General features: G+C 50.9%; 2 protein-coding genes across 2 annotated transcripts; one reads left to right on the forward strand and one right to left on the reverse strand.

Annotated features, from left to right (window-relative positions):
- The first annotated feature begins 1333 nt into the window (after positions 1-1333).
- Positions 1334-36751, forward strand: LOC140404432 (uncharacterized). The gene is made up of 7 exons (XM_072492964.1): positions 1334-1475; positions 14701-14894; positions 17807-17896; positions 18469-18634; positions 20361-20582; positions 28841-29587; positions 33498-36751. Exons 2-7 carry the CDS (start codon positions 14740-14742, stop codon positions 33540-33542), a joined length of 1425 nt encoding a protein of 474 aa, XP_072349065.1. The 5' UTR covers positions 1334-1475; positions 14701-14739; the 3' UTR covers positions 33543-36751.
- A 28344-nt stretch (positions 36752-65095) lies between these two features.
- Positions 65096-215793, reverse strand: cib2 (calcium and integrin binding family member 2). The gene is made up of 6 exons (XM_072492965.1): positions 214961-215793; positions 192183-192217; positions 95101-95212; positions 72334-72481; positions 69054-69249; positions 65096-67317 (listed from the first exon to the last, which is right to left on the reverse strand). The coding sequence occupies exons 1-6, from the start codon at positions 215009-215011 to the stop codon at positions 67296-67298; spliced, it is 564 nt and encodes a 187-aa protein (XP_072349066.1). The 5' UTR covers positions 215012-215793; the 3' UTR covers positions 65096-67295.
- Between the last annotated feature and the right edge of the window lie 15559 nt (positions 215794-231352).

Raw genomic sequence — 231352 nt, forward strand, 5'->3', positions numbered from 1 at the left:
TGGCCTCTTTCTGTGCTGTACCTCAATGGCGGTGAGGACATGCTGCAAGAATGTAGCCCACAGAGGACAGGGGAGTTAGAGGCTAAGTCCAAATTTCATTCAAAGTGCTCCGGTCAATAGAACAAAGCAGCCCCAAGATGCAGAAATTAAAATGTCTGAGTCGGGGGAACTTCAAATAAAAATGAGTTTGAAATATAATCCTGCAGCTTGATTGTGGAAGTTAGACTTACTGAAAATCCCAGGTGTCCAACAGACCCCAGTGACTGAGGTCATTTTGTCTACTGGAGGCGGGGGGCATCTGCTGGGGTTTACAAGTCTGCTGGTCAGCTGGGGCCTGTTGGGGTTTAGAGTCTGCTGGTCAGCTGGGGCCTCTTGGGGTTTATGAGTCTGCTGGTCAGCTGGGGCCTGTTGGGGTTTAGAGTCTGCTGGTCAGCTGGGGCCTGTTGGGGTTTAGAGTCTGCTGGTCAGCTGGGGTCTGTTGGGGTTTAGAGTCTGCTGGTCAGCTGGGGTCTGTTGGGGTTTAGAGTCTGCTGGTCAGCTGGGGTCTGTTGAGGTTTAGAGTCTGCTGGTCAGCTGGGGTCTGTTGGGGTTTAGAGTCTGCTGGTCAGCTGGGGTCTGTTGGGGTTTAGAGTCTCTGGTCAGCTGGGGTCTGTTGGGATTTATGAGCTTGCTGGTCAGCTGGGGTCTGTTGGGGTTTAGAGTCTGCTGGTCAGGTGGGGTCTGTTGGGGTTTACGAGCTTGCTGATCAGCTGGGGCCTATTGGGATTTACTAGTCTGCTGAGCAGCTGAGGTCTATTGGGGTTTACTGATCTGCTGGTCAGCTGGGGTCTATTGGGTATTGGATAGGTACGTGGATTACGGTAGAATGCTGGGGTGTAGATTGATTTGTTCTTAATCTAGGACAAAAGTTCGGCACAACATCGTGGGCCGAAGGGCCTGTTCTGTGCTGCATTTTCTATGTTCTATGTTTACTGGTCTGCTGGTCAGCTGGGGCCTGCTGGTCAGTTGGACACTGAATTCTGTTCAGAGCCTGCCTGACAGTGACCTTGAAGACATGAGGGCCGGGAAATAAAATGATTGGTGTTAAAGATCAGCAACTTGGCAGAGACGGAAGCGATTGGAACATGACTGAAGACTTTGCCAAAATAAAATCGGGATGGAAGCGTTGCTTGCTGTCAGGCTCAAGAGGGACTGAAAGTTGTTCATCAGCAGGGAGAGGTTATAGAAGAGGATGGATGATTGCACTCAGTGACGATGAACTAATTGTGTCCCTTCCCCCCCCCCCCCTCCCCCCCCCCCCCCCCCCCCCCCCCCCCTGGCCTCCCCCAGACAATGTGTGGTACAGTCGACCTTTATTCCAGTCTTCGCCTCTGAGCTTCACGTTACCCCGTCACTCGGTGTCTCAGGCCAAAAGGATTCATAACTTCTCCAAGGCTAAAGGGATCTGGCCTTATCTCACGCTGCCGCAGTTTAAGGTCAGTACCTCACAAGATCGCACAGCTCACTGAAGGCTCGGCCTTGTGGCCTACCCGAAGGCTCCGTGCCGTCCCCACGCAAAGATAGTCGTCCTAGAGCTCACGGTTTCGCGTTTCTTGAACTTTCGGGAGGAGGTCGGCGGTTATGATCGGCAAGGGAGCAACTGTTGAGGTTCGGCAGCTCAGCGGGAGGCCAATCAGTCTGCTGTGAGTGTGCCAGCCCCTTTGCTAGAGCAACCCAAAATTATTTGCAGTGCGTCGCCCTCGACCTGCTTCGCAATGTAGATTTTATTTCCCCTCGAAAGATGCATCGGACCCTCGCTTGACCACCCCCTGTAAGGTGCAGGGACTTTCCTCTTGCCCCCCTTTTCCCCCACTCTCCCACCGTGGCTCCCTAACCAAAGGAAGCAACCTTTCCCTTCCCACTCCAGCCAATTTTCAAAGCTTCCTTTTCAATCTCCTCGTGGCCTTCTCTGTTTCCAGTGACCATTCCTCTTGATTGTACCTCTGGAGAAGACCTCTGTTAAATTGGAGGGGTTCTGTGAGTGCAAACAGGGAGCCGACATCAGCTGCCACTTTGGCGGAGAGGGTGGACTAGTAATTGAGGAGCCCAGACTGATACCCCTGGGAGACGGGTTCGAAACCCACCACGGCAGATGGTGAAATTTGAATCCGATAAAGATCTGGAATTAAAAACCTAACGATGACCACGAAACGGTGGTCGATTGACGTAAAAACCCACCAGGTCCACCGGTGTCCTTCAGGGAAGGAAATCTGCCGCCCTTACCCGGTCTGGCCTACCTGCGACTCCAGGCCCACAGCAATGCTGGGTGACTCTATGAACTGCCCCCCTGAGCTGCATCAGCAAGCCACTCAATTCGAGGGCAATTAGGAAATGGGGGGAATAAAATGTTGGCCTTGCCGATGGCTCCCACAATCCCATGAGCAACTTTTTGAAAAGGCCTCATATTCAGGCAGTCGAAACTTTGCAGTGTGCTCAATACCTTTGTGCCTTCCTCGTTCACTCTCTCTAACTCTTGCTTGTGGGTGAGTGATTGCTTAGTCAAATATTAACGCTGACATTTACCTGATAAAATACAAAAGGCCTGTGGAAAAAGCAGCAGTAAAGGTCACTGTGCCTTAGCCGCTTCTGTGGATATTTAAATCATCAGCACTGTGCGTGCTCCAGCTATTTTAGTATCGTGGTTTTGTTATTGCTTCGGCTGCTATTTTCCGTCTACCTTTCAATACCAATGGAAGGGGGAAAGGCCATTCAGCCCCTCGAGTCTATTCCACCATTCAGCTGGATAATGGTTGACCTCCTTCTTCCCTCCATCCACCCACCTCGGGTTCCACCTTGAAGCAAAGGCCTGTCCAACTCGGTGTTGAAATTTTCACCTGTTCCCCGGCCTCAGTAGCTTTTCTGGGGAAAGTTTTCCACATTTCCAACACCCTTTGTCTTCCCTTTTTAGTCGTTGAAGGGATGTGGGCGTCGCTGGCTAGGCCAGTGCTTATTGCCCATCCCTAATTGCCCTCGAGAAGGCGGTGGTGAGCTGTTCCTGGACCACAGTAGGCCCATTGGTGTGGGTACACCCACAGTGCTGTTAGGGATGGGGTTCCAGCATTATGACTCAGCTATAGTGAAGGAACGGCTGATATATTTCCAATTCAGGATGGCGAGGGGCTTGGAGGGGAGGTGATGTTCCCAGGTATCTGCTACCCTTGCCCCCCTAGATGGTAGCGATCTTAGCTTTGGAAGGTGCAAAAGAATCTTGGTGCATCTTGTAGATAGTACACACGGCTGCCACTGTGCGTCAGTGGTGGAGGGAGTGAATCTTTGCGGATGGTGTGCCTGTACTGAGGGAGTGCCACATTGTCAGAGAGTCAATATTGAGAGAGTGCGGCACTGTCAGAGGGTCAGTACTGAGGGAGTGCTGCACTGTCAGAGGGTCAGTACTGAGGGAGTGCCGTACTGTCAGAGGGTCAGTACTGAGGGAGTGCGGCACTGTCAGAGGGTCAGTACTGAGGGAGTGCTGCACTGTCAGAGGGTCAGTACTGAGGGACTGCTGCACTGTCAGAGGGTCAGTTCTGAGGGAGCGCTGCACTGTCAGAGGGTCAGTTCTGAGGGAGTGCTGCACTGTCAGAGGGTCAGTACTGAGGGAGTGCCGCACTGTCAGAGGGTCAGTTCTGAGGGACTGCTGCACTGTCAGAGGGTCAGTACTGAGGGAGTGCCGCACTGTCAGAGGGTCAGTTATGAGGGAGTGCTGCACAGTTAGAGGGTCTAACCCGTGGAAGGTAAGAGGGAGGTCCCCCTCCAACTTGCATGAAACGGACTCGAAGCGCAACGGCCACAAAAGTGGCACTGAAGCAACGGGAAAAACCGAGGAAAAAAGAAAAAATGGCGGCGGCCAGAGACAAAGGGGAGCGGCAGGAGCTGGAGCAGCAGGAAGGACTGGGGAAGAAAGATAGAATGGCGGCGGCCAGAGACAAAGTGGAGCTGCAGGAGTTTATTAGGCACTGCTTTGAGGAGCATCGCGAGGAGATACGTAAGGAAATGCTGGCGCCTATGCTTTCGGCAATCGAAGGACTAGGGATCACCCAGAAGGCCCACGAGGTTCAGATCCAGGAGATACAAAAAAGAGTTGGTCAGAACGAGGATGAGATCTCGGGCCTGGTGGCGAGAGTGGAGCAGAGCGAGGCGCTTACACAGGAGGTGGGCGGGAAGACTCGAAGACCCGGAGAACAGGTCGAGGAGAAAGAATCTGCGGACCCTGGGTCTCCCTGAAGGAGCGGAGGGGGCCGATGCCGGGGCATACGCGAGCACGATGCTCGGGGCGATGATGGGCAAGGAGGCCCCTTCGAGGCCGCTGAAGTTGGACGGGGCACACCGGGTGCTGGCGAGGAGGCCCCGGGCAAATGAGCCGCCAAGAGCGATGGTGGTGATGTTCCACCGGTTCATGGACAGAGAGTGGGTCCTGAAATGGGCCAAGAAGGAGCGGAGCAGCAAGTGGGACAATGCAGAGATCCGAATATACCCGGACTGGAGCACGGAGGTTGCAAAGCGGAGAGCGGGTTTCAACCGGGCCGAAGCGGTGTTGCACCGGAAAGAAGTGAAATTCGGAATTCTGCAGCCTGCCCGACTGTGGGTCACATTCAAGGGCCAACACGACTACTTCGAAACGCCTGAAGAGGCGTGGACATTTATACAAACTGAAAAGTTGGACTCTAACTGAGTGTTTGTGAGGGTGGGGGGGATATTTGAGGTTTGATGTGTGATGGTTGTTGTATATAGGGGGTCAATCACAATCACGCGCAGGAAATGTTACAAAGGCTGGGGGAGAGAGACAAGGCCGCGATAGGAGCTGCGCCAGAGGGGGCGGAGCGGGCTTTGGAAAGCGCGGGGTTTGGTTTTTCCCGCGCGCGGGAAGAAAGGTGGGAGGGGGAACTCCCACACGGGGAGGTCAATGGGGTAGCGGGGGTAGCCGGGGTCAGCAGGTGTCAGCTGACTTACGGGAGTGACATGGGGGGAACAGAAAAGCTCGACAGGGGTCTAGCGGGGGGGAGGGAAGGGGGGGGGGGGGAAGGTTGCTGCTGCACTGGCCGAAAGGGAATGGGATATAGAAGAGGTGGTCGGGACGGGGGTCCCCCGTCTGGGGGACTGGAGGGTGAGGGAGGCATGGACACGGGACTGAGGGGGGGGGTGGGGGGGGGGGGGGGGGGGGCGGGTGAGAGCCCCTCCAATCCGGCTGATAACGTGGAACGTGAGGGGGCTGAATGGGCCGGTGAAGAGGGCTCGAGTGTTCACGCACTTAAAGGGACTGAAGGCGGATGTGGTCATGCTCCAAGAGACTCACCTGAAGGTGGCGGAACAGGTCAGGTTAAGAAAGGGATGGGTAGGACCGGTATTCCCTCAGGACTGGACGCGAAGAATAGAGGGGTGGCAATATTAGTGGGAAAGCAGGTGTCATTTGAGGCCAAGACTATTGAGGTGGACAATGGAGGACGATATGTAATGGTGAGCGGTAGGCTGCAGGGGACGTGGGTGGTGTTGGTAAACGTATACGCCCCGAACTGGGATGATGCAGGATTCATGAAGCGCATGTTGGGGCGCATTCCGGACCTGGAGAAAGGACACCTGATAATGGGAGGGGACTTCAATACAGTGTTGGACCCAGCACTGGACCGCTCCAAATCAAGGACTGGAAAGAGGCCGGCGGCGGCCAAGGTACTTAGGGGGTTTATGGATCAGATGGAGGGAGTGGACCCATGGCGGTTTGCAAGGCCGCAGGCTAGGGAATTTTCTTTCTTTTCCCATGTACACAAAGCCTACTCCCGGATAGATTTTTTTGTTCTGGGCAGGGCGCTCATCCCGAGGGTGGAGGGGACGGAGTATTCGGCCATAGCCGTTTCGGACCATGCCTCGCACTGGGTGGACCTGGAGCTGGGAGAGGAGAGGGACCAACGCCCACTGTGGCGGCTAGATGTGGGACTGCTGGCGGACGAGGGGGTGTGTGGGAAGGTGAGGGGGTGTATCGAAAGGTACTTGGAGGCCAACGACAATGGGGAGGTGCGAGTAGGGGTGGTATAGGAGGCGTTGAAGGCGGTGGTCAGGGGAGAGCTAATCTCCATTAGGGCTCATAGGGAGAAGACAGAGGGCATGGAAAGGGAGAGGTTAGTGGGAGAGATTGAGTGGACAGGAGATACACAGAGGCCCCGGAGGAAAGATCACTTGGGGAAAGACGACGGCTCCAGACGGAGTTTGACCTGTTGACCACAGGGAAGGCGGAGACACAGTGGAGGAAAGCGCAGGGGGCGACCTATGAGTATGGGGATGAGGCTAGTCGGATGCTGGCACACCAGCTCCGTAAAAGGATGGCAGCGAGGGAAATAGGGGGAGTCAAAGATGGAAGGGGAGCCACGGTTCAGAGTGCGACGAAAATAAACGAGGTATTTAAGGCCTTCTATGAAGAGCTGTACAGATCCCAGCCCCCAGCGGGGGAAGAGGGTGTGAGACGATTCCTAGACCAGTTGAGATTCCTGAGGGTGGAGGAGCAAGAAGTGGCTGGTCTGGGGGCACCAATTGGGTTGGAGGAGCTGAGCAAGGGTTTGGGGAGCATGCAGGCGGGGAAGGCCCCGGGGCCGGATGGGTTCCCGGTGGAGTTCTACAAGAAGTACGTAGACCTGTTGGCCCCGCTATATAGCGAGGACCTTTAACGAGGCAAGAGAGGAGGGGACCCTACCTCCGACAATGTCGGAAGCGACAATTTCGTTGATACTAAAGTGGGACAAGGACCCACTGCGATGTGGATTGTATTGGCCGATCTCGCTCCTTAATGTGGATGCAAAGTTGCTGGCAAATGTGCTGGCCACGAGGATCGAGGACTGTGTCCCGGGGGTGAGTCATGAGGACCAGACAGGATTTGTAAAGGGTAGGCAGCTAAACACCAATGTGCGGCGGCTCTTAAACGTGATAATGATGCCATCGGTGGAGGGAGAAGTGGAGATAGTGGCAGCTATGGACGCGGAGAAGGCCTTTGACCGAGTAGAGTGGGAATACCTCTGGGAGGTGCTGCGTAGGTTTGGGTTCGGGGGAGGGTTTATTAGTTGGGTTAAGCTCCTTTACAGAGCCCCGGTGGCGAGTGTAGTGATGAACCGGCGGAGGTCAGAGTACTTTCGGCTGTACCGAGGGACGAGGCAGGGGTGCCCCCTGTCCCCCCTGTTGTTCGCATTGGCGATCGAACCATTGGCCATGTCATTGAGGGAGTCTAACAAATGGAGGGGGGTGGTCCGAGGGGGAGAAGAGCATCGGGTGTCGCTATATGCGGATGACCTGTTGCTGTACGTGGCGGATCCAATGGAGGGGATGGTGGAGGTCATGCAGACTCTAAGGGAGCTTGGGGAGTTTTTGGGCTATAAGCTCAATGTAGGGAAGAGTGAGCTCTTTGTATTACAGGTGGGGGACCAAGAAAGAGGGATAGGGGACCTACCGCTGAGGAGGACGGAGGGGAGCTTTCGGTATCTGGGGGATCCAGATAGCCAGGAGCTGGGGGGCCCTACATAAACTGAATCTGACGAGGTTGGTGGAGCAAATGGAGGAGGATTTTAAAAGATGGGACATGTTACCGCTCTCGCTGGCGGGTAGAGTGCAATCGGTCAAAATGGTGGTCCTTCCGAGGTTTTTGTTTGTGTTTCAGTGCCTTCCCATCGTGATCACTAAGGCCTTTTTTAAGTGAGTAGCCAGGAGTATTATGGGGTTTGTGTGGATGAATAAGACCCCGAGGGTAAGGAGAGGGTTCCTGGAACGCAGTAGGGACCGAGGAGGGTTGGCGCTGCCAAACCTGGGGAGCTACTACTGGGCAGCAAATGTGTCGATGATCCGCAAGTGGGTTATGGAGGGAGAGGGGGGCGGCATGGAAGAGGATGGAGATGGCGTCCTGCAACGGAACGAGCCTGGGGGCGTTGGTGACGGCACCCGCTGCTGCTCTCCGCCGACAAAGTATACCACGAGCCCAGTGGTGGCAGCAACGCTAAGGATCTGGGGCCAGTGGAGACGGCACAGGGGTGCAATGGGAGCATCGGTGTGGTCCCCGATCAGGGGTAACCACCGGTTTGTCCCGGGGAAGATGGACGGGGGGTTCCAGAGCTGGCATCGGGCGGGGATTGGAAGAATGGGGGACCTGTTCATTGATGGAACGTTTGCGAGCCTAGGGGCACTGGAGGAGAAGTTTGAGTTACCCCCGGGAAATGCCTTTAGACATATGCAGGTGAGGGCTTTTGTAAGGGCTACAGGTGAGGGAATTCCTGTTGCTCCCGGTACAAGAAATTCAAGACCGGGTGATCTCGGGGGTATGGGTCGGGGAGGGCAAGGTGTCGGAAATACACCAGGAGATGAAAGAAGAGGGGGAGGCGCTGGTAGAAGAATTGAAGGGTAAATGGGAGGAGGAGCTGGGGGAGGAGATCGAGGAAGGTCTGTGGGCGGATGCCCTAGGTAGGGTTAATTCCTCCTCCTCGTGTGCCAGGCTCAGCCTGATACAATTTAAGGTGGTTTACAGAGCTGACCTGACGGGGGCGAGGTTGAGCAGGTTCTTTGGGGTAGAGGACAGATGTGGAAGGTGCTCAGGGAGCCCGGCGAACCATGTCCATATGTTTTGGTCATGCCCGGCACTGGAGGGGTTCTGGAGAGGAGTGGCGGGAACAATATCTCAGGTGGTGAAAGTCCGGGTCAAGCCAAGCTGGGGGCTAGCACTATTCGGAGTAGTGGACGAACCGGGAGTGCAGGAGGCGAAAGAGGCCGGCATTCTGGCCTTTGCGTCCCTAGTAGCCCGGCGAAGGATCTTGCTAATGTGGAAGGAGGCGAACCAGCGTGGAGGCCTGGATAAATGACATGGCTGGGTTCATAAAGTTGGAGAGGATTAAGTTCGCCTTGAGAGGGTCTGCGCAGGGGTTCTCCAGGCGGTGGCAACCGTTCCTAGACTATCTCGCGGAGCGTTAGAGGAAGGTCGGTCAGCAGCAGCAGCAACCTGGGGGGGAGGGGAGGGCGGGAGTCCGGGGAGGGGGGGAGGGGGAGGGGGAGCTGCCTGGGGGGGTGGATGAGCAAGAGATAACATGAAGAGTCGGGGAAACTGGCACGTACGGGAGAGAGCCAGTGTACAAAGCTGTGTAAATATACTATTTTGCCATGTATATATCTTGCTCCGCACGATTTCTTATTTCTTTTTTTTGTTACGGGGGGGGGTTATTGTTTGTAAGGGAGAAAAATTGTGTTAAAAACTTTAATAAATATATATCTTTTTAAAATAAAAAAAATTCCCCTCACCCAACATCATTGACACAGGTGATCTGATTACGTGACAGTTTATGGGATCTGCTGTGTGAAATAGCCTCCTTGTTTCCGAGGTGGAGTGGTGGTGGTGGGGCAATAGCTGAATGAGGACCTTTTAACCTCTTGACAATATTTGAATCTGTCTTCTGTCAGGGTTACAGTGAAAGGAAAAAAAACCCTCTCTCTTCTCCAGATGATGTCAGTCCCTGCTCATGGGCCCCGACTCATTTGAATAATTGTTGCTCTCGAGAAAGGAAACTCACCGGAGGGGATACATATTTTTCCGACTTGTTTTTTGGGTGACGTACTCGCGTGGAGTGCAGACTCATTACTCAGCAAGAGGTCACTTCCTGGAGCAGACTATTGCCCTTGACCCTCTTATTGGCAGAAAACGAGGGAAAAATATGTTAAACAGTTATCAGAGAATTTACAGTGCAGAAGGAGGCCATTCGGCCCATCGAGTCTGCACCGGCTCTTGGAAAGAGCACCCTACCCAAGGTCAACACCTCCACCCTATCCCCATAACCCAGTAACCCCACCCAACACTAAGGGCAATTTTGGACACTAAGGGGCATGGCCAACCCACCTAACCTGCACATCTTTGGACTGTGGGAGGAAACCGGAGCACCCGGAGGAAACCCACGCACACACGGGGAAGATGTGCAGACTCCGCACAGACAGTGACCCAAGCCGGAATCGAACCTGGGACCCTGGTGCTGTGAAGCAACAGTGCTAGCCACTGTGCTACCGTGCTGCCCTAATGATGCAAAATACCCAAAGGGGGTACAGGCCTCTTGGTGCTGGATGAGACACCTGTTTTAGCCCATGTCAGGTAGCACAAAGTGTGAATTTCCTCCCTTGGACCCTAATTCTAACAGCTTAGCCACCTCCAGTCGCACTGTTAGCGAACCCAAGCTGACAAATGAGGAAAATAATTTTTAAAAAATAAACTCAGAGTACCCAAGTCTTTTTTTTTTCCAATGAAGGGGGAATTTAGCGCGGCCAATCCACCCCACCCTGCATATCTTTGGGTTGTGGGGGGGCGAGACCCACGCAGATACGGGGAGAATGTGCAAACTCTGCGCGGACAGTGACCCAAGGCCGGGATCGAACCCTGGCCCTCAGCGCAGTGAGGCGGCAGTGCTAACCACTGCGCCACCGTGCCGCCCTCCATGGCAATCTATAATGCCAACTGAGGTGATGATTGTTTCCAAGGAGCTAACATGTGCTCCCCTCTTTCAAGGGGCACGACGATAAACCATAAGTTATAGATCATTCAAAGACTGCAGCGTAATGGCGGACACCTCATACTCTGTTTCCGGGGAGACCCGGGCGCGGGGAGCAGCTGGGGCAGGGACCGAGCAGGTGGGACAGCTGGTCACTTGGTTCCCCCGCGCGGCCTAGATTCATGGACGGCTGGACCCAGGAGTCGAGCCACCCGGAGGTTCACACTCTGAACACACAGAGTCGTTCAGGCGGCAGAGAGTGCGGGCAGACATGAATCTGAATTGAAGAAACCTATTGGAAGGGACCTCCCCTTGCAATGCTCTCCAAGGCAGACCCTCAATGGGGCAGCCCTCACTAATCGTTGTACAGCAGCTGCCTTTACTAATTGTCTCAAGCCCCTTAACGACACAGCTCCAATATATAATTGCAAGCATTGGTACAAATTGACCGGCACCACGAGAGCACTGGATCACTGCAAAACCCCAACGAAGGCAGCAGCTTGTATTGCTGTCGGTGCATGTTGGTGAGGAGATAGTTTAGCACCATTGGCAGAATACCAGCCTTTGACTGCACCCACTGGCATTTGAACACATTGCATGTGACAATAATGCTCTTCCAGCTCAGTCTGGACAAATTGTGCATCGTGAGACACTGCGCTTTCGATACATTGGAGAGCAACTGAGTAACGTGTCAATCTTTCCCCTCATACCGTTCCACGGTTTTTGCAAATGATTGTGAAAGTGCCTGAAGGTGCAAAGCAGGAGGGGATTTAATTAGGAGGGGCTGGTTTAGCACAGGGCTAAATCGCTGGCTTTGAAAGCAGACCAAGCAGCACGGTTCAATTCCCGTACCAGCCTCCCCGAACAGGCGCCGGAATGTGGTGACTAGGGGCTTTCCACAGTAACTTAATTTGAAGCCTGCTTGTGACAATAAGCGATTTTCATTTCATTAATTATTCGCAAAAGCCTTTCCGGAAAATTTGTCAGGGTCAAATGGGGTCCCGCCCCCACGCTGTGTGGGGAACAGTCACCCGGCAGTGATTTTTCCTGAATTGGCTCATTAGCGGCTAAAGGCTGGCTTTTCCTCCTCCCTTACCTGTGGCTGCGGCAGATGGGGGCTCTCATCCAGGTAGGAGCCTGTTACCTCTCCCCCCCCCCCCCCCCCCCCTCTCTCTCTCTCTCCCTCCACTACTGGCTGGCTCCAGGCCCTAGGCCTCAGGCTCCATCTGTCGCCCGAGGCCTGTTGCTGGACTTGTAATTTAGGGCTGGAACCTTCCAGTGGAAATTAACAGCAAAATAAAACAGCGCAAAAGAAGTTTAGTGTTGATGAAGAAATTAAGGTTTCTCAACCTCAAAGGGTTTAAAGTCACCAGTAGGTCAGTGCAGTGCAATGAGACATGTCCTATAGCTTCTCTCCCTCATTCTCCTTGGAGTCTATAGACTTAGTTCCACAAGACCATAAGACATAGGAGCAGAATTAGGCCACTCGGCCCATCGAGTCTGCTCCGCCATTCACTCATCGCTGATATTTTTCTCATCCCCATTCTCCTGCCTTCTCCCCATAACCCCTGATCCCCTTATTAATTGTTCAGTCTCATAGCTCCCCTCTCACACCCAGTTTCCCAGTTGTCCCCTGGTTATACTATTTTTAATCAAACTAATAATCAATAAATTAAATTAAAAGATGAGGGGGGGGGGATGACAGCTCCTGGTGGGGGGCTGTGACTAAACCAAAACCGCCCTCCAGCCCCCGCGGCGTCCATTGGTCACCGACGTTGAATAGAGGGCGTGTTCACCATCCCATTAAGGAAACCGAGTGGGTTCTCGAAGCAGGAGGGCCAATAGGCGGCCCTCCAGCCCCCAGGATCTGCATTCCTTTGCAGGTAAGGGAGAGAGAGAACTTCGGGGGGGGGGGGGGGGGGGGGGGGGGGGGGGGGTGGAGGCCCGGAATTTCCAAAAAGCCTGGCTCCTGAGGTCTGAACCCAGGACAGCTCAGCGGCCTCCTAGAATCCCTACGGTGCAGAAAGAGGCTATTCGGCCCATTGACTCTGCACCGACCCTCTGAAGGAGCACTCCACACAGGCCATCATAAATAGCACAAATCTGGCTCAACGAAACTCACAACACAGAAGGAGGCCATTCACTCCATCATACCCATGCAGGCCCTTAGTCCTACACCTCTATTTTATAGGGTTGCCAACCCCCCCCAGGATTGGCCTGCAGTCTCCAGGAATTGAAGATCAATCTCCAGTGACACTGCTATGTGCGATCCCTGGAGATAAATCATCGGGATATCAAAAACGATTAGGGGTGGAATTCCCCCCCCCCCTCCACGTCGGGTGGGAGAATCGTCGGGCCGCACGAGTCCCGCCACGCCGTCCCGACACCCGCATGCGATTCTCCCCCCCCCCCCCACCCCAAACCAGCGCGGCGAGAATCACGCCTGGCCACTCGGAGAATCGCCGCTCGCCTTTGCGATTCTCCGGCCCGGACGAGCCGAGCGGCCGCCCCAACGCGACACGTTCCGACCGGCGCCGTCCACACCTGGTCGCTGCCGGCGGGAACTGCGCGGGAACGCTGGGGGGGTGGCCTGCGGGGGGAGGAGAGGGGGGGTTCCTGCACTGGAGGGGGGGGTGGGGCCTCCGATGGGGTCTGGCCCGCGATCGGTGCCCACTAAAGGAGGACCTCTAAAGGAGGACATCCTTTCCTCCGCCGCCCCGCAAGATCCATCCGCCATCTTCTTGCGGGGGCGGCCTCCGGGAGGACGGCAACCGCGCATGCGCGGGTGACGTCATTTACGTGACGCCGGCCACGTCATTGACACGGCGCCGCTTTTTACGCGGCACCAAGGCCCAGCGCGCGTGAAATACGCGACGCGCTCCTCGGGGGGCGGGAGAATAGGGGGTTGCGAGCGGGCTCCGACGCCGGAGTGAAACACCCCGGTTTCACTCCGCCGTCGGGTCTTTGTCTCCTTTTCGGAGAATCGCGCCCTAGGGCCGGAACTCTCCAGCCGATGGGATTCCCTCTTCCCGCCAGCAGAGGGCCTCTGCCCCTTTCCCAGCGGTGTGGGGTGGATTTAATGGGCAAGAGTCCTTTTGCTTTCCAGTTGGTGTAGGAAGGCCATTCGTCAGGAGGGATGATGTGTTGGCCGATTAGTGGCTGGAGGGTGGGGGCAAATCATGTGACGAATCCTCCAGGAATACATTTAATCACAGTTGGCAACTCAGTTGGTTTCTGTCCAATAACCCCTGTCTATTCTTCACCCTCATGGACCTGCTCAATTCCCTTTGAAAGATGCTTAATTACAGACGGTGGAGCAGTGGTATTGCCGCCGGATTAGTAACCCAGAGACCCAGGGTCCTGCTCTGGGGGCCCAGGTTCGAATCCCCTGAGAGTAGATGCTGAAATTAGCTTAAAATCAAACTCCAGAGTTAAAGTGGAAGATTGACCTTGAAACCATTGTTGGAAAAACCCATCGGGTTCGCTAATTCCCTTCAGGGATGGAAATCTGCCGTCCTTACCTGGTCTCCAGAACCCACAGCAATGCGTTTGACTGAAATGGCCCTAGAAATCCATTCAGTGGCAACTAGGGAGGGAATGAAATGAAATGAAATGAAAATCGCTTATTGTCACAAGTAGGCTTCAAATGAAGTTACTGTGAAAAGCCCCTAGTCGCCACATTCCGGCGCCTGTTCGGGGAGGCTGTTCATGGCGCTCCGATGGGGTCTGGCCCGCGATCGGGGCCCACCAATCGGCGGGCCGGTCTCTTCCCCCTGCGACGGCGTTCACGACGGCGCAGACGCTCTGTCCCATGATCGGTGAATCGCCCCCCCTTTCTTCCCAGCCCCCTGTTCCTGCTCGCGTGAAGCCGATCACGGCTCTAACTTTTCCACTACCACATCCATGTAGATGGTCCTTTTTGTTTTATGACTTTATGATGACTCTTGTAATGCAGAATGCAGCTGGGTTGAACAAAGATGTTATAGGATACAGCCATTGGCCCCGACCCAAGTCAGTGAGAGATAGGAGCGCATTTGAATTTCTAATCGGATATTCAAATATAGATATTGCTGTGATGTGACATGCGGAACAAGGGCAAAACATGCAAATACACCCAGGCAAAATAAGGAATCGGCCTCCCATGCTGGCTTGACAAGGATGTGATCACATTTTGCAGGGCCGCACGTTTGGAAGGACGGGGAAGCCACAACGGTTAATGAGCTCCTCCCATAAGTCGCAGGTTGGCTCGGGCACCATGGCGGTGGGGATGCTGAAGGAGATGGCCCTGAGGTGGTTCACGGAGACCCAGGCTGCACTCATCCTGCAGAACGGCAGGTTACCCGAATGGTTCCACGGTTTCGTCACCAGGAAGTAAGTGCTCCGGGGCTCCGGGAGTCGGTGTCGCACCTTAGGCAGTGCACAGCAAGAGGCAAAACTACACACAGTGCCTGAGGTTTCAGAACAACTGCTGTTAGTGTTTGAGTTATTATTACAAACCGCTAGTTTGCTCCTTATGCTAGGTCTGTAATCTATTGACTACATTGTTTCTCCCAGGGCTGCAATCCTCAATTGCACTGTTATTCCCAGGGCTGTAATCCTCAATTGCACTGTTATTCCCAGGGCTGTAATCCTCAATTACACTGTTATTCCCAGGGCTGTAATCCTCAATTACACTGTTATTCCCAGGACTGTAATCCTAAATTACACTGTTATTCCCAGGACTGTAATCCTAAATTACACTGTTATTCCTGGGGCTGTAATCCTCAATTACACTGTTATTCCCAGGACTGTAATCCTAAATTACACTGTTATTCCCAGGGCTGTAATCCTCAATTACACTGTTATTCCCAGGGCTGTAATCCTCAATTACACTGTTATTCCTGGGGCTGTAATCCTCAATTACACTGTTATTCCCAGGACTGTAATCCTCAATTACACTGTTATTCCTGGGGCTGTAATCCTCAATTACACTGTTATTCCCAGGGCTGTAATCCTAAATTACACTGTTATTCCTGGGGCTGCATTCCTCAATTACACTGTTATTCCCAGGGCTGTAATCCTAAATTACACTGTTATTCCCAGGACTGTAATCCTCAATTACACTGTTATTCCCAGGACTGTAATCCTCAATTACACTGTTATTCCCAGGGCTGTAATCCTAAATTACACTGTTATTCACAAAACTGTAATCCTCAATTACACTGTTATTCCTGGGGCTGTAATCCTCAATTACACTGTTATTCCTGGGGCTGTAATCCTCAATTACACTGTTATTCCCAGGACTGTAATCCTAAATTACACTGTTATTCCTGGGGCTGTAATCCTCAATTACACTGTTATTCCCAGGGCTGTAATCCTAAATTACACTGTTATTCCTGGGGCTGTAATCCTCAATTACACTGTTATTCCTGGGGCTGTAATCCTCAATTACACTGTTATTCCCAGGGCTGTAATCCTAAATTACACTGTTATTCCTGGGGCTGTAATCCTCAATTACACTGTTATTCCCAGGGCTGTAATCCTCAATTACACTGTTATTCCCGGGATAGTAATACAGCAATTACACTATTACTCCAGGGACTCTAATCCAGCAATTACACTGTTATTCCCAGGACTGTAATCCAGCAATTACACTGTTATCCTTGGGACTGTAATCCTCAATTACAGTTACTCCAGAGACTATAATCTATTGATTACGCCGTTATTCCAGGGATTGTAACCTATCCGTTACATTATTATTCCAGGTAGTGTATCCATGAATTACACTGTAAATGGGCCACCCACTTTCTACTTCACTGTATTCACGGGAATCAGGGACCAGACATAAAAAACACAGAACTAACAAAAAAAAAAACAATTTTAACCCAGCTGGGCCTCTTGTGACCTCATGTGATTGGCTGCAATACAGGGTTTATGTTTATCTGTCTCGGATTGAGGAGGGTTAAATCAGGGGAATAACGAACAATTACAGCTATTCAACACAACTGACTAATATTGTCCACAATGTCACGGTCAGGGGGAGTTCTCAGTCTGTGTCCCTCAGTCTGTGTTCTCGTTATTCCCAGTCTGTGTTTCCCTTATTCCCAGTCTATGTTCCCTTTATTCCCAGTCTGTGTTCCCCACATTCCCAGTCTGTGTCCCTCAGTCTGTGTTCTCATTATTCCCAGTCTGTGTTCCCCATATTCCCAGTCTGTGTTTCCCTTATTCCCAGTCTATGTTCCCTTTATTCCCAGTCTGTGTTCCCCACATTCCCAGTCTGTGTCCCTCAGTCTGTGTTTCCCTTATTTCCAGTCTATGTTCCCTTGATTCCCAGTCTGTGTCCCTCAGTCTGTGTTCCCGGTCTGTGTTCCCCATATTCCCAGTCTATGCCCCTCAGTCTGCGTTTCCCTTATTCCCAGTCTATGTTCCCTATATTCCCAGTCTGAGTCCCTCAGTCTGTGTTCCCAGTCTTTGTTCCCCATATTCCCAGTCTATGTTTCGTTTATTCCCAGTCTGTGTCCCTCAGTTTGTGTTCCCGGTCTGTGTTCCCCATATTCCCAGTCTGAGCTCCCTATATTCCCAATCAAGGTCCCCCAGTCTGTGTTCCCGGTCTGTGTTCCCCATATTCCCAATCTGTGTTCCCCATATTCTCAGTCTGTGTCCATCAATCTATGTTCCCAGTCTGTGTTCCCCATATTCCCAGTCTGTGTTCCCCATATTCCCAGTCTGTGTTCTCCACGTTCCCAGTCTGTGTTCCCCATATTCCCAGTCTGTGTTCCTCATATTCCCAATCTGTGTTCCCCATATTTCCAGTCTGTGTTCCCCTTAGTCTCTCAGTCTGTGTTCCCCATATTCCCAGTCTGTGTTCTCCATATTCCCAGTCTGTGTTCTCCATATTCCCAGTCTGTGTTCCCCACATTACCAGTCTGTGTTACCCATATTCCCAGTCTGTGTTCTCCATATTCCCAGTCTGTGTTCTCCATATTCCCAGTCTGTGTTCCCTATATTCCCAATGTAGGTCTCCCAGTCTGTGTCCCCCAGACTGTGTTTGTGGTCTGTGTTCCCGGCCTAGAGCCTGTTTTGTGATCAAGGCAGCAGCGTTGTGGTCCCAGGTATGTGGTGGTCCCAGAATCCTCAATCTGCGCCCTAAACTGTCTCCCCCTGGTCAACAGACAACAGCGGCTGAGAGAGAAGCGCGTTCTCTCAGTAATAACGTGCCGCAGTATACCCCACGGCTAACAAAAGATCTCGCGTGTGGCAGCGGCTGTCGTATTAATCATTGCTGCCTTTCTGTGTTTCACCAGAGAAGCAGAGAGCGTCCTGAGGGATCGAGATATTGGGCACTTCCTCATCCGCCTGAGTGACAGAGCAATTGGCTACATCTTATCATACAAGTATGTACATCTTGATGGGAGCCGGAGTGGGCAATAGATAAGATTCAGTATTGTGTTTAGAACAATTGCCTTCCGAGCTGTGAGTGTGCAACTCTTCCAGGATTCTCCCTATCACCAGGCAAAGATTTGCATTTATACAGCGCCTTTCATGATCTCAGGGTGTTCTAATGAAGTGCATTTGACGCGCAGTCACAATGCAAGAAACACAGCACAGAAAGATCCCACAAACAGCAATGTGGAAATGAGCGGATTATCTGTTTTCTGTGATGTTGGTTGAGGGATAGATATTAGCTGGGGGGGGGGGGGAGAGAGAGAGAGAGAGAGAGATGGGGACCTCGGTTTGACGTCCCACTCCAGAGGTGGCACCTCTGGCGGTGTCGCGGTCCCTCTGTGTTTCGCTGGGAGTGTCGGCCTCTAGGTTACTGTGACCCAGCGCCAATCTGTGCTTGTCACCTTGTGGGGTGTTGGCCCAGCGGGGGAATGGCCGCGGACTGGGTTATTAGTGACGTATCTGGGTGTTACGTGAATGAGTGAGCCACATGGATCTAACCTGCTGATTGGTTTATCTCCAGGGGAGCTGATCGGTGCCGCCATTTTGTCATTCAGCAATTGAAGAATGGACGGTATATGATTGACGGGAGCATCCACACTCACAAGAGCCTTACTGCCCTGATTGCCTACTACATGACCGAGGTTATCCAGCCATTCGGCGAGGTCCTCACAGAGTCCTGCAGTCAGGTAAGGCATTGTCAATTCGTGGACAAACTTCATCTTCAAGATGGTGCCGGGGGTGGGAGGGGGGGTCTTCATCAATCTCGCTCTCCTTTCTTAACCTTTCACTTATTCTAGACAGAAAGAGAGAAAACAGGAGCAGAAGGAGGCCATTCGGCCCTTCGAGGCTGCTCCGCTAAACATTATATAATCATGGTTGACCGTCCAACTCAGTACCCTGTTCCCGCCTTCATAGAATTCATAGAATTTACAGTGCAGAAGGAGGCCATTCGGCCCATCGAGTCTGCACCAGCTCTTGGAAAGAGCATCCTACCCAAAGTCAACACCTCTACCCTATCTCAGTAACCCCACCCAACACTAAGGACAATTTTGGACACTAAGGGCAATTTATCATGGCCAATCCACCTAACCTGCACATCTTTGGACTGTGGGAGGAAACCGGAGCACCCGGAGGAAACCCACGCACACACGGGGAGAACGTGCAGACTCCGCACAGACAGTGACCCAAGCCAGAATCGAACCTGGGACCTTGGAGCTGTGAAGCAATTGTGCTATCCACAAGGCTACCGTGCTCCCTTCCCTCCATGTCCTTTTGACCCAAGGTGCAGGAACCAAGATTGGTTTAGCTCAGTGGGCTGGGCAGCTGGTTTGTGATGCGGAGCGAGGCCAGCAGCGTGGGTTCAATTCCCCGTACCGGCTGAGGTTATTCGTGAAGGCCCCGCCTTCTCAACCTCGCCCCTCGCCTGAGGTGTGGTGATCCCTCAGGTTAAGCCACCACCTGTCAGCTCTCCCCCCTCAAATGGGACAGCAGCCTATGGTCACCTGGGACTACAGCGACTGTACTTTATCAGTCCGCAGTGTGTGATCAGACCTGCGAAATACACCTGATGACGCTCCAGCGTTTGAATCTAGAAAGTGTAATTATTTCGAACCTCTGCTAACCACACAAGACGTAACAGCCAACACAAGTACAAAATTATGAGGGGCATAGACAGAGTGGAGGCTTTTCCCCAGGGTAGAGGGGCCAATTACTGGGGGGGGGGGCATAGGTTTAAGGTGCGAGGGGCAAGGTTTAGAGTAGAAGTACGAGGCAAGTTTTTTACACAGAGGGTAGTGGGTGCCTGGAACTCGCTGCCGGAGGAGGTGGTGGAAGCAGGGACGATAGTGACATTTAAGGGGCATCTTGACAAATACATGAATAGGATGGGAATAGAGGGATACGGACCCAGGAAGTGTAGAAGATTGTAGTTGGGACGGGCAGCATGGTCGGCACAGGCTTGGAGAGCCGAAGGGCCTGTTCCTGTGCTGTACATTTCTTTGTTCTTTGTCCTTTTAAGGGAACGGACAGGATAATTTTACTCAACATGTCTAGATATAAGCCGGTTATCAAACTGTCACCGACACCCAACCATGGCTGCGGACTTAGCGAGTGACGTGTGCTGCGGATGAGATCTCAGTCTCACGTGTGTGTAAAACAGAGGCTGAGGGTCCAACTCCCGCAATTCCTATGCACAATGCCAGCACTGTGTGCGTGTGCGTGTGCGCGTGTGCGTGTGGTGCCTGCACAGTAACTGGAGGGGGTAACAGCAAGCTGAGGCAAGGAGAAGGGGCTCATTTTCAACAATGGCTTCATGATCGTAACTGGACTTTTATTTCCAAATGTTTTTAATTAATGACCTGCTTCTGTTCTGTAAATTCAACATTAACCGCCTCCCATTTTTGGGCCTCCCAGGATGAGAGGAGCAGCCTGTACGACCACATTAGCTTCAACCTTCCACACAACCCGTGCTCAGAGGAGGCAGAGAGCAAAGAGCCTGCGGCCCGGAGGCCAGGAGGTCACCCCCAATCTGAGGAGGTGCCCCGCAGACCCCCCGCCATTCCTCCGAAGAAGAACAGGATCCTCACCGCCAGGCGAATGAACTCATCTTTGGAAAGCATGTCCTCGAACAGCGAGGTGAGTGTCTCGATAAAGGGGCAGTATGGGGATCACCAGAGGAGGTGCACATCCACTGCAACAATAATCTGCATTTGTATAGCGCCCTTAACACAGCCTTAAGGTGTTTGGTTGTGGCATGGTTAGCACTGCTGCATCACAGCGGCAGGAACCCAGGTTCGATTCCGGCATTGGGTGACTGTCTGTGTGGAGTTTGCACGTTCTCCCCGTGTCTGCGTGGGTTTCCTCCGGGTGCTCCGGTTTCCTCCCACAGCCCAAAGGTGTCCAGGTTAGGTGGATTGGCCATGCTAAATTGTCCTTGGTGTCCAAGGATGTCCAGGTTAGGTGGATTGGCCATGCTGAATTGTCCCTTAGTGTCCAAGGGTGTCCAGGTTAGGTGGATTGGCCGTGCTGAATTGTCCCTTAGTGTCCAAGGGTGTCCAGGTTAGGTGGATTGGCCAGGCTAAAGGTTAGGTGGTGTTTATGGGGATAGGGCAATGTGGGCCTAGGTAGGGTGCTCTTTCGGAGGGTGGGTACCGACTCAATGGGCCGAATGGTCTCCTTGTGCACTGTAGGGATTCTATCTAGAAGTGGTGTCAAGTAAAATATGACACTGGGGCTGCAGAAGGAGATACGAGGGCATTTGGCCAAAAACTTGGTCAGTGTTAGAGGAGGGGAGCGAGGCAGAGAGGGCTAGGGAGGGTATTCAAGGGCTTGGTTTCCAGTCAACTGACGGTATAGCTGCCAATGGTGGAGCGTTAAAATTGGGGATGTTCAAGAAAGTAGAGAAGAGCACAGAGCGCTCATCGGGCTGAAGGAGATTCCAGGCACAGGGAGGAGGGCGGGATTTGGAAGTAGGGATAAGAATTGTGAAATCAAGGTATTGCTTAACTGCGAGCCAACACAGGTGAGCGAGCACGGGGGGGGGGGGGGGGGGGGTGGTAGGGTAACGGGACAAGGCAGCGGGCCACCTCAAGTTCACAAGAGACAGGAGGTTGGTCAAGAAAGGCAAGGATTAAAGTGCTTTGGAGACGTCACCCCCTCAGCCATTTCAAATGTCCGAGGCAGAGAGATTATTTGGGGAATGGAAGCAGATTCCAGCTGCTTCGAGGAATAGTCGAGACGGCTTTGTATCTGCAGCACCTGCCCCCCACCTGCCCCACCTCGCACCCCCGGCCCTACCCTGCCCACCGGACCAGGTACCGATCGTGCTGTCCAGTCATGAGTGCGGGTCGACCCGCGCAGCCAGCTGCCTGCTGCCGACTAGTCAGTTGTGTTTGGTTAAACGATGATAGGCACTCCCTGTCAATCGGGTTCAGAGTGACATTGGCCGAGACCGGGGAAGTGGTTTGACTGCAATGAGGCCGGGGCGGCACGGTGGCGCAATGGTTAGCACTGCTGCCAGACGCGCCGAGTTCCCAGGTTCAATCCCGGCCCCGGGTCACTGTCCGTGTGGAGTTTGCACATTCTCCCCGTGTCTGCGTGGGCCTCAATCCCACAGCCCATAGATGTGCAGGGTAGATGGATTGGCCACGCTAACTTGCCCCTTAATTGGGTAAAAAAGAATTGGGTACTTTAAATTTATTTTAAAAGATAGCAATGAGGTTTGTCAGCCTGCACAGAGCAAGATCTCACCGAGCGGAAAGATGTGTCATTCGAGAGGATAACAACCAACTGATGGGAGTAGAGATTTGCTGATATTTTCAGCAGTATTAGCTTCCTGTGTTTACCAGACACTGATTTAGATAGATCAGCAAATCTAAAAGAAACACAGCAAACTGAGCTGGGTACCCTGCGAGTGAATTTAATGTGAAGATATTTATTAGGCGTTAGCCGCCTAAGATCGATTTACTAACGCGCTCATTAATGCCAAGCTCCCCAGTGCCGTACTCCCAGTCTGTACTGACGACCAACACGGGGTCACAGACCCGCGTGAGATACAGAAAGCTCAAACTCACTGCCCACGAGGGTGGTGGAAGCTGAAATGACAACGGATTTTGAAAGGACACTTGAGGCAAATAGAGTTAGTAGTCTTTGGGCGGGGTGGGGGGACGACTGAGTGCATTGTTCAATGGGAAGCTAGCATAGGCTTGACGGGCTGAATGGCCTCCTTCTGTGCCTCCTTCTGGGCTGTATGGTAGCACAGTGGTTAGCACAGTTGCTTCACAGGTCCAGGGTCCCAGGTTCGATTCCCGGCTTGGGTCACTGTCTGTGCGGAGTCTGCACGTTCTCCCCGTGTCTGCGTGGGTTTCCTCCGGGTGCTCCGGTTTCCTCCCACAGTCCAAAGATGTGCAGGGTAGGTGGATTGGCCACGCTAAATTGTCCTTGGTGTCCAAAAAGGTTAGGTGGGGTTACTGGGTTACGGGGATAGGGTGGAGGCGTGGGCTTAAGTAGGGTGCTCTTTCCAAGGGCCAGTGCAGACTCGATGGGCCGAATGCCTCCTTCTGCAGTGTAAAGTCTATGATCTATGATAATGACTTTGTGAAGGAAGAGCTTGCATTTGTTTTTTTTTAAATTTAGAGTACCCAATTCATTTCCCCCCCTCCAATAAAGTGGAAATTTAGCGTGGCCAATCCACCTATCCTGCATATCTTTTTGGGCTGTGGGGGTGAGACCCACGCAGACACGGGGAGAATGTGCAAACTCCACACGGACAGTGACCCGGGGCCGGGATCAAATCCGGGTCCTCGGTGCTGTGAGGCAGCAGTGCTAACCACTGTTGTCTCCCTACGAGCTTGCAATTCGAAACGAATCTCCCACCGCCTCTGGGCATTTTGCTCGGCCACACAAGCGCAAGTTGTTGTTGTAACCCGGCAGCCAATTTCTGAGCAGCGAGGCGGCATCTGCGGCGGCCGCGCTAACGGCCAGGTTTCGGTGAGGCGGGTTGAGTGATGAATATTGGCCACGGACGTCAGGGAGATCTCAGGCCTGCCCTTCTTCAAACTGGGCCCTGGGATCTTCTGTGTCCAACCTGAGAGGGCAGACAAGGCCTCAGTCTAATGTCTCACCCGAAGGACGTGCGCCTCCAACCGCACGGCACTCCCTCTGCACCGCGCTGGAGCGTCAACCTGGACTTTTGCGTTCAACTCTCTGGAGAGGGTGGTGAAAGCACAACCTTCTAACTCAGAGATGAGAAGGGTGTCCAGTGGGCCAAGGCTGGCACCCAATGCCCAATAAGACACTGATGTATTATGTCCAAACTAACATTTAGACTGTCCAGTGACTGAAAAAGAAAACTTTCTCGCTGAAGTAACATAAGGCAGAGAAAACTCATAACCTTTTTGACCTCAGCTGACAGTGGGCGGATAATCCCTCCTGCCCAGGTTTAAGGCCCACTCCAGAGATTTGAGTGTATAATCCAGGGCGGCTCTCTTGGTGGAGCATTGAGGGAGTGCTGCACTGACGGAGATGGCGTTTGCTCTCTCAGGTAATACAATAGATCCCTTGGTACGACTGGGAGAAGAGTAGGGGCGTCGTCTCGAGAGAGAGAGAGAGAGACAGACGACCGGTTTCTTGACTTAACACCTCATCAAACAGACGGCACCTCTGACAGTGCAGCATTCCCTCAATACTCCACTGGGGGCATCAGCCTGGAACTTACTGCTCCAATGCCTGGCGTGGGGCTTACCTTCTGATTCCAGCTGTCCAACAAATGTTTCACCGATGCTGACTGACCTGCTGGGTTTTTCCAGCATTTCCTGTCCGTATTTCAGAGTTCCGACCCCCACAGTAATTTGTTTTTGTATTTTGAGTTACCCCCGGGTGTCTTAAAACATTTACCCTTCAATCAACATCACAAGAAACGATGACCTGATTGTTACCTCATTGCTGTTCGTGCGAGATTTCTGGCACAAAATGGCCGTCACGTTTCCATTTATTACACCAGCTGGAGGTACTTCAGACAGTGCCCTCATTGGCTGCGAAACGTTTTGATAGGCGCTGAAAGATGCTGCAGAAAAGCGAGTCTTTCTTTAGAAATGGTTATTGAGTCGGGGCGGGAGGGCGCCGTTGGGGGGAGATACGGCTACGTGGGAACCGGGTGAGGAGCTGGATTGAAAAAGGAGATGGCTAGTCGACAAGGGGGGTGGGTAAAGAGCCCCCCAACCCGGCTGATCACGTGGAATGTGAGAGGGCTGAACGGGCCGATAAAGAGGGCACGGGTACTCGCACACCTAAAGAAACTTAAGGCAGATGTGGTTATGCTGCAGGAGACGCATCTGAAACTGATAGACCAGGTCAGACTACGCAAAGGATGGGTGGGGCAGGTGTTTCATTTGGGGCTAGACGCAAAAAACAGGGGGGTGGCTATACTAGTGGGGAAGCGGGTAATGTTTGAGGCAAAGACCATAGTGGCGGATAGTGGGGGCAGATACGTGATGGTGAGTGGCAAATTGCAAGGGGAGGCGGTGGTCTTAGTGAACGTATATGCCCCGAACTGGGATGACGCCAACTTTATGAGGCGTATGTTAGGACGTATCCCGGACCTAGAGGTGGGGAAGTTGGTAATGGGTGGAGATTTTAACACGGTGCTGGACCCAGGGCTGGACAGATCGAGGTCCAGGACCGGAAGGAGGCCGGCTGCAGCTAGGGTGCTTAAGGACTTTATGGAGCAGATGGGAGGAGTAGACCCCTGGAGATTTAGTAGACCTAGGAGTAAGGAGTTTTCGTTTTTCTCCTATGTCCACAAAGTTTATTCACGGATAGACTTTTTTGTTTTGGGAAGGGCACTGATCCCAAAGGTGACGGGGACGGAGTACACGGCTATAGCCATTTCGGATCATGCTCCACATTGGGTGGACCTGGAGATAGGGGAGGAAAAAGAACAGCGTCCACCCTGGAGAATGGACATGGGATTATTGGCAGATGAGGGGGTGTGTTTAAGGGTGAGGGGGTGTATTGAAAGGTACTTGGAACTCAATGATAATGGGGAGGTTCAGGTGGGAGTGGTCTGGGAGGCGCTGAAGGCAGTGGTTAGAGGGGAGCTGATATCTATTAGGGCACATAAAGGAAAGCAGGAGGGTAGGGAAAGGGAGCGGTTGTTGAAAGAACTTCTGAGGGTGGACAGACAATATGTGGAGGCACCGGAGGAGGGACTGTACAGGGAAAGGCAAAGGCTACATGTAGAATTTGACTTGTTGACTACGGGTAATGCAGAGGCACAATGGAGGAAGGCACAGGGTGTACAGTACGAATATGGGGAGAAGGCGAGCAGGTTGCTGGCCCACCAATTGAGAAAAAGGGGAGCAGAGAGGGAGATAGGGGGGGTGAGAGATGAGGAGGGAGAGATGGAGCGGGGAGCGGAGAGAGTGAATGGAGTGTTCAAGGCATTTTATGAAAGATTATATGAAGCTCAGCCCCCGGATGGGAAGGAGAGAATGATGTGCTTTCTGGATCAGCTGGAATTTCCTAAGGTGGAGGAGCAGGAGAGGGCGGGACTGGGAGCACAGATTGAGACGGCGGAAGTAGTGAAAGGGATTGGGAGCATGCACGCGGGGAAGGCCCTGGGACCAGACGGATTCCCAGTTGAATTCTATAGGAAATATATGGACTTGCTGGCCCCGCTACTGATGCGAACCTTTAATGAGGCGAGGGAAAGGGGGCAGCTGCCCCCGACTATGTCAGAGGCAACGATATCGCTCCTCCTAAAGAAGGAAAAAGACCCGCTGCAATGCGGGTCCTATAGGCCTATTTCCCTCCTGAATGTGGACGCTAAGATTCTGGCCAAGGTAATGGCAACGAGGATAGAGGATTGTGTCCCGGGGGTGGTTCATGAGGACCAAACTGGGTTTGTGAAGGGGAGACAGCTGAATACGAATATACGGAGGCTGCTAGGGGTAATGATGATGCCCCCACCAGAGGGGGAAGCTGAGATAGTGGTGGCGATGGATGTCGAGAAAGCATTTGATAGAGTGGAGTGGGATTATTTGTGGGAGGTGCTGAGGAGATTTGGCTTTGGAGATGGGTATATCAGATGGGTACAGTTGCTGTATAGGGCCCCGATGGTGAGCGTGGTCACGAATGGACGGGGGTCTGATTATTTTCGGCTCCATAGAGGGACGAGGCAGGGATGTCCTCTGTCCCCGTTATTGTTTGCACTGGCGATTGAGCCCCTGGCCATAGCATTGAGGGGTTCCAGGAAGTGGAGGGGAGTACTCAGGGGAGGAGAAGAACACCGGGTATCTCTGTATGCGGATGATTTGTTGCTATATGTGGCGGACCCGGCGGAGGGGATGCCAGAGTTAATGCGGATACTTGGGGAGTTTGGGGATTTTTCAGGGTATAAATTGAACATGGGGAAAAGTGAGTTGTTTGTGGTGCATCCAGGGGAGCAGAGCAGAGAAATAGAAGATTTACCGTTGAGGAAGGTAACAAGGGACTTTGGGGTATTTGGGGATCCAGATAGCCAAGAATTGGGGTACATTACATAGGCTTAATTTAACGCGGTTGGTGGAACAGATGGAGGAGGACTTTAAGAGATGGGACATGGTATCCCTGTCACTGGCAGGGAGGATGCAGGCGGTTAAAATGGTGGTCCTCCCGAGATTCCTTTTTGTGTTTCAGTGCCTCCCGGTGGTGGTCACGAAGGCTTTTTTCAAAAGAATCGAGAAGAGTATTATGAGATTTGTGTGGGCCGGGAATACCCCGAGAATGAGGAGGGGATTTTTGCAGCGTAGTAGGGACAGGGGGGGTTGGCACTACCGAGCCTAAGTGAGTACTACTGGGCCGCCAATATTTCAATGGTGTGTAAGTGGATGGGAGAAGAGGAGGGAGCGGCGTGGAAGAGATTGGAGAGAGCGTCCTGCAGTGGGACTAGCCTACAAGCTATGGTGACGGCGCCGCTGCCGTTCTCACTGAAGAAATACACCACAAGCCCGGTGGTGGTGGCTACACTGAAAATTTGGGGGCAGTGGAGACGGCATAGGGGAAAGACGGGAGCCTCGGTGCGGTCCCCGATAAGAAATAACCATAGGTTTGTTCCGGGGAGAATGGATGGGGGATTTGGAGCATGGCAAAGAGCAGGGGTAGCACAATTGAGAGATCTGTTCGTAGATGGGACGTTTGCGAGTCTGGGAGCGCTGACGGAAAAATATGGGTTGCCCCAAGGGAATGCATTTCGGTATATGCAACTGAGGGCTTTTGCGAGGCAACAGGTGAGGGAATTCCCGCAGCTCCCGACGCAGGAGGTGCAGGATAGAGTGATCTCAGAGACATGGGTGGGGGATGGTAAGGTGTTGGACATATATAGGGAAATGAGGGACGAGGGGGAGATCATGGTAGATGAGCTGAAAGGGAAATGGGAAGAAGAGCTGGGGGAGGAGATTGAGGAGGGGCTGTGGGCTGATGCCCTACGTAGGGTAAACTCATCGTCCTCGTGTGCCAGGCTAAGCCTGATACAATTTAAGGTGTTACACAGGGCGCATATGACTGGAGCACGGCTCAGTAAATTTTTTGGAGTAGAGGATAGGTGTGCGAGATGCTCGAGAGGCCCAGCGAATCACACCGACATGTTCTGGTCATGCCCGGCACTACAGGGGTTTTGGGTGGGGGTGGCAAAGGTGCTTTCGAAGGTGGTGGGGGTCCAGGTCGAACCAAGCTGGGGGTTGGCTATATTCGGGGTTGCAGAAGAGCCGGGAGTGCAGGAGGCGAGAGAGGCTGATGTTTTGGCCTTTGCGTCCCTAGTAGCCCGGCGCAGGATATTGTTAATGTGGAAGGAAGCCAAACCCCCGGGTGTGGAGACCTGGATAAACGACATGGCAGGGTTTATAAAGTTAGAACGGATTAAGTTTGTATTAAGGGGTTCGGCTCAAGGGTTCACCAGGCGGTGGCAACCGTTCGTCGACTACCTCACAGAAAGATAGAGGGAATGGAAAAGAAGAAGACAACAGCAGCAACCCAGGGGGGGGGGGGGGGGGGGGGTAGGGGGAGGGGGGGAGGAATCGGACGGACTCTCAGGGATGTTATTGTATATGTATAGGCATTTGTTTTAGGTAATGTATATTGGACTGTTGGATTGTATCTTTGGAGAGTATTTATTCTTGACCAGGCAGTTGCCATTTAGTTTGGTTTTTGTTTCTGTTCATATATTATTTATTTATTTGTTTAAAACTGGCCACTGTTATTTATATTGCTTTATTGTTGTTTAAAAGAAACACTACGTACTGTTATGTTTGGCCAAAAAATCTTGAATAAAATATATTTAAAAAAAAAAGAAATGTTTATTGAGCCTGAAAGATAATTCCCAGTCAATCTGATGAAAAAAATGTTGGTTTGCCTTGAAGGGATTGGACATTGCGCCGCCGTTGCCAGTCAGGACAAGCCTGGTCTTTGAGGAGGAGAGCCAGGAGGGGGTGATATACGGACGAGTTCATAAATTCAAATCCAACAAGAAGCCACTGCCCGCCGCTTCGGGCGAAGATTGCAGGATCAAGGACAGCTCGAAAAATCCGTTTCACAGCGCCGAAGCGAACGGCAGGAAATCGCAGCCTGCGGGGCAACCGCCTTACCCCTCGGTGGAGACAAACGGCGGCATATATTCCCTGGCCATGGAGCCCCAGCCGATATACAGCGATGTATTTGAGCCGACCCACTGGCCGTCGGATGTTGTGTACACCGAGGTGGACTTGAAGCAGCGGAAGATGGGCACGGTGCCCACCGGGAGCGGGAACAATTATGCCACGATCGCTGTTCCCACCGAACAGTCATGCCAGCCAGTGGAGGGGAAGCATTTGAATTTGGCCACCCCACCCTCGACGCCACCCCGACTCTCGCCCAATTTGAACCACAGGGTGAAATCCTCCTCGCCCACTCACTCTTCGCAGAAGCGCGAGGCGAGCCGCAAACTCTCGCCCACCCTTCGACCCCTTCCTCAACCGGCTGACTTCAACGAGCGCACGCAGATAAAAGACTCATCTTACGAGGCGACCCTGGGCGTGAGGGGCTCGGCGGAATGTCCCGAGAACACTTACGAGCAGATTCCCGAGGAGTTCTCAAAACGGAACCAAGCAAAGCCAGTGACTGGGGAAAAGGTAAAGGTCATTCCCAGGTCACCCACCATTTCCTTCCACCTCCTGACCCCGCATAATGGGTTTCAACCCCCTTGGCTGCATTGGTACCGTTAGAAAAAAAAAGAGGGCGAGTAGCTCAAGCGAAACGTAAGAAAATCGTAGCTTACCAAGAGCGGGTTAGAATTGGACAATCATAGAATGTCTGCAGCCCAAGAGGAGACCATTCAGTCCATTGTGTCTGTGCTGGCCCTCTCTCTGAAAGAGCAATTCTCCCTGCGCCAGTCCCCTGACTGTTCTCCGTAGCCCTGAAAATATTTTATTTTCCGATAATAACCCACTTCCCCCTTGAAAGCCTCGATTGAACCTGCTCCCACCACACTCTCAGGGAGTGCGTTCCCGATCCTAACCACTCGCTGCGTGAAAAGGTTTCTTCTCCTGTCGCATTTGCTTCTTTTACCAAGTACCTTAAATCTGTGTCCTCTGAATCTCGATCCTTCCACCAATGGGGACAGCTTCTCCGCACGTCTACTTTGTCCAGACCCCTCATGGTTTTGAATATCTTCATCAGATCTCCTCTAAAGTCTCTCTTCTCTGAGGAAAACAGTCCCAACTGTTTTAGAGGGTCTGGTTTAGCACAGTGGGCTAAACAGCTGACTTGTAAATCAAAACAAGGCCAGCAGCGCGGGTTCAATTCCCGTACCAGCCTCCCTGAACAGGCGCCGGAATGTGGCGACTCAGGGCTTCTCACAGTAACTTCATTGAAGCCTACTTGTGACAATAAGCGACTACTATTATTTCATAGAATTTACAGTGCAGAAGGAGGTCATTCGGCCCATTGACTCTGCACCGGCTCTTGGAAAGAGCACCCCACCCAAGGTCAACACCTCCATCCAACACTAAGGGCAATTTTGGACACTAAGGGCAATTTATCATGGCCAATCCACCTAACTTGCACATCTTTGGACTGTGGGAGGGAACCGGAGCACCCGGAGGAAACCCACACACACACGGGGAGGATGTGCAGACTCCGCACAGACAGTGACCCAAGCCGGAATCGAACCTGGGACCCAGGAGCTGTGAAGCAATTGTGCTATCCACAATGCTACCGTGCTGCCCTTATTACTACTACTATTATTACTACTACGATTATTATTATTACTTCTCCAATCTACCTATAAAACTGAATTTCTTCATCCCTGGAACCATTCTCATGAATCTTTTCTCCACTCTTTCTAACACCTTCGCACCTTTCCCAGTACTGGACACTATCCTCCAGTTAAGTCTGGACCAGTGTTTTATACAATTTTAACTTCCTTGCTCTTGTCCTTTATGCCCCATTACTGAAGCTTAGGAAACGGTATGCTTTATTAATCTCGCTCTCAACCTACCAACTTCAATTATTTATGCACACATACTCCCGGTCCGTCTGCTCCTACACCTCCTTTAAACTTTACCCTTTAGTTTATATTGTCTCTCCATGTTCTTCCGACCAAAATGGATCACTTCATCCTTCTCTGCATTGGAATTTCATCTGCCACTTGTCCGCCCATTCCACCAACCTGCCCAAGTCCTTTTGAAGTTCTACACTAACCTCCTCGCACTTCGCAGTTTTCCCAAACTTCATATCATCCGCCGGTTTTGAACTTGTGCCCCATACACCAAGGTTAAGGTCATTATGGATATCCAGAACTCCACTATGAACCTTCCTGCCACTCTCCCGAATCTGTATCCACGCTGCTTCTGTCCTTTTTATTCCACGAGCCTTTGCTCACATGTCTGTCGTGTGGCACTATATCAAGCGCCTTTTGGAAGTCTATGTACAACACATCAACAGCATTGCCCCACCAACCCGCTTCAAAAAGCTAAATTTGTCTTTCCTTAAGAAGTCCATACTGGCTGTCCTTAATTAACACGACATTTGTCAAAGAGCATGTTATTTTTAGCCCAAATTATCGCTTCTAAAAGCTCCCCCCACTGCTGAGGTTAAACTAACTGGCCTGTAGTTGCTGGGCGTAACTTTACATCCTGTTTTTGAACAAGGGTGTAATGTTTGCAATTCTCCAGTCCTCTGGAACCGAGTCTAAGGAAAAAGGGAAAATTATATGGGCAGTATCCCTGTAACTTTTACCCTCGCATCCCTCAGTATCCTTGGCTGTATCTCATCCAACACTGGTCCCTTATCAACTTTAAATACCGACAACCCTATCCAATATTAATTTTAAATCCTTCAAGTGTCTGAAATACCTCCTCCTTCACTGTGATTTGGGCAGCATCTTCTTCCTTGGTAAAGACAGATGCAAAGTATTCATTTAATACTTCAGCCATGTCCCCTGCTTCCATGTGTAAACTCCCGTTTCGCTCCCTAATTGCCCACTCCTCCTTTTACCCCTTTTTTACTATTTCTGTGCCATTGGAAAACTTTGGGATTTGCTTTTATGTTAGCTACAAGTCTCTTCTCATACCCTTTCTTTGCTTCTCCTATTTGCTTTTTCACTTCCCCCCTGAACTTTCTATATTCTGCCTGGTCCAAAGTTGTATTTTGCACCTGTCATGCGCACAATTTAACTTCTTCGTCACCTTAACTTCCATCTCTTTCCGCATCCAGGAAGCTCTGGGTCTGTTTACCCCACCGTTCCCCTTTGTGGGAATATACCATGACTGTGCCCAAACTATCTCATCATTAAAGGCAACCTATTGGTCAGTTACAGTTTTGCCGGCTAATCTTTGATTTCAGTTGACCTGGGCTAGATCTGTTCTTACCCCATTGACGTTGGCTTTCCCCCAGTTAATTATTCTTACCCCGGATTGTTCTTTGCCTTTTGCCAACCTAAACCTTATGATGCAATGATCACTGTTTCCTAAATATTCTCCGACTGTCACTTGATCCACCTCATTCCCAAGAACCAGGTCTAGTAGTGTCTCCTTTCTGGCTGGACTGGAAACATACTGCTGTAGAGAATTCTCCTGAACACTACCACTCCATTGTAACTACTTACTCTGAAATTCTTACACCTGTCTGTAATTCCCTTACAGATTTGTTCCTCCACATCTTTCCCATTGGTTGGTAGCCTATAGGCTCCATTGATGTATGTAATTTCCCCTTTTTTCTGTCCCTTAGCTCTACTAAATAGATTCTGCCCTTGACAACTCTGCAATATCCTCTCTCTCTCTCTCTCTTTCCAGCATTGCAATGCTCTCTTTAATCAATACTGCCATACATCCCCTTTCCTTCCTTTTCCATCTTTCTCGAACAACTTGAATCTAGGAACATTTAATGCGCAGCCCCACACTTTGTCGAGCCAGATCTCACTGGTAGCCACATGACAATCTGCATCTGCAACTCACCAAACGTAATTGCCACACTCCGCAGATTCACAACCCCTTGGGCCTGTACTTGAAGTGCTTTAACCTATAGGACTACAGAACTGAAAGTGCTATTAGGCTGGTTAGCTGTAGATTGGCTGGAACGAGGAGAAACCTGCACCCCCCACCCCCCCAACGCACACATCCTCTACAAGATGAGATCCATTCCTTCCCTTCCCTCCTCTAAAGCACCAGGTGTGCTTGGGCAGCACGGTGGCACAGTCATTAGCACTGCTGCCTCACACACAGCACCAGGGACCCGGGTTCGATTCCGACCTCGGCTGACTGTGTGGAGTTTGCGCATTCTCCCCGTATTAAATTGGCCGTGCTAAATTGTCCCCCTTAGTGTCCAAAGGTTGGGTGGGTTGTGGAGGGGACTGGGCCTAGGTGGGGTGGTCTTTCGAAGGGTCGATGCAGACCCGATGGGCCGAATGGCCTCCTTCTGCCCTGTAGGGATTCTGCGATTCGATGAGCGTTCTTCATACGTTAAAGGTGCTAAATAAATGCAATTTGTTGAATGGTTTACGCAGGGCAATTTCACACAAAATTCTCTGACTCCTCCCCTTAGGATGAAACCCGTAAAAAATGGTTCTCGGATTGGAAATACAAGTGATGGAAGGAAACAGCTCTGATATTCGGATACTGAGGGAACAATTGTAGCGCTGGCGAATGAGGTGCCTGGGAGCTTTTGAGATCCGTCGCACTTAACCCTTCGTAGCCTCGCTGTCTGCTCTCTTAACTACAACACTATGTTGAAAATGGGCACAGTGTTCTATTACAGTCCAACAGGGACAATAGCCCTGGTTCCAGTCTGTCGTTTCACACATCCAGAATGCTAATATTTAAAACCTTTGTAAATATCGTAATGAGCTGTAATTAATTCAATGTACAATAGTGTGGTAAAACGGTTTGGTTCTTGATTATAATAGATCTTCTGCAACAGTGCATTAAGCTGATACTCTCTCTCAACCTTTCCGTGCCTGACAGTACACAGGTCAGACTTTCATCTCTTTCTATAGCAAATTATTTCTGGAACAAGCAGCTTACATCGTGAGGGGCGTTGCACCACATCAAGCATAGCCACACTCACACACAGGCAAACTAAGGGCAATTAACACGGCCAATCCACCTAACCTACATATGTTTGGACTGTGGGAGGAAACCGGAGCACCCGGAGGAAACCCACGCACACACGGGGAGAACGTGCAAACTCCACACAGAGATCGGAATTGAACCCGGTCCCCGGGCGCTGTGAGGCAGCAGTGCTAACCACTGTGCCACCGTACAGCGCAAGTTCGTGTTGCTAATGATAAACGGTTGATTGGCGGGGCTGTTTAGCACAGGGCTAAATCGCTGGCTTTGAAAGCAGACCAAGGCAGGCCAGCAGCACGGTTCAATTCCCGTAACAGCCTCCCCGAACAGGCGCCGGAATGTGGCGACTAGGGGCTTTTCACAGTAACTTCATTGAAGCCTACTTGTGACAATAAGCGATTTTCATTTAATTTCATTTCAATTTGACTTTGCGCGATTCTGGCAAACGGGTAATTCGACATCTTTACTCCCCTCCACTTTCAAAAATGGGGCAAGATGCAAAACAGGGTTTGAACACGCCATCTGTCAGCTCGGTATCTGTCTGATCCCTATCAACCTATTGGCTTGCTATCTGTCAACATGTTATCTCCCACCTTGCTATCTGTCAAATCTGTATCACTTGTTTTTAATCCCCGTTTAAAAGCCTCTCTCTGCTTTTTTCTGATGTTCACCCGACCATCCACCATCTGCCCTGCGAGTTTTTCCGCTTGCTTGCACGAGAGCAAACCTGGGGCTGAATCCCTTTGTGAGGAGCGGCCCCAGGGAGAGAGCCCTCGCTCTGTGCTGAGGGACTCTGGTGTTTACTTTCCGCTGCGCTCTCAGTAATCCCCGCAAAGATCAGAAACCTGGAAGAGTGGGCTGAACAAATTTCCGCCAGTACTGATGGACTCAGCTTCACTTTGCACCACATCCGTGAGACATTAACCTTTGCCAAACAGAGCCATTTCCATTTTATCTTTCAACGTGAGATACCCAAGTGGCTGGCTGTCCGATAACCTCCCAAGTCATGAGATTCTTGCTGGAGATTAGAATGATTTCACAGAAGCTGGCTCTTTTGACATGTACCAACATTTCTATGCCTTCGTGCATTTAACCATTTGAAAATGTTACATTTTCTAATCCCTCCATTTAGTTTTTTATGGAATGTGAATAAATGATTGCTGGCCAAACCCTAAAGGGATGGAAACTGTGGAGAAATAATTTCACGCCAATAGTATTGAACCCCAGTCTCCTAGTTACGGAGCTCATGAAATGTCGGGGTGTATTCTGATCCTGTTGGCTGGGAGAGGGACAGACTATGTTGTTTACAATTCATTTTCCGGGATCTGGGAATCGCTGGCTGGGCCAGCATTTATTGCCCATCCCTAACTGCCCTCCATTCCAGAGGGCATTTAAGAGTCGACCACATTGCTGTGGGTCTGTAGTCACAGGTAGGCCAGACCGGGTAAGGACGGCAGATTTCCTTCCCTAAAGGACATTAGTGAACCAGATGGGGTTTTTATGACAGTCGACAATGGGTTCATGGTCATCATTAGACTTTTAATTCCAGATTTCTTTTAATGCAAAATCCTGCCCAATGTTATGTGGGGATCATAGGCCATAGAATTTACAGTGGGCCATTTGGCCCATTGAGTCTGTACCGGCTCTTGGAAAGAGCAGCCTACTCAAGCTCACACCTCTACACTATCCCAGTAACCCAGTAACACCACCTAACCTTTTGGACACTAAGGGGCAATTTAGCATGGCCTATCCACCTAACCTGCACATCTTTGGACTGCGGGAGGAAACCGGAGCACCCGGAGGAAACCCACGCAGACACGGGGAGAACGTGTAGGAAACCCACGCAGGCACGGGGAGAACGTGCAGACTCCGCACAGACAGTCACCCAAACCCGGAATTGAACCCGGGATCCTGGAGCTGCAAGGCGGCGGTGCTAACCACTGTGCCATTGTGCCGCCAACCAGTCACATTGCTGCAAATATTGACTTACTGTCCATCTTTGCCCTGTCAGAGATGCTCATGGGCCTCCACCCCGGGGTGATGTGGTCTGTTGTACTAGTGTTACTCCCCTGATGGTGCTAGGTGTGGGGGTTGGGAGTGGAAGTTGGAGTCGATAGAGAAAATTGACTGCTTGCAAGACCAGCAATAAGCATAAGTGTGAAATGTATAATCATTTTTTGGTTTCCTTATCTGTAACAATTTAAAAATGTTGCATTTTCCAATTCCTCCTGTATGGCCTAGTTTCAATTTTAAGGTCAGGGCCCCCAGTTTCTCTCTATCTACCCGACCAGACCCGTTAATCATCTTAAACCGCTCCAATTAGATCGCCCCTTGATCTTCTACGCTCGCGTCTAGTCCGTGCAACCTCCCTTCGTAACTTGACCCCATTTAACATTCTGGAAATCCGCCCTCACTTGGAAAGTAGGTTGATCACATCACCCAACATGAGCGACACTTTATGCTGCCAACACTCCCAGGAACGTCTGCCGACGCTGGGCGGAAGGTCCTTCTGTACAGTCCTGTAAACCTAAACACGACATAAGTCTGAGATTCTGCAGTTTTCTAATATCTTCATTTGTATATTTTACTCTGTACCGTTTTTAAATTATATCGTTGAACTAGTCGCATCCAGATCGTTTTATAACGTGCTTCGCATCACCCAGCAACTTGTCCTTTTTTAAAAAATTATTACAATTTTTGAAGACACTTAAATTAAGTTTTCTGTTTGTTTGCTGCAATAAAGTTATAAATTGTTCTACACTTTGCTTGTCCAACATTTGTAACATCGCCATCGCTAACTGTGTGACCTAAAAGTGTGAAATAGCCTCAACAAGCACTGACAACCACAGAAACCAACTCAGCAGATTTTTATTTGATTGCATCTTTCTTACAGTCATCAGCTCTGCCCAAGGTCGTGGTGCAAAGGGTTGATGCGCGATCAGTTACAATCAAAGACAAATTGGTATCATAACTGAAGGCTTTAATCGACTAGAACTGTTCCCCAGCAGCTTTGGTACAGAAATGAGGGCTGCTGGGACGGCACCGGTTCTTATACCCTGCCTGTCAGGGCGGAGCTACGTACCAAACAGCCAATGGTAAACTCCTAGGTTTAACCAATGGTCTTCAGCCTCTCGGACTGTAATACCTGATAATACCACAAGTGTCAAGCAAAATGATTGAGGATTGGATTGAGGGTCAGTGTGAGGATAGGTGTCGTCGGGGCCAGGGTCAGTATGAGGATCAGGGCCAATCGGGATGATGGCTAAAGGTAGGAATTAAGGTCGGGGGTCAAGGTGCCGGTTGAGGGGCAGTGAAAATTAGGGTTGGACGAAGGTCAGGACAAGGGTTCGGGATTGGTGCAAGGGTTTGAGTGAGGGGCTGGTTTGGGAAGGGGTATAAAGCTAAAGGGCACATTCTGAGAATTGACAGCACTCTGCACCATAGTTTTAGTCTGTCAGATATTAAGGGTGGCGTGGTGGCACTGCCTCACAGCGCCAGGGACCCAGGTTCAATTGCGGCCGTGGGTCACTCAGTGTGGAGTTTGGACTTTCTCCCCGTGTCTGCGTGGGTTTCCTCCCACAGTCCAAAGACGCGCAGGTTAGGTGGATTGACTCCACCCAGACAGTCACCCAAGGCCAGAATCGAACCCGAGTCCCTGGAGCTGTGAGGCAGCAGTGCTAACCACTGTATCGCTGATTAGAATATTGTTGGATCTCTCGAGCTTTATCTTGCTGATGGACAAAAATTTGGCAGATGGAGTAGAATGTGGGAAACTGTGAGGTTGTCCACTTTGGCAAGGAGACGAGAAGCGTAGCGTATTATTTAAATGGAGAGTCTGCAGTATGCTGGAAATACAGAGGGATCTGGGTGTCCTTGTCCATTGACAGCGGCAGGACCGGAAGATCCTGCCGTCAGCCAATGGGAGGCCGCCTCCGCCACCACAAAACACACCCCACCCTCCGCCATTTCCACCTCCTCCAATGCGATGCCACCACCAAATACCTCTTCCCCTCCCCTTTCAGCATTCTGAAGGGACTGTTCCTCCCCGGGAGAGTTTGCTCTACATGGTGGGGGGGGGGGGGGGGAGACTAAACGTGCACTGGGTGATTGTTATAACCTGCCTACTTACCATTGGCTGGGGACTAATGACAATCCCACAATCCTGTGGGAGTATGAGCTTCCCCAATGAGGGGGGCGGAGAAACCATTAGTAAACTCCAAGTATAAATAAAGCTGGCCAGTTTAGGAACCAGCAGGAAGGAGTGTGCAGCAAGGGAAGTTGCTGCTGCTGCTGTTATATATAGATATGTTATTGTGAATAAATGTTATTACTTTGTATCCTTAAAACTCGTGCTGGATTCTTCGTGGCCCTCACAAAAGTGATAGTTTTGTGGAACAGCTCAGTCCAATCCAGAAGCATGACCCTGAACTACCGGTGGCTTCTCATTTTAATTCTCCGCCTTTGCTCTCACGCTGACATCTCTGTCCTCGGCCTGCTGCACTGTTCCAGTGTAGCTCAAGCAAACCTTGAGGAACAGCGCCTCATCTTTGGGCAGAGTGATGGGGGAGCGCAGTTTGCACGCACAGGTACTCACTGCGCACTGCGCATGGGCAACGTTTGAATATTGCAAATACAGGAAAACTGGCTGTCCCGGTCTCAAACACCCTGGACATGGGACAGCCAGCCCAATCATGGGATAATCCATGAAATCCGGGAAGGTTGGGAACCCTACTTTTTGATTGGGCCCTTTATGGCCGTTCAGATTCAACATTGAATTCAACAATTTTAGAAGATCTCAGTCCAATCTTGCGGACAGAGTTGCTGGCAATGATTCTATTTCCATTTCCGCCTCTTCTTGGTCCGCCTTTTGTTTCTTCACCTATCTCATCACCATTCCTTTTTGCCTTGCACCATCACCCCTTTTATTGCTTAATCTCTCCTACTTTCCGCCCTATCACAAACCCTCCCTGTTGTTCTTTTTCTCCCTCCCTTCCATTTCCATCGACCCCGCGCTTGCTGCAAACCTGTCACACCCATAACCTTTCCCAGCTCTGAAGAGAGCCGGGAATGTTAAACTCTGTTTTCCTCTCTGCCGGTAATAATAGTCATCTTGAATAGCGTCACAAGTAGGCTTACATTAACACGGCAGTGAAGTTACTGAGAAAATACCGTCGGACGTAATGGGCGCGGTCTAACGGTCGCACCGCGCCCGACTGGGGGCACGATGCGGTCGGTAAAGCTCGTGAGAGGTAACGGGACCTTGCGATGCGTTACAATCACGCCCACATTTAAAGGAAGATTGTGAACCAGGATTAGAATGGGTGGAGATTAGGATTGGCATTCAAAAATGGCGTCCCGATCTCTTCCTGCACTGACGAGCAGAATTCCTCAGTGCGGGAAATTAAGGTAAACGTGGTCTCGATGGCTTATTCCCCGAAAGACGAATAGAGTCCTGTTTAATAGTGGGGTTGATCTCGGCGCTCCAAGCGTCGGGAAACACCTCTCTAAACGCGTTCGACGCGGGACTCTGTTTGTTGTCTGTTTAACGACCAACAGCGAGTGTTTAATTCCCGTATGGTTGAGGTTATGGGCGGCACGGTAGCACAGTGGCTAGCACTGTGGCTTCACAGCACCAGGGTCCCAGGTTCGATTCCCGGCTTGGGTCACTGTCTGTGCGGAGTCCGCACGTCCTCCCCGTGTCTGCGTGGGTTTCCTCCGGTTTCCTCCCACAAGTCCCGAAAGACGTGCTGTCAGGTGAATTGGACATTCTGAATTCTCCCTCCGTGTACCCGAACAGGCGGCGGAATGTGTCAACAAGGGGCTTTTCACAGTAACTTCATTGCAGTGTTAATTATTAAATCGCGCCCAATATTTCCAGCATTTTCTGCCTGTGTTTAGGAGACAAAGGGAAAGGTTGACTGCGGAATACGGGGTTAACGGTAGAGTTCTTGGCAATGTGGAGGAGCAGAGAGATCTTGGGGTCTATGTTAATACATCTTTGAAAGTTGCCACTCAAGTGGATAGAGCTGTGAAGAAGGCCGATGGTGTGCTGGCGTTCATTAACAGAGGGATTGAATTTAAGAGCCGTGAGGTGATGATGAGCTGGACAAAACTTTGGTAAGGCCACATTTGGAGTACTGTGTACAGTTCTGGTCGCCTCATTTTAGGAAGGATGTGGAAGCTTTGGAAAAGGTGCAAAGGAGATTTACCAGGATGTTGCCTGGAATGGAGAGTAGGTCTTAGGAGGAAAGGTTGAGGGTGCGAGGCCTTTTCTCATTAGAACGGAGAAGGATGAGGGGCGACTTGATAGAGGTTTATAAGATGATCAGGGGAAAAGATAGAGTAGACAGTCAGAGACTTTTTCCCCGGGTGAAACAAACCATTACAAGGGGACATAAATTCAAGGTGAATGGTGGAAGATATAGGGGGATTGTCAGAGGTAGGTTCTTTACCCAGAGAGTAGTGGGGGCATGGAATGCACTGCCTGTGGAAGTAGTTGAGTCGGAAACATTAGGGACCTTCAAGCAGCTATTGGATAGGTACATGGATTACGGTAAAATGATATAGTGTAGATTTATTTGTTCTTAAGGCAGCACGGTAGCATTGTGGATAGCACAATTGCTTCACGGCTCCAGGGTCCCAGGTTCGATTCCGGCTTGGGTCACTGTCTGTGCGGAGTCTGCACATCCTCCCCATGTGTGCGTGGGTTTCCTCCGGGTGCTCTGGTTTCCTCCCACAGTCCAAAAATGTGCAGGTTAGGTGGATTGGCCATGATAAATTGCCCTTAGTGTCCAAAATTGCCCTTAGTGTTGGGTGGAGGTGTTGACTTTGGGTAGGGTGCTCTTTCCAAGAGCCGGTGCAGACTCAATGGGCCGAATGGCCTCCTTCTGCACTGTAAATTCAATGATAATCTATGATTAATCTAGGACAAAGGTTCGGCTCAACATCGTGGGTTGAAGGGCCTGTTCTGTGCTGTATTTTTTTATGTTCTATGTTCTATGTTGAGCTCGTTCAGCCAAACATGAGGTCATTGTAAACTGAGAGTGTGTTTTTACAAGCACAGCAAGTGGCTTTGACCTTTATTGCTTCGCCCCTTTATCAATGACCTTGGCTTCCGTTCCGTGTAGGTTCGGAAGGTTCAAATTGCCTCACCCGTGTAATCTTGTCTGTTATCAAGTGACTCAAATATGATAAACTGACATTAACGACAGATGTAGTTCAGAGCTTGAAATACTGCCAGCCTGGATGAGATATTGCAGAAGCCAGTTTGCAAAATGATGTTTGGTTGAGACAGAGTGTTGCCCTTTAAGAAAGATCTGTAAACAGCATTTAAAATAAAACTTGTATTAATTAGCACCATTCGTAACATAAGGACACCCCAATACTTTATTGCCGATAAAGTATTTTCGAAATGTAGTCAGCCACATGCTGAATAAAGTGTATATATTTCATTGACGTGCCAGGACACAACTATGGACTACCTCAACCCTCGGTAACATTTTGTTTCACATTTGCCATCATTCTATTTTTTTTTTAAGATATATTTTATTCAAGATTTTTTGGCCAAACATAACAGCACATAGCGTTTCCTTTACACATCAATAAAACAATATAAATAACAATGGCCAGTTTTAAACAAATAAATAAATAATATTTGAACAAAATCAAAAACAAAACTAAATGGCAACTGCCTTGTCCACGATAAATACTCTCCAAAAATACAATCCAACAATCCAATATACAATTACATATACCAAACACCTATGCATATACAATAACATCCCTGAGAGTCCTTCTGATTCCTCCCCCCCCCCCCCCCCCCACCCACCCCGGGTTGCTGCTGCTGTCTTCTTCTTTTCCATTCCCTCTATCTTTCTGTGAGGTATTCGACGAACGGTTGCCACCGCCTAGTGAACCCTTGAGCCGACCCCCTTAGAACGAACTTAATCCGTTCCAACTTTATAAACCCTGCCATGTCATTTATCCAGGTCTCCACACCCGGGGGCTTGGCTTCCTTCCACATTAACAATATCCTGCGCCGGGCTACTAGGGACGCAAAGGCCAAAACATCAGCCTCTTTCGCCTCCTGTACTCCCGGCTCTTCTGCAACCCCAAATATAGCCAGCCCCCAGCTTGGTTCGACCTGGACCCCCACCACCTTCGAAAGCACCTTTGCCACCCCCACCCAAAACCCCTGTAGTGCCGGGCATGACCAGAACATGTCGGTGTGATTCGCTGGGTTTCTCGAGCATCTCGCACACCTATCCTCTACTCCAAAAAATTTACTGAGCCGTGCTCCAGTCGTATGCGCCCTGTGTAACACCTTAAATTGTATCAGGCTTAGCCTGGCACACGAGGGCGATGAGTTTACCCTACTTAGGGCATCAGCCCACAGCCCCTCCTCAATCTCCTCCCCCCGCTCTTCTTCCCATTTCCCTTCCAGCTCATCTACCATGATCTCCCCCTCGTCCCTCATTTCCCTATATATGTCTGACACCTTACCGTCCCCCACCCATGTCTCTGAGATCACTCTATCCTGCACCTCCTGCATCGGGAGCTGCGGGAATTCCCTCACCTGTTGCCTCGCAAAAGCCCTCAGTTGCATATACCGAAATGCATTTCCTTGGGGCAACCCATATTTTTTCGTCAGCGCTCCCAGACTCGCAAACGTCCCAGCTACGAACAGATCTCTCAATTGTGCTACCTCTGCTCTTTGCCATGCTCCAAATCCCCCATCTATTCTCCCCGGAACAAACCTATGGTTATTTCTTATCGGGGACCGCACCGAGGCTCCCGTCCTTCCCCTATGTCGTCTCCACTGCCCCCAAATTTTCAGTGTAGCCACCACCACCGGGCTTGTGGTGTATTTCTTCGGTGAGAACGGCAACGGCGCCGTCACCATAGCTTGTAGGCTAGTCCCACTGCAGGACGCTCTCTCCAATCTCTTCCACGCCGCTCCCTCCCCTTCTCCCATCCACTTACACACCATTGAGATATTGGCGGCCCAGTAGTACTCACTTAGGCTCGGAAGTGCCAGCCCCCCCCTATCCCTACTAGGCTGCAAAAATCCCCTCCTCACTCTCGGGGTCTTCCCGGCCCACACAAAACTCATAATACTCTTCTCAATTCTTTTAAAATAAGCCTTCGTGACCACCACTGGGAGGCACTGAAACACAAAAAGGAATCTCGGGAGGACCACCATTTTAACTGCTTGCACCCTCCCTGCCAGTGACAGGGACACCATGTCCCATCTCTTAAAGTCCTCCTCCATCTGCTCCACCAACCACGTTAAATTTAGCCTATGCAATGTGCCCCAATTCTTCGCTATCTCGATCCCCAAGTACCGAAAGTCCCTTGTTACCTTCCTCAACGGTAAGTCCTCTATTTCTCTGCTCTGCTCCCCTGGATGCACCACAAACAACTCACTTTTCCCCATGTTCAATTTATACCCTGAAAAAACTCCAAACTCCCCAAGTATCCACATTATCTCTGGCATCCCCTCCGCCGGGTCCGCCACATATAGCAACAAATCATCCACATACAGAGATACCCGGTGTTCTTCTCCTCCCCTGAGTACTCCCCTCCACTTCCTGGAACCCCTCAATGCTATTGCCAGGGGCTCAATCGCCAGTGCAAACAATAATGGGGACAGAGGACATCCCTGCCTCGTCCCTCGATGGAGCCGAAAATATTCAGACCCCCGTCCATTCGTGATTACGCTCGCCATCGGGGCCCTATACAGCAGCTGTACCCATCTGATATACCCATCTCCAAAGCCGAATCTCCTCAGCCCTCCCACAAATAATCCCACTCCACTCTATCAAATGCTTTCTCGGCATCCATCGCCACCACTATCTCCGCTTCCCCCTCTGGTGGGGGCATCATCATTACCCCTAGCAGCCTCCGTATATTCGTATTCAGCTGTCTCCCCTTCACAAACCCAGTTTGGTCCTCATGGACCACCCCCGGGACACAATCCTCTATCCTCGTTGCCATTACTTTGGCCAGAATCTTAGCGTCCACGTTCAGGAGGGAAATAGGCCTATCGGACCCGCATTGCAGCGTGTCTTTTTCCTTCTTTAGGAGGAGCGATATCGTTGCCTCTGACATAGTCGGGGGCAGCTGCCCCCTTTCCCTCGCCTCATTAAAGGTTCTCATCAGTAGCGGGGCCAGCAAGTCCACATATTTCCTATAAAATTCAACTGGGAATCCGTCTGGTCTTCCCCGCCTGCATGCTCCTAATTCCTTTCACTACTTCCTCCGTTTCAATCTGTGCTCCCAGTCCCACCCTCTCCTGCTCCTCCACCTTAGGAAATTCCAGCTGGTCCAGGAAACACATCATTCTCTCCTTCCCATCAGGGGGCTGAGCTTCATATAATCTTTCATAGAATGCCTTGAACACTCCATTCACTCTCTCCGCTCCCCGCTCCATCTCTCCCTCCTCATCTCTCACTCCCCCTATCTCCCTCGCTGCTCCCCTTTTCCTCAGTTGGTGGGCCAGCAACCTGCTCGCCTTCTTCCCATATTCGTACTGTACATCTTGTGCCTTCCTCCATTGTGCCTCTGCATTGCCCGTAGTCAGCAAATCAAATTCTACATGTAGCCTTTGCCTTTCCCTGTATAGTCCCTCCTCCGGTGCCTCCGCATATTGCCTGTCCACCCTCAGAAGTTCTTTCAGCAACCGCTCCCGTTCCCTACCCTCCTGCTTTCCTTTATGTGCCCTGATTGATATCAGCTCCCCTCTAACCATTGCCTTCAGCGCCTCCCAGACCACTCCCATCTGGACCTCCCCATTATCATTGAGTTCCAAGTACCTTTCAATACACCCCCTCACCCTTAAGCACACCCCCTCGTCCGCCAATAGTCCCATGTCCATTCTCCAGGGTGGACGTTGTTCTTTTTCCTCCCCTATCTCCAAGTCCACCCAATGTGGAGCGTGGTCCGAAATAGCTATAGCCGTATACTCCGTCCCCGTCACCTTCGGGATCAGCGCCCTTCCCAAAACAAAAAAGCCTATCCGTGAATAAACTTTGTGGACATAGGAGAAAAACGAAAACTCCTTACTCCTAGGTCTACTAAATCTCCAGGGGTCTACTCCCATCTGCTCCATAAAGTCCTTAAGCACCCTAGCTGCTGCCGGCCTCCTTCCGGTCCTGGACCTCGATCTGTCCAGCCCTGGTTCCAGCACCGTGTTAAAATCTCCACCCATTACCAGCTTCCCCGCCTCTAGGTCCGGGATACGTCCTAGCATGCGCCTCATAAAGTTGGCATCATCCCAGTTCGGGGCATATACGTTCACTAAGACCACCGCCTCCCCCTGTAATTTGCCACTCACCATCACGTATCTGCCCCCACTATCCGCCACTATGGTCTTTGCCTCAAACATTACCCGCTTCCCCACTAGTATAGCCACCCCCCTGTTTTTCGCATCTAGCCCCGAATGAAACACCTGCCCCACCCATCCTTTGCGTAGTCTAACCTGGTCTATCAGTTTCAAATGCGTCTCCTGTAGCATAACCACATCTGCCTTAAGTTTCTTTAGGTGTGCGAGTACCCGTGCCCTCTTTATCGGCCCATTCAGCCCTCTCACATTCCACGTGATCAGCCGGGTTGGGGGGCTCTTTACCCCCCCCCTTGTCGACTAGCCACCCCCTTTTTTTAACCAGCTCCTCACCCGGTTCCCACGTAGCTGTGTCCCCCCCAGGTGGCGCCCCCCCGCCCCGCCCACCCCACCCTATACCAGCTCCCCCTTCTCCCCAGCAGCAGCAACCCAGTTACCCCCCCCGCCCCCCCCCCGCTAGATCCCCCACTAGCGTAATTGCACCCCCCATGTTGCTCCCAGAAGTCAGCAAACTCTGGCCGACCTCGGCTTCCCCCGTGACCTCGGCTCGCACTGTGCGACGCCCCCTCCTTCCTGCTTCCCTGTTCCCGCCATAATTATCATAGCGTGGGAACAAAGCCCGCGCTTCCCTTTTGGCCCCGCCCCCAATGGCCGATGCCCCCAGCTCCTCCACCTCCCTCCCTCCCTACCCCACAACAAGGGGAAGAGAGAAAAGTTACCGGGTCGCAGGATTAACAACTTAAAAATCATCTCTCCTCTCCCCCCATTTTCCCCCCTCTTCGCCCCCCATATTCGCCCCACCACTTTGTCTCAAACGTTCTTTTTTTATATATAACCCACTTATTCCAATTTCTCTTCGACAATAAATGTCCATGCCTCATCCGCCGTTTCAAAGTAGTGGTGTTTCCCTTGATGTGTGACCCACAGTCTTGCCGGCTGCAGCATTCCAAATTTGACCTTCCTTTTATGAAGCACCGCCTTGGCCCGATTGAAGCTCGCCCTCCTTCTCGCCACCTCCGCACTCCAATCCTGATATACGCGGATCACCGCGTTCTCCCACCTACTGCTCCGAGTTTTCTTTGCCCATCTGAGGACCATCTCTCTGTCCTTATATCGGAGAAATCTCACCACTATGGCTCTGGGAATTTCTCCAGCCCTCGGTCTTCGCGCCATAACCCGATAGGCTCCCTCCACCTCCAACGGATCCGTCGGGGCCTCCGATCCCATTAACGAGTGCAGCATCGTGCTCACATATGCCCCGACGTCCGCCCCCTCTGCACCCTCGGGAAGACCAAGAATCCTTAAATTCTTCCTCCTCACATTATTCTCCAGCACCTCCAGCCTTTCCACACACCTTTTGTGTTGTGCCTCGTGCATCTCCGTCTTCACCACCAGGCCCTGTATATCGTCCTCGTTCTCGGCAGCCTTTGCCTTCACGACCCGAAGCTCCTGCTCCTGGGTCTTTTGCGCATCCTTTAGCCCTTCAATCGCCTGTAATATCGGGGCCAACAGCTCCTTCTTCATCTCCTTTTTAAGCTCTTCCACGCAGCGCTTCAAGAACTCGTGTTGTTCAGGGCCCCATATTAAACTGCCACCTTCCGACGCCATCTTGGTTTTTGCTTGCCTTCCTTGCCGCTGCTCTAAAGGATCCACCGCAATCCGGCCACTTTCCTCTCCTTTTTCCATCCGTGTCCAGGGGGGATTCCCTTCTGGTTTACCGCACAGTGCTTTTAGCCGTTAAAATTGCCGTTGGGGCTCCTATTAAGAGCCCAAAATTCCGTTCCACCGGGAGCTGCCGAAACGTGCGACTTAGCTGGTCATCGCCGCACCCGGAAGTCATTTGCCATCATTCTAGATAGACAGAGAGAATATACAGTGCAGAAGGAGGCCATTCGGCCCATCGAGTCTGCACCGACACACTTAAGCCCTCACTTCCACCCTATCCCGTAACCCAATAACCCCTCCTAAACTTTTTGGTCACTAAGGGCAATTTAGCATGGCCAATCCACCTAACCTGCACGTCTTTGGACTTTGGGAGGAAACCGGAGTACCCGGAGGAAACCCACGCAGACACGGGGAGAACGTGCAGACTCCGCACAGACAGTGACCCAGCGGGAAACAAACCTGGGACCCTGGCGTGAAGCCACAGTGCTATCCACTTGTGCTACCGTGCTGCCCACGAAGACTAAAGATGCTGTGTGAGAAGCCCGAGTCCAGATCGCCTCATTGCTCGGAGCAAACTTCACATTTTCCTCGAATAATTTCTTGTGGATGGAGCTCTTGCTCTGGAGGGAGTTCAGCGAAGGTTTACCAGGCTGATTCCTGGGATGGCGGGACTGTCATATGAGGAGAGACTAAAGCGGTTAGCATTATATTCATTGGAGTTCAGAAGAGTGAGAGGGGATCTCACCGAAACAAATAAAATTCTAACAGGATTAGACAGAGTAGATTCAGGAAGAATGTTCTAGCCTAGTTTGAGGATAAGGCCTTTTAGGACTGAGGTGAGGAGAAATGTCTTCACCCAGAGAGCGGTGAATCTGTGGAATTCACGACCAGGGAAAGTAGTTGAGGCCAAAACGTGGTGTAATTTCAAGAAGGAATTAGATACAGCTCTTGGAGCTAAAGGGGTCAAGGGATATGGGGGGAAGGCGGGATCAGGGTATTGAACTTGTATGTCGGCCATGACCACAATGAATGGCGGAGCAGGCTCGAAGGACCGAATGGCCTCCTCCTTCTTCTGTTTTCTTTGTATGTTTCTATGAATGGAAGAAGGCCTTTCGGCCCCTCGAGCCTGCTCCGCCACTGAACTAGATCTTGGCTTAGATCTCCCGCACCACCGTAGCCAGCACAAATGTCACCCTCTTATTAAATAGGGTCGCAACCCCTCTCGACTTGGTCAAATCCTGAAAGGAATGTCTGACCCACCCACCCCTTCCCCAACCTTACCTGGTCCTTAACCGGCAAGTGTGTCTCCTGAAGAAACATCACCCCTGCCTTCAAACTTTTCAAATGCGCAAACACCCTAGAACGCTTCACCGGCCCATTCTACCCCCACACATTCCAAGTCACTATCCTCACTGGGGGTTTCTGGACCCCCCCCCCCCCCCACCCACCCACCCACCCTTAAATTCGCCATCACCAAACCATCATTGCCCCCATTTTCTTTTGAGTCAACTCAAAATGGCCGCTCTCTCCTCTCTGTCCTGCCTTCGCCCAACAAACTATCCGCCCCACCCACGTTACCAGCACCCTGCCCCCGCATCCCTCCGCAAACCACTCCCCTGAACAATCCCACCACAACCCCCTCCCCCGGCTATCCATCCAAGCCCCACCCCACATTCCCTGGGGAATATCTGCAGTGACGTCCTGGGACTGAGCTGATTGGCATCCAACAACCACGTCCACTTTCCTTTGTGTTAGGCATGACCCCAATTCCCACGGACTCATGCTTTGCTCAAGCCCCTCGGTCAAATGTTGCCTTGATGTCAAGGGCAGCCACTCTCACCTCACCTCAGTTCATGAGCTGAATATGGTAGCCATCACAAAAGGAGAAAGTGCTAGAGAAACTAAGAGGTCTAAAAATAAAAAATTGATAAATCTCCGGGCCCAGATGGGCTACATCCTAGAGTTCTAAAGGAGATAGCTGAAGAAATAGTGGAGGCGTTAGTTATGATCTTTCAAAAGTCACTGGAGTCAGGGAAAGTCCCAGAGGATTGGAAAATCACTGTTGTAACCCCACTGTTCAAGAAGGGAACAAGGAAAAAGATGGAAAATTATAGGCCAATTAGCCAAACCTCGGTTGTTGGCAAGATTCTAGAATCCATCGTTAAGGATGAGATTTCTAAATTCTTAGAAGTGCAGGGTCGGATTAGGACAAGTCAGCATGGATTTAGTAAGGGGAGGTCGTGCCTGACAAACCTGTTAGAGTTCTTTGAAGAGATAACAAATAGGTTAGACCAAGGAGAGCCAATGGATGTTATCTATCTTGACTTCCAAAAGGCCTTTGATAAGGTGCCTCACGGGAGACTGCTGAGTAAAATAAGGGCCCATGGTATTCGAGGCAAGGTACTAACATGGATTGACGATTGGCTGTCAGGCAGAAGGCAGAGAGTTGGGATAAAAGGTTCTTTTCGGAATGGCAACCGGTGACAAGTGGTGTCCCGCAGGGTTCAGTGTTGGGGCCACAGCTGTTCTCTTTATATATTAACGATCTAGATGACGGGACTGGGGGCATTCTGGCTAAGTTTGCCGATGATACAAAGATTGGTGGAGGGGCAGGTAGTATGGAGGAGGTGGGAGGCTGCAGAAAGATTTAGACATGAAAAGATGAAAGATGAAAATCGCTTATTGTCACAAGTAGGCTTCCAATGAAGTTACTGTGAAAAGCCCCTAGTCGCCACATTCCGGCGCCTGTTCGGGGAGGCTGTTACGTGAATCGAACCGTGCTGCTGGCCTGCCTTGGTCTGCTTTTAAAGCCAGCGATTTAGCCCTGTGCTAAACAGCCCCTGGAGTATGGAGGAGGTGGGGAGGCTGCAGAAAGATTTAGACAGTTTAGGAGAGTGGTCCAAGAAATGGCTGATGAAATTCAAAGTGGGCAAGTGCGAGGTCTTGCACTTTGGAAAAAAGAATAGAGGCATGGACTATTTTCTAAACGGTGACAAAATTCAAAATGCTGAAGTGCAAAGGGACTTGGGAGTCCTAGTCCGGGATTCTCTAAAGGTAAACTTGCAGGTTGAGTCCATAATTAAGAAAGCAAATGCAATGTTGTCATTTATCTCAAGAGGCTTGGAATATAAAAGCAGGGATGTACTTCTGAAGCTTTATAAAGCATTAGTTAGGCCCCATTTAGAATACTGTGCGCAATTTTGGGCCCCACACCTCAGGAAGGACATACTGGCACTGGAGCGGGTCCAGCGAAGATTCACACGGATGATCCCAGGAATGGTAGGCCTAACATACGATGAACGTCTGAGGATCCTGGGATTATATTCACTGGAGTTTAGGAGGTTGAGGGGAGATCTAATAGAAACTTACAAGATAATGAATGGCTTAGATAGGGTGGACGTAGGGAAGTTGTTTCCATTAGCAGGGGAGACTAGGACCCGGGGGCACAGCCTTAGAATAAAAGGGAGTCACTTTAGAACAGAGATGAGGAGAAATTTCTTCAGCCAGAGAGTGGTGGGTCTGTGGAATTCATTGCCACAGAGGGCGGTGGAAGCCGGGACGTTGAGTGTCTTTGAGACAGAAGTTGATAAATTCTTGATTTCTCGAGGAATTAAGGGCTATGGAGAGAGAGCGGGTAAATGGAGTTGAAATCAGCCATGATTGAATGGTGGAGTGGACTCGATGGGCCGAATGGCCTTACTTCCGCTTCTATGTCTTATGGTCTTATGAGCTCACATGACAAACTGCTCGGCATGTTATTAATGGCTGTCATGAGCCCTCTCCGAACCTGCGGCCGTAGGGACTTCATTCCTACCACTCCGATGTTATTATTGTAGGTGGGGGAAGAGGACAGAGAGCTCCGTTCGTTGTACTTGCCAAATGTCTTCTTTCATCCTTCCCTTTGAGCTCTAGGGCACAATGTCATGGGAATTGGCAAAGCTAATCTGGTGTCTACAAGCTTCAGTCTTCACAGGGAAAGGCCGATGTGACGCGAGCGGTACAGTGCTTAGCACTGCTGCCTCACAGCACCAGGGACTTGGGTCCAATTCCGGCCTTGGGTCACTGTCTGGCTAGCACTGTGGCTTCACAGCGTGAGGGTCCCAGGTCCGATTTCCCGGCTTGGGTCGCTGTCTGTGCGCAGTCTGCACGCTCTCCCCGTGTCCGCGTGGGTTTCCTCCGGGTGCTCCGGTTTCCTCCCACAGTCCAAAGATGTGCAGGTTCGGTGGATTGGCCATGCTAAATTGCCCTTAGTGTCCAAAAGGTTAGACTGGATGACTGGGGAAGTGGGCCTAGGTCAGGTGCACTTTCGGAGGATTGGTGAAGACTCGATGGGCTGAATGGCCTCCTTCTGCTCTGTAGGGATTCTATGATATGCTAATAGATGAAGGTGAAGCAGAGTGGGAGGAGCTTTGTGTGGATTGGATTTTACAGGGTGCCACGCTCCGTGCCCTCCTGTCTGTAAAGTCAGCCCCCCACCCCCCATGAGAAAGACAGCTGCCCTGCAGCCCGTCCATGCTTGTTGAGGCGTTAATTGGCTCAGGGCCGGACTTCTGGCCCCCTGCCTGAGGAGGAAGTTCCAATCAATTTGATTGGCTGGCAGCTCTGTCGTCTCAGCAGCGCTCTGTTCAAGTTGTGGCCACCACTGGGAGTACAGCTCGTCCTCAAAGAGGGGGAGGTAATGGAGGCCGGAATGAAAGTCAAGCCAGGTTATTGGCGGGGGCTGGCTGGCTGGCCCCGGTGAAGTGGGGGAAGGGTGGGGCATGAAGGTGGGGGAGTTGGGCTTGAGGGGCTAAGGAAGAGGGTTAAAGGAGGGAGTGTAAAATCCAGCCTCAAGACCAGTTGGGCCAAATTACATTTTTCTGTAAAATTCCATGCATTCAATGTATAAAATTGATGTCTTGCATAAAATAGGGGCAGAATGTTTGAAACAAGTCCTAGGCCAATTATCTTCTTTCCATTCTTGCGTCACTGAAGCCTTCACTTAAACTGCCCCCTCGCAAGGTCACGCAGTGAGTAATTTTAAAAGGTTAGACCTGAAAGTGACATATTAATTTTAATTTGTACCTCAATGCACAAAATCATCGGGTGAATTCTGTGAAACTTTTCAACTCTTTTCACAACGGAGTGCTGCCCGATCAGGGGAGACTGTCAACTCAGCAGTCAGGCCTAGCAACAGGCCTTGTGATTTGGCTGGCAGCCTTGAAGGCAACTGAAACACAGATCTGGCGCCTCATTGATACTTTCAAATTTGAGGTAGATTCTTCTTTGGGCTGGCCTAAGGGTGTGAAGGCATGAGCCAAGGCGGGTCAATGGAGCTGAGGTTCCTATCGGCCGCGGTCTGATCGAATGATGGCGGAACAGGCCCGAGGTCCCACCCGCTTGTTCCCTGTGTCCCTACTTTCTGCTTTTACCCGTGCCGGACGGTAAAATTGGGACGTCAGGGGTTAACTCCGTTGGGCCTAGTTGCTTTTCAATGAGGACTCACATAAGCAAAGAAACCTTAAATCGATCGGCTACAAACACAGATTAGACTGCACGCTTGGTTGGAGAAAGCAATTCCTGAAGAATTCTGGGTAGTACATCAAACATCTATCCAGGAGAACGGTGTAATGAGAATCAATGTTAGTCCAACTTCCTTTATAACCCTTGCCATATAAATAGAGTGAATAAGGCTATTGTGTTGGATTTCATATCAGCTGGGGTTCAATATGCAGAATGCAATTAAATAAAATTGCAGATTCAGCTTGACTTCTCATTCTCCTGTAGCCACAAAGCCCGAATGTACAATAAACAATGTAACAAAATGATGTCCCCTTTTTAACGTCCAAAAGAAAATCAGGCTTAAGAAATGGTCACGCATCACACCGCATTTCATATAGATGAAAGAATCATAGAATATACAGTGCAGGAGGAGGCCATTCGGCCCATCGAGTCTGCACCGGCCCTTGGAAAGAGCACCCTACCTAAGCCCACACCTCTCCCCTGTCCCCGTAACCCCACCTAACCTTTTTGGACACTCAGGGGCAATTTAGCACGGCCAATCCACCTAACCTGCACGTCTTTGGGCTGCGGGAGGAAACCGGAGCACCCGGAGGAAACCCACGCAGACACGGGGGAGAACGTGCAGACTCCGCACAGACAGTGACCCAGCGGAAAATCGAACCTGGGACCCTGGCGCTGAGAAGGAACTGTGCTAACCAACTGTACTACCGTGCTGTCTTAACTGTAGAAATATTCACCTCCAATGTTAGAGCTCATAGGGACATAGGAACAGGAGGAGGCCATTCAGCCCCTCGAGCCTGCCTCCGCCATTAAATGAGATGATGGCTGATCTGTGACCTAACTATATACCTGCCTTTCGCCCATATGCCTTAATATCTTTGCTTAACAAAAATCTACCTATCTCGGATTTGAAACTAATAACTGATCTAACTTTAACTGCTGTTTGTGGGTGAGAGTTCCAAACCTCTACCACCCTTTGAATGAAGAAGTTCTTCCCAACATCTCTCCTGAACGGTCTGGCCCTAATGTTTAGACTACGCCCCCTAGTTTTCGAATCTCCAACCAGTGGAAATAGTTTATCTTTATCTACCCTGGGCAGAATTCTCCCCCCCCCCCTCCCCCCCCCCCCCCCACGCTGGGTGGGAGAATCGCTGGGTGTGCCGCGCGTGTCCCGCCACACCGCCCCGACACCCGCACGCGATTCTCCCCCCCCCCCCAAACCGGCGAGAATCACGGCTGGCCGCTGGGAGAATCGCCGTTTGCAACGGGCGAGCGGCTATTCTCCGGCCCGGATGGGCCGAGCGGCCTGCCCAACACGACGGGTTCCCGCCGGCGCCGTCCACACCTGGTCGCTGCCGGCGGGAACAGTGCGGGAACGCTGGGGAGGGGTGGCCTGTGGGTGGGTGCGGGGGGTTCCTGCACCGGGGGGGGGGGGGGGCCTCAAATGGGGTCTGACCCGCGATCGGTGCCCACCGATCATCGGGCCAGCCTCTCTGAAGGAGGACCTGCTATCCTCCGCCGCTCCGTGAGATCCATCCAACATCTTCTTGCGGGGCGGACCCGGGGAGGACGGCAACCGCGCATGCGCGGGTGGCGTCATTTACGCGGCGCCAAGGCCCGGTGCGCGTAAATGACGCGACGCCGCTCCTAGCCCTCCGGGGGCGGGAGAATAGGGGGCTGGGAGCGGGCTCCGACGCCGGAGTGAAACACTCCGGTTTTCACTCTGGCATCGGCACTTAGACTCCCGATGGGAGAATTGCGCCCCCTGTCTTTCCCTGTTAATATCTTGAATACTTCCATCAGATCATCCGTTAACCTTCTCAACTCTAGCGAAAACAGGTCTAATTTGTGTTATCTCTCCTCGTAACTTGACCCCCGTAGTCCAGGTATCATTTTTGTAAACCTATGTTGCACTCCCTCTCAAGCCAAAATATCCTTCCACAGGTGTGGTGCCCAGAACTGCTGACTGTGACTCCAAGTGGGATCTAACCAGGGTTTTGTAAACCTGCAGCGTAACCCTGGTGTCTTTATATTCCAATCATAGAATCCCTACAGTGCAGAAGGAGGGCATTCGGCGCATCGAGTCTGAGCCGACCCTTCGAAAGAGCAATCCCCGCTCTAGCCCTGTTTCCCCACTGAACCTTTGGGCGCTAAGGATAATTGTTTTTGGTGGTAATGGAATGCTGGCCTTTGTGTACAGTGGTTACCGCTGCTGCCTCACAGCGCCAGGGTCCCAGGTTCGATTCCCGGCTTGGGTAACTGTCTGTGTGGAGTCTGCACGTTCGCCCCCGTGTCTGCGTGGGTTTCCTCCGGGTGCTCCGGTTTCCTCCTATTGTCCAAAGACGTGGGGGTTGGGTGGATCGGCCATGCTAAATTGCCCCTTAGTGCCCAAAAAGGTTTTGGTGGGGGTCACTGGGTTACGGGGATAGGGTCGGGGCAGTGGGCCAAGGTAGGATGCTCTTTCCAAGGGCCGGTGCAAACTTGATGGGCCGAATGGCCTCCTTCTGCACGGTAGAGGTTCTGTGATTCTACGATTCATCTTCCTAACAACAGGGTTTTTCAGCTCCTTTACGGGCTTCACATTTCAGATGCAGAGTTGAATGTTGAAAATGATTCTTTGAAGCCGAACGCTTTCTACTTGTCCCCCAGAGGCTGATAGTTGTGGAGAATCCCAGCTGCTTGCACGTTGTGTCAGGACAAAGCATATTTTCGGCCGGCGGTGGCTGGTGAGTGAGCACAGTATTGACAGGGAGGAAAGGAAGATGTGCGGCACTGAACCGCTGTGACACCAGAGGTGCTGAGGCTGTGACGAATTCGATGGCAGGACCTCATTATTTACTTTCCTCTCCCATTTCCCACACAACTGGCAGGTTTGTTCTACGCTGGATGCGCAGACGGACGAAACAGAGAATCCCTCCAATGCAGGAGGAGGCCATAGAGCTCATCGAGTCTGCACCAACCTTCCGAAAGAACACTCTATCCCAACCCACTCCCCGACCCTATCCCCGTAACCCCAGGCATCGATCACGGCCGAACCCACCTGACCTGCACATCTTGGGCCTCAGGGATGGGCCCCGGGTAATCAGGAGGGAGGGGGTGAGGCATTGTGGGTTGGGTGGGGAGGGGGCGATTGTGACAGAGGCTGAATGCTTCCTGGAGGGACGCTGGGGGTTGGCTGAGCACTCCTTCTCCCTCCTGACTGGTGGCGCAGTGGTTAGCACCGTTGCTTCACAGCGTCAGGGTACCAGGTTCGATTCCAGGCTTGGGTCACTGTCTGTGCGGAGTCTGAACGTTTTCCCCGTGTCTGCGTGGGTTTCCTCCGGGCGCTCCGGTTTCCTCCCACAAATCCCGAAAGACGTGCTTGTTAGGTGAATTGGACATTCTGAATTCTCTCTCCATGTACCCGAACAGGTGCCGGAATGTGGCGACTAGGGGCTTTTCACAGTAACTTCATTGCAGTGTTAATGTAAGCCTACTTGTGACAATAAAAAAGATTATTATTATGATAAGGTGTGCTGGAAAAGGCAGTTACCTCATGGAACCCGGTGTTCCTGCCTCCTCTTCCCCGTCAGGTTTTTCAAATCCCGGAGAATGACCTTCTCCTGTCAGTCTTGGGGGTTTAATGTCAAGGCCAAAGGTATCGGACTGTCTGCAGAGAGCTGTTAATGTTGAGTTTTTGCTGCAAATTTATATAAGCAGGTAACTAAGTACAACCTTCTCCAAGTGGGGCAGGATTAGGCCCTCATTGGATAGATTAATTAAACCAGTTCACGCTGGGTTTCTGGGAGGAATTGGGAGAGTCTGTGACTGGTGCGGCCGCATTTGGAGTATTGCGTGCAATTCTGGTCGCCGCATTATAGGAAGGATGTGGAAGCATTGGAAAGGGTGCAGAGGAGATTTACCTGAATGTTGCCTGGTATGGAGGGAAGATCTTATGAGGGAAGGCTGAGGGACTTGAGGCTGTTTTCGTTAGAGAGAAGAAGGTTAAGAGGTGACTTAATTGAGGCATACAAGATGATCAGAGGATTGGATAGGGTGGACAGTGAGAGCCTTTTTCCTCGGATGGTGATGTCTAGCACGAGGGGACATAGCTTCAAATTGAGGGGAGATATAGGACAGATGTCAGAGGTAGGTTCTTCACTCAGGGAGTAGTAAGGGCATGGAATGCCCTGCCTGCAACAGTAGTGGACTCGCCAACACTAAGGACATTCAAATGGTCATTGGATAGACATATGGACGATAAGGGAATAGTGTAGATGGGCTTTAGAGCGGTTTCACAGGTCGGCGCAACATCGAGGGCCGAAGGGCCTGTACTGCGCTGTTATGTTCTATGTTCTACTTTGCGGACTTGGAAATAAACCCATTTTGAGATGCAGGTTAGTTTCAGACTCAATCTTCCCCAACATGACATTGTTGGAATTAACAAGAGTGGGCACCACAAACATTGTGACACTGCGACAACCCTTCACCCACAAGCCAACTAGGAGTTATTCGGTATTCTGGAGCCTGAACCCTACTCAACTCTCCAATCAAATACGTGATGGAATAGGCCCTATTTGTAATGAGGTGCCCTCCCTGGTGGGCACTCTAATGCACGAGGTGCCACTGGTATCCTGGGCATCCTCCTCAAAATGCCACTGGCGCCCAGCACGGCAAACATAACAGGCTCCACAAAGTGGCACTGGGCCATTTCCCAGTCAGTGCGGCATCATCGAATCAGTGCAGAAGGAGGCCATTCGGCCCATCGAATCTGCACCGACCCTCCGACAGAGCACCCTGCCCAGGCCCACTGCCCCGCCCTATCCCCATAACCCCACCTAACCTGCACATCTTTGGACACCAAGGGGCAATTTAGCACGACCAATCCACCTAACCTGCACATCTTTGGACTGTGGGAGGAAAACGGAGCACCCGGAGGAAACCCACGCAGACACTGGGGGAAAGTGCAAACTCCACACAGACAGTGACCCGTGACTGGAATCGAACCCGGGTCCCTGGCGCTGTGAGGCAGTAGTGCTAACCATTGTGCGACCCGCCTCATTACCTTAGTTAACCTGCCTCAGGACTCATCAGCAATGTTTAGCAGGAACAAGAGGAAGCCATTGTACCCCTCAAATCTGTTCTGCAATTCAGTGAAGTCTGATTTGCACTGTAACTCTTTTGTTCCAGATCCCTCATTGGGCAAAAAACCTAATCACAGCTCTGAACTGTTCAATTTGAGCCCGAGCATCGCCAACATTTCAGTTGGGGGCGGGGGTCGCAAGGGGCTCCAGATTTCCAAATCCCTTTGCATGAAGAAGTGCTCCCTCACATCACCCCTGAACTAACTTTCAGGCTCTTCTTGTCAACCCCTGCCCCCTCCACTAGGGGGAATAGTTTCTTTATCTCCCCTGTCGAATCCTTTGAATCAACTTAAAATTCTCAACGCTACCACCCTTTAACCTTCTGTACTTCATAAAATATGAAAACGCAATAAAAAAACTGTACTTGAGGGAATGCAGACTTGGTCCGTGCAGCCTTTCCTCGTAACTTAACCCTTTAAACCCCCATATGGTTCTGGTGAACCCCCCCCCCTCCACGCCCCCAAGTCAGTTTGTCCTTCTTATGGTGCGGTGACCTGGGGTGGGATTCTATCTTCCCACCGATTGTCACTGGGATTTCCTATTGTAACCGCCCCACACCGCCGCGAATCCCGCTGGCAGAGCAGTGCTGCCAATGGGAAAATTGATTCGCAACAACCGGAGGACTGAATGAGATGTTGCCTGCCCAGATGGGGAGGGAATAACCAGAGCTTTTCAGACAAATTCGTATCTGCTGCTGCTGAAGGCAACTTAAAAGCTCCAATGCAAACTCCAGCCGTCCCTGGCAGCTTGGGGAACAGTGCTTTTATTTTATCATCGAGGTCCAATTGAACTCCGACAATGATCGTCCCCAACGACACTCCGTCTGGGCCGCTGGTGATAGTTAATCTGTTCCAAACACAGACAAGGAAATGTTCCCATTAAAACCACGGAATTGAAAACTCCTCCATAAATCTTTCACTTAATGGATTTCACAATTCGCTGGCACGCCCTGTTCTATGTTTAGTGACTTCTGCGATTCGCCCATCCAAGGAGCCTGTTTATCTGTGAGGTTCTGTGTTCGCCAGAGGCCAGGGTCACAAAATGTGTGCCTGAGGTTAGATTTCTTCCTGCATCGTTCAGCTCAAACCTATCGCCGTTATAACTCTCTGGGAGTGTCAGCTGATAATCCACGCCACAAGAGCAACCAGACGCCGGACACCAAGAGTATATGGCCTTGATGAGATCAAGACCATAGCTAGCAGGAACAGAGGTAGACCATTCGGCCCTTCAAGTCTGCTCCACCATTCAATGAGATTGTGACAGGTCTGATGTGATAATCCATTTCCTACAACCTTTTCCCAATTAAGAGGCAATTTAGCGTGGCCAATCCACCTACCCTGCACATCGTTGGCTTGTGGGGGGTGAGACCCCCGCAGACACAGGAAGAATGTGCAAACTCCATACGGACTGCGACCCGGGGCCGGGATCGAACCAGGACCCCCGGCGCCGTGGGGCAGCAGTGCTAACCACTGCGCCACCGTGCATCCCTTGAGTGATAATCCTCAACTCCACTTTCCTGCCTTATCCCCATAACCCTGATTCCTTTACTGATTAAAAATCTCTCTGTCTCAGCCTTGAACATGATTAATGACCCGGCCTCTACAGCTCTCTGTGGTAAAGAATTCCTCAGATTCACTCCCCTCTGAGAGAAGAAATTTCTCCTCATCTCTGTCTTAAATGGGCGACCCCTTACTCTGAGATTACGTCCTCTGGTCCTCCCACAAGGGGAAACAGCCTCTCAGTAACTACCCTGTCAAGCCCCCTGAGAATTCTATGAGAGCGAACCAGCAGTCACGCCCTGCCCAAAAAGCAGCTCGCCGTGGCACAGCATGGCCATTGAAAGCCGGGAGACCCCGCTCCCAGGATCTACCCAGCTCGCAACGCCTCGTACGATTCAACGCAACCTCGTCAGACGTTGCGATGTGAATCCTGCCCACAATGGATTTTCAGCAAATCGGCACATTAGAGCAAGGCCGCAATCCTCACTCTAATGTGCAGATTCCCGAGGTACCAGAGGCTTTGGGATTCATCCCCTTTGCCTTGGAGACCTTGGGCGAATGCTGTTCAGCACTGGTCCCCAGAAACATGGACCAGGCAGATCAGCACTCATGGGGGTCTCCCAGGGGACACGGCTGCATATTGCTTTCGGGCTGGGCGGAAGGTTGGAGATTGGGACGCCATTTCAAAATGGCATCTCTTGCTACAATGGGGCGTTCCGGCGAGCGATTAACCTTCTCCGCACTGCCTCCAATGCCAGTATATCAGTATATCCATTGACTCCGTCTACACCTCCCGCTGCCTGGGGAAAGCGGGCAGGATAATCAAAGATCCCTCCCACCCGGCTTACTCACTTCCAACTTCTTCCATCGGGCAGGAGATACAGAAGTCTGAGAACACGCACGAACAGACTCAAAAACAGCTTCTTCCCCACTGTCACCAGACTCCTAAATGACCCTCTTATGGACTGACTTCACTAACACTACACCCTGTATGCTTCATCCGGTGCCATATATGTTGTGTTGCCCTATTATGTATTTTCTTTTCTTCCCATGTACTTAATGATCTGTTGAGCTGCTCGCAGAAAAATACTTTTCACTGTACCTCGGTACACGTGACAATAAACAAATCCAATCCAATATCACTCCTTAGATAAGGAGACCAAAACTGTTCACAGTATTCCAGGTGTGGTCTAACTGGTGCCTTGTTTTAGCAGGACCTCACTGATTTTACACACCATTCCCTTTCAAATAAAGGCCAACATTCCACTTGGCTTCCCTGTTATTATCAAGTCGCATTCACCCATTTCCCCTGCGCTCCCTGTGACTTACATCGGTCCCTGGTCAAGATTTAGCGGAGTCTCGCGAGACATCATGATCTGAATCTCACTCTCACTGGGCGTGGTCCAGATCAGCAGATTTTAATGATCCATTTGGCTCATTTAAAAATATGGGGCGAGATTCTCCGATCCCCCGCCGGGTCGGAGAATCGCCGGGGGCTGGCGTGAATCCCGCCCCTGCCGGTTGCCGAATTCTCCACCACCGGATATTCGGCGGGGGCGGGAATCGCGCCGGTCGGCGGGCCCCCCCCCCCCCCCCGCTCGATTCTCCGGCCCGGATGGGCCGAAGTCCCGCCGCTAAAATGCCTGTCCCGCTGGCGTAAATTAAACCACCTACCTTACCGGCGGGACAAGGCGACGCGGTCGGGCTCCGGGGCCCTGGGGGGGGCGCGGGGCGATCTGGCCCCGGGGGGTGCCCCCACGGTGGCCTGGCCCGCGATCGGGGCCCACCGATCCGCGGGCGGGCATGTGCCGTGGGGGCACTCTTTCCCTTCCGCCTCTGCCACGGTCTCCACCATGGCGGAGGCGGAAGAGACTCCCTCCACTGCGCATGCGCGGGAATGCTGTCAGCGGCCGCTAACGCTCCCGCGCATGCGCCGCCCGGAGATGTCATTTCCACGCCAGCAGGCGGGGCACCAAAGGCCTTTTCCGCCAGCTGGCGGGGCGGAAATCCGTCCGGCACCGACCTAGCCCCTCAATGTTGGGGCTCGGCCCCCAAAGATGCGGAGCATTCCGCACCTTTGGGGCGGCGCGATGCCCGTCTGATTTGCGCCGTTTTGGGCACCAGTCGGCGGACATCGCGCCGTTTCCGGAGAATTTCGCCCATGTTTGCGGGATTCTCCCAGCTGGGCCTGGGCGGTCTCGCCAGGGTGCCGTTTAGTACTGGTTTCCACAAACGTGGATCAGTCGTAATGGCACCTGGGGGGAGGGGTCTCCCAGGCCATTAAAGACCCCGTGTAGTCAGGACAGGGCAGGGCGGCACCCTGGTATTGCAACCCTGGCGCCCGAGCAGTAACACCTGAGCACCCTGGAAGTGCCACCTGGCAGTGCCAGGAATCAGGCCCCAGGGGGGACCTTACCAGGTGGAGAGGGGGCCTTCCTGAGGTTTGTGGGGGGTGTCGTCAAAAACAGGGGGGGGTTGAAAGGTGGGGGTAAAGATCGGGGAAGCCAGGCAAGATGGCACCCCAATCGGCGAGGAGCCTTTAACCAGCAGGAAATGACGAGGGACGCCCAGCCGGAATCGCAACGTGCAGTCTCGGTGGAGAGGAATTCAGAGGCCCCCCCAAAAAAGTGCTGTTGAATAGCGGATGCTTCTTAACGCTGCAACCACCAAGAAACACCCCGCGAAACCCACCCACCCAAAACCGCACATAGATGTTTCCCAGTTAAATCGCGGCCACTAATTCGGAAGAGGTATTCCCAGGTAAACCACATCAGCATTTTGCCTCGGGAAGTGTAACTGATTTCATTTTGGGACGGAACTGAAAGTGGCTCTGTTTCTATTCCTTACATGGTAACGTTGAATCGTCATGTTGTGCCACAGTGATGTTCCTCGCCTATTCCGTTCCTGCCTCACCTTGAGAATTTTAGAAGGTCCATCGACGTGTGATTGAATATCATTCATTCTGAAAATGTGGAAATGGAATTTGTCGCTGCTACTGCCAGGTTAGACTGGGACATGTGCGTAATTATCTGAACCAAACGCTTATCCTTTCAGACTTAAATCATTTCCGACTGAAGAGAAAATGTTTCAATGCTCGGTTTAATTCGCCTGTTGAATGGAATACATCCAGCCTCACGTAAGACACCCGATGGTTTGACAAAGTCATCACTTTGTGGGGAGCCCCTGATGTATCCCGTCGTAATAGGGTGCGCCCACCTGAACCCACAGCTACGATTTCATAGTGGGATGGATAAAGGAAGGTTAGCCTTTCCTGTGGCCTCCTCAGGACTTACCAAAGCGCCTGGCAGACGTGGGACATCCTGCCGGAATCACAACGTGGGAAATGTGGCAGGCACAGCAAGATCCCACATGGGGCCCCGTGATCAAATTGGATGGTGGAGCAGGCTCAGTGGGGCCTACCTCGGTTCCTATTTCCCACTAAAAGCCACGCGATGATGGCCGGGCATTCTGCTTTTTTTTGATTAAGTGGCACAGAATCCCTACAGCCCAGAAGGAGGCCATTCGACCCATTGAGTCTGCACCGACCCCCTGACAGAGCACTCCACCCAAGCTCATTCCCCCCCCCCCCCCCCCCCCCGCCCTAGCCCAATAACCCCTTAACCCAACCTGCACATCTTTTGGACACTAAGGGGCAATTTAGCGTGGCCAATCCATCTAACCTGCCCATCCTTTTAATGCAGAAGGAAAGCGGAGCTCCCGGAGGAAACCCACGCAGACACGGGGAGAATGTGCAAACTCCACACAGTCATCCAAGGCCAGAGTTGAACTCGGCTCCTTAGCGCTGTGAGGCAGCAGTGCTAACCACTGTGCCACCGTGCTGCCGTGGGAAAAGATATCATCCCAGGACCAGGAAGGGCAAACCCCCCTGCCTTTCTTGGAAACAGAGCTACTAGCTCTTTTCATATCTACCTGATAGGGCAGGACCGTGCCCCGGTTTAATGTCTTTCGGCCCATTATTGCCGGCACTGGGGTGAACTCTTGAATCAAGAGTCACATTCTCATCTTCAACGGCTTATTGTTAAATGACGTCCTGATCTCCGAGGGTCCTGAGCAATCCCCGACCACCCCCAGCCCAAACACACTATAGTAGGGTGCCCGGCACCCCCAGCCCAATCATGTGTGCTCAGAAAATGCCAACCTGGCAGTGCCCATGCCACCTGGGCAGTGCTAGTCTGGCACCCAGGTGGCATTGCCAGGGTGCAAGGCCTGCCACAAATTACACTTTGAAACTTTGAGTGCCTGGAACGAGGGTGGTGAGTGCCTGGAACGAGGGTGGTGAGTGCCTGGTACCCGGTGCCAGGGGAGGTTGTGGAAGCAGAGACATTAACGGTGTTCAAAAGGCATCTCAACAAGTACATGGAAAGGATGGGTATAGGATGGGTATCATTCCTACGAAACTCATCTCCAAACTCCGTGGCCTTGGCCTCGGCTCCTCCCTCTGCGACTGGATCCTGTACTTCCTAACCCACAGGCCACAATCAGTAAAGATAGGCAACAACACCTCCTCCATGATCATCCTCAACACCGGTGCCCCACAAGGCTGTGTCCTCAGCCCCCGACTATACTCCTTATACACCTATGACTGTGTGGCCAAATTCCCCACCAACTTGATCTTCAAATTTGCTGATGACACCACTGTAGTGGGTCGGATTTCAAACAATGACGAGACAGAGTGCAGGAATGAGATAGAGAATCTGGTGAACTGGTACGACGACAATAATCTCTCCCTCAATGTCAACAAAACGAAGGAGATTGTCATCGACTTCAGGAAGCGTAGTGGAGAACATGCCCCTGTCTACATCAATGGGAACGAAGTAGAAAGGGTCGAGAGCTTCAAGTTTTTAGGTGCACAGATCACCAACAGCCTGTCCTGGTCCCCCCATGCCGACACTATAGTTAAGAAAGCCCACCAACGACTCTACTTTCTCAGAAGACTAAGGAAATTTGGCATGTCAGCTACGACCCTCACCAACTTCTACAGATGCAGCATAGAAAGCATTCTTTCTGGTTGTATCACAGCTTGGTATGGAGCCTGCTCTGCCCAAGACCGCAGGAAACTACAAAAGGTCGTGAATGTAACCCAGTCCATCACGCAAACCAGCCTCCCATCCGTTGGCGCTGTCTACAATTCCCGCTGCCTCAGAAAGGCAGCCAGCATAATTAAGGACCTCACGCACCCCGGACATACTCTATTCCACCTTCTTCCATCAGGAAAAAGATACCAAAGTTTGAGGTCACATACCAACCGACTCAAGAACAGTTTCTTCCCTACTGCCATCAGACTTTTGAATGGACCTACCTCGTATTAAGTTGATACTTTCTCTACACCTTGCTATAACTGTAACATTATATTCTGCAGTCTCTCCTTCCTTCCCTATGTACGGTATGCATTGTTTGTCCAGCATGCAAGAAACATAACTTTTCACTGTATACTAATACATGTGACAATAATAAATCAAATCAAATCAAATCAAAAGAGGGATACGGCACTAGGAAGTGCTGAGGGTTTTGGCCAAGGGTGGTATCATGACCGGTACAGGCTTGGAGGGCCGAAGGGCCTGTTCCTGTGCTGTATTGTTCTTTGTTCTTTGACACCTTTCCATTAAATCGCACCCATAATGTACGAATGTTTCAATGTAATTCCCACTGCAATTCAGCTTTTGCGGGTGAAAATATGTTTCTTGAATAAAATACCTTTATTATTTATATATTTTATGATTATATCTTTAAGATATTATTCTAATTTTGATGAAATGCTGTGTTCTCAGCCTGTCCACTTTGGCTCCACATTTGTTCAATTGGAGATATTCTCCTCGCAGTTCCGTGTGGTCAAACCTTGCCTTGCTGTGGAGTGTGTGGTGCACGGGTGAGGGAGGCAGAGGGGTGGGTAACACTGACCAAGAGTATGCTCGAAGCCGCCCAGTTTGCTTCCAGTTATTTATTAAGACAACAAGCAACAGAAAGGCCATATATTCAAAATATATCCCGAGGTTTCCAACAAGGCCTGACGCTGGGAACGGAGATATCGGTGGGCATCGATCGCTCACATCTGGTCGCAGTCAACAAAAGCGACAGAAGGAAAATTTAAAAAGTCTTTAAAGAGGAAAGCACTAGAAGATAAATTGGGGAGATGTATCCCAGCAGTTTAATGACAGAGCCCTTTCACTGACTGTATCACAGTCACATGATTGTCATTATGCATCAATAATGAGACACTGGAATATAAAGATGGCGGGGGCGGGGGGTTGCAGCAAGGAGTGGGGGAGGGGGGGGGGCCGTGAGGGTTGGTGAAGAAGGTTACATTCATGCAGTTTTATGATCAAGATTGCATAGCTGTTCAAGAAATGGTCTTTGTTTTCTCCTCGGTACTGGCGCTGTGCTCTGCCTGATTGTTAGCGAAAAGCCATCCAACTGCAGCATTGCAAAATGCAAGGAGTAGAAAAACAGACCCTGTCACAATAACAATGTGTGTGTCCCCCTGCCTCCCCCCCCCTCGCGAGAGTCATACATGTGTGTATGTGTGTGTATGAGTGTGTGCGTGTGTTTGTGAGAATATGTGTGCCTGCGTGTTTGTAGGTGGGCGTGTGCTGTCTGTCTGAGTCTGTGTGTAACTGTGTGTGTTTGTGTGCGTGTATATGTGTGTATATGAGTGTTTGTATTTGTGTGTGTGCGTATGTGCATGTCTGTATGTGTGTGTGTGAGTGTTTGTGTGTTTGTATGAGTTTTTGTGTGATTGTGTGTCTGAGTGTGTGTGTGTACATGAGTGTGCGTGTTTGTGAGTAGGTGTGTTTGTGTACATGAGTGTGCGTGTTTGTGAGTAGGTGTGTGTGTCTGAGTGTGTGTGTTTGTGAGTGTGTGTGTGTGTACATGAGTGTGTGTGTTTGTGAGTAGGTGTGTGTGTCTGAGTGTGTGTGTGTATATGAGTTTGCATGTTTATGAGTGTGTGTGTGTACATGAGTGTGTGTGTTTGTGAGTGTGTGTGTGTGTACATGAGTGTGTGTGTTTGTGAGTAGGTGTGTGTGTCTGAGTGTGTGTGTGTATATGAGTTTGCATGTTTATGAGTGTGTGTGTGTACATGAGTGTGTGTGTTTGTGAGTGTGTGTGTGGGTACATGAGTGTGTGTGTTTGTGAGTAGGTGTGTGTGTCTGAGTGTGTGTGTGTATATGAGTTTGCATGTTTATGAGTGTGTGTGTGTGTACATGAGTGTGTGCGTTTGTGAGTATGTGTGTTTGTGTACATGAGTGTGTGTGTTTGTGAGTGTGTGTGTACATGAGTGTGCGTGTTTGTGAGCATGTGTGGGTGTCTGATTGTGTGTGTGTATATGACTCTGCGTGTTTATGAATATGTGTGTGTGTGTGTACATGAGTGTGCGTGTCTGTGAGTAGGTGTGTGTGTGTCATCAGGTATTTTTTCACAAGTAAAAGGGACAGGGAAGGCGAGTGGGAAAGGGATAAAGGATTGAAGTTTTCACACGCCAATCCTTGCATACCTGCACAGAGCAGTCACCAACACCAGCCAGAATGTCTTTCAGGTAGGATGGGGGGGGGAATTTCCTTATCAGCCCGTTCACCATTCAATAAACAACCGTGAATGAACAGTAATACTTTAGACATCTGCAGCAAGCAAATACAAAACTGAAGAAATAGAAATGTTTCCTTGCAACCCCGATAAAGCATCACTGCCTGTACTGATAGAAAATACTGACGTTAAAGAGTTTTTAGCCCTAGGGGTTTTTCCTGTGCTTCCTATAGTGCGGACGTTTGCCCCTTCACTTTCCATCTTGGCCTCCAGTAGAAAGTCCTAGAATAAACTTCTGAAACATAAGAAAATGTCAGGAGATTGCCAGATGCTCTGGAATGTCCATGGTCCCGGGAAAGTTCCCGGTTACAGAGGCCTCAGAATGTCAAATCGAGCAGCCGAGAGAGAGAGAGCAGGGAGCACTCAATTTACCGGCAACCCAGCCAGTCTCCCTTTCTCAGTCCGGCAGACATGGAGGAGAGTTCCACAGGCTCCGTGTCTTCAGCTGAAGGGGCTCCATGTCCCATCAAAGGGTCCCGAGAGGTTATGGCATCAGAGGGCAGCCAGTCGCGATCTCCTGTGTACCCATCACATTGCCCGTCCCGTCAGATCCGAATGTGGAAGGTGCTGGAGAAGCAGAAGAGATAGGAAATGCAACTGAGCAAAGAGTTGACATTTTAAATAATGATTGTCCCCCGATAAATAAACTCCACACCCTTCACCCACCCCACCCCAACACGCAACCAAAACGGGACCGTCCTGATTGGTAAGTGAATTTTACAACTTTGGGTCTCAATTGTCAGATGTTCTGGAAGGTCAAAGGTCCTGGAGTCACATGTAGGCCAGACCACGTAACGACGGCAGATTTCCTTCCCTAAAGGACGTTAGTGAACCTGGTGTGTTTTTGTGACAATCAATGATAGTTTGATGGTCACCATTACTGTCTATTCCAGATTTGAATTGAATTCAAACTCTACCCAGCTGCCGTGGTGGGATTTGAACCCATGTCTCCATGTGCTAGGGCCCAGGCCTCTGGTTTACCAGTCCAGTGACTCGGAGAAGTGAATCTTGATCTTGACGGTGGTGACCTAGTGGTGCAATAAGGCAGACCTTTGTCTGTTTCCATAGCTAGTTATTCCTGGAACAGGTCTCTAGTCTCGTTTGAGAGGGAGCCACTCCTCATCAAGCGAGGCTGACCAGGAGTCTCTCCCGCTCTTACCGCCAGCCATTGGTGTGTTTGGAAGGATTTGCAACTTGATAATTGTGTGGCTGCGTAACGAACACACCTTCCGTAACCATCAAGTCCTGGAGCAGGACTCGAACCCGGAGCTTCTGAGAAGCTACCCACTGCCCCACAAGACGGCCAGAGAAGTGAATGTTACCCACTAAACCATCGTTGACACATGCTCTCTTAGGGTCAGGTCATTCCTTGGCAAATGTTATTTACCACTTACCTGCCCAAGCCTGGATATTGCCCAGATCTTGCTGATATGGGCATAAACTGCTTTAGTATCCAAGGAATTGCGAATGGTGATGAACATTGTGCAATCATCAGCGAACATCCCCATTTCTGACCTTACGATGGAGGGAGGTCCGTTGATGAAGCAGCTGAAGATGTTTGGGCCTAGGACGCTACCCTGAGGAACTCCTGAAGAGATGTCCTGGGGCTGAGATATTCGCCCCCAACAACTACAACCAAACATCCTTTGTGCCAGGAATGACTCGAACCAGTAGACAGATCTGCCCCAGATTCCCAGCAAATTCGCTCATGCCCCTTACTGGCAGACTCGGGTCAAATGTTGCCTTTAGGCAAAGAGTCTTTGACCTTTAACCTAGGGGTCTAAGCAGGGGTCATAATGGACTGAGTTGGCAATGCAACTCTAAATATCTTCCCCTTTTGAACTGGAGCAATTGAAATAGTAAATAATCTTTATCTGAATTTATGAATGGGCCGATGTATATTTAAGAAAGAAGCAATGTGCCTTGATGAAAGGGACAATTATTAATTTATGAACGATTCAATATATATTTACAGATGTGTCAACTGATGTTATGAATGGATCAATGTATATTACTGAAAGGATCGATCATACATTATGAATGGGTCACCACATTATCCATGAATGGGATATTCGCCATCATTCTGTGGAAATGATAGCTGGGCGCTATTGGACCGAGTCAGTTGGCAGTGATTTTAAACTTCAACGGGGACATTTCTGGATTTTTGCATGTTTGAGATTGGTCTGATCACTCTTTAGGAGTAGATCGTGAGCCACTAATTCTATTCCTGTTCACTCATTTACTTCACTCCTCACATCTCTGCCAGGGAGCACTGACAGGCACACATCTCCGTTCTAACCTACCTGAGGAAGTCAGGTGCTCGGCCGATCATATTCTCGAAATCCGGATAGTTAAGCTTCCCGTCACCATCCAAGTCAGCCTCCTCGATTACTTTCTCACACACCAGGGTTACCTCTTCAGGGGCGAGCTCCTCCCGGGTCAACTTATTGAGGGTCTTCTCCAGGTCGGACTTGCAGATGAAGTTGTCCGTGTTGAAGTCTGTTGAAGATAAACGAAGTACTTTGCGAAACGTATACAAAACCACTATAGGGAAAGAGCAGCCTGTCCACTGAGCCCGCACCCTGCTCACAATGGCCAGTAGATCATGACTAGACACTTTTCAACTTGCCCCGCTCATCACAGGCAGGCAAATGCCTGGCAGAGGCAAAATACCCTGGAGAGCTCCTGTCCGATTCCCTCTCGCCTACTTTAACTGTTAATCCACTTTGTCCCAGACATGATTGTGATCTCCTCCTCAGTCCAAAAACAGTCCACCTCCCTTTTAAAGACCCGACTATTGTAGCCAACATGACGGAATTCATTTGGAAATAAAAAATAACACTCTTGCTGGTTCTAGCTCATTTCTAGAATTAAACCCTGGGCGCCGTTGAGCCTAGTTGGCTTAGACCTAGTATGTGAATCGGATTATTGCCAACAGCATCGGGTTCAATCCCCGTTCCGGCTGAGACAGACTTGGGGCCTACCTCTGACTGCCCACCTGTGGAGGAATATAATATTCAGTGGAGAAGAGAAGTCAGACTTTGCTCAAAGGGAGTATATATTTTTGTTGATAAATTTAGAGTACCCAATTTTTTGTTTCCAATTGAGGGGCAATTTAGCGTGGCCAATCCACCTACCCTGCACATCTTTGGGCTGTGGGGGGTGCGGCCCACGCAGACACGGGGAGAATGTGCAAAATCCCACACGGAGAGTGACCCAGAGCCGGGATCGAACCTGGGACCTCGGCGCCGTGAGGCAGCAGAGCTAACCACTGCGCCACCGTTCAGCCCCTAACTCAAAGGGAGTATAAAGGGAGATGGCTGGGGCACTGGGGTGCTAAGTATAAGTCAGATTCGGTACAGTCTATCATCGAGGAAAAAGGATTAATGTCCAGTTTCATCCTTCTGGATTAGGGGTTTGTTTTATGATACATTCAGGGTAGTGGGGTTGAACATTTTGGACGGAGATAAGAAGAAATATCTTCATTTATGAGAGTTTGGAAATTCTCTGTCCGAGAGAACCGTGGATCAACACATTGAAGTTTTTGAGAACGGAGGGAATCCAGAAACCTGGGGCGGAATTCTCCATTTTAGCGGCAGTGTTGATGCTGTCGTAAACGCCGGAGCACTTTACGACAGCGTCATCTGGCCGCTAGGAGCAGCGATTCCCCCAACCCACAGGGGGCCAGCACGGCACTGGAGCGCTTCGCGCAGCTCCAGATGCCAATACAGGCCCCAGCGCAGCCGGCGCAAGTCGGCGCATGTGCGCCACGGCCGGCGCGGGTCCACTGATGCGCGTGGGTTGCCATCTCCGCGCCGGCCCCCACGCAACATGGCGGAGACCTACAGGGACCCGGCGCAGAGGAACATAGGCGCCCCCCCGGAATGAGCTCACCCGCTGATCGGTAGCCCCCCGTTCACGGGCCTGGCCACCGTGGAGGCCCCCCCACCAGGACTGCCCCCGCAGCCAGAAAGCCGAGGTCCCGCCGGGTAGGATGACACACGAACGATGGCGGCGGGACTCAGCGGAACTCGGCGGGCACTCAGCCCGTCGGGCGCGGGGAATCACCGGCGCGATTGCCGCTGATTCTCCGGTCGCCGGGAAAGTGGAATCGTGTAAACCTTCATCGAAGAGGGAGCGTGCGATTCATGCTTCATTCTGACGCTCAGCAACTTCACCATGTCCATTCGTGCTCTCCGTTGCTTTAGCAAAGCACATAATTAGCCAAACACATTTTCTCTTCAACAAATCCCCCACTTGCTTTCATTTATCATCTCGTATTCCACCGGTCAATTAATTTTGTCCCGTTTTGCTGCCTTTTAACGTTTCCCCAGCACCGACATTAGTTTATTTTATTCACATTTTACCATTTGCCATGGTGGGATTTGAACCCAGGACCCCTGTATTACTAATCCAGTGACAATACCACCATACCACCGCCTCCTCCTTCCGACATTAGTTTATAATTGACGGTTTTACCCCTTGATGTTTTTTTGAACTGAGGCGTAACATTTTGCAATCCTCCAGCTCTCTGCTTCCACTGAGGAGAATTAAAGATGAGAGTGGACACTGTCTTATTTTATGTCAATAGAACGCCAATGTGCCAGCTTAACCAGCTACTCATAGAATCATAGAATTTACAGTGCAGAAGGAGGCCATTCGGCCCATCGAGTCTGCACCAGCTCTTGGAGAGAGCACCCTACCCAAGGTCAACACCTCCACCCTATGCCCATAACCCAGTAACCCCACCCAACACTAAGGGCAATTTTGGACACTAAGGGCAATTTATCATGGCCAATCCACCTAACCTGCACATCTTTGGACTGTGGGAGGAAACCGGAGCACCCGGAGGAAACCCACGCACACACGGGGAGGATGTGCAGACTCCGCACAGACAGTGACCCAAGCCGGAATCGAACCTGGGACCCTGGAGCTGTGAAGCAATTGCGCTATCCACAATGCTACCGTGCTGCCCTAGTCAATGGCATTTTGACAGCAGGGCTCTGGTTAGATCCCGGAAGATAGCCCGTGGGGTGAGTTTAAAACTTCACTTTGCCAAGCTAAGGGCAGCAGGGGTCCTCCACCCCAGGCCTCAAGAAGGAAGTGTAGGCCTTCCCTCCCTGGACCCCTTCCCCAACTACCCGCTTCCCAAAATGCTGACTGCAACATCCCCCCACCCCGTTGGGCTCAACCTACCACCAACCCTCCGGACATTTTGGTCACACATTCAGCCCGTCCTGTGCAATAAAAGTGACAGGGCTTCCTGCCAGACTCTCGCTATCCCGATTCTCACCCCGAGAGTTCAAATGACTTCTTGTAGAAATGCAAGGTAGATCCCCCCCCTCAGACTCACTTCAATAATAACGCAGAGGTTATTTTGTTAAAACCGCAGGATTAAAAAGCGAATATTACCAAATATGTGACTATTCTAAGTGTATTTCTAAAAGAGGATTGGTTATGATGTGAAACTTGTTTTCTGGAGTTGTGTTTCTGATGTCCCTGTTTTGGTTCCTGTGCCTGTCCTGTTCTGCTTTGAAGGAAGTCACAATCGGTTCAATAAATAAAGGAAGTGGTTTCCCATACCATAGATTTTAAAGGCATAAATGGCCTTCAGCTCCCGGGGAGCCATCTCACTGAGCACGGAGAACATATCCACAAAGTCATTGAAGCTCAGATTGCCAGCCCCATCCTCGGAAAAGGTCTTCACAATTTGCTCTCTGAACGGATTCTCCTGTGAAAACAAACGTGCCGGGTTTTAGTAGGAGTGAAAGCTTTCGGGGTTCTCTCCCTCATTCCGGTACTCCCGATCGGAATTTATTCTGATCGGATTTCACCTTCCTGCACCATTCCGCCATTAACCCTTTGTGCCCCTCCCCCCTCGGCGGCTGTGGGAATCATAACCTGGAAGCTGACGTTGTTCTGATGTGAAATGTGAAGACTGGTTGAAAATATTCATGAAGGAACAGATTGGGGAGCTCAATCGGAGGCCGGGATAAATTCTTTATGACGGCAATAAAACGGAGAGCTGTAAGTTCAAGGAGAGCGACATTAGATAAAAGGACGGTCACTTTTACAGCAAGCAATTAAAAAGTTATCTTCAAATTGTCCGAACAGTTTTTACTTGGTACCATGTTTGCGCACTGCACTGGGTGATGGCTTGCTTGAGGATTGGACCTTTTCCACGCGGGCACTGCCGGGTGTAGCAATCTCTGCAAGGGAGGAAGATTGCTAGGCTGTGTTATTGGTGTCTGCATACACCACACTGTCAGTGCAGTGTCCATCCCGAGCCATTACATTAGATCATTTGCTCGTCAGCCAGGAAGGCAAATGCAATGTTAGCATTCATGTTGAGAGGGCTGGAATATAAGAGCAGGGAGGTACTTCTGAGGCCGTATCAGGCCCCATTTGGAGTATTGTGAACAGTTTTGGGTCCAGTATCTAAGGAAGGATGTGCTGGCCTTGGAAAGGATCCAGAGTGTGGTGATATGCATCACTGTAGGTACACAAGGGGTTAATGTAGATACACTAGGACTGAGTAAACACTAGAGGGAGCACCAGAGACATCATGACACACAGACATTCAACCAATAGGTCAGTAAGATAAGACACGACCAATGGGCAGTCAAGACACCAGAGGTGACACTACCACAAGGGGGCTACCCATATAAAAGGACAGGGCACACATGCTTTTTCTCTTTCCATAGATGACACTCAGAGAGACAGGAGCAGATCAGGAAGCATCACACTCACCACATGGCTTAGAGCAGACTGGTTAGTTAGACTGAGTTACTATAGCAAGATCAGCAGGAGAGTCGGAGAATTGTTAACTGTTCAATAAACGTGTTAAAGCTATCTCCAAGTCTGAACCTTCCTTTGTCAGAGTGCACATCAAGGAAGCAGCTTCTGCTACATGAAGAAGCAGAACACAACACAGAGGAGGTTGACAAGAATGATCCCTGGAATGAAGAGCTTGTCGTAGGAGGAATGATTGAGGACTTGGGGTCTGTACTCTTGGAGTTTAGAAGGATGAGGGGGGACTTTATTGAAACTTACAGGATACTGCGAGGCCTGGATAGAGGGGACGTGGAGAGGATGTTTCCACTTGTAGGAAAAACTAGAACCCAAGGGCAGAGCCTCAGACTGAAGGGGCGATCCTTTAAAACAGAGATGAGGAGGAATTTCTTCAGCCAGAGGGTGGTGAATCTGTGGAACTCTTTGCCGCAGAAGGCTGTGGAGGCCAAATCACTAAGTGTCTTTAAGACAGAGATAGATAGGTTCTTCATTAATGAGGGGATCGGGGGTTATGGGGAGAGGGCAGGAGAATGGGTATGAGAAACACATCAGCCATGATTGAATGGCGGAGCAGACGTGATGGGCTGAATGGCCTAATTCTGCTCCTATATCTTATGGTATTATGGTCAGGTCTTTAACGATGAAACATACATACCTGTTAGCTATCCACAAGCAATAAATAATATTCCAGTCATAGATCATAGAATTTACAGTGCAGAAGGAGGCCATTCGGCCCATCGAGTCTACACCAGCTCCTGGAAAGAGCACCCTACCCAAGGTCAACACCTCCACCCTATCCCCACAACCCAGCAACCCCACCCAACACTAAGGGCAATTTTGGACACTAAGGGCAATTTATCACGGCCAATCCACCTCATACAGAGCTTGGACTCTCCAGGAATGGAAATGCATTTGGTACGAATGTATTTTCCTTCGCACAGAATCCAATTATTTCAAAATCAATGGGTGGAATTTACTAACCAAAAAGAAAATGCTGGAAAATCTCAGCAGGTTTGGCAGCATCTGTAGGGAGAGAAAAGAGCTAACGTTTCGAGTCCGATGACTCTTTGTCAAAGATAACAGACAGAGAAAGTGGGAAATATTTATAGTGTGGAGTGAGAATGAAAGATGAGTCATAGCCACAGAAACCCAGGGAAACCGGGTGCTAACGGCCACAGAAACCAAGGGGACAGAGTGCTAATGGCAGCCCCCAGAGAGAACAAAAGATGTGAAAGGTCAAACAGCAGAGAAACTGACATCAGAGGGTGAACTCTGACAGATGTAGATGTGGGAAGAGGGGAAGGGGGAAGCAAAGTGGAGAAAGGGTAAGGAAAGGTGGATAAGATGGAGGGCGTTTAATATATATTAAGAAAGACAAAAAAGAAAGAAATGGCAAGAGACAGTTGAAATGAAATGGGATGAAAACAAATGGGTCGAGGTGGGGTAGAGCTGATCATCTGAAGTTGTTGAATTCGATGTTGAGACCGGAAGGCTGTGGCATGCCTAACCGGAAGATGAGATGTTGTTCCTCCAGTTTGCGCGGAAATTGCTGCCCTCCCTGAGGTGAATTTGTTGACAGGGGCTGAAGGCGGAGGTGTCGCACCATTTTCCCACTTCTACTGCGGTTAAATCTAGAGCAGGAAGGCTTCCTGCCCCACCGCCTACTAAGTGGTCAGTTAATCCCAGCGTAAGGTCCTCATCCTACATCCGCAGGTAGGAAAATCGCCACAACCTGTCCTCACTCACCTGCGGCCTGGATTTCTGGGCAAACCTAGGCCTCTCCCTGGGCGCATTGCAAACAGCTGCCACCCCTCCCGCTGGCACTGCCTGCAGTTGGAAGGTACCGGCCTCTGGTTGGTCTGCAGTTCTAAGCGGCTAGGATTTCTGCCCCAGGGCCCTGTTGGCACCTAATACAGGGGCCCTTCCTCAAAGGAGGTGAAATGGTGCACTCTCGTCACCTCGTGCCTGCAGCAAATTCTGCCCAATATGCTAAAAGAAGACTCTAATGCTGTCTCAAACTCAGGGGAGGCTTTAGGGCTGGCTGCAGGTCATTGGTTTCTGGTCCCTTCCTGGTGAAGATAATGTCCACATGATCCATTTTCGCTAATCAGTCCATATATTCAAGATGTGTTTGATTTAACATTGGGGCTTTTCCACCTGCCCTCTCCCTGTCCATGAATGGTTCAGTCCAGCATGACTTCACAATCACACGGATTCAGAATTGAAGGAACCGGGAGCCCTGGTAAAATGGGCCAATAAGGATTGGGGAGATGAGAGGAGATGGGGTATTGTTTGGGATGATTGGAGTCATACCTGGCACACAGGGAGAGAGTTGTTGATTTTGAGGTTAGTCAGGGTCGTGTTCCGGGCCCAATCATCTTCAGCTGCTTCATCAATGACATTCCTTCCATCATAAGGTCAGTAGTGGGGATGTTCGCTGATGACTGCACCATGTTCAGCTCCATTCGCGATTCCTGAGATTCTGAAGCAGCCCATAAGCAGCAAACCTGGGCAACGTTTGGGCATTTGCTTCAATAGTGGCAAGGAACATTCACCCCACACAAGTGCCAGGCGATAACCATCTCTACCAAGAGAGAATTTAACCATCTCCCCATGACATTAAATGGCATTACCATCACTTAATCCGCCACTATCAACATCCTGGGGATTACCATTGACCAGAATCTGAACTAGGCTAACCATATAACTATTGTGGCTACAAGAGCAGGTCAGAGATTGGGAATTCTGCGGAGAGGAACTCACCTCCTGACTCCCCAAAGCCTGTTCACCAGGCACAAGCCAGGAGTGTGATGGAATACCCTCCACTTGCCTGGATGAGTGGGCAGCACGGTAGCACCGTGGTTAGCACAGTTGCTTCACAGCTCCAGGGTCCCAGGTTCGATTCCCGGCTTGGGTCACTGTCTGAATGGAGTCTGCACATTCTCCCCGTGTCTGCGTGGGTTTCCTCCGGGTGCTCCGGTTTCCTCCCACAGTCCAAAGATGGGCAGGTTAGGTGGATTGCCCATGGTAAAATTGCCCTTCAGTTAGGTGGGGTTACTGGTTTACAGGGATCGGGTGGGGGTGTGGGCTTAAGTGGGACGCTCTTTCCAAGGGCTGGTGCAGACTCGATGGGCCGAACGGCCTCCTTCTGCACTGTAAATTCTATGAGTGCATCTTTTTTTTAATATAAATAATTTTTAATCAAATTTTCACAAAATATCAACAACAAAATACAGAAAGAAAAGAACAACACCCCCCCCCCCCATATACATAAATAATAAATTAACAGCCTTCATCAACACAAAGGCAAAAATAATAATAATAATAATCGCTTATTGTCACAAGTCGGCTTCAATGAAGTTACTGTGAAAAGCCCCTAGTTGCCACATTCCGGCACCTGTTCGGGGAGGGTGGTACGGGAATTGAACCCGCGCTACTGGCCTTGTTCTGCATTACAAGCCAGCTGTTTAGCTCAATGTGCTATACCAGCCCTAAATACACACCCTCTCCGGAAAAACGAACCGACCCCCCCGGGTTGCTGCCGCTGCTGACCATCTTCTAACGTTCTGCCAGGAAGTCTAGGAACGGTTGCCACCGCCTGAAGAACCCTTGTACCGATCCCCTGAAGGCGAATTTCACCCTCTCCAATTTAATAAACCCAGCCATATCGTTGATCCAGGACTCCTCGCTTGGGGGCCTCGCATCCTTCCACTGAAGAAGAATCCTTCGCCGGGCTACGATGGACGCAAAGGCCAGAATACCGGCCTCTTTCGCCTCCTGGACTCCCGGCTCTTCTGCCGCCCCAAATATTGCGAGCCCCCAGCCCGGCTTGACCCTGGAACCTACCACCCCCGACACCGTCCTCGCTAAGCCCTTCCAAAAGTCCTCCAGCGCTGGGCAGGCCCAGAACATGTGGGTGTGATTTGCTGGGCTCCCTGAGCACCTAACACACCTGTCCTCGCCCCCAAAGAACTGGCTTATCCTTGCCCCGGTCATGTGAGCCCTATGCAGCCCATGAAGTTGTATGAGGCTGAGCCTCGCGCAAGAGGAGGAAGAGTTCGCCCTCCCCAGGGCATCCACCCACATCCCCTCGTCAATCTCCTCACCCAACTCCTCCTCCCACTTACCCTTTAGCTCCTCCACCGAGGCCTCCTCCTCCTCCTGCATCACCTGATACGTTGCCGAGATCCTTCCCTCTCCAACCCACACCCCCGACAGCACCCTGTCCTGGACCCTGCGTGGCGGCAACAGTGGGAACTCCACTACCTGCCGCCGAACAAACGCCCTTACCTGCATATATCAGTAGGTGTTCCCCGGGGGGAGCCCAAATTTAGAAGACAGGGGGTGGTGGTGGATGGAAGATTTTCAGACTGGAGACCAGTTACCAGCGGTGTACCACAGGGATCAGTGCTGGGTCCTCTGCTATTTGTGATTTTTATCAATGACTTGGAGGAGGGGGCTGAAGGGTGGGTCAGTAAATTTGCAATTGACACCAAGATTGGTGGAGTAGTGGATGAGGTGGAGGGCTGTTGTAGGCAAAGAGACATTGATAGGATGCAGAGCTGGGCCGAAAAATGGCAGATGGAGTTTAACCCTGGTAAGTGCGAGGTGATTCATTTTGGTGGAAAAAATTTGAATGCGGATTCCAGGGTCAATGGCAGGGTTCTGAGGAATGTGGAGGAACAGAGAGATCTTAGGGTTCATGTCCACAGATCTCTAAAGGTTGCCACTCAAGTGGATAGAGCCGTGAAGAAGGCTTATAGTGTGTTAGCGTTTATTAACAGGAGGCTTGAGTTTAAGAGCCGTGGGGTTATGCTGCAACTGTACATGACCCTGGTGAGACCACATTTGGAGTATTGTGTGCAGTTCTGGTCACCTCATTATAGGAAGGATGTGGAAGCATTGGAAAGGGTGCAAAGGAGATTTACCAGGATGCTGCCTGGTTTGCAGGATAGGTCTTATGAGGAAAGGTTGAGGGAGCTAGGGCTTTTTTCTTTGGAGCCGAGGAGGCTGAGAGACGACTTAAGAGGTTTATAAGATAATGAGGGGGATAGACAGAGTGGACGTTCAGAGACTATTTCCTCGGGTGGATGTAGCTGTTACAAGGGGGCATAACTATAAGGTTCAGGGTGGGAGATATAGGAGGGATGTCCGAGGTAGGTTCTTTACTCAGAGAGTGGTTAGGGTGTGGAATGGACTGCCTGCTGTGATAGTGAAGTCGGACACTTCAGGAACTTTCAAGCGGTTATTGGATAGGCACATGGAGCCCACCAGAATGACAGGGAGTGGGATAGCTTGATCTTGGTTTCGGACAAGGCTCGGCACAACATTGAGGGCCGAAGGGCCTGCTCTGTGCTGTACTGTTCTATGTTCTCCTCCAGCTTGCCCAGGCTCGCGAACTTCCTGTCCACAAACAGGTCCCCCATCCTTCTAATACCTGCCCTGTGCCAGCTCAGAAACACTCCGTCCATCCTCCCCGGGACAAACCGGTGGTTCCCCCGAATCGGGGTCCACACCGAGGCCCCCACCTCCCCTCTGTGATGTCTCCATTGCCCCCAGATTTTGAGGGTAGCCGCCACCACCGGGCTTGTGGTATACCTCGTTGGAGGAAGCGGCAGCGGCGCCGTCACCAGTGCCTCCAGGCTCTTGCCCACACAGGACACCATCTCCAGCCTCTTCCATGCCGCCTCATCCCCCTCCTTCACCCACTTACGCACCATCGCCATGTTGGCGGCCCAATAATACCCACAGAGGTTAGGCAGCGCCAACCCCCCCCCCCCCCCCCATCCCTGCACCGCTCCAGGAACACCCTTCTCACCCTCGGGGTCTTCTGCGCTCACACAAACCCCATAACGCTCCTGTTAACCCGCCTGAAGAAGGCCTTAGGGATCAGGATGGGGAGGCATTGGAACAGGAACAAAAACCTCGGGAGCACCGTCATTTTAACTGACTGCACCCTACCCGCCAGGGAGAGTGGCAGCATGAAACTCCTCCTCCATCTGCTCCACCAGCCTCGTGAAGTTAAGCTTATGTAGGGCCCCCCAGCTCCTAGCCACCTGGACCCCCAGGTACCTGTAGCTCCTCTCCGCCCTTTTTAGCGGGAGCTCACCAATCCCCCTCTCCTGGTCCCCCAGGTGCACTACGAACAACTCGCTCTTCCCCATATTAAGCCTGTACCCGGAGAAATCTCCAAACTCCCTAAGGATCCTCATCACCTCCGGCATTTTCCCACCGGGTCCGCCACATATAGCAGCAAATCATCCGCATAGAGCGGATGCTCCTCCCCACCCCGCACCAGCCCCCTCCAGTTCCTCGACTCCCTCAACGCCATGGCCAGGGGCTCAATCGCCAATGCAAAGAGCAGGGGGGACAGAGGACACCCCTGCCTTGTCCCCCGGTGTAGCCAGAAATACTCTGACCTCCTTCTGTTCGTGGCCACACTCGCCACCGGGGCCTCATGTAGCAGCCTCACCCACCTGACGAACCCCTCCCCGAACCCGAACCTTTTCAACACCTCCCACAGGTACCCCCATTCCACCCTATCAAAGGCCTTCTCCGCATCCATCGCTGCCACTATCTCCCCCTCCCCCTCCCTCGCCGGCATCATTATAACATTCAAGAGCCTCCGTACATTGGTATTCAACTGCCTCCCTTTCACAAACCCCGTCTGATCCTCGTGTATGACCTGTGGCACACAGTCCTCTATCCTCATGGCCAAAATCTTTGCCAGCAACTTTGCATCTACATTTAAGAGCGAGATCGGCCTATATGACCCACACTGTAGGGGATCCTTGTCCCGCTTCAGGATCAGGGAAATCAGCGCTCTAGACATCGTCGGGGGCAGAGCCCCCCCTTCCCTTGCCTCGTTGAAGGTCCTTACCAACAGCGGGCCCAGCAGGTCCGCATACTTCTTGTAAAATTCAACCGGGAACCCATCCGGCCCCGGTGCCTTCCCCGCCTGCATGTTCCCTATCTCTTTGACCAACTCCTCCAACCCAACCGGCGCCCCCAACCCCGCCACCTGCTCCTCCTTCACCCTCGGAAACCCCAGCTGGTTCAGGAAGCGACCCATCCCTCCCTCCTCCAGTGGGGGCTCAGACCGGTACAGTTCCTCGTAGAAGTCCCTGAAGACCCCATTGATACCCACCGCACTTTGCACCATTCCCTCCTCCATCCCTAACTCCCCTGATCTCCCTAGCTGCCTCTCGCTTCCGAAGCTGGTGCGCCAGCATTCGGCTCGCCTTTTCTCCGTATTCATATACCGCCCCCTGCGCCTTCCTCCACTGCGCCTCCGTCTTCCTGGTGGTCAACAAATCGAACTCAGCCTGGAGGCTACTCCGCTCCCTAAGCAATCCCTCCTCCAGGACCTCCGCGTCCCTCCTATCCACCCTCACCATCTCCCCCACCAACCTCTCCCTCTCTCTCCTCTCCCCCCTCTCCTTGTGTGCCCTAATGGAGATCAGCTCTCCTCTGACCACCGCCTTCAGTGCCTCCCAGACCACCCCTACTTGCACCTCCCCATTGTCATTAGCCTCCAGGTACCTCTCTATACACCCCCGGACCCGCCCGCTCACCTCCTCGTCTGCCAGCAACCCCACCTCTAGGCGCCACAGCGGGCGCTGGTCCCTCTCCTCCCCCAACTCGAGGTCCACCCAGTGCGGAGCATGATCAGAAATGGCTATCGCCGAGTACTCCGTATCCTCCACCCTCGGAATCAGCGCCCTGCTCATGACAAAAAACTCAATCCGGGAGTAGGCCTTGTGGACATGGGAGAAGAATGAGAATTGCCTGGCCCCCGGCCTCGCAAACCTCCATGGATCCACCCCTCCCATCTGGTCAATGAACCCCCTCAGCACCTTGGCCGTCGCCGGCCTCCTGCCCGTCCTAGACCGAGAGCGATCCAGTGCCGGGTCCAGCACTGTGTTGAAATCCCCCCCATTATCAGGCCCCCTGTCTCCAGGTCCGGAATCCGGCCCAGCATACGCCGCATGAACCCCGCATCGTCCCAATCCGGGGCATATACACTGACCAACACCACCCGCTCCCCCTGCAGCTTGCCGTTTACCATCACATACCTACCGCCATTGTCTGCCACAATGTTCGACGCCTCGAACGACAGTCTCTTCCCCACCAAGATCACCACCCCCTGATTTTTGGCATCCAAACCCGAATGAAACACCTGCCCTACCCACCCCTTTCTCAACCTTACCTGATCCGCCACCCTCAGGTGCGTCTCCTGAAGCATGGCCACATCCGCCTTCAGCCCCTTCAGGTGCGCAAACACCCGGGCCCGCTTGACCGGCCCATTCAGTCCCCTTACATTCCAGGTTATCAGCCGGATCGGGGGCTACTCACCCCTCTCCCCCGCTGACTAGCCATAGCCCTTCCTAGGCCAGCCACGTGCCCGCGCCCCCCGCACGGCCCGTTCCCCACAGTGGCAGACCCCCGCCCCGACCTCCTCTACCAACTCCAGCTCCCCCTTGGCCATTCCAGCAGCAACCCGGTCCCCCCCCCCACCCCAGCTAGGTCCCCCCCTAGCTGCATTGTACCCCCCATTGCACTCCCGTAAGTCAGCTGACCCCTGCTGATCCCGGCCACTCCCGCCGCTCCATCGACCCCCCCACCCAGTGTGGAACTTCCCTTCCCCCCCCCCGCTGTCCACCGGCGGGATCTCATCCATTCCACTCCCAGCGCGGGAGAAAAAGCCCGCGCTTCCCAGCTCCGACCCCGCCCCTTCAGCCCTAAACGCGGAAAAAGCCCGTGCTTTCCACTCGCTTGGCCCCGCCTCCCCTGGCGCAGCACCCTTTCCATGCCCGGTCCCACTACCCCCAACTCAGGCCTGTTCCCCCCCCCCCCCCCCACGGGACCCCATCTCCCCTACCGACCATCAACCCCCCAAGCAGTTTACCTACCCCCCACCATGAGCCCGCCCGGCGGACCTAATTAAAACAATGCCCAATCAACCCCCAAAAAACAAAGTACCTGCCCTCGAAACCCAACCCAACAATCCCCAACCATCCCTCCACCGCGACCCCTCATCCCTGACCCTTAGTCTGAGTCCAGTTTTTCGGCCTGAACAAAGGCCCACGCCTCCTCCGGGGACTCGAAATAGTGGTGTCGATCCTTATAGGTGACCCACAGACGCGCCGGCTGCAGCTTACCGAACTTCACCCCCTTCCTGTGCAGCACTGCCTTCGCCCGGTTGTAACCGGCCCTCTTCTTCGCCACCTCCGCGCACCAATCCTGTTGATCCAGACCTCCGCGTTCTCCCACCTGCTGCTCCGCTCCTTCTTGGCCCACCTTAACACACACTCTCGATCAGCAAACCGGTGGGACCGCATCAGCACCGCCCGCGGCGGCTCGCTGCGCTTGGGCCTCCTCGCCAGCACTCGGTGGGCCCCCTCCAGCTCCAAGGGCCCCTGAAAAACCCCCGCTCCCATCAGCGAAATCAGCATGGTGACCACATAGGCCCCCACGTCCGATCCGTCCAGCCCCTCCAGGAGACCCAGGATCCGCAGGCTTTTCCGCCTCGACCGGTTCTCCATCTCCTCGAACCTCGCCTGCCATTTCTTGTGGAGCGCCTCGTGCACCTCCACCTTCACCGCCAGGCCCAGGATCTCGCCCTCGTTCTCTGAGACCTTCCGCCGGACCTCCCGGATCGCCGCCCCTTGGGCCGTCTGGGTCTCCAGCAGCTTATCGATTGAAGCCTTCATCGGCTCCAGCAGCTCTGCTTTCAGTTCCTTAAAACTGCGCTGGAGAAGCTCCTGCTGCTCTTGCGCCCACTGCCTCCACGCTGCCTGGTCTCCGCCCGCCGCCATCTTGGTCCTCCTCCCTCGCACCTTTATTTGCTTCAATGCCACTTTTTAAATCGCCCCATTCCTGGTCCAATCCATACACTATCAGGGGAACATTGCTGTCCCCTTCCCACACCGGGAAACGTCGAACATGCGCCGTTACGGGCCCTAAAAAGGGCCCAAAATTCTGTTTTTAGCGGGAGCTGCCGAACGTGCGACTTAGCTCCGCATAGCCGCAACCGGAAGTCCATGAGTGCATCTCCAACTATACTCAAGAAGCTCGACACCATCCAGGACAAAACAGCCCGTCTGATCAACATCCCATCCAGAATTTGAATCATTCACTCCCTCCACAAGCGACACACAGTGGCAGCCGTGTGGACCGACTACAAAATGCACTGCAGCAACTCACCAACACTCCTTCGGCAGCACATTCCAAACCTGTGATGTCTACCAGCTAGAAGAACAAGGGCAGCAGATACATGGGACTACCACCACCTGGAAGTTCCCCTCCAAGTCATACACCATCCTGACTTGGAAAGGTACCATCGTTCCATCACTGTCTCGGGATCAAACTCCTAGAACGCCCTCCTTAACAGCACTGTGGGAGTTACCTACGTCACAAAGACTGCAGCGGTTCAAGAAGGCAGCTCACCACCCCCTTCTCAAGGGCAATTAAGGATGTGCTACTGGCCTACACAGCATTGCTTGCAGCTCATGGTTGAATTTAAAAAATAGACATTTTTAAAATGTAGGGTGTGCAACCAAGACGTTTTGGATGGTTTAGTCCAGGCCTGAGCATATAATGCTCTATAATACAGGTGGCCCAAAAGGATTAGGTATATAGATTGTCAGATTATATAGACTGTTAGATTGTGATAAAAATCCAATTGGTTTCAGTAATGTCATACAGGGAAGGAAATCTGCCATTCTTTCGGGTCTGGCCTACATACACCTCCAGTCTTGCACCAACGCGGTTGCCCATTAACCTCACTCTCGCAGGCCCTTTATCCAGGTCAGATGGTTAATGGGAAATCAGCAGTGCCCTTGTCCACATACCGAAAATTAAGTAACGTTTCAAAAAAAAAAGAAACGCTTCAGGGCCCCCCCTTTTGGATTCCTCACACCTTGTTTGGAATTATCACAGTTAATAGTCAATTGTTTCATTATCCAGGGCTTGGGAATGACCTATTGATAATGAATGTCGCCAACTTGGGTGGTATGATGGTTAGCACTGCTGCCTCACAGCGCCAGGGACCCGGATTCAATTCCAGCCTTGGCTCACTGCCTGTGCGGAGTCTGCACGTCCTCCCCGTGTCCGCGTGGGTTTCCTCCGGGTGCTCCGGTTTCCTCCCACAGTCCAAAGATGTGCGGGTTAGGTGGATTGGCCGTGCTAAATTGTCCCTCAGTGTCCCAGGACGTGCGAGTTAGGTTATGGGGTTACGGGGATGACGGGGGAGTGGACATGGGGAGATTGCTCATTCGAAGGGTCGGCGCAGACTCGATGGGCTGAATGGCCTCCTTATGCACTGTAGGGATTCTATGACTCCAGATCAATCAGATTATTGCCAATGCTGGCAAGTTATCAGAATGGTGAGAGGCTGTTTTCTCAACACCCGCTTAAAAGAAACAACAGTGCCTCTTTGCAGTGAGCTGAATTAACAATGTGACTCTGTTTGATGCTTCGAGGGTAATTGGTTTGCTTAATGGATAGTTTGTGCCTGTTTGCTTGAACTCAGCTGGTCTAATAAACAGCTCACTTATTCCCTGTCTGCCAGTTCATTATCATATTCAGATTGCAACATCTTTATCTAATGTCTTTGCACGGGCCAATATATTTCTTGATGTTGCGCTTGCTTTGACTCAATGTTGTCACATCAATAAGTCATTTGCTTTATGAGCCAAATAGATCAAGACGCCAGAGGTTCCAGCCTGGCTCATCCCGAAAGAGTCTCTGTCGTCTTGTGTGAGCAAAATGCTTATTATTTTTCTTTTGCGGGGAAGATTTGGCGCTTTTCTTTTACGGTTAGTTTTCACCAGTTCTTCACTTGTACCCCACCCTTGAGCGGTCAGGAGGAGTGAGCGATTTGTCATCAGGTCTCCTAAACCAGACATGAACCCCCCCCCCCCCCCCCCCACAAAGCTCCGAAATTGTTCAGCCTTGACTTGCCTTTTCCCAGCAGGCACTGCTACCTCAGCATGGGAGCCAGGTAGAGCACAGAAGGAGGCCATTCTTCCCCCTGTGCCTGTGCTGTTCCTTTGAAAGAACTTATCTGATTGTTCCCACTCTTCCCTGCTCTTTCCTCAGAATCCCATAACTTGTTTTTCCTTTTCAAGCATTTATCAGGTTCCCTGTTGGTTCCGCTTCCCTTTCAGGCTGTGCATTCCAGCTCGTTACATTGAAAAGAAAACGTCTACATTTTTCTCTGGCTCTTTTGACGGCAATCTGAATGTTTGGGCCTTCTGCCTATTTACCCATCTGCCAATGGAAACAGCATCTCCTCATAGAACCGATCAATTGTTCACAATTTCGCACACCTACATTAAATCTCCTCGTAACCTTCTCTACGGCACTGCCGCACAGTGGTTAGCACTGATGCCCCACCGTTCCAGGGACCCCGTGTTCAATCCGGCTTGGGTCACTGTCTGTGCGGAGTCTGCGCGCTCTCCCCGTGTCTGCGTGAGTTTCCTCCGGGTGCTCCGGTTTCTTCCCACAGTCCAAAGATGTGTGGGTTAGGTGAATTGGCCATGATAAATTGCCCCTTAGTGTCCAGGGATATGCAGGTTAGGTGGGGCTGTGGACATAGGGCGGGGGAGAGCGCTTAGGTAGGGTGCTCCTTTGTTGGGTCGGTGCAGACTCGATGGGCCGAATGGCCTCCTTCTACACTGTAGGGATTCTACTCTGATGAGAACAATCTGGGCTTCTCCAGGCTCTCCATATTAAAGTCCCTCATCCTTGGTACCTCACACCCTTTAAGGCCTTGACATCCTTTCTAAAGTACGGCCAACAGAAACTCAATACTTCAGCTGAGGCCATTAGCAATGATTTATAAAGGTTTGGCATAACTTTCTCGCTTTTTTATTCTCAATCTCTATTCTTAAACCCAGTGTTTTGAAAAAGCCTTTGCAACTTGTCCTACCACCTTGTAATACTTGTGCACATACAGCCCTAGGTTTGTCTGCAATTGTGCCATTTAATTTATATTGTTCCTCCCTGTTCTTATTTTCTCATTGGAGGGACTTCTATGAGGTGACGGTGTCCTGCTGCTGGCAGCTGAGGGCCAGTGAGAAACCCATGTTGCTATCATCTCTCATGAAGGCCTGTGGGCTATGAGCCAATCAGGCACTTAACTGGCCACCAGGGGGCTTTCTTTGGGATCAGGGTGTTATGCCTCACTTGTACAGGGCATTGGTGAGACCACGGATGTGCTTCAATGGGCTCAAGGTAAAGTCTGCTGAATGGTGCCTTTAGTGGGGTGCTTCTCGACGCCGCAGCCCCGCCATTCAATGTTTTGCTGGGTTTTTTTTGCCTCGGGAGATTCTCTCCACCGAGACCGCAATTAGGGGGCTTTCCCGCTGGTGAACTTTGCAGTTCAGCGTGCCATTTTTTTCCTCTCCTTTTTAAAAATAAATTTAGAGTACCCAATTATTTATTTTTTTCCAATTAAGGGGCAACTTAGCGTGACCAGTCCACCTGCCCTGCACATCTTTGGGTTGTGGGGGTGAAACCCACGCAGACACGGGGAGAATGTGCAAACTCCACACGGACCCAGAGCCAGGATTCGAACCCGGGTCCTCGGCGCTGCAGTCCCAGTGCCGCCCTATCAGGGTGCCATTTTGACCCGATCTTTCTCCCGCACTTTGAAGCGCACCCAGTTTCTGTGACACCCCTCACCACCACCCCCCCCCTTCCAACCTTGGAGAGGCAACCGGGAAGCTCTCCTCCCCCTCCCCTACGTCCCACTCCCCTCCCCCCTGTACCTGGAAAGGCCCTTGGCAGTGTTAACCTGGCATCCTGACACCCTGGCAGTGCCACCCGGGCAGCCTGGCAGTGCCACCCGGGCAGCCTGGCAGGGTGGCACTGCTAGGGTGACCCGGTGTCACTGCTAGGGTGTCAGGCTGGCAGCGCCAAGGTGACTGGGTGCCGGGGGAGCGCCAGGGTGTCACCCTGCTCTGTCCCTGACCACCCACCGGGGGGGGGGGGGGGGTCTCCAATGGCCCAGGAGACCACCACAGGTGCCATTACGACGAGTCGCCGTTTGTGTGGGCCAGTACAAAACGGAGCGACGTCTCCCAGACACGACAGGTAGGTCCTGGGCATTGGGCGAATCCGTACGATCTGGATCTTGGCCAGCGGGGGCTGCACCTAGATCCACTTAGATGGGGCCTTGGCCTAAGATCTCAAGTGAAAGACGCCACATTTAACAGTGCAGCACTCCCTCAGTACTCTACTGGAGTGTGAGCAGTTTGGATTATTTTCTCCACTTTCTGGAGTGGGCCTTGAACCCACAACTGTCTGACGGAAGGTTTGAGAGTCAAGCAAAGAGTTAAGTTTCAATGGAGCACAATCAGGTTCATCATGATGGTTCATAAAGTTGCTCTCAGTATGGTGTCCCATTGGGGACCTGGGAGCTGGGTGTGTTTATTCCTGGGTTCCTGCCTCAGTAACCTTGTTAATGATGCACAAATCAATGAAAATATCTTTCAACCGTCTGCCTTCTAAAGTGGGTCATTTTTCAGGTTGGCAAGCTGTAATTAGTGGGGGGGGGGGGCACACAATCAGTACTGCCCGGTCTATTTACAGCCTATATCAACGGGATGGATGAAGGGAGCAAATGTATGGTCACTAAATTTGCCTTTGACACCAAGGCAGGTGGGAGAGTACGCCTGTAGGCAGACCAATCTGTACACAGCAAGATCCCATGATAGCACTAGCCAGGTCACCTGCTGGTTGAAGGAGAGATGTTGGTTAGGGCATGGGGTAGAGGCCGGGGCACGTCGGGGGAGAAAGAGACAGAGAGACATAGAGAGATATATAGAAAGAGCGACAGAGAGAAAAAGACAGAGAGAGAGAGAGAGAGAGAGACATGCTGTCCATGAATGCCCAAGAGCAGTGTCAGGTACCGACTCCACCTTTGCAGCCAGGAGCAGCTATCGATCAGACTATTAAGAAAGCTAGTGGGGAGGCAGCACTGCTGCCTCACGGCGCCGAGGTCCCAGGTTCGATCCCGGCTCTGGGTCACTGTCCGTGTGGAGTTTGCACATTCTCCCCGTGTTTGCGAGGGTTTCGCCCCCACAACCCAAAGATGTGCAGGGTAGGTGGATTGGCCACGCTAAATTGCCCCTTAATTGGAAAAAATGAATTGGGTACTCTAAATTTAAAATAAAAAGGATAGCTAGCGAAATGTTATCATGTATTGCGAGGGGGGCGGAATACAAAAGTGCGTGCGGGGGGGGGGGGGGGGCGGCGGGGGGGGGGGGGGGGCGGTGATAGGCTTCAGTTGGGTAGGACTCAAGTGAGACTGCATTTTGAGTATGGTGAGAATAGAAAAGCAGCACGTTATTTATATGGAGCGAGATTGCAGAACGTGACGGTACAGAGGGATCTGGCTGTCCTGGTCCATGAATCACACAAAGTTAGTACACAGGTACAGCAAGTGATTGCACGGAACGTTGCCGATTATTGCGAGGGGAACAGAATGTAAAAGGGGTGAGGTTTTACTGCAGCTGTACAGGGCCCGGGTGAGATCACATCCTGAGTATTGTGCACACTACTCAGGTCTCCTTCTGTGAAAAATAATAAAATTGCTCTGGAAGCAGTTCAGAGAATGTTTAGTCGACTCATTCCTGGGATAAAGGGCTTATCTTAAGGTTAAACAGGTTGGATCTATGCCCATTTGAGTTTAGAAGATTGAGAGGTGATCTTAATGAAACATACAAGATTCTGAGGGGATTTGATAGGGTGAATACTGGGAGGATTGTGGGGAGACTCGGACCAGGGGACACAGTTTAATACCATAGATAGATTTTTGATAGATAAGAGAGTCAAGGGTTATGGGGACAGAGAGGGAAGCAGAGTTAGAATCCCTACAGTGCAGAAGGAGGTCATTCGGCCCATCGAGTCTGCACCGATCCAACGAAAGAGCACCCTACCTAGGTCCACCCGCCCTAGCCCTGTAACCCCACCTAACCTGCGCATCCCTGGACACTAAGGGGTAATTTAGCACGGCCAATCCACCTAACCTGCACAGTTTTTGACTGTGGGAGGAAACCGGAGCACCCGGGGGAAACCCACGCAGCCACGGGGGAGAAGGTGCAGACTCCGCACAGACAGTCACCCGAGGCCGGAATCGAACCCGGGTCCCTGGCCCAGTGAGGCAGCAGTGCTAACCACTGTGCTGCAATCAGATCAGCTCTGATCTTATCGAATGGCAGGGCTGACTCAAGGGGCCGAATGGCCTCCTCGTCCCCATGGAAAAGAGTTCAACCTTGTGCAGAGGCTGTCCCCAATTCAAAAGGAAATCAGAATCCGCGTGACCCTGAATTATTCATTGCCCCGGGACATCTTTTTAGTTGAGATATTCAGCGTTGGAAAAGTATGTTTCAGTAACGGCCTCTTTCTAGAAATCTCTAACTCCAGGTCAGGATCAGCCTGCTGCTGCAATTCAAGGCCTCCTGGTATTGTTGAGCTGTGCTTAGATTGAATTCCTCAGGTCAAACCAACCCCCTTTCCCCCGGCGCTTGGTGCTCACCGTGAGCTCACACCCCGGACCGGCAGCAGCATGGGCAGTGCCAGCTGCCGCTGTGGGTACAGTTAGGGTTTGCCGTGCCCGGGGGGGCAGGGGGGAAAGGTCCCAGGAGCCACATCGCAATAGCAGCTCGACGTCCTGTCATCAGCAGCTCCATTCAGGAAGAAGGGGTATTTCTGAAATGGCTTTACCCCGTCGTATCTCAAAGCCCTTGACAGCCAATCGAGCACTTTGAAGTGCGGTCGCTGTTGTCGTGTGGGGAAACCTGTCAGCAGCCGATTTGTGCACAGCAAGAGCCCACTGACAGCTCACCTGCTGGTTGAAGGAAAGATGTTGGTCAGGACGTGTGGAGGAGGTGCTGATCCCACCTTTGTCTTTAAGCCAGAGATCGGTCGGTTCTTGATTAATAAGGGATCAGGGGTTATGGGGAGAAGGCAGGAGAATGGGGATGAGAAAAATATCAGCGATGAGTGAATGGCGGAGCAGACTCGATGGGCCGAGTGGCCTAATTCTGCTCCTATGTCTTATGGTCTTATGGTCTTTGCAGCCAGGAGCAGTTGACGATCCGACTATTAGGAAAACAGTTGGAATGTTACCATTTATTGAGGGGGAACAAATACAAAATTGTGGGGGTAGGACAGGTGGTACAGGACTCAAGTGACACCTCATTTGTAGTACGTTGAACAGTATTGGTCATCTTATTGAAGGAAGGCTGTGTAGCGCACAAAGACTCACGAGAGACGAATAGAGATGAAGTCGATGAGGCTTTATTAAGCGTGACTTGTTCCCCGCAGTTCAGTAACAGACTGGCCTGCGGGGGAGAACTCCTGGTTCTTATACTCCGCCTTCAGGGCGGAGCTAGAGGTCAACAGCCAACCAGGACCCGGGATCTGTCAGCCAATGACATCACGGCTTCACAGTCCCACATGACCCCTAATGCATACTACCACAGGCTGTAAATACGTTGGAAGCATTTCAGAGAAGGTTTACCAGACTAGTATCTGGATTGGTTGGACAGGCTGGGCTTGTATCTGCTGGAGTTCAGAGGAATGAGAGGCGACTTGATTGAATCGTATAAGATTCTTAGGGGGGGGGAGTCTTGACAGCGCAGATGTGGAGAGGGTGTTTCCTCCTGTGGGAGATTCTCGAACTAGGGCGTCACTGTTTAAAAATAAGGGCTCGCCCATTGAAAACAGAGATTAAGGGGGCGACTATATCCCAAAATTTCTAAGTTAATTAGTTTCTCATGGGGCAGCATGGTGGCGCAGTGGTTAGCACTGGGACTGCAGCGCTGAGGACCAGGGTTCGAATCCCGGCCCTGGGTCACTGTCCTTGTGAAGTTTGCACATTCTCCCCGTGTCTGCGGGGTTTCACCCCCACAACCCAAAGATGTGCAGGGTAGGTGGATTGGCCACACTAAATTGCCCTTTAATTGGAAAAAATGAATTGGGTACTCTAAATTAATATTAAAAAAAAAAATAGTTTCTCACCAGTTTAGCCAACACATAGGGCGCGATTCTCCGGCTGCTTTGCACTCAAGCGAGAGCACAACGCGGCCGCAGAATGCCGGGAGTGGCCTGCAGCGAGCCTCCTAACAGCCTTACGCGATCCACTAAACTCCCGCAAGATGTCAGAATCGGAATCCCACTCCAAATGGACGGGACCGAATGACGCTCGCGGAAGTAGGTCGTAAACCTACTTACGGCCTACCTGCCCTGGATCCACTGTTCTCCTTCAATTCTCCGGCCTCCCCAAGGAGGCTGCAGCCGGGCGCTGATCAGTGCGGTCCACACAAACGTGGACCAGGCAGAACATCCCCAGGAGGGGTCTCCCGGCCCATCGGAAACCCCTGGGTGGTCAGGGTAAGTGCAGGGTGGCTACCTGGCTCTCCCCCTGGAATGCAGGCACCTTGGGCGGGATTCTCTCAGTCTGGGGCCAGTCCGGAGAATCGCCGCGAATCACGCAGAACAGAGAATTGGCGCAGCGTCGGTCGGGTGCCGCTCTATGGGCCCCCCCCTGGCGATTCCCGGCCTGCAATGGGCTGAGCGGCTGTACCAAAAAACCCAGTCCCGCCGGCGCCGTTCTAACATGGTGTTACCCAGCGGGACCTCAGCGTGGAAGATTCTGGGGGTGGCCTGTGGGGGGGGGGGGGGAGGGCGGTCCGACCCCGGGGGGGGGGGGGCTCCGCTGTGGTATGGCCTGTGATCAGGGCCCACCGATCGGCGGGCCAGCCTCTCAGGCTGGGGGCCTCCATTCTTCCGCACCGGCCCCTGTAGCCCGACGCAATGTTCCGTCGGGACCGGCGAGAAGAAGGAAGCCACTGCGCATGTGCGCGTCAGCGCCGGTGTCACTGCGCATGCGCGGATCCCGCGGCGCCCAGTTGACGCCGGGATCGGGAATTGCTGATCCTGAGGCCATGTTGATGCCGTCGGGAAACACGGCAATGGGCCGCCCCAGGATCAGAGGATCCTGCCCCATGTCACTGCCCAGCTGGCATCTTGGCATTGCCACCCTGGCACTGCTAAGGTGCCCAGGTGGCACTGCCAAGCCAGCAGGAGCACAGCCTGGGTGCCAGGCTTGCAGTGCAAGGGTTCCCAAGTGACAGGATGCCACTGCCAAGGATCAAGGGGTAGAGGGGGACCATGTCCATGAAATGAGGGTGGAGGGGGGGGGGGGGGGGTTGAAGGGTGGGGGAGTGCAGGGCAGGTAAGTAGGGGCCTCTGGGAGGTTGGGTGGGTGATGGGTGGGGGTCCTAGAAGGGAGGTGGTTTTGTAAGGGGGTTTGGGGGGGGACCTGAAGAGGTGGTCTCCCAGAGGCCCCATAGCAGGCTGCCCTCACTTGGGGTGTGTGGGGTAGTGTCCTTATGTGTGGGGGGTGACATTGCCCATGGGTGCAGGTGTGTGGGTATGAATAATGTGTGGACATACGTATAAGACCATAAGAAACAGTCGGAGGCCTTTCAGCTCCTCGAGCCTACTCCACCATTTAATAATATCTGGGCTGATCTAACATTCAGCAAGTCCACTTTCCTGCCTTCTCTCCGTAACCCTTAATTCCCCAGCCTTGAAAATGCTCAAGGACTCACCCTCCACAGCTTCCTGGGGTAAAGAATTCCAAAGATTCGGGCAGCCCAGTGGTGCGGTGGTTAGCACTGTTGCCTCACCGCGCCGGGGTCCCAGGTTCGATCCCGGCTCTGGGTCACTGTCCGTGTGGAGTTTGCACATTCTCCCCGTGTCTGCGAGGGTTTCGCCCCCACAACCCAAAGATGTGCAGGGTAGGTGGATTGGCCGTGCTAAATTGCCCCTTAATTGGAAAAGAAGAATTGGGTACTCTGAATTTTTTTTTTTAAACCCACCCAATAAATTTACACCCTGGTAAAACTTGCTCACAGAATGCACAGGTTTATGGGTGTCTATTTCTTTTGGGGTGTTTAGATTCAGGTTATATTTCGAGGCCAGGTCCGATGAGATATAATTCCTATTGGCAGTAACGCTAAAATATTATGCTAATGGTTAAATTTGAAATGTTTTACACCAGGCTGATAATTGGTTTCCTCGTCAGAAGACACTTTACTGTTTCAATAAATGTTCACCTGCCACTTTGCAGCTAAAACCTGCCAGGAAGTGACTCTCCGTAAGATGAGTCGGAATTATCTAATTGTACTTAATTCATGAGTTCTTTTTTTCACTGTGTTCTGGGCATCTCTGATAAGGCTGTCATTTACTGCCCACCCCCAGTTTTAATCTTCATTGGTTCTTGGGATCTAGGCCAGCATTTGTTGCCCTTGAGAAGGTGGTGGTGAGCTGCCTTCTTGAGCCGCTGCTGTCCATGTGATGTAGGTACACCCACAGTGCTATTAGGGAGGGATATATTTCCAAGTCAAGACGGTGTGGGACTTGCAGGCGGTGGTATTCCCCGAGAGGTCATGGGCGGGATTCTCCACTCCCGCGCCGAAGTGGCCGCGCCGTCGTGAACGCCGTCGAGGTTCACGACGGCGCGAAACGGCCCCGATCCCGACCGATTCAGGCCCTGACAATGGGCCAGTATCGGGGCCGCGTCATCTACACGCCTTGTCGCCCGCGTAAAGGCGGCGCCGCATAGATGACGTGGCCGGCGCCGCATAACTGGCGTCACCCGCGCATGCGTGGTTGCCGTCCTCTCTAGGTCCGCCCCGCAAGAAGATGGCGGACCATCAGTGAGGGGTGTAGGAGGTGGGATCAGGTGCAATTAAGATCGGGGGGGTTGGCTCTCATTGGGCACACCCCCCCCCCCCAACCCCCTCACGCTCCACCCACCTCCCTCACCCGCAGGGGCGCCACTGATAAACACAGCAGGGATTAGCAAGCGGCCTTCACGAGGCAGGTGTGACTTTGTGAGAATCCCTGAGCCACAATCTCCTGGTGGGCTCGAGGACCATGACTTTCAAGTGGCTCAGCGGCGAGCAGAATGAACCAGGAGGCGAGTTCCTCGGAGCCAGCCATTCCCGTCACCGAATAAAATGGGGGTCAGCTTCCCCGTCGGCGGGAATCGGGCTCCGTCACAATTCCGTGAGGCACCTAGCTTTGCTCCGGCGGGCTCATTTCAATCCCAGCCATTATTCCGTATCTCGGTGTGCCTATTCTTCATTCCCAATAACATACTCAAAGCTCCCAAGTCCCCACCCAGTGGCGGCACAACCCATTATTCTCAACGTATCACTCGACAGCGGACTGTCAACCATCCAGTTTGTTACGGAATGATTAACAGAGGCTCCTCCCGGAGTCATGAAAATAACTGTTTGTCTCCTACAATTCCTACCTTGTTAAATAATAAAGAACAACACTGACATTAGCTGCGTGGCTAAGGTGATATTACCCTCTTCAATGATAGAAGCATCCCAGATTTATGGAGGATGTGTTCGACAGTGAGTGGAGCTGTTCACGAGGATGTCTCACCACCCCCCCCCCCCAACCCCCACCCGCCCCCTCTCCACACCCCAACCCCCACCCTCACCCCCACCCCCACCGATCCAGTACCTTTAGTTCTGGCATGTTTGTTATCAGTTGTATTGGAATTTTGACATCTGGCTCTTTGGTGTAATCCATTGGCACTATGTGTGGGGCCATCTCGTGGTATCTACCATGCAACCTGCAGAGAGACCAGAGATAACCTTAAAGAACCTTGACATCGTCCATGCTCATTACTGACTTGGCACGCCCCGAGGCTTTGCCAGCTTTACAATCACAGTACATCTGCTCCGCACTTTGTAATTATGCCTGGAATCGCTGAAGCTGGGACAATTTGGCAGCGCCTACAGTTTTATCCTGCTTAAACGACCCGGGTGGACAGGAGTCGAGGAAGTAAAATCCACGCCTTGAGAGGGTTTTTTTTTAATAGCCTTCCTGCGTTTGTACATACTCGTGCTGACTTGCATTGCCATGCAAGACAGCACATTAGAGTGCAGGAGGAGGCCCATCGACTATGCATCGACCCTTCGAAAGACCACCCCACCTAGGCCCAAACCCCCGCCCTATCCTAGTAACCTTTGGACACTAAGGGGCAATTTTATCATGGCCAATCCACCTAACCTCAAATGAAAAATGAAAATCACTTATTGTCACAAGTAGGCTTCAAATGAAGTTACTGTGAAAAGCCCCTAGCCGCCACATTCCGGCGCCTGTTCGGGGAGGCTGGTACGGGAATTGAACCCGCGCTGCTGGCCTTGGTCTGCTTTACAAGCCAGCTATTTAGCCCACTGTGCTAAACCAGCCCCTGAACCTGCACATCTTTGGACTGTGGGAGGAAACCGGAGCACCCGGAGGAAACCGACCCAGACACGGGGAGAACGTGCAAACTCCGCACACACAGCCACCAGACGTTGGAATCGAACCCGGGTCCCTGGTGCTGTGATGCAGCGGTGCTAACCACTGGGCCACCGTGCCATCTCTTCTGAGCTGTCATTTCAATTCAATCCAATCCCCTCCTCACTCGGAGAGGGTTTGACCGCCTTTCAGCTGGACCCACCCACACCCACGTTCGTGAATCTGATTCTGGGTGAGCCATTGGAAAGGGCAGTGCGCCCCTGAAGTACCCCAGGGCTATTTGTCTGATCTCCCAACGCAGGACTGCTCCCTAGGTGGGGCACTGTTGGGCAGTACCGACCTCATTGCACGAGTCAACGAGTGAAGGAGAGCTGGGTTGAAGAGGGGCAGGATCGGGGGAGGGAAGCTGCTTATTTACACGGATTTAGTTATTCAGACGCACCATGGGGGAGGTGACAGGTCGGAGCGGAGATGACTGCATTAAAAAAGAACAAAGCACTTAACGAGAAACAGTAACATCGACTTTATTGGATAAAAATAAATGAGGCCCGATGGATTGAAAGAAAATCAATTGAGAATAAAATCCGCAGAGATACATGGGAACCGAGGGAAGAACAAATGTTACACAGGAGATTGGTAACGTGTTGGGGACCCACTGCCTACGAGGGTGGCGAAAGCAGAGATGACCCACGGTTTGAAAAGGAGAATTGGGTGGAAACTGGAGGGAAGTATACTTGCAGGGTGATGGGGATCGTGTGGGGAATGGGACTGAGGGGAGGCAGCATGGACAGAATGGGTCAAATGGCCTCTTTCTGTGTCATACACAACTCTACCAACTCTGTCGTTTTAGAAGAGGGAATACAAAGCTAATTTTTCTCGTGTGTCTGTGCTGAAAGCCTTCGCTATTAAGGCCCCAACTTAGGTTTTAAGGCCAGGGTTATGATCGCACTTTCTCAGATGGGATCTAGATCGCAATAAAGTCATATTCTATTGTGTCTTTCAATCTCAGGTAGAATCATAGCATAATTTCAGCACACAGGGAGGCCATTCTTCCCATCGTGTCCATGCTAGCCCGCTGAAGCCTCCACTACACACACCAACAGACATCTTTACCTTTACCTTCCCATTTTAATCTTTGGCCAGGTGCTCAGCTGGTTTGCAGTGGAATTTGGAACCACAGGAACCACATTGGATGTAATGTCCAGCGGTGACCTTCCCTGCTCCCGTTTCCAGGGAGTAGCATCCTTCCATACAGCTCTCACCTGGCCACAACCACCTTCAATCCATCGTCCTTTGTTTAACCTACCATTTCTCAACTTAGAATTGTGACAAAACCATCCTAACTATTACTAACCAATAGTTTTACAGTGGCAAGGTGGTGGATTTTTGCAGTTGAGAATTACAGGGAGCATGTTGATGTCTTATCAATGACATTGTTCAGGTTTGTTTATGTCAATCACATTGTTAAGGTTAAGAGAAACAGGTGATGGGTATTAATTGTCTTTGCTGACAAACATAAATAGGGGACACTGGATTGGGTGGGAGGAGAGTCAATAGATTCTCTCAATAAAATAAATCTCTATGTCTTGGTTTTGGCTACATTGAAGGGACTCAATTCTTCGAGGATACCCGATGGCAAAAGGAGGCCCAGTAAAGGAGCCTGAGAAAGGAATACTAGCGGTCTAGAGTCCAAATACAGATCCTATTTGCCGGAAACACCTACCAAGTGTGTGGTCGAAGATACGGTTCTGGGATCGTGCTCATTAGCCGTGCAAGAACCCACAGAACCTGTGACCAGTAACATGGAGTTTGTCAGGTAGACAATCATACTCGTTAGTGTTGTAGATGCCTGATCAGCTCTCAACAGTGCCTAAGAGACTGAACCAGAGCCATAACCTTTTAAAGTTTTAAGACGGTGCAGAAGATCGTTCATTCCAGAAGTCATAATATAAGAAATAGGGCGTGGTTATTTTATAAACAAACTTTATTAGAACAAAAGAAAATAAAACAATATTTAAGCTTTTAACCTTAAACCCTAATAATAGCAGATTACATGCAGTTTCTGAATCTTAACACACTAGTTCTCATTAAACAGCACTATAACAGAACATGCAGCTCTCATGCCACTTTTATGGTAAGAGGTCTTACAACACCAGGTTAAAGTCCAACAGGTTTGTTTCGATGTCACTATTTTGTACAGTGGCTACCTACTGGCGTCAATATGGTTCAGTGAGTATCAGTCTCCCTCAGGGTCAGAAGGTCATTGTTTGGTGGGCAGCATGGTAGCATAGTGGTTAGCACTATGGCTTCACAGCGCTAGGGTCCCAGGTTCGATTCCCGGCTTGAGTCAGAGTCTGTGCGGAGTCTGCACGTTCTCCCCGTGTCTGCGTGGGTTTCCTCCGGGTGCTCCGGTTTCCTCCCACAAGTCCCGAAAGATGTGCTATTAGGTAATTTGGACATTCTGAATTCTCCCTCTGTGTACCCGAACAGGCGCCGGAATGTGGCGACTAGGGGCTTTTCAACTTCATTGCAGTGTTAATGTAAACCGACTTGTGACAATAAAGATTATTATTATTATTATTAAACAGTCCAGAATTTGCAAAGGAGTGGCTCTTTAGCTGGCATACAAACAGGTTTCCTGTTTAATTAAGGATGATTAAGGGGGCAGCACGGTAGCATTGTGGATAGCACAATTGCTTCACAGCTCCAGGGTCCCAGGTTCGATTCCGGCTTGGGTCGCTGTCTGTGCGGAGTCTGCACATCCTCCCCGTGTGTGCGTGGGTTTCCTCCGGGTGCTCCGGTTTCCTCCCACAGTCCAAAGATGTGCAGGTTAGGTGGATTGGCCATGATCAATTGCCCTTAGTGTCCAAAACAAAATTGCCCTTAGTGTTGGGTGGGGTTACTGGGTTATGGGGATAGGGTGGAGGTGTGGACCTTGGGTAGGGTGCTCATTCCAAGAGCCGGTGCAGACTCGATGGGCCGAATGGCCTCCTTCTGCACTGTAAATTCTGTGATAAATTCTGTGATTGGATGGGCTTTCACAGAATATAGAACATACAGTGCCATTCGGCCCATCGAGTCTGCACCGACCCACTTAAGCCCTCACTTCCACCCTATCCCCGTAACCCAATAACCCCTCCTAACCTTTTTGGTCACTAAGGGCAATTTATCATGGCCAATCCACCTAACCTGCACGTCTTTGGACTGTGGGAGAAAACCGGAGCACCAGGAGGAAACCCACGCACACACGGGGAGAACGTACAGACTCCGCACAGAGTCTTTCAAAGCCAAAGAACCCATCAGAGATCTCCCAGCTTGTCATGAACAGTAAGGTGATGGAAAGAGTCACCAACAGTCCAATCACACGGCATTTGCTTTAGCAATAACTTGTTCACTGACTCTCAGTCTGGGTTCCGCCAGGGTCAGTCAGCTCCTGACCTCATTACAGCCTTGTTTCAAACATGGACAAGGGAGTTGAACTCCAGAGGTCAGGTGAGAGTGACTGCCTTTGACATCAATGCAGTGTTTGATCAAGTATGGCATCAAGGAACTCTATCAAAACTGGATTCAATGGGAATCGGAGGAAATCTCTCCGCTGGTTGGAGTCATACCCGGCACAAAGGAAGATAGTTGTGGTTGTTGGAGGTCAATCATCTCAGTTCCAGGACATCACTGCAGGCGCTCCTCAGGATAGTGTCCTAGGCCCAACCACCTTTAGCTGCTTCATCAAAGACCTTCCGTCCATCGTAAGGCCAGAAGTAGGAATGATCACTGATGTTTGCACAACCTTCAGCACCATTCATGACTCCTCAGATACTGAAGTAGTCTATGTCCAAATGCAACAAGACCTGGACAATATCCAGCCTTGGGCTGACAAATGCCAGGCAATGGCCATCTCCAACAAGAGAGGATCTAACCATGGTTCCGTGACATTCAATGGCATTACCATCGCTGAATCCCCCACTATCAACATCCTAGGGGTTACCATTGACCAGAAACTCTGGTCAAGACCCTGTTGCAAACATCAAATATTCGCCCAGAGTGGAGGGACACAATATATATTGTGCAATTGAATAATAGCCTCCCTCTGCAGCACTCTGCTGGTAACCTGGAGAATGCAGTAATTCTGTCAAAGTGTGGTGGTGGGGCAGCACGGTAGCACAGTGGTTATCACAGTTGCTTCACAGCTCCAGGGTCCCAGGTTCGATTCCCGGCTTGGGTCACTGTCTGTGCGGAGTCTGCACGTTCTCCCCGTGACTGCGTGGGTTTCCTCCAGGCGTTCCGGTTTCCTCCCACCGTCCAAAGATGTGCAGATTAGGTGGATTGGCCATGATAAATTGCCCTTAGTGTCCAAAATAAAGGTTAGGTGGGGTTGCTGGGTTACGGGGATGGGGTGGCAGCATGGGCCTAGGTAGGGTGCTCTTTCCAAGAGCTAGTGCAGACTCGATGGGCCGAATGGCCTCCTTCTGCACTGTCAATTCGATGTTAAAAAAAAACAAGACAAAAAAAAGGATGGTGGTGGATGCTGGGACGATGCGGGTACAAAAGGGCTCACGTGGCGGTCTCTCAATCCTCTGAGAGAAAGTTATTTTCCTTATCTCTGTCTTAGATGGGCGGCCCAATATTTATAAACGGCGACCCCTGGTACTAGACCTGTTGTTGTAGGCCTGAGGCCTAGTCTCACGCGTCAGGCTGGACGGACCTGGGTGCCACTTATAGACCCTCAGGCATACGAGCCCAAACTCGCCGTGAGCGGGCCATCCCCAGGGATTATCTTTGACTGAATTCCCGATAATCCGGAGGTTTGAAGCAGCACGCTCATCCTTCATTTGCCCTGGATGGGCCGGCACAGTTTGGGATGTGGGGGTCCCCTTGACATCGGCCTCGCCGTGTCACAGCTGCCAATGAATAGCTAAGCTGCCGGGGATAGCGATTATTTACGCCGCCTTGCAGACTGCCCTGGATTCGGTGCCTGAATGCTAAACGCCAAACATCAATATCAGCTCAACCTTCCAAGCCCTTTTCATAAAGGTTCTGGCAGTGATCAGCTTCAGAACGAAACGTCGGCCTTGTGGGCACCTGCGAAAATCTGCTGGAATCAGCCACTCATTCCAATGAGCCGCAGTGATTACTTTTTAACTCTTCCCTATCTCGTTGCATGCGGCTGGCTCCACGGGGCCGTTCAGATGACTAATTTGTAAAGGAATGAATTGCCACCAGCTGAATCACAGCTTTGTATCGGTTCAGGTTAAAATGAATCCTCCCTCAGCCCCGTCTAGGTGCTCCCTTAGAGGATAGACGGGGGTTTTTGATAGTACAGATGCAACTGTTTCCACTTGTAGGGGAGACCAGAACTTGGGTCCTTAAATACAAGACAGTCACTGATAAATCCACTGAGGAATTCAGGAGGAACCTCTTTACCCACAGAGTGGGGAGAATGTGGAACTCTCTTAACCAAACGCATCGCCCCTGCCCTATCCCTGTAATGCCATCTAATGTTTGGACACTAAGGGGCAATTTATCACGGCCAATACACCTAATCTGCACGTCTTTGGACTGTGGGAGGAAACCGGAGCACCCGGAGGAAACCCACGCAGACACGGGGAGAACGTGCAGACTCCGCACAGACAGTGACCCAAGGCCGGACTTGAACCTGGGTCCCTGGCTCTGTGAGGCAGCAGTGCTAGCCACTGTGCCGCCATTCCACTCTTTATTAAGTCAAAAATAGGAATTAAATGAGGACCAGAAAATCCCGCCCATTGTGTTTATGTCTTCACAATAGGCAGGGTCCAGACCATATCAGTTATCCTTGATCTCAACCCCCTCCCGGAAAAGTGTCCATTGTTAACTATGCTCCCAATCCTGTTGCCAGCTTTTAATAATAACCTTTATTGTCACCAGTAGGCATACATTAACACGGGAATGAAGTTACTGTGAAAAGCCCCTAGTCGCCACATTCCGGCGCCTGTTCGGGAACACAGAGGGAGAATTCAGAATGTCCAAATTACCTAATAGCACATCTTTCGGGACTTGTGGGAGGAAACCGGAGCACCTGGAGGAAACGCACGCAGACACGGGGAGAACATGCAGACTCCGCACAGACAGTGACCCAAGCCGGGAATCGAACCTGGGACCCTGGGAGCTGTGAAGCGACAGTGCTACCCACAGTGCCACCGTTCTAAGACTCAGGCCAAAAAGGTTTCCATTCTCAAGCCTGCGAACAAATGCTACAATCTCCATTGAATGCAAGCCTCAATAAATCGCAAGAGGCGGGCCACATCTAAATCCTGCTGGAGGTTTTGTGTCCCTCCCCTTGGGGTGGGAAAAGCAGGCAACCCTAAGCTGTTACCGTAGCAACATGAATCATGTCTGACTAATGAAACAAGAGAGTGGAAGTGTGCAATGTTATTAGAGAGCAGAGCACGTTCTTTGGACTGTTATATATATATTACCAGCTAATGTTTTCTTCATTTTGGCATAATTTGAATAGAATTTACATAATCTTTTACAGAACAAGCAATTTGGACTAACTGCCCTAAGGGCTGGTTTGCATGTTCCGCATGCACCTCCCCCCACTCCTCTATCTCACCCCATCCTCACGTCCTATCAAATTTTTTCTCCCTCAAGCTTCCCCTTAAATGTCTCTGTATTATTCACAATTTTAAATAATCTATGTGGTAGAGAGCTCCACATGCTAATCCCTTATTGAGTTAAAGAAGGGCTGGATTTGACACTCCCAGTGTTGGTCGGTTTGAAGTTGGGGGAGGGGGGAAGGTGGTGGGGTGTGTAAAATTCAGCGGGTGGCATTTCCTGTCTGACATTTTATGGGGTGAGGAGGGGTGGCGGCGCCGCTTTCGCGTTGCTCCGACCCCTCCAAAGCAGCGTACTCACAGAGTACGCCGCGCCAGGTATCGATGGCCTCAGGACATCGCCTGAGGCCCGCCCCCCCATGCTCCGCCCCCGACTGGACGAGTTCCCGACGGCGCGGGACACGTGTGGTCTCATCCGTCGGGAACCCGGCGTGGAGGCTGCGGATTCAGTGCAGCGCCAACACAGTCGGGGAAGGGCCGATCCGCGGGCAGGGGGGTGTGGGGGGACATTATTCTGGGCTGGGGACACTGTGGGGGGGGGGGTGGGGGGTGGTGGTCCGGGGCCGCGAGCTGGCCGAAGGGGGGGGGGGACTGTTTCATGGGCCGGATCCACCAGCGGCCACCGCCATGACAGCACGGTGCGGACGCTGCAGGCCGCCACTCTGCACGTGCGCGGCCACGACAATTCTCCAGGCCACATTGGCAGCTGGAGCCGGGTGCTCTACGCAAAACGCCACCACTCCCACGCCAGCGTGGGGCCATAGCCCCAGGATTGGAGAATCCAGCCCCACGTGGCAGCTTTAGCTGTGAAGGCCGGTGTTCCTGACAAGGGCGGCGGAGGAATCTCCTTTGGCTGTCCCCTGAGGCACTTTTCCCACCCCTCGCCTCCGTAAGAACCCCCCCCAACATTTTATTCCTACCCCCAACCGCTTGACCATCCGCCCTGTTGTACCCTCAATAATGACGCTTAGAGAGTAAACGGTAAAGAGGGCTTTAATAAGCTAAGAACTAGCCTGGTGCCGAGATGGGTGCTAACTGATTGCTGCCCACAAGGCGGCCCCTTATATACGACTCCCAGATGGGCGGAGTCAGAGGCGGAGTCCCCCAGGGTTCCAAGCCTGGTCTTAAAGGGAACATCACCTTACATGATGATAAGGGTACAGTAATACAGTAACCGTTCATCACATTCACCCCCTGTTTTAAAAAAAGACCGGCGGGGGTGAAGTGCCATCATAAGTCCATTCGTTTTGGCGGCCTGATCGTCCTCATCGACCTCCTCAGCTCGGGCGGTGGTGCGGCGGTCCCGGGCCTCTTAGTTGGGGGTACGTTCAGGAGCACGGTGGTCGGAGCCTTGGTCCGGGTCGGGGTAGGGGATTGGGGTGCAGGGGGAATAGTTGGGGCTGGGGATAGCGGTGCCGGCACTGGCGGGGTGTGTAGAGGGGTTGGCGCTAGGGGCGCGCGCAGTAGGTGCCCACCAATGGGGAGTGGGGCCGGGAGGGGGGTGTTGTAGTGGATGCCAGATCCTGCAGGGGAGCCACGAGGGAACCAGCGGGTGCCAGATCGCGGAGGGAAACTGTATCTTGCTTGCCGTCAGGGTACTCGACGTAGGCGTAACTGGGGTTTGCGTGTAGTAATCGGACCCTCTCGACCAGGGGGTCCGTTCTATAGCTCCTCGTGTGCCTCCGGAGAAGAACAGGTCTAGGAGCCATCAGCCAAGGTGGAAGCGAGACCCCAGAGGTAGACTTCCTGGGGAAGATAAACAAGCGGTTGTGAGGGGTCTCATTCGTGGCCGTGCAGAGGAGCGACCTAATGGAGTGTTGGGCGTCGGGTAGGACCTCCTGCCAGCCGGTAGTTGGGAGACTTCTCAACCGTAGGGCCAGAAGGACAGCCTTCCAAACTGTCGCGTTCTCCCTCTCCACCTGCCCGTTTCCCTGCGGGTTATAACTGATTGTTCTGCTCGAGGCGATGCCTTTGCTGAGCAGATACTGACGCAGTTCATCGCTCATGAACGATGTACCCCGGTCGCTGTGGATATAAGCGGGGAAATCAACCAGGGTGAAGATGCTGTGCAGTGCCTTTATCACGGTGGCGGAGGTCATGTCGGGGCAGGGGATGGCGAATGGGAAGCTGGAGAACTCATCGATAACGGTGCGGAAATAGGCATTGTGAAATAAGGAGCTGGTCATTGACTTCAGGAAGCAAAGTATCGTACACACCCCTGTCAGCATCAACGGGGCCGAGGTGGACATGGTTATCAGCTTCACATTCCTAGGTGTGCACATCAACAACAATCTGTCCTGGTCCACCCACGTTGACGCTACGACCAAGAAAGCACAACAGCGCCTATACTTCCTCAGAAAACTAAGGAACTTCGGCATGTCCACATTGACGCCTATCAATTTTTACAGATGCACCATAGAAAGCATCCTATCAGGCTGCATCACAGCCTGGTACGGCAACTGCTCGGCCCAAGACCGCAAGAAACTGCAGAGAGTCGTGAACACCGCCCAGTCCGTCACATGAACCTGCCTCCCATCCATTGACTCCGTCTACACCTCCCGCTGCCTGGGGAAAGCGGGCAGCATAATCAAAGACTCCTCCCACCCGGCTTACTCACTCTTCCAACTTCTTCCATCGGGCAGGAGATACCGAAGTCTGGGAACACGCACTAACAGGTTCAAAAATAGCTTCTTCCCCGCTGTTACCAGACTCCTGAACGACCCTCTTTTGGACTGAACTGATCTCTCCACACATCTTCTTCACTGAGTAGTACCACACTCCGTATGCTTCACCCGATCTCTGTCTCTATGTATTTACATTGTGTATTTATGTATGTCCTATGTTTTTCATGTATGGAACGATCTGACTGGACTCTACGTAGATCAACACTGTACCTTGGTACTCGTGACAATAAATCAAATAAATCAAATGTGGGTGTCTGGCTGGGCCAGCATTTATTGCCCATCCCTAATTACCGTGAACTGAGGCTTGTTAGGCCATTTTCAGAAGGGCAGTTAATAGTTAACCACATTGCTGCGGATCTGGAGTCACATGCAGGCCAGACCAGGTAAGGACGGCAGATTTCCTCCCTCAAGGGGCATTAGTGAACCAGATGGGTTTTTCTGACAATCGACAATGGGTCCATGGACTTTTAATTCCAGACATTTTACATCTGCCATGGTGGGATTCGAACCTGGGTCCCCAGAGGATTACCCTGGGTTTCTGTCTCACTCGTCCAGTGACAATGCCGCTGCGCCAATGCCTCATGAGTGAGATGTTAAACCGAGGCCCCTTTTCCCACTCGGACGGGTGGCACGATTAAAAACAAAATAGAGGGAAGGTATCTCCAGTCCTGACTGATAGCCATCCCTCAACCGGCATTGCGAAAACAAACCGTACGGATTTTGGGATCTTGCTGTGCACAGGTTGGCAGCAGAATTGCCAACGTTGTGTAGAATATACAGACAGAATCCGCATGACCAGTTTATGCCAGTGCCCATGTTCTCTTGAGCCTCCACTCCTTCTTCATCTAAATCTATCAATGTAACTCTCAGCTCCCTTCCCCCATCATATGATTGTGCAACTTCCCTTCCACGCAACGATATTATTCACCCCAACCCACTCCCTGTGGCAGCGAGCTCCACATTCTCACTTCTCTTTGGGTGAAGCGGTATTTCTGAATTCCCGATTGGATTTCTCGGTGACGGCCTCTACTGATGCTCCTCCCCCAACACGAGCAAACAAGGCTCTCTGGGTTGGTTTGATGCTGTAGGGTCATGGCCCTGAGGTCAGGATCAAAATCCGGATCCTGATCCCCCGGCGTGCTGGTAATAGTCATTCTAAATAATCTTCCAAAGAAAGGTCAGTTGGTAGCCGGAGGATGCGCTCGCTGTCCGTTTAAGGCCCAGTTAGGGAGAAAGAGGGCGCCTGGAGGTGAAGGTGCCTCTCAGCACCAACAGAACTTGGGTGACCTGTGGAGCACCATGGTGTAGGGGAGGGCCCACAGGATGGTCTGTAGAGCAATACAGTGTAGGGGCCCTCACAGGAAGGCCTTTCAAGCAACATGGCTTAGAGGGCTTAACAGGGTGACCTGTGGAGTACCGTGGTGTTGGGAAAGGCCTCACAGGATAGTCTGGAGAGCACCATGGTGTAGAGGGCCTCACAAGTCGGCCTGTGGAGCACCGTGTTGTAGAAAGCCTCACAGGATGGTTTGTGGAGCACCATGATGTAGGGGCGGGCTTCATGGGGCGGTCTATAGAGCACCATGTTATAAGGACGCCCTCTCAGGGCGGCCTGCGGCCATGTGAGTATGGCGACAACAGGGGGTTTGGTCTCTAATTTGATTTGGGATGCTGGCTCTCCACCTCAGATCATCGGCCTTAACAGACCCTTTAATGATGTTAACAAGATACTCCCCCCCACACAGCTTACAGGCGTGTCACTGCCATCCTGTCCAACCAGCTTTCAGAAACATAGCCCTGAGGCAGGTAGACAGCAGCAAGCCTGCTGGCCAACAGTGAGATATTCACTGTAATATCTGTGATCCACACACAAAACAATGGAACTTCCACAGCACCCAGAAACGTAAACACTCACAAAACATCCCCATAAAAGACGATCGCAATAACTTCCTTCTTTTTTGGTGGAATATGCCTTTAAGAGAAAGCAGCATGTTATCACTTTAAGGGAAGTGTGCCATGTGGTATTAAGGGAGAGCAGCATATTTCCTGTTGAGTTCGGCGATGATTTGCTTCCAATGTGTTTTGATGGGTTCTGGGGTGGCTGATCGATCCAATGCGGCATCGCCAGACTCAGCCATATGTGGGGCAGGTGTTTGGTGGGTGGAGTAGATGGGTCATTGGGAGATTTGTGCGCTCCCTCCGACGTCTCAACTTCACCTCTGAGTCCCCGACAAAGCGCCTCGATGTTTTTTGGTGGCTTCCCGAATGAACCTTCTCCATTTCGGTCGTTGACAAGCCAGGGACGCCCATGGGTCAGAGGGATGTTTGGTCTCTCCACGGACGTTCTGAGGACATCCCTCAAGAAAAAAAGATAAGACGGCCTTCCACCTCAGCAAAAAACTCCAGAATTCCAAACTCCAAAAGCAGGGAGGTTATGCCTCAGTTGCACACTAGCGAGACCCAGTCTGGAGTACAGTGTACAGAATTGGCCATCTTATTTAAGGAAAGTGGAAATGCATTAGAAGCAGTTCAGAGAGGGTTTACTTCTTCAAAGTCGGGGGCGCGACCCGCGGGTGTCGGGAGGGTCGGGGAGCCGTTGTCCGCGGCGCTCCCGATCGCGCAAATCCCCCGCGCAGCAGCCGGCTTTTCATAACGCTGCAAGCGGCCGCGAACATGTTGAAAAAAAATTTGGCCGCATTGCGCATGCGCGCTTGATGATGGGCGCGCGCCGATAATCGGGCTCGCATGCGCAGTGCGGCTGCTATTTTTTAAAACGGTTGCAGCTTTTTGTTTTACAAGTTCTGTAGTGGTTTTTATTCATTTATTCGTTTATTTTATTCATTTAATTTTTATTTTTTTCATTTATTTTACTCATTTTATTTATTTATTTATTTACAAGTTGGGGGGGGGGGTTTATTTGATAAAATTTTACAGGAAAAAAATGCAGAACTTTGGACAGATGGAGACTCCGTACTTTCCGACACCAGAAGGCTTCACCTTCATCCATTGGAGGAGCGTGTACGAGGGCCAAAGGGACCCAAAACCATTTCCTCCATTTTTGTCAGCAGCAAACAAGGTAAGAGAAAATGGTGGGTCGCGCAGGTCAGCCGGCGTGGGTGGCGAAGGTCGGCCGGGTTGGGTCCCGAAGGTTGGCCGGTTGGTAAAAATGGGTCCCCGGAAAAAAAGTTTGAAGAACACTGTGGTGATATACATCACTGTAAGTACACAAAGGGTTAATGTACATACACTACACCTAGCTAGACACTAGAGGGAGCACCAGAGACATGACACACAGACAGTCAACCAATAGGTCAGTAAGATAGGACACGACCAATGGGCATTCACGATGCACATAGAGGTGACATTACCACAGGAGGGCATTACACCAACCCATATAAAAGGACACATCACACATGCTCAGTCTCTTTCCAGTGGAGACTCTCAGTGAGTACAGACACAGGGTTGATGGAACATCACACCCACCACATGGATTGGAGCAGACTGGTTAGTTAGTCTGAGTAGCCATAGAAGGATTAACAGTAGCGTTGAATCCAAGTAGGAGAATTGTTAATAGTTTAATAAATGTGTTAAAGCTATCTCCAAGTCTGAACCTTCCTTTGTCAGAGTGCACATCAAGGAAGCAGCTTATGCTACGTCAAGAGCATAACAAAACATGGTACCAGTGAGTGACTGTTAAATCCATATAGTTACAACTCAGCAAACAGTGACTACCAGCAATAGCAACCAGGCAAGATGATGTTCGAGATTCCGGTCCCACAGCAGCTCCGGTACCAAGGCAATCTCAGTGAAAACTGGTGTTTGTTCAGACAGAGATTCGAGACCTACCTGGTAGCGTCCGACCTAGATGGCGTGGCGGATGCAGAGAAAATAAAACCTCCACTTACCATCGCGGGTCCAGAAGCAGCTGAAATCTTCCAAACCTTCAAATACTCAAAGGGGCAAAACAAGAGCGATTTCCAGGCAGTCCTGGACAAATTACAAGAATTCTGCGAGGAACATACAAGAAGAAAAGGTAAAAGAGGCGCCAAAACTCACCACGGGGTAGGCTTGCAGCAACGAACGGCAGTTTTGAATTGCAGCCATCTTGGAAAATGTGCTGCACCTGCGCAGTTGCGCGAAGAGCGCACAGAACGGGAAGGTCCGTATGCGCGTGCGTGAGAAGCCTCGCATGTGCAATTGATAACAAGGCCCAAGTAACGGAACAGTGATCTGCGCATGCGCAACCACTTCCTACGCACTACGTCACACGCTTCATGACGCCAGAGGCCCCGGACCACGCCCACTTAAAGGGGAAATGTCCCAAAACACGGAAAAAAAAATTTAAAGCCTCAAAACCAGATTCTTTCACCTGGAACGACAGCACAGTGCCTGAAATTCGACCAGTAGCTGAATGTAACCTCCGCAGAACCCTGCAACAAGCAGTTAGCACCGCCCAAAGAGATGATACAGTCCTTGAAGACTATGACTCAGACCTTGAATTCTTCTTTGGACATCGCGAGCCCAATGCCATCTCCGACACAGAATGTGATGATATGGTATTGGAAGACAATGACTCAGACGAAGCTTTCACCTTGGGAGGCTACCCCAGTACGAAATCCGAACCGCAACTAGACGTGTTGCACATTGACGACCCCGACGACGAGTTCTTCGGACTGGGGAATCTTCAGCCCAGCATATACGACATCCCGACTCGTGAGTGCAGGATGACGCTGCGGCCTGACACCAAGAGACAGAGAGCGGTACAAGCCCACAGAGAGCGGCCTGTTGCCACACAGAGAGTGGTCCACGCACCACGAAGGGTCTCCGACTCCACACAGAGAGTGGTCCACGCACCACAAAGGGTCCCAGCATCCACACAGAAAGCGATGAAAGACTCCACAGCGGGCTCGTTGACACACTCCATGATAGAAGCGATGCAAGACTCCACAGCGCAGTCCTTGCATGAACAAGAAGTGGCTCGAGTGACACAAGCCTCCACAGAGAGCTCGTGGACAGACTCCACAATAGAAGCAACGCAAGACTCCAGAGCGCAGTCCTTGCATGAACAAGAAGTGATGACAGTTTCCACAGAGAGACCAATGCACGATTCCACACAAGGAACGCTGCAAGACTCCACAGAGGGAGTGACACAAGCCTCCACAGCAAGCTCGTGGACAGCCTCCACGATAGAAGCATTGCAAGACTCCAAAGCGCAGTCCTTGCATGAACAAGACCATGAGGGTCTAGCAACCTCCTCTGAGCAACCAGCAGCAGACAATGCAAGTCTGCCACACTCAAGTGAACAACAGAAAGACTATGACAGTCTGCCATGCTCAATTGTACAGCAAGCAGACTATGACAGTCCACCCAGATTATTTGAGCCACCAGAAGAAGACTCTGACGGTCTACCCAGCTCAAGTGAACGACAAGAAGACACTGAGGCTCTACCCACTGTATGTGAGACAAGTGACGATGGCATCCCACTTCCCATACCAGCTGTGCAACGTGACAGACCTCTGCTAGAATGTACAGAGGCACTCGACAATCACAGTGAGACTACTGGTGACTCCGGTGACACCACATTACTTCAAACCTCATTCGCTCGAGCCTCTTCACAAGCAAATGCATTCCTGAAAGTTTTGACTCCGGACGGGGAGCATCGCGAAACTTCAGAAGATTCAAGTGAACCTGAAATGACTCCGGACGGGGAGCATCAAGAAATCTCAGCTGACTCAAGTGAACCTGCAATGACTCCGGACGGGGAGCATCAAGAAACCAAAGCTGATTCAGGTGAACCAGACCAGACTCCAGACGGGGAGCATCGACAAGCCAAAGCTGATTCAAGTAAGCCGGACATGACTCCAGACGGGGAGCGCTGCAAACTCAGTGACAGCACGCTCAAGGAGACAGCAGATACCACAAAGCACGCTAACACGAGTAACTGTGTGAAGTACTCGTATTATCCACAGAGTGTGGTCCTTGAGCGCAGCAAACACAGCAACAAAACCAACCAACACAACAACATCAAAGACAATAACAAGAAGCGCACCAAAGGCAACAGCGTCGACAACAAGCACGACAAACACAACGCCACTGGAATTACGACTGGTACGACATGGTACAACTCTGCAAATGAGGGACACTGTTACTGCTCAGCTCAGTACAATGACATACCGTGGCAGGACGATGCATCTTACCAATTCACGTTTGCTGCACTACCAACAGGCAACCTGGCTTTCAGGACAGATGCCATTAAGAATTACCACCACAAGTATCGAAAGAAAAAAAAAAACAGTCCACATCCAACAACGAAGTGATTTGACCACTTCTTGGTTCCGTAAGCACAGGGATGCTGACGGCGTTTACAAAGCAATGCCACCATCAACATCACCAACTCACCAATCAAACAAGAAAGCCACTTGACCATAATAATTAATGAACTTTGGACTCATGCATATGATATGAAGGGGCAGCACGGTAGCTTTGTGGATTGCTTCACAGCTCCAGGGTCCCAGGTTCGATTTCGGCTTGGGTCACTGTCTGTGCGGAGTCTGCACATCCTCCCCGTGTGTGCGTGGGTTTCCTCCGGGTGCTCCGGTTTCCTCCCACAGTCCAAAGATGTGCAGGTTAGGTGGATTGGCCGTGATAAATTGCCCTTAGTGTCCAAAATTGCCCTTAGTGTTAGGTGGGGATACTGGGTTATGGGGCTAGGGTGGAGGTGTTGACCTTGGGTAAGGTTCTCTTTCCAAGAGCCGGTGCAGACTCGATGGGCCGAATGGCCTCCTTCTGCACTGTAAATTCTATGTAAATTCTATGATTTGGACTTATTGTTTAATGATCTCTGTTATCATAACTTGTACAGAGCATCACTAATCTACCTAGTTTGTTCAATTTTCTTTAACACTGTACAGAAAATATGTAACACGAAAAAAGGGGGGATGTGGTGATATACATCACTGTAAGTACACAAAGGGTTAATGTACATACACTACACCTAGCTAGACACTAGAGGGAGCACCAGAGACATGACACACAGACAGTCAACCAATAGGTCAGTAAGATAGGACACGACCAGTGGGCATTCACGATACACATAGAGGTGACACTACCACAGGAGGGCATTACACCAACCCATATAAAAGGACACATCACACATGCTCAGTCTCTTTCCAGTGGAGACTCTCAGTGAGTACAGACACAGGGTTGATGGAACATCACTCCCACCACGTGGATTGTAGCAGACTGGTTCATCAGTCTGAGTAGCTATAGAAGGATTAACAGGAGAGTCGAATCCAAGTAGGAGAATTGTTAATAGTTTAATAAACGTGTTAAAGCTATCTCCAAGTCTGAACCTTCCTTTGTCAGAGTGTACAACAAGGAAGCAGCTTATGCTACGACAAGAGCATAACAAAACAAACACTGTACTAGATTAATCGCTACAATGGGACGGTAGCTCTATGAGGAAAGGTTGGACGGGATAAGCTTGAATCCGCTGGAGTTTAGAAGAGTGAGAGGCGACTCGATAGAAACATCCAAGATCCTGAGGGGTATTGACAGAGCCAATGTGGAGAGGATGTTTTGTCTTGCGGGAGAAACTAGAACGAGGGAGTCATTTTTAAAAATAGGGGATCTTCCATTTTAAACGGAGATGAGGCGAAATTTATTCACTCAGAGGGTCACGAATCTTTCGACCTTTTCCTGAATAGGCAGTAGAAGCAGAGTCTATGAGTCAGAAGTGGATAGATTCGGGGTAAGCAAGGGGGTGATAGATTATCGGGGGAGGCGAATGCAGATTTGAGGTTACTATCGGGTCAGCCATGATCTTTTTTTTTAATAAACATTTTGTTGAGGTATTTTTTGGTATTATAACAACAACACAATAAACAATGTACATGAAACTATAAACATAGTGCAAAAGCCGTCTCCCTTCCTTACAGGTCCCACCTTTATTAACCCCCTACTCTAAGCTAAACTAACCCCTCCCTTCTGCTGACGATTAATTTCCGCGAAGAAGTCGATGAACGGTTGCCACCTCCGGGCGAACCCTAACAGTGACCCTGCCAAGGCGAACTTGATTTTCTCCAAACAGAGAAAGCTAGCCATGTCCGATAGCCAGGCCTCCGACTTCGGGGGCTGAGAGTCCCTCCAAGATAATAGTATCTGTCTCCGGGCTACCAGGGAAGCAAAGGCCAGAACGTCTGCCTCTTTCTCCTCCTGGATTCCCGGATCTTCCGACACCCCGAAAATCACCACCTCTGGACTCAGCGCCACCCTTGTTTTTAACGGCGTGGACATGACATCAGCAACCACTGCCAAAATCCCCTCAGCTTTGGACATGCCCAGAACGTGTGGACGTGGTTCGCTGGTCCCCCACACATTTTGCGCACCTGTCTTTCACCCCAAAGAATCTGCACATCCGGGCCACTGTCATGTGATGAACAACCTTGAATTGTATCAGGCTGAACCTGGCACATGTTGTGGATGCGTTGACTCTACTCAACGTGTCCGCCCATAGACCATCCTCTATCTCTCCTCCCAGCTCCTCCTCCCACTTGCGCTTCAGCTCCTCGGTCTACATCTCCTCTGACCCTAGAAGTTCTTTGTAAATGTCAGAGAAGCTCCCTTCTCCTACCTACCCTCTGGAAACTACCCTGTCCTGAATCCCCCTTAGCGGTAGGAGAGGGAAGGTTGACACCTGTTTACGTAGGAAGTCCTGCACCTGCAGATACCTGAATTTGTTTCCCCTCGCCAACCCAAACTTCTCCTCCAGCGCCCTCATACTCGGAAAGCTCCCCTCTATAAACATATCCCCCATCCTCTCAATCCCTGCTCTCCACCTATATCCGGAACCCCCCATCCATACTTCCCGGGGCAAACCGGTGATTATTACAGATTGGGGACCAGACCGATGCTCCCTCTGCTCCCACATGTCTCCTCCATTGCCCCCAGACTCTCAGGGCCGCCACCACCACGGGGCTGGTGGAGTACCATGCCAGCGGGAAGGGCAGAGGCGCAGTTACCAATGCCCCAGACTGATGCCCTTGCATGAAGCCGCCTCCATATGCTCCCATGCCGACCCCTCCCCCACCACCCACTTCCTGATCATGGCTATATTCGCCGCCCAGTAATAGTTACTAAAATTTGGCAGCGCCAGCCGGCCCTCCCCCCGACTCCGCTCAAGCATTACTTTCCTTACCCGCGGGGTCTTGCCCGCCCAAACGGAGCCAGAGATCACTTTGTTGACCCGTTTAAAAAAGGACCGCGGAATAAAGATGGGGAGACATTAAAATACAAACAGGAATCTCGGGAGGGCCGTCATCTTCACCGTCTGCACCCTCCCAGCTAATGACAATGGGAGCGCGTCCCATCTCCGAAAATCATCCTTCATTTGGTCTACTAGTCGGGCCAGATTTAATTTATGCAGCCGGTCCCATTCCCAAACCACTTAAATGCCTAGGTACCTAAAGCTTCCCCCTACTAATCTAAACGGCAGCTCCCCCAATAGCCTCTCCTGTCCTCTCGCCTGGACCGCAAACATCTCACTTTTCCCCATATTTAGCTTATACCCTGAAAACCGGCCAAATTCCCCTATAATCCTCATGATTTCTTCCATCCCCTCTATTGGGTCCGATACACATAGAAGCAGGTCGTCTGCATAGAGCGAGACTCTGTGCCCCCCCTCCCCCCGACCAGCCCCTTCCAGCCCTTTGAGGCTCTCAGAGCAATTGCCAACGGCTCTATAGCCAGCGCGAACAACAGTGGGGAGAGGGGCCATCCCTGTTTCGTACCCCGGTGCAGTCTACTCGCCCGTACACTTGCCACAGGAGCCTGATACAGCAACCTGACCCAGTCAGTAAAGACCCACCCAAATCTGAACCATCCCAGTATCTCCCACAGATAATCCCATTCTACCCGATCAAAAGCCTTTTCTGCATCCATTGCGATCACTACCGCCACCTCCCTACCTTTCAGGGGCATCATGATCACATTTAACAGCCTTCTTACATTGGCCACCAACTGCCTATCCTTAACAAATCCCGTTTGGTCCTCCCCAATAATGTCCAGAACACAATCCTCAATCCTGGAGGACAGAATTTTGGCCAGCGGTTTGGTGTCCGCATTCAACAGGACCCACACAGCTCCGGGTTCGTGTCCCGCTTCAGAATCAGCGTAATCGTGGCCTGTGACATCGTCAGGGGGAGCACCCCTCTTTCCCTTGCATCATTGAACATCCTCATCAACACCGGCCCCAATATCCCAGAGAACATTTTATAAAATTCCACTGGGTACCCGTCTGGCCCCGGGGCTTTACCCGCCTGCATGGTCTTCAGACCCTCTGTGGTGAACCACTGTAAGAGGAGAAGTAAGGTAGGACCTGCACTACAGGTTCGCCGGTAGCTCCTGCCGGCTGGCTCCGCCCACGGAGAACGGTATAAACATGCATGACCTCCAGTGCCCTGCCATTTCGCCAGCTGCAGCAGGAGGCCACACATCTGACTGTAATAAAGCCACAGTTGTTCCCAACTTTAGTCTTCGTGCAATTGATCGTGCATCAATTTATTACAGTCAGATTTTCCACAGAATGGATATCGGAATTAAGTCCGATCGCCTGCAGCTAGATCCGCACTCACCAGAAAAGACTTTACTCACTGGCTAGCATGTTTTGAGGCCTACATCAAGGCTGCGGACCCCGAGCCAACGGAGGCTCAGAAGATAAACGTTCTGTACTCCAGACTGAGCTCCAGCGTGTTCCCGTTGATCCAAGACTTCACGAATTACACAAAAGCAATGGAACTCCTTAAGGAACACTACGCGCAGAAGGTGAACACGCTCTTCGCCAGGCATGTACTCGCCACCCGCTCGCAACTACCTGGTGAGTCCATCGAAGACTTCTGGCGGGCCCTAATTCCACTCGTCCGGGACTGTGACTGTCAGGCCGACGACCTCCTCAGCCGGGGTCCTGCCTTCCCAATACACCTGCGCCGCACGCCAATCCGCGCACCCCAGGGTCCCCGCTGCTACTTCTGTGGTCAGCAGAAGCACCCCCGCCAACACTGCCCGGCCCGCACTGCAATTTGTAAAGCCTGCAGTAAAAAGGGCCTCTTCGCGGCTGTGTGCCAAGCCCGCGCAGCCGCTGCAATTGCGCCCGCTATCGCCCCCTCCCCCATGCCAGACGCACAATGGGAGCCGCCATCTTCTCCTCCAGGGTCCATGTGCGACCAATGGGCGCTGCCATCTTGTCCCCTTCGGCCATGTGCGCCCCATGGGTGCCGCCATCTTGTCCCGACCCCGCAATGTGCGCACCATGGGCGCCGCCATCTTGTCCCCCACAGGGTCTCAGGACATCCCGACATTGGAACCGCACCCACTCGCCACCCGAAGCATCCGATGGCTACCCGCAGCTCGCTTCGATGACGCTGGACCAATCTCGCCCGCACAACCTGGCCACCGCGTCGACGACAGTTAAAATCAACGGCCACGCAACCTCGTGCCTGCTGGACTCCGGGAGCACCGAAAGCTTCGTTCACCCAGACACGGTAAGGCGCTGCTCCCTCGCGGTCCACCCTGCCAATCAAAGGATCTCCCTAGCATCCGGGATCCCACTCCGTCCTGATCCGAGGTTTTTGTACAGTCACCCTCACGGTCCAGGGCGTAGAATTTAGTAACTTCCGCCTCTATGTCCTTCCTAATCTCTGCGCTGCACTCCTGTTGGGCCTGGACTTCCAGTGCAACCTCCAGAGCCTCACCCTCAAATTCGGCGGGCCCTTACCCCCCCCCCCCCTTTACCGTTTGCGGCCTTACGACCCTCAAGGTCGATCCCCCCTCCCTTTTTGCCAATCTAACTGCGGATTGCAAGCCCGTTGCCACGAGGAGCAGACGGTACAGCACCCAGGACAAGACCTTCATCAGGTCCGAAGTCCAGCGGCTGCTTAAGGAGGGTATTATCGAGGCCAGCAACAGCCCCTGGAGAGCCCAAGTGGTAGTCTTAAAACTGGGGAGAAACACAGGATGGTCGTGGACTACAGCCAGACCATCAATCGGTACACGCAGCTCGACGCGTACCCCCTCCAACGCATATCTGATATGGTCAATCAGATTGCACAGTACCGGGTCTTCTCAACAATTGACCAGAAATCCGCCCACCACCAGCTCCCCATCCGGAAGTCGGACCGGCCATACACGGCCTTCGAGGCGGACGGTCGCCTCTACCACTTCCTTAGGGTCCCTTTCGGTGTCACAAATGAGGTCTCGGTCTTCCAAAGAGAGATGGACCGAATGGTCGACCAGTACGGTTTGCGGGCCACCTATTCGTACTTAGATAATGTCACCATCTGCGGCCATGACCAGCAGGACCACGATGCCAACCTCGATAAATTCCTCTGCACTGCCACTCTTCTCAACCTGACCTACAACAAAGAGAAGTGTGTGTTCAGCACGACCCGGTTAGCCATTCTCGGCTATATAGTCCAAAACGGACATCTTGGGCCCGAGCCCGACCGCATGCGCCCCCTCATGGAACTTCCCCTCCCCCACTGCCCCAAGGCCCTCAAACGCTGCCTGGGGTTCTTTTCCTACTACGCTCAGTGGGTGCCAAACTATGCGGACAAGGCCCGCCCACTCATTCAGTCCACCCAATTCCCCCTCGCGGCCGAGGCACAACACGCTTTCGCCCGCATCAGAGCAGACATCGTCAAGGCCGGGATGCGCGCAGTGGACGAGTCACTGCCTTTCCAAGTAGAAAGCGACGCTTCAGACGTCGCCCTTGTCGCCACTCTAAACCAGGCAGACAGACCCGTGGCATTCTTTTCCCGCACCCTTCAGGCCTCTGAAATTCGACACTCATCCGTTGAAAAGGAGGCCCAAGCTATCGTTGAAGCTGTGAGGCATTGGAGGCATTACCTGGCCGGTAAGAGATTCACTCTCCTTACGGACCAACAGTCTGTAGCCTTCATCGAGCTCTCCACCTATAATTATGAGATCTTGTATCGCCCCGGTAAACTCAACGAGCCCCCAGACGCCCTCTCCCGAGGTACATGTGCTAGCGCACAAGTGGACCAACTCTGGGCCCTACACGACAGCCTTTGTCACCCGGGGGTCACTCGATTGTACCATCTGGTCAAAGCTCGCAATCTGCCCTACTCCGTCGAGGAAGTAAGGATAGTCACCAGGGACTGCCAGGTCTGTGCGGAGTGCAAGCCGCACTTCTACCGGCCAGACCGTGCGCGCCTGTTGAAGGCTTCCCGCCCCTTTGAATGCCTCAGCGTGGATTTCAAAGGGCCCCTCCCCTCCACCGACCGTATCACGTACATTCTCAGTGTGGTCGATGAGTACTCCAGATTCCCCTTCGCCATCCCATGCCCCGATATGACGTCTGCCACCGTCATCAAGGCCCTCAGCACCATCTTCGCTCTCTTCGGTTTCCCCGCCTACATCCACAGTGACAGGGGATCCTCATTCATGAGCGATGAGCTGGGTCAGTTCCTGCTCAGCAGGGGTATAGCCTCCAGCAGGACGACCAGCTACAACCCCCGGGGAAATGGGCAAGTAGAACGGGAGAATGGGACGGTTTGGAGGGCCGTCCAGCTGGCCCTACGGTCCAGGAACCTCCCAGCCTCTCGCTGGCAGGAGGTCCTCCCTGACGCTCTACACTCCATCCGGTCACTATTGTGCACCGCCACTAATATCACACCCCATGAACGTGCTTTTACCTTCCCCAGGAAGTCCACATCCGGGGTGTCGCTCCCGACTTGGCTCGCTGCTCCAGGACCGGTCTTTCTCCGTAGGCACGTCCGCCTCCACACGGCAGACCCCTTGGTGGACAGGGTTCACCTGCTCCACGCCAACCCTCAATATGCCTACGTTGAGTTCCCCGACGGCCGCCAAGATATTGTCTCACTCAGGGACCTGGCACCGTCAGGTTCCACCCCAACACCCTCCCCCCCACCTCCCACCGCGCCGCCAATATTGACCCCACCAGACCACCCCCCCCTTTTCCACACAAGAGGACAAAGAGGACTTCTGCGCGCTCCCGGAGTTCCCCGATGACTGGCCACCATCAGCACCGCCACCACCGCCATCGGAGCCACCTCCGCCACCGTTACGCCACTCCCAACGAAGCACCGGACCGGCTGAACCTTTGACGGACTCCGGAACGTCAACATGGACTTTTCTTTCCCTACCACTGTACATGATTGCACTAATTGTATATAGTTTCACGTCACCCCCGCCGGACTCATTTTTAACAGGGGGTGAATGTGGTGAACAACTGTATTAGGAGATGTAAGATAGGACCTGCACTACAGGTTCGCCGGTAGCTCCTGCCGGCTGGCTCCGCCCACGGAGAACGGTATAAATATGCATGACCTCCAGTGCCTTGCCATTTCGCCAGCTGCAGCAGGAGGCCACTCATCTGACTGTAATAAAGCCACAGTTGTACCCAACTTTAGTCTTTGTGCAATTGATCGTGCATCACCCTCCACTATCTCTTCCAACCTGATCAGGGCCCCCAGCCCTTCTACCAGCTCCCCGTCCACCTTTGGGAAATTCAGCCCCCCTAGGAAGTGCCTCATCCCCTCTGGCCCCGTCGGGGGTTCAGACCTATACAGCCTACAGTAGAAATCCCTGAACACCTTATTCACCCCTGCTGAATCTCCAACCAGGTTCCCATCTCCGTCATTTACTTTCTCTATCTCCCTGGCTGCCTCCCTCTTTCTAAGATGCTGTGCAAGCATTCTGCTGGCCTTCTCTCCAAACTTATAGATCACCGCCCTCGCCTTTCTCAGCTGCTCCACCGCCCTCCCTGTGGTTAACAAGCCGAACTCCGCCTGTAGCCTCCGCCGTTCCCTTAAAAGCCCTGCCTCTGGGGTCTCCGCATACCTCCTATTGATCTGTAGTATCTCCTTAACCAGTCGGTCTGTCTCTGCCCTGTCTACCTTCTCCCTGTGGGACTGTATCGAGATCAGCTCCCCTCTGACCACCGCCTTCAGTGCTTCCCAGACCACCGCTGCTGAAATTCCCCCCGTGTCGTTGACCTGCAGGTAGTTCTGAATACATTTCTTCAGCCGTTCACACACCCCTTCGTCAGTTGAAAGTCAAAGAACAAAGAACAAAGAAAAGTACAGCACAGGAACAGGCCCTTCGGCCCTCCAAGCCCGTGCCGACCATGCTGCCCGTCTAAACTAAAATCTTCTACACTTCCTGGGTCCGTATCCCTCTATTCCCATCCTATTCATGTATTTGTCAAGATGCTCCTTAAATGTCACTATCGTCCCTGCTTCCACCATCTCCTCCGGCAGTGAGTTCCAGGCACCCACTACCCTCTGTGTAAAAAATTTGCCTCGTACATCTACTCTAAACCTCGCCCCTCTCACCTTAAATATATGCCCTCTAGTAATTGACCCCTCTACCCTGGGGAAAAGCCTCTGACTATCCACTCTGTCTATGCCCCTCACAATTTTGTAGACCTCTATCAGGTCGCCCCTCAACCTCCTTCGTTCCAGTGAGAACAAACCGAGTTTATTCAATCGCTCCTCATAGCTTATGCCCTCCATACCAGGCAACATCCTGGTAAATCTCTTCTGCACCCTCTCTAAAGCCTCCACATCCTTCTGGTAGTGTGGCGACCAGAATTGAACACTACTCCAAGTGTGGCCTAACATCTAACCTCCAGTGCGGGCGCTGGTTACTGTCTTTACTAACCTGTAGGTCAACCCAGTGCGGCGCATGGTCTGAGATTGTGATCGCCGAGTACCCCGTGTTCACCACCCCTGCCAGTACGGCCTGCTCAAAATGAAGAAATCGATCCAGGATTACACTTTATGCACGTGTGATAGAAGGAGAACTCCTTCGCCCTCGACTGCCCAAATCTCCATGGATCCCCCCCCCCAAATCTGCTCCATGAACCCCTTTAGTTCCTTTGCCATTGCTGGCACCCTGCCCATTTTTGAGCTTGACCGGTCCAAGCCAGGGTCAATAACTGTGTTGAAGTCCCCTCCCATGACCAACCTGTGCGAGTCCAGGTCCGGTATCTTCCCCAGCATCCTCTTTATAAACTCCACATCATCCCAATTTGGCGCATACACATTTACTAATACCACCTGCACCCACTCCAGTTTCCCACTGACCATAATGTACCGAACTCCCACATCTGAGACTATTCTACCCGCCTCAAACACCACCCGCTCATTGATCAGTATCGCGACCCCTCTAGTCTTTGAATCCACTCCCGAGTGAAAGACCTGACTGACCCAGCCTTTCCTCAATCTAATCTGGTCAGTAACTCTAAGGTGCGTCTCCTGCAACATTACCACTCCGCCTTCAGTCCCCTAAGATGCGCGAACACACGCGCCCTCTTGACCGGCCCATTTAACCCTCGAACATTCCAGGTGATCAGCCTAGTTGGGGGGCTCATTGGGTGGGGCCGATCAGCCATCCCCTTATTTGGGCCCGCCTCCAGCCCATGCTCCGCCCCTCCCCTGGCCCGCCCACAGGCAGCCTCCACCCCCAACCTGCTCACTGTCCCTTGGCCCAACCCTCCCTCGTCAGCAGAACATTCCCCCCCCCCCCCCCCCTAGTAACAACACTCTGTAACCCAACCGCTTTGATACACCGAGCATATGCACCCCCTCCACTGTGCTTCCATGAGCTAGCCTGCACAGCTAGCTTGGTGGCCCCCATCCCTGGCGCCGGATAGTCTCCCACCTATTGTTCCACCCCCCCCCACCCCCCCCCCCCCGCTCATACAAACAAACTCCAACATCAAACAATCCCCACACAATTGCCCGACAGAAAATAAAAATCTAAACAAGCACACCTCCATCCCCCAACAGTGCAAATGAAAACCTTAACTCACTCAGCTTTGCCACTGGTCCCAGATCAATACAGATGGCATTACAAACAGCTTCCACAAAACGAAAAACGAGAAACTTTTTTTTAAAAAGAACAGAGAAACAAAAAGAAAAAAAAAACATGAACGCTGAAGCCAAGTTCAAAGATTCTCAGTCCACCACCAGTCCTTCCCTTTTCACAAAGTCCAGCACGTCCTCAGGCAACTCGAAATAAAAGTGCTGTTCCTCGTACGTGACCCAGGGACGGGCCGGGTACAACAGTCCGAACTTCACCTTTTTCTTAAAAAGGATCGACCTAATCTGGTTGAAGCCTGCTCTTCTCCTGGCCACCTCCACACTCAGGTCTTGGTAGACCCGCAGGATACTATTGTCCCACTTACAGCTCCGTCTGCTTGTCCCACTGTAGAAAGCGCTCCTTATCCAGGTACCTGTGGAATCTCACCTCCATTGCCCTCGGGGGGTCTCCCATTCGCGGCTTCCTCGCGAGTGCTCTGTGAGCCCTGACCACCTCCAAGGGTCGGGAGAATGCCCCCTCCCCCAGCAGCTTCACAAACATGTCCGCGATGTATGCCCCAGCGTCTGCTCCTTTGGATCCCTCCAGGAGCTCAACGATTCTCAAGTTCTGCCGGAGGGACCTATTCTCTAGGTCCTCCACCTTCTCCAAGAGCTTCTTCTGCTGGTCTCTCAGCGTCCCCACCTCCAACTCCACCGCAGTTTGATGTTCCTCCAGCTCAGTCAGTGCCTTCTCCACCTCCTGGATCGCCCGATCTTGGGCATCCAATCTAAGCTCCAGCCGCTCAATCGACTCTTTTACCGGGTCCAAGCAGTCCCGTTTCTGCTTAGCAAAGCCTTCCTGAATAACCTGCATCGGCTGCTCCGTTGACCGCTGGGTCGACAAGCCAGAGGTCCAGTCCTCCGCCATGCTGTCTCCTGCTGCAGCTGCAGCCCAAGCCTTCGCTGTCTTTCTATTTCTGCCTTTACGAGCACTTCTAGCCCTTCTCTCCATGCACCGATGAATTCAGTACACAATTGCCTCTGTCATCAGTTTTACAATTCAAGTCCGGTAGAAAATCGGGGAAAAGGTCCAAAAGTCCGACCTGAGCGGGAGGCACCAAATGTGCGACTTACTCTTTCATAGCCGCCACTGGAAGTCAGCCATGATCTTATTAAATGGCGGAACGGGCTTGAGGGGCCTGAATGGCCTACTCCTGATCCTTGTTTGTACGTTCATCTTACCCAAAATGCCCCATGTTACAGACACCGTGTTACAACACAGGATGATCCTATCCCATCAAGCATAGGAGAGCAGCTGTTCCACTATTTGAATGTTAATCAGACACTCTGCTGCTCTGTTAATCCCGGTGGAATTCTTTGTGTGGTCCATCGACTATTTATAACCTGCGAGACGGACACTTTGGTTTCATGTGTCTGCACATCTAATGCTGGCTGGTTGAATACTTGGCAGCGAGCGATGCAGTGCCCTATCTTCTGCCCTTGGCCAATCATTCTGTTGCGCTGAGAGTGCCTACCCTGGGACTCCACGGATCAGCGCCCACCCCCCCCCCTCTCCCCTAACTGACACCTCCGAACTGACACCCCCGAACTGTGGCAGCGTCTTCGAAGACAACCAACTGTGCTGGGCAGTGCAACATCCCAAAGTTTCCAGACGTTCTTCAAATTTCCCTAGCAACATGGCAGAGAGTAGATGCCCCCCCCCCCCTCCCCCCCACCACCACCACCACCACAACCCTGACTACAACCCTCATTAGCCATTTGAAAGCCGTTTCTAAGCTATTGGAGCAAACTATAAGGCGTTGGGAATCACCAGCTCGCCTCTGGAGGGGCTGCATTTATATAATGCCTTAGACAATCTTAGGACTTCACAAGGCACTTTAAAACCACTTAAATTCCTTTGAAGAGTAGCCACTCAGTAATGGTGATAACATGTCAGCCAATTTGCACACAGCAAGATCCCACAATATCCGAGACCAGGAATCCTGCGGAGAGTAACTCGCCTCATGACTCCCCAAAAGCCTGTCCACCATCTACAAGGCACAAGTCAGGAGTGATCTGGAGATGCCGGCTTTGGACCGGGGTGAGCACAGTAAGAAGTCTTACAACACCAGGTTAAAGTCCAACAGGTTTGTTTCAAACACTAGCTTTCGGAGCACTGCTCCTTCCTCAGGTGAGTGAAGAGGTGTGTTCCAGAAACATATATATCGACAGATTCAAAGATGCAAGACAATGCTTTGAATGTGAGCATTTGCAGGTAATTAAGTCTTTACAGACCCAGGTTAAAGAGGTGTGAATTGTGTCAAGCCAGGATAGTTGGCAGGATTTCGCAAGCCCAGGCCAGATGGTGGGGGGTGAATGTAATGCGACATGAATCCAAGGTCCCGGTTGAGGCCGTACTCATGTGTGCGGAACTTGGCTATAGGTTTCTGCTCGGCGATTTTGCGTTGTCGCACGTCCGCCTTGAAGGCCGCCTTGGAGAACGCTTACCCGGAGAAAAGAGGCTGAATACCCTTGACTGCTGACGTGTTCCCCGACTGGAAGGGAACATTCCTGCCTGGCGATGGTCGCGCGATATCCGTTCATCCGTTGTCGCAGGGTCTGCATGGTCTCGCCAATGTACCACGCTTCGGGACATCCTTTCCTGCAGCAAATGAGGTAGACAACATTGGCCAAGTCGCACCTGGTGGGTGGTGTTCTCATGTGTAATGGTGGTACCCATGTCGATGATCTGGCACGTCTTGGCAGGGTTGTGTGGTGTCGTGGTCGCTGTCCTGAATGCTGGGTAGTTTGCTGCAAACAATGGTTTGTTTGAGGTTGCGCGGTTGTTTGAAGGCAAGTAGTGGGGGGGTGGGGATGACCTTGGCAAGATGTTCATCTTCATCGATGACGTGTTGAAGGCTGCGAAGAAGATGTTGTAGTTTCTCCGCTCCGGGGAAGTACTGGACGATGAAGGGTACTCTGTCGGTTGTGTCCCATGTTTGTCTTCTGAGGAGGTCGGCGCGGTTTTTTGCTGTGGTGCATTGGAACTGTCGATCGATGAGTTGAGCGCCATATTCCATTCGTACGAGGGCATCTTTCCGCGACTGTAGATGCCCGTTATGCTCCTCCCCGTCTGAGCAAATTAGGAGTCTAATGGAATACTCTCCACTTGCCTGGATGAGTGCAGCTCCAACAACACTCAAGAAGCTCGACACCATCCAGGACAAAGCAGCCCCGCTTGATTGGCACCCCTTCCACAAACATTCACTCCCTCCACCGCTGATGCACAGTGGCAGCCGTGTGTACCATCTACAAGATGCACTGCAGCAACCCGACAAGGCAAACCTGCAACCTTTACCACCTGGAGGGACAATGTCAGCAGACACATAGGGACACCACCACCTGGAGGTTCCCCTCCAAACCGCACACCATCCTGACTTGGAAATATATCGGCCGCTCCTTCACTGTCACTGGGTCAAAAATCCTGGGACTCCCTCCCTAACAGCACTGTGGGTGTACCTACACCACATGGACGGCAGCGGTCCGAGAAGGCAGCTCACCACCACCTTCTCAAAGGCAATTAGGGATGGGCACTAAATCCTGGCCTACCCAATGACTCTCACGTCCCATGAATGAATAATATTTAAATAAAAGATCAGATAATCTATCGTTATTGACGTTAGTCAATTATCAGAAATGACTGGATGGAGAGTAGTTTGCACAGTATGTCTGAACTCCAATCACTTTGAAGCTATTTTGAATTCTAGCTGGTGAGGATCACCCACAATGTTATTCGACGGATGAGGTCTGATCAAATTTCCCCTCTCTGCCAGTTTAACAAAGGCTGGAATGATATCTATAAACTAAATACTCTCCAGCCGGCCATGCAGAATGAGAGACTTGATTCAAGAGTCTTATACATCAGTCACTGAGATTACTGGTTATTTTCAGGCTAATATTTTAATTATTTATCTGGGCCTCCCAGTTTATTGGTTAAGAGACCAAGGGAAGCCATTTTAACTCGCACTGGCTGGCACATTCCAGTCGATCATGCTGGTAAACTGGCGGCCAGGAACTTACTGCCCTGCCTGTGTCTCAGTTGAAGCCATTATTATTATGATAGGGCGAGGGGACTGAAAGATATGCCCCCTGAGTGCAGGAATGGGTTTTTTTCTGTTGTGTTCTCTATTCTGCTTTACCTTGATGGCTTGGATGCGTAGTGTTGAATAAAGACTACAAAGCTTTGTTGACGAACAAAACTAAATTTATTACACTACTAACTAAGATTCTTTCACATTCCTAAAGTAGAAGATTTCTATATTAAACTATGCTATCTCTAACTAATAGACTTTCTCGAGTACAACTGTTCCCTATGCCTGACACTCTTCCAGCTCTCTCCTAACTCGTGACTCCCAGAATCCCCGAAGTCACATGATATATATGTGACTGTTCTGTGGTTCCCTCTAGTGGTAAGAAGCATTATCATTAACTTGTTAATTCTTTACATTCCAAACAATATACATATGATAATAGTTTCCTTTTGGCAGGAAGTGAGGAGTCGAGAGCCCATCGCATTCCTCCCTCCACCCTCCTGATCAAGGATCCTGTGCTGCCCTATAGGAAGAAGACCCTGCCCTCCGCACTGACCTCCCTCACAATATCCGTCCTCCCTCACCGGTGCCTGACTGACCCCGACAAGCCCACCTCACTACCTCCATGCTGTGGTCATTGTGGTTGCTCCTTGTCCAGGTCTTCTTGCAGTCCCAGTAGTAGCCACCATTCCCAGTGGTGCTGCTGGGTCTGAACAGCAGCCAATCTCTGATTGGCTGACGGCTCTTGGAGGTGGCATCCTTGCCCTGAAGGCCCCAGTAGCCCTGACAACAGATACCCGACGGGGCGCCTTGACAAATCCCAGGAATGTCTGCAGTAGGGTTGGCACTACATCTCCAGGTTTTGGGGGGGCGAATGGGGGCACCACCACGACCATTAAATTCAGACCAGTGAATGATTTCTGACATCTGAGTCAGATCCACAGTAGGGGGCACTATTCTACAGTGGAAGCTCTTCGTTTGCATCATGAGGAACAGAGCAATGCCACAGAAGGTCATCTAGTGATGATAAAAATACTCTTCATTGCACCTGAAACAGCATCTTAAATCTGTTTTCACCCCCCATTTTTGATAGACTGCGCTGCACTGTCAGTGGATTAGATGTTAAATTGAGGTCTCGGGTTTAACATCATTTGAAGAAGAGCAGGGACGCTCTCCCCGTTGTCCCGTCCAATATTTATGACTCAAGCAACATCAGCGAATAGAAAAAACCACAGGTGGTCACAGTACCATTTGTGGGATCCTTCTGTGCGGCCCACGGCTGGCATGAGCTCTACTTTACAACAGTTACTTCATGAGGGGCTGGTTTAGCACACTGGGCTAAATCGCTGGCTTGGCGCCGGAATGTGGCGACTAGGGGCTTTTCACAGTAACTTCATTTGAAGCCTACTTGTGACAATAAGCAATTTTCATTTCATTTTTTAAAGCAGACCAAGGCAGGCCAGCAGCACGGTTCAATTCCCGTACCAGCCTCCCCGAACAGGCGCCGGAATATGGCGACTAGGGGCTTTTCACAGTAACTTCATTGAAGCCTACTCGTGACAATAAGCGATTTTCATTTTCATTTCATTTCATTTTCATGAACAAAGTAATTGACTGAGATGCTGAGGTGCTATATAAATGCAGGAGATATCCTTCACAGAGCAAGACCAGGATGAAATTGAATTGAAATCGACAGTTAATATACCAGAATTTTGAGACTGTAGGCCACCAGTAATTTGTTTCCTTATTTTTTTTAATTAAGGGGCAATTTTAGCATGGCCAATCCACCTAGCCTGCACATCTTTGGGTTGTGGGGGTGAGACCCACGCAGACACGGGGAGAATGTCCAGCATTTTATTTTTGACATGTCAAGTCCTTTGCTTCTTGGCAGACACAAGGGGTTTCCATTTTTATTGTGACTGGCCCTGCCCACATGGAATGATTTTTTGATCCTAACTCTCTGGGCAGGAATCCTATGGAATGGGTGGGTGGGGACGCTGGCCCAGTCCGACATTGGGCCCCCGCTGATTCTAGTGGATTGTGGTGGATCACCTGAAAGTAAGTAACGTCTCCATAATCCCAGATGACCATAGACTGCTTTCCCCTTTGGGGACAGTGGGGGAGGAGCTGACTGGTGGTGATTTAACCTGAGGATCGCTTCACCAGGCGAGAGGGGCAAGGTTGAGAAGGCGAGGCCTTCATAATAATAATAATCTTTGTTGTCACAAGTAGGCTTAGATTAACGCTGCAATGAAGATTCTGTGAAAAGCCCCTCGTCGCCACATTCTGCCGCCTGTTTGGGTACATAGAGGGAGAATTCAGAATGTCCAAATTACCCAACAGCACATCTTTCGGGACTTGTGGGAGGAAACCGGAGCACCCGGAGGAAACCCACGCAGACACGGGGAGAACGTGCAGATTCCGCACAGACAGTGACCCAAGACGGGAATCGAACCTGGGACCGTGGAGCTGTGAAGCATCAGTGCTAAACACCGGGCAACGGGCCGCCCATAACCTCAGCCGGTACAGGAATTGAACCCTCGCTGTTGGCCAGGCAACTGAGCTAAACTGACCCCCGCAGTGATTACTGTCGAACACATAACCCATCCTGAGACAATATCGGTGAAGTTAAGCGAACTTGTGCCGAATCTAGTGGAGCAGAAAATGGGGGATGGGTCATTAAAAGCTCTTGACTTGATCAGATCAACCACATGCATCGTCTTCACCCCTGACCCTTGACAATGCCCAGCTATAATTCTGAAATAACGACAACCATTCCACAGCTCTGAACACTGGAAGCAAAAGATTAAGCCATATAATCCCTCAATGATGAGCATAAACAGCGCTTTTGATGACCATTAAAAGTTAATGTATGAAAACATCTCATTAAGTAACAGATGACTGAAATTAATCTTGTATTTCAAGCCATTATCTTTTCTTTACAGCTTCAAACGGGGGTGATTGTGCTCACAGTTAAAGGGAACAATGTGGATGTTGACAAGGGAGCGATGTTAAGAGCTACAGGACTGGAATCTATACGGAGGAAGCACAAGCTTGCGAAATGTTTCATTCGGATTGGAATGTTGTCGCTACCTGCCGGCTGATTCAGCAAAGAGTTCCTCATAAAGTGATGACAAAGGGGCAGACTGGCAGAGTTCCATCAGCTCAGAGAATCATAACATCCTCTTGCTCACTGATCCGGATCCCTTGGAAGATTCACTCGCACGGCGATTCTCACAGCCAACAGCACTGAGGGAAATATTTCACTGATACTAGGGCGCTTCAGCCTTTGCAGCGTAACAGCCTTTCTGGGGGCACACATCCCCTGATTTTAAGGGGTGGAGGGGTATGGTACCTGTGTGAAAATCCTATATGGACGAACCCAAACTGACCACGCACCGCCCCTCTCAGCCTCCTCTCGATCATCGGCAACGTGATAGAAAGCGCCGTCAACGGTGTTCTCAAGCAGAACGGTGCTCAGCAATAACCCGCTGGCTGATGATCAGTTTGGCTTCCGCTAGGGACACACGGAGCCTGACCTCATTACAGCCTTGGTCCCGCCGTGCGCAAATGAGCTGAACTCCAGAGGTGAGGCGAGAGTGACTGCCCTTGACGTCAAGGCAGCATCTGACTGAGTGCGGCATCAAGGAGCCTGAGCAAAATCAACGTGAGTGGAAATCAGGGGGAAATGTTTCCACTGGTGGGAGCCATAGCTGACACAAAGCAGCACGGTAGCATTGTGGATAGCACAATTGCTTCACAGCTCCAGGATCCCAGGTTCGATTCCCGGCTTGGGTCACTGTCTGTGCGGAGTCTGCACATCCTCCCCATGTGTGCGTGGGTTTTCTCCGGGTGCTCCGGTTTCCTCCCACAGTCCAAAGATGTGCAGGTTAGGTGGATTAGCCATGATAAATTGCCCTTAGTGTCCAAAATTGCCCTTAGTGTTGGGTGGGGTTACTGGGTTATAGGGATAGGGTGGAGGTGTGGACCTTGGGTAGGGTGCTCTTTCCAAGAGCCGGTGCAGACTCGATGGGCCAAATGGCCTCCTTCTGCACTGTAAATTCTATGATTAAAAAAAAAGGACGATGGCTGTTGTTGGGGCTCTGTCATCTCAGTCCCAGATCATTGTTGCAGGAGTTCCGCAGGGTAGTGTCCTATGCCCAGTCACATTTAAGAAGCATTTAGGTGCGCACTTGAAATGCCGTAGCATCTAACACGGACCAAGTGCTGAAAAAGGGGATTAGAATAGATAAGTGTCTGATGGCAGGCACCGACACGATGTGCTGTAAAACTCGATGAATCTATGACTCTACGATTGCACCGCAACTGTAGTTTTCACAAAGTGTCTTGTGGTGCCCTCTAGTTGTGAAAGGTACAAACATACGAGCAAGGATTAGGAGCAGTCCATTCAGCCCCTCACCCCCGCTCCACCATTGAATTCATGGCCGATCTGATAGTGTCATGAGAATGTCGCTTTAAGAAATGTTTGGCTGCTCATGTTACTGCAGTGATGTCAGAGTGTGGGTGGAGCTGAGCTCTGGTTCTGCTTTTTAGTTTCACTTTGAGAAAAGCTTGGGTGTTGTCTGTGCTTTTTTGGTTTCGTTTTCAGTGTTGGAGCTGAAGCCAGACAGAGCAGGTGTACTGCTGTTCTCTCTGCCATGAAAAGACTATCTCTTGATCATTTGATGAATTCAGAATTATAAATGTTTTCCGTAGTGAATGTAAATCTGATGTGCTTCTGTTAAAAGGTGTTTCTTTTGTCTTCTGGATGTTGTTTGGGAAGTTATTAAGGATTACTTAGTGTTGTATTCTTTGGGGGTTGTATTTGAATTGATGGTTGCTAAGATGTTCACTGTATGTTTCAAAAAGATTAACTTGAGTTCATAGAATAAACATTGTTTTGCTTTAAAAAATACTTTTCCATTTCTGCTGTACCACACCTGTAGAGTGGGCCGTGTGCTCCTCAAACCACAATCTATTAAAAATTGTGGGTCAGGTGAACTCCATGCTACACTTTGGGGTTCTCTAAACCCTGGCCCATAACAATAGTAACCTCAAATCTGCATCCCCCCCCCCCCCCCACGTAACCTTACTCACCAAGATGCTATCCACCTCTGCCTTTAAAATATTCGAAGATTCCACTTCCACCACCTTTTCAGGAAAAGAGTTCCAAAGACTCAAAGCCCTTTGAGAAAAACGATTCTGCCTCATTTCGGTTTTAACTGGTCGACCCCTTATTTTTAAACAGTGAGCCCCTAGTTTTAGATTCTCCCGCAAGAGGAAGTGCCACCTTCAGGCGAATTCACTGTTTTTATCATTCTGTTGCTCATTCTTCAGTCCGCGGACACCTCGGCCTCTGCAAAAGTTGGACGTGACGTTTGAGGCTGCCATTTTGTCCTCTTCTTTGTCTCTTCCCTCAGTCCCCATCCCCGTTCAGGTGCAGCTCAGTGAGTGAGTGAGTAGGTTGTAGGCTCAAGCCCCACTTCAGGCGCGTGATCTCGGGCGATAGCTCCAGTGAAGCACTGCTGTCTTTTCCAGAAGATCTTAAGTTGAGGGGCAGCACGGTGGCACAGTGGTTAGCATTACTGCCTACGGCGCTGAGGACCCAGGTTCGAATCCCGGCCCTGGGTCACTGTCTGTGTGGAGTTTGCACATTCTCCCCGTGTTTGCGTGGGTTTCACCCCCACAACCCAAAGATGTGCAGGGTAGGTGGATCGGCCATGCTAAATTGCCCCATAATTGGGTACTCTAATTTTTTTTTTAAAGGTCTTCAATCGAGGTCTTGCCAATCCTCTTTGGCGGAAATGGCACGGTCTCGATGAAGAGCGGTGGCGGGTGGGGGGGGGGGTGCGGTTGCGGTATCCACGGTGTTCATTTATCCCTCGGCCAACATCGGGGAAAAAATGGATTCGAGAGCCATTGTCACATTGCGTTTTGTGGGATCTTGCTGTGCACAAATTGATTGCCGCCGAGTTTCCCGCATTACAACAGCGCCTACACTTCATAAGTGCTCCATGGGCTTTAAAGCACTTTGAGACCTCCAGTAGGTGCTATATAAATGCAGAGACATCTTTTTGTTTTCAATGTATTTTTATTGAAGTTGTTCCATTTTAACAAATAACAGAACAAAACCACAGGACCGGTAATGTCTCAACATCCGTAGATACTGAGGAGGACAGAAAACAGCAGTACCGCTGGCCCGGTACAATCATCAAACTCAACTTGGCACCTCTACACGCATTACCAGAGGACAAGGGAGTTGAAGATAAGGCCACGTAAAATGGGGCAACACCTTCCACGTGGCGATTGCTCACAACTGCCACGAGAATTCGGGATAAGATCTTCGCGCCTTGTTCGGGCACGCACTAGAACAAAGCTCCCTCAACTCCAGCATCACCGGAGGCACCAATAAACACACTGTGTTTGTATTAGACCTCATAGGGGCTGGTTTAGCACAGGGCTAAATCGCTGGCTTTGAAAGCAGACCAAGGCAGGCCAGCAGCATGGTTCAATTCCCGTACCAGCCTCCCCTAACAAGTGCCAGAATGTGGCGACTAGGGGCTTTTCGCAGTAACTTCATTTGAAGCCTACTTGTGACAATAAGCGATTTTCATTTCATTTCATTTCATGTATTAGACCTGTCTGTACCCTTGCAGGAGCCAATCACGGATTCTTCGCCCAACAATAACATTTTGGCAACGAAAAAAATGTCATGAGAACACCAGTTCTAAACGGAGGTTTTACATATACCACAAGACGGGACAAAAGTCCTCAGGCACAGTACAGAACGATCATCAGTCCGCATATTTATACAGAGAGGAACAGAACGCATCTCACTCTGATGTAAACTCCATACAGACACCCAAGACTTTGAAAGCAGACCAAGGCAGGCCAGCAGCATGGTTCAATTCCCGCACCAGCCTCCCCGAACTGGCCAATCTTTGATCTGGCCAATCATTATGGGGCTGGTGCGGGACATTGTGCGCTACCAGCGCGTTTAACATTCCTGCAGCATTTACACTGGCTCCTAATCACCCCAGCCTGACCTCCCACAAAGAGATCCGATCATGCCCCCCAATCATACGCCCACAAGCGAGCGTGGTGAGGTGAAATATGGGTTGCGTAGAAGACTGAATTTGATGCGGTGATGTTTTCATTCGGATATTAACTCGGCAAGTGGTTTGCTGGGGGAGGTGGGTGGACCCACCCCTTCACGTATGTCAACAGCGACAGGAATCCCGTTACAGCAGGTTTTGCGCCTGCAATGTTAATTATATCCCAGTCCGCCTTGCTGCTACATTAGCGCAAATTAAGAGTATTCCCTTAGGATCTTTGACTACAGCAAGCAATCAAAACCCTCCTGTAAATGGTTGAGAGATACTATACACCAGGTGATAATACGACCTTTCAGCCACAGTGAATTCAGGGGGGAAGAATTGTATAGAATCCCTTGGGCTCTATGACTCACATTGAATGTATACAGTGAATATTACATGTATCACAGCTGTATTCAGAATCACAGAATAATACAGTGCAGAAGAGGCCCTTCGGCCCATCGAGTCTGCACCGACGCGTGAAAAACACCAAAACACCTGACCGGTCTACCTAATCCCATTGGCCAGCACTTGCCCCATAGCCTTGAATGTTGTGATGTGTCAAGTGCTCATCCAGGTACATTTTAAAGGATGTGAGGCAACCCACCTCTACCACCCTCCCAGGCAGCGCGTTCCAGCACGTCACCACCCTCTGAGTAAAAACCTTTTCCCTCAAATCCCTCAAATATAGGGGCTGGTTTAGCACAGTGGGCTAAACAGCTGGCTTGTAATGCAGAACAAGGCCAGCAGTAACTTCATTGAAGCCTACTTGTGACAATAAGTGAATGAAAATGAAATGAAATGAAAATTGCTTATTGTCACGAGTAGGCTTCAATGAAGTTACTGTGAAAAGCCCCTAGTCGCCACATTCCGGCGCCTGTTCGGGGAGGCTGGTACGGGAAGTGATTATTATTATTAAATCCCCACCAGACCTCCCATCCCTCACCTTGAACTTGTGCCCCTCGTAACTGACCTTTCAACTCAGGGTATTATTATTATTAATGGTATTGAAGCACCTCAGAGTGCAATTTGACTGAAGGAGACAACTTAAATACCATTGCATCATTTGTAATGACCATTTTGAACTGCCTGTAATGTTCTTTTGATCGTACTGAAGCACTTCAGAGTGCAACAAGATTTACGTGTAGACAACTTGAATATTATTGCACTTACTGCGACGACCATTTTGAAATATTTGTAAAGTTCTTCCAGATATTTTACACATAAAGTATATTTTTGCACAAAAAAAGCTAATATTAAAAAAAAGAGATATTTGTGGAAATTAGGCACCAATTTTCAAATATGAAAGCTCCCACAGAATAGCGATGAGATAGTGACCAGAAAATCTGTTTTAGGTGTTTGTTGAGGGATAGATATTGGCCACGATACTGGAGAGGGCTCCCTTGTGCTTCTTTGAATGGCCCGTGTGATTTTATTTTTCCTTCTCGAAGAGCTGGCATTGTGGTGATATGCATCAGCGTATATACACAAGGGTTAATGTAAATACACTACAACTAAGTAAACACTAGAGGGAGCACCGGAGATATCGTGTTATGCAAACATGCAGCTAATGAACACTTAGACTAGGACACAACCAATGAGCAGTCAAGACACCCAGAGGTGGCATTACCACAAGGGGGCATTGCACAACCCATATAAATGGACATGGCACACATGCTCTGCCTCTTTCCACAGGCGGCACTTAGAGAGTAGGACAGGGGCAGATCAGAAACATCACACCCACCACGTGGCTTAGAGCAGACTGGTTAGTTCGACTGAGTTACTATAGCAAGATTAGCAGGTGAGTTGAACTCATAGAGAACTGTGCTAATGGTTCAATAAATCACATTGAATTTACTTCAAAGTCTGGAGTATCTTTTGGTCAAAGCTGCATCGAGTTGCAGCCTGTGTTATCCTAGAGTACATAACACAACAGGCGTGACTTGGGGTTAAGACATCAGCAAGAAGGTACCTCCAACAATGCAGCGCTCCCTGAGTACCGGACTGTGAATGTCAACCTATATTACGGACTCAAGTTTCCAGAGTGGCTCTTAACACTCACAATCCTCTCACTCAGGAGGTTAGGGTGCTCCTCGCAAAGCCATGGTTCACACCCCATGTCCATGTGCATCCAGGCAGTTGTATGTGGAGCAAAGACACACCTTTCTCTGCAAAGATCCATCATTGAGGGGTATGAACGCTTCTACTTCACCCTACAATGCTGGGGGATCCTGAGACACTCCTCAATTACAGACTGAACGAATGACTAACACTTGGGCGATAAATCCGGTGGACAGACAGCTATGTCCACAAAGACCATCAGCGAAAACCAAGAATGGGTCTGGCTCAGCAACTGAATACGCTGAGTCCTACAGCCAAACAAGGTCTAGTGTTCAATCTCAGGACTATGTTTGAGTTGGCAACCTTTACTAATGTCATAAGGAATAGCTCACTTGCAAACAAATACTCCCAGTTTTGGAACATCAAAATATAAACAGCGCTCTATATCATGGTTCTTTTACAAGACTTGACATACATAATTCACAAATAAAATTAATCATGGCCAATTTTATAGAATGTGCTCTTGGCAAAGGATCTTACCCAGCAGAATGCATCATCTAAAGTTTGCATAACCCATTGCCAGCACAATTTCCATTGATTAGTTTAAATTGACCTGCATTTCATAAATTAACTTGACTATTATAATCTCGACAGCCGCTCGCTGTATTTCCCAGTGTACACCCGCCCAACTGTGGCGTCCCCATTTCCCTGATCTAAGCCTCTGAACGGCAAAACTCCTCGTGGTTAACATTAGGTAAAGCAAGCCAGCACCAACCTCTATGAAGATGAGTCCAGGAACTGTTAGGATCCCGAAAGAGAACCCAACTACTTGAAGCTTGTAAAGCAGAGGAAATATTGCTGCACTACAGGAGTGATAACACTGGCCAATAAGTACCTTTTATGTCCAAACAATTTCTAATTTAAACACAGAATTAACCACACTGCCACCTTCTCAAGGGCAATTAGGGATGGCAATCAAATGCTGGCCCAGCCAGCATGCCCACATCCCACAAACAAAAACCCTTGCCGTAATCCCATGTCGCAATTTATGCCTCCCTTATGCACACATTTCAAAAATCTGCCATTTATAGTACAGGTTTAATGTCCTTTATCCGCAATTCCGAAAACCACATCCAAAAACCATGCGGTTTTGAACCTCATCGACCTTTAGCACAGGAAGTGTTTGACCCAAGAGGTCACAACCCAACCCTCACCGACCACACCTGTCCTTTGGTGCGGGAAGTCTAGCTGTGTTTGTCTGCGCCGTTACCTTGTGAACCCTCACCTACAAGCAGAAGCACGGATCGCACTGGGGACGGGAACCTATTATAGGTTCCCCGTATTTATTACTCAATGATAAATCTTACTTTTCCATCATTTTATTTACTTTAGACTATAGCTAGCCTAGGCTCCAGTCATCGTAATATAAGTATGCCGAGGCGGTATCCGAAAGCTGAAATTGTCTTGAAATCCGAGACGCAATCAGCCTGGAGCGTTTCGGATAACGGATACTCGACCTGTAGAAGTCTTTCCATATTAATCCTGCAAAAGACATGATAAAGTATTGTGTCTGTTCCAGGCTAGATAAAGCCCAGTGCTGCGTTTAGTCGAGCTAAGTGGCAAAAGCTGCATGCAATGAAGAAATGAAGTGGAGACTTGGGAATATCAATTGATACCGTCGTAAAGGATAGTGGTAGATAGAGGCTTATACGTAACTGCAAGGAAATGTACACTGAGAAATCAAAAAGGACATTGCAGTATCAGCATCATCAGGGGTTAGGCCAGTTCTAAATGGCTGTCAGTAAAGTCAGCGAGATAGATTTTACCACCCAGCTGGCAATTTATGAAGGAAACTGTCAATCGCTTCTATTAGGAGCATGTGGGACTTCTTAAACATTCCTCTATAATCTTCATCGAGATGATGCTTAATATCCAGGCAAAGAGATGGTAATCTATCCCAATTTCCTGAAGAATCTCTTCCTCCACAAGTTTGACAGCGAATCATTGATTGTTCAGTAAGGAAGGGCAGCACGGTGACGAAGTGGTTAGCACTGCTGCCTACGGCGCTGTGGACCCGGGTTCGATCCCGGCCCTGGGTCACTGTCCGTGTGGAGTTTGCACATTCTCCCCGTGCTTGCGTAGGTCTCACCCCCACAACCCAAAATACGTGCAGGGTAGGTGGATCGAACATGCTAAATTGCCCCTTAATTGGAAAAAAGTAATTGGGTACACTAAATTTATTTTTTTTAAAGATTGTTCAGTAAGGACGTGACTAGTGCAGCCAAGTGATTGGATAACAGCATTGTAACTCCCACTGTTACTGGGGTTTAGCATAGGAATTACTACTCTGTCGTTTAAGTTACACTTTTTGCTTTAAAAATACAGATCCTTCCTGAGACTACAATAATGTGCAGGATTTTCTAACTGCACCAAATTCCGATGGCTGCTTCCGTGGATACTGCCTGGCCGTGTTTCCAAAATCCTGGGCGGGGTTCTCTCAGCCCACGCCGGGCCGGAGAATCGCTGGGCCGGGCGCGAATTGCGCGCCGCCCTCCCCGCCGTCGGTCCGGTGAGCAGTGAATCGGTGCCATTGGCGCAGGCACGGTCGGCGTGCACCTTTCCGGGGCGGCAAGTGGGGGGGGGGGGGTTCCGAGCCGGGGAGGGGGGCATCGCTGTGGCCTGGCCCACGATCGGAACCTACCAATCGGCGGGCGAGCCTCTTGGGGGCCTCTTTTGCTCCGCGCCGGCCCCTGCAGCCCTACGCCATGTTGCGTCGGGGCCGGCGCGGACAAGGAAGGCACCGCGCATGCGTGGCAGTCGCAGCGCACATGCGCAGACCCGCAGCACCCATTTGAGGCCGGTATCGGCTGCTGGAGCGGCGTGGGTCGCTCCTGTAGGGTTCGGAATCACTGCTCCTGGGGGCATGTTGATGCCATCGTGAAATGCGTCAACACTTAGCCTCAGGGTCAGAGAATCCCGCCCTCTGATTTTCTCCACTTGCTCATTAACTCAGGGGGCGGGATTTTCCATGAACCGGCGGGGCGGACCACTCCGGCGGGAAGGAGTGGCGTGACCCACTTCGCCGTCGGGCCGCCCCGAAGGTGCGGAATCCTCCGCACCTTCAGGGGCTAGGCTGGCGCCGGAGTGTTTGGCGCCCCACAGGCCAGCGCGGAAGGGCCTCCGCCGGCCGGCGCGAGTTGGCGCATGCGCGGGAGCGCCAGCCTGTGCTGGCGTCATACCAGCGCATATCAGCGCATGTGCAGGGGGGTTCTTCTCCGCACCGACCATGGCGGAGGTTGACAGCGGCCGTTGCGGAGGGAAAGAGTGCCCCCACGGGCCACGCCACTGTGGGGGCACCCCCCCGGGGCCAAATCCCCCCGTGCCCCCCTGAGGACTCTGCAGGCCGCCCGTGGAGCCAAGTCTCGCTGGTAAGGACCTGTTGTCATTTACACCTGCGGGACTGGCCGAAAACGGGCGGCCACTCGGCCCATCGCAGGCTGGAGAATCGCCGGGGGGGGGGGGCGCTGCCGACGGCCCCCGACCGGCGCGGTGCGATTCCCACCCCCGCCAAAACCCCGCCGCCAGAGAATTCGGCAGCCGGCGGGGGTGGGATTATCGCGCCCCCCCCCCCCCCCTCGCCGATTCTCCAACCCGGCGGGGGGTCAGAGAATGCCGCCCAGGTTTCCTCATCGATTAGTTCTCCTGAAGATTCATATCCCACTCTGGAAGATCCATATCCTACTCCAGAAAATCAATTTCACACTCTGGAAGATCCCTATCCCATTTTGGAAGGTCCATATCCTGCTCCAGAAAATCAATTTCACACTCTGGAAGATCCATATCCCACTGGAAGATCCATATCCTACTCCAGAAAATCAATTTCACACTCTGGAAGATCCATATCCCACTGGAAGATCCATACCCCACTCCAGAAAATCCATTTTCCAGACTTGAAGGTCCCTATCCCATTCTGGAAGGTCCATATCCTACTCCAGAAAATCTATTTCTCACTCTGTAAGATCCATATCCCACTGGAAGATTCATATTCCACTCTGGAAAATCTATTTCCCATACTTGAAGATCCGTATCCCATTCTGGAAGATCCATATGCGACTCCAGAAAATCCATTTCCCAGACTTGAAGATCCCTATCCCATTCTGGAAGATCCATATCCTACTCCAGAAAATCCCTATCCCACTCTGTAAGATCCATAAGCCACTGGAAGAGATTCATATTCCACTCTGGAAAATCAATTTCCCACACTCGAAGATCCGTAACCCACTCTGGAAGATCCATATCCCACTCTGGAAGATCCATAATCCTACTCCTGAAAATCCATATCCAACTCTGGAAGATCCATATCCCACTCTGGAAGATCCATATCATACTCCCGAAAATCTATATACAACTCTGGAAAATCCATACCCCACTCTGGAAGATCCATATCCTACTTCATAAAATCCATATCCAACTCTGGAAGATCCATATCCCACTCTGGAAAATCCAAATCCTGCTCCAGAAAATCAATTTCTCACTCTGGAAGACCCATATCCCACTGGAAGATTCATATCCTACTCCTGAAGGTCCATAACCCACTCCTGAAGATCCAATTCTCACACTTGAAGATCCAATTCCTACCCCTGAAGAGTGTGGGAATGTAGCAGGAGTGGCCGGTTTCCTCTCTGAAGGACACGAGTGAACCAGTTGGGTTTTTACGACAATCCGCCAGCGTTTCACGTTAACTTTCTTTGTACCAGCCAACAGATTATTGAATTCAGTCTTACGATTTGCCACAGTGGACTCTGAACTCCAGACCACTGGATTTTCTGAGTTCAGTACGGCAGCCATTAGCCTCCAGTCCCTAACTGTACTTTATAAATGGAATTGAGATGTCAAAAGACACACCAGCAGGAACCCCACGGCGATGGTTTGCCGTCGGCAGGACCAGGATACCCCACCAGCCAGGAGGGCTTGAAGATTCACACATAAAAGCGAATGGAGCCAGAAATCCTGTAGTTTCCCTCAAAACAATTGGATGTGGCAATGGATCGAGGCTGGGTGGATTTTCATTTTTATTCTCGTACGGGGATGTGGGCGTCATTGGCCAAGACGAGCATTTATTTGGGCCCCCCCCCCCCAATTTGTCTTTGAGTGGAGTTCGGTTGTCACATAAAGGCAAGAAGAAATGAGGAATTGCCTCCCCCAAAAAGGCTGTTGGGGTTAGTGGTCAATTTGCAAACTTAAAAACTGAGAATTCAGTTGGAGCAAAGAACAATACTGCACAGGAACAGGCCCTTCGGCCCTCCAAGCCTCTACTGGTCATGATACCAACCACTTCCTTGTGCTGTATCCCTCTATACCCATCCTATCCATGTTAGACGAGGGTTGAGATTTTATGTTTGAATTAATTCATGGGATTTGGGTTTCATCCCTACTTAACCTTGAGTGGCTTGCTGGGCCATTTAAGAGCCGATGGCGGCGCCCCCTCCCCCACTGTGGCGGGACCACACAAATGCCGTCGGAAACCAATGGCGGACTTCCTCCGCTGCGGGAAACACGGAAAATCCTGCCCAGGATCACAAGAACTTCCTGTGCAATTAAAAAAAACATTCTCTTCCTTTCCCTTCTGGGTTTTGTAGCAATTACCTTCTCCCTGTGTCCTCTGGAACCTGACCCTCCTGCCAATTGAAATAATTACTCTTCATTCACTCTCATAAAACTCTCCGTGATTCTGAGCTTCTCGTATTTAATTGTCAATTAAACTTCTGCTTCAAATCGAATATTCCCAGATTCTCCAGTCTCTCCATGCACTCAAGGAATGGATTTTCCATTCTCCTTTGGCAGGCTCAATGGGAGGGGGCTGGGGTGGAGGGCAGGGGAAGGTGGACACACATAATACCTAGTGGGTGGCCTTCCTGTCGCTGACCGGCCCACCCCTGATCTATCATGGGGGTCAGGATAAGGTGTGGGACCACGCTCTGAATCCACGTCGGCCGGAATGCTCCGGCCCTTCACCGGCAACCGGATTCTCTGGTCCACATTCTCCGGCGGTGCGGGGTGGCTTCAATTGGGAATTCTCATTGACAGCGACGGAACCAGAGAATCCGGCCGCCTGCGAGCCGCGCGCCGTCTCCCGCCGGGCGTGATTCCCCGGCATCCCGCCCAACACCACATACCCCACTCCTGGTACCATGTGGTGTTGGGCGTTCTGACACACAGATGAGCCAACACAGTTGTATATGGTACAACGCTATTTTATTTAAACTTTCTATGTACAGTTTTGTCTTAATACTCTGCACGTGGGGATTCCCTGTTTGTGATGTTGAAACAGGTCATGTCCGTGTCCTTGTCCCCAGACCTACTGTCCACCAGGTGTCGTGTTCGTGCTTTTTATATGGTTCCTGTCTTTGCGTGTGATTGGTTGTGGTGTTGTGTGTTCTGATTTGTCTGTTGGTGTGTCCATCATGATGTGTGTTTGAATATCATGACAGCTGAGGTCTGGAATGCTCGGCCTGGTAGTGTGTTAGAGGCAGTTTCAATTGAGGCATTCAAAAGGGCATTGGATGATTATTTGCGTAGAAACAGTGTGCAGGGGTGCGGGGGGAAACGGATGGCAGTAAAGCATGATGCTTGTTTGGAACGCCGGTGCAGACACGATGGGCTGAATGGCTTCCTTCTGCACTGTAACGATTCTGTGATTCTGATTTGTTGGTGTCTAATGTACATCAGTAATGACATTACATCTTAGATGGACGTATACTTCTTTACTGGGCTGAGGTTTACTGGATTGATACCGCAATGAGTGGGTTGTCTTATGGGGAAAGGTTGGACAGACTGGGCTTGTTTCCACTGGCGTTTAGAAGAGTGAGGGGGTGACTTGATTGAATTATATAAGATCCTAGACAGTCTCCGCAAGGTGGACGTGGAAAGGATGTTTCCTCTTGTGGGTGAGTCCAGAACCAGGGGGCACCGTTTTAGAATTAGGCATCGCCCTTTTAGGACGGACATGAGGAGATTTGTTTTCTCTGAGGATTGTGCAACTTTAGAACTCTCTGCTTCAGAAGGCGGTGGAGGCCCGGGGGGGTGGGGTAGATGGGAATGTGGAATTAGAAACACAAACAGATCAGGTATGATCTTATTGGATGGTGGGGCAGGCTCGAGGGGCCAAATGGCCTAGTCCTGCTCCTATTTCATGGTTCTTCAGCATCCAGGATGAGTTGGTATATATGCATGTACACATATATAAATATATGCACAGGTATATGTATTTGCACGGCACATTTCGCAATCTCAGGACCAGCCACGGTGTTTAAGTGAAGTTCTTTTTAAAATGTAGTCATTGTTGTAACGTAGGTATTGGGATTGAAAGCAGGAGATTGGGTAACAGAGGCCAAGACCGTGGAACAAAGCAATAAATCTGACAAACTGATCTGTCTTGAGCCAAGTTGTAAATCGAGCAGTTTACAAATGAGATCTCTGAGTTATGCCCTATGTTACATCGAGGATCGGGTGACTTCCAGGCAAAAAGTGAATGACTTGTAAAAGTAAGAACTTGCAACAAGGTTCAGTGGAATGGCGGAGTAGGTCCGAGGGTCCAAATGGCCAACTCCCGGTCCTAGTCGGCCATCTTTGAACTGTGTCATGTGAGAGTACCTTTAAGAAATGGGTGTTTATAAATGGGTGTGTATATAAATATCTGTAGTGAGAGTACCTTTGAGAAATAGGTGTTTATTACTGCAGTGATGTCAGAGAGTGGGTGGAGCTGGGCTGTCTGTCAGCTTTTTATCTTTCGTTTTAGGCAGTTTGCTGCAGGGTGTGTTTGAGTTTCGTTTTCAGAGCTGGATAGCTGCAGTCACAGCCAGAAGGTGTATTAGAGTCTCTCTCTGTAATCTAAAGACTGTAAATCGATCCTTTGGTGATTTAAAACTAGTAACTGCTCTTAGTAGTGACTTTAACCTGATGTGCTTCTGTTTAAAGTTTTTTTAAGTCTTCTGGATGTTAAAAGGACAGCTTAAGGATTACGTAGTGTTGTATTCTTTGGGGGTTGTATTTGAATTAATGGTTGCTAAGATGTTCACTGTATGTTTTAAAAAGGTTAACTTGAGTTCATAGAATAAACATTGTTTTGCTTTAAATAATACTTTTCCATTTCTGCTGTACCACACCTGTAGAGTGGGCTGTGTGCTCCCCATACCACAATCTATTAAAAGTTGTGGGTCAGGTGAACTCCATGATACACTTTGGGGTTCTCTAAACCCTGGCCCATAACAACTGCTGGTCCTATTAACTCAAGAGTATCTGGAGCCTCTGCGCTCAAGGTAGTCTTCAATTACTGAACGCAAGCTAAAACCTTCAGAGCAGGGTCAATAAATCTAGTCTTCATCAGAATCTCCGGGATTACGCACTATGGGTGAGTTATAACCAGCATGTGATCTACGGCGTTGGAGCAATTATTCTCCCTGTGAGTCTCGTTGAGTACTAGCTCACCACTGAGTGGCGGGGAGCCCATGGGCAGGGTGGTAGGCATTGATATAAAGGTCAGACAGACTTGGAACCGACAGCTCAGACCCGGCTGGGATTTGAAGCATATTGTACACATTATTACTTTGCAATAAAATTAGTTTCTGTTCATCCACTTGCCTTGGACCCATCTGTGATCACTAAAGGGTGTTATGAAATTAAATGAAATGAAAATCGCTTATTGTCACAAGTAGGCTTCAAATGAAGTTACTGTGAAAAGCCCCTAGTCGCCACATTCCGGTGCCTGTTCGGGGAGGCTGTTACGGGAATTTATGTTATTTAATGTTATTTAATCCAGACAGTGATCTTGCACACCAGCCGGAAAGTTGGTGAGACCCCAGCACCGCCACCTTTGAGGAGGGCACACCAAATAAGTGTCAATCAGGCACTTATGTGACCAGTGGTGGGGATTCCTTGGGTCAAGGGCCCAGGCGGCAGAAATCCCACTCACCAACATTCTCCCCACCACCGGGTGGGTGTTAGGTCCCTTGTTCAAAGACTTCAGTGACTGATCGAGGGATGAAGCATTGGAAAGGGGAGGGCGCCATCACTGAAGGCCAGCAGTAATCTAGCAGTTAATCATCATCATCGTCATCGATTGGGACAAAGATGTCGATCTCCTCCAGTAGCGAGGCGAAGCTCTTGCTGATCTGAGTGCATATGTACAGAAACGGGATGACCACAACAAAGACTTACATGAGGCCAAAGGAAGTCTTGACGAGCCTGGGTAAAATGGCTCCCGATCTCGTCACCACCAGCCTTCTGGACGAGTGCGGTTGAGTGTCCGCTTTGGCCTTTGCCAATGCGATTCCCCGCCCCTGACCCCGTGACCCCTATCCCACCACCCCTATCCCACTATCACTCCCCTGCGGCAAGGGTCCTCACTCTTCCTCAGCCTGTGCTGGGTGCGTTACCAGTGCTGCCGATGCCCCCACTGGCACTGCCAACAAAAGGACCAGCTGCTGGCCCCCACGGCTGGCAGGTTTCGGGATCTGGATACTGATCTGGATACTTCATCCCCCCGGTGAAGGAGCGCTTTTCCCCGCCCCACAGGCCGCCGCCTGACCCTTCGCGCAGAGTTCCCGCCGGCAGCGACCAGGGGTGGACGGCGCCGGCGGGACTCTGACGTTTCCGCGCGGCCGCACGGCCCATCTGGGCCGGACCATCGGCGGCCCGGCTGCGGACAGCGGCCCGCGACCGCGCCAAACGCGCCGGCGCAAATGGCGGCGGTTCTCCGCACCGCGGAGAATCACGCGCCGGCGTCGGGGCGGTGTGGCGCGGCTGTGGCGATTCTCTGGCCCGGCGCGGGGCTGGGAGAATCGTGCCCTTAATTTCCTCAGCATGATCTTTTTCTCGGGGAATACCTATCTTTTTTTGAAAACTTATTTTTCCCTAAATTGGATGTGGGCGTCGCCGACAAAGGCCAGGATGTGTTGCCCGTCCCTAATTGCCCTTGAACCGAGTGAGTTTCAGAGGGATGTCAAGGATCACCCACATTGCTGTGTGTCTGGAGTCACATGTCGGCCAGACCAGATGTCCTCCTGTAAAGGGGACCATCAGTGAACCAGGTTTGAACCCACGTCTCCAGAGCATTAGACACAGTCCCTGGATTATTAGTCCAGTGACATTACCGCGATGCCACTGTTGCCCCCGATTCTTCGGAACACGTCTGCACCATACCCAGTGCAATGCTTCTCCTCTCACTGCTTCTGATATCATTGTAACCTTATCAAACACAGACCTCCGGCGACTTTGACAATACAGCATTGAAGTGCAAAGTAGCTGATCTTAGACCTGGCTGGAAAGGATGCGCGGTTAACAAAAACAATACATCTTGTGTCATCACTTTTCTCCTAGCTGGTAGCACAGTGCTGATGTCACTTCTTGGCTCCAGTCCTGGTATCAGTCATGTCCGGAATCCTGTCTGAGGAACACTGTCCTCAGTTCCAGTTACTCTGTGACTCGTGGCCTAAGCAGACCATTACAAACCACACATCAGAGATACCCCTGCTGGGCGCTTGGTTAGTTGGTTCATAAGTTAGTTGATTGCTTGCTTGACTAGTACATGGTTAGTTGGTTGACTGATTGGCTAATTTGTTGATTTGTAGATTGGTTGGTCCCCATCCCACTTGATGGCCATGGGCCAAGGGCTGGAAAATGGGATTAGAATAGATAGGTGCTTGATGGCCAACAAAGACATGATGGGACGAAGAGCCTCTTTCCATACTGTAAAAACTCTATGATTCTGAATGACCGCCCTCAAATTGCCTTCCAATCCTAGTGGACATATTCATTAAAGAAAATAATCCCTTCTAACAATCCTGTGAGGGACCATTGATGTTTAAAGGGAATCCAGAGACCCCATAACTAACTGACAGAACTACGCCACAACAGTTCAACTTTTTAAATGTAAAAAATCATTATTGTATCTAAGAATTGAACAAGCAAGCACCATTAACTTAACAGAATAGTTTATAATTTTTAACAACTCAGTTCTACTTTTTACTTCACCATCCCCTCCCCAAGAATTCCTCTGATATATTATAATAATCTTGAAGGTTCATTCACTTCTGTCGAGGTCAACCTAAAGGTATGCCACAGCCCCCCAGGAATCACTTTTATTTCTCCTCAGTGTTTTCAGCCATTCCCCAGGTTTCAAATTGCATTGGGATCCTTCCATTTTGGTTAAGTGATCCTCCAATTTGTCTTCAAAGACCTCGGGCGGGATTCTCCGGTACACCAGCCGTGTTTTCTGATGCGGCGTGTCCCCGCCAGCAGTGGGATTCTCGGTTCCCGCAGCTGGCCAATGGGGTTCCCCATTGTGGCCACCCCACGCCTTCGGGAAACCAGCGGGCGTGAGTGCACTGCCAGCGGACCAGAGGACCCCGTCGATGGAAAATTCCACTGCTCATGCCTGCCATCTCTTCAGTTCAAGCATGGGCTTCACTGCCTTCACACTCAGCAAACACTCCCTGGTTCATAAAGGTCCTCTAAGCTCCCACAGTTGCTGGTCCCAGAGCTGATCTCCTGCTCCTTGCTGTTCCAAGCTGACTGAAAATTGTCTCCTGCCACAAGGTTCTGTGAGGACCACTCTACATTTCTCCCTCTAGCTTCAAGCTAAGCAAACCTTTCAGCTCCATTTCCCCTCATGAATTTCAAACTGAGCTCGAGCCTCACCCACATTCAATAAAGGACAAATTGCCACTGATGGGGCAATTTGAGACACAGATGCAAGTGTAAGCAAAGTCTGCCAATGATTTGCAGATTCTTTTTTTAAATTAATTTTTAATTAGTATTTTTGCGACTTAAGATGCAGGCCCGCCTAGCATTTATTCTCCTTGGCTCTTCCAACTCAGTGAACTGCAGTCTGTGTCCAAACTGTAACTGACTTCTGTGTGAAAAAACTCAAATAAATTAAACCAAGGAACCTTCTACCACCACAGACAATGGTTATGACAACATGGAATGCTTTTGGATGTCTTCAAATAGAACTGTAAATTCATAGTTTACCTTCAAAACAACTCTTTGATTCTTTAACCCACACAAATAATTTATATTTCTAATGGAGTTTTATGACCCATTCTCCAGATAGGCTAATTAAACCTAGACATGTTTAGGGTGTTCATCAGTTTTTCAGTTATCTTACATTTAACCCCTTAATTCCTAAAAATAAAAGTTATTATCTAAAGCGTGAATTATGGACGACATATTTGCAATACTGTTAATACAATGGATTTAGTAATTACTGCAAATATTACAATGTTAATTTCAAACATTTTCTCTTTGTCGAAAGGATTTCTGAGCTAATATATAATATTATTTCTTCAAAACTACTTGTTGTAAGTAGCATTGTTTTAGCTGTATGTGCGACATATCATTTAGCCGTGCAGTTATTTGGTCTCCTTATTTAAGGAAGGATGTAAAGCCGTTGGAGGTGATTCAGAGGAGATTTACTGGATTGATACCTGGAATTTGTGGGTTGTCTTATGAGGAAAGGCTGGATAGACTGGGCTTGTTTCCACTAGAGTTTAGAGGAGTGAGGGGTGACTTGAAGGATATAACATCTTGACAACAGTCTTGACAAGGTGGACATGGAAAGGATGTTCCCTCTTGTGGGTGAGTCCAGAGCTAGATCCATAGAATAGAATTCCTACAGTGCAGAAGGAAGCCATTCAGCCCATCAAGTCTGTACCGAACCTTGAAAGAGCACCCCACCTAGGCCCAACCATACCCCATCCCTGTAACCCCACCTAACATGCACATCTCTGGAAACTAAGGGACAATTTAGCGCGACCAATCCACCTAACCTGCACATCTTTGGACTGTGGGAGGAAACCGGAGCACCCGGAGGAAACCCGCGCAGACATGGGGAGAACGTGCAGACTCCGCACAGACAGTCACCCGAGGTCGGAATTGAACTGGCGCTGCGAGGCAGCAGTGCTAATCATTGTGCCACTATGTCGCCCTAAAATGGCTTTGTCGCTGGGTGGGATCGAACCACCAACCTTTCGGTTAACAGCTGAACACACTAACCGATTATGCTAACGGAGAGCTGGGGGGGCACAGTTTTATAATTAGGCGTTGCCCTTCTAGGACATAGATTAGGAGAATTTTTTATCTCTGAGGGTTGTGCAAATTTGGAACTCTGCCTCAGAAAGTAATGGAGGGCAGGGTCATTGAATATTTTTAAGGTGGCGGTTGATAGATTCTTATTAGGGAAGGGAATCAAAGGTGGAATCAGAAACATAAACAGATCAGGTAGGATCAGGACAGGCTTGAGGGGCCAAATGGCCTACTTCTTCTCCTGTATCATGTGCTCATTTGAAAAGGTTTGAAGATTTGTTAGCGATATTCAAAATCATGAGCTGTCTGTGCAGGGCAGACTGGGAGAAACTGTTCCCAATCGTGACAGGATCAAGAAGACTGGGGCTGTTTAGCACAGGGCTAAATCGCTGGCTTTGAAAGCAGACCAAGGCAGGCCAGCAGCACGGTTCAATTCCCGTACCAGCCTCCCCGAACAGGTGCCGGAATGTGGCGACTAGGGGCTTTTCACAGTAACTTCATTGAAGCCGACTTGTGACAATAAGCGATTTTCATTTAAAATAGTTGGCAAATGAGAAAGCTTTTTTACACTGTGAGTGGTTGGGGTCTAAGTTCACGGCCTGGGAGTGTGTTGAGGCAGGTTGTCATATGAGAGTACCTTGAAGAAATGGGTGTTTTGAATGGGTATAGAACATAGAACATAGAACATTACAGCACAGTACAGGCCCTTCGGCCCTCGATATTGCGTCGACCTGTGAAACCACTCTAAAGCCCATCAACACTATTCCCTTATTGTCCATATGTCTATCCAATGACCATTTGAATGTCCTTAGTGTTGGCGAGTCCACTACTGTTGCAGGCAGGGCATTCCACGCCCTTACTACTCTCTGAGTAAAGAACCTACCTCTGACATCTGTCCTATATCTATCTCCCCTCAATTTAAAGCTATGTCCCCTCATGCTAGACATCACCATCCAAGAAAAAAGGCTCTCACTGCCCACCCTATCCAATCTTCTGATCATCTTGTATGCCTCAATTAAGTCACCTCTTAACCTTCTTCTCTCTAACAAAACAGCCTCAAGTCCCTCAGCCTTTCCTCATAAGATCTTCCCTCCATACCAGGCAACATTCTGGTAATTCTCCTCTGCACCCTTTCCAATGCTTCCACATCCTTCCTATAATGCGGCGACCAGAATTGCACGCAATACTCCAAATACGGCCGCACCAGAGTGTTGTATAGCTGCAACATGACCTCATGGCTCCTAAACTCAATCCCTTAACCAATAAAAGTTAACACACCGGGTATGTATATAAATATCTGTAGTGAGAATACCTTTAAGAAATGGGTGTTTATTACTGCAGTAATGTCAGAGAGTGGGTGGAGCTGGGTTGTCTGTCAGCTTTTTACTTTCGTTTTAGGCAGTTTGCTGCAGAATGTGTTTCAGTTTCGTTTTCAGAGCTGGATAGCTGCAGTCACAGCCAGAAGGTGTATGAATCTCTCTCTGTAATCTAAAGACTGTAAATCGATCCTGGTGATGTAAAACTAATAACAGGCCTGGTTTAGCACACTGGGCTAAATAGCTGGCTTTTAAAGCAGACCAAGGCAGGCCAACAGCACGGCTCAATTCCCGTACCAGCCTCCCTGAACAGTCGCCAGAATGTGGTGACTAGGGGCTTTTCACAGTAACTTCATTTGAAACCGACTTGTGGCAATAAGTGATTTTCATTTCAGTAGTGACTTTAACCTGATGTGCTTCTGGTAAAAGGTGTTTTAAGTCTTATGGATGTTAAAAGGAAATCTTAAAGGACTACTTAGTGTTGTAGTCTTTGGGGGTTGTATTTGAATTAATGGTTGCTAAGATGCTCACTGTTTCCATTTCTGCTGTACCACACCTGTCGAGTGGTCCGTGTGCTCCCCATACCACAATCTCGTAAACGTTGTGGGTCAGGTGAACTCCATGATACACTTTGGGGTTCTCTAAACCCTGGCCCATAACAAGGTTCAATTGAGGCATTCAAGAGGGAAGTAGGTGATTATTTGAACAGAACTAATCTGCAGAGTTACAGGGAGTGTGGGGAGGGTTGTTAATCAAGCTCTGGGAAAGGAGTGGCCCACTAAGAGCGACTATCCTGCCCTTGCTGCCAACCTTTCCCCAACCCCTTTCCCCAATTCCCCGCCCCTTGCCCTGGCTACCTCCCCGTAAACCCCACCCCCACATCTTCTCCGACTATTTGCTGGCGGTGGGATTCTTTGGTCCCTCTGACAGCCCCCGCCCACAGGTTTCCCGGCGGCCTGGGGGCAGCTTCAATGGGAAATCCCATTGACAAGCGGCGGGGGTAGAAAACGGCGCGGCTAAAATCTCCCTCCTCGTTAGCAACGGTAATGGGGCTGACTCGCGACGGAGAATCCCGGCCCATGTTCCCAGTCTATCCACAGAATGAAAGACCCTCAGTCCAGGTACCATTCTAGCAAATATCTGCAGCCTCTCCGAAGTCCAACTTAAATGACCAGGACTTCACAGGTGACTAATTTCTTGGTTAATTTTGATACATTAATGCTCATGTATCTCCCTTCTCAGTTATTGCATCCATCCAATCACACTGCAGATTGTATTGAAAGCGCACTAAATGATTCACAGGATTCCCAGGGATACGATAAATGTGATATGGTCACAGTGCCGAGATATACCAGACTTTAAGTCATCAGCCACGATTAATTTCTTTAAATGGCCACTTGATCTATATCAGCAATCTAGCGGTACAAGAAATTGGAAATACAAGAAGCTGACTCAAGTGATGTCTCCTGTAACATTTCACCGTTTCCCTCTTTGCTGTTTCAAGCCTTACTTTTATCCTGCTTAGATAATGTAACTCTTTCTACACTCCTTTCCTGAGCATCTAATCCTTGAGCTCACCATCTCCCGCCTCCGCCACGTATACCTGCACCCGCAGGACTGTTTTCCATTGAAAAAAAAATTGAGTACAGTTTCATACTCCATAGCTGCGTTAGGAACAGAAGGAGGCCATTCAGCCCCTCGAGCTGAACCTGCTATTCAGCCACTCGAGCCCAACCTGCCATTCAGTCAGATGGTCAGCAATGAAACAGTAGTTTTTGAGGGTTTTAAGAGAAAATCATTCAGGGGATGCGCCCAGCATTTATTGCCCATCCTTAATTGTGCTTGAGGGCATTTAAGAGTCGATCTCACTCACATTGCTCTGGAGTCACATGTGAGCCAGACCAGATAAGGATGGCAGATTTCCGGATGGGATTTTTCAACGATGAACAAAATGTTTTTAATTCCAGATTTTCATGGAAGTCAAATTTCACCATCTGCTGGTGAAATTCTGCTGGGTTTCGAACTCAGGTCGCAGAGCATTACCCAGAGTCTTTGGATTACCAGACCGGTGACGATACCAGTATGACATTTGCTGCTGGGTACATGTGTCATGTGAGAGTACCTTTTAAGAAATGGGGTTCATCGAATAGCTGTAGTGGGTGTACCTTTAAGAAATGGGTGTTTATTAGAGAGCTGCAGTGATGTCAGAGAGTGGGTGGAGCTGGGCTGTCGGTCTACTTTACTTTCGTTTTAGGCTGTTTGCTACAGGGTGTGGTTAGTTTTGTTTTGAGAGCTGGAGAGCGGCAGGCAAAGCAAGCAGCTGTATAAGGATCTCTCTGCAAACTGAAGACTGTCTCCAAATCAATTGGGTGATTTCAAAGTGCTGACTGCTCTCAATAGTGAATTTAAACCTGATCTCTGTGTTAAAAAGGGTCTTTTGTCTTCCGGATGATGTTTGGGAATTTATTAAGGGTTATCTATCGAGTACTGTATTCTTTGGGGATTTATTGGTGCTAATAGTTGTTAAGATGTTTACTGTGGGTTTATAACGTGTTAACTGGTTTTATAAATAAACATTGTTTTAATTTAAAAGTACTGTGAATCTCTGTTACATCACACCTATAAGGTAGGCCTGTGTGCTCCCCATAACCACAATCTATTAAAAGTTGTGGATCAGGCGAACTCCATGATACACTTTGGGGTTCTCTAAACCCTGGCCATAACACAAGGGCACCACAGACTTCCCTCCCTGGCTTTGTTGGTAGCTGACTTGATTGTGCCTGGTATCATATTTGACCCGGAAGTGATTTTCCAAACCAAGTATCACGAAGACCCCCTGCTTCCGACTCCGTCCTGTGGCTCTGCATGTGAAGGGGATGCAATTCATAAAAAACAGACCCCCCCCCCCCCCCCCCACACCCACCCACTCAACACCCCCACCCCCCGGCAAGATTGTGGAAGGTCCAGGCACCTGAACCACTTGAACATTTGAACAGTGATTAGTATCGTTTGAACGCAATTTGTGAATCATTTTCGTTGGAAGAAAATATGGTGTTGTCCTGGAACCGTGTGAATCAGTAGAGGTGCCAAGGAAATCAATTTGATTAATAATGATAAATGTTGGTGTAACCCAGCCAGAGTGAAGATAAATTTTGTTTTCTCCATGTCAGACGGTACGAGATGAAAAATGCCTCACAGCACTCGAACGCCACAGCACCTGAAGCCCATTCCTCGATGTTAGCGAATTAAACCAGCCAGGGATCTTTAGCATGCAGATTGCTGATAAATCCAGGAGGAATATTGTACAGTGTGGGAATCGATGGGACTTGCAGCAGCGAAGGCATCAGCAGACAACCTGTTTAGAAGGTTTCACAAGGTACATAATGAGGATGTAGGACAGGGATTGCCAGATGAGTGGAGGTTGAGGAGTAAAGTGAGAGACGAGGGGAGTGAGTGCCATTTTTTGACTCCTGCCAATTGCTTTGCTGCTACTTCGATGGGCCAAATGGCCTACTTACGCTCCTGTGCCTTATGGTTCACTGAACGTTCGTTGCTAGTTTGGATAGGAACAGGAGGAGGCCATTTGGCCCTTCCAGACAATCCCACCATTCGATGATCCGCGGCCTAGCTCCATACGCACCAACGAACAGTAGCAGCAGTGTGCACCATCGACTGTAGAATCTCACCAAGGCTCCTTAGGCTGCTCCTTCCAAACCCACGACCTCTACCGTCTAGCAAGACAAGAGCTGCAGACACAGGGAAACACTGCCACCTGCCGATTCCCTCCCAAGTGGGGAGCACGGCAGCTCAAGTGGATAGCACTGTGGCTTCACAGCACCAGGGTCCCAGGTTCAATTCCCTGCTGGGTCACTGTCTGTGCGGAGTCTGCACGTTCTCCCCGTGTGTGCGTGGGTTTCCTCCGGGTGCTCCGGTTTCCTCCCACAGTCCAAAGACGTGCAGGTTAGGTGGATTGGCCATGACAAATTGTCCTCAGTGACCAAAAAGGTTAGGAGGGGTAATTGGGTTAGGGAGAGAGGGTGGAAGTGAGGGCTTAAGTGGGTCGGTGCAGACTCGATGGGCCAAATGGCCTCCTTCTGCACTGTATGTTCTATGTTCTAAGTCACTCACTATCCTGACTTGGAAATATATTGGCCGTTCCTTCACTGTCTGTGGGTCTTGGAACTCCCTCCCCAACAGCACAGTGGGTGTACCTACACCACATGGACTGCAGGAATGGGCAATAAATGCTGGCCCAGCCAGCGACGCCCACATCCCGTAACTGAACGGAGGGTGCTAGCTATGAAGAAAGGTGGAGTAGATTAGGATTGTTTTCGTTGGAAAGACGGAGGTTGAGGGGGGACCTGATTGAGGTCTACAAAATTATGAGAGGTATGGACAGGATGGATAGCAACAAGCTTTTTCCAAGAGTGGGGGTGTCAATTACAAGGGGCCACGATTTCAAGGTGAGAGGGGAAAAGTTTAAGGGAGATGTGCGTGGAAAGTTTTTTACGCAGAGGGTGGTGGGTGCCTGGAATGCTTTGCTAGCGGAGGTGGTAGAGGCGGGCACGATAGCATCATTTAAGATGCATCTAGACAGATATATGAACGGGTGGGGAACAGAGGGAAGTAGGTCCTTGGAAAATAGGCGACAGGTTTAGATATAGGATCTGGATCGGCGCAGGCTGGGAGGGCCGAAGGGCCTGTTCCTGTGCTGTAATTTTCTTTGTTCTTTGAATAGAATATGCTTGATGGCCTCATACCTATTAACACCAATCCTGAACCATAGCAGTCCATATGGTGAAGGTACAGTGAAAATGGACCGAATGGCCTCCTTCTGCACTGTAGGAATTCTATGATGTGATGAGAATGGAAAATTGCTCATGTCATTCCAAACGGCCTCTCCCTGTGCTGTTAAACTTGACTCTAAACCTTCCAGCTCTCTTCGAACAGCTACTCATTTTCAAATTCTGAGTTATAGACACTGGTAATCTCCTCCAACAGATTACAGCCTAATTGGTCTATAATTGCCTCTCTCACCTTTCTTAAGCAGTGGAATGATATGAGCAATTTTCCATTCTCAAGGAATAATTCCCTGTTCAAGAGAAACGGTGGAAGATTATAATTAGAGGAACTGCAATGTTCTCATCTGCCTCTTTAAAACTCAGAATGGAAATCACCTGGTCGGAGGAGTTTGTCACTCTGGAGTACCAGTAATTTCTCCCATTACTGCTATTTTGCTTACTTTAACGCTGGTTCCTGACTCAATAACCCTTTTCTTGGGATGTCTGACATACTGGGGATATATCGGACCTATATCGGCCGTTCCGTGCCTGTCGCTGGGGCAGCACGGTAGCATTGTGGATAGCACAATTGCTTCACAGCTCCAGGGTCCCAGGTTCGATTCCGGCTTGGGTCACTGTCTGTGCGGAGTCTGCACATCCTCCCCGTGTGTGCGTGGGTTTCCTCCGGGTGCTCCGGTTTCCTCCCACAGTCCAAAGATGTGCAGGTTAGGTGGATTGGCCGTGATCAATTGCCCCTTAGTGTCCAAAATTGCCCTTAGTGTTGGGTGGGGTTACTGGGTTATGGGGATGGGGTGGAGGCGTTGACCTTGGGTAGGGTGCTCTTTCCAAGAGCCGGTGCAGACTCGATGGGCCGAATAGCCTCCTTCTGCACTGTAAATTCTATGATAATCTATGATATGATAATCCCTGGAAATCCCTCCCTAACAGCACAGTGGGTGCACCTACACCTAACTGACTGCAGCGGTACAAGAAAGCGACTCACCACTAGTTTCCTGATGGGAATACAAATGCTGGACCTGCCAGCAACGCCCAAATCCTGTGGAAGAATTTTTAAAAGTACGGATCTCTCCTCCCTCCGCTTTCAATTTCAATTATTCAGCTGACCCGCCATCTCCTTGTTTTCTTTGACAACAACATCACCATTATATTTCAGAGGGGCCCAGAACACCTTTTTATGGTTATTGAACAAAAATTGTGAATACCAGATCACAGGGTCTTCTGACTGGGATGGTTGCGGGTTTGAATCTGGCTCCAGGCACCTGAAGGCCTGATCTAGGATCCGAGGTATGATCATAACTATCAGCATGACAAGGGTTAATGTAGTACCATGAATAGCCACAAGAGGGAGCTGCAGATACTACTATATAAAGCAGTGATGCTAGACCTGAGGGAAGGAGTAAACAGGAGATAGCTAGTGAAGGTCATAGAGCAGTTAGTGTGAGAAGGTTAGATTATAGTTATACTAGTGAGTGAGATTAGCAGTAGGTGAGTGTAGTTAGAGGTTATTGATCAATTCTGTATTCCAAAAGGATTAAGTGTCGAAATACAGTTTAATAGGGCAATTATTTACAATAATCTTTATTGTCACAAGTAGGCTAACATTAACACCGCAATTAAGTTACTGTGAAAATCCCCTAGTCGCCACATTCCGGCGCCTGTTCGGGTACACAGAGGGAGAATTCAGAATGTCCAATTCACCTAACGTCTTTCGGGACTTGTGGGAGGAAACCGGAGCACCCGGAGGAAACCCACATAGACACCGGGAGAACGTGCAGACTCCGCACAGACAGTGACCCGAGCCGGGAATCGGACCCTGTCGGTGTGAAGCAACAGTGCTAACCACTGTGCTGCCGTGCTGCCCTTGGAAATATATCAGCCGCTCCTTCACTGTCGCTGGGTCAAACTCCTGGAACTCCCTCCTTAACAGCATAGTGGGGTACCTACACCACATGGACTGCAGCGGTTCAAGAAGGCAGCTCACCACCACCTTCTCGAGGGGCAATTAGGGATGGGTAACAAATGCTGGTCTGGCCAGCGACGCCCACATCCTGCGCAAGGAAAAAAAATCAAAGCAGATCCAGTTTTGAGTTTAGGGGAGGCTTTCTGGGAACATATTGAGAGGTAGCTGGACTGGAACCGTCCCCTTCATTTCGTTGTTGTGGCAACAATTCCAATCCAAAGTGATGAGATGGTCTGAGGAAAGATTAGTCGAATATTAACATCCAGGTGAAATATGGATCACAAAATGGAGGACAATCGACTTTGAGAATTGAGAAGCCATCCTCAATGTTGACAAACTTCCTTGGAAATCCCGTTAACTTCCTAAAGCGAGTATAGTTCAATAGTCACTATTACATATCCATCTCCGCCACAGTATATTTAATTAGAAACTGGATTTCTTTGTTATTTACATCTCAGTGTGTCCAATTCACAAGGGTTCTTCATGCCCTGAAACTTCCTTTTAAAAAACTCCTTACGTCAATGGGTTCCCTGAAGAGTTCCATTGAGTGGGGGCGTTGACAGATCTCATTAGTCTCCCAGCAGCCTGAGATCATTTGTGTGGAAATGATTGATGCCTGAATCAATCCTTCATTGTTACAAGTTGGCGTCATCCTGCAGTGATTCACGAGCTCCAGATGGTCAGGCAGATAGAAGGGCAGGGTGAGCGAAGCTGTCCCATCTAATCAGAGGGTTCATATAAGATCGAGCAAGACATTACCGTGACGGGCGATGATTTGGAACACAAAGGCGTAAATAGAAAGTGGAGACGGCCTGCCCATGAGCCAAGGGTCAACAAACAAAAGAACAAAGGCCTGGCATTTATATACCGCCTTTGTACAACCAGCAGACCTCTCACAGCTCTTTGCAACCAATGACGTGTATGTCAAAATGTATGCGCTGTTGTGAGGTGGTAAGCACAGCAACCAATTTTTGCACAGGAAGGTCCAGCAAGCACTAATGTGATAATGACCAGATAATTGTTTTTTGCGATGTTGACTGAGGTTTCAATATGGGTTAGGTCAACAGTGAGAGCTCCCCCACCCTTCTCTCCTTCAGGATACTGGCGTGGGATCTCTGACATCCAGCTGAGCTGAAGGACAGCATCTCTGACAGCGCAGCACTCCCTCGCTGCTGCTCCGTCCCTCCCTGACCCGTATGAGTGAAGTTCAGTCTGGCTGGTGAGAGGGAAAGAGGCCGCTCCTCATCGTTGCCCTGCCAAGACGTGAGAGATTCCACGATGGTCTCCCATGATCAAACAGCCTGCCACCACTCGCGGCAGAGGACACGGCTGAAGACTGGCCGGTGAGGAATTATTGGCGGGGACGATGTGGGAGGGGATCGTTTATAGTACTGAAGGAGAAGAGGAGCCTGTTCCCTGAGTGAAACCAACCAACAACAATCCTTCAGAGAAAGGCCTTACCCAAGGGTACTGAGGAACTCGAGGGTGAAATCTGAGTGAATGGCGGAGGGGTGAATGGCCCCTCCTGCTCTGAATGAATCTGTGCTCCCCATGAGCGTTATCGCTCCATCGATAAGGGATTAGTGCCCAGGTGGCAGAGTTGAGAGGTCAATCGCTTCAGAATGACTGATTCCCCGCTCAAAGGTTAGGGGCAGGATTGAGGTAAAATACATTCGAGGCCTGTCCTCGTGGCCTCAGCCTTGGTGACCGGCCAGGATGCTCCTTCACTGATCAATCTCAAACCTCGACACACCACGGTGCGAGGGCGGCTCTGAAACCCAGGCTTGCATTGATTCGAGCCAAATGGACACATTCATATGGATGAGCAAGATGATACCGATCAGCAGGAGCAATCGTAATTCCCTCTCTGACCATCGGCAACAGTAACATTTTCACCTTCATTGCTGACACGTTAGCTGTTATTCCGTCTGTTCCTTATCAATTGTCCCACACACACACACGCACTCACACATGGACGTGTCATAATAAAGACTAGATTCGCAGATCTGTTGTTCCTCAGAATGCTCGGCGATGATAAACGGCCCTGTTCTCTAACGTTGGCCAAACAAAATGGCAGTCACAAACCGTTTACTTTCTTTTGCTTTCTCTTCACTCTGAGTTGCCTTTGTGCTCATCTTATCAGAGAATTTACAATGCAGAAGGAGGCCATTCGGCCCATCGAGTCTGCACCGTCTCTTGGAAAGAGCACCCTACCCAAGGTCAACACTTCCACCCTATCCCCATAACCCAGTAACCCCAACCAACACTAAGGGCAATTTTGGACACTAAGGGCAATTTATCATGGCCAATCCACCTAACCTGCACATCTTTGGACTGTGGGAGGAAACCGGAGCACCCGGAGGAAACCCACGCAGGCACGGGGAGAAAGTGCGAACTCCACACAGACAGTGACCCAAGCTGGAATCAAACATGGGCCCCTGGAGCTGTGAAGCAATTGTGCTATCCACAATGCTACCGTGCTGCTCCGTGGCACTCATTTGCACCGTGATCTCTTTCGGAACCGTTTGTCAGGGCGCTCCCTTCCATTTACAACATTTGAGGATCGTGCCAATATCTCACAACGCCTCATTTACTTGATCTGAAATCCCGCATGCTCGCGCTGTGCAAGGTGCTGCACTTTGTGATGGCGGCAATGCCGACCAGGCCGCTACAGTTCCTTGGGGCTTCCCTCAACGCTGGACCCAATAAGGGGTCCTTCGTGGCGGAAATTGGGGGTTATTTCGGCAATAAGAATCTAGCTCGGGAATTCCCTTCCTAAATCTCTCTGCTCCTCTCCTCCTTGAAACCGACCTCTTTCACCAAACACCAGTCCCGATATTCCCTTGTGTGACTTGCTGTCAAGTATGGACAGATAACACACAAGTGAAGATGCCTTAGGACATTTTACTGTATTAAAGACACCACAATAATGCAAGCGGTTATTGGAATAAGCAACAACATGGATTCAGAGGGAGCATGTTTAACCTAAGAAAATCCTGGACTTATTCAAAGACCTAACATCTTAAGTGAAGATCACTGTACTTCAGGGCGGCATGTAGTGCAGTGGTTAGCACTGCTGCCCCACGACGCTGAGGACCCGGTTTCGAATCCCGGCCATGGGTCACTGTCCGTGTGGAGTTTGCACCTTCTCCCCATGTCTGCGTGGCCCCACCCCCCCCCCCCACCCCCACCCCCCCACCAACCCAAAGATGTGCAGGGTAGGTGGATTGGCCATGCTAAATTGCCCCTTAATTGGGAAAGAAAATAATTGGGTACTCTAAATTTATTTTTTTAAAAGATCACCGTACTTCCAAAACGTAACTGATAAAGTTCCACATGAAAGGCTGTGGAGGCTGATAATCTGAAAATTTGTCATTTGAAACGGATTGTGCTCCTGTCAGAGACAGTCCACGAGATTAATTTCAGATACCTCGGTACTTATGATGCTGTTCTGCAACCAGAGAATTGCTAGTTTGTGAATCTTACTGCCAGCAAAGAAAAGGTTCACTGTGATTTGAAAGTACGGACTGACCTAACTGGGGTGTAGGCTGGTGTGACCTTATTGTGATCAATCGTCTTGGATTAAGCTGCCAGTGTAGAGAGAAAGTAACTTACATCTCAGTATTTGATATCAAGAGTGGTATACATCTCACTGTCAAGCTATTCCAATTCCAAATCTCTTCCCGCACCTAGGGATGTACTAAGGCAAACTTGCAGCTGTTTCCATAGCTAGTTATTCCTGGCACTGGTCACCTGTCTGTCGCCAGAGGCTTCTTCAGCCAGAGGGTGGTGAATCTGTGGAACTCTTTGCCGCAGAAGGCTGTGGAGGCCAAATCACTGAGTGCTTTTAAGACAGGTAGATAGATTCTTGATTAATAAGGGGAACAGGGTTTATGGGGAGAAGGATGAGAAAATATCAGCCATGATTGAATGGTGGAGCAGACTCGATGGGCCGAATGGCCCAATTCTGCTCCTATGTCTTATGGTCTTATAGCTTGAGGGCCGCCACTCCACAGTGAGCTTGGCTGATTAGGAGTCCCTCCCGCTCTTACTGCTAGTCATTGGCGAGTTTGGAAGGATTTACAGGTTTACACTCTCAACCTGCTTGACCGCGTAATGAACACACCTTCCTTGGTCATCAAGTCCTGGGTGGGACTTGAACCCAGAGCTTCTGGCTCAGAGGCAGGGACGCTAACTCACCGCACCACAAGACCGTCTCGACCGTTAATCTAAAAACTGCTCATTAATTTAACACAAGTAAAATTGTTTATTGATTCAACATCCATGTTATATCAAACCGACACTGACCAGCATTCACTTCTAAGGAATGCTGCTGTCCATTTCCAGGGTTATCCAAAGAGTTTCATAGATAGTTTCATAGAATTTACAGTGCAGAAGGCCATTCGGCCCATCAAGTCTGCACCGACCCTTGGAAATATCATCCCACCAAAGCCCACACCTCCACCCTAACCCGTAACCCACCCAACCTTTTTTGGACACTAAGGGCAATTTAGCATGGTCAATCCACCTTACCTGCACACCTTTGGACTGTGGGAGGAAACTGGAGCACCCGGAGGAAACCCACGCAGACACGGGGATCACGTGCAGACAGTGACCCAAGCCGGGAATCGAACCTGGGATCCTGGAGCTGTGAAGCAACTGTGCAAACTACTGTGCTACCGTGCCAGCCAAGAAAGTTAAGTTGGAGCTGTCTTGCTAACAAGAGATAGATAGCAGGGCCACTGCAAATATTCTTGAGACTGTAAGCAGCTATGAGGTTATAAGACTCACTATAAAGACCCAGTTTTAGAGTGGACCAAAATACAGAGAGGAAGGACAGGAAACTGCACACAGTCACCCAAGGTCGGAATTGAACCCGGGCCCCTGGAGCTGTGAGGCAACAGTGCTAACCACTGTGCTAGCGTGCCACCACGGTTTTAAGTTTTAAGGAACTAAGTCTGAGTTTTAGAGCAATCTGAATACAGAAAACATAGGCAGCGGGATTCTCCGACCCCCCCGCTGGGGGGGGGGGGGGGGGCGGCGCGTAACCCGCCCCGCTGCCCCGACGCCGGCTGCCGTATTCCTTGGCGCCGGTTTTCGGGCGGGGTTCACGCTAAGCCGGTTGGGGGCCGATGGCAGCGTCAGCCATTCTCCGGGCCCCGAAGGGCCGGGCGGCCGTCCCGTTTCTGGCCAGTCCCGCCGGCGTGGGTTAGACACGGTCCCACACAGCAGGACCTGGCAGGTAAGTCAGCCGGGACGGTCATCAGGGGGGGGCGCGGGGGGATCCGACCCACGGTCACGGTTGACTGGCCCGCGATCGGGGCCCACCGATCTGCGGGCGGGCCTGTGCCGTGGGGGCACTCCTTCCTTCTGCGCTGGCCCCTGTCGGGCTCCGCCATGGCCGGCGCGGAGAAGACAACCCCCTGCGCATGTGCGAGATCACGCTGGCCCTTCGGTGCATGCGTTAACCGGCTGGCGCGGCGCCAACTCCTCCGGCGTCCACCTGTTGACACTGGAGTGGTTCGCGCCGGTTTTCCTGCCGACGTGGGGAACTTAGTCCCCAGAAGGAAGAATCCCTCCCCAGATCTGGGGTAGAGACAGAACAGAGAGATTCTTGTTGGAGCACAGTCTCTCATTGTGTGTGTCGTTAGACCACTATCTGCATCTCTTAGTTTGAAAATATGTGCGTTATAACCTGCGGGAAATGTGAGCTAATAACAGACTATTGGACATCTTGGGTGTGGGGAATAATGGGACGAATGAGCTGACACATGAACCAATCAGACTGACGGACTGATAAAGAAAGAGGAAATGATGGAGAAGGAAACAGTCCTATCAGTGCACAAAAAGAACGAAAGAGAGGGGAGGAAAGATTGGACGAAGAGAGGGAAGAGGGAGTCAGGAACATTAAGAAAAGAAATGTGGCAATTTAAAATGAGACCATTTTTTCAATGAATCACCAACAATTCGCTCTTTAAAGGAATGAGAATCCACAGTTCCCTTTCTGGGCCAAAGAGGTTGATTGGCAGTCATTATCATGTCCTTAAAAAATACTTGTGCTACTGATTGCCAAACTTAATTTTCTGTGGCGTGCTTAATGGGCAATTAATGTCCAAATCCATCAAGTCTTTAAAAATAGCAGATAGGCAAAGTGCGAGATGTTTATGTGAAGCAGTAAATTGACCACCAGGTTCATGACATTTCTCTTTCTCACATCAATCTTGGTTGATTTGCACATTAATAGGCCTTATTTTTCAAGCCACTATTCAGCTGCCACTGATATTTAGTGAACTTTTCTTATGTATTCAATTTTTAAATCCGTTATTTTGAAAATTATTTTAACTATGATTTAGCTAACGTAAGCATTTTACATTGTTAATTGGCCAGCCCAGTGTGCGTTTGTGTGTGTGTGCGTCACTCTGTTTCACCACCCAGCGTCCGAAGCATTCCAAGTTTGGAAGAGAAACTATTTTTGTCCTTGTCTCTTCAGGGTCGCCACCTGCTAATCAGGCTGGCGGGGAGTCTGCACGTTCTCCCCGTGTCTGCGTGGGTTTCCTCCGGGTGCTCCGGCTTCCTCCCACAGTCCCAAGATGTGCAGGTTAGGTGGATTGGCCATGATCAATTTCCCCTTCGTGTCATGGTTAGGCGGGGTTACGGGTTAGGGCGGGGGAGTGGGCCTAGGTAGGGTGCTCTTTCGGAGGGTCAGTACAGACTCGATGGGCCGAATGTCCTTCTTCTGCACGGTAGGGATTCTATGATCCTATAAGTCAGTCAGTCTGGATAAGTCTGGTCACACTTGGAGCCTCATTTTCTCAGTGTTGAAGTGGGAAATGGTTCAGAAGGGCACTTGGCACAGAAGATGGCTGCCTGACACACAAGATGGAGCCCAGCGGGGTGCCAGTGGGACAGATAGGAACAGATCCAGGACAAAGGGAGCCAGACAGGAAGATTAAGAAATACATAAATGCGGGACACCACTTGAATAAAGCTGACTTCAGCCAAGGTGTACACAATGATATGCTAATATGAATATTTTGGGCCATTTCCTCAAACTAAGGGAATCGATACTGCTTTCCTGCTGCTACCTGTAACCTGTAAAACCTCTTTAACTATAACCATGTGTAAATGGCAAAACGCTTACAAATAGCGATGTACAATCTATAAAATGTTTGAAGATAACAAGGTGATAATTGTTTTGTATCTGGGCCCATTGTGAACCCAAAGTATAAAATGTATGACTGCCATTCAAACCATGAGAAAGGTTGGCTACCGTACCGCGGGGTACGTACGCTTTCTCCCGAAGCTTCGTGTAACAATAAACTTCACTGATTGAACACAGCAAGTCTGACTCCCGAAGTGATTGATTTTCCCACAACGGTGTGATCCCATATTCTTTTTCCTGTTCATACATGGGATGTGGGTGTCGCTGGGCTGGGCCGGCATTTATTGTCCGTCCCTAATTGCCCTTGATCTGAGTGGCTTGCTGGACCATGTTCAGGGGGCGGTTAAGAATCAACCGCCTCAAAATTGCAAATGCTTCAATAAAATATTTTCTGAAAAAAAAGAATCAACCGCCCTTGCTGTGGATCTGGAGTCGCATGCAGGCCAGACCAGGTAAAGAGATTTCCATCCCTCAAGGACATTAGTGAATCAGGAGGTTTTTTGCGTCAACTATATTCAGACATCCATTCCAGATTTGCGTTAAGATCAAATTTCACCATCTGATGTGGTGGGATTCGAGCCAGGGTCCCCAGAGCATTACCCTGGGTCTCTGGATTAATAGTCCAGTGACAATATCACTGCGTCACTGCAATCATCGATTCAGACAGGTCTGAAGCACAGAAAAGGCCCTTCAGTCCATCGCATCTGCACCAGTCAAAAACAACCACCTAACTATTCTAATCCCATTTTCTAGCTCTTGGCCCGTCTGCCTTGGTATCACAAGTGCACATCAAAATACTTCTTAAATGTTATGAGGGTCTCTGCCTCCACCACCCTTTCAGGCAGCGAATTCCAGACTCCCAACTCCCTTTGGGTGAAAAGGTTTTCCCTCACATCCCCTCTAAGCCTCTAGTCCCTTACCTTAATTCTTAATATCCTGGTCATTGATCCCTCCACCACGGGGAAAAGTGTCTTCCTGTCTACTCTATCTATGCCCGTCATATTTTTATACATCTCAATCATGTCTCCCCTTAGTCTCCTCTGCGCCAAGGAAAACAACCCCCGTCTATCCAATCTCTCTTCATAACTGGGGCTGTTTAGCACAGGGCTAAATCGCTGGCTTTGAAAGCAGACCAAGGCAGGCCAGCAGCATGGTTCAATTCCCGTACCAGCCTCCCCGAAAAGGCGCCGGAATGTGGCGACTAGGGGCTTTTCACAGAACTTCATTTGAAACCTACTTGTGACAATAAGCGATTTTCATTTCATTTCATTTCAACTAAAGCACTCCAGTCCAGGTAACATCCTGGTAAATCGCCACTGCACCCTTTCCAGTCAAATCCTTCCTATAATTGTCATAATATACACCAGTATATCATGGTGCGGACACACAGTGGGACCAATCAACACACACAACACCGCAGCCAATCACCAGTTAGAGCACAGGCACTATAAAGACAGGGGGCATCAGAGTTCCCGCTCATTCGAGTTGCAGCTAGCTAGGAGGACAGAGCTCACAGCCTGCAGCACAGACATTCACCATGTGCTGAGTGCATCGACTGGTTAGGACAAGGCAAATGTCTTTAGTTAAAGCTAGTATCGTATTCACCCACAGTCTAAGTATGTTAAACAGTTAATGATTCAATAAAATAGTGTTGCACTATTTCAAGTGTTGGTGACCTGTATGTGTTCCACGGATCCAGAACACCCAACACATCATGATACCAGGAGTTGAGGGATGTTATCACTTCTCACTTCTTAGACCTACCTGCAAGTGATCTGCCTTCCGCCAGCATTCCGTCATCCTGCAACCTGGACAACATCAGCCCGCCGCCGCCGCTCCGCATCGCCGGCAACCTCGGGGCCAACTGGAAGATTTTCAAACAGCGCTTCCAGCTCTTCCTCGAAGCCACGGACAGGGAGGGCGCCTCGGATACCAGAAAGATCGCTCTTCTCCTCTCCACGGCTGGAGACCATGCCAACCACATCTTCAACTCTCTCACCTTTGCAGATTATGAAGATAAAACAAAGTTCAAGACGGTCCTCCTCAAGTTTGATACTCACTGCAGCGTACAGGTGAATGAAAGTTTCGAACGCTACGTGTTCTAACAGCGTTTGCAGGGTAAGGATGAACCTTTCCAATCCTTTCTCATGCACCTCCGCATCCTTGCGCAGTCTTGCAGCTACGGGCCCACCTCCGACTCCATGATACGCGACCAGATCGTTTTCGGTGTTCAGTGCTGCAAAGTAAAGCAGCTCACCCTCGCGACTGCCATCGAGACCTGTGCCTTACACGAAAACGCCACGAGTCGGTATTCCCACATCCAAGCGGCTGAAACGGCGCAGCAAGGTCCCCACGAGGCGGAACGGGTCCAAGTGATTGAGCACCTCCAGGGCCTCAGCCTGGATGAGGGTGGCCATTTTGCGCGCTTTTCGCGGACTCCCGCGCTTGTGCGCACCAAACAGGGGGACGGCAACGTCGAAGAATGCAATGCGCAGGCACGCACCACGCACAATCGCACCGCGCATGCGCGGTGGCGCAGCGAACGTGTTGACGCTACGATGTGCGGCAACTGTGGCTCTGCCCATTTAAAACGGCAATACCCTGCCAAATCTCGACAATGCCTACGATGTGGCAGACTTGGCCACTATGCTGCCTTCTGCCGAGCAGCTCAGCCTGCCAATTCATATCGCTTCAGCCAGCCTCGAAGGAATGTTCGGGCAATTCAACCCACGATCACCGAGGCCGATGCGGACCTCCCACACAGCAGTGACAGCGAGGACCCAAAGGCGCCTTTCCGAGTCGGTGTCGTGACAACAAACAGGCTGTCCCTGAAGCAAAGACACCAGCCGCTGTCGGTATACAGCATCGACCCAGACGGTGAGTGGTGTGCCACCCTGACGGTCAACCGGTCCCAAATACGATTCCGCCTGGACACTGGTGCCTCCGCCAATCTCATGGTCTGACTTCCAAAGCCTTTGTGTCAAACCAGCCATCCTTCCATCAGCCTGCCAGCTATTGGATTATAATGACAACGTCATTCCTGCTAGCGGCTCGTGCCAACTTGAAGTGACGCACAGGTCACGCAAAGCCACCCTTCCTTTCGAGATCGTGGGCTCCTCGAAAGCCTCCCTGCTTGGTGCGCAGGCATGCAAGCTGTTGAACCTAGTTCAGAGAGTTCACTCTCTCTCTCCTGATGACACATCTGCCTTCCAGGACGCTGACTTCAGGGCGCAACTCGACGCCATCATCGACCAGCACCACGATGTCTTCGAAGGCATGGGCATGCTCCCATATACCTACAAGATCCTACTCAAACAGAACGCCACGCTTGTGGTGCACGCACCTCGCTGGGTCCCAGCACCCCTTAAGGACCGCCTCAAGCAGCAGCTGCAGGACCTCCAGGACCAAGGAGTAATCTCCAGAGTTACGGAACCAACCGACTGGGTCAGTTCTATGGTATGTGTAAAAAAGCCTTCCGGCAAATTGAGAATTTGCATTGATCCCAAGGATCTGAATCGCGATATCATGAGGGAGCATTATCCAATTCCCAAGCGCGAAGAGATCACATGCGAGATGGCTCGCACCAAGCTCTTCACCAAACTCGACGCCTCGAAAGGATTCTGGCAAATCTAGCAGGAAACTGTGTACATTCAATACCCCCTTTGGCAGATATTGTTACAACAGGATGCCGTTTGGGATCATATCTGCTTCAGAAGTGTTCCATAGGATCATGGAACAAATGATGGAAGGCATTGAAGGTGTTCGCGTCTATGTCGACGACATAATCATTTGGTCCACCACCCCGCAGGAGCATGTCAGTCGCCTCCAGCGCGTGTTCAAATGCATATGTGAGCAGGGCCTATGCCTCAACAGGGCCAAATGCTCCTTTGGTCAGACGGAACTCAAGTTCCTCGGGGACCACATCTCGCAGTAGGGTGTGCGGCCGGATGCGATCAAGGTGGCTGCTATGACAGCCATGAAAACGCCAGAGGACAAGAAGGTGGTCCTCCGATTTCTGGGCATGGTCAACTTTTTAGGGACGTTCATCCCTAACCTCACCTCCCATACCACGGCTCTCAGGAACCTGGTCAGGAAGACGACAGACTTCCAATGGCTCCCTGCCCACGAGTGCGAATGGAGAGAACTCAAAACCAAACTCACCATGGCCCCGGTCTTAGCTTTCTTTGATCCAGCAAAAGAGACCAAAATTTCGACTGAGGCCAGCCAATCCGGCATTGGGGCAGTACTCCTGCAACGTGATGAGGCCTCATCATGGGCCCCCGTTGCATATGCGTCACACGCCATGACCCCCACGGAACAGCGCTGCGCGCAGATAGAAAAGGAGTGCCTGGGCCTTTTGACCGTTGTGGTTAAGTTTCACGATTATGTGTACGGACTTCCTCAATTCACCGTCGAGACCGACCATCGCCCGCTGGTCAATATAATACAGAAAGACTTGAACGACATGACACTTCGCCTCCTGCGTATTCTTCTCAAGCTCTGGCGATACGACTTCCAGCTGGTATACACCCCGGGCAAAGACCTCATCATTGCCGACGCTCTCTCCAGGGCAGTCAACACTCCGTGTGACCCAGCAGGGTTCGTCTGCCAGGTTGACGCCCATGTGGCCTTCGTGGCCTCCAATCTACCTGCCACGGATGAACGCCTCGTCCAAATTCGCCGCGAGGCGGTGGCTGACCTTTTGCTACAGCGTGTCATGCGCCATCTAACAGACGGGTGGCTCAAGGGCCAATGCCCTCAGTTTTATAACGTCAGAGATGATCTGGCGGTAGTAGATGGTGTTCTCCTGAAACTGGACCGCATTGTTATCCCGCATAGCATGCGCCAGCTCGTCTTGGACCAGCTACACGAGGGCCACCTTGGCGTGGAAATGTGCCGCCGACGGGCCCGAGAGGCAGCGTACTGGCCCAGCATCAATGAGGACATCGCCAACACAGTGCTCAACTGCCCCACTTGTCAGCGCTTCCAGCCGGCCCAACCACGTGAGACCCTACAGCCCCATGAGTTGGTCACGTCCCCTTGGACCAAGGTGGGCATCGACCTGTTCCACACGCTGGGCAGGGACTATGTCCTGATTGTGGACTACGTTTCAAACTACCCGGAGGTGATACGGTTGCATGACATCACATCGTTTGCAGTCATCTGTGCCTGGAAGGACACCTTTGCTCGACACGGCATCCCACTCCGGTGATGTCGGACAATGGCCCCTGCTTCGCAAGCCAAGAATGGTCCAACTTTGCCAGGAGGTACAACTTTGTGCATGTGACATCCAGTCCCCTGTACCCCCAATCCAACGGCAAAGCGGAGAAGAGCGTCCACATAGTCAAACGGCTCCTCTGCAAGGCTGCCGATGCGAGGTCCGATTTCTACCTCGCTTTGCTGGCCTATCGCTCCGCCCCACTGTCCACTGGCCTGTCGCCAGCCCAGCTGCTCAATGGTCGCACCCTGAGGACGACGGTGCCTCCATTCACGTCCCAGACCTCGACCACGTTCCGGTCCTTCGCCGGTTGCAGCTGCCTCGTGCACAGCACAAGGCGGCTCATGACTCCCATGCGGCTGATCACCCTGCTCTGGCTCCAGATGGCAACGTCCGCATCCATCTTCTGGATGATGGCTGGTCTGAAACCGCTGTGGTCCTTCGGCAGGTGGCCCCCCCGCTCGTTCCTGGTTCGTCTACCGGATGACTCCATTCTGCGCCGTAATCAACGTGCCCTTCGTCTCGTTCCGCGCTCGCTACGTGATCCTCCACTGTTGCCTCGCCCTCCTGCTGACCCTGACCTGGACTATGCAGAGATTCCGGTCACTCTGCATCCTCCTCACTCTGACGCAGTCCAGCCCGCTCCTCAGCTGGCGGCTCCCGACCCACCCTTGAGGCGGTTAACCAGAATTCGTCGCCCACCTCAGAGACTTGATTTGTGAACTTTGTGGACTTATGGACTTTCTGATTTGTTCTGTTCTTCCGTTTAATCGTTTACGTGGTTTGTATATAGTGTTCATCTCATTATTCTTGTGACACACTGTTTTTCTGCACCAGGCACCTTCCCATGTAAATAGCTTAGATCTCATGTACATAGTCCTGTAAATACTTCGCACACACCTAGTCAGGGACATTCACCATACACTATTTATTGCCACGCAGGTACATTTTTTTACAAAGGGGGGATGTCATGATATACACCAGTATATCATGGTGCAGACACACACTGATGGACACACAGTGGGACCAATCAACACACACAACACCGCGGCCAATCATCAGTTAGAGCACATGCACTATAAAGACAGGGGGCATCAGAGTTCCCGCTCATTCGAGTTGCAGCTAGCTAGGAGGACAGAGCTCACAGCCTGCAACACAGACATTCACCATGTGCTGAGTGCATCGACTGGTTAGGACAAGGCAAAGGTCTTTAATTAAAGCTAGTATCGTGTTAACCCACAGTCTGAGTATGTTAAACTGTTAATGATTCAATAAAATAGTGTTGCACTATTTCAAGTGTTGGTGACCTGTATGTGATCCAGAACACCCAACACATCAATAATGTGAATTCCAGAACTGCACACAATACTGTGGCTTAACCAACGTCTTATACGGCTCCCGCATAACGTCCCTGCTCTTAAACTCTATGCCTCGGCTAATGAAGGCAAGTATACAATATGCTTTCTTAACCATTGTATCTACCTGCTCTGCTACCTTAAGGGACCAGTGTACATGCACACCAAGGTCCCTCTGATCCTCGGTGCTTCCCAGAGTCCTGCCATTCATCATGTATTCCCTTGCCTTGTTTGTTAGTTTCCCGATATTCTGGATAATATTTATCCCTCGGTCTCCGCTCACTTATCACATTGCTGTTTTGGGATCTTGCTGTGCATAAATTAGCTCCCACATTACAACAGTGACCACCCTTCGAAAGCTATCTCGTTGGCTGTCACATGCTTTGAGACATTCTGAGTTCATGTAAGAAACTATCGATATATGGTTTTCTTATTTCCTTGCTGGAGCTCGCTTTGATATCCGGTTGTGTGGAAAGAGGAGCAGAGAGAAAGAGATGGAAAGAAAGAGAGAGAGAGACAAAGAAAGAATCAGGTGGGGGGGGGGAGGGGGGAGAAAAAGGAGAAAGTGGAAGAGCCAATGAAAAAGTGAGCGACAGGGCGGGAGCGACAGGAAGAGACAGAGATGGAAAGAAAAATTAATGAAATTAAAATCGCTTATTGTCACAAGTAGGCTTCAAGTGAAGTTACTGTGAAAAGCCCCTAGTCGCCACATACCGGCGCCTGAGGAAGATTATGTGAGAGAGAAAGAACGATTGAAAGAGAGAGAAACAGAGGAAGAGAGAGTTAAAAGGTAAAATTGAGAGATGGAGAGCAGGAAAGAGAAAAGTGACAGAGAGAGAGACAGCGAACCGCAGAGAGAGAAGAAGGAAAATGTCAATGAGCAGAGCTGAAATGATTGGGGTATATCAGAGGGGGCCCATTGTGCCCTTTTGACAGCAATGATGAATTTCTGCCCCACACACTTTTGCCAGTGGGAGTAACAACTCCTCACAGCTTTAGCATTACCGACATCCCACTCCGAGTCGTGCTCGGCCAGTTGAGTGGTTGGTGCAAATTGTTTGATTGCAATTCGTCTGATTGTAATGCGGTCCCAGATTCAGGCAGGCATGAATGAGAAATGGCAAGTGTGAATTTGGAGCAATAACAAACAATCTCATTGCCGTGACATTCCTCACAAAAGTGCACGGCACCAAGAGACAGAGGCTTCGTGCAATAGATTACAGAACAAGGCAGGGACGATTTATGCGCCTGACAGGCTGATTAAGATGGTGCGGGGCTCCGAACAGACAAATCCTTACACATGTCTCACTGGCCAGAGACTGTAGCTCCACTGAGAGAAGGAGACAGAGCGGAAGCTTCACGGCTGCAGTGGGAACCAGTGTAGATTCTATACTGAGGCCAGGACAGTCAGGTATTGAGATTGAGAAATACGTTATATAAAGGGTTGCCTTTGCTCCACTCACTACTGTCTGGGTTCGCATGGACATGGTCTAAGGCACCGCAACTGTGTCTCAGGGAGGCCAGAGATTCCTGCCTACAAGTCGCACTCCGGAGACTTCAGCACAAATCCAGGCTAAAACTTCCAGGGCAGAATTGGGGGAGTGCTGCACTGTCAGAGGGTCAGTACTGAGGGAGTGCGGCACTGTCAGAGGGTCAGTACTGAGGGAGTGCTGCACTGTCAGAGGGTCAGTACTGAGGGAGTGCTGCACTGTCAGAGGGTCAGTACTGAGGGAGTGCTGCACTGTCAGAGGGTCAGTACTGAGGGAGTGCCGCACTGTCAGAGGGTCAGTACTGAGGGAGTGCCGCACTGTCAGAGGGTCAGTACTGAGGGAGCGCTGCACTGTCAGAGGGTCAGTACTGAGGGAGTGCTGCACTGTCAGAGGGTCAGTACTGAGGGAGTGCCGCACTGTCAGAGGGTCAGTACTGAGGGAGTGCTGCACTGTCAGAGGGTCAGTACTGAGGGAGTGCCGCACTGTCAGAGGGTCAGTATTGAGAGAATGGTGCACTGTCAGAGGGTCAGTACTGAGGGAGTGCTGCACTGTCAGAGGGTCAGTACTGAGGGAGTGCTGCACTGTCAGAGGGTCAGTACTGAGGGAGCGCTGCACTGTCAGAGGGTCAGTACTGAGGGAGTGCTGCACTGTCAGAGGGTCAGTACTGAGGGAGCGCTGCACTGTCAGAGGGTCAGTACTGAGGGAGTGCTGCACTGTCAGAGGGTCAGTACTGAGGGAGTGCCGCACTGTCAGAGGGTCAGTACTGAGGGAGTGCTGCACTGTCAGAGGGTCAGTACTGAGGGAGTGCCGCACTGTCAGAGGGTCAGTATTGAGGGAATGGTGCACTGTCAGAGGGTCAGTACTGAGGGAGTGCTGCACTGTCAGAGGGTCAGTACTGAGGGAGTGCCGCACTGTCAGAGGGTCAGTATTGAGGGCGGCTGCACTGTCAGAGGGTCAGTACTGAGGGAGTGTTGGACTGTCAGAGGGTCAGTACTGAGGGAGTGCTGCCCTGTCAGAGGGTCAGTACTGAGGGAGCGCCGCACTGTCAGAGGGTCAGTACTGAGGGAGTGCCGCACTGTCAGAGGGTCAGTATTGAGGGGGCTGCACTGTCAGAGGGTCAGTACTGAGGGAGTGCTGTACTGTCAGAGGGTCAGTATTGAGGGAGTGCCGCACTGTGAGAGGGTCAGTACTGAGGGAGTGCCGCACTGTCAGAGGGTCAGTATTGAGGGCGGCTGTACTGTCAGAGGGTCAGGACTGACGGAGTGTTGGACTGTCAGAGGGTCAGTACTGAGGGAGTGCTGTACTGTCAGAGGGCCAGTACTGAGGGAGTGCTGTACTGTCAGAGGGTCAGTATTGAGGGAGTGCCGCACTGTCAGAGGGTCAGTACTGAGGGAGTGCTGTACTGTCAGAGGGTCAGTACTGAGGGAGTGCTGTACTGTCAGAGGGTCAGTATTGAGGGGGCTGCACTGTCAGAGGGTCAGTACTGAGGGAGTGCTGCATTGTCAGAGGGTCAGTACTGAGGGAGTGCTGTACTGTCAGAGGGTCAGTACTGAGGGAGTGCTGCACTGTCAGAGAGTCAGTACTGAGGGAGTTCTGCACTGTCAGAGGGCCAGTACTGAGGAAGTGCTACACTATCGGAGGGTCAGTACTGAGTGAGATCCACACTGTCAGAGGGTCAGTACTGAAGGAGTTCTGCCCTGTCAGAGGGTCAGTACAGAGGGAGTGCCGCACTGTCGGACGGTCAGTACTGAGGGAGTTCCACACTGTCAGAGGGTCAGTACTGAAGGAGTGCTGCACTGTCAGAGGGTCATTCTGAGGGAGTGCTGCACTGTCAGAGGGTCAGTTCTGAGGGAGTGCTGCATTGTCAGCGGGTCAGTTCTGAGGGAGCGCTGCACTGTCAGAGGGTCAGTTCTGAGGGAGTGCTGCACTGTCAGAGGGTCAGTACTGAGGCAGCGCTGCACTGTCAGAGGGTCAGTACTGAGGGAGTGCTGCACTGTCAGAGGGTCAGTACTGAGGGAGCGCTGCACTGTCAGAGGGTCAGTACTGAGGGAGTGCTGTACTGTCAGAGGGTCTGTACTGAGGGAGTGCTGCACTGTCAGAGGGTCAGTACTGAGGGAGTGCTGCACTGTCAGAGGGTCAGTACTGAGGGAGTGCCGCACTGTCAGAGTATCAGTACTGAGGGAGTGCTGCCCTGTCAGAGGGTCAGTACTGAGAGAGTGCTGCACTGTAAGAGGGTCAGTACTGAGGGAGTGCTGCACTGTCCGAGTGTCAGTATTGAGAGAATGGTGCACTGTCAGAGGGTCAGGACTGAGGGAATGCTGCACTGTCAGAGGGTCAGTACTGAGGGAGCGCCGCACTGTCAGAGGGTCAGTACTGAGGGAGTGCTACACTATCAGAGGGTCAGTACTGAGGGAGTGCTGCACTGTCAGAGGGTCAGTACTGAGGGAGTGCTGCACTGTCAGAGGGTCAGTATTGAGGGAGCGCTGCACTGTCAGAGGGTCAGTACTGAGGGAGTGCTGTACTGTCAGAGGGTCTGTACTGAGGGAGTGCTGCACTGTCAGAGGGTCAGTACTGAGGGAGTGCTGCACTGTCAGAGGGTCAGTACTGAGGGAGATCTGCCCTGTCAGAGGGTCAGTACTGAGGGAGTGCCGCACTGTCGGAGGGTCAGTACTGAGGGAGTGCTGCACTGTCAGAGGGTCAATATTGAGGGAGTGCTGCACTGTCAGAGGGTCAGCACTGAGGGAGTGCCGCACTGTCAGAGGGTCAGTACTGAGGGAGTGCTGCACTGTCCGAGGGTCAGTACTGAGAGAGTGCTGCATTGTGAGAGGGTCAGTACTGAGGGAGTGCCGCACTGTCAGAGGGTCAGTACTGAGGGGGTGCTGCACTGTCAGAGGGTCATTACTGAGGGAGTGCTGCACTGTCAGAGGGTCAGTACTGAGAGAGTGCTGCATTGTGAGAGGGTCAGTATTGAGGGTGTGCTGCACTGTCAGAGGGTCAGTACTGAGGGAGTGCCGCACTGTCAGAGGGTCAGTACTGAGTGAGTGCTGCACTGACAGGGAGTCAGTGCTGAGGGAGTGCCGCACTGTCAGAGGGTCAGTACTGAGGGGGTGCTGCACTGTCAGAGGGTCATTACTGAGGGAGTGCTGCACTGTCAGAGGGTCAGTACTGAGAGAGTGCTGCTTTGTGAGAGGGTCAGTATTGAGGGAGTTCCACACTGTCAGAGGGTCAGTACTGAAGGAGTGCTGCACTGTCAGAGGGTCATTCTGAGGGAGTGCTGCACTGTCAGAGGGTCAGGTCTGAGGGAGTGCTGCACTGTCAGAGGGTCATTACTGAGGGAGTGCTGCACTGTCAGAGGGTCAGTAATGAGAGAGTGCTGCTTTGTGAGAGGGTCAGTATTGAGGGAGTTCCACACTGTCAGAGGGTCAGTACTGAAGGAGTGCCGCACTGTGAGAGGGTCAGTACTGAGGGAGTGCCGCACTGTCAGAGGGTCAGTATTGAGGGCGGCTGTACTGTCAGAGGGTCAGGACTGACGGAGTGTTGGACTGTCAGAGGGTCAGTACTGAGGGAGTGCTGTACTGTCAGAGGGTCAGGACTGAGGGAGTGTTGGACTGTCAGAGGGTCAGTACTGAGGGAGTGCTGCATTGTCAGAGGGTCAGTACTGAGGGAGTGCTGTACTGTCAGAGGGTCAGTACTGAGGGAGTGCTGCACTGTCAGAGAGTCAGTACTGAGGGAGTTCTGCAATGTCAGAGGGCCAGTACTGAGGAAGTGCTACACTATCGGAGGGCCAGTACTGAGTGAGATCCACACTGTCAGAGGGTCAGTACTGAAGGAGTTCTGCCCTGTCAGAGGGTCAGTACAGAGGGAGTGCCGCACTGTCGGACGGTCAGTACTGAGGGAGTTCCACACTGTCAGAGGGTCAGTACTGAAGGAGTGCTGCACTGTCAGAGGGTCATTCTGAGGGAGTGCTGCACTGTCAGAGGGTCAGTTCTGAGGGAGTGCTGCATTGTCAGCGGGTCAGTTCTGAGGGAGCGCTGCACTGTCAGAGGGTCAGTTCTGAGGGAGTGCTGCACTGTCAGAGGGTCAGTACTGAGGCAGCGCTGCACTGTCAGAGGGTCAGCACTGAGGGAGTGCCGCACTGTCAGAGGGTCAGTACTGAGGGAGTGCTGCACTGTCCGAGGGTCAGTACTGAGAGAGTGCTGCATTGTGAGAGGGTCAGTACTGAGGGAGTGCCGCACTGTCAGAGGGTCAATACTGAGGGGGTGCTGCACTGTCAGAGGGTCATTACTGAGGGAGTGCTGCACTGTCAGAGGGTCAGTACTGAGAGAGTGCTGCATTGTGAGAGGGTCAGTATTGAGGGTGTGCTGCACTGTCAGAGGGTCAGTACTGAGGGAGTGCCGCACTGTCAGAGGGTCAGTACTGAGTGAGTGCTGCACTGTCCGAGGGTCAGTACTGAGAGATTGCTGCATTGTGAGAGGGTCAGTAATGAGGGTGTGCTGCACTGTCAGATGGTCAATACTGAGGGAGTGTTGCACTGTCAGGGGGTCAGTACTGAGAGAGTGCTGCTTTGTGAGAGGGTCAGTATTGAGGGAGTTCCACACTGTCAGAGGGTCAGTATTGAGGGTGTGCTGCACTGTCAGAGGGTCAATACTGAGGGAGTGTTGCACTGTCTGAGGGTCAGTACTGAGGGAGATCTGCCCTGTCAGAGGGTCAGTACTAAGGGAGTGCCGCACTGTCGGAGGGTCAGTACTGAGGGAGTGCTGCACTGTCAGAGGGTCAATACTGAGGGAGTGTTGCACTGTCAGAGGGTCAATACTGAGGGAGTGCTGCACTGTCAGAGGGTCAGTACTGAGGGAGATCTGCCCTGTCAGAGGGTCAGTACTGAGGGAGGGTCAGTACTGAGGGAGTGCTGCACTGTCAGAGGGTCAATACTGAGGGAGTGCTGCACTGTCAGAGGGTTAGTACTGAGGGAGTGCTGCACTGTCCGAGGGTCAGTACTGAGAGATTGCTGCATTGTGAGAGGGTCAGTAATGAGGGTGTGCTGCACTGTCAGAGGGTCAATACTGAGGGAGTGTTGCACTGTCAGAGGGTCAGTACTGAGGGGGTGCTGCACTGTCAGAGGGTCATTACTGAGCGAGTGCTGCACTGTCAGAGGGTCAGTACTGAGAGAGTGCTGCATGGTGAGAGGGTCAGTATTGAGGGTGTTCTGCACTGTCAGAGGGTCAATACTGAGGGAGTGTTGCGCTGTCAGTGGGTCAGTACTGAGGGGGTGCTGCACTGTCAGAGGGTCATTACTGAGGGAGTGCTGCACTTTCAGAGGGTCAGTACTGAGAGAGTGCTGCATTGTGAGAGGGTCAGTATTGAGGGAGTTCGACACTGTCAGAGGGTCAGTACTGAAGGAGTGCTGCACTGTCAGAGGGTCATTCTGAGGGAGTGCTGCACTGTCAGAGGGTCAGTTCTGAGGGAGTGCTGCACTGTCAGCGAGTCAGTTCTGAGGGAGCGCTGCACTGTCAGAGGGTCAGTTCTGAGGGAGTGCTGCACTGTCAGAGAGTCAGTACTGAGGGAGCGCTGCACTGTCAGAGGGTCAGTTCTGAGGGAGCGCTGCACTGTCAGAGGGTCAGTACTGAGGGAGTGCTGCACTGTCCGAGGGTCAGTACTGAGGGAATGGTGCACTGTTAGAGGGTCAGTACTGAGGGAATGCTGCACTGTCAGATAGTCAGTACTGAGGGATTGCTGCCCTGTCAGAGGGCCAGTACTGAGGGAGTGCTGCACTAACAGAGGGTCAGTACTGAGGGAGTGCTGCACTAACAGAGGGTCAGTACTGAGGGAGTTCCTCACAGTCAGAGGGTCAGTACTGAGAGAGTGCTGCATTGTGAGAGGGTCAGTGTTGAGGGTGTGCTGCACTGTCAGAGGGTCAATACTGAGGGAGTGTTGCACTGTCAGAGGGTCAGTACTGAGGGGGTCCTGCACTGTCAGAGGGTCATTACTGAGGGAGTGCTGCACTGTCAGAGGGTCAATACTGAGGGAGTGTTGCACTGTCAGAAGGTCAATACTGAGGGAGTGTTGCACTGTAAGAGGGTCAGTACTGAGGGAGATCAGCCCTGTCAGAGGGTCAGTACTGAGGGAGTGCCGCACTGTCGGAGGGTCAGTACTGAGGGAGTGCTGCACTGTCAGAGGGTCAATACTGAGGGAGTGCTGCACTGTCAGAGGGTTAGTACTGAGGGAGTGCTGCACTGTCCGAGGGTCAGTACTGAGAGATTGCTGCATTGTGAGAGGGTCAGTAATGAGGGTGTGCTGCACTGTCAGAGGGTCAATACTGAGGGAGTGTTGCACTGTCAGAGGGTCAGTACTGAGGGAGATCTGCCCTGTCAGAGGGTCAGTACTGAGGGAGTGCCGCACTGTCGGAGGGTCAGTACTGAGGGAGTGCTGCACTGTCAGAGGGTCAATACTGAGGGAGTGCTGCACTGTCAGAGGGTTAGTACTGAGGGAGTGCTGCACTGTCCGAGGGTCAGTACTGAGAGATTGCTGCATTGTGAGAGGGTCAGTAATGAGGGTGTGCTGCACTGTCAGAGGGTCAATACTGAGGGAGTGTTGCACTGTCAGAGGGTCAGTACTGAGGGGGTGCTGCACTGTCAGAGGGTCATTACTGAGCGAGTGCTGCACTGTCAGAGGGTCAGTACTGAGGGAGCGCTGCACTGTCAGAGGGTCAGTACTGAGGGAGTGCTGTACTGTCAGAGGGTCTGTACTGAGGGAGTGCTGCACTGTCAGAGGGTCAGTACTGAGGGAGTGCTGCACTGTCAGAGGGTCAGTACTGAGGGAGTGCCGCACTGTCAGAGTATCAGTACTGAGGGAGTGCTGCCCTGTCAGAGGGTCAGAACTGAGGGAGTGCTGCACTGTCAGAGGGTCAGTACTGAGGGAGTGCTGCACTGTCAGAGGGTCAGTATTGAGGGAGCGCTGCACTGTCAGAGGGTCAGTACTGAGGGAGTGCTGTACTGTCAGAGGGTCTGTACTGAGGGAGTGCTGCACTGTCAAAGGGTCAGTACTGAGGGAGTGCTGCACTGTCAGAGGGTCAGTACTGAGGGAGATCTGCCCTGTCAGAGGGTCAGTACTGAGGGAGTGCCGCACTGTCGGAGGGTCAGTACTGAGGGAGTGCTGCACTGTCAGAGGGTCAATATTGAGGGAGTGCTGCACTGTCAGAGGGTCAGCACTGAGGGAGTGCCGCACTGTCAGAGGGTCAGTACTGAGGGAGTGCTGCACTGTCCGAGGGTCAGTACTGAGAGAGTGCTGCATTGTGAGAGGGTCAGTATTGAGGGTGTGCTGCACTGTCAGAGGGTCAATACTGAGGGAGTGTTGCACTGTCAGAGGGTCAGTACTGAGGGGGTGCTGCACTGTCAGAGGGTCATTACTGAGGGAGTGCTGCACTGTCAGAGGGTCAGTACTGAGAGAGTGCTGCATTGTGAGAGGGTCAGTATTGAGGGTGTGCTGCACTGTCAGAGGGTCAGTACTGAGGGAGTGCCGCACTGTCAGAGGGTCAGTACTGAGTGAGTGCTGCACTGACAGAGAGTCAGTGCTGAGGGAGTGCCGCACTGTCAGAGGGTCAGTACTGAGGGGGTGCTGCACTGTCAGAGGGTCATTACTGAGGGAGTGCTGCACTGTCAGAGGGTCAGTACTGAGAGAGTGCTGCTTTGTGAGAGGGTCAGTATTGAGGGAGTTCCACACTGTCAGAGGGTCAGTACTGAAGGAGTGCTGCACTGTCAGAGGGTCATTCTGAGGGAGTGCTGCACTGTCAGAGGGTCAGGTCTGAGGGAGTGCTGCACTGTCAGCGGGTCAGTTCTGAGGGAGCGCTGCACTGTCAGAGGGTCAGTACTGAAGGAGTGCTGCACTGTCAGAGGGTCATTCTGAGGGAGTGCTGCACTGTCAGAGGGTCAGTTCTGAGGGAGTGCTGCACTGTCAGCGGGTCAGTACTGAGGGAGTGCTGCACTGTCAGAGGGTCAGTACTGAGGGAGATCTGCCCTGTCAGAGGGTCAGTACTGAGGGAGTGCCGCACTGTCGGAGGGTCAGTACTGAGGGAGTGCTGCACTGTCAGAGGGTCAATACTGAGGGAGTGCTGCACTGTCAGAGGGTCAGTACTGAGGGAGTGCTGCACTGTCCGAGGGTCAGTACTGAGAGAGTGCTGCATTGTGAGAGGGTCAGTATTGAGGGTGTGCTGCACTGTCAGAGGGTCAATACTGAGGGAGTGTTGCACTGTCAGAGGGTCAGTACTGAGGGAGATCTGCCCTGTCGGAGGGTCAGTACTGAGGGAGTGCTGCACTCTCAGAGGGTCACTACTGAGGGAGTGCTGCACTGTCAGAGGGTCAGTACTGAGAGAGTGCTGCATTGTGAGAGGGTCAGTATTGAGGGGGTGCTGCACTGTCAGAGGGTCAATACTGAGGGAGTGCTACACTGTCAGAGGGTTGGTACTGAGGGAGTGCTGCACTGTCCGAGGGTCAGTACTGAGAGATTACTGCATTGTGAGAGGGTCAGTAATGAGGGTGTGCTGCACTGTCAGATGGTCAATACTGAGGGAGTGTTGCACTGTCAGAGGGTCAGTACTGAGGGGGTGCTGCACTGTCAGAGGGTCATTACTGAGGGAGTGCTGCACTGTCAGAGGGTCAGTATTGAGGGTGTGCTGCACTGTCAGAGGGTCAATACTGAGGGAGTGTTGCACTGTCTGAGGGTCAGTACTGAGGGAGATCTGCCCTGTCAGAGGGTCAGTACTAAGGGAGTGCCGCACTGTCGGAGGGTCAGTACTGAGGGAGTGCTGCACTGTCAGAGGGTCAATACTGAGGGAGTGTTGCACTGTCAGAGGGTCAATACTGAGGGAGTGTTGCACTGTCAGAGGGTCAGTACTGAGGGAGATCTGCCCTGTCAGAGGGTCAGTACTGAGGGAGTGCCGCACTGTCGGAGGGTCAGTACTGAGGGAGTGCTGCACTGTCAGAGGGTCAATACTGAGGGAGTGCTGCACTGTCAGAGGGTTAGTACTGAGGGAGTGCTGCACTGTCCGAGGGTCAGTACTGAGAGATTGCTGCATTGTGAGAGGGTCAGTAATGAGGGTGTGCTGCACTGTCAGAGGGTCAATACTGAGGGAGTGTTGCACTGTCAGAGGGTCAGTACTGAGGGGGTGCTGCACTGTCAGAGGGTCATTACTGAGCGAGTGCTGCACTATCAGAGGGTCCGTACTGAGAGAGTGCTGCATGGTGAGAGGGTCAGTATTGAGGGTGTTCTGTACTGTCAGAGGGTCAATACTGAGGGAGTTCCACACTGTCAGAGGGTCAGTACTGAGAGAGTGCTGCATTGTGAGAGGGTCAGTGTTGAGGGTGTGCTGCACTGTCAGAGGGTCAATACTGAGGGAGTGTTGCACTGTCAGAGGGTCAGTACTGAGGGAGTGCTGCACTGTCAGAGGGTCATTACTGAGGGAGTGCTGCACTGTCAGAGGGTCAATACTGAGGGAGTGTTGCACTGTCAGAGGGTCAATACTGAGGGAGTGTTGCACTGTCAGAGGGTCAGTACTGAGGGAGATCTGCCCTGTCAGAGGGTCAGTACTGAGGGAGTGCCGCACTGTCGGAGGGTCAGTAGTGAGGGAGTGCTGCACTGTCAGAGGGTCAATACTGAGGGAGTGCTGCACTGTCAGAGGGTTAGTACTGAGAGATTGCTGCATTGTGAGAGGGTCAGTAATGAGGGTGTGCTGCACTGTCAGATGGTCAATACTGAGGGAGTGTTGCACTGTCAGAGGGTCAGTACTGAGGGGGTGCTGCACTGTCAGAGGGTCATTACTGAGGGAGTGCTGCACTGTCAGAGGGTCAGTATTGAGGGTGTGCTGCACTGTCAGAGGGTCAATACTGAGGGAGTGTTGCACTGTCTGAGGGTCAGTACTGAGGGAGATCTGCCCTGTCAGAGGGTCAGTACTAAGGGAGTGCCGCACTGTCGGAGGGTCAGTACTGAGGGAGTGCTGCACTGTCAGAGGGTCAATACTGAGGGAGTGTTGCACTGTCAGAGGGTCAATACTGAGGGAGTGTTGCACTGTCAGAGGGTCAGTACTGAGGGAGATCTGCCCTGTCAGAGGGTCAGTACTGAGGGAGTGCCGCACTGTCGGAGGGTCAGTACTGAGGGAGTGCTGCACTGTCAGAGGGTCAATACTGAGGGAGTGCTGCACTGTCAGAGGGTTAGTACTGAGGGAGTGCTGCACTGTCCGAGGGTCAGTACTGAGAGATTGCTGCATTGTGAGAGGGTCAGTAATGAGGGTGTGCTGCACTGTCAGAGGGTCAATACTGAGGGAGTGTTGCACTGTCAGAGGGTCAGTACTGAGGGGGTGCTGCACTGTCAGAGGGTCATTACTGAGCGAGTCCTGCACTGTCAGAGGGTCAGTACTGAGAGAGTGCTGCATGGTGAGAGGGTCAGTATTGAGGGTGTTCTGTACTGTCAGAGGGTCAATACTGAGGGAGTGTTGCACTGTCAGTGGGTCAGTACTGAGGGGGTGCTGCACTGTCAGAGGGTCATTACTGAGGGAGTGCTGCACTGTCAGAGGGTCAGTACTGAGAGAGTGCTGCATTGTGAGAGGGTCAGTATTGAGGGAGTTCCACACTGTCAGAGGGTCAGTACTGAAGGAGTGCTGCACTGTCAGAGGGTCATTCTGAGGGAGTGCTGCACTGTCAGAGTGTCAGTTCTGAGGGAGTGCTGCACTGTCAGCGAGTCAGTTCTGAGGGAGCGCTGCACTGTCAGAGGGTCAGTTCTGAGGGAGTGCTGCACTGTCAGAGAGTCAGTCCTGAGGGAGCGCTGCACTGTCAGAGGGTCAGTTCTGAGGGAGCGCTGCACTGTCAGAGGGTCAGTACTGAGGGAGTGCTGCACTGTCCGAGGGTCAGTACTGAGGGAATGGTGCACTGTTAGAGGGTCAGTACTGAGGGAATGCTGCACTGTCAGATAGTCAGTACTGAGGGATTGCTGCCCTGTCAGAGGGCCAGTACTGAGGGAGTGCTGCACTAACAGAGGGTCAGTACTGAGGGAGTTCCACACTGTCAGAGGGTCAGTACTGAGAGAGTGCTGCATTGTGAGAGGGTCAGTGTTGAGGGTGTGCTGCACTGTCAGAGGGTTAGTACTGAGAGATTGCTGCATTGTGAGAGGGTCAGTAATGAGGGTGTGCTGCACTGTCAGATGGTCAATACTGAGGGAGTGTTGCACTGTCAGAGGGTCAGTACTGAGGGGGTGCTGCACTGTCAGAGGGTCATTACTGAGGGAGTGCTGCACTGTCAGAGGGTCAGTATTGAGGGTGTGCTGCACTGTCAGAGGGTCAATACTGAGGGAGTGTTGCACTGTCTGAGGGTCAGTACTGAGGGAGATCTGCCCTGTCAGAGGGTCAGTACTAAGGGAGTGCCGCACTGTCGGAGGGTCAGTACTGAGGGAGTGCTGCACTGTCAGAGGGTCAATACTGAGGGAGTGTTGCACTGTCAGAGGGTCAATACTGAGGGAGTGTTGCACTGTCAGAGGGTCAGTACTGAGGGAGATCTGCCCTGTCAGAGGGTCAGTACTGAGGGAGTGCCGCACTGTCGGAGGGTCAGTACTGAGGGAGTGCTGCACTGTCAGAGGGTCAATACTGAGGGAGTGCTGCACTGTCAGAGGGTTAGTACTGAGGGAGTGCTGCACTGTCCGAGGGTCAGTACTGAGAGATTGCTGCATTGTGAGAGGGTCAGGAATGAGGGTGTGCTGCACTGTCAGAGGGTCAATACTGAGGGAGTGTTGCACTGTCAGAGGGTCAGTACTGAGGGGGTGCTGCACTGTCAGAGGGTCATTACTGAGCGAGTCCTGCACTGTCAGAGGGTCAGTACTGAGAGAGTGCTGCATGGTGAGAGGGTCAGTATTGAGGGTGTTCTGTACTGTCAGAGGGTCAATACTGAGGGAGTGTTGCACTGTCAGTGGGTCAGTACTGAGGGGGTGCTGCACTGTCAGAGGGTCATTACTGAGGGAGTGCTGCACTGTCAGAGGGTCAGTACTGAGAGAGTGCTGCATTGTGAGAGGGTCAGTATTGAGGGAGTTCCACACTGTCAGAGGGTCAGTACTGAAGGAGTGCTGCACTGTCAGAGGGTCATTCTGAGGGAGTGCTGCACTGTCAGAGTGTCAGTTCTGAGGGAGTGCTGCACTGTCAGCGAGTCAGTTCTGAGGGAGCGCTGCACTGTCAGAGGGTCAGTTCTGAGGGAGTGCTGCACTGTCAGAGAGTCAGTCCTGAGGGAGCGCTGCACTGTCAGAGGGTCAGTTCTGAGGGAGCGCTGCACTGTCAGAGGGTCAGTACTGAGGGAGTGCTGCACTGTCCGAGGGTCAGTACTGAGGGAATGGTGCACTGTTGGAGGGTCAGTACTGAGGGAATGCTGCACTGTCAGATAGTCAGTACTGAGGGATTGCTGCCCTGTCAGAGGGCCAGTACTGAGGGAGTGCTGCACTAACAGAGGGTCAGTACTGAGGGAGTTCCACACTGTCAGAGGGTCAGTACTGAGAGAGTGCTGCATTGTGAGAGGGTCAGTGTTGAGGGTGTGCTGCACTGTCAGAGGGTCAATACTGAGGGAGTGTTGCACTGTCAGAGGGTCAGTTCTGAGGGAGTGCTGCACGGTCAGAGGGTCAATACTGAGGGAGTGTTGCACTGTCAGAGGGTCAATACTGAGGGAGTGTTGCACTGTCAGAGGGTCAGTACTGAGGGAGATCTGCCCTGTCAGAGGGTCAGTACTGAGGGAGTGCCGCACTGTCGGAGGGTGAGTACTGAGGGAGTGCTGCACTGTCAGAGGGTCAATACTGAGGGAGTGCTGCACTGTCAGAGGGTTAGTACTGAGGGAGTGCTGCACTGTCCGAGGGTCAGTACTGAGAGATTGCTGCATTGTGAGAGGGTCAGTAATGAGGCTGTGCTGCACTGTCAGAGGGTCAATACTGAGGGAGTGTTGCACTGTCAGAGGGTCAGTACTGAGGGAGATCTGCCCTGTCAGAGGGTCAGTACTGAGGGAGTGCCGCACTGTCGGAGGGTCAGTACTGAGGGAGTGCTGCACTGTCAGAGGGTCAATACTGAGGGAGTGCTGCACTGTCAGAGGGTTAGTACTGAGGGAGTGCTGCACTGTCCGAGGGTCAGTACTGAGAGATTGCTGCATTGTGAGAGGGTCAGTAATGAGGGTGTGCTGCACTGTCAGAGGGTCAATACTGAGGGAGTGTTGCACTGTCAGAGGGTCAGTACTGAGGGGGTGCTGCACTGTCAGAGGGTCATTACTGAGCGAGTGCTGCACTGTCAGAGGGTCAGTACTGAGAGAGTGCTGCATGGTGAGAGGGTCAGTATTGAGGGTGTTCTGTACTGTCAGAGGGTCAATACTGAGGGAGTGTTGCACTGTCAGTGGGTCAGTACAGAGGGGGTGCTGCACTGTCAGAGGGTCATTACTGAGGGAGTGCTGCACTGTCAGAGGGTCAGTACTGAGAGAGTGCTGCATTGTGAGAGGGTCAGTATTGAGGGAGTTCCACACTGTCAGAGGGTCAGTACTGAAGGAGTGCTGCACTGTCAGAGGGTCATTCTGAGGGAGTGCTGCACTGTCAGAGGGTCAGTTCTGAGGGAGTGCTGCACTGTCAGCGAGTCAGTTCTGAGGGAGCGCTGCACTGTCAGAGGGTCAGTTCTGAGGGAGTGCTGCACTGTCAGAGAGTCAGTACTCAGGGAGCGCTGCACTGTCAGAGGGTCAGTTCTGAGGGAGCGCTGCACTGTCAGAGGGTCAGTACTGAGGGAGTGCTGCACTGTCCGAGGGTCAGTACTGAGGGAATGGTGCACTGTTAGAGGGTCAGTACTGAGGGAATGCTGCACTGTCAGATAGTCAGTACTGAGGGATTGCTGCCCTGTCAGAGGGCCAGTACTGAGGGAGTGCTGCACTAACAGAGGGTCAGTACTGAGGAAGTTCCACACTGTCAGAGGGTCAGTACTGAGAGAGTGCTGCATTGTGAGAGGGTCAGTGTTGAGGGTGTGCTGCACTGTCAGAGGGTCAATACTGAGGGAGTGTTGCACTGTCAGAGGGTCAGTACTGAGGGAGTGCTGCACTGTCAGAGGGTCGTTACTGAGGGAGTGCTGCACTGTCAGAGGGTCGTTACTGAGGGAGTGCTGCACTGTCAGAGGGTCAATACTGAGGGAGTGTTGCACTGTCAGAGGGTCAATACTGAGGGAGTGTTGCACTGTCAGAGGGTCAGTACTGAGGGAGATCTGCCCTGTCAGAGGGTCAGTACTGAGGGAGTGCCGCACTGTCGGAGGGTCAGTACTGAGGGAGTGCTGCACTGTCAGAGGGTCAATACTGAGGGAGTGCTGCACTGTCAGAGGGTTAGTACTGAGGGAGTGCTGCACTGTCCGAGGGTCAGTACTGAGAGATTGCTGCATTGTGAGAGGGTCAGTAATGAGGGTGTGCTGCACTGTCAGAGGGTCAATACTGAGGGAGTGTTGCACTGTCAGAGGGTCAGTACTGAGGGAGATCTGCCCTGTCAGAGGGTCAGTACTGAGGGAGTGCCGCACTGTCGGAGGGTCAGTACTGAGGGAGTGCTGCACTGTCAGAGGGTCAATACTGAGGGAGTGCTGCACTGTCAGAGGGTTAGTACTGAGGGAGTGCTGCACTGTCCGAGGGTCAGTACTGAGAGATTGCTGCATTGTGAGAGGGTCAGTAATGAGGGTGTGCTGCACTGTCAGAGGGTCAATACTGAGGGAGTGTTGCACTGTCAGAGGGTCAGTACTGAGGGGGTGCTGCACTGTCAGAGGGTCATTACTGAGCGAGTGCTGCACTGTCAGAGGGTCAGTACTGAGAGAGTGCTGCATTGTGAGAGGGTCAGTATTGAGGGAGTTCCACACTGTCAGAGGGTCAGTACTGAAGGAGTGCTGCACTGTCAGAGGGTCATTCTGAGGGAGTGCTGCACTGTCAGAGGGTCAGTTCTGAGGGAGTGCTGCACTGTCAGCGAGTCAGTTCTGAGGGAGCGCTGCACTGTCAGAGGGTCAGTTCTGAGGGAGTGCTGCACTGTCAGAGAGTCAGTACTGAGGGAGCGCTGCACTGTCAGAGGGTCAGTTCTGAGGGAGCGCTGCACTGTCAGAGGGTCAGTACTGAGGGAGTGCTGCACTGTCCGAGGGTCAGTACTGAGGGAATGGTGCACTGTTAGAGGGTCAGTACTGAGGGAATGCTGCACTGTCAGAGGGCCAGTACTGAGGGAGTGCTGCACTAACAGAGGGTCAGTACTGAGGGAGTTCCACACTGTCAGAGGGTCAGTACTGAGGGGTGCTGCACTGTCCGAGGGTCAGTACTGAGAGATTGCTGCATTGTGAGAGGGTCAGTAATGAGGGTGTGCTGCACTGTCAGAGGGTCAATACTGAGGGAGTGTTGCACTGTCAGAGGGTCAGTACTGAGGGGGTGCTGCACTGTCAGAGGGTCATTACTGAGGGAATGCTGCACTGTCAGAGAGTCAGTACTGAGAGAGTGCTGCATTGTGAGAGGGTCAGTATTGAGGGTGTTCTGTACTGTCAGAGGGTCAATACTGAGGGAGTGTTGCACTGTCAGTGGGTCAGTACTGAGGGGGTGCTGCACTGTCAGAGGGTCATTACTGAGGGAGTGCTGCACTGTCAGAGGGTCAGTACTGAGAGAGTGCTGCATTGTGAGAGGGTCAGTATTGAGGGAGTTCCACACTGTCAGAGGGTCAGTACTGAAGGAGTGCTGCACTGTCAGAGGGTCATTCTGAGGGAGTGCTGCACTGTCAGCGAGTCAGTTCTGAGGGAGCGCTGCACTGTCAGAGGGTCAGTTCTGAGGGAGTGCTGCACTGTCAGAGAGTCAGTACTGAGGGAGCGCTGCACTGTCAGAGGGTCAGTTCTGAGGGAGCGTTGCACTGTCAGAGGGTCAGTACTGAGGGAGATCTGCCCTGTCAGAGGGTCAGTACTGAGGGAGTGCCGCACTGTCGGAGGGTCAGTACTGAGGGAGTGCTGCACTGTCAGAGGGTCAATACTGAGGGAGTGCTGCACTGTCAGAGGGTTAGTACTGAGGGAGTGCTGCACTGTCCGAGGGTCAGTACTGAGAGATTGCTGCATTGTGAGAGGGTCAGTAATGAGGGTGTGCTGCACTGTCAGAGGGTCAATACTGAGGGAGTGTTGCACTGTCAGAGGGTCAGTACTGAGGGAGATCTGCCCTGTCAGAGGGTCAGTACTGAGGGAGTGCCGCACTGTCGGAGGGTCAGTACTGAGGGAGTGCTGCACTGTCAGAGGGTCAATACTGAGGGAGTGCTGCACTGTCAGAGGGTTAGTACTGAGGGAGTGCTGCACTGTCCGAGGGTCAGTACTGAGAGATTGCTGCATTGTGAGAGGGTCAGTAATGAGGATGTGCTGCACTGTCAGAGGGTCAATACTGAGGGAGTGTTGCACTGTCAGAGGGTCAGTACTGAGGGGGTGCTGCACTGTCAGAGGGTCATTACTGAGCGAGTGCTGCACTGTCAGAGGGTCAGTACTGAGAGAGTGCTGCATGGTGAGAGGGTCAGTATTGAGGGTGTTCTGTACTGTCAGAGGGTCAATACTGAGGGAGTGTTGCACTGTCAGTGGGTCAGTACAGAGGGGGTGCTGCACTGTCAGAGGGTCATTACTGAGGGAGTGCTGCACTGTCAGAGGGTCAGTACTGAGAGAGTGCTGCATTGTGAGAGGGTCAGTATTGAGGGAGTTCCACACTGTCAGAGGGTCAGTACTGAAGGAGTGCTGCACTGTCAGAGGGTCATTCTGAGGGAGTGCTGCACTGTCAGAGGGTCAGTTCTGAGGGACTGCTGCACTGTCAGCGAGTCAGTACTGAGGGAGCGCTGCACTGTCAGAGGGTCAGTTCTGAGGGAGCGCTGCACTGTCAGAGGGTCAGTACTGAGGGAGTGCTGCACTGTCCGAAGGTCAGTACTGAGGGAATGGTGCACTGTTAGAGGGTCAGTACTGAGGGAATGCTGCACTGTCAGATAGTCAGTACTGAGGGATTGCTGCCCTGTCAGAGGGCCAGTACTGAGGGAGTGCTGCACTAACAGAGGGTCAGTACTGAGGGAGTTCCACACTGTCAGAGGGTCAGTACTGAGAGAGTGCTGCATTGTGAGAGGGTCAGTGTTGAGGGTGTGCTGCACTGTCAGAGGGTCAATACTGAGGGAGTGTTGCACTGTCAGAGGGTCAGTACTGAGGGAGTGCTGCACTGTCAGAGGGTCATTACTGAGGGAGTGCTGCACTGTCAGAGGGTCAATACTGCGGGAGTGTTGCACTGTCAGAGGGTCAATACTGAGGGAGTGTTGCACTGTCAGAGGGTCAGTACTGAGGGAGATCTGCCCTGTCAGAGGGTCAGTACTGAGGGAGTGCCGCACTGTCGGAGGGTCAGTACTGAGGGAGTGCTGCACTGTCAGAGGGTTAGTACTGAGGGAGTGCTGCACTGTCCGAGGGTCAGTACTGAGAGATTGCTGCATTGTGAGAGGGTCAGTAATGAGGGTGTGCTGCACTGTCAGAGGGTCAATACTGAGGGAGTGTTGCACTGTCAGAGGGTCAGTACTGAGGGAGATCTGCCCTGTCAGAGGGTCAGTACTGAGGGAGTGCCGCACTGTCGGAGGGTCAGTACTGAGGGAGTGCTGCACTGTCAGAGGGTCAATACTGAGGGAGTGCTGCACTGTCAGAGGGTTAGTACTGAGGGAGTGCTGCACTGTCCGAGGGTCAGTACTGAGAGATTGCTGCATTGTGAGAGGGTCAGTAATGAGGGTGTGCTGCACTGTCAGAGGGTCAATACTGAGGGAGTGTTGCACTGTCAGAGGGTCAGTACTGAGGGGGTGCTGCACTGTCAGAGGGTCATTACTGAGCGAGTGCTGCACTGTCAGAGGGTCAGTTCTGAGGGAGTGCTGCACTGTCAGCGAGTCAGTTCTGAGGGAGCGCTGCACTGTCAGAGGGTCAGTTCTGAGGGAGTGCTGCACTGTCAGAGAGTCAGTACTGAGGGAGCGCTGCACTGTCAGAGGGTCAGTTCTGAGGGAGCGCTGCACTGTCAGAGGGTCAGTACTGAGGGAGTGCTGCACTGTCCGAGGGTCAGTACTGAGGGAATGGTGCACTGTTAGAGGGTCAGTACTGAGGGAATGCTGCACTGTCAGAGGGCCAGTACTGAGGGAGTGCTGCACTAACAGAGGGTCAGTACTGAGGGAGTTCCACACTGTCAGAGGGTCAGTAATGAGGGTGTGCTGCACTGTCAGAGGGTCAATACTGAGGGAGTGTTGCACTGTCAGAGGGTCAGTACTGAGGGGGTGCTGCACTGTCAGAGGGTCATTACTGAGGGAATGCTGCACTGTCAGAGGGTCAGTACTGAGAGAGTGCTGCATTGTGAGAGGGTCAGTATTGAGGGTGTTCTGTACTGTCAGAGGGTCAATACTGAGGGAGTGTTGCACTGTCAGTGGGTCAGTACTGAGGGGGTGCTGCACTGTCAGAGGGTCATTACTGAGGGAGTGCTGCACTGTCAGAGGGTCAGTACTGAGAGAGTGCTGCATTGTGAGAGGGTCAGTATTGAGGGAGTTCCACACTGTCAGAGGGTCAGTACTGAGGGAGTGCTGCACTGTCAGAGGGTCATTCTGAGGGAGTGCTGCACTGTCAGAGGGTCAGTTCTGAGGGAGCGCTGCACTGTCAGAGGGTCAGTACTGAGGGAGTGCTGCACTGTCAGAGGGTCAGTACTGAGGGAGTGCTGCACTGCCGGAGGGTCAGTACTGAGGGAGATCTGCCCTGTCAGAGGGTCAGTACTGAGGGGTCAGGTGAGATGTTGAACCAAGGCTGCGTCTGTCATAATATACACACAAGTATATGATGGTTCAGAGACAGACACTGACTGACACACTGAAAGACCAATCAACACACAGAACACAGCAGCCAATCACCAGACAGGACACGGCCACTATATAGCCAGAGGGCACTAGTTTTCCTGCTCATTCGGGATGCAGCCTCTGAGACAGCCAGAGCCCGTGATCAGTAACACGAACATCTACCATGTGCTAGCAGTACAGTCTGGTCAGGTTAGCCTCAGCTCTCCAGTCAACCTAACATAGTGTCATCCCACAGTGCAAGTATGTTTAACAGCTCACAGCTAAATACAATAGAGTTGTACTTCTACAAGTTTTGGAAGCCTGTCTCTCTCACTGCTCTGGTAAACGCAGTCCTCACAGACCCAGCATACCCAACACATCAGCGTCTGTCTTTTCCGATCCCGTGATGCTATTCGAAGAAGAGGAGTGGGTTTTGTCCCTGGTGCCCTGGCTAATATTTATCCCTCAACTATATAATATATATAATAGACTTTTTTGCCACCAGTAGGCTTACATTAACACTGCAATGAAGGGCAGCATGGTGGCACAGTGGTTAGCACTGCTCCCTCACGGCGCCGAGGCCCCAGGTTCGATCCCAGCTCTGGGTCACTGTCCGTGTGGAGTTTGCACATTCTCCCCGTGTTTGCGTGGGTTTCACTCCCACAACCCAAAGATGTGCAGGGTAGGTGGATTGGCCACGCTAAATTGCCCCTTAATTGGAAAAAATTAATTGGGTACTCTAAATTTAAAAAAAACCCCACTGCAATGAAGTTACTGTGAAAATCCCCTAGTCGCCACACTCCGGTGACTGTTCGGGTACACAGAGGGAGAATTCAGAATGTCCAATTCGCCTAACAAGCCCGTCTTTCTGGACTTGTGGGAGGAAACCAGAGCACTCGGAGGAAACCCACACAGACACGGGGAGAACGTGCAGACTCCGCACACAGTGACCCAAGCCGGGAATCGAACCTCGGACCCTGGAACTGTGAAGCAACAGTGCTAACCACTGTGCCATCGTGCCGCCCATAGCATCGTGGAAACAGATTATCTGGTCGGCTATCTCACTGCGGTTTGTGGGAGTTAGCTTTGTACAAATTGACTCTCATATTAGAACAGTACAAATGTGGTTAGCGGATTGTCAAGCAATGATGTCCGGAAGTCATTAATCGGGCTAGAGACATGCAAGTTCGTTCTTCCAATCAAAAGGAAGTTTGGATGAATCCAGTTCTTAAAAATGTCAGATTACATTATTATTTTCATTCATTTACGGGATGTGGGCGTCACTGGTGGGGCCTGCATTTGTTACTCATCCCTAATTGCCCTTCAACTGAGGGCATTTAAGAGTCAACCACATTGATGTGGGTCTGGTGTCACATGTAGGCCAGACCAGGTAAGGACGGCAGATTTCCTTCCCTAAAGGGTATGAGTGAACCAGATGGATTTGTACCTTTCACGGTCATTATTAAACTCTTAATTTTGATTGAGGTCACAATTTGACCCTCTGACATGGTGGCATCGAATCCAGGCACCAGAGCATTACTCTGGGTTACCAGTCCAGTGACCATACCGCTGCCTCCCCTCCGCTGCCTCCCCTCCACGGCCTATAGCTAATAGGCAGATCCATTTACATCCATTGAATGCCAGATGGGGTGTCTAACAGGCAGGAGATTCTGCGCAGCGGACCCCGAGCGTAACCCAGTGATGTTGTCACTCACCGAAGGATCTCTTTGCGGGTAAAAAACGTGCAGTCCTGAAAGAGAAAAAACAGCAATTTTTACTCCGCGTGCATTGGAGATGGTCGCCATGACAACCTCTCACTTTACTGAGGGAATCCATGCGATGACGAATGTTTTTCACAAGGCACTCAACATCCAGAGCCCTACCCCAAATGACAAGTCTGTCGTTCAATCGTTAATAATTCAGGGGCGGAATTCTCCGACCCCCCCGCAATACCTCCCCACCCTCCTCGCCCACTTCCCCCACTCCCCCATCATTCCCCACAGCACCTCCCCGCAATACCTCCCCATCCCCCCTCGCCCACTTCCCCCACTCCCCCATCATTCCCCCCAGCACCTCCCCGCAATACCTCCCCATCCCCCCTCGCCCACTCCTCGCCCACTTCCCCCACTCCCCCATCACTCCCCCAGCACCTCCACACCCCCCTCGCCCACTCCTCGCCCACTTCCCCCACTCCCCCAGCACCCCCCCAGCACCTCCCCACCCTCCCTCGCCCACTCCTCGCCCACTTCCCCCACTCCCCCATCACCCCCCCAGCACCTCCCCACCCCCCCTCGCCCACTCCTCGCCCACTCCCCCATCACCCCCCACCCCCCCAGCACCTCCCCGTAATACCTCCCCACCCCCCCTCGCCCCGGCCTACTAACCTGTTGGCGGGGAAAAAGTACAATCATGCCCCACAAGTGGGGGTTTTGTTGATCAAGATGGCGTGATTTTTGTCGGGGGGGAGGGGGTTCTTGGGGAGCGAGGTGTGGCTGTCCCAGGAAAGGATGGCCTGCCATGGACATTGGCTAAATGCACGCATCCTAATTTCCTTCAATGTCTATCTAATAAGGCAATCCCAGCAACGGAGAGGCCCCAATCCAAGGAACAGTCTCGGAAAAACCCAGGATTATTTAATTTAAACGTTTGTGTCAAACCGCCCCGACGCCGGAACGCAATTCTCCGCAGTGCGGAGAATGGGCGCCATTGGCGCTGGGGTGGTCGGAGCTGCGCCAGTCGGGGTATGTACGGGCTGACTCTCCGGCCCGGGCCGGCGCGCGATTCCCCAGCCCGGATGGGCCGAGCGGCCGTCAACAAATAGCCGAGTCCCGCCGGCGGCGTTCTAACATCCTCTGAGCCGGCGGGACCTCGGCGTTGAAGGGCCCGGTGTCGGCCTGTGGGGGGGGTCCGACCCCGGGGGGGGCCTCCGTAGTGGCCTGGCCCGCGATCAGGGCCCACCGATCGGCGGGCCGGCCTCTCTGCCCCCCGGCCTCCTTTCATCCCCGCTGGCTCCAAATGGCGCAGGGCCAACTGCGCATGCGCAGACCCCGCGGCGCCGGGTTGAGGCTGGTCGCTCCAGCGCCATCCTAGCCCCCTGTGGGCCGCAGAATGGGGTCCCTGAACGGGCACCGACGCCGGAGTAAAACACTCCCGTTTTTACTCTGGCGTCGGCACTTGGGCGCCCGTTGGGAGAATCCCTCCCCAGATTTATCGCAGCCGAGCGCAGTGACAAATATTCGTCCCGCCATCAAGATTTTTACACATTGGCGGTTAAAATTTCCAATCTGCTCAATGGCAAAATATCACCCGATTTTTTTTTTCATTCAAAGATGCAATGTGACTGGGACTTGACACAAACATTTAAATTAAATAATCCTGGGTTTTTCCGAGACTGTTCCTTGGATTGGGGCCTCTCCGTTGCTGGGATTGCCTTATTAGATAAACATTGAAGGAAATTAGGATGCGTGCATTTAGCCAATGTCCATGGCAGGCCATCCTTTCCTGGGACAGCCACACCTCGCTCCCCAAGAACCCCCTCCCCCCCGACAAAAATCACGCCATCTTGATCAACAAAACCCCCACTTGTGGGGCATGATTGTACTTTTCCCCGCCACCAGGTTAGCAGGCTGGGGCGAGGGGGGGTGGGGAGGTATTGCGGGGAGGTGCTGGGGGGGGTGGGGGTGGGGGTGATGGGGGAGTGGGGGAAGTGGGCGAGGAGTGGGCGAGGTGGGTGTGGGGAGGTATTGCGGGGAGGTGCTGGGGGGGATGATGGGGGAGTGGGGGAAGTGGGCGAGGGGGTGGGGAGGTATTGCGGGGAGGTGCTGGGGGGGTTGGGGGGGTTAGTGGGGGAGGAGTGGGTGAGAGGGGAGGTGCTGGTGGGAGGGTGCGGGTGGGGGAAAAGGGGTTGCTGGGGGTGGGGGGTGGAGGCTGAGTGCAAAATTTCTCGGAAGGCCTTCCGGCCGGGTGCCCGCCTATCCTAACCTCTCCACAATTTTACACTTGGATGGGTAAGGCCTCAGGCCTTACACCCCAATTGAGGCCCTCAACTGGCCAATTTGTTGACCCCTTGAAGGGCAGTTTTCCGCCCGGCCTCAATGTTTAAGCCATCGGGAGGATCTCGGGCTGGTGGTGGTGGAGGGGTGGGGGGCACTCTGATATTCCACAGGGTGAAATGTGAAACCGATGGTTGAGCACTTCAATTAAGAAGACTGAAGTCAATCTAGACCTCGGGCAGGATTATTTAAGATGTCTCGTGTTTCAAGATGATCTCTTACACCTGACTCCCTTTAATTATTAACCTTCTCCATGGCCCCTTATGCGTTCTCGCATTCCCCAGCTAGTCATCAGATTGTGTTACCTCAGTGACACCAGTTGCCTGGCAGTAATAATGGTGACTGGAGCTGAAACAAGAGCCAGATTCAATGTAACGTTCAATTACTGGTGCAAATGGCTGCGAGCCACGGAACATCCCACCCGTCACTCTCTATTTACAAGGTAGAACTTTCTGAGTTAACTCCCCAAAACGCTACCTCGGCAACGCACTTTCAGAAATGTGACCGGTGCCGTGGGTTCAGACCTTCTGCAGGGTTTTCCACTCCCTCACCAGCAGGTTTGCAGGTTTGGGGTGGTGGGGGCCATAGGATTTCTCGGATGGCCTTCACACTGGGTTCCTGCCTGCCCCAACCTCTCCGCAACCTCATACGAGGACAGGCGTGGTCTGGTCCTGTGTGGGGTCGCTCCTACGCCACGGCCCATATCCTGCTCACCCCCCCCCGCCCCCCGGTCACCCCCCACTGCCCCCCAGGCCTGGCAGAGCACCCCCCCAGCCCCGCCAGCAGCAGGACCAGCAGCCCACGCTCATGCCTCTGCAAGTCTCTCCCTCATCAGCCACGGTGCCCGTTCCCGATTTTCAAAACCATAAGTGAAACCCGCCGTCGGTAATTCCCCCCTCCCGGCGGAGGCGGAGCGTCGCAGAGGCTCCGGAGAATAATAATAATATTAATCTTTATTATTTTCACAAGTAGGTTTACATTAACACTGCGATGAATTTACTGTGAAAAACCCCTAGTTGGCACATTCCAATGCCTGTTCGGGTACAGGGAGGGAGAATTCAGAATGTCCAATTCACCTAACAAGCACATCTATCGGGCACCCGGAGGAAACCCACGCAGTCACGGGGAGAACGTGCAGACTCCGTACAGACAGTGACCCAAGCCGGGAATCAAACCTGGGACCCTGGCGCTGTGAAGAAACAGTGCTACCCACTGTGCTACCGTGCCATACTACGGTACCAGGTCAGGTACGCTAATGATATGTGAACAGCATTTAGAACAAAGAACAATACAGCACAGGAACAGGCCCTTCGGCCCTCCAAGCCTGTAATGGTCATGATACCACCCTTGGCCAAAACCCTCAGCACTTCCTAGTGCCGTATCCCTCTATACCCATCCTATCCATGTATTTGTTGAGATGCCTTTTGAACGCCGTTAATGTATCTGCTTCCACAACCTCCCCTTGCAGGCACTCATCACCCTCTGTGTAAAAAACCTGCCTCGCACATCTCCTCTAAACTTTGCCCCGTGCCCCTTAAACCTATGCCCCTGGTGACTGACCCCTCCACCCTGGGAAAGAGTGCCCGCCCATCCAATCTATCCATGCCCCTCATAACCTTGTAGCCGTTTACTGTACGTGTGGAGTAGAACGCATTGACGCTGCTGTCGGGGCACCAGAGGATGTCATTCTGATGCCCGCCGTGATTTTTTAAAATTATGAATTTAGAGCACCCAATTCTTCTTTTTCCAAATATGGGCCAATTTAGCGTGGCCAATCTACCAACTCTGCACATCTTTGGGCTTGTGGGGGCGAAACCCACGCAGACATGGGAAGAATGTGCAAACGCCACGCGGACAGTGGCCCAGAGCTGGGATCAAACCCGGGTCCTCAGCACTGTGAGGCAGCAGTGCTAACCACTGCGCCACCGTGCCGAACACCCGCCATGGTTTTGGCTTCACCACCGATTCTACGCCTAATCGCCTCTCTCTATTTCGACGTTGGCCGACAGAGAACCCCGCCCAGTTCGAGATATTTCTTTAGGAAATGTGTATTGCATTTGGAAAATCAGCAGAATGTATGCGCCTGGGATGGTTGTCTAGTAACGACATGCCATTGGCCACTAGACAAATGTTTATCAATATTATCATTCATGATCAGCAATGAATTTGGAAAAATAAATGTAAAATGATCAGATTCTGTCCAGCAGTTTCTGTTCCCTTGGTTGTATTTATGGAGCGCGATCAAGCGATTGCGTTGCGCCCGAAAGGTGGCTGGTCACGGGACACCAATCTGGATAGACTGCGCCCAAAGTCTCTCACTCTCCCTTTATCTTGTGTCCATGACATCTTTATCAATCTCTCCCGAGTTCCCGCCTATCCCTGTCCTTGTACTCTGCTCCACTTTCCCCGCCTTCCTCTCCAGCTGTAGGATCCATCACATTTCTGTCCCCTCTTCAGCTGTGAAGAAGACTCATGCAGTCAACCCCATGATCAAGCGAAGAGTGAAGATGCAAATTTGCCTAAGGAATTGAAGAGATTGCAATTGTCGAGACGAGGGAGGATCTGATTCAAAATCCAAGGAAAAGTCTACCCCAGGATTGGGAATTTGACTGTCTTATAATGATTTTGCAGTCAAAAAAAAATTATTCCTCAAATATGAATCTGCTTTTATATAATAGTCATGTTAGCCTTTAACTTTTCTCTGTTATCTGAGGGAATACAAGCGGATTTGGATACAGGGACCATTAGACTGTTGAGTAAAGATAGACGTTAAAGCAATGGGCAGTTAAGTACCTAGCTTTAATAGATATCTCAGTGCGTAGGTGGAATTTTCTGGTCCTCCTCCGCCAATCCTGTGTGGTGTTTTTTTACTGGTGGCAGACGCAGCACGCCATTGGGGTGTTCCGGTCCCCCCAATGTCTACGGCATTTTGCGTGGCTTTCCTGTCCCGCTGCCAGGGGTCACCTTCGGCAGGGCCTGAAGATCCCACCTGAAGCCTTTTGGGAATTTCAATTAGTTGACAACAAGCTTTGCAGAGGGAAACATCTGCGATTCCAACACCGTTTTGAGATTGAGCAGATTGCAGTGGGATGGTACAGATTTATAATTAAAAGCTCCACTTGGTAGAATAGATTTCGATAAGTTAACAACGTTGAGAGGATTGTACTTGTCCATCATAAGACTGAGGGCAGAAAAAAGGTTTTTCCGACCTTTCAGTCGCACCTCCTTGTTGCTGGGGGAGATGTTGTCGATGATGGAGTTGGGGGGTGGGGTCGTCTCGGCCACTTAACGGACGATTTTGGAGGAAGATGTGGGGGTGGTTTTGTGTTGGGTTTATTTTGTGCTGTAATGTTTTTCAAATGTTGAAATGTTAAAAATTTGAATAGAAATACTGCACATAAAGCTGAGGGCGGAGTTTCATGGCCGCATCGTGATAGGATCAGGCGCAGCAAGCGAACCGTTCAAACGTCGATTGACTTTGGTGGGAGGGGCCGTACAATCCCATTCCGATTCTTTCAAACTAACGTTTTTGGATCAGGGACCAGCTCATTGAAATTCTTGATATTTTGGGCGGGATTTGATGGGCTGATGGTGTTGCCAATCAGTTGGAAAACCAGCACGGACGGAGCACCTGTCAGTCCCGTGGTGGAGGCTGGACATAGTCATGGTGCAGAAGGAGACCATTCGGCCCATCGTGTCTGCACCAGCTCTCCAAACGAGCATCATGACTTTGTGCTATCCCCCTGCCTTTTCTCCGGGACCCCTCACATTGTTCCTATTCGAATAGTCATCTAACGCCCTGTTGAATGCCTCGATCGACCCTGCCTCCACGACACTTCTAGGCCGTGCATTCCAGACCCCAACCACTCTCTTAACTGCTCAGCATGGGCCTGTCCCGCAGACTGAGGACCCTGGGAACAGAAACCCCGCCCACCATGAGCTGCTGACCAATCAGAGCTCAGCAGCTCCTCAATGTCATCAGCTCCGCTTGGAGTGGTGCCAGTTGCCGGCAATGCACCCACTCGAGACCCAGAATCGACAAGGGACCCCAGGCTAACTGTGAATGATGGCGGGTTGAAGGGGGTGGTCACACGTTGGACGTCATGGGCAAGGGTGCCATTGCGGTCAGATGCAAGGGGCGGGGCATATAGGCTTTCAGTGCCCAAAGCTGGGTCCCCTAATCGGGCCGCCTGGCCGGAATTCTCCCTCCATTCTCCAGTCCCGCGTAATCACCCCCAGCCGACAATAGAATAATGTGCGGCGCTCCCGCGATTAACTGAACGCGGTCGCCATATTTCCTGCCCAGATGGATTGCATTCAATCTGGCTTGTGGAGATGTATGTAATGTAGATATTTATGGATTGTCAAATAACAGGGGGAAGATAGAGAAGGATAGAGAAAAATGAGTGTCAGAACAGATACATGGAAGTCATAATGGCCTAAGATACCAAGGCCAGAACCGCCTGAGGTCGCTGACTAGACCAATACATACTGCTTTTTAAGTATATGTTTAACGAGTGTCTGAGTAATAACCTTAGACATCTGACGTTCAGTGTTTATGAACCCTATTGATTTAAGGAGTAAATTATAAGCAAGAATATATCGAGCTACTGTCAAAAACTTCCCCCAAAAATACACTCCTATGCTCTGTGAAAGAACAAAACAATTACTGCTTTCCAGGGAGCAAGGGCGGCACGGTAGCACAGTGGTTAGCACTTTTGCTTCAGAGCGGCAGGGACCCGGGTTCGAATCCCGGCTTGGGTCACTGTCTGTGCGGAGTCCGCACATTCTCCCCCTGTCTGCGTGGGTTTCCTCCCACACGTCTCGAAAGGTGTGCCTGTTAAGGCGAATTGGAGATTCTGAATTCTCCCTCTGTGTACCCAAACAGGCGGTGGAATGTGGCGACCAGGGGAATTTCGCAGTCACTTCATTGCAGTGTTAATGTAAGCCTACTTGTGACAATAATAAAGATTATTATTATTATTAATAAACCCTGTCTGATCAATGAGATGGATGTAAAGGATCCCATTGCATTTTCCAAAAAAACAGGTGGAAACAAATGGACTCATAAGCGATAGACAGCATGGTTTTGTGAAGGGGAGGACGTGCCTCACTAACTTAATCGAGTTTTTTGTGGAGGTGTCAAAGATGATTGATATGGGGAGGGCGGTGGATGTTGTTTACATAGACTTCAGTAAAGCCTTTGACAAGGTGCCTTGTGGCAGATTGGTACAAAAGATGAAGTCACACGGGATCAGAGGTGAGGTGGTAAGGTGGATACAGAACTGGCTCGGTCACAGAAGGCAAAGGGTAGCAGTAGAAGGGTGTTTTCATGAATTGACTAGTGGTGTTCCACAGGGATCTGTGCTTGGGCCTCTATTGTTTGTAGTGTACATAAACATTTGGGCAGCACAGTAGCACAGTGGTTAGCACAGTTTCTTCACAGCTCCAGGGTCCCAGGTTCGATTCCCGACTTGGGTCAGTGTCTGTGCGGAGTCTGCACGTTCTCCCCGTGTCTGCGTGGGTTTACTCCAGGTGTTCCGGTTTCCTCCCACAGTCCAAAGATGTGCAGGTTAGGTGGAATGGCCATGATAAATTGCCCCTTAGTGTCCAAAAAGGTTAGGTAGGGTGACGGGGTTACTGGGTGGAGGCGTGGGCTTAAGTGGGGTGCTCTTTCCAAGGACTGGTGCAGACTTGATGGGCCGAATGGCCTCCTTCTGCACTGTAAATTCTATGATTGTAAACGATTTGGAGGAAAATGTAGCCAGTCTGATTAGTAGATGACACCAAGTTGGTGGAGTGTCAGGTAGTGTTGAGGATTGTCAGAAGATACAGCAGGACATAGATAGGTTGGAGACTTGGGCAGACAAATGGAAAATGGAGTTTAATCCGGGCAAATGTGATGTAATGCATTTTGGTAGGTCTAACATAGAGGGGAAATATACCGTAAATAGCAAAACTCTTAGAAATATGAAAAGTAAGAGAGATCTGGGCATGCATGTCCACAGATCTTTGAAGGTGGCAACACAGGTGGACAAGGTAGTCAAGAAAGCATATGGAATGCTTGCCTTCATTGGACGGGGCATTGAGTATAAAAATTGGCAAGCCATGTAACAGTTGTCACAGAACCTTGGTAAGGCCGCCCTTGGAACGTTGCGGACAATTCTGATCACCACACTACCAGAAGGATGAGGAGGCTTTGGAGAGGGTGCAGAGGAGGTTTACCAGGATGTTGCCTGGTCTGGAGGGTGTTAGCTATGTGGCGAGGTTGAATCGACTCGGTCTGTTTTCATTAGAAAGACGGAAGTTGAGGGGTGACCTGATAGAGATCTACAAGATTATGAGGGGCTCGGATAGAGTGGATGGGCAGGCACTCTTTCCCAGGGTGGAGGGGTCAGTCACCAGGGGGCATAGGTTTGAGGTCCATGGGGCAAAGTTTAGAGGAGACAGGTTTTTTTACGCAGAGGGTGGTGAGTTCCTGTAACTTGTTGCCAGGGGAGGTACTGAAAGAAGATACATTAACAGCGTTCAAAAGCCATCTGCACAAACAAATGGATAGGATGGGTATAGATGGATACTGCACAAGGAAGTGCTGAGGGTTTTGGCAAAGGTTGGTATCATGACCGCTACAGGCTTGGAGGGCCGAAGGGCCTGTTCCTGTGCTGTATTATTCTTTGTTCTTTGTTCTCCCCAGTGTCCTGGTCAATATGAATCCTTATTTTTCTTACGACTGATTTTAATTTTTGTTATTCACTTGCAGGATGTTCCAGGATTCTGACACAACAGCAGTGAAGGAACGGTGAGAAATTTCCAAGTCAGGGTGGTGAGTGGCTTGGAGGGGAACCTCCAGGTGGCGGTGTTCCCCATGGGTCTGCTGCTCTTGTCCTTCTAGGTGGTGGACGTTGCAGGGTTGCAAGGTGCTGTTAAAGGAGACTTGTCGAATTGCTGCAGTACATCTTGTGGATGGTTTACACGGCTGCCATTGTGCCCTGGGTGGTGGAGGGAGTGAATGTTTAAGGTGGTGGATGGGATGTCGATCAAGTGGACTGTTTTATCCTGAATGTGAAGCTTCTTGTGTCTTGTTGGAGCTCTATGCACCCAAACAAGTGGAGAATATTCCATCACACCCCTGATGTCTCCTTTGTAGATGGTGGACAGGCTTTGAGCAGTCAGGAGGTGAGGTACTCACCGCAGGATTTGCAGCCTTTGACCTGCTCTTGTTACCACAGTATTTATATAGCTAGTCCAGTTCAGTGACTGGTTAAGGGTAATCCCTCAGGACATTGATAGTCGGGGATTCAGCGGTGGTAATGCCATTGAATATCAATAGTTAGATTCTCTCTTGTTGGAGATGATAATTGCCTGGCACTTGTATAACAGCACAGTGGGTGTACCTACACCTCATGGACTGCAACGGCTCAAGGAGACAACTCACCACCACTTTCTCAAGGGCAATTAGGGATGGGCGATAAATTCTGGCCTAGCCAGCAATGCCCACATCCTATGAATAAATGCATTAAAAAATATATATGAGGGTGACCTCCGTGCATGAATCTTTTTACCTCCCTCAGTCCTTCCTCCTGCCCCACTGCCTCTCAGCTTTGAAAGTTTACATCATCAGGACACTATGTCTTGGTTTATCTTGCTTTCATTCCAGCTCGTTCAAATGTGGCTGGTAACCTGCACTATGAACTTGACCTTTCACCCATGCTGCTCTACTTCAAAGAAAACGCGTGTCACATGGCTGTAGTTCAATTTAAACCTCATCAATAACTGCTGGACCATTCAATTGGCCTCACATCATTGTCCTGGCTCTCCCAGGATCTTTACTACATTGGAGCAAATGTTTTTGGTGGTTCAAAGTATATAAATAATAAGCATAAGGCTCATTAAAAAGACACGTAATTAAATATTTCCTGAAAAATAGGAGAGAATGAATTTGAGGTGATCATTCGCAAGATGTCAACAGTGTTGTTTTCTGATATTATCCGAAACAACCCCTAATGTATCCAGTGCCCTGCTCTCTCTTAAGATCTGCCGTGCACCTCATCACTGAAACCACCCTTAGCAATTAATGAAACAACTCCGTTTGCTTAAATAATGAATTTTAAGAGTCATGATTTCTTTTGACGTTCCCGCACGCTAGATTTCCTAATTTTCTTTGGTTAATGGGTATCATATTTACTTAAAAAATTGAATCAGATAAATTGACAGTAAAGACGGGGGCCATTGAAATGAAATGAAATGAAAATCGCTTATTGTCACAAGTAGGCTTCTAATGAAGTTACTGTGAAAAGCCCCTAGTCGCCACATTCCGGCGCCTGTTCGGGGAGGCTGGTACGGGAAGTCCTTTGTGTCTGTACTGAATCAGCAGCCTTGCTGAGTCCCATACCCTTTCTTTTTGTCTGGAACGCATCCCTGAGAGTTCCTCATCCTCAAGAATCTGGCCAATTATTTATGGAATTGGCTCCCACCATCTGACAACTTTTAGTGTAAATATCTGTCCTCTTTGCTCTGGATCTTTTCCCATTGACTTGTGAATATAGTCCCACTCCGCAGAGGAAATTGTTTTACCATCCGAAACCTCACATCATCTTGAAAAGCCGGATTTGTACATAGATCCCTGAAAGTTGCCACCCAGGTTGATAGGGTGGTGAAGAAGGCCTATGGAGTGTTGGCCTTTATTGGTAGAGGGATTGAGTTCCGGAGTCAGGAGGTCATGTTGCAGCTGTACAGAACTCTGGTACGGCCGCATTTGGAGTATTGCGTACAGTTCTGGTCACCGCATTATAGGAAGGACGTGGAGGCTTTGGAACGGGTGCAGAGGAGATTTACCAGGATGTTGCCTGGTATGGAGGGAAAATCTTATGAGGAAAGGCTGATGGACTTGAGGTTGTTTTCGTTAGAGAGAAGAAGGTTAAGAGGAGACTTAATAGAGGCATACAAAATGATCAGAGGGTTAGATAGGGTGGACAGTGAGAGCCTTCTCCCGCGGATGGAAATGGCTAGCACGAGGGGACATAGCCTTAAACTGAGGGGTAATAGATATAGGACAGAGGTCAGGGGTAGGTTCTTTACGCAAAGAGTAGTGAGGCCGTGGAATGCCCTACCTGCTACAGTAGTGAACTCGCCAACATTAAGGGCATTTAAAAGTTTATTGGATAAACATATGGATGATAATGGTATAGTGTAGGTTAGATGGCTTTTGTTTTGGTGCAACATCGTGGGCCGAAGGGCCTGTACTGCGCTGTATTGTTCTATGTTCTATGTTCTATGTTCTATTTGGTTATCTCTCGGTTCTAAGGAGAAAACAGGCCTAACTTTTCCACATGGCTGACGTCCCTCTTTCCCTCGTCATTTACAGGCAAACCTCCTCTGTAGCTTTTTGAATCACTTCATTTCTTTCCCGAAATGAGGTGCCCCAAATTGTCCTCTCTATTCCTGCTTGACCAGTGATGTGTGACAGTTGGTGGACATCCAGTTTAGTTTGAAATTGTTTAGATTTCCTGGTTGATGTTCAAAAGGATCAAAATTAAAATTTCCATTATGCATCAGCCGGAATTATTCAGAAAATATACTTTCCCTCCATGAGATAAGGGCAAGCAATCGACATATAATAGCATTTGTTAGGCAGTATCTTGTCTTGTCCTGGTATAAATAATAGAGGTGACATTATATGAATGGATGTAGGCCATAGGCTACCAGCTCATGGGAAAGAGATCCTTACTCCACATTCTGGCACCATGCCCGATGAGGTTATTGGTGACTATGGACTTCCATTGAATTGGCCCATGATGATGCTTGGCGGAGTACCTCAGTGGTTTACCATTGCCTTCGGCTGACCAGGAAACTCTCCCACTCTTACCGCCTGCCGTCAGGCATGTCAGCAGAATTTACAAATCAACCGGTTTGTCCACATTATAAACACACTTTCCATGGCCATTAAGTCCTAGAGTGGGACTCTAACCCAGAGCATCTGGCTCACTGCGTCACAAGATCAGGAAAGATAGAGAGGAACATATGGAGAAAAACTAAAGAGATGCATTCAACAGTATTGATAATGAGGGTCTTTAATTGTACAAATAGAAACTGGGATAGCAGTAGTGTACAGGGCAGAGGGGGAGAGCAGATTCTGAAATCTGTTCAGGGATGGGTGGTACAGTGGTTAGCACAGTTGCTTCACAGCTCCAGAGTCCCAGGTTCGAATCCCGGCTGGGGTCACTGTCTGTGCGGAGTCTGCACGTTCTCCCCGTGTCTGCATGGGTTTCCTCCGGGCGCTCCGGTTTCCTCCCACAGTCCAAAGATGTGCAGGTTAGGTGGATTGGTCATGCTAAATTGCCCTTAGTGTCCAAAAAAAAGTTAGGTGGGGTTACCGGGTTGCGGGGATAGGGTGGAGGTGTGGGCTTAGGTAGAGTGCTCTTTCCAAGGGCCGGTGCAGACTCAATGGGCCGAATGGCCTCCTTCTGCACTGTAAATTCTATGATTCTATGAAAACATTCCTGATCAATATGTTCCTGACCCACTGAGGACAGAGGTATTGCTGGATCTGCTTGTGGGGAATGAGGTGAGTTCAGTAGAGTGAGTGTCAGTAAGGGAACATTTAGGGGACCGTGATGAAGGTATTATAAGATTCAGGTGAGCCATGGAAAATGAGAGGGAGAAGTCAAGAGTGAAAATGCTTAATTTGGTCAAATTCATTGGGTAAATTGGAATCAAAGTTTGACAGGTAAAACTGTAGCAGGACGACAATACGATGGTTCAGGTATAATATTCCTCACAAGGGGGAAAAGGTAAGACAAACAAAGCCAGGGCTCCCTGGATGAGATAGTGAGTCAGGTACGACAGAAAGAAAGAATGTGTATGACAGATGTCAGCTTGATATTACAAATGGGAGCAGGTTAAACAGAGGAAGTTCCGAGAGAAGTGAAAAAATGAGAAGCAAAGAGGTGGTATGAGAAGAGCCTGGCAGCTAACACAGGATGATGTAAGATATACATCATAGATACAGATCATTCAGCCCAACCAGTCCATCCCGGGGTTTATGCTCCATGCATTCCTCCTCCCAACTTCCCACCTTTCCGCATCTAAATCTACCATTGTAACCCTCTATTCCCTTCTTCCTTGTGTACGTGTCCAACGTCCCCTTAAATGTGTTGATACTGTTCACTTCAGCCAATCCCTGTGGCAGCGAGTTCCACATTCTCACCACTCTTTGGGTCAAGATGTTTCTTCTGAATTCCCAATTGAATAAAGAACAAAGAACAGTACAGCACAGGAACAGGCCCTTCGGCCCTTCAGGCCTGCGCCGTTCATGATGCCCGTCTAAAGTAAAACCTTCTGCGCTTCCGGGACCAGTATCCCTATATTCCCAGCCTATTCGTATATTGATCAAGATGCCTTTTAAACGTCACCATCATATCTGCTTCCACCACCTCCCCAGGCAGCGTGTTCCAGGCACTCACCGCCCTCTGTGTTAAAAACCTGCCTCGTACATCACTAAACTTTCCCCCTTGTACCTTAAGCCTATGACCCCTAGTAATTGACTTTTCCAGCAAAGAACAAAGAACAGTTGGATTTCTTGGTGACTGTCTGATATTGACTACTTCCAGTAATGCCCTTCCCCACAAGAGGGAACATTCCTTCCATCAAAATCTTTCACAATTTTAATGACTTCTATGATTTCACCAGTCGGCCTAGTTTGTTTGAAGAAAAAAAGACCCAGTCTGTCAATCCTTTTGCGATATTTCTACCTGCATATTTCTGGTTTTACTCTTGTAAATCTTCTCTGCAGCCTGTCCACTGCTTCTATATCCTTTTTTACAGTCTGGTGACCAGAACTGCACATGATGCTGATGTTTAGCCTAACCAAGGTTCGGTACATCATTTCCCTACTTTTCGATTCTTTCCTTTAAGAAATAAAGCCTGGTGCTTGATTTGCTTTTGTTCTGTGGCCTTTCTAACTTGTGATTTACGTTTTAGTGATTGAAGTATTTAAGATCTCTTTCTTCCTCTACACCGTCTAGACTCACATCTTCCAAGTAATAAGTGACCTCCCTATCCTTCTGTCAAATATGTACTTTGTAAAGATTCAGGGGATGTGGGTGTCGCTGGGCTGGGCCAGCATTTGTTACCCATCCCTAATTGCCCTTGAACTCAGTGGCTTTGCGAGACCTTTTTCAAGGGGCCATTTACGAGTCAACCACGTTGCTGGGGGTCTGGAGTCACATGTAGGCCAGACTGGGTAAGAACGGCAGATTTCCTTCCCTAAAGGACATTCGTGAGCCAGATGGGTTTTTATGGCAATCGACAATGACTTTTCAATCGTTCGACTTTTAAATTCCAGATTTAAAATTTCACCAAATGCCTTGGTGGGATTGGAACCCAGGTCCCCAAAAGAGAATGACCCTACTCTCTGGATTAGCAGTCCAGTGACAAAACCGCTATGCCACTGTCTCCCCAGTATGAGCTACGTCACATTTATCGGTCTTGATCTTCTACAGGCACATAAATAGTAAAAGGGTCGTAAAAGGAAGATTAGGGACTGAAAAGGAGATGAATGCAAGGAGACAGGGGACTTGGCGGAGGTATTCAATGCGTATCTGGCTCTGCATCCATCTTTACCAAGGGTGAAGATACTGCCAAAGTCATAGTGAAGGACGGATGTAGTTAAGAAAAATGATGAGAAAGGCTGGCTGTACTTAAAGTTGGTAAGTCACCAGGACCAGATGGAATGCATCTGAGGATTCTAGGAAAATTTGCAGAGACACTGACCAGAATCTACCAATCTTCTTTAGATAAAGGACTGGTGTCAGAGGACCTCATTCCAAAGGGGTGTAAAGGTAATACCTATAGCTGGAGGTGAGTCACTTTAACCTCGGTGGTGGAGATGCTTCGAGAAATGATCATCCGAGACAAAAACAATAGTCACTTGGACAAGGGCAGATTACGGGCAGCAAGGTAACACAGTGGTTAGCACTGTTGCTCCACACCACTAGGGACACAGGTTCGATTCCGGGCTTGGGTCACTGTCTGGGCAGAGTATGCATGTTTTCCCCATGCCCCACAAGTCCTGAAAGATGTGTTGTTAGGTGAATTGGATATTCTGAATTCTCCCTCAGTGTACCCAAACAGGCGCCGGAGTGTGGCGACGAGGGGATTTTCACAGTAACTTCATTGCAGTGTTAATGTAAGCCTACTTGTGACAATAATAAAGATTATTATTATTAATTCAGGAAAGCCAGCAAGGACTTGTTCAAGGCAAATTGCATTTAAATAACTTGGTTGAGTTTTTTGATGAAGTAACAGAAAGGGTTGGTGAATGTGGTTGATATGGTGGATATGCACTTCCAATAGGTGTAAAGTTCAGGCAGCATGGATATGAAGTTGACCACTCAGTCAGGAAACTAAGAGTATCGTTAAACAGTTATTTTTCAGACCAGACGAAGGTTTACATTGGTACTTCCCAGGGGTCCGTATTGAGACCTCACTTCTTCTTGATGTATTACTTAGACTTGGGCAGAAAGTACACAACTCCTTACTGAAGGCCAGGCGTGAGGTGTTCAAGACAGGCAACCTTGACCTTGTCAAGAAATCTAGGTACGACCTCCGCAAAGCCATCAGGGACGCTAAGAGATAATACCAGACTAAGCTAGAGTCACGGACTAATGGCAGGACACTTTTCGATTTTGGCAAGGCTTAAACAACACGACAGAAACTAAGGAAATTTGGCATGTCCACATTGACTCTTACCAGTTTTTAAAGATGCACCATAGAAAGCATCCAATCTGGCTGCATCTCAGCCTGGTATGGCAACTGCTCAGCCCAGCACCATAAAAAACTACAAAGAGTTGTGAACACAGCCCAGCCATCAAGTGAACTCACCTCCCATCCATTGACTCTGTCTCCACCTCTCGCTGCCTTGGGACAGTGGACAGCATAATCAAAGACCCCTCCCACCCGGGTTATTCTCTTGTCCAACCTCTTCCATTGGGCAGAAGATACAAAAGTCTGGGAGCACGCACCAACAGATTCAGAAACAGCTTCTTCGCTGCTGTTACCAGACTCCTGAATGACCCTCTTATGGACTGAACTGATCTCTCCGTGCATCTTCTCTACTGAGTAGTACTACACTCCGTAAAAGCAAATTACTGCGGATGCTGGAATCTGAAACGAAAGAGAAAATGCTGGAAAATCTCAGCAGGTCTGGCAGCATCTGTGGGGAGAGAAAAGAGCTAACGTATCGAGTCCGATGACTCTTTGTCAGAGCTAACAGACAGAGAAAGTGGGAAATATTTATACTGTGGAGTGAGAATGAAAGATGAGTCATAGCCACAGAAACCCAGGGAAACCGGGTGCTAATGGCCACAGAAACCAAGGGGAAAGAGTGCTAATGGCAGTCCCCAGAGAGGACAAAAGATGTGACTCACAACAACTTCTCCTTTAACTCATCTCACTTTCTCCAAATCAAAGGTGTAGCAACGGGTACCCGCATGGGTCCTAGCTACGCTTGCCTTTTTATGGGGTATGTGGAACATTCCTTGTTCAAGGCCGATCCAGGCCCCCTCCCACAACTCCTTTACCGATACATTGATGACTATTTTGGTGCCGCGTCATGCTCTCGCCCGGACCTGGAAAAATTCATCAACTTCGCTTCCAGTTTCCACCCCTCCATCACTTTCACCTGGTCCATCTCAGACAATTCCCTTCCCTTCCTTGACCGTTCTGTCTCCATTTCCGGCAGTAGACTATCCACTAATATCCACTACAAGCCCACTGACTCCCACAGCTATCTGGACTACAGCTCTTCACACCCTACACCCTGTAAGGACTCCATCCCTTTCTCTCAACTCCTTCGCCTCCGTCGCATTTGTTCCGATGATGCCACTTTCCAAAATGGTGCTTCGAAAATGTGTTCCTTCTTCCTCAACCGTGATTTCCCACCTACAGTTATGGACAGGGCCCTCAACAGTCTGCGGTCCATCTCCTGCGCCACTACCCTCGCCCCCTCCACTCCCTCCCAGAACAAGGATAGAGTCCCCCTCGTTCTCACATTCCATCCCACCAGCCTATGTATGCAAAGCATAATCCTCCGCCATTTTCGTCAACTCCAGCGTGATCCCACCACCAAACACATTCCCTTCACTCCCTCTGTCAGCATTCCGCAGAGACCGTTCTCTCCGAGACAATCTAGTCCACTCCTCCACCATACCCAGTACCTCTCCCATCACCCATGGCACCTTCCCATGCAATCGCAGAAGGTGTAACACCTGCCCATTTACCTCTTCCATGTTTAACATCCCAGGCCCAAAATACTCATTCCAGGTTAAGCAGTGTTTCACTTACACCTCTTCCAATTTGGTCTACTGCATTCGCTGCTCCCAATGCGGTCTCCTCTATATTGGAGAGACCAAATGCAGACTGGCTGATCGCTTTGCTGAGCATCTTCGGTCTGTGCGCATTCAGGACCCTGACCTTCCTGTTGCTTGCCATTTTAACAAAAGACCCTGCTCCCATGCCAACATGTCTGTTCTTGGCCTGCTGCAATGTTCCAGTGAAGCTCAACGCAAACTGGAGGAACAACATCTCATCTTCCGGTTAGGCACGCTACAGCCTTCCGGCCTGAACATCGAATTCAACAACGTAAGATGATCAGCTCTACCCCACCTCGACCCATTTGTTTTCATTTCATTTTAACTGTCTTTTCCCATTTCTTTCTTTCTTAATATATATTTAATTCCCCCCCCCGCAATCTTATCCACCTTTCCTTCACTTTTCTCCTCTTTGCTTCCCCCTTCCCCTCCCCCCACATCTACAGTTCATCGTCTGATGTTAGTTTCCCTGCTGTTTGACCTTTCACATCTTTTGTTCTCTCTGGGGACTGCCATTAGCACTCTTTCCCCTTGGTTTCTGTGGCCATTAGCACCCGGTTTCCCTGGGTTTCTGTGGCTATGACTCATCTTTCATTCTCACACCACAGTATAAATATTTCCCACTTTCTCTGTCTGTTATCTTTGATAAAGAGTCATTGGACTCAAAACATTAGCTCTTTTCTCTCCCTACAGATGCTGCCAGACCTACTGAGATTTTCCAGCATTTTCGCTTTCGTTTCAGTACGACACTCCATATGTTTCACCCGATGTCTGTGTTTATGTATTTACATTGTGTATTTATCGTATGTCCTATGTTTTTTCATGTATGAAATAATCTGTCTGGACTGTACGCAGAACAATACTTTTCACTGTACCTCGCTAGACATGACATTAAATCCAAATCGAATTTCAAAATATGCCGATGACACAAAATTTGGACATACTGCAACTTGTGAGGAGGATAGTGGTAAACTTCAAGAGGAAATAGAGAGGCTGACAGAATGGGCAGACATGTGGCAGATGAAATTTAATGCAGGAAGTGTGAAGTGATTAATTTTGGTAGGAAGACTGCGGAGAGACAAAGGGTACAATTCTAAAAGAAGTGCAGGAGCAGAGAGACCTGCGGGTCTATATGCATAAATTATTGCAGGTGGCAGGACAGTTTGCAAAAGTTTTTAATAAAGAATATAGGATCCTCGGCTTTATAAATAGGAGTATAGAGTATGAGAGCAAGGAGGCGATGTTAAAGCTGTGTAGAACACTTGTTCAACCTCAACTGGAGCATTGTGTCCAGTTCCCAGTGCCGGACAAGAGTTCAGAAAGGATTCACTAGGATGGTTTCCAGGATGAGTAACTTCAGTTATGAGGATAGACTTGAGAAGTCTTGGGTGGCATGGTGGCACAGTGGTTAGCACTGCTGCCTCACAGTGCCAGGGACCCAGGTTCGATTCCAACCTCGGGTCACTGTCTGTGTGGAGTTTGCGCTTTCTCCCCATGTCTGCATGGGTTTCCTTCGGGGCCTCCGGTTTCCTCCCACAGTCCTAAGATGTGCAGGTTAGGTGGATTGGCCGTGCTGAATTGCCCCTTAGTGTCCAAAGGTTAGGTCGGGTTGTGGGGGAGTGTGCCTAGGTGGGGTGCTCTTTCAAAGGGTTGGTGTATGCTCGATGGGCCCAATGACCTCCTTCTGCACTGTAGGGATTTTATGATTCTATTCTATGATAAGCTGGGACCGTTCTCCTTAAAGAAAAAGTTGAAAGGAGATTTGATAATCACTGGACAGAGTAGGCAGGGAGAAATTGTTTCCATTGGTAGAATAATCGAGAACCAGAGAGCAGATTTATGGTGATTGGTGAAAGAGGCAATGGAGACACGAGAAAGGTTGCATTACACAGCGAGTAGTTAGGATCTGGAATGCACAGTCGGAGAGTGTGGTGGAGGCAGCGTATTGGATAAAGGGTATTGAGTAAGCATCAGAAGATAAGAAGTGAGCAAAGCTAAGGGTAAAGGGCAGTGGAAGCAGCCCGTACCAGCCTCCCCGAACAGGCGCCGGAATGTGGCGACTAGGGGCTTTTTACAGTAACTTCATTGAAGCCTACTCGTGCAAATAAGCCATTTTCAATTGCACTGGCTCAGAGCTGGTGTGAACTCAATGCACTGAAATGCCTCCTATCGAACTGTAATCATTCAATGATTACAGATCAAGATTGGCAGTGAGAGGTAATCTGCATTCAGCACTTTCTACCCTGAACTGCCTCATTCTGATTATATAACAACCTTGTGTTTGCTCTAAGATTACTGGCAAGGCATCATCAATCATTTACTGCAAATGTTATAGAAATGTTATCAGTAAACACAATCAAACTTCTTCAATGGAATCTCACCACTGTTAAAATTTAGGATTTGGTTTAACGAGTCTTTTATGTCATTCCAATCTTACTGTACCAAAAGTAAGAGCATCCTAATGCTTTGGAATTAAATTTTTAAAACGTGGGACTTGCATTTTTTTTCTCACCATTCTTGACCTCAGTATATCTCTGTACAAACAGTACACATGCCCACAGTACACACCCTCACAGTACACACCAGCACAGTACAAACCCTCATGGTATACACCAGTACAGTACACACCAGCACAGTACACACCCTCACAATACACACCCTCACAGTACACACCATCACAGTGCACACCCTCACACTAAAGACCCTCACAGTACACACCATCACAATACACACCCTCACAATGCATACAAGCACAGTACATACCAACAGAGTACACACCGTTGCAGTAGCACACCCTCACAGTACACACCCTCACAGTACACACCCTCACAGTACACAAAAGCACAGTACACACCTTCATAGCACACAGCCTCACAGTACACATCAGCACAGTACACACCCTCATAATGCACACCAGCACAGTACACAGCCTCACAATACACACCCTCACAGTAAACACCCTCATGGTACATAGCAGTACATAGCAGCAAGAGTACACATCAGCATTACACACCAGTACAGTACACACCCTCACAGTACACACCCTCACAGTTCACATCAGCATAGTGCACACTCTCACAGTACATACCACCATAGTTCACACCAGCACAGTACACACCAGCATAGTACATACCAGCACAGTATTCACCCTCACAGTCCACACCACCACATTACACAACAGAACAGTACTCAGCCTCACAGTGCACACCACCACAGTACACCAGCACAGTACACGTCAACAGAGTACACACCCTCACAGTACACACCAGCAGAGTACACACCCTCACAGTTCACACCAGCACAGTACACACCAGCAGAGTACACACCCTCACAGTGCACACTAGCACAGTACACACCAGCACAATAAACAGCAGCAGAGTACACACCCTCACAGTACACACAAGCAGAGTGCACACCCTCACAATGCACTCCAGCAGAGTACACACCCTCACAGTACACACCCTCACAGTACACACCAGCAGAGTGCACACCTTCACAGTGCACTCCAGCAGAGTACACACCAGCACAGTACACACCAGCACAGTTCACACCCTCACAGTACTCACAAGTAGAGTGCACACCCTCACAATGCACTCCAGCAGAGTACACACCCTCATAGTATACACCAGCACAGTGCACGCCAGCGGAGTACACACTAGCACAGTACACACCAGCAGAGTACACACCATCACAGTACACACCATCACTGTTCACACCAGCATAGTGCACAACCTCACAGTACACACCATCACAGTTCACACCAGCACGGTACACACCCTCAGAGTACACACCCTCACAGGTACAACCCCTCAGAGAACACACCCTCATAATGCACACCAGCACAGTACACACCAGCACGGTATTCACCCTCACAGTGCACACCACCACATTACACAACAGAACAGTACTCAGTCTCACAGTGCACACCACCACAGTACACACCAGCACAGTACACATCAGCAGTGCTCACGCCACCACAGTATACACCAGCAGAGTACACACCAGCACAGTACACATCAGCAGAGTAGATATCCTCACAGTGCACACCCTCAAAGTACACACCAGCACAGTACACACCCTCACAGTGCACACTGGCAGAGTTCACACCAGGACAATGGAGCAGCTTTGACTGTTTTGGAATATGGCGTGTGTTGCGTTTTTACAAAGTTAACTGGGTGAATTCATGATTTATCTCCCATTCTCCATGTAGACACCAGTAGCCACCCCCCCCCCCCCCCCCCGCCCCCCGCCCCCGCTGACCAACAGCGGACCCTGTGCAATTAATTATTGACGCGGAAATGTTCAATCTGTCGGTTGCCAGCTGGGCACTGCGGCTTAATGCAGCTGGTTAACGTGAGTCGTGGTCACTTCATCATCATGGACACAGCCTCACACACCGCACACAGGGGTTTGGCTTCATTTCCCATCAGTGTTCACCCGAAGTTTGAAGGTGTCTTGTCCCTGGTTCCCAGTGCCCCTGCCACCCTACGCATTCGTCTGAAATAAATGCGCGGCCGCGTCCAGGAAATCCGTGTTTAACAGCGAGATCCCTCAATTCTTGGGGTTTAATCAGGCGGGAGAGATTTACGAAGGTTTATCTGAAAGATGTCTAAAACGGTGTGAGACAGGGAGAGAGAAAACGCCTCTGAGCTTAAGGTTCTGGAATGTGCAAATATTATCATTAGCACATGGAAAAATAACTCGGAAACCTCCTCAATTCAACCCATTTACATTCCCCTCCCCTCGGTTTAAACTTTGAATAGATCTGATAAATTTCAAGTTTCATTTTGCTCCAGGGTTTGAGGAAAGGTTTATTTTGGGGAGGAAAAGGGTAAATGTGTTGACTGCTGCACTGAAAATCTCCAAAATTCACAGCGGGCAATACGGATTCCCCCTCCCAAGGAGTATTTTGAACAAGCAAGCCTGGGTTATACCAAGGCTTTGAAAACAACAAGCTGTATATAGGCTCCCCTGGTTAGTTTAACTCCGGGCAGTTTCAGTAAAGTGTTGGAGTTATATACACACAGTTAAACCCTCTCCCACCACCACACATCCAGCGTTATCCCCTCTTACCTGATAGGCATCTAGTTGTTCATCAGTAAATATCGTCTGCTTATTACCCATCTTAAACCACTGATATTCCTCTTGTGTAGATGCATCACATTGACAGTCCCGGGCGCCCCTTCTACCGTATGCATTTAGGGCATTTACACAGCGCGAAGCCACGCATGAGATTCCCAAACCCGCATTGAATATCCAAAGCACAAACGGGTAGTAAGTGGGTATTTATTTTTTAATTTTCCTTTCCTCTCTCCGTGAAGGTCCTGCTGCTGCGGGCAGCCCTGGGCAAGGAGGGAAGGGTCACATTTCCTCCCCCGCCCCCCCGGCCACTTGGCGTTTTGTTTTTGTGTCTCTCCTCTCCCTTGCAGCCGGTTTCAGCACTGGGTCAGGACGGACAGCTCCCCAGGGTCCGTTCTGAGCTTCCCGCTGTCTGTTTCAGCACTGGGCAGGATGGACAGCTCCCTAGGATCGTCTCTGAGCTTCCTTCTGCCTGATCCAGCTGTGCTTCGGGATGGAGAGCTCCCTGCGATCCACTCTGAGCTGCCTGCTGTCTGTTTCAGCACTGGCTCTGTATGGACAGCTGCTGAGGATCCGCTCTGAGCCTCTGCTGCCTGTTTCAGCACTGGTTCGGGATGGACAGCTCCTTGGGATCCGCTCTGAGCTCCCTTCTGCCAGTTCCAGCACTGGTTCGGGCTGGACAGCTCCCTTCTGCCTGTTTCAGCACTGGCTCTGGATGGACAGCTGCTGAGGATTCGTTCAGATCTTCGCTTCCCAGTACCACAAAGCTTCCCGGAGGAAGGGAGGGAGGGATCACTTTCTCTGATGAGCTGTGTCGGAAAGTGGTTTCAACTTTCCCGGCAGGGGTAGTTATAATTTAGCGACAGTGTCGATTGCAGCATTAACAGCTTTGCTTCCCCATTGCCATTTCCATTGTTTGCACAACCAACCCCCTTCCCCCCGCCCCTTGACTGAATGCAATGCTGAGGGGGTCCCGCAAAGTTGCAGTCTTTTGAGTAAAGCATTAAACTGTTCAGGTGTCATTTGTGGACCGCCACAGCCTTTCCCCTTCGCATCCTGGTGGGTACCATCTCCAAGATGCACTGCAACAACTCATCATGGCTCCCAAGGCAGCACCTTCCAAACCCATGACCTCGGCGTCCATAGAATCCCTACAGTGCAGAAGGAAGCCATTCAGCCTATCGAGTCTGCACTGACCCTTAGAAAGACCACACCATCTACGCCCACTCTTCCAACTTATCCCCGTAACCCCATGCATTGATCATGGTCAATCCACCTAACCACCTAACTGGAGCTGGTCTAGCACAGTGGGCTAAACAGCTGGCTTGTAATGCAGAACAATGCCAGCAGTGCGGATTCAATTCCCGTACTGGCCCCCCCCCCCCCCGAACAGGCACCGGAATGTGGTGACTAGGGGCTTTTTACAGAAACTTCATTGAAGCCTACTTGTGACAATAAGTGATTTTTATTAATATTATTAACCTGCACATCTTTGGACTGTGGGAGGAAACCGGAGAACCTGGAGGAAACCCACGCAGATATGGGGAGAAGATGAAAACTCCGGCACCCAAGGCCGGAACTGAACCCAAGGTCCTTGGTGCTGTGAAGCAGCAGTGCTAGCTACTATACCACTGTGCCACCAGACACCATCTAGGAAGACAGGACATCAGATGCATGGGAACATCACCAACTGTAAGTTCCCCTCCAACTCACACAACATCCTGACTTGGAAATACATCGCCATTCCTTCACTGTCACTGAGTCAAAATCCTGGAACATCCTCCTTAACAGCATTGTGGATGTACCTACACCAGATGGACTGGTTCAAGGAGGCAGCTTAAATAAATGCTGGCCTAGCCAGATCCCATAGAAGAATATAACATCCTGGACAATATTTCTCCTTCAATTAACATCACTAAGACAGATAATCTGGTCAGAGTCACAATGCTGTTTGTGGAATCTTGCTGTGCACAAATTGGCTGCTGGGTTATTGCCTGCATTGCAAACAGGGCCTGAACATAAGTGTTCATAAAAGTGTTTCATTGGCTGTGAATCATTTTGGAACATCCTGAGGACTTGGTAGGTGCAATAGAAATGGAAATCTTTATTTCTATTTGTTCTCCTCCATTGTGTTCATTGGGAGTTTAGATGTTCAATTCGAAAACGGAGCCAATATTTTTTTTTAAAAGACATTTGAATAGGAACACGGGTAAAACCTACTTAGCATTTATTAGTATGAAACAGCTGCATATGGAAAACCTCAGACCAAGATCAGCATTTTGTAACATTCCTCAAATAAACTAAACAACATGTATTTATATAGCACCTTAAACAGTAAAACATTCGAAATAGCTGCAAAATCTGCCACTGACCATACAAGGAAATATCACAGTAGGTGATCAAAGCTTGACACATTCCTCTGGCAACTACTTGAGATTAAATCAGTCTGTTCACAACCTTGGTGTCATATTTGATCCTGAGATGAGTTTCTGATAACACTGTCACTGAGATTGATTATTACCACCTCCGTAACACTGCCCAAACTGCCTCCTGTCTCACCTAATCTGCTGCAGAAACCCTCATTCATGCCTCTGTTACCTCCAAACTTGACTATTCCAATACACTCCTGGTTAGACTCGCAACTTCTACCCTCCCCTAAACTGGATGTCACCTAAAACTCAGCTGCTCAAGTCTGAACTCACACCAAGTCCCATTTGTCTCTCACTCCTGTACTCACTTTTGTGCTCCCAATTACTAACCACTGACCCCTGCTGGTGAGCGTGTGTGCAGCAGGTAATAATAATAATTGTTATTAGTGTCACAAGTAGGCTTACATTAATATTGCAATGAAGTTACTGTGAAAAATCTCCTAGTCGTCACACCAGGGCACTTGTTTGGGTACACTGAGGGAGAATTCAGAGTGTCCAATTCACCTAATAAGCACGTCTTTTGGGACTTGTGGGAGGAAGCTGGAGCACCCGGAGGAAACCCACGCAGACACAGGGAGAACGTGCAGACTCCGCACAGACAGTGACCCAAGCCGGAATCAAACCGGGTCCCTGGCACTGTGAAGCAACAGTGCTAACCATTGTGCTACTGTGCCACCCTATGTCATGGGACCAAGCTGTCTGCATGTCTATAGCAGCAACCACCTTTCAAACCGCTTTCCTGAGTCTCTGAAATTCTGAGACTAGGCCAAGAAAAGAAGACTTGCATTCCTGTAGTGCCTTTCATGATCTCAAGGTACCCCAAAGTGGTTTACTGCCAATGAACTGCTCTGAAAGAGTAGAATTGCAAGGGGATTGGAATACAGGAATGAAAAAGTCATGCTACAGATGTGCAGGATTTTGATGATGCCACATCTGGAGTAACAGCTTTGGCCTTCACATTTAAGAAAGGGCATGCTTGCATTGGAGGAGGTACAGCAAAGATTCACTAAATTGTTCCCTGGGATGAGGGGGTTGTCCTATGATGAGAGGCTGAGTAAACTGATTTATATTCTGTGGAGTTTAGATGATTGAGAGGCGATCTCATTGACACCGACTAAATTCTGAAGGGGTTTGATAGGCTGGACGCAGAGTTATTGTTTCTGCTGGTCGGGGAATCTGAACACGAGGCCACAGTCTCAGGAACATCAGAGATGGTCATTTAGGACTGAAATGGGGAGAATTTACTGCACTCAAAGGGTTGTGAATCTTTGGAATTCTCTACCCTGGAAGGTTGTGGATGTTCCATTGCTGAATATATTTCAGGCTGGGATAGACAGACTTTTGGTCTCTTGGGGAATTAAGGAATATGGGAGTGGGTGGGAAAATGGGAGTTGAAATTCAAGTTCAGCCATGATTGTATTGAATGGCGGAGGAGGCTCGATGGACTGTGTGGTCATTCATGCTCCTTATTTCTTGTGTGTTTGTACGTGCCCTCATTAATCACAGCATCAAGGATGTGCACGGCAAGCTCCCACAAATAGCAATGAGGTAATGACTCTGTATTACCAGTGTCAGTCAAGAAATAAATATGCACAGGACTCGAGGGGAAGGTGTAGATCGAAAGAGTGGTATGGGAATTTTTGCATTTCCCTGACTTATCTGAGACACGATGCCTCAGACAGTGTAGCACTCCCTCAGTACTGCATTGAGTGTCAGCCTGGATTTTGGCCTCAAGTCTCTGGAGTCGCAAACCCACAACCCAAATCGAACAGATTTACTCTTGAAACCTACAGGCTGTTGTTAAGCTGAGAAACAACAAGATCCGAAATGTAGCAGTTTTTGCAGTGCACAGCTGGAGTTAGGGTTAGGGATGGTGAGTTGCTGCAGTGCATCTTGTAGATGGTACACATTGCTGCTGTATTGTTACCTCAATGAGTCACGGTTAACACCAAGAGAGTCTTGTTACCCCAACCCTCAGGTATCACCTAACCTGCACATCCTTAGAATGTGGGAGGAAACCGGAGCACCCGGAGGAAACCCATGCAGACACGGGGAGAAAGCGAAAACCCCACACAGTCACCGAAGGTTGGAATTGAACCACTGTGCCACTGTGCTAAACCCTTTAGGGAAGGAAATCTGCCATCCTTACCTGGTCTGGCCGACAAGTAACTCCAGACCCATAGCAATGTGGTTGACTCTGAAATGGGGGATGGTTAGGACGAGCAATAAATTCTCAGAAGTCATACAGCCTCTGAATGTGAAGGTTGTGGGTTCATGACTCCAGAAATTTGAGCCCAGGATCCAGGAGTGCAATACGGTCAGAGGTGCTCTCTCTCTAACTCAATTAAGTCATTAAGCTGTGTACCCTCTCAGGAAGATGTGAACGATCCCATGGCACTCATTTGTACTACACGTCCCCCTTGTATCCTCCACAATATTTACATCTCAACCAACATCACGAATGCAGAGTTATAATTTAACACAATATAAAAACAAAATTCTGCCGGTGCTGGAAGTCTGAAATAAATACAGAAAGTGCTGAAAAAGCTCAGCAGGTCTGGCAGCATCTGTGAGAGAGTTAACATTTCAAGTTTGTTTAACTCTTTATCTCATAGCTGGGTTACATTCAAAATTCCAGCCCTCTGCTCCCGACTCCAGCTGTGCACTGCAAAAACTGCCACATTTTGGATCTTGTTGCTTCTCAGCTTAACAACAGCTGGCATTTATATACTTTTTAATTAATTTCTGGGATGTGGACATCACTGGTTAGGCCAGCATTTATTGCCCATCCCTAGTTGCCCTTGAGAAGGCGATGCTGAGCTGCCTTCTTGAGCCGTTCCTGACCCTGAGGAATTGGCACACCCACAGTGCTGTTAGGGAGGGAGATCCAGGATTTTGAGCCAGTGAAGGAATGGATATATATTTCTAAGTCAGGATGGTGAGTGACTTGGAGGGGAACCTTCAATTGGTGGCGTTCCCATGTATCAGCTACTCTTGTCTCTCTCGATGGCCATGGTCGTGGGTTTGGAAGGTGCTGCCTAAGGAGCCCTGGTGAGTTGCTGCAGTGCATCTTGTAGAGGGTACACACGGCTGCTACTGTGAATTGGTGGTGGAGGGATTGAATGTCTGTAGAAGGGGCACCAATCAAGTAGGCTGCTTTGTCCTGGATGGTGTTGAGCTGTTTGAGTGTTGTTGGAGCTGTACTCATCCAGGCAAGTGGAGAGTATTCCATCACACTCCTGACTTGTGCCTGGTGAACAGGCTTTGGAGAGTCAGGAGGTGAGTTACTCGCTGAAGGATTCCTACCTGCCGACCTGCTCTTGTGGCCATTATATTTATTTTTATTTTTTATTTTTAAAATTTTTTATAAATTTAGAGTACCCAATTCATTTTTTTTTTCCAATTAAGGGGCAATTTAGCGTGGCCAATCCACCTCTTTGGGTTGTGGGGGCGAAACGGGGAGAATGTGCAAACTCCACACGGACAGTGACCCAGAGCCGGGATCGAACCTGGGACCTCGGCACCGTGAGACAGCAGGGCTAACCCACTGCGCCACCGTGCTGCCCTTTGGCCACTGTATTTATATGGCTCGTGCAGTTCAGTTTCTCGACAATGATAACCCACAGGGTGTTGATGGTGGGGTATTCAGCAATGGTAGTGCCATTGAATGTCAAGGGACCACAACATAGAAAAATGTCCCTAAGTGCTTTGTTGTGGCACAGAATCATAGAATCGCTGCAGTGCAGAAGGAGCCCATTCGGCCCATTGAGTCTGCACTGAACCTCTGAAAGAGCACCCTATCTAGCCCCCACCCTATCCCCGTAACCCAGTAACCCCACCTTACATTTTGGACACTAAGAGGTAATTTAGTACTAACGAATCCACCTAACCTGCACATCCTTGGGCTGTGGGAGGAAACCCACGCAGACACGGAGGGAACATACAAAACCCAGACAGTCACCCGAGGTTGGAATCAAATCCAGGTCCCTGGCATTGTGAGGCAGCAGTGCTAACCACTGTGACACTATTGTCAGGCAAAATCGTATACCAAGCCATAAAAGGAGGTATCAGCATGGCTGCAGCCTAGTCAAAGAGCTGAAGAAAATTCTTCTGAATCCCTGTTTGGATTTATTGAGTTTGTTGGATGTGTCATTGACCATGGGGTGGGGCGGGTGGGGTGGGAGGGGAAGGGGGAGGGTTAGTGAGGGTAGTTCATTTCTGAGTAATCCATCATCGCAAGGGGACTTTGCAGTGGAGCATAGTGAGCAGAGACACCCCTGAGTCAATGCTGGGCATGCATATGCCTTCCGTTGCGCAAGTCGATTGACGGTTTTGATTACCTTAATCCGGAGGCTGCTCGTGTTGTCCTCTTTGAGACCAGTGGCAATCGCAGGGACCACCGCAATTGGGGATCGCTCAGCCTCATCAGAATTGCTCCAACTCACAATAACCCCGCTAAAATTTACAACTCCCATCTCGATTCCACGAACCTTCACCTTGGCTCCAAGTCTTTGGTGAAGGACTTTGTTAAACGGTTTCTGACAGTCAAGATCAAAAACATTGCTTCCATCAGCCAGCTGGGTTAGATCCTGAGAGGAATGCGGTAAATCACTCGGGGTCAGACAATCTCTCCAGAAGCCAGCGTTAGTTTTGATTTATTTTGTCTTATTTTCTCTGGTTCTTTGACCTCTCTGCCCCCTCTGCCAATAACTCTGTATTAAAATACGATGTGAAGCTTTTCATACAGTCATGTTGACAGGAGGAATCACTCCCATGGCTCTTCTATTGAGAGAGAAGAAGCCAGGCTTTGGTAATGAGGCAAGACAATATATCCCAACCATGTCACCCTTGAATCTTAACATTTCAATGTCAAATTGATATGTAACGGTCGATACTGAGCTTAAAGGGGTTAAATTAGGAGGTGAGATTACCAAATACCAGTCTTATATTCTCATGAGCAGAAAATATTAATATCTAACTCAGGTACATAAGATTTTTTTCCCCAGAAGTATACTTTATTTATAAAATTGGTAAATATACATTACCTAACAGTTACATTTGACATTGTATAAAGTCAGATCAGTCTTTTTCTACACAGTACTGTTCTGGGTCTGGGCCATATCCTCTTTTCAGTTTCTGGACTATAACCCATTTGCATTTGGCAAAACTGTGAAGGCATGTTACTGATCTGCAGGAGTGATACCACTGACCAGCAAACAGCTTTTGTGTGAAAAATAAACTTCAATTTGAATATAGAATTGAGCACATTGGCAAAATAGAAATTGTTTTACAGCTAATAGATACAACATCTTAACTTGCATCCTGAAACCTGTCTCGACATTCTGAAAGGGGGCTCAGGGTAAAAGACCGTTAGATAAAGGGAGTGAGGACAAAGAGTAAGATATAAAAGTATGGATGAACATGACAGCATGAAGACATGTGGCACATACTCAGGTTAATTTACTAGATAAAGACAATGAAATAAATAGTAGAAAATGTATTCCCTAAGCATAGGCACGGTAGCACAGTGGTTAGCACAGTTGTTTCACAGCGCCAGGGTCCTAGGTTCAATTCCTGGCTTGGGTCACTGTCTGTGCGGAGTCTGCACATTCTCCCCGTGTCTGCTTGGGTTTCCTCCGGGTGCTCTGGTTTCCTCCCACAAATCCCGAAAGATGTGCTTTTAGAATTCTCCCTCAGTGTACCCGAACAGGCGCCGGGTGGCGACTAGGGGATTTTCTCAGTAACTTCATTGCAGTGTTAATGTAAGCCTACTTGCGACAATAATAAAGATTATTATTATTGTAGCAATCATTAACATTTAAACATGGGAGGCACGGTGGTGCAGTGGTTAGCACTGCTGCCTCACGGCACTGAGGACCTGGGTTTGATCCCGGCACCGGGTCACTGTCCATGTGGAGTTTGCACATTCTCCCCTGCTGTATGGATTCCCCACAACCCAATAAGATGTGCAGGGTAGGTGGATTGGCCACGCTAAATTTGCTCTTTAATTGGAAAAAAATAATTGGTAACTCTAAATTTATTTTTAAAAAACAATTAAACATAGAGGGCTGGATTCTCCGCAGCCCCGGGCCGAAATCGTGTTTGGCGTGGGGGCGGAGAATCCACTTTTACGCGTGAATTGGGCCCGGCGCCGCTCCCGTGATTCTCCGGTCCCCGGAGAATCACCCGCGCGCGATTTATGCGGCGCAGAAACCCTCCCAGCGATGCTCCGGTCCCGACCGGCTAAATTCCCGAAGGCGTGGTTCTAACCACATCTGGCCGGTCGGGACTCTCACGCGGCGTGGGGGGGGGGGGGGGGGGCATTTGGGCGGCCGGGGCGGCGATCAGTTGGGTTTGATGGAGTGGCGTGGGGCAGATCGTTGGGATCTTGGTTGTTGGTCCAGGTCCACAGGCTGAGTCTGCCATCACGTTCGGCTCGGCCACTGGAGGCCGCTGCTGTGCGCATGCGCGGACTCGGAACCAGAGGTGCGGGGGCCCGTATCCGCAGCTATAGCTGCAAGAAGCACTCCGGGGCCCTGCCAGCCCCCTGCAGGTAGGTGAATAACTCTTGAATTTTTTAAGGAAAGTCTGACGTGTAACGCCAGCGTTTTACGGCGTGGGGTCATAGCCCTATTTTTGGAGAACCAAGCCCATACTCTTCAAGCATTGTAGTAATGAAACATATACATTTTTCTTAATAGTAAAATGCAAGGCATAATGGGACATAGCTAACTAAACTTGGCCCCATTCTTTAGAAAAGAGGATTCACAAAGAATACAGCCTGTTCAGCTGGAAGCATTTCTTATCAGCAGCTCCATACAGCCCTTGCAAATATAGACAATGGTTCCAGTCAGGAAACAAGCTAGGATAGGAAAATTGTATACACAAAGAACCAAGGACAGTGGATAAGGAGTCCCAAAAAACATTAGGAGATCATGAGAAAAACCGAAAGGCCTACGAGCTGGTCACGCAGCCCCAAGCTGCCTAGTCGCCTCTATCCATTGGTCAATGTATGTAATCTATAACAGTAATAATTGGGTCTTTTCCAGCCAAGGTGGGCTACCAGCCTTTTGAAAATTGTATAAGTATCAAACTAAGAACAATATAAATTCAGAGTTAATCTGGAACCTGCCCCAGATTGCTCTTCCACGTACGTTGGCCAAGCTAGAAAAATAATGACCCTCTTTAACCAGAGTTGCTGTCTACACAAGTCTTTGTGTTAGCTGAGCCGTAATTAAGAAGTGAAAGCCTTCACGTGAAAGCCATCTTAATATTCAGTCTCTTAAAATGCTCCTACATATTCCAATCAATATTTAATATTCAATATTCAATATCAATATTCCAATAGGGGCTGGTTTAGCACACTGGGCTAAATCGCTGTCTTTTAAAGCAGACCAAGTCAGGCCAACAGCACGGTTCAATTCTTGTACCAGCCTCCCCGAACAGGCGCCAGAATGTGGCGACTAGGGGCTTTTCACAGTAACTTCATTTGAAGCCTACTTGTGACAATAAGCGATTTTCATTTTTCATTTCATTTCATATGCAGGAAGAGGGTAAGAGCTCCACCAGCACCCAATGGGAAGCAAGTTGACATGTCTTTTCAAACATCACATCAACATTTCACTGCCTGAGGCAGCCTTCAAAAGGCAGGAACAGACTGCCGGTGGTGACATGTAGGAGGTCTCACGTCAGGTAGCCCCCGCTAGAGTCCTGGGTTTTTGGTCCTTTTCTGCCGGTTCCCAGGGGTTATTGGTGGACAGATTTGTGTCATTTGAGAGCCTTTTGTGTGGATGTCAAAAGGCGCAAAAAAGAATGTTAGGAAGACAGGTGTGAGGATAGCCCCCCCCCCCCCCCCCCCGAGGAACGGAGCAAGATGCAGAGTTCAGTGGGATCGAAGATGGTGGAGGCAAGCTCGTCGGGTGGGGCCGCACCTATTATGGTGGACAATCTGACGGAGTTAATGGTTGTCGAATTTGAAAGGCAGTTTGGCAAGGATTTTGAGGGGCAAGGGAACGAGATGCTGGAGGCCCTCAAAAAGTAGGTGGATGATGCATTGATCCCAATAAAGGAGGCATTGGGGAAGATCTCGGAGACAGTGCGGGAGCAGGGTGAGGTGTTGAAGGGGGTGGAGGGCACTCTGACACGACATAGCGATCAGTTGCCCTCGTTGGATGCTGAGCTGCATAGGGTGGAGGAAAGGAACAAGGGCCTGAGGTCCCAGGACGAAGACCTGAAGAATAGGTCTAGGCAGCAGAACTTCAGGATCATGGGGTTGCCTGGGGGGGTGGAGGGTCCGAGGCCGACTGAATATTTTGAGTCAATGTTTATGAGGTTCATGGGGAGGAAGATTAGGTCCCCTGCATTGAGCTGGATCGGGCCCACCGGTCGCTCCAGGTGAAACTACGGGCAAATGAGTCACCACGAGCGGTGATAGCATGTTTTCACATCTATCGGATGAAGGCGAGGGTCCTGAAGTGGGCCAAGGAGATTCGGGAGGTTCAGTAGGAAGGCAGCAGTATTCAAATTTACCAAGATGTCATGGCAGAATTGGCAAGGAGGCGGCGGCCTGCAACAGGGCAAAGTCAGCGCTTTTCAAGTGTGGTGTGTTTGGTGTGGTGTACCCAGGCAAGTCTGAGAGTTACGCATAATGCCAAGGACCATTTCTTCGAGACGACAGAGAAAGCGAAGGAAGGCCTTTATTAAAGCTCAAGGGCTTGGACTGATCTGAGTGGGTTTGAAAGGGACTTTACTGCTGTTTGGGATGGGTTTATATGGGGACATTGATCCTGGTGTTTTTCCTCATTTTCCCCCCTTTTTTATTTTTGCTCAGCGTTGCTGTTAATTGAAGTTGGTGAGTTTTGTTTGAGGCTTTTTTTCTTCTTTTTTTAGGTGGATGTTTGTGGTTTGGCGAGAGTATTGTGCTGGGGGGTAAATATAGAACATACAATGCAGAAGGAGGCCATTCGGCCCATCGAGTCTGCACATGCCTCACTTCCCCCGTAACCCAATAACCCCTCCTAACCTTTTTTGGGCAATTTATCATGGCCAATCCACCTAACCTGCACATCTTTGGACTGTGGGAGGAAACCGGAGCACCCGGAGGAAACCCACGCACACACGGGGGAGAATGTGCAAACTCCGCACAGACAGTGACCCAAGCCAGAATCGAACCTGGGACCCTGGAGCTGAGAAGCAATTGCGCTATCCACAATGCTACCGTGCTGCCACGAAATCGGGTTCCCCCTCAGTTTGCCTGATGTTTGAGGGTGCAATTAAGAGTCAACCACATTGCTGTGGGTATGGAGTCATATGTAACAAGATTTCCTTCCATTGGTGAACCAGATGGGGTTTTACGACCATGGTTTCATTGTCATCGTTAGACTTTTAATTCAAGATTTTTATTGGATTCAAATTTCACCATCTGCAGTGGTGGGATTCGAACCCGGGTCCCCAGCGCAGTACCCCGGATCTCTGGTTTACTAGTCCACAGACAATACCACTATGCCACTGCCTCCCCTGATGGTCATGGTCAATATCAATGTCCTCCCCTCAAATCGTGTTCTGTGGATGTCTCCACATCGACCTCACCCCTCCCCCTGCCATCTAGAGGCCTTCGACACAGTAGTCCACCGGTACTCCCCCTTGAGACCATCAGATCATCCCCACTTGCTTACCAGTCCCCATTTAGAGCCTGCTGATGCCTCCCAACAGTGACTGTGCCATCTGCTGGCCAGTACCATGCCACCAACCACCAGCATCTTCAGGGACTGACCATGCCCTGCACACCATGCTGCACACAGCTGACACAGCACAGACAGGCTCTTCCCATCCCTGGACTGACACTAAGACATGTGTGCCAGACATAGCCTTGCAGCATAGTCTGCACTGCCCCAGGACTGCCTTCAATTTTGTTTTTGTAAAATATTTTTATTCTCCATTTTCTTCAGAATTTACACCCCACCAACAAGCAGTAAACGGTAACAAATGCAAAGTCAATCCCCTTATCAACAACAACGATCCCATCCTCCCACCACCCCAAACAACGCCCCACCTGACAATATAAGTATCAAATAAAGCAAACCCTCCCACGGTGGGAAAAACAAAGGGAAAAAAAGAAAAAGGAATCAGGAATCGCCTATGGTCACCATTGACCTATAGAGTCCACCCCCCTCCCCCTAACATTCAATGCCATCCAATCCCCGAAAGAGTACCGTAAATGACACCCATGAATTGTAAACCCCCCCCCCTCTCCGACTCCTCCCCTCCACTTCCTCTTATAAAACTCCTCCCCCAACCTCTGTTCCGTCCCCCCAACTTTCCACCCCGGTGAGACTCATCGCAACCTGTTCTGCCAGGCTCCGATGGCCGCAGCCCCTCCCCCCACCTCACTCCCGTTCACTGGCCGGCTTAAACCGGCCAGCGTGGAGGCCCCCGCCCGGGTCTCCCTCCCCCTTGCCCGGTCCCAGGAAAACCAAGAAATCCCCTTTCGCACACAAACCCCGCATACACACCCAAGCCCCAAAGAACCATCATTGCAAGTGAAAGTCCCATCTCTTCCCTTCTCCAAATATATACAACGTTGGCTCATTTAGCACATACACCAGCACGCAATGAAAAAATATGAGGCTACATCGGTACATGACCATTTCTCAATTCAGCCACAGTCCTTCTGCCTTCGCAAACTCCTCCAGTGCTTCCGCCGTCCCAAAATAAAAGTCCTTGGATTTGTAGGTGTGATGAGCGGTTATTGTATTACTGTACCCTTATCATCATGTAAGGTGATGTCCCCTTTAAAACCGGGCTTGGAACCCTGGGGGACTCCGCCTCCGGCTCCGCCCACCTGGGAGTCATATATAAGGGGCCACCTTGCAGGCGGCACCCAGTAAGCACCCACCTCGGCACCAGGCTAGTTCTTAGCTTATTAAAGCCTTCTTTACCGTTTTACTCTCTAGCGTCGTTATTGAGGGTACAACAACTTAATAAGCTAAACTACATCAGGATGGCGGCAGCCATCTTCTCGACCCGACACGTGCGACTGACGGCCGCGGCCATTTTACGAATCCGACTCGGCTGAGGACTCGGACTACCTGCAACTGGAGCGATCATCCTCGACCAAACGCGGCCAAAACACCTGCAGAACTCTCTGATGCCGGTCCAGGTCAATTTTGAGGTGGAGGATCGAACTCTCCACCTACTCGTACGATATCAAGTATCGTCCAGGGGAGCTCAACGAGCCCCCAGATGCCCTGTCCCGCGGCACGTGTGCTAACGCGGAGGAGGACTGCCTGCAAGCCATCCACAATGACCTCTGCCACCCGGGGGTTACCCGGCTCGTCCACTTTATCAAGTCCCGCAACCTACCTTACTCAACCGCGGAGGTCAAGGCCATGACCAGGGCTTGCCAGATCTGCGCGGAGTGCAAACCGCACTTCTACCGGCCAGACAAGGCTCGTCTCGTGAAGGCCTCTGGGCCCTTTGAGCGACTAAGTGTGGACTTCAAGGGCCCCCTCCCGTCCACCAACCGCAATGCTTACTTCCTCACCGTCATCGACAAGTTCTCCCGCTTCCCATTCGCCGTCCCCTGTCCCGACATGACCTCGGCCACCATGATAAAGGCACTGGACAGCATCTTCACCCTGTTTGGTTTCCCCGCTTATATCCACAGCGACCGGGGTACATCGTTCATGAGCGATGAACTGCGTCAGTATCTGCTCAGCAAAGGCATCGCCTCGAGCACAACGACCAGTTATAACCCGCAGGGAAATGGGCAGGTGGAGAGGGAGAACGCGACAGTTTGGAAGGCTGTCCTTCTGGCCCTACGGTCGAGAAATCTCCCAACCACCCGCTGGCAGGAGGTCCTACCCGATGCCCTACACTCCATTAGGTCGCTCCTCTGCACAGCCACGAATGAGACCCCTCACAACCGCTTGTTTGTCTTCCCCAGGAAGTCCACTTCCGGGGTCTCGCTTCCACCTTGGCTGACGGCTCCAGGACCTGTTCTTCTCCGGAGGCACGCGAGGAGCCATAAAACGGTCGAGAGGGTCCGATTACTGCACGCGAACCCCCGATGCGCCTACGTCGAGTACCCCGACGGCTGGTTCCCCCACTAGACGCCCCCTCCCTCACGGCTCCCCTGCGGGATCCGGCACCTGCTACCCTACCCCCCCACCCCCACCCCCCCGGTCCCACTCCCCACTCACATTAAAGAAATTATAACTTCTAAAGAAATCATAAATTGATTGTACATTCCTCCTAAAAACTCCAGTGACCTGGTGGACACTGACCGCGCACACCCCCTAGCGCCCCCCCCCTCTACAGCCCCTGCCGGCGCCGGCACCACTACCCCCAGCCCCAGCTATTTCCCCTGCGCCCCGATCCCCTACCCTGACCCGGACCAAGGCTTCGACCACCGTGCTCCCGAACGTACCCCCAACTAAGATGTCCGTGTCCGCCGCACCACCGCCCGACCTGAGGAGGTCAATGAGGAAGATCAGGCCACCAAAATGAATGGACTTATGATTCCACTTCAGCCCCGCCGGGCTTCGTTTTTTTAAACAGGGGGTGAATGTGATGAACGGTTATTGTATTACTGTACCCTTATCATCATGTAAGGTGATGTCCCCTTGAAGACCAGGCTTGGAACCCTGGGGGACTCCGCCTCTGGCTCCGCCCATCTGGGAGTTGTATATAAGGGGCCGCCTTGCAGGTGGCACCCAGTAAGCACCCGTCTCGGCACCAGGCTAGTTCTTAGCTTATTAAAGCCTTCTTTACCGTTTTATTCTCCAGCGTCGTTATTGAGGGTACAACAGTAGGTCACCTTCAACTTAACTGGGTATACTATGGCGCACTGCACCTTGCTGAGGTACAGTGCCTTCTTCACCTGGCTGAAGGCAGCCCACCTCCTCGCCAGCTCCACCGTAAAGTCCTGAGATACACGTATACCAGCTCCAGCCCACTGCACCACCCGCTTTTGCTTGGCCCAGCTCAGGACATTCTCCTTCACACTGTACCTACGAAAACACAGAGTCACTGCCCTTGGCGGCTCACTCTCCTTTGGCACAGGCCTCCACGACCGATGAGCCCGATCCAGTTGCTATCGGAAGGGATCACCCCCCCTCCCCCAATAGCTTCGCCAACATGGTGGCAAAATACTCAGTCGGCCTCGGTCCTTCCACTCCTTCGGGAAGACCCACAATCCTCAGATTCTGTCACCTGGATCTGTTTTCCAAATCGTCCATTTTGGCTCGCAGACCCTTGTTGATCTCTATCACCTTCCGCATCTCCTTCCCCGCCGAGGTAAGTTGATCACCGTGCTGCGATAATGTCTCCACTTCCTTCAGTGTCTCACCTTGCTCCCGCACCTCTGCGCTCGCCACCGCCGTCCTCACCGGGGCAATCGTCTCCTCCACCAGCACTTTCAATACCGCCCCCATCTCCTCCCTCATCGCCTCCATGTGCTTTGTGAACTGCCTTTCGAGTTCCACAGCCATCAGCTTCGTCATTTCTTCAGCCGTGGGCAGTGCGGCCTCCCCCGTTGCCCCAGCCTCCACTTTTCTTGCCGTCCCCGCGGTGACCTTTCCACTCCCCGACGGACTTTCAGCCGCTTTTTCCACGGCCGTTTTTTACTTATTTCCGACATTTCCCTTCACTGTGCCTCCTCCCTGCTTTTGCCGCCTCCGTTGCCCCTGGGACCGGGTGTTAAACCCCGAAAATGCCGTTCCCGAATGGGAGCCCTCCAATGTGCGGCTGCCTCCCACCCGCCGTCACCGGAAGTCACTGCCTTTAATTTCTGACCCTGACTGTGCTGCCCGCTGCCCCGGGACTGCCTCCAAATTATTCACCATTTCCTTTAAACTGCACCCCCCGTCCCCCCGTTATTTGTCTCTGTCTACCTCTTCCCTCCCGTGCTTTAGGTGCCCACCCCCACAGTCATGTCTCTGCCCACTGCTTCCTTTAC

This window comes from Scyliorhinus torazame, chromosome 30, assembly GCF_047496885.1.
Source record: "Scyliorhinus torazame isolate Kashiwa2021f chromosome 30, sScyTor2.1, whole genome shotgun sequence".
Classification (NCBI taxonomy): domain Eukaryota; kingdom Metazoa; phylum Chordata; class Chondrichthyes; order Carcharhiniformes; family Scyliorhinidae; genus Scyliorhinus; species Scyliorhinus torazame.

Coding starts and splice junctions, on each gene's coding strand:
- LOC140404432 (XM_072492964.1), top strand. CDS start 14,740: ATGAGCTCCTCCCATAAGTCGCAGGTTGGCTCGGGCACCATGGCGGTG. Junction 14,895..17,806: donor CACGGTTTCGTCACCAGGAA/GTAAGTGCTCCG, acceptor GTGTTTCACCAG/AGAAGCAGAGAGCGTCCTGA. Junction 20,583..28,840: donor GCATGTCCTCGAACAGCGAG/GTGAGTGTCTCG, acceptor TTTGCCTTGAAG/GGATTGGACATTGCGCCGCC.
- cib2 (XM_072492965.1), bottom strand. CDS start 215,011: ATGGGTAATAAGCAGACGATATTTACTGATGAACAACTAGATGCCTAT. Junction 192,218..214,960: donor AACAACTAGATGCCTATCAG/GTAAGAGGGGAT, acceptor TTTCTCTTTCAG/GACTGCACGTTTTTTACCCG. Junction 69,250..72,333: donor TTATGCCTTTAAAATCTATG/GTATGGGAAACC, acceptor TATCTTCAACAG/ACTTCAACACGGACAACTTC.